Raw genomic sequence first — 256,460 nt, 5'->3', positions numbered from 1 at the left:
CCTGACCGCCACCCGGTTGCACCCTCCTGAGTGAGCCCGGGCGACACCGGAAGAAGGACCCCTAAGCGGAGCCCAACCCACATGGCTGTCCCACGGCACTGTGAGATGTGACAAATGTCTGCTGTTTTCAGCCACCGGCTTTCGGTGTGTGTGTGGGAGGCTCGTTATGCAGTGAAAGCTCACTGATACAGGGTGCAATCCAACGCCTTCATTTCATGGAAGCGAACACTTGCGTGAGGCTCATCTCTGGGACATGCTTGACGGAGTTGGAACTTGAGTCAGTGGCCAGCTCAGGGCCAGGGGCCAGGCCCACCCCCTGCCAGCCTTGTGCTCTCAGGACTCCTGGAAGCGGCCCCCTTCCCGCCTTTGGCTCTTCGGCGACGCAACGTGATTCTCCGGGAAAACTTGTCGAAGTGATCTGCGTAGTAAACTAGACTTTTTTTCTCTGCAAATCTGGGTCTGAGGCACAAAACACCATTTCCTGGGTCACCTCAAAACCAGAAATGCGGAGGAAGGCGTCATACCCTGCGTAGAAAAATGAACACGGCAGGTCCGGGACTGCCATCCTTTACAAAAGCATGCTTGCAAGTCTGGCTTTGGGCTGGCTTCTGGCAACTTGGGCTTCCGGTGGGTTCCTGCCGTTCCCTGAGAAGCGTGGCTCGCCGAGCCTAAACCGTGCAAACAACGTGGGTTATGCTGACCACCTCCTTTCCTTCTGGGGGTCTAGAAGTTTGGTGTACGCTGGGCAGGGGCTGCCTACGTGACCAGCCCCCAGTAAAAGCCCTGAGCAGAGTCTTTTCCTGCGCATTCCTGGTTAACAGCACCTCACGTGATTGATAGTCTCTCGTTCTCTGAAGATTCAGCTCAAACACCACTTTCTCTGTGAAGCCTTCTCGTGATTACACCTTCCTTCCCTCCGTCCCGACAGCCCTGGTCATGTCTAATCGCATAGAGGCAGGTAGCCTGGGAGGGAGGGACCCTCTCATTGTGGGCGGCAACGCGTTTGGTAGAATCCATAGTAGGTAAACTGTAGAGACCATGAGTCAATCCAACTCAACACTTGCCAGCTGTGTCGACTTCTCCTAACTAAGCTTTGCTTTTTGTCGTCTGCAAAATGGGGACAGATACAATTGGGTCTGTTTATATGAAACAGAAAAGCCAAATAACAATGGTTTAAAGAAATTAGAGGCATATTCCTCCCTTATGAGAAAGAAGCCTGAAGGAGGTAATGTAGGACTGTTCTCAGAGAAGCCTGGTAACGTTTTGCTTCTGCCCCGAAGGTCTCATGGCCCCAAATGGCTGCCTGATCTCCAGCCATTGTGCCTGAATTTCAGGTAGGGAGAAGAACGCAGATGGGAAGGGCTCCCCTTACAGGCCTATTCCTGAGGTTCTGTGCGGCCTGGGGTCAGCGCTTTTTCCCGAAACGGGGCTCTGCTTCCTCCATGTGAACGATGTGGCCGTCCATAGCTGGTCCCTAGTTGGTGATGGGACACCTCACAGCAGTCTCCAAACACGGAGTTTGGGAAGTCTTCAGATGGCCACCACTACCATTTATGGAGTGCTCACCTCAAGCCAGGAACTGTGCCAAGCGCTTGTATATCCTCCCATTTAAGCTTTTCCACAACCCAACAAAGCGTATTACTATCCCTGTTTTATAGGGGTGAAAACTGAGTTAAGTTACTTGCTCAAGGTCACACAGCCAGGAAGAGGCAAGCTCAGATTCAAGCCCTGTGCTGACCTCATTGCCACTCTGAACTTACCCAAGCATCCCTTCGAACATTTAGAAAGAAGTTTAGTGGCCTGCCCTCCCCTCGGGGGAGAGATAGGAAAGGTCCAGCCCTTGAATCCAATTGTAGCAAAACCATGTAGGTGACGCTTTCTGTGGCCCCAAAGCTCAGAATTCCTCACCTGTTGAGCACAGCTGGTTTGAAGGCGAGAGAGCTGGAAGGAGCCTAGAGATGGTCTAATTCAATGACCTCATTTACATGTGGGGTCACTGAGACCTGGAGGAGGTGGGGTTAATGAGTGAGTAAGGGGCAGAACTTGCCCTTAAACCCATTTGGGCTGCACAGTTAGAGTAATCCATCCATCCATCCATCCATCCATCCATCCACCCATCTATCCATCCATCCATCTGTCTGTCCGTCCATCCATCCATCCATCCATCCATCCACCCATCTATCCATCCATCCATCCATCCATCCATCCATCCATCCGCCTGTATGTCCATCCATCCATCCATCCATCCATCCATCCATCCACTCATCCATCCACCCATCTATCCATCCACCCATCTGTCTGTCCGTCTGTCCGTCCATCCATCCATCCATCCATCCATCCATCCATCCATCCACTCATCCATCCACCCATCTATCCATCCATCCATCTGTCTGTACGTCTGTCTGTCCATCCATCCAACCATCTATTCATCCATCCACCCATCTATCCATCCATCCATCCATCCATCCATCCATCCATCCGCCTGTATGTCTGTCCGTCCATCCATCCATCCATCCATCCATCCATCCGCCTGTATGTCTGTCCGTCCATCCATCCATCCATCCATCCATCCATCCATCCGCCTGTATGTCTGTCCGTCCATCCATCCATCCATCCATCCATCCGCCTGTATGTCTGTCCGTCCATCCATCCATCCATCCATCCATCTGCCTGTATGTCTGTCCGTCCATCCATCCATCCATCCATCCACCCATCCATATGCCCGTCCATCCATCCATCCGTCTGTCCATCTGTCCATCTGTCTGTCCATTCACCCATCCATCCATCTGTCCGTCCATCCATCCATCTGTCCATCCACCCATCCATCCATCCATTCGCATCCATTCAGTAGATGTTTACTGAAGGCCTACTATGTGCCACGCAGTCTTCTTGGCATTGGCACAAGGCAGACAAAAATCCTGGTCCATGCAGGGCACGTGGTTGAGTCCACTGGGCCAAGTGGGACATGGCAGGTGGTGGGTAGGATGTGTGTCTGGGATTAGTCCTCTCTGAGGCCCCTCCCTTTCATAATTTTCTCTGATTTCTCATGGCTTGGAACTGGAGGCAGGCTCTGTCTGGCAGATGGGCCACCCCTGAATCTTGGGACTGCTGAGGCTCTGGCCTATGAGACCCCTGCTGCAAGTGAGTCTTCCAAATGTGCCCAGTATCCATCAGACCTGTCCTTCCTTGTCCAGGTTTGGCCACTTACTGGGAGCCTGTAGCACAGAGGGACAGGAGGAAGCTGGGCCTGGGGGATGGTCCATGACTTAGTAAGCCAAAGGCAGGGATGGGGGTCAAGGGCAGCAGAGCACCCTTTGACGTTAAAGTTCATGTCTAGAAATTGCCCCTAATGAGATAATTGCACACATGTGGAAAAGGATGGGTACACAAAGGATCTTCTCCACCTCGTTGGTGGCGGGGGAATTTGGGAACTTGGTGGCAGTCGAATGCTCATCGGGGACTGAATGGTTAATAAATTATGCTGAGCCCATATGATGGGCCAGTGTGAGTCATTAAAGAGAATAATGAGGATGTTGAATTCAAGCATCTTTTGGTTTTAAGTAAATATAACTCAGTCTAGCTCAAGCTGGAATTTACTGGCTCAGTTCCTGGAGAGTCAGAGATGTGGTTGGCCTTGGGGACATGGATATCAGAGGCTCAAAATCTCCCTCCCTCTCTCTCTTTCTCATTTTCTCAGTCTGTCTGAGCTGTTTCTTTCTCTGGCTTAGATGGGTTTTCTCCATAGGACAGCCAGCCCGGCCACATAGACAGGGACAGGCTCACATCAGATCGCCTTTGACCTTGGAAAGACAGCCTACCAAAAAAAATTCTCAGGGAAAGACTCTGATTGGCTAGGCCTTGGTCATGTGCCCACCTCTGGACCAATCCCCTGCAACATCACGGGAGGAATGCCATGATTGGTCAGGACCGGGTCACAAGTCCAGCCTCCTGGTCAAAGAGGAGGTGGGGAGAGGGGCTGGGGGACAGCCACACCAGAACCGCCAGGAGAAGGGCTGTTCCTTAACGGAAGGAACACTGGGTGGATAAAAGCAACAAATGTCTACTCTTGCTTTGTTTTTTGTTTTGTTTTATCTTGTTTTTATTTTTATTATTTAGATGATCCTAGACTATATTGATTGGTACGGAACATCACCCTCAATCCGGAGCTGAGTGTGGGGTGCGTCTTTGCATACAGGAAGGAGGCAGACTCTGGAGCCAGACTGCCCGGGGTTCCAAGGCCGACTTTGCCGCTTTCTGACTGTGGTCTTGGGCAGTTGATATAGCCTCCGTGAGCCCCAGTTTCCCCATCTGTAAAATGGGCCTAACAATAGTGCTTATTCCACATCACTACTTTGAGAATGAAAGAAGTTAACCCACGTCCGGCACGTTTGAGTGGTGGTTGTGTGCTGTAGCTTTTCGACAGATGTTGGCTCTCGTAGATGCCTAGAGCAGAGGTTGTCAGCCTGACGGGGGTCAGGGAGGTAAGTGAGTGAGGCCAGTGGATCTACTTGGGGGCACAATAGGGAAAGGTGGGGACTGTGGCAAAATAAAGGTGTCTGTCCCGTGCGAAGTGGTCCTCAGCTCCAGCCGACGATTGCCTCGAAATAACAAGAGCCCAAGAAGGCCAGATCTCTGTTTTTCAAGGATTGCTGGATTTATAAATTTGTGTGTGATATTAACGAGCAATTCACTTTTTCAAAACCTGCAAAATGGTGGGCTGGAGAACAACACGAAAGCCAACAAAAATGGGTGGATCCGGCTCATGGTTCATCCATTTGAAGCCTCGGAGGGAAACACACGTTGGAAGGATGTTCACCAAAATGTTAACAGATATTGTCTCTGGCTTGTGGGATTTAAGGTCATTTGAACGTTCTTTGTATTTTAAAATTTAGTTTTGTTAAAAAAATTTTTTTTACATGTTTGTTTATCTTTGAGAGAGAGGGAGAGACAGAGCGGGAGTAGGGGAGGGGCGGAGAGAGAGGGAGACACAGAATCTGAAGCAGGTTCCGGGCTCTGAGCTGTCCGCACAGAGCCCGACGCGGGACTCGAACTCACAAACCTGAGCCAAAGTTGGACACTTAACCAACTGAGCCACCCACGTGCCCCAAATTTATTTTTATTTTTATTTTTTAAAATATTTATTTATTTATTTGAAGTAGGGGGAGGCACAAGTGAGTGAGGGGCAGAGAGAGAGGAAGAGGGAGAGAGAGAGAGAGAGAAACGGGGCTCACCCAGAGCTTGTGTTTTACTCGAAGCAGGGCTCATGCTCACCCGACGTGGGACTCGAACTCACGAACTGTGAGATCGTGAGCTGAGCCAAAGTCAGAGGCTTAATGACAGAGCCACCCAGGTGCCTCTCTCTGAGTTTTTTTTAAATGTTTATTTTGAGAGAGACAGAGAGAGACAACGAGCGAGCACGAGCAGGGGAGGGGCAGAGAGAGAGAGGGAGAGAGAGAATCCCAAGCAGGCTCCACGCCGTCAGCACGGAGCCCGATGTGGGACTCAGTCTCACGAGATCATGACCTGAGCCGAAGCCGAGAGTTGGATGCTTACCCGACTGAGCCACCCAGGCAGCCTCCTTTGCATTTTCTATGTTAGTCTGAGCCTTGGGCTCACATCCCATCTCTACCCATGTGGCCTGGGGCGCGTGACTCGACCCTGTGAGTCGGTTTCCTTGTTGCCAAAGGGCAGATAAGAAAGCCTCCTTCGCTCCTGGGGGGAGGAGGAGATCGCCAAAGCAAAACACGCGAAGGTCGTGGTTCAGTATTTTTAAAAAAAAAAAAATTTTTTTTTTAACGTTTATTGTTTTTGAGAGAGCGAGAGCCAGAGAGCAAGCAGGGAAGGGGCAGAGACAGAGGGAGATACAGAGTCGGAAGCAGGCTCCAGGCTTTGAGCTGCCAGCACAGTGCCCGAGGCGGGGCTTGAACTCACAGACCGCGAGATCGTGACCTGAGCTGAAGTCGGCCACCTGCCCGACTGAGCCACCCAGGCGCCCCGGTCGTCGTTCAGTATTGAGGACACAGGTGTATATGGTGCATGCAGCCGGTACCTAAGGGTGCCGCCCGGCTCAGACGTCCGAGAACGTGGCCCTTCGGTGCTGGAGATGTGTGTGTTTCCAGGGTCCCCAAGTGTTTTGATCTGAGCCTAGGACTCGCAAGGTGGAATGTCCAGGGGAGGGGAGACGTGAGGTGAGGGTTGTCATTCCACACCGAGTGGGTGGCCGGGAGCTCCTGAGTGCAAACCCGAACGCCACCACCAACGCTCAGCGATAAGCCTGGGGCTGGGGGGGGGGCTCTTAGCCCACTCAGTGGGGGCTTCCCAGGGCAGGGATGCCCGGCCAGAGCCTTGGCTATTTGTACGAGAAAGGACAGAACGCTACGGAAGGTCAGGCAGGAGTTTGTGCTTCAGAGAAGGTGGTGGTGCAGCTGTTCCAGGAACGAAAGCTCAGAGGCTGTGATGGGGCGGAGGGTGGGATTAGTTCTGTGTCAGGTCTCTCCCTCCCCCCACGCCTCCTCCCAGGCCTCCACCCTCCACTCAGCGGCTCCCGGACTTCCACTTCCGACACAGGTGGTAGGAGTTTGGGGACAGCAGCTTCTGCTGGGGACAGGAACACACATTTGCCCATCAAGCATATGCAGGCAGATCGTGTGCACGCAGGGGGCTCTGTCCCTTTCTGGAAAGCTCACCGGAGTGGGGCCTGGAAGGAGCAGAAGCCTCCAGGGAGCCTGGGTGGCTGTGTTGTGGGGTGGGCTGGGGCTGAGGTCTGGCGGAAGCCAGAGGCAGTGTCTCCCTGCGGTGGTCGCTAGATGGCTTCGGCCGACTCGGGTGCCTGTACCTGTATGACCACACGCGCCAGGGCTCTGCTCACCCTTTTTGGCCCAGGCGGGCCCGTGCTCACACTGGATCCTGGGAAAGAGCACCAGGCATTTGCAGCTTGCGGGTGGGACGGGGGTGGGCGGGGGCTGCAGGTGGGAGCCAAGGTGTTAGCCTGGGGGGGCCCTGCAGGGGCGGGGGGGGGGGAGGATGCTACTACAGCCATGGGGGTGGGGAGGAGGGAGCAGGTGTGACCCGGAGGAAATCCAGGCATAGTCAGCGACCCTGAGATGAGGGCCTTTGAAGAAGTGGTCAGCTGTGTCTCTGGTGGGTGTTGGGGAAGTGAAGGTCTCTGAGCGCCCAGCGGGTTAGCGGCTCGGGGTGGGAGGTGGTGAGGCGGGGTCGGGGGGGTCGCAGGCAGGGGGAGCCGAGGAAGTGGAGGCAGTGAGGTGGGGTGCCCAGAACAGATCAAGAGGTGGGGGTCCCCCGCCCCGGGGCTGGGGTGGGGGTGGGCAGGGTGTTTTTAAGAAGGAGCGACTCTACCTGAGTCAGGCCACCAGAGACACGGGCATTTGTGGCAGGAAGGGACACATACCCTCCCCCACATCCCCCCCCCCCCCACACCTCGGGAGGGGAGGAGGACCCAGAGGGGAAGGCAGCTGGAGGGGGAAAGGCCAGAGGATTCCCCTGGCCCAGGCGCGTCCCGTCTGCCCTCGCTGCTTTACAGACCAGGAACCAGAGGCTCAGCGCGTGCCGTTGCCAATATGCAGGGATTCCGGCCCAGAGTTTGGTTCTGACTTTTGTGATCTTGTGGTTGAGACTGAGTCATATTTCTGGGACATCAGTTCTAGTTATTTTGGAGGCCACTCCTCTAGAGTTTTTGTCGGTTCTTCAAAAGATTGAAACCTGATACCGGAGGCCTTAAACTTGTATCAGGTGCAGTCGATCCTGGGGTCTCTGCCTTTTTTGTTTTTGTTTTTGCTCGAAAGTGTAATTTATAGACTTTAACAGAATGATCTGTTTACACATGGCCTCATGGGTCTCCTTTCTGCCGTTTTGGTCTCTTCTCTTCAGCTCTCGAGTTCAGGGGCGCAGCGGCGGGGGGGAAGGCCGGGGCTACCCAGCTGCTCCTTGTGGGTTGACAGAATCACCCCCACCCCACGGCCATGACCTCCTGCTTTGAAAGCCAATTGGTCACATCATTCTTCCCTTAAAAACCATCAGGGGCTGGACCTCCAGATGGCATGGAGACTCCATAACATGACCCAGGAGACCCTCTGGAAGCTGGCCACCGCCTGTCACTCTGCCCTAGGCTACAGCACGAAGGGCGATCCTTCTTTGTCTTGAGCAGTCCGTGTTCTCTCCTGCCCCAGGTGACCGGCCTGTGACTGCAGTGAACTTGTGATCCCTGAAGCTTCTGCTGGAAGGATCCTCGGGGCTGTCTGGGGTCTCTCCCCTTAAGGAAGAGAACGGCCGTGGCAGGGGCGGGAGGCTGGGGCCCAAGCGCCCTGGGTCTCGTTTCCATTCTCTTTTCCTACTGTCTTTTCTGTTCCCTCAGCTGCCGCCCAGGCTCTGTGGCTCAGCCCACACCGGGGAGTGTGCCGGGGAGGAGGCCGCGTCTGGTTTCTCTGCGTGGCCTTGGATCCACGGGGTCCTGAGACAACCCTGGCACAGATGGGGGATGCGTCTTGGCCGAAGTCAGCACAGGGTGGGAGGGACAAAGGGCTCCTGACTCCCACCTTCTAGAACTTTCTATCTGGACCCGAGTCTGCAGGCCGGGACCCCTGACAGGTGGAGGTCACACGGGGTGGCACGAGGGTACAGGAGGGCACAGAAAGAGCACGGGGCCCGCACTGAGGCCAACCCGGGCTTCGCCTGCTGGCTCTGTCCCTCCTGGCCGTGCGACGGGAGCTGAGTCACTCAGCCATGCTCAGCCTTGGTCTCCAACTCCACAAGATGGGACTGTGTGCTCACTTCACCCTTAGACACGCCCAGAAGGCATATATCCTCCCTCTCTGGGCCTCGGTTTCCCTTTCCATAAAAGCAGGGATAATGACGGCACCTCCCATGAAGGAAGGCGTGGGGGTTTGCCTGGAAGGGGCCACAAAAGGCAGCTAGCGCTGGGCACTGCGGCCTTGGGGCAGTGAGAGGGGCCGGCCGGGGTCATCAGCTCCTGGGAGCCTGGGTTGCGAGGAGGAACCAGACAGGGAGGCACCGGAGGGTCTGGCCCCTTGGTTCCCTCTTCCTGGGTTTCCCCGGAGACCAAAGCCGGCCCGCGGGCTCCGCCCTGTGGTGGCCGCAGGGATGCCACTCAGAGAAGCCACAGCCTGGGGCTTTCCAGGGGTCTTGGGCATTGACTGCAGGCTGAGCCGGGCCTGGAAACTTGGAAACTCCGCCTCTGTCCTCCCGTTCCCTCTCGGCTCTGTCGCTCCTGACCCTCCATTGCTGGCCTCAGGTGGCGGAGGGGGACAGGGAGGTGCCAGGAGGTGCCAGGAGGACAGGTAGGTAGGGCCTGGACCAAGGTGAGGGGGCTGGGGTCGTACAAGGGCTGGCCCAGGTCCTATCTTTATGTGAGTTGTCGATGTTTTGTTCACCATGATTTATTGCCCGGATTTTGATTTATGAAGACAGCACAAAGCAGTATTTACGCTGATTGGTGAATATTTGGGTTCCGTCAGATTCTGTGCCCGAGGTGATGCCCTACTTGCCTCCCCCTAGCCCGGCCCTGTTGGGGGGACAGGTGGGGAGGGGCTGGGCTGCCCTCCCACGGAATCCCCCCCCCCCCGACTGTTCATTTGTCCCCCCTCTCGGCCTCCCTCCACCTCCTGCCATCCACTTTCCATCCATCCCTTCATCATCTGTCCATCTGTCCGGCTGTCTGTAGCTAAGAACCGGCATTTGCGTTTACATGGTCTAAGTTCACCTCCTCGCCGCCCATCCCGGGCGAGCCATGACAATTAAAAATGTTGTGAGTCAAAACCCACCATCAACACAGTAAAAACCCCACAGAATGGCAGGAAATATTTATTTTAAGTCTATATATCTGATAAGGAATGAACGCCCAGAACCTACAGAGAACTCCCCGAACGCCCTCAATAAAAAAGCAGGGGGGCCTGCGTGGCTCAGCCGGCTGAGGGTCTGACTCTTGATTTCGGCTCAGGTCATGAGCTCACGGTTCGTGAGTTCAAGGTCTGCGCTGACAGCCCAGAGCCGCTTGGGATTCGGTCTCTCCCTCTCTCTGCCCCTCCCCTGCTCGTGTTCTCTCTCTAAATAGATAAACAAACAAACAAACAAACAAATAAACAGACATTTAAAAAAAAAAGCAAACAACCTGATTCAAAAACAGGCAAAGGACTTGAACAGACGCCTCTCCAGGGAAGACGCACTAAAGGCCGATGGCACACGCGGGGATGCTCAGCCTCCCTCGCCACTGGGGAGAGGCCAGTCCGAACTGCGATGAGATAGCACCTCACACCCGTCAGGATAACTTTTCTCACACACACAAAAACCAAAAAATAAACGCTGGCGAGGACGTGGAGCGATCGGAACCCACGGGCACTGTTGGGGGGAAGGTGAAAATGGTGGGGCGGCCGTGGAAAACAGTTCTTCCAACTTCTGGGGATACACCCACCGTGTGATTTATGAGCCCGATGCCATCCCCAGACCCAGAAGGGGGTGGAGAAGGCAAGACCGACGACCGGCTCACGACATTCGGTCTCCTGGCCGCGGTGACAGGTTCAAGAGTGAGCCTGTGACCAAAGTAGGGCCAACGGGGTTCAGCCGTGGGATTTTTGCCGGGACAACCAGGAGAACGAAACCCGCTTTCAGCTGTGAGTTGTAGCCGGGAGGAGGACGGCCATCTGGAGCTGTTGGTGCCACCAGAAGGACCCTGGCGGGAAGCGAGCGCGCAGACGGAGGGCAGGAGGTGAAGTCTGGATGAGACGCTTTGAGCTTCTGGATCCGCCACTGCCCGGAGCCCGGACGCCGCAGGGGTGCGGCTCCAGGCCTGGGCTGTCTCTTCCTGACATCTTGCCGTCGCCCGCAATGGAGAGGGTCCCCTGAGACGCAGAGCCAGGAAAAGGAGCCCAAGGCAATGCAGGCTGAGGGTTTGAAAAGTACTTAACAGGGGACCAGGAGCCACCAGGCCAGAGATACAGGGAGAACGGGGCCTGCTCACTGTGTCCGCCCTGGATCTTTCCCCTCGTTCCAGACTCATCGTGCAACCGCACACTTGGCTCTCGACCGAAAGGTCCAGGACGGAAGCCTGGATTCCTGACCCGGCAAACCCTCCCCTCCAGGTCACCCCCTCCTGGTTAAATGGCACTTCCTGTCTGCGAGATCGCTAAGAACGAAGCTGGTCCCATCCTTGACTGCGTCAGCAAATCCTGTGGACCCCGCAGCATAGGTCCTGGGTCCGGCCCCTTCTCCCGTCCTCCACCATCATCTCCCTGGTCCCAGCCTCTGTCGCTGGGGCCTGGACACCTCAGTGAGGGCGGGGTGTCCCAGCCTCTGAACTTGGTCCCCCTTGGGTCTCTTCCTCACACGGCCGCCAGGGGGCGTCTTCTCGATGCAGATGGGGTTTCCCTGCTCCCGGACGGAAAGCAAAGCGGTCTGGAGGGCCTGGCCTCCCACCCGGTGTGCTCTTACGCGTCACTGAGCCCCACCGGCCTTCTGGCCTTCTGGAATGTTCTGCGCTCCTTCCCACCTTTGCCCTTGGCTGGCCCTCCCGCCCGCAGGGCCCTCCCCCCCCATCTTTGCCCAGCTCAGTCTGGCTTCTAATGAAGCTGTCTTCTTCCCCTCTCTGTCTTTCTCTTCTCTTTGTGACACTTTTCGCCACCTTTATTATCATTACACTATGTCCCTACCAGCATGTGAACCCCTGGGGGGGGGGGCAGGGACGTTTGCTTTGCCCACTGCCGTTTCCCCAGGGCCTAGCACCCAGGACGAGCTTGTTAAAGAGGCGTTGCATGATGAGCATGATGTGAGTCAACTTAACACGGCCCCAGGGGACGTGCAGGCAGGAGGCTGTCCTCCCCACCCACCCTGGGGTTGAAGGTGTCTCCCCTCCCTGCTCAGCATCAGAATCCCCTGGTTCCCCACCCCCCCAAACAGTGGAGCCAGTGGACCCAGAGGGCTGGCGTCCCAAGGCCAGGACACAAAGAGAAAGGCAAGGGTGAAGGGGTTAAATGGCCTGGGGATCCATGGAGGAGGAAGGGGACTTTGAGAGTCAAAACCCAAGACGTGCCCATTGGACAAGATGCCAAGGAGGCATCGCATGGAGTGAGGTTGCCCCAAGACCCCTTGTCTCTGTCTGGTCAGAGCAGAGGTGTGGCCAGACCTCGGCTTGTGCTTGCTTGTCCGACAGCTCAGAGCCTGGAGCCTGCTTCAGATTCTGGGTCTCCCTCTCCTTCTGTCCCTCCCCCCATGCGCCCTCTCTCTCTCTCTCTCTCTCTCAAAAATAAAAATAAAAATAAGAGAGTTGGAGGGTTAACCGACAGAGCCACCCAGGCGCTCCTCACCCATCTGCGTTCTTGACTAAAGCTGCCGGGTGGAAAGTGAGAGACGGAGCCCAAGTGGAGAAAGAATCCGAGGCAGGAAGCCCAGTGCCCTGAAGGGGCCCGTGCTGGGACTCAGCGGAGGGAAGGCACCGGGAACCTGGAAAAAAAATAATAAAGTAGCATCTGCCATGTGAGATGCAGCAGCCAAAAACCACATGTAAGAAGCTAAACCATAACACTCCAAGCAGAAGCCATAGAAGAATGTTCGAAAAATGGGATTTCGGAGGTGCCTGGGTGGGTCGGGCTCATCGGGCCCCACATCGGGCTCTGCGCTGACAGCTGGGGAGCCTGCTCAGGATTCTCTCTCTCCCTCTCGCTGCCCCTCCCCTGCTCGTGCTCTCTCTCCCCTCCTCTCTCTCTCTCTCAAAATAAATAACCATTAAAGCAACTTAAAAAAAAAATTAAACAATGAAAAAACATGTGATTTCAGAGTGGCCGAGGCCTTTCTAAGACTCACAAAGAACGGGGAGCCGTAAGAGAAAAGGCTGATGGGCCGAACGGGATAAATCTGAAAAAAAAACCAAAAGAACAAAAAAAACCAAACCCAACTTCGGGGCTCAAGCCACCGTGGGGAAAGCCGGCGACAAACTGGGAAAACGTGGTCCCTTGTGTGACCAACAGCTCATTTCCCTACTATGGAAATCGATGAAAGACACCAGCACCAGCTAAGAACCTGGGCAAAGGGTTCTGGAAACACAGTTCACAGAAAAGGGAAGTACGAAGGGCTTTTAACCCTCCGAAGGGCTTTTAACCCTCCGAGGCTCATTCACGCGAAGAGAAATGCAAATGGAAAAGAAATGCAAATGAACGCTCCCCTGAAGTATCATTTTTTGCCTCCTGGAGGGTCAGAGATAAGAGAGTCTGCAAGTCTGCTGGGGGGGAGACCGTGGGGGATGAGCTTCCCCCCCCACCCCACCCCCACCCCCGCTGCTGGTGGGAGGGTGACTGGGCACAGTCCCCGGGGACGGGATTTGACACAAACGACCCGCTGATCTACAGCAACCCCCCTCCCGAGAGAGAGAGGGTCCTTCGGATACTGGCCCCCGGCGTAGCTGCGCATGCGCACTGTTGTACGTGGCCTGGGCAGGGGGACGCAAAAGTTGGGGTGCGGGGAACGGGGGGGTGGGGTGGGGACCGAACGGTCCTTTAATGAGAACTGATCAGATGAGTTCTGGGACGCCTGCACAACGGAATTCTGTTCATCTGCAAAAATGAAGGAGGCAGCTCTTTCTCCAAGAATACGAAACAAGCCTCAAGGGAAATAGTGAATGCAAACCAGCAAGGGGCAACCCGCCAGCAATCGTGGGGTCCTTTTTGGGGGGGAAGATGCTTGTTTCCCCTGGAAGATCCCCGGAAGGACACGCAAGAAACTGGCAACGGAGGTGGCTCCCTAGGAGGGACGGGGTGGCCGGGTGGTGGGCCAGAAGGCTGACTTCTCATAGTCCGATCTTTCATATCTTTTGAATTTGGGGCCGTGTGAAGGTATTACTCATTCAAAGGTAATGTGAAAACACTAAAACGTGACAACAACCACCACCACAACAACAAAAAAACAACTTAAACAAATGTTTGTGTCCAGGTCCCAGGTTAGGAGAGTGGGATGGTTGTGTTGTCCTGGGAGGGGGACTGGGGGGAGACGTGGAGTTGGAGGGGTCAGTGGGCTTCCGAGGTCGGGTGAGGGCCTCTCCAGCAGGTCTCCGGGATGGCGATGGGAGCCATGGAGTGTCTGGGATGCCCCCGAGGGTGTGAAGAGAAAGGCCAAGACAGCGTCCTAGGTGCAGGTGTATGAAGTAGACCAGAAGGGACCTGCAAGGCACCAGAAGGAGCTGCACTGTCTACCTAGAAGTTGCAGGAGGGTGGCCTAGGGGTGCTCCCTGAGGTCTGGGGCAGGGGGCCGTGGGAGCCTGGCTGTCTCTGGGTGTGTCCGGGCCACATAACCTGAACTGGGGGCAGAAGGAAAGCCCCTGATGAAGAGAGGGGTCTGCACCCTGCATCTAGGGCTTGGTGAGGATCTCCGAGGAGAAAATTCCCTTCTCAGACCCCAAATTTGTCCCACGGAGCCCTTGGGCCCAAACATGGCTCCTCTACCAGGAAGGAGAGAGATGACCGGAAATGGGGAGTGGCCCGAGGCGGTCAGTCCGGGAAGCTGGGTTGGGGGTAGGCATGGAGGGAAAGAGGGGGTGGGAAACGATCATCTGCTTCTGTCTGAATCCACCTTCTAGTAATTTGATCCCAGAGCCCAGGGACTCTGGGAGGACCCTGCCAGGCTGGGGACCAGACTCCAGCCACTGGGGGCTGTTAGAACTGCCCCCCCCCCCCTTCTGCCACCTCTTTTGGTTGTGACACGAACATGCAGCTGATCCAAGGCAGAGCAGACCTCCATCCAAATGGGCTCTCCAAATGGCTCATCCAAATGGCACCCCTCCAGGGGGCGTGCCAGGGACACTCAGGGCACCCCCACCCCTCAGGAATTTCCTCGTTTTTTTAAAGCTTTTATTTATTTATTTATTTATTTATTTATTTATTTATTTGTGTGTTATTTTAATGTGTTATTTATTTTTGAGAGAGAGAGACAGAGAGAACGAGCAGGGGAGGGGCAGAGAGAGAGAGAGGGAGACACAGAATCTGAAGCGGGCAACAGGCTCTGAGCTGTCAGCGCAGAGCCCGACGCGGGGCTTGAACCCACGGACCGTGACCCGAGCCGAAGCTGGATGCCCAACACACTGAGCCACCCAGGTGCCCCAAATGGGGCTTTTATTTCTATAATAATTTGTAAGTACTGGCTTAAAATATAGCATAATAAATACAATAAAGACTTTTAAAATGCTGGCTGCTATTTTAATAAAAGGTTAACAAAATTTTCATAAGATAAAATAATTCTAAAGTTGTATGCATTTGATGACACAGCATAAACATTTATAAAGCAAAAGTAAAAGGATTACAAGGAGAAGTGACAAATTGACCGTCATGGTGGAAGAGTTGACATACCTTTCTAGTAGCTGATAGATCAAGCAAAACAAATGAAAACAACTTGTAATAATATAAAAGATTTGAGCAGTGCAGCTGACCATCTACACATTTCTGGAGAAATGAGCCTCATATTAGCTCATACATAAAGCAAGCCTCAACTAATTTAAAAGAACCAGTGTGATGCAGTCCATGTTCTTTGACCACAAGACCACTAAGAACACAGTAGCCAAAAAGAGAACGATCCTTTCCCCTAGCATCTGAAAATTAACAGTTTCAAATAACTCATTGATCAAAAAAGAAAATCATAATGAAAATCTTCAGATATGTAGAACTAAAACATAAGAAAGTTTTATATACCGAAGTCATAGGTTGTGACACATTTTATGTGTATTTTACCCCGATTAAGAAAGAATTGTAGGTTGCAGCTAATGTAGTATTTGAGGAAAATTTATAGCCTTTAAAGCTTCTATTCTGAACAAAACAAGGCTGAAAATTCATGAACGAAGCATTCAAAACTGGGAAGTAAAAAAAGAATAATGCAATAAACCCAAAGAAAAAATAAAGGAAAAAAGAAAGGAAAGACCAGATATTAGTTAGGTGGAAAAAAAATTGCATAATAGAAAGGATTAAAAAGGCCAAAAGTTGGTTCTTTGGAAAGCATAATAAAACTAATTTGGGGAGCAATTCAGAATGGATGGAAGCGAAATAATATAGAATGAAAAGAAGGGATGTAGCAGATTGAAAAGGAGATGTTGAACGTTTACAAGATGATGCTATGAATAGCTTTCTATCAATAACTTTGAGAACCCAAACAAAATAGAAAACTATCTAAACTGTTTCTAGAAACATATAGAAAAGATGGTTCCAGGAGTAGTAGAAATTCCAAGGAGTCCCATATCCATCCACTAAATAAACTGAATTAGTCATTGAAGAGCTACCACTTTTTTCTCTCACATTAATTCCAAAACCAGGCCCAGATGGCTTTGTAAATGTTACAGAGTATTCAAGGTAGAGATAATTTTGTATAATCCAAACGTCTCTAAAAATAGAAAAAGAGATAATGTCACTCACTCAGCTCGTGAAATTAGCATAACCTTGGTTACCCCCTCTGTCCCCCTCAAAGGCAACATGAGAAAGGAACACGACTGGCCAATTGCACTGGTGAAGGAGGGACCTCCCCCCTGATATTGACGATTTGAAGCCCGCTATATACACAAGACAATCATTGCGACCATATTCCATAGGGTATAGTTTAAGTTGTGACAACAGAAACCCCGCAAAGCACAGTGCCTTAGAGAAGACACAGTGTATTTCTCTCTCAAGTCCGTCCGGGGTGACTCATCCTGATTTACCATCCCCTGCATGTCCAGGATTGTGCCAGCATTTCTATTTTCTAGGCGGTGGGGAGAGGAGCAAAAAAGATGGACAGGACAAATGGTTTAAGCCTTCAAGGAGATGATGACTCATAAGTTGCACACATGAATTCCACGCACACCCTTCCTCCCCAACCCCCAACCTATCCCTCCACTTAATCACAAGGCCACACCTCGCTGCAGGGGACACTGAGAAGTTTGATCTTGAGCTGGGGCGAGCATGTGGCTGGCTGTAAGTCCTGGAGGCTTGTTACCAAAAAGCAGAAGGGGACAGTGGCCACTGAGGGACCGTCAGCTGCGTTCCCCAGAGTGACTAGGTTAGGTTTATGCAGGAATGCATGGGTGACTGAGCACTAGGAACTGTATTAGTGTTATTCACATCTCCACAGCCACAGGGGAAAAAAAAGCATTCAATTAAATTAAACACGATAAGAACAGAACAAGACGGCCGTTACTAACAATAACAGGGAAACTTCTTTAACTGATAAGAGTATCTGCCAAGAGCCTACATCATCTTTAATGGTGAAACACTAGAAGAACCTTTTTAAAATTCAGAAGTAAGGGGCACCCGGATGGCTCAGTGGCTTAAGTGTCTGACTTGGGCTCAGGTCATGATCTCGCTGTTTGTGAGTTCGAGCCCCACATCGGGCTCTGTGCTGACAGCTCGGGGCCTGGATCCTGCTTCGGATTCCGTGTCTCCCTCTCTCTCTCTGCTTGTGCTCTGTCTTTCTCTCTCTCAAAAATAAATAGACATTCAAAAAAATAAAATCGGAGATAAGACAAAGGCGCCCACCATCACCGATTCTATTCGATACAGCAGGAAGCGCTCCAGACTATCCAAGAAATTAATATTATAAAAATTGGGAAGGAGGAAGTAAAAGTGTCATTTGCCACCAGCGAAGGCTGTCTACAAAGACAGTCTTAGACTTGTTAGTAGCAAAAGCTCTCGATAAATTATAATAAGAATTTCCATCCATATGGCCATATATATAAGTATAATATATATATATATATATATATAAGTCCAATATGCAAAATTTGACATTTTCCCTGCATATAGGCGACAAACAGAAAATGCAATTTTAAAAGGTGTTAGTTCCGAGGGCACTAAAAGTAATAACGTATCAAGGAACAAATCTGATGGAAAAACATGCATGACCTTTCTGGGGGGAAATTATAAAACTTTATTGAAAGTTATAAAGGAGAAATATAACAGGTTAATGGGTAGGAAGACTGAATATTACCAAGATGTCCATTCTCCCCCAAATTCTTCCATAAATTGAACCGAATTCTAATTAGAATCCTGACATAGTTTTTCTCGGAACTTGACAAGCTGATTCTCAAATTGATAAGAGGTCAGTGCTAACCATTTTGAAAACATTCAAGAGGGGGGAATTTGTCCTGCCAGCTATAAAAAGCTGGCACGGGGTTTTGGCAATTAAGGCAGCGCTGTGCTGGTTTCGGGGAGGACAGACAGACCAACAGCCAGAGGGGCTGGGAAGACTCACGCAGTACAGACACCTGCCGGGAGACGCCGGGCTGCAGCTCACTGGGGTAAAGGCAGGCAGGGCGCCTCAGCAAATTGTGCCGGAGAAGTTGGTCATGGAAACGATGAAATTAAACCCATATGTCATCATACCCTAAAACCCGTCCCAGCTGTATAAAGGCCTGCATATAAAAGCAATACCTTAAAAGCTTTAGAAGAAAACGTAGGAGAACATCGTTTATGAAATGGGGCATAGGAAAGGATTTCTTTTTTCTTTTTCTTCTTTTTTTTAAAAAAAAAATTACTTTAGAGAAAAAGAGAGGGAGTGGGGGGGAGGGGCAGAAGGAGAGAGAGAATCCCAAGCAGGCTCTACGTTCAGCGTGGATCCCATGACTGTGGGATCATAACCTGAGTCAAAATCAAGGGTGGGACATTCAACCAACTGAGCCACCTGGGTGCTCCTGAGTGTCTGTCTTCCTTCCCTTCCCTTCCCTTCGCTTCCCTTCACTTCCCTTCCCTCCTTCCTTCTCTTTCTTTTCTTTCTTTCTCTTTCTTTCTTCCTTCCTTCCTTCTTTTTTTTCTTTCTTTCTCCCTTTCTTTCTTTTTCTTTCTTTCCCTCTCTCTCACTCTCTTTCTTTCTTTCCTTCCTTCTTTCTTCTTTCTTTCTTTCTTTCTTTCTTTCCCTCTCTCTCACTCTCTTCCTTTCTTTCCCTCTTTCCTTCCTTCTTTCTTTCTTTCTTTTTTTCTTTCTTTCTTGCTTGCTTGCTTTTCTTTCTTTCCTTCTTTCTTCCTTTGGGAAGGATTTCTTTAAACTCACTCCAAAAGCAACGCCATCAGGGAAGAAGTTTACAGGAGACTACATTCAAATAAAACCTGGTCGTTCAAAGTCACAACCGATTAAAAGACAACCCAAACCCAAAGATCTGAAAAAAGATAGGCAATTTAAGTTTGGAAATCAGATTATACAAAGAACTTCTCCAAACAAATACAGAAGAATAGAGGAATGGACAAAAAAAAAAAAAATACGAAGAGGCAATTTAGGGAACATGAAACACGAATGCCCGATCAATACTTGCAAAGATGCTCAACGGCACCAGAAGTAAGTTAATATAAATTAAAACCGCAATGAGATGTCAGTTCACATCCACAAGGTTGACCAAAGTATAAAGGCCACAAGGGCAAGTGTAGGCGAGGGTGTGGACCACGGGCGCCCCTGAAGCATGACTTCTCTCTCGATTGAGGGAAAATACGGACATGGCCTCCAGTTCTGCGCCCCCACTTCTAGAGAAATCTCACACGCCAGCTCCAGGAGTCCGCACATGATCATAGCAGAGCTGTTTATAAAGCAGGCTTTGCAAACTCATATATATCCACTAACAGGAGACTGGAGAAATACATTTTGAGACATTCATATCGTGGAAGATTGCATACCAGCAGAAATAACTGAACTGGAGGAAGAAGTCAACCATTTACCAGCACATTGCTGGGTGGAGGCTGCGATTCCCAAATCCTCAGGCTTGTGGTGAGAAGGAGGCTGGGAACTGATCTGAGTGGCCTCAGAATAAGAGTTAGGACCTCTGTGGGGACAATCTAGGGAGGCGGATTGGGCTGAAATGAGGAAGGCTTTCGGAACAGGCCCGGTTGCCCGAGGGTGGAAGAGACGGTCTCCTAATGAAATGAGTTCCCCGTCATTGGAGGTATGTGAGCAGGGGCTGAGTTCCCCGTCATCGGAGGTATGTGAGCAGGGGCGATCCCTCCACACATGCCCAGAGGCCCCGCGTATCTGTGAGTCAGTGAGTCTGCGAAGTGTGGTTAAAAGAGTACAGGACTGAATGAGTAACCAGACGGTGACACATCCCCGTGACGGACCTGCTCGCTAATGAGAGGGGACGGACCACAGCACACGCAGCGACCCGGATGTCTCTCCGAAACACGCCGAGTGAGAGAAGCCTTTTGCAAAAGGTCACGTACTGTGTGATTCCATTTATGTGAAATTCTAGGAAAGGCAAAGTCATCTAGGAAGACAGAAAGCAGATGGGAGCTTCTGCGTGTGGTGGGGGGAGGGCAGGAACGTCCCGCAGTGATGGGAGCGTTCTGGAATGTTCCGTATCTTGATTTGGGGGAAGGTTTCATGGGTGTATATATCTGTCAAAATGAATGGAACGGCGTACTTTAAGTGGATCCATTTAGGGGTGCCCGGGTGGCTCAGGCCGTTGAGCGTCCGACTTCAGCTCAGGTCATGATCTCGCGGTCTGTGAGTTCGAGCCCCGCGTCGGGCTCTGTGCTGACAGCTGGGAGCCTGGAGCCGGCTCTGGACTCTGTGTCTTCACAGAGGGAAGGAGGGAGAACCTATAAGGAGAACCTAAATTCGCTTCCAGTCGACTACAAGTGTATCATCCCTGGCAAGCTAGCGAGCCTCTCTGTGCCTTGGTTTTCTCATCTGTAAAGTGGGGGGAGCAGGAGAGGCCCCGCCAGTCGTGTGTCAGAGCAGTGAACTCACGCTGGAAGCACACAGCCCTTCCCACTGTCCTCCCAGCCCTGCGTCCACCTGGATGCTGCCGTCCGGGCTGCTCCCCTCCCATCTTGTTTCTCTCCCAACCCTGGCCTGTCCACATAGCCTCAGGGCCACCTGCAGATCGGGACAACCCAAGAGAGGGGTTTCAGGATCCCCGGGTCCCTCTCAGTACAGATCACAAGTCATTCAGGGCCAGCTTCCTCTCTTTCTTTTTTTAGAAGTTTATTTATTTGTTTTGAGAGAGAGGGAGGGAGAGCGGGAGGGGCAGAGGTAGAGGGAGAGAGAGAGAATCCCAAAGCAGGCTCTGCACGGTCAGCGTGGGAGCTGGACACGGGTCTCGAACTCACCAACTGTGAGATCGTGACCTGAGCCGAAATCAAGAGTCGGACGCTTAACTGACTGAGCCACCCAGGTGCCCCTTGCGGCCAATGTTCTAATCTGTGTTTTGTATTCCTTGCAGAGCTGAGCCCAGTGCTGGGTATTCAGGTGGTGTGTAATCGAATGCATGCAGCACGAAGGAGGGAGTTGGGTGGCCCTAAGTCAGGGTGGCTTTTGCTTGGATTGTCTTGGAGAAGTGGCTTTCTCAGGATGGAGGGCAGGGGCCATCTGAGGGCCGTGTGGGCCATGTATGGTTGGGCAGGCTGTTCACTGTGTAAGGAAGCTCCTCCCTAGAGGGGCAAATGGGAGATAAAATCCAGTACGTATAACCCTTTCCAAGTCATGTGGCCTCACTCATTGGCTGTGTCTTCCCAAAGAAGTGCATTCTTCCTTTTTCTTTTCTTTTCTTTTTTTTTTAAATAAACATTTTTATTCTGGAACGAGTTTAGCTTTACAGAAAAGTTCCAAACATAGTCAGAGAATTCACCTATACCCGTCACCCTGTTTTGCCTTACGTGAACATCATAACCAGGGCACGCTTGTCAAAACTAAGAAATTAACGTCGGCACAGACTGAGTCCGCTCAGTTTCAGACTTGATTTGGATTTTACTACGTTTCCCACTAACGTTGTTTTTCGATTCTAGGATCCAATCCAGGACCCCGCAGTGCATTTAGGTTTTTTGTTTGTTGTTTAGATTCACAGAGGTTGCCCTAGGGGCTAGCGGTGGATGGGAAAAGAACCTGGGTCCAGGGGGAGCATGTAGAATAAAGACCTTAGGTGGTTTGTGAGGCAGGAAGCCCAGGGTGGGTCATGGGGGGCCTTCCTGACTCCGTCTGAGCCCCGCGAAGTATTTTCCACCGTCTCAGCTCAGCTAATGCCAAGGACAGAGGAAAGTATCAAAGTTTGTTGGCTGGTTTGAATCCCCGACGGGCCACGTTTTGGAGCAGGCCACTGTCCCGGGGTCTCCTCGTTCGTCCTAAGTGACAGTCCAGGGTGGGTGACTGGAGGCTCTGCCTCTTTCTTCCCCCGGATGTGGCGGGGGGGGGGGGGCAGTGGCCATGAACAGTTAGAGCCAGGTGAACTTGGGGTTGCCTGGCGCTGGGTATGATTTCAGGCTGGGCGGTCCTAGCGAGTCCGCTGCCTTCTCAGACCCTTCCTTTCCCCCTCGTTACAACAGGTCACGGATCCTTGTTCCAGGGTGCCTGGTCCCCCAGGGTGGCCTCGAGCACCGGACTGGCTCGTGTGGAGCACTGCCCGTAACTTCCTTTTTATTTCTCCTTCTCCATCAGCGGCCCCCCACCTCCCTTCCTGCCCACCCCCCCGCGCCCCTCCCCTCCTTCCGCACTCTGGGATCCCCGTGCTTGGGGGAGCCTTGTGTATGGCTCATGCAATCCCCCGGCCTGGAGTGTCCTCTCTCCGGCACCACCTTTCAAGTGCTGGCTCACATGTCACCTCCCCGGCCCTGGTTCTCCCTTCGTGTAGCCCCGAGGTCCCCTCCCTGGAGATCCCTCTTGGCCCCATCACTTCCTGCCTTGTTTCATAGACACACGTACAAGGTCTTATCTTCCCCAGGGATGGGCTATACCTTTTGCGCCCTGGACTCACCGGCACCTGAATACCGTGCAGGGCACACACTTTCAGCTCATTGAGTGTTTACCACTTAGACTCGAGGGGGACTGAGCTCCTCAGGAAGCCCGAAGCCTTTGGAGAACTGCTCCAGCCCGGCGCCGTGCGCAACAGGTCAGGCCCCAGCCCAGAGGGTACCCGGGTCTCCTGTCGGTGCCCCAGCCGGCACCTGAGGGGCCCCGGGCTGATCTGCCAGACCGCATGCTCCGCCCTCTGCAATCGGCTGTTGGGGCAGCAGCTTGGGTAAGTTCCCCTTCCGCTTCCTCCTGCCTCCCGTCCTACTGAGCTGCTCTTCCGTCCGGGGGGACCTCGCCAGGCTCTCCAAACCCTTGGAGCCCGCAGAAACGCTCCGTGCCCCGAGCTGTCACCAGCGCCGCCTCCCAGGCCCCGGACGCGATGCAGGCCATCAAGTGCGTGGTGGTGGGAGATGGGTAGGTACCTGGCTGAACCTCTCACCTGGCCGGAGCCGCCCGACTGGGTTACCCCTGAGACCCTCCCGCCCTGCAGATGTAGGAGTCCCTGGGAAGCAGCTGGGAGGGGCTTCTCCCTTCTTGTCCCCGGGGCCCAGAGAAAGCCCCCCCCCCCCCAGGTGGGCAGAGGACAGCTCCACTCTCTTTTGCCCACTTCCCTCCGGAAGCTGCCTGGGGGGAGGTGGTGGAGGGTGCGGGGCTGGGGGTAGATGTGCCCGGGGCCTCTCACCTACACCCTGAGAGCTGGGACAGGTCTCTTATGGGACCTGTCTTCCACTCTGTGGAGGCAGATGGGGCGGGGGTGGAGAACCAAGAACCTGGCCTTTCGTCCGCAGGCTGACCTGGGCTCTGGTCACTGGCTTGCTCTGCTGTGTGTCCTCAGGCAAGCTGCAGAGCCTCTCTGAACCTCAGCTTGCCCATCCGGGGAGAGGCCACGCCCCTAGGGTTGATGTGTGGGGGTCACCTGACATACTTCGAGGGGCTGTCCTGTGCTCAGGGCGCTCAATAAATATTACCCTCCTTCCCCTCCTCCCTCCCTGACTCTCCCCTCCCCCTCAGCCTGCCTGGTTGGGGAGGACTCGCGCGCGCGTGGGGGATGTGGGCAAAGAGCAGAAGGGGGAGGGGAACGTGAAGGGAAGGGAGAGGGTAGGAGGGGTGGGAGGGTGATTGGGAGGGCCCGTGCCAGGTAGGCTGGGCCGAGGGGCCTTCTCAGCCGTGGGCCTCAGTCTCTTCATCTGTACAACGACTGGTCCGAGATGCCGATCTCTGATGCCGGCTGTAACAGCGTCTCAGGGTCCAGCCCACAGGGGCATCCTGGGTGCAGTCCAGCCTACCCCAGCATTTCTGGCTGGGCAGCCCTCCGTTCCCACCCTCCCATTCTGCAGAGGGGCAGCCTGAGGCTTTGGGAGGCTCAGCTCTTTCCTGCCCTGGGTCGCAGTGGCCCTGACACGACGGACCGACTTTGGCTCCGATGGGTCTCCTGGGAGCGGGTCGGTTTATCAGAGGGCCCTCGGCTGATTCGGATGTGCTGGCCGGCCTTATCTGCCCGCCTCTCTGCCCAGCCCTGCTCACTTCCGCTTTGTACCTAATCTGAGGCGGGGAGGGCAGAAGCCAAGGGCAACGTTCCAGTCATTCAAAGTTACCTTGGTGGCAGGCCCTGGGGAGGGCGGCGGTGGGGGAGGAGAAGGCGGCCAGCCTTCTCAGAACAGGAAGTGACGAAACGAGGGCCCAGGGGCCGCCCCTTTGGCCCCGGGCTTCCCATGGCGCTACCTGTACCCCCTCCCGGCCCAGCCGACTCGCAGACCCAGGGAAGAGGGCCCGAATCGTGGCCAACACTCTTCAGCGCTCACTGTGGGTCAGGCGCCGGGTTCTCCCCTCTCTCCAGTCTTCCCACCCACCTAACATTAGGCCCATTTTACAGGTGGGGAAGCTGAAGCTCAGAGAAGTTAAGCAATTTGGCCCAGACCTCATGGGGTTTGAGGCCAGGCCTCTCTGACCCCCAAAGTCTGTGTTCTTAACTGTTACTCTCTCCGGTGAGGTTGGGAGGGATAGGCTTTCCCTAACACGGACAAGCTGCTACGCTGTGTCACACGTGGTGCTGGCCTCTTTTACAAGCTTCGTGCTAATTTACTACTCAGCACACTCCTGGGAGGATGGACGCATTGCCGTTTTCTAGATGGGGAGACTGAGGCCCAGAGAGGTGGGCCCCAGTCTCCCCCCCGCCCCCCGAGGGCTGGGCCAGGGGATAGCGCAGGTGCTCAGAAACCTCCGTGTCTCGGGCAGGGCCCGTGACCGCTGTCCTCTCGAACTTTCTGCCTTTCAGAGCCGTGGGCAAGACCTGCCTTCTTATCAGCTATACCACCAACGCCTTCCCTGGAGAGTACATCCCCACCGTGTGAGTCCCCGGGGAGGGGAGGGCCGGGGCGCTGGGAGGCTGGGGAGAGTGGCATCCTCGAGCCCACCCCCTTTTCAGGCACTTCCTGTGTGGCGGCCCGTGTGGGCACCTGGGGGTCTCTGCCTGGCAGGGGTGCCTCATGATCCAGCCAGGAAGCAGCAATCGGCGTCGAGATGGGCATTGAGGGCGGGGGCCGGGGCCCCAGGGTGGGAGAGAGCCGCTGTCCAGCTGTCCAGCTGGGCCTCGGCAGGAGGTGGGATGTGGGGCTGGGTCCCAGAAGAGGGGCTGGGATGGGGTGGTTGGAGGAGGGGGCAGTCGGGGGCCTTGACACGGGGGAGCAGACAGCAGACGCACGCACGCACGCACGCACGCAGTTGGGGGGAGGGCAGTGCCCTCTGGAGGCCAGTGGGGAGCCCTGCCCTGTTGTGGGATGTGGAGGCAGGTATGTAGGAGTTCGTGGGTGGCAGCCTCGGGAGGGAGGGTAAGTGGGAAAGCGCCTGCCCCGCCCCCACCAACCCTCAGCGGGTCCCTCCCTCCACAGGACAACTCCCCAACCCTTAGCACTGCATTCAAGGCTCTGCAGGGCCTTCTCCCCACCTCGCCTTCCGGCATCGTGGCCCATCACTTTGCTTCGTGTTCTGCCTGCTTGTGCCCACCAAACGCTCCCTGGGCATTCTGGCCTCAGGGCCTTTGCTCAAGCCGTTCCTTCTGCCCGGAGTGCCTTTCCTTCCCAGGCGTCTAAGACCCTCAGGCCAGCTCCGGTGCCCCCCACCCCCCACCTTCCAGGAATCTTTCTCATGCAGCCTGAAGGGACCTCTCACTCCCTCGAGTGACTGTATCTGATCCTTCCTGTGACTGTGTCTCTGGAGGGCAGGGAGCCTTGTACTCTACGGTCACCCTGTTATCTCATGCACATCGTCTTATACCTGATAGACGTGTTCTGTGTTGGCCTGAATTGAACTCCATGGAGAGGCCCTCGGAGGATCCGTCAGAACTACCCACCATCTATGGGGGGGCCTATCGTGTCCTGCATGAAATGCCACACATGTGTGCCCTCCCTCGGTCCTCAGCAGAGGTGGCCGTTATACCCAGGCCACTCACAGGGGAAGCTGCGAGCCTCACGGTGCCCAAGGGGCCTGCCCCCCAGGACGCCAAGCAGCCGGCCAGGCCAGGGCAGAGAATCCTGGGTAGGGACCCTGGAAAACGGGCTTCAGCACCAGCTCGGCTTCCGAGTCCCCAGATGGCCTGGTGCCAGTGTCCAACCCTCTCTGCACCTGCCATATCCGTCCGTTTGCCATGGATCATCAAGTGTTTATCAGGCATCTCCTAATGCAGAGGCAGGACTGGCTCTAAGCCTGAGAGGGCACAGCTCCCGCAAAAGGCCGTTGTCGCCGGCGGTGCCCTGGCCCGGCCTGCCTTCCTGCCTCTCTGCCTGTCCCAGCTGGGGGGGCCCGTTCGCTGAAGGACCTTAGACCAATCATTTCTCCTCTCTGAGCCTCCGTTTCCCTTTTTTATAAGGTCAGAGCTGGGCTGGGAAATCCCAGGCTCACCGCTGGGGCACTTCTCCTGGGCAGGGAGACGAAAGGCATGCTCTCTGCTGCAAGACGGTGGGACCAGCAGAGGCCAGGCTAGGGCCAGTGGTTGCCAATGACTTGGAGAACCCGGGCTCCTGGTGGCCCTTGGTGGGCTCGGGACACCGGACGCCCCTTGCAGACCGACAGATAAGAACGAACCAGGCAAGGTCTACCTTCCCAGGACTCTGGGGAGTTTGGGTCAGACCCTAGGGCCATCTTGAAATTCTTAACTTTTGCGTTTTCATTTTGCATCGGACGCTGCAAAGTATGTGGCCAGTCCTGCATGCCATGCTCCTTTGTCGTCCGGGACAAGAGTCGCTCAGCTCTGGACAAGCCCTCTGAGAGGCTCCTACTACACGCCTGTTCCTCTGTGATGGGGAGGGAGAGATGAGTCACACCGAGCCCTTGACGTTGGAGGGCGGGGGCAGCCGGGGGGAGTGGGGTTAGGGAAAACAGGAGATCCCTGTTTTCCTGGGGGGGATCCCCCTCCTCTGGGGACAGTCGGGTTTGCTGAGGCTGGGACACGTGTGCGGCCAGCACGTGGTCAGATGAGCAGGTGAGCTGAGCACAGTCATTGCCAGGCGTGGGGGGTTGACAGCTCAGGGTCCAACAGATGGGGAGACTGAAACTCATGACCATGTCGCTGGCGCTCTGTAGTGACTGGGCGCTCTGGCTGCTTCGAGAAGGTGCCAGAACTCAGCCACCGCCGGGTGGCTCAGCTGGTGGGAGAAAAGAACACCCGGTTAATTTCGGTCAGCTTGGCCAGGACTCGGTTTTCGTTTTCATTTCACCTCCTGGCAAGCCAAGTGTGGAATTCTGTGCACAGCATGGCGTCCAGCCCCTTCTGGGCTCTCGCTGCCCCCCGCCCACCCTCCTGCCGCCGAGGGTGTGGTTCCCTCGCTGGCCCCAGCTACCCTTCTCCAGACTTCTCCACCTCGTGGCTCCTCTTAGCCAAGATGATCACGTCCACCCCCCCCACCCCCCCCGCCTGGTGAAGCCCCTCAGCGGTGCCCCATTGTCCTCAGGACCAAGACCCGAGTCCTAACGGTGGTCCACACCCTGCCTGACCTGGTCGATCCTCCCTGGTCCCCACATCACCAGCCACGCATGCCCCCTGGTCTCTGCGTTCCTTTCTGAAGGTGGGCTTGGGTGGGGGTCAGGTGATGCTGGGGGCTGAGCCCCCTTCCTCCTGCCCCCAATCCCCTCCTCCACTCCGTTGCAGGTGTAGGGCTGGGACCAAAGCCCCATGTAACCTGGGGCAGGTCCCTCCGAGCCTCCCTGAGTGTGTGTCCCTCGTGTGTGAAATGGGGACAATGGTAGCAGCTGCTTCCTGGGCCCACTGAAGTGGCCCAAGTACGAAGGGCCTGGAACAGTCGTTGACGGCTCTGGGTGCTCAGCAGACGTGAGTTCCCTGCCTTCCCCTCAGCTCAGGGATGCCCCAGGCCCGGGCTCAAACCTCCGAGTCTCAAGCCCTGAAGTGGCCTCAGCGTTTCCCAGGTGGGGATTTTCTGAATCTAGTCCTGGCTCTGCCGCCGACTGACTGTGAGATCTTGGGCAAGTGCCTTCCTGTGTGTGGGCCTCAGTTTCCTCATCTGGGTAAGGGGGTGAGGGCTGGCCAGAGCGGTTCCTCTGGTGCTGACTGCCTGTGGATCTCAAGGAAGGGGGGTCCCCCGGGAGGTGTAGACCGCTGGTGCATCCTTGCAGTAATCCCTCAGGCTCTGGAAGCTGGGCCTCTGGGGAGGGACTGGTGTGTGTGTGTGTGTGTGTGTGTGTGTGTGTGTGTGGATGGTGCAAGGAATCTTGGGAGGCTTTCTGGCACCAGAATTTCAGGCTGGACATTAGAGAGGAGAGTGTCCCTCCTTCCTCAGCGTGTCCCAAAGGAATGTTTCCGACCGAAGCCGAAGACACCAGAGGCGCGTCTTTTCCCGTGATGCCCCGTGGTGTCTCCCTGGATGGCGCCTTCTTCCTGAAATCCCACAGGGCATGGCTGGTAGCTAGAGTTGGTACACAGAGCCCCTACTATGTGACAAATGCCTCAGGGGCCTCAGGGTGCAGTGAGGAACAAGCCAGGCATGGTGTCTGTTGTTTGGGCAAAGATTGCTGGGTTGGGGCCTGGATGGGTGGGCTGGGAGGCAGGAAAGGCTTCTTGCGGGAGATGACCTTGACATGGGGCTAGAGGGGAGATGACCTTGACACGGGGCTAGAGGCGGCTGAGTAAGAGTCAGCTGGGCACTGGGGAGGCGGAGCGAGGGAGGAAGCAGAGTGGAGAGTCAGAGAAGTGTTTGTGGCAGCTTCCAGGCAGTAGGGAGCGGGGCTCTCTGAGGAACCGAGAAGTGACCGGAACACTCCATGGATGAATAAGTATGGGGTGCTAAAAATAGCAGGCTGCCCACTTTTGGGGGTGCGTGCATGGGTCTTTCTCAGAACAGTTGTTTCGGGAGGCACCCTGAAGCACTGGGGCTTCTGCAGCCGGTCACCAAGCAGCATTCTGGGGCGGCTTCCTGGAGGAGGTGGCGTTCCAAGGGCTTCAGTTCAGTCGGCTTTAGTTCCCATCTACCTGCATGTATTGGGTGCCAGGCCTGGGAAGCAGCCAGGGCCCTGTGGAGCCCTGACCCCCAGCAAGATAGAGACACACGGATTGCCTCTTCAAGGTCAAGATAAAGCGGTTGCCTAAGGGAGGGCACAGTGAGCTCTTTCTAGGTGGAGGCTAGGGGAAGGGGGTGGCCCCCTGCCCCTCCCAACCGCAGTGGAGGAACTGCCTGGCAGGAATTTGACTCTTGAACTGGAGGTGGCATCTGGGTGGGAGGCACGGCCATGATCAAGCTCAGGGAGGTGGGCAGCGTGAGCCTTGCCCGGGAAAGAGCTTGGCTGGTGTATGAGGAGAGAAGGAGGAGGATCCTGAGGTCTCAGTGGGCCAGGCCAGGGGACAAGGAGTGGGTGGCTTTTGTGGGGAGGGACAAGGTGATGATCCTTAGCCCTCGTGGGCGGGAGGTGAGGGCATCTGTGGTAACCCAGCTGGGGCACAGGGCAGTGAGCGTCAGACGTGAGCGCTGGGACCCCACGCAACTGGCTTCTAACTTAGTTCGGTCCCTCGCTGGCTGTGGGGCCTTGGGCAGACGGCTATACCTCTCTGATCCCAGTTTTCTTTTCTATAGGCTGAAAAACCAGCACTTTCCTTTCAGGGGTATGTGTAGTGAGAAATAGTGTTGGGTTGGATTAAAACAAAAAAAGAAAAAAGAAAAAAGAAAAGTCTGGAAGCTTGTGTGATGGCCCTGGAGGCCTCCCTGGCGCTGGTGGGAGATTTTAGCTGTCGCTATTGACATCCCCCTAGCAACAACCCCCCCCCCCAACCCTTTGGCACATGTCTTTCCTGTATGTGCTGGTGGCATTTCTCAAAAGTGTCACCCACCCCCCCCCCCCCCCTCCAAGGCCCCTGACACCAGCCTGGAAGACCAGGAATTTAGCGCCCCCGGAGGTCCTTCTGCCAATGCAAGATAAGGATGCTGGACAAATACCTCGCTTCCTGCCCCTCAGGGGTCGGGGGGGGGGGCGCCCTGTCTCCCAGCTGCCTCTGCTGGGACCCCTCAATAGCGCCCCCCGGAACAGCTGGTGTCCCTTCTTTGCCTCTTCCTCACTCCCCTCCCGAGGCTGCCACCTCCTCCGCTCAGGGTTTGTTTCAGGGGAGGACCCCACCCGCGACAGGGTGACCCACATCAGTGCAGCACAGGAAGTGGGTAAATTTGATGCGGGTCGAGCCTTAGGGGGGATGCTCTGTGACGCCCCCCCCCCCCCAAAGTCACTTCTTCAAAAGATAGGCCAAGGGCAGAAAAGGGACGGAGAGACCATGTCTTTCTCTGGAGGTTTACCTGCATTTAACACTTTTTTTAAGGTAATGAATCAGTAATGGGGAAAAAAACAGCAAAACCCAGAGGGAAAGCCGACTGCACAGGGCCGTGCGAGTGACGGTGGCCGCCCCTCCCTGGGCCTCCGCACCAAGCAACGGGAGGCCGGAAGGAGGGCCCGGGGTCCGGGGCGTGGAGACTGACCCTCCTGTGTTGCCTGCTCCCCGCAGGTTCGACAACTATTCAGCCAATGTGATGGTGGACAGCAAGCCCGTGAACCTGGGGCTGTGGGACACCGCGGGGCAGGAGGACTATGACCGCCTCCGGCCGCTCTCCTACCCACAGACGGTGTGCTTCCCTGCCCTCCTATCCCCAGCCTGAGCTCTTCCCGCTCCCTCTGGGGGCGACGCCCTGGGGCCAGGGCCGGGCAACCCTGCCCCTGTCAGTAATGACCCTGCTGGCCAGAGCGGGGCCTCCTCCCCTCCCCTCCTGCCTTCAGCTACCCTGCTCTCACTGTGCCCATCTCCCCGGCCCCCCTGCCTCATGGGCTCTGGCACCCCCCGGGGCTGCCCAAGGGTGGGGCAGGAAGATCCTGGACGGGGCCCAAATAGGGAGCCCAGGACTCTGAGTCCCAGGGGTGCTGGGGAGGGGAGGAGAGATGGGGGCGAGCCTACAGGCTCTCCCTCCGGGCTGGCCGGGAAAGGGCTGGTGACCAGAGGGTAGGTAGTGAGTGCCCGGTGAGGACTACGGGTTCTGGAACCCCGGGTGACAAACCCCGGGCTTCCGTGAGCCTCACTCTCCCCACCTGTAGAATGGGGCAGCCTGTCGTGTGAGGATTAGTCCCTTAGAAAAGCCTGGATCAACAAACAGCTCGGTGGCTGCCCAGGTGTGGGAAGGGCCCAGGTGATGCCTCCAGGCCTCTCATGGGTGACCGTTGCCTGCTCTGTCCCCAGGACGTCTTTCTCATCTGCTTCTCCCTTGTGAGCCCTGCCTCCTACGAGAATGTCCGTGCCAAGGTGAGCAGGACAGAGTGGGGCCTTGGGGGCTTGGGGCGGGTGACCCGGGGTGGGGGGGCGGGGTTGCTGATGACTTTAGGGCAGGGGCAGGGGCAGCGGAGGGTCCCCAGTGCCAACCAGGGCTGTGAGTCTCCGGGGGTGAGACTCAGAGGGGGCTCCGAGGGGGCTGGGGTGGTTAGCTTTACTCTTCACCCTCTGTAACCTCGTCCCCTCTCCTCCCCACACCCCCTCCTCCCCGCCTCGCCGCCTCTCTTCTCTCCTCACATTCGGTGCCCCTCCTCTCCCCATTCCCGTGCCCCCTCCTGCCCGCACGGCCTCTCACCCCCCCGCCCGCCCGCCCAGTGGTTCCCTGAGGTGCGGCACCACTGCCCCAGCACGCCCATCATCCTGGTGGGCACCAAGCTGGATCTGCGGGACGACAAGGACACCATCGAGAGGCTGAAGGAGAAGAAGCTGGCACCTATTACCTACCCGCAGGGCCTGGCACTGGCCAAGGAGATCGGTACGGGGCTCGGGGCTCGGGCTCAGAGAGGGGAGCCAGCTGTGGGGGGGAGCCCGCCTCAGCCTCACGCGGGATTAAAGGGGCTCCAGGGCCAGGCCGTGCCGGGGGGGGGGGGGGCTGTCTGTCTGGGGATGAGCAGCCAAGTGGAGCTTGAGTTTTCCAGGAAGGCTTCCCGGAGGAGGTGCTTTGCCTCAGGTCTGAAGGGGTGATTTCCCTTCTGCCTCCTTCTCACTCCCCTTTCCCCAGGCCCCCTCCTCAGGCCAACTCCTCTTTGCCTCCCGATTACTGGCCCAGAGAAGTAAAGTCACCTCTCAAGGTCACACGGCCAGCAGGTGACGGCACTGGGAGTGGAATGCAAGAGAGCACGTTGCCAGCTCGGCGGCCTCCTCGTGGCGGCTCAGGGCTGCCTGCACCGGGGAGGCCGGCACCGATGGGTCCAGCCTGTCCCCTGGCACCTGGGCCTGCTGTCCCTGGTCAAGGCCTGACCTGCCTGCGGCCTGGGGGTGGGGCTCTTGCCCCAGAGCCAAGCGTCCCCAGCCGAGTTTGGCCACTACGAGCAGTGACCCAGCTGCCCGGGGCGCTCTGCCTCGACACAGGGTCCTGAAGGCCCAGGGTTTGGTCCCTGAGGAGGCTGGGGCCCCCCTCCCCGCCACCCCCCGCCCCGGCCCTGCCTCAGCCCCACACTCTTCCTTCCGCCGGAACTGGGAGGGCTCCGGGGACTCACATCTCTACAGGAAGAGAAACCGCAGCTGCCCCCCCACCCCCACCCCCTTCCTGTGACTAGTCCACTGACATGGCCATCTTTCTCGGGGGGCCTGTGGCTGCCTCTTAAGCCTGGGTCCCGGACCCCATCCTGGGGTCTTTGGCTCCTAGGCCTGCTGGCTTTCCTCGCAAATACCGGGCCTGCCCCCTTGCCCTCTCTTGTTTTCTGACCAGCCTGTCCCCCACCTCCTCCTGCCCGGGGCTGACTCCCCAGCCTGCCTGTGAGCCCTTCCCTTCTAAAGCCTGTGCTTTGGGACAAGGAGAAGGGGGCTAGAAGCCTGGCTTCCGGTCCTGGCTCCAGCGCTGACTGTGTGTGTGACCTCGGGAGAGCGGCCACCCCTCTCTGGGCCTCAGTCTCTCCGTTCACATGGGCCGACCTGCACACGCCCCAAAGGTCCTTCCTCCTCTATAGGGAGATGGCTCCGGATCCTGCCTTGGTCTCTAGCCTCTCCCTCCTGGAGCTGATCCCCAGTGGGGGTGGGGCAGGGGCAGGGGCAGTGACTTTGAACTTGACTCGGACCAGCCTAGGCCAGAGGGGAGGCCGGAGAGGAGGCCTGGGGGACCTGCTGGTGTGATGAGAAGGGCGGAGGCCGCCTCAGCCCCCAGCCTGTGGTGGCGAGTTGGGGAGGCAGCTGAGGTCCCGGCTGGTATAATCGCGGCTGGCTGATGGAGACTGAGTACCTCCTGGGTGCTGGGCCATATACCTCCCCTCCTTGTTCCCACGGCAACCATGAAGGAGGGTCTCTGGTTGACCCCACTTTACAGAAGAGGAGAGTGAAGCTCCGGGAGAAGTCGCCGGCTCAAGGCCACCCAGCCAGGCTAGGGCAGCTGGCAACCTGGCTCCATTAGTCATGGAGATCAAGGGCATCTGCGGCCCCCCTGACCTGCCCCCACGCCCTCGGCGCTCCTCTACCCCACCTGCCTCCGCTCGATACGTGTCCCAAGTCACCACGTCCTAGACAGATGGGAAATTGAGGCACAGAGAGGGGGACTGGCCAGAGTCCTAGGGTGATCAGAGGCAGAGCTGAAGGGAGCCCAGCACCCTCCCCCCACCCCCCTCTACCTCCACTCAGGGCCGTTGCTCTGGATGCCACTGAGCCGAGAGGAAGCAAGGGGGTGGCAGGTGCCAGGGAGGAGGCAGTTGGTGGGTGCGGAAGAAGTCGACGCTGGCTGTGGTCCCTCGCAAGGAAACAATGGCCAATGCCCGGCGACACCCTTCTAGGCACAAAAGGGTTATAAGATGATGACACTCCGGAACCTGAACCTGAACCTGAACCAAGGGAGTCTGGCCTCTGCCAGCCAGGCCCTGGGACCACTCTGTGCTCTCCCTGCTGGGAATATGCTCCCGAGTACAGGGGACACAGCCAGCATGTGACTTTGTGCAAGTGACACACTCTCTGAACCTCGGTTTCCTTGTCACTGCCCTTTCTTTCTTCCCAACCCCAGGGCATCTGTGGGCTTCCTCCTTCCAGGGGCAGTCCCTCTTGAGGTCCTGGCTCTCCTCTCCCCAGCTGTGTGTCTCTGGGGCCCAGGCTTCCCCTCTCTGGGCCTGTTTCCTCATCTGGGAAGTGGGGAATCACAGTATTTCTTCACAGGGTTTTTGGAAGCCCCTAGCTCAGTGCTTGGCAGGGGCACCTATCGGCCTTGGTCTGCTTCCTTCCTCCTAGAAGGGCAGACTCCAGGGGGACAAAGTTCCCCTTCCTGCCCCTGCCTTTCCTCTGGTTCCTGAGGTCAGCCCCAGCCCTCTCAAAGAAGGGGCTTTGTGGTTCCTTACTTCAGGGAAACGATTTGTGTTGTAGCAGAAGTGGGAACTCAGGCAGGTTCCTTCCAGAAGGGCATGAACGCGGCCCCCTGGGAGTAAGGGCTCGGCCTGGCCATCTGTGCCCCGGGCTCCCGCCCTGAGCGGTCAGGTAGGAGAAGGCTGGTCCCCTCAGCAGGGAGGGAAAACTCTCTACTCCCGTTCCCCTCACTGACAGTCCCCAGCCGCCCCAAGGTGGACGAGAAGCACCCAGCATGTGACTTTGGACAAATGATTTCCCACCTACGAGCCTCAGTTTCCGAATCTGTCAAATGGGACGATGTTAAGGAATGGTCAGATGGCACTTGGAAGGTCCTGGTGACCGGGCTGTGAGCACCTCAGGCCTCCCGAGGGGAAGCGTGGAGGCAGGTGTGCGGCTAGTTTTTCGGAGAAACTGAGACGTGGAGAGATTCAGTCACTGTCACTGGAGCCCTTGTTTCCTTTAGGAATGTGTCAAAATTCCTGCCTGCCTTCCCTAAGGGCTTACGTGTCTAAGGAAGATACAGACCTGCTCTTGTGGGTCTTAGCCTCTCTTTTGGAAACCAGGCTCCCCATTTCAGACATGGGGAAACCGAGGCACAGAGTTGTGGATACTCTCCTCTGAGTGGCACAGCCCAGGTGGCCCCCACAGCCTGGCACAGTTGTGTGGCTTGGGAGAGGTTTCTGCCCAGGGCCGGCCCCTGACCTGGGCCTGCCCTCTTGCCACCCCACCCTAGACTCGGTCAAATACCTGGAGTGCTCAGCCCTCACCCAGCGAGGCCTGAAAACCGTCTTCGATGAGGCGATCCGGGCCGTCCTGTGCCCCCAGCCCACGCGGCCACAGAAGCGCCCCTGCAGCATCCTTTAGGGTAAGAGCGCCTCCTTCCCCGCTTCGTGACCCGTCCTCCACCTGCACACAGCAGGCTCCGGCTGGGGGGCGGCGGGGTGGGGGTGGGGGGTTGTCTAGCCACTGCTCAGTGGCCTTGCGTTTCACCGGGAATGGCATTTAGGCCAAGACAGAAGGGCAAGCATCGCAGTGGCCTCAGTTTCCCTATTTGCCTGAGCCGGTCCAGCTCAGTGGAGCCCAGTTCCCAGCAGGAAGGTGCCAGAGCCAAGGCATGGGTGTCGCTAATCTCCCACCCTGCCGACCCTGCCGGAGGCCAGGGATGGGGACCGGGATGGGAAGATGCGTTGGCTCCACCCCCCAGGAGAGGGGGGAGGAGCCAGCACCTCACATAAGAGTGGAGGCAGGGCAGACTGAGCTGAGACTCCAGTGGGGGCAGAAGGGGGACCAGTGTGGGTTGGAGGCAGCCTGGAGACGTGGGACTAGAAGGGTGGAGAGGCCTTGGTGTGGTGGGCAAGCGGGGCGGGGGGGGTGGTGGCGGGGGACTGGTGGGAGGGCCAACCTGGAGCCAAAGCCAGGAGGCGGCCGTGAGCCTTGAGCCGGGAAAGCGGCGAGGGAGCAGGCCGTTCTGCTTGCCATCAGATTCTCACCCCCTGCGTGTCTGCCTTCCAGGTTGCACCCAGCCCTCCCAGCCAGATGGTTCTGACCTCCAGGGCCCTCCCATAAAGCCCAATGGCACCCCGGCTGGCCACGCTGTCCCCTCCCCGCCCGTGGTGTTTCCTAGCAGAGGGCTGCAGAGCTTGGTTGATGGGCTTCTCTGGGCTGGGGGGCCCCTGGGGCTGGAAGGGTGTGAATTCGCAGGCTCTGTTCCCAACCCCTGCTGCTCCTGCCCTCCTCCCCCCTCCCCGGGGGCCAGAGGGGAGCCCCCTTTGCATTAGTGCTGTTCGTGCCGCTGCCACACAATGGCAGCGTCTACCCCTTTGCCCCAGTCCCACCCGACGCCTGAATCCCCTCTGGAAATTTCGGGCCAGATTGTCACCAGTATGCCTTCAAGGACGGGTCTCTCGCTCCCTCCTGAGGCCGGCTACTACTCCAATATTGGTGGTCTTGCTTGTCTGAAAGTTCTCCTTCTCCTGAGCCAAAGTGAGTGTCTCAGAAGTTTGCTCCTCTGGTCTGAGCGCTCTTGTTTGGGACAACATGAAATAAACCAAATTCTCTGACTGTCGGCGGGCACCTGCAACCGCCCGTCAAAACCCTGGGTCCCGCGGACTCCTGCCACCCCTCGAGGCTTTCTCCACCGCTCACAGGACCCTGAGCTACATTTGCCCGTAGGAGTCTTAAAACTTTCAGACGCTGCCAGCCAGGACTTTTGCTATTGCAAATGGAAAACCTAATTCAACCTGCTTAAGCAGAAAATAAATTTACTGATTCAAATTTGGAAAGATCGTGTCTTCAGGTGCAGCTTGATCAAGGAGGGAGGGGGAGGCTCAAATTATGTCATCAGGGCTTGCTTTCCTGTACCTCTTTGCTCTGCCTCCTGCTGTCTGGTTCATTTTCTGGCAGGTGTCTCTCAAGAGCATTCTTCCGGGTTCAAGTTGGGAAAAACACACACACACACACACACACACACACACACACACACACACAAAAACCAACCCACAAGTATCTGCCCCAGGCAAAGTTCTAATTAAGGTTTACTCTGAATGGACCAGCTTACTTGCGGGTCATATTCAACCAATCGTATTTGGTGGGGGGAGGGTGCTGAGCTCTGATTGGCCAGGCCTGGACCACACCCCATGCTGGAGCGAGGGGTGGTTCCAAGCCGATGATAAGAACCTTATCTACTTAAGGTGGAGGGGTTATCTCCCCAAGGAGGACTCAGACCTTGTTGGAGTTCGGGGTTATGGGTGTCGAGCAGCCAGAACTCCCCAACCACCCTTATTGCGGGTCACCGAAAGGGTCCCCACGGGGTAAGGAAGCAATGCCCGTCGCTGGAGGCACGAAGCAAGAGCGAGTTTCTTTAAGAGAGAGAGAGGGGACTGTGCTCCCACCTTAGAGTTTCCTAATTGACAAGTGCCAGCCTTTGCGCTCCCGTGGATGGTTGCTCTCCTCTGTCCAAGCTTCATGCACGCTCCAGTGCATGTTTATGGCGCGCCTTCTCCCTCTGTTCCAGGTGCGGGGTCCAGTGCTGCACATGAGCTCCTGCCCTCGGGGGCTGACACTCTGGAGAAGCTACATGGAAGCTACAAGGCAGGAATAAAAAAAGAGAGGTCTAAGACCCCGTCCCCCGCGGCACAGAAGTCCCCCCCGGTTGCCAGCCCGCGAAATGCTTTGGGTTTCTGTTCTCTGCGATTTTCTGCTCACCGCCCCGCCCCCCCCCCCCCAGCTGCCCCCATAAGTCCTGATGTTGGGAGAGGCAGGGCCCTCCACCTCACCGGCCTCCCAGGAACCCCCACCCCCTTGAAAGGAACTGGGTTTAGCCGGGGAAACCCCATGGCGCCTCTCAGCCTCCGCTCAGACAAGGCCTTTCTGTTTTTAAGGTGACTTCACCACGGAAACAAGCCACCCCCCTGAAAACCCCACGCCTGCTCTCGCTAGCATGTGGCGAACACAGACCCACCACCCCCCATAATCGGACACGCTGGTTGTTTGGAAGCCCTGGGGCGCCCCCTCCAGTCGTCCAGAGTCTGAAGCGAACCTCATTTGCTCCCTGCTTTTCCGGGGCCTCCAGATAAATCTGGGACCCCTTCCCTTGACTCCGGAGGCCTGGCCACACCCGGCCTCCAGCCTCAGACCGAACTCTCATTTCCTCAAAGACCTCTCTTTCGTCTTAGCCTTTGGCACACCCTGGTCTGGTCCTCTTTCCTCGAAGAATTTCCTTTGCGCCTCTAACTTCCCTAGATGCCAAGGGCGCGCGCGGGGTGGGGGTGGGGGGGGTCTCTGCTACGTGCCTCTTCCCCCGAGCCTGCCCCAGTGGGCACAGCCCTTGCTTTATGCCAACAGCAACGCCAGGAAATAAATTCTCTCACCACCGTGCGTTCTCACCTAGCCGATATTATCTCATTTAATCCCCCTCCAGGCCGCCCAGTGTAGGTGTTAGCAGCTTGGTTTTGCGGAGAAGGAAACAGGGGCACAGGAGGGCACGGGAGTCCGGCTGGAGCTCAACTCACTACGGCAGACACTCTCCTTTCCCATCTCCTCCCACTGCTCGCATCCTTCCTGCTGACAGAAACCTAGTTTTTGGGGAGAGCCGCAAGGTCCCTCGCCCCAGACCAAAACACTTGTTCTCCCGGCCTGCTTTGCCGCTGGGGTCCCACGGGGGCACAGTTCTGGCCAGCAAGGCAGGTGTAAGTCAGCTGGAGAGGTGGCTTCTGGGGAAGTTTGTGTTTTCTTCCGCAACCCCCCCCCCCCAAAAAAAAAAACCCAAACGGCCACTGCCCTTTGTCCTGTCCTCTTCCCCGATGAATAATGATGAGATGTCTGGAGCTGCAGCAGCCATCTTATACAGATGAAACCACAAGCACGCAGCTGCAAGCTGACAGGCTGAGAGTGGAGGAACAGAGGGACGCAAAGAGGCTGGATCCTTGACAACTTTGGGTGGCCTCAGAACCGGTGCCAATGGCTGCCTTGCTAGGGGAACAAAAGGAAAATGAAACCACCTATTGGTTACGCCCCTGCTGGGCAGGCCTCTGTTGATGTTAGCTGACAGCGTTTGTGACTGAGGTCTTGGGTCTCCCAGGGCTGTGCTCTTCCTCCTGTATCGCTGTGCAAAGTGGCAGAGGACCAGATAGGTCCTTAGATAGGAGAGCGAAGCCTCAGGGGGTCTGTGCGACCCAGATGGCACGATCTACGCCCATTGCCCTAAAGAAATGCTCGCCCATTGATTGATTCATTCAGTCACCCAATCACTGAGCAAATGCTTATTGGGCCGGTGTGCCAAACGCGGGGGTCGAGGGTGAGTCAAGCGTGGGCCTGCTCTCAAGAGCTTGCTCAAAGCCCAGTGGGGACAGCTGAGTCCGCAGGGAGCCCCGGGCAATGGCCCCTCTGCTTGGATGGCTCACCATGACCCTAGCAGGTGTCTGGGACCTAGTCCACGCTGGATACGTGTGTGTTGTTGATGTAAACGAACAAGCAGACGGAAGAATAGACTTTACTGGAGAGAGAGAGAGACCCAGCCCTTCCGGTGACCCAGCTGAGCCCAGCCTCCCAGCCATCCCGGCCAAGGCGCCAGTCGTGCGCGTCAGCCATCTTGGATGTGCCAGCCCAGTCGAGTCCCCGGATGACGGCGGCCCCGGCCGAAATCATGTGGAGCAGACGAGCATCCCACTGAGTCCGGCCACCTCGTAAAATCATGGGAAATAATACTGTGGTATGCCGAAACGGCGACTTTTCTGGGGCCGAGAAAGTTTCTTCCTTTGCTGTTTCACTTCTCCGCCCTCCCCTCTTAACACCCCCCACCCCCCGCCCCCCACTCCCAACCCGCAACCAGAGAAAGAGTCGCCTCTGGGGACCTCTGACTCCATCCAGGCCTCATGGGATGTAAGAGGCAGGGCAGGCTAGGCTCTGGGGAGGGCGACGGAGATCTAGGATGGTTCTAGAAGACTTCTGAAGGCCCTAAGCTAGGTGAAACGATGAGCAGTCATCCATGTCACTTGAAGTTCGTTCACTTCAGTTCTCATGGAGCCAGGGGCTCCATGCCAAGCTGCGTGGGAGCTGGAGGTGCCGCGAGGGTGACGCCCGGCCCCGCGCTCCCCAGGGGGCTCAGGGGCCGGTGAGACGGACCGACCAGCAACTCAACACCTGCCGTGTGGTCGATCCACATACCACAGAAGTGTATGCAACAGAGCAAAGAGGAGGGTCTTGTCTCGGGGTGCTGGGCCACAGCTGCTTCTGGCCCCTCCCCCTTGCTGAAAAGCAGCCACCACGACGACGACGATACGGGGAACACGAAACAGAAACACAAACTCTCATCTTCAAGGAAACCAGGAGACACCTGTGAACCCAGACCAGCCAGCGCCCAGCACACAAGTACGGAGAGCAGATGGAGGGGTGGTAAATGATTTAACAGAGGCCCGGGGAAGGCAAACCCAAGCGCCTGCTGTGCTGCGGGAGGGGCGGCGGGGGTGGGGGGTTGGGGGGAGGATTTGCAGGTGAAAGAGACGCAACCCACCCGGCCTTGCAGAATCCCAGGGCAGCTTCCAAGTGGGGGATTCAGCCACCGCAGATGGCCAGGCGGGAGGCTGAAAACTGGCGGGTTATTTAGAAGTTTGTTTAAGGGGCAATTAGACCCCCAGAGCCCCTCCCCCCTCCCCCCCACCCTGCACGATGCAGCCAGGCAACCATCCCTCCCTAGCCTGGGCAGGAAAATCCAACCAGACATTTCTGGACCCAAGGACACCAGCTACAGGGCAGGCGGGGGTGAGCCCCCAGACTGATTGTTTGAGGTGCAGTAGGTCTGATTATGCCTGGTGGGTGATTACTCCCTCCACGCCCCCCTCCAGGGTAAGAGCACACTTCCCCTCCCTGCTCCACTGACTAGCTTTGGCCTTCGGCCTTGCCTTTTGCCAGTGGGATGTTAGCATATGCATCGTAAAGAGAGACTCGATGTGCTTGCACCCTTGGACATGCTCTCTTGTGCTGACAAAAGAACATGCCTTGGTAAGCCCAGTGGTTCCAAGAATGGGACAGCAGAGGTACCCAGGTGCCTGCAGCTCAGAGCCGACCTGCCTAGATTAACCCACTCCAGCTGACCTGAAGGTGTGAGGTACAATACATGCTTATTCTTGTGCACCAAAGCCATGTGTGTGGTTGTTTGTTACACAGCAGTAGCTGACTGATACAGGGGGATTCAGTGGAAGTCGGAATACCGAACAGGGTGACCCTAGCCCGCCTCCTCTCCCTGGCTTAGTTCAGGAATGCTGGCACCCAGGCATACAGATAGGAGTCGGTGGATAGGATCTGACCACCCCAGAGAGAAGTCTCACAGATGCTGACCTCTGGTCCCATCTAGGTATGCTTGACGAAAGAGCCAGCTGTCCCTATAGCGATGTTCATTGCCTCGCAAGCCCTGTCCTCCTACATGGAGCTGCCAATCTGAGTGTTAAGGCTTCATTCCGAAAAATGAATGGGTAACAGAAGATGAATGGACGACTGAAGAAAACTCAATCAAACAGAGAAAAGAATTAGCAAGAAATAGAGACAAGGCAGCGATCAGAAGAAAACTTTGAAGAAACTACCACGGCTATCCTTGGAGAGAGAAGGAAACATAGCATAGCCATAAACAAAACCAGAATACCATAATAAAGGAACAATCAGAAAACCGAGAGGAGCTCTTAGAAATGAAAAATACTATGTTTATTAAAATTTTAAAAACGTACGGGGCACTTGGGTGGCCCAGTCAGTTAAGTGTCCGACTCTTGGTTTCAGCTCAGGTCGTGATCTCACAGTTCATTTGTTCAAGCCCTGCATCGGGATCTACACTGACAGTGTGGAGCCTGCTTGAGATTCTCTCTCTCTCCCTCTCTCTCTGCCCCTCCTGTGTTCTCTCTCTCTCTCTCTTTCTCAAAATAAATAAATAAACTTTAAAAATACATTTTTTAGGCGGTGTCTGGGTGGCTTAGTGTCCAGCTTTTGGTTTTGACTCAGGTCCTGATCTCAAGGTTTTGTGGGTTTGAGCCCCACATGGGGCTCTGCGCTGGCAGCTCAGAGCCGGCTTGGGGTTCTCTCTCTCCTTCTCTCTCCCTCTCTCTCTGTCCCTCCCCCACTCGTGCTATCACTGTGTCTCTCAAAATAAATAAACTTAAAAAAATAAAATAAAATAGTTTTTAAAAAAAAGGTTTGGAAGAAAAAAGAGAGGGAACAACAACAATAATAGAAACAACTCTCAGAAGGTAGAATAAGATGGTAAAAGTAAACAACAAGAAAATTACAGGGTTAATCCAGGAGGCCAATAGTCAAATAACAGGAGTTCCAAAAGAAAATAATAGAGAAATCTTACCCAGAACTGAAGAACACAAATCTTTAGGTTAACACAGTGCGCTAAATGCCCCAAACACTTGTTGTTGGGGTAGGGTGGGTGGCATGACCCACGCATTAGGAAATCTCTGAAATTTAGGGATAAAGCAAACATCCTAGAAGCTTCCGTTATAAAGAAAAAAAATGACCTAAGGTTACCCACAATTGATTGAGAATAAGAACAGTACTGGGAGCTAGAGACATGGACAGATGCCTTCCACCACTGAGTCAAAGTAATTCTCAACCTAGAATTCTATACCCAGCCAGGCTATCCATGCGCACAAGAGGAGAATAAACTATTTTCACACGTGCACACCGGCTCAGGGAGTTAGTAGAGGTTTCGCACTGGCAAAATAAGGGAGTAAACCATTATGGAGGAAGATTCAAGAAACAGGACCTAACAGGGAAAAAGCTGAAAGGGATCGCTGAGAGAGCAGCGAAGAGAGCGTCTCAGGGTGGTAGCCACGCTCAGGCACAGAGGGCAGCCAGGACAGATGGGCAGAGTTGAGACGTCTCCACACAGAAATCCTGACCGGGCTCACATTCCCCTGTGAGGTTTTTCCTGAGCTGTAGGTCGCAGCTTATGCAAATACGGAGTCCTAGAAAACTGAGATATTAAAAAAACTAAAAACAAGCAAATGAAAAAAAAAATGAAGCAGTTATGAACTCCAGGCTGGGCAGGAAATAACATGTACGGTACATTCCTAGTGAAAACACTGAACGTGCACTTAACCGAAAACGCCGTTCGGTGGAGAGGGTGGAGAGAAGGGGCCAGAGTGTGTAAGAAATCTAGAATCCTCACGTAGCATAGTAGGAAGTCAGTAGATAATGGGTCAGATTGGAGGCTCAAAAGATGGAGAAAGAAACCCGATAATTAGCAAGACGGAGGCAAATACAAGGAGAAAGAGCTAGAAATTGCCTCTGGCATAAGGGTGGGGGCAGGGCTGTGGGAGGACTGCCGTTTTCTGCTGTTATAAGTCCTTTTCATCACTTTGGTTTGTAAAATTTACCGGCAAGCAGTGCTTTGATAAAAAAAAAAAAAAGAGCAAATATAAAATAATTGCCTGATGGATAAAAGAGAAGCCAGAAGAGGGAGCGTCAGAGATGGGAAGGCTTCAGGGTGGCTGGTACCCCAACCTGCTGAAGGATTAAGAGAGCGACAGGGAACAGCCTGTGCAAAGGGCTTGGGGCCCGCACGGGGTTCAGACTGAAGGCCTCAGCGCTGCAGAAAGAGAGCCAGGCTGCCGGCCCATCTGCCCCTGCCGCAGATGAGGACAGGGGAGGCTCACGCTACGTGTAGCTTCTCGGTGTCCCTGGGACCCGCGGATGTGTACAGGGATTGACGCATTCTATCGTCGCGGCAACCCAGCGCGGCAGGTGTTGAAGATGAGGGGCTGAGGCTCAGAGAGGCTAAGTCACGTACCCGAGGTCACACAGCCGGTGAGTACAGAAGCTGAGATTCAACCCCAGCAGCAAACAGCAGGGCTGATGAGCCACTTTATAGGTGTCCACACTCTCGTGACAGCCCCAGGGGCCAGGCGGGGGAGGTATTTTGGCTCACTTCATCTTGTTTGGAGGACGGACCTCAGCGTCAGTAGCCGAGGCCTCCACCCTACACTGTGGTCAGCTCTGGTGTTGGCATTGTGGGGGAGAGGAAGGAGGGGACAGCACGCTCCTGGCTGCCAGGAATGGGAGGAGCCTAGGCCCCAGCCTCTCTGGAAAACCACCGGTCTGATGGTAGAGGCACAGCCCCTGGTCTCAGGGAGCCCTCTAGTCTGAGGGTGGAGACACGGCCCTGGTTCTGAGGAGATCAGGGTCTGATGGGGGACCCATAGCATTGTCCTCTTTCGGCGGGCGCTCGGGGCAGCCCCGCCAGGATTCCAGGCGGGCATGACAGCACCGAGGGACCAGATGGGGGCCTGAGGCTAGAGGCTCTCATGTCCCAGGACCTCCGTGCCAGGCAAGGTGGGGCCGCCCCACGGCTCCGACACAGCATCCCTAGCTTCCCAGAGCTCGCGGGTGTGGAGTTGCACTTCCTCTCTCTGCCCTGCCCTCCCCGCAGAAGGAGAGGCTGGTCCGGGATCCCTGGGTCACTTCTGCTCGGGGAAGGCCCCTCGGTGTCCCCCTGGGGCCACCCCTGCCCGCAGCCTGGCGCCCGGGACCCGTCACCACCACTCGGCCTCCAGCATATTATAGTCTCCCATCCTCCACCCCCACCCCCGCCACCCGCTCGCCCTCCATCTATCTTCTTGTCTTCGGTAAACATGTGGCAAACACTTACTGCGTGCTAGGCGCTTCCAGGCCTGGGGACACGGTGAGGCTGGGGTCTCCGGGAAGCCTAGAGGAGAGGCCTTGGCGATCCAGGCCAGGGAAGTCTCTGGGAGGACTTCGTCTCACACGTACGGGTGGGGTGCGGGCACAGCCTGTGCAAAGGCCCTGAGGAAAACCAGCGCCGTCACCTGTGCCTGACTGGTGAGCCTTTGAAGAACATGAATTAGGTCAAGAGACTCCTCTGCTCCCACCTGTGAAGCCCCCAAGCCACCCAGACTGAGCCGAGGCCCTGCGTGGTCTGGCCTCGGAGGCCTCCCCCTGCGTCCCTCCTCTCCAGCCACCCTGCTCTCCTCCTGGTCACCCGAACGCACAAGCTTGTCTCCACCCGAGCACCCCGGCAGGGCCCTGCTCCCCACTGGAGGCTTCTTCCCTAGATGGTGCTGTATCCCTCTCACTGTCTCACAGAGGCCTTCTGAGCTCGCTGGTCAGAGCCAATGAATGAGTGAATGAATGAATGAATGAATGAGATTGGGTGTGTCTGGAGCACAGGCAGGCAGGAAATCGGCAGAGGAAGAGCCCGAGGGGGGAGGCAGGGGGAGGAAAGACTAGGGCGGTGCAAAGTCTGGAGGGCTCCGGAGGGTGGGCTTAATTCTGGGGGTGATGAGAAGCCAGGCGAGGGCCCCGAGCAGGGCAGGGAGACCCCTTCCTCACCTCCGGGAGCTTCCTAGAGCCCATCTACTCCTCAGGGACTTGGCCAGACAGACGAGAGGCTGAGGCTGGAAGGAGGGGCTTGCCCAGGACCCACGGCAAGTGCAAGGACAGCATCGGGGGGCCGGGGGCTCCAGAAGCCGGCGTGGGCATTTGTTTTCTCCTGTATAATAGCTTTGATTTTGCCCTCGACCCCCTCCCCCCCAAAGCCTGAAATATGTATTCTTTAACCCTGTCAGCCTGCCCTGGGCCCTCCGGACTCAGTCGGTCTCAGGACGGCTGCCCCCACCTGGCTTTCCTCTGGCTGGTGTCCAGCCGGTGGCCAGGACTGTGGACTCCCACCGCAGTGCTCCCTCGCGCTGCCCGCCCTCGCAGCACTGCCCAACCCCTCACCTGCCTGGGATCGGGAACCAGCTGTCGTCCCCGGGGGAACATGTGCCACAGTGGCCTGGGGGACGTCCAGCTCCCCTGGGCACCACGCTCCTCTCTCCTCCCCTCTGCGGGAGCCAAGGCCAGCGTGGGTGGCCAAATCTCCCCGGTAACAGGGTCTGTGCCCCCCCCCCCACCGCCGCCCCAGCCTCCTCTCCTAACCTGCCGCCCCTCCCCTCTCCTGCACCTGCTCTCCGGCCCCTCCCGCACCCCCCACTCCTGCCCCCTCCTTCCCGGCTCTCCGTGTCACCATCTGTGGCACAATCCTTCTCTGTCACTCTGCCTGCCACCCCCTCCTTCTCCTTCCTCCTTCCTTGCTCTCCATCCCTGCCTCTCTCTGCATCTCCTCTCGCCCCTTCTCTCCTCCCTGCCACGCATTTCACATCACTCTCCCTCATTCTGGCTTTCCACCCACTCACTGTCTTCTCCCTCTCCCTCTCTCTCCACCTCCGACCGACCCCCCTTTCCCCTCTATTCCTATTGGCTTCCCACAGTCCCTGCTCCCCTTTGCTTCTCCGTCCACCCCCACCCTGCGCTCCTGCCCGCAGAACCCCCTCTGTGCCCCTACCCGCCCCCTCCTCCAGGACGTGTCCTGGAGATGGGGGGGTGACGCACAAGGCACCCGTGGGAAGTCAGGGCCGCAGACCAGATGGGAGAGGCTCTGTGGGCAGCTGTGGCCGCCGCGGGCCTAGGAGGGGGATCGGGCCGTAAGCCCTGTAGAAGTGGGCACCGCGTGGGGACCCCAGCTAAGGGTGCTCTGGGAGCTTGGGGACTGGGCAGGGAGGGGGGCAGCAGGATGATAACCAGCCTGGCGGCAAGCAGGGGAGCCCTCACCCCATGGGCAGGTAAGGAGGCTGGGGCATGGGTGGGGTCCCAGAGGGTGGGGTGCCGGGGCCCACCCTCTGCCCAGGGTGAACTTGAGAGGCTGGGGGCTGGGGGCTGGGAGACGGTGGGAAGGCCCGGGGAGGAAGGAGGCCTTCCTGTGCCCTCCTGGTGGGCTGCAGAGGGTGGGGGCAGGTTAATCTCGGACTCTCGTGCCATGGTTCTAGAATACTGGGATCGCACAACAGCAGAGTGTCAGAGCTGGAAGAAAGCAGATGCATCATGTCGGTTGGCCTCCTTGGCTCACGTGCCAGCTTCTCTGAGTTCCCCCTCCACACCGGGCGCTGTGCTCACGGCACGCTCCCATTTAATCTTTACAACAAGCCCGGGAGGTACGTCTACCTGTCTTCACTTGAACGGGAGGAAACTGAGGCCCGGAGCTAGGCAGTGACCTGCCCAAGTTCACACAGTAGCCTGGTGCCATCATTCTGTGGCAGAGACCAAGCCCCCAACCCGGGGCCTGCGGGCCGTGTTCCTGGGGGTCGGGCCCCAGGCCCGGAATGGGATGAGTGAGTGAGTCGGCAGTGATCAGCGCAGTCCGGGTCTTTTGGGGGAAGGCCCAGTGTTGCAGAGGGCAGGCAGAAGGCAGTCGGCCAAGGGCATCAGCCTGCGGCATTCAAGGCCGTCCTGGCTCTTGGTTCCTCTCAGCTTGGGGCCTTCAGGGAAGCCAGCAGGGCCAGAACGCACTGGTGATTCAGGAGTAGACCAAACTGGGTTTTAATTCCCGTCTTCCGCTCACCAGCTAGGCGAACTTGTGCAAATTACTGACCTTCTCTGAGCCTCAACGTGCTCCCCTTTAAAAATCCTCCCTCCTGGGCTTGGTGAGGATTTCACGATGTGGGTCTGTGCCCAGGAGCAATGCCCCCACTTTGCTCGGAGCTCTGGCTGCTCAACTGCTCGGTCTGTTCACGTTTCCCAGGGCTCGGTGCTGTGTCAGGGGCTGGGGCTGAAGAAACAAATGACTCAAGGTCCCTGCGACCCAGAGCCTGCGGGTAAGCGGATGGGGGCAGACGAATGGAAGGTGATGGGGGTATCTGGCATCTCTGAGGGGCTCTCCTGAATTGCTGTGTGGCTCGGAGCAGCCCCTTGCCCTCTCTGGGCCTCTGTCCCCGCCCTCCCAGAGCAGTCCTGTGAGGAGTCCGCCCCCGGCTTTCAGGCGAGCTTGTGCCAAAGATAAACCAGACAAGGAGGAAAAGTCCCTCCTCCCTGAGGATGAACCAGATCATGCACAGGATCCCAGCTCCTTAAAGAAAAGGAGGCACCTAAATTGTAGGGGCAGAAAGCTGTAATTTTCCTGCTCCTGGCACCCAGCCTCTTAAACTCTGACAGGGAAGATGGGCCCAGATGGGGGGTGGAGGCAGGGAGTCTTCCAGGGAGGGCAGGGGCTCTGGGAGGGGCTATTGCACCCCCGGGGTACAAAGACAGGGCCTGGCCGGCCGCGCGCGCCCGTGTGTGCGTGTGTGTGTGTGTGTGTGTGTGTGCGCGCGCGCGCCTGAGAAGGAGGTGGGAGGGGGATGTCCTCAGGGCTCACCTCCAGGCTTCCCTGGGGGCATCTGTCCCTGCAGCCTGGAAATTAGGTTTGCCCAGCTCCCAGGCTGTCTCAGGAGCCTGGCGCTTTCCTGCCTCCTGCAGCCCCGGGCTGTGATTGGCTGCCCCATGGGGATGCTGTAAAGAGAATGTGCGCGGGGCGGCAAGGTGGATGGATGGGTGACTGATGGACCGGGGCTGAGGAAGCCAGAACTCCAAGGTCTCAGATTCCACGTTTCCAGGTTGAACAAGGGCCGATTCTGGCATTCAGGAATTCTGACATTCGGACTCAAGGACGCGGAATCTAAAAATCTATGACTCTACAACTCAGGCCTAAGAATCTAAAATTCTGGTTTTAGGATCTTACGATTCCAGGGGTTTGCGCCCACGATCCTAAGAGTTCAAGAGCCCGAAGAACAGCAAGGGAAGCTCTAAATAGGTTGGTGGGAGAGTGGGATGCAGGCTGGGTGCCTCCCCAAGGCCCAGCCTCAGTCTGCCAGCCTGTGAAATGGACACACGTGCGTGTGTGTGTTGGGGGTGGGGGGGGGAGGATGATCTTAAGGGTCCTCCCAGGTCTGCCCCTTCTTAGCTGTGTGACCGGGGCTAATGTGTCCAATGGTGGGGACAACACTCGTCCTTCCCCCATCAGATCCCTAGGATGCTGCATTTCACTAGCTTCGCCTGGAACCTGGCAGCTGGGGTCAGGGACAAGGAGCCAGAAGCGCTGTTAGGATCCTATGAACCCAGTGTCCAGATAGTCCCTCCCTTAATGCCGCCGTCCCAGAGTCAGGAGAGCTGATGGGGTCCCGGGGTGATGATAGGGCACCCCCTGGGGTTGGAGGAGCAGGGAGGGGTGCTCTGAGCCCAACCAGCCTGGGGCATCATCAGGAGCAACCAAGGTCAAGGGGTTCTTTGCTATTCTAGGCAGTGCCTGGCCTGGTGCTCAGAGAGACTTTAGAAACCGAGACGTTTGTTCCTAGTTAGGGTGCTTCCCTTTTCCAGAAGCTTTGCATCTTTTTTTTTTAATGTTTATTTATTTTTGAGAGAGAGAGAGAGAGAGAGAGCGAGTGGGGGAAGGGCAGAGAGAGAGGGAGACACAGAGCCAGAAGCAGGCTCCAGGCTCCCAGCCGTCCGCACAGAGCCCGACGCAGGGTTCGAATTCACGAACCGCCAGATCATGGCCGGAGCCGAAGTCGGACGCTCAACCGACTGAGCCACCCAGGCGCCCCCAGAAGCTTTGCATCTTAAAAATAGTGTCCAGATAGGGCAATGCAGGTGGCAGGTTCCACTGACAGTGTTGGGTCAGAAGGGGGATATCAGAGGCTTTCCTTCTCTCTCAGGGTTTTCTGTAGGGACAGGCAGGAGCCAAGGGATGGTGGGGGGAGGTCATTAGGAAGAAGGGGTGGGGAGCCTTGGCCTCCACCTGGGCCTCCTGAGAGCCAGAGGTAGGCTAGCAAGTTCCGAGGTGGGCGGCCTTTCCTAGCGGGTCTTGAATTTCCACTGTTGGTAATTCCCACCCCCTTTGCATTAAGAATTGTCCACTCCGGGTTCCTCTGATTCATCCGATGCCTCCAGCACCGATGCAGAGCCTGTGCTGTATGAGGGACGAGGAGACGCTTCAAAGCGGAGTGAGAGGGTCTCCACACTTAGGGAGAGTCGGTCTAGCGGGGAAGCCGGGAAGAGTCTAGCTCCTTGCAACACACGGGAGGCACGATAAGAAAGGTACTAACCTTAGTGAACGGGCATGCTGCGTGGTGCCCACCGTGTCGCTGGGCAGACTCTCATTCATGCTTCAGGACCCGTCTGGAACCTTCTCTTCCCTGGGAAGCCTGCCCCACCGGTGCAGAGAGGTGTGGCTGTCCTTGTACCTCCTTTCCGGTGTGAATTTCTCACCGTGGGGGGAGAAGGGGCCCCACACGCCCACCCCCTCCCCCCCCCCCCCCCCCCCCCGTCCAGGTTCACAGCTGGCCATCCCAGGCAGGGCCTCTGTAGGAGCACAGCGGGACGGGCTAGGCTTGGGGGGGGCGGGCTGAGCACTCCAGTTCCAGGACAGGGGACATCACTCTGCCTGTGGTTCCTAACTCCATTCAGAATCTGAGGAATCTGATACAAGCTCTGGGCTCTGCCCAGACAAGACATAGACGCATGAACTTTCACCAGAGTTTTGGGGGGCTCACGGATCCTCTGAAGTTCATAGACAGACCCAGGTTCAAGGTTAAAGACCCGGGATACGCAGCACCGTTTTTTTTTTTTTTTCATTTTGTTTAATGTTTATTTATTTTGGAGAGAGAGAGGGAGAGAGAGAGAAGGGCAGAGAGAGAGAGGGAGGCACAGAATCCGAAGCAGGCTCCGGGCTCCGAGCTGCCGGCACAGAGCCCGACGCGGGGCTTGAACTCACGAACCGCGAGATCATGACCTGAGCCGAATGTCGGACGGTCAACCGACGGAGCCACCCAGGCGCCCCCCCACCCCACCCCCAGCACTGTTTTTCCAATGTGAGGGCTGAGACCTGTGGGTGGCTGTCTCGGTCCGTTCTGGCTGCTATAACAGACTACCACGGGCTTACGAACCACATTTCCTTCTCTCAGTTCTGGAGGCTGGAAAAGCAAGATCAAGGTGCTGGCAGATTCTGTGTCTGGCGACACCCGCTTCCTGGTTCGTGGTTAGTCCTCTCCTTGCCGTGTCCTCACAGGGCAGAAAGAGTGAGGGGCTCTCTGGGGTCTTTTCTGGCCCAGACCCCATTCATGAGGGCTCCACCCCGAAGACCTAATCACGCCCCAAAGGCCACGCCTCCTAAGACCGTTACTGGGGGGTGAGGGTTTCAACACGTGAATTTGGGAGAGGGGGACACGTTCGGTCTATCGCAGGGGGTGATGCCCTCGGGCTTGGGCTTCTGCCAGCCGAGGCATCCTGTGCAGAAAGGGCAAGTATTGCTTTCCGAAACAGTATGACCTCGCTGAGTCACAATGTAAAATGGGCCGGTGTCAAAGACGGCTGATAAACTCTGGTTTAGAAGGAAGGGCCTGTGTGGTCATGGGCCAGTGGACTGATCCGTTCACTCCTCCGTTAGACACCTGTGGAGGACCCACAGGGGCACGGGTGCCAAGGGGAAGGGGACCCTGCGAGGCACAGGCCAGCGCAGGCCCCCGCCCTTTGCAGCCAGGCAAGCCCGCGTCCCCCCCCCACACCCTGGCCATGTGACGGATGTCACCTCTCTGAGACTCAGTGTCCTCGTCTGACAGGCGGGGATGCCTTGGCGGCCCGTGCAGAGTAAAATGGCTGGGGCCTGTCCGGCTCTGGCCGGGCGGGCGCTCTCGGCGTCTCCAAGTTCGGAGTGACAGGGGGAGGGGCGGTGGAGGGACCGCCATCGCCCACCGTGACCCGGCCGTGTCCTTCCCCCTCCAGGCAAGTAGCTGCCCGCTGACCGCCGCCACCCCCCCCCTCCTCTTCGGCCATGGACACCCCTGGTTTTCCTTCGTCGGCCCCCACCGCCTTGGAGCCTGGGAACGCCTCCTCGGCCTGGCCCCCGGATGTCGCCCTGGGGAACGCGTCCGCGGCCCCGAGCGTGGCGGGGCTGGCCGTCAGCGGTGTTCTGATCCCTCTGGTCTACCTGGTGGTGTGCGTGGTGGGCCTGCTGGGCAACTCGCTGGTCATCTACGTGGTCCTGCGGCACACGGCCAGCCCGTCGGTCACCAACGTCTACATCCTCAACCTGGCGCTGGCTGACGAGCTCTTCATGCTGGGCTGCCCTTCCTGGCGGCCCAGAACGCCCTGTCCTACTGGCCCTTCGGCTCCCTCATGTGCCGCCTGGTCATGGCCGTGGACGCCATCAACCAGTTCACCAGCATCTTCTGCCTCACGGTCATGAGCGTGGATCGCTACCTCGCGGTGGCCCGTCCCGCCTGCTCTGCCCGCTGGCGCACGGCGCCCGTGGCCCGCACGGTGAGCGTGGCCGTCTGGGTGGCCGCGGCCGTGGTGGTGCTGCCCGTGGTGGTCTTCTCGGGTGTGCCCCACGGCATGAGCACCTGCCACATGCAGTGGCCCGAGCCGGCGGCCGCCTGGCGCGCGGGCTTCATCATCTACACGGCCGCGCTCGGCTTCTTCGGGCCGCTGCTGGTCATCTGCCTCTGCTACCTGCTCATCGTGGTCAAGGTGCGCTCGGCCGGGCGGCGGGTGCGGGCGCCCTCGTGCCAGCGGCGGCGGCACTCGGAGCGCAGGGTCACGCGCATGGTGGTGGCCGTCGTGGCGCTCTTCGTCCTCTGCTGGATGCCCTTCTACGTGCTCAACATCGTCAACGTGGTGCGCCCGCTGCCCGAGGAGCCCGCCTTCTTCGGCCTCTATTTCCTGGTAGTGGCGCTGCCCTATGCCAACAGCTGTGCCAACCCCATCCTCTACGGCTTCCTCTCCTACCGCTTCAAGCAGGGCTTCCGCAGGGTCCTGCTGCGGCCTTCCCGCCGCGTGCGCAGTCAGGAGCCTTCTGCCGGGCCTCCGGAGAAGACCGGGGAGGACGAGGGGGAGGAGGACGGCGAGGAGGCGGCAGGGGGGCGGGGGCAGGGGAAGGAGATGAACGGCCAGGTCAGCCTCATCGCACGGCCTGGCACCGGCGGGCAGGAGCGGCCGCCCAGCGGCACGGCCAGCAAGCAGAGGCAGTTCCTGCCCCGAGAGCCCACAGCCGGGGGCAAGCCGGGCGCACTGCACGCCAGCTGTCTGTAGGGGCCCGCGGGGAGGCCAGCGTGGTCCAAGCACGGGGCCGAAGCTGTGGGGACGCCTCGGGCGGGCCACCCACGGTGCCCGGGGCCCCGTGACGGGATGTGTGGAGGCCTGGGCTCCCATCCTGTGGCTGCTGAGACTCGCGGTGTGACCCTCGCGTAGGTCACTTTCCTTCCCTGCGCCTGGTGTTCTCTTCTGTGACTCAGGGATGGGAGGACTGAGCCTGGCCTGGCTCTGCTGGACGAGAAGTCTGGAGGGGCATTGCCGCGGGCCGACCTGCCTGAGTGGGGCCCAGAGAGCTGCGCACCGGCCTTCCCCCTCAAAGACAGAGCATCCTGGCAGATGGGCCCGGATCTTGGCCCTCGGAGGGACGGACCGAGGTCTGGATCGCCCGGGGCTCAGAGTCAGGCTCCCAGGAGAGGGCCTGGGACCCCAAATAGAAGAAAGTCTTACCCAGTGCAGGGAGGGGTACACACTGCTCAGGCCCCACATCAGCTCTCCCCCACTCGCTGCAAGGCCTGGGCGGGCTCTTCTCTCTGGGCCTCAGGCCTCCCTTGCTGAACAACCCAGGAACCTCCAGGCCCTCTCGGCCCGGGCGGCCAGCGCTGGGGCTCCCGTGCTCCTGGACAGGAGAATTGTCCGGGATTTTGCAGGACAGTCAGGCCGTTCAGCTTCAGGGCCCCTTACCGCTTGGGCCCTTCCAAGGCCCTGTATCTTATTTTGTACTTGTGATTTCGTATTCTTTTTCATAAAGAGGGACCCCACACTGCATACATTTAGGCCACCTAAAGCCTGGCTCAGCTCCCGTTGAGGGCAGCTGACCTATCCCCAAAGCGGCTCACTCTGCGTCCCGTGGCTGGAGTGGGGGTGTCTCTGGGCGTCTGCGGGCTCCAGGAGCCTCCCCTTAGCAGCTACCCCCTGGCGTTCCTCCCCTCGCGGAGACCAAGGCAGGATCCGGGCCAGGCAGACTGGCAGGGAAGCGCAGCGTCTCAACAGTGTGGTGGAGAGAAGGAGGGAGAGGAGGAGAGAGAAGGGAGGGAAGGAGGAGGAGGTGGGTGCAGGACAGACCTGCTCCGTGACCTTGGAGCGATCCTTGGCCCCTCTGGGCCGGGCTCAGGTGCAGCGTCCCCGAAGGCAGGCTGTGGATGCCCGGCCTGATCAATCTCAAGAAAACGATGCAGTGAGGACGGGAAAGCAAATGGTCTGGAAGGCACAGCGCTGGCTGCCCGGAGGGCCTGTCTGTGCTGGTTAGGAGGGGCCGTGTGTTGATGGAAGCCCCTCATTCTCTGGCGCTACAGTTTGAGGAGGCCCAGGGAAGACAAGCCAGAGGGGCCTGGACAGGGACCACAGGGAGGGGCCGCCATGCAAGGACTCTCTTCCGGAGATAACCGTTTAGAGCCACAGTGAGGCTGGCCCTGGGGAGGGTGGTACTCAGGCTAAATCCCTCAATCCTCCCTCCCCCGCCCCCCCGCGGAGGGCAGGGGGCTCCTCAGGGAAAGTATGCGAAACCACAATGTGGGGAGACCTAGGTCTCCAACCCACCTCAGGATCCTGCCTAGCCTTGACCTCTCTGGGCCTCAGTGTCTCCAGCATAAAATGGAGGTTGTCCCGGCTTGCCGACCTGCTCAGATCTGGGGAAGAAAATGAGTCATGCTGGGCAAGCCGCCAAGCACAGCGCGATGGGTGGGGGTGGGGGTGGGCGCGTCACGTTATAAAGTGGAAGCGACCCCCATGCCATGCCAGGCTTGGCCGACACCTGCTCCTTCCGCCAGCGGCCTCTCTGGCTCTGGCTCTCGGAGGTAAGAATACTGCGGGGCCCAAGACAGGAGGAAGGCTCCGGAGAGTCAGAGGCCAAAGACAGGCAGGGCTTGGGGAACGCGGCCCCCTCAGGTCACCGAAACAGACTTCGTACGCGTGTTGGCGCTGGAGGCCCGGCCCCCCCGTCTGGGATTCCCCTGATGAGGATCTGGGGGTCTGAGGGAAGAAGGCCCCCGGCATCTCGGCATCCCCTGGCCGGCCCCGCCTTCCTGAGCCCTGGGACAGGTGCGCCTGTTCTCCAAGGGCAGCTGGAAGGCCCTTTAGGGAAATCCTGTGCGGCTCCTGCCCCTAGCTCTTGTCAATAAAGACAGTGACCCCCGACAAGAGCCGTGACCTGGGCCAATTCCTCTGCCAGGTGCTGTGCGTCTACACTGGTGTGCATGGATGGGTGTGTGTGTGTGTGTGTGTGTGCGTGCGTGTGTGTGTGCCACACCAGCCGTGTCTCTCTGGGCATGGGCTGTGTTCCCGGGGTCGCGTAAATATGAATACTTGCAATAAATGAACGAATAGGGAGATTCCATTTCCCAAGCTGCAGGGGGGCAATTTTCACACCGGGACTCTAGCCTCCTTTGCATTTGTGCCACGAAGGGACCCTGGATAAATGTGGGGAGGGCCGGGGCGGGGGGGGGGTGCTGGAAGGAGCTTGTGTAGGGGTTTGGGCCTGGAATCTGTGGGTTATTGGAAAGGCGGGGGCCACAGGGTGAGGAGAGACCTGGGGTTGTGAGTCTGAGCAGGAAGGAAAGAGTGGTGATGGCCCTCCCTGCCTGGTTCCTCCTCTCCAGGCGGTCAAGTTGCTCAGAGTCAGGGCCTTACCTTCAACTTCTCTCTCAGAGGCGGTTGCCAGGCAACAGCCCATGGCCATCAGGCTCTGGACCCGGACTTCATGCATCGGCATCGGCATCGGCATCGGCGGTGAGGATCTGGGAGTCTGCAGGGCCTGGAGTAGGGGGAGCCGAGGGCCCAAGGCTGCAGGTGTCCTCGCCTACAAGGGGTGGGGAAGATGGAGGTCGCTGTCCCCTGGGGAGGTGACAGCTGGGCTCCACAGGACTCTAAACACAGAAGGAAATACTCTAAAGGTGGCAAGAACCCCAGGCTGGGGTGTGAGGGGCATTCCCCAGAGTAGCGGGAGGTCGCAGTCCTGCCAACGCCATGTCACTGGCGGGCCCTGGTGATGTTCTCAGTGACACCGCTGGCAGGCTGGCCTGAAGGCACGGGGGAGGAAGACGCACAGTCTCCGTGCTCTTTGTGGGAACCATGGAAGCGCAGGAATCACTTCCTGGTGGGGGAGGGGGAGGGGGAGGGGGAGGGGGGAGCGTGGGGGGGCGGGGCCTGCCGTGGGTGGGGGCTGAGCCTGGAGCAGAGGGAACCTGGTGTGCTAAGGCCCTGAGGCTGGAGAGCTGCAGGGAATAAAAGGAAGAGAGGTGGGGGGGGGGGGTCAGGCCCAACTGAGGAACAGAAGTGGTGTCAGACAGGGCCTCTGGATGCGACCTTATTTGGAAGTAAGCTCCTTTCAGATGCAAGGAGTTAAGATGAGGTCATGCCGGGGTGGGGGGCGGCCCCTCCCCCCAATCCTACCGTGACTGGTGTTCTTTTTTTTTTTTTTTTTTAAATTTTTTTTTTTCAACATTTTTTTATTTATTTTTGGGACAGAGAGAGACAGAGCATGAACGGGGGAGGGGCAGAGAGAGAGGGAGACACAGAATCGGAAACAGGCTCCAGGCTCCGAGCCATCAGCCCAGAGCCTGACGCGGGGCTCGAACTCACGGACCGCGAGATCGTGACCTGGCTGAAGTCGGACGCTTAACCGACTGCGCCACCCAGGCGCCCCGCGTGACTGGTGTTCTTAATGGAAGGGGAGATCTGGACGGACAGGGGCACAGGAAGAATGCCCGGTGATGCTTCTCCAAGCCACGGAATAGCAAAGGTTGCCAGCCCGCTGCCAGAAGCTGGGCGAGAGGCCCTCAGAGCCCTCAGAAGGAAACAACCATGCTGACTCTTTGATTTCAGACTTCCAGACTCCCGAACCGGGAGAAAATTAATTTCTGTTGGAAGCCACCTAGTTTGGGGCCCTCGGTTACGGCAGCCCCAGCGCACGGGCTAACAGATCCCCACCTGCGAGACAGAGATAATCGTCCCTCTTCTCCGGGATCTCTCGGGGGCGTGTGTGTGTGTGTGTGTGTGTGTGTGTGTGGAACCGTGGCACCGACCCGTTCACTCTTTCATTCAGTGAGCGTTTATTAGGCAACTGTCAGCTGCAAAAGGCTGAAGGCAGAGAAGTGCAAGGTCCGTCTTTCAGGAGCAAAGGAAGTCACAGCAGAGATAAGAGAGAAAGAAGCCAGTTCTTAAGCATGCGGACTCTGGAGCTGCCTGGGTTTGAGTCCCGGCTCCTCCCTTCCCTAGCTGTTGGGCCCTGAACCGCTTAACTTAACCTTCCTGTGCCTCTGTTTCCTCTGCTCTGAGATCGGGGGAGGGAGGGCAGATTTCTCTACCGTTAGGAGGTTTAAATGAGTTAATATTTGTGCACAGTTTAGACTCGTGCCTGATGCGTTAGGTGCTGTGTTGACATGGGAAGTGCTTTAACAGAAGCAAGAGTCCCTCTGCCGGTGGAGGGTGGACGTCTTCTCCCCGGGAGGCGTTAGGGCCCAGCTGAGCCAAAAGAGGAACCTAGAGTCGATGGCACAGGGAAGGAGGCCCAGGTACCCAGAGCGGCTCCGATACCCATTCCCAGCTGAGGACGGTGAGGCCTGGGATGCTCATGCGACTTGCTCAGGGTCACGGCTCCAGAAGCAGGGACCAAGAGCCCTGTTTTCTGAGTCCCCAGTCCCCCGGTCCAGTGTCTCTAGTTTTTAACAATTGTGAAAACGGGGGACAGGGTGGCAGGAGCAACGCTGGCGGTGGAGAGAGGGCCCCGAGGCCGCGGGTGGCCCCTGGGTAGTCAGGTGATGCCCTCAGGGAAGACCCGACAGGCAAGAGGCCCGGCCGGGCCCCATAGGGGACTTCCGTCGCCTCCTAGAGGCTCAGCCCCCCCTCCGGTGACCCCTGTGGCCTCAGCACAGGCCTGGCTGGCAGGTCACGGTGGTGTGCACACAAGGGTGAGTGAAGGGGACGCACTTGTGCACGTGTGTGTGCGTGCGCGCGCGTGCATGCGGAGGGCAAAGCCAGCCCTCACTTTTTCACAGGCTCAAAGAAAATGCCCAGGCCACACCTGGCATCTCCAGGGTTCCGGACACCTGCCGGTTCACACACCCCAGGAACATAGTCCTGGGTCACACAACCCCGGGAACACGGTCAGTAGGCAGCCAGGAGCCCGTGTCCTCTATGGTCGGCTTGCTACCGGGGGTGGGGGGGGGGGGAGTGGAGAGGACAGGGGGAGTGGGGAGGAGCCGGGGGGGGGGGGTAGTGGGGAGGACAGGGGTAGTGGGGAGGACCCAGGGGGAGTGGGGAGGACTGCAGAGGGATGGGGAGGACCGGGGGAGGGGAGTTAGGAGGGACCAGGGGGAGTGGGGAGGCTGGAGGGGAGTGGGGAGGCTGGGGGGGAGTAGGGAGGGTAGGGGGGAGTGGGGAGGACTGGAGGGGAGTGGGGAGGATGGGGGGAGTGGGAAGGATGGGGGGGAGTGGGGAGGACAGGAGGAGTGGGGAGGACCTGGGGGGAGTGGGGAGGACTGCAGAGGGGTGGGGAGGATGAAAGGGAGTGGGGAGGACCGGAGGAGGGGAGTTGGGGGGGACCAGGGGGAGTGGGGAGGCTGGAGGGGCGTGGGGAGGCTGGGGGGGAGTGGGGAGGACTCGAGGGGAGTGGGGAGGATGGGGGGAGTGGGGAGGACGGGAGAGTGGGGAGGATGGGGGGAGTGGGGAGGATCTCAGGGGAGTGAGGAGGACGGGGGGGAGTGGGAAGGAGGGGAGTGGGGAGGACGAGGGGGAGGAGTGAAGGGGACCTGGGGGGAATGGGGATGGGGGAGGGGAGAGGACCTGGGGGGAGTGGGGAGGACTGTAGAGGGGTGGGGAGGACGAAAGGGTGTGGGGAGGACCGAGAGAGGGGAGTTGGGGGGGACCAGGGGGAGTGGGGAGGATGGGGGGGAGTGGGGAGGATGGGGGGGAGTGGGGAAGACAGGGGAGTAGGGAGGATGGGGGGAGTGAGGAGGACCTGGGGGAAATGGGGAGGACGGAGGGGGGGAGTGGGGAGGACGATGGAGTGGGGAGGACCGTGGAAGCGGGGAGGACCAGGGGGGGAGTAGGGAGGATGGGGGAGGGGGGAAGAGGCCCAGGGTGGGATGCGGCCTCTCGGGCCTGCTGTCTGCTTTAATTGCCAGAAAAGGTGTCAATATTTGCACACGGGAACTGGTGGCCGGCTGCCGCACTTGGTCAACACGGCCCAGACCCGGTTTCTCCATCTGTAAGGAGGGGTCGTCGCCTTCCCTCTGCTCCTCAGGGCGGGTTTCTCCTCTCGGGACATCAAATGGCAGCGGTTACACAGAGAACGAAGCGAACCGTCAATGCCTGTTCATGCGGGTGGCAGTCAGCTGAGCGGTCAGCCACACCATCGGGCTCCGACCCCAGCCGCCACCACGTCTTAGCGCTGCGGGACTCCGGGCTGGCTTCGAGCCTCGGTGTCCTCATCCGTAAAAAGGGCTCCTACCCGCATCTCACAGGACTGTCGCAGGACCCGAGGGCTGCGCCACGGGCTCCGGCCCAGGCCAGCGCTGTGCGCTGTGTCCGGCAGGGGGCGCCGCGGCACCTCCGCCTGGTCGCGGCTCCGCTCGGCTGGACTCGGCTCTCTTCGGCTCGGACCCGCTTTTTCAGACTCGGCTGTGTTCGGCCGCACCCGCTAAGGCCCGGCCAGACTCGGCTCTTGCTCGGTTGTCCTCGGCAGCGGTCGGCGAGAGTCGGCTATGTCCGGCCTGGCTCGCGCCCGCTCGACGCCGCCGGGCCCTAGACTGCCAAGTCCCCTCCCTGGCGCCGCGGTGGCTCCTCCCTGCCGCCTGGGGTTGGGCTTCCCGGGTGGAGGCCCCGAGGCCACTGCAGAGTGGCCCTGAGGCTCCGCAGCCGGTGGGCGGTGGCGCGGTGGGGTCCGGTTTGGCCGAGATCTGGGCCGTGCCGAGGGTGCCGCGAGCGTGCCCGCGGCCGGTGGCAGGCTTTTCCCAGTGCTCGAGGGCGAAGCGGGTGGGCCTGGGTCGGGGAGTCGCCCCCACCCCCACTTCTACCCAGAGGAGGCCAAGGTTGGCTGCTGGATTCCCTCCCACGCGCCTTGGCGGGCTCCTCATCCCGGTTCTGCCGCCAGCCGCCCCGTGGGGAGGGAACCAGTTGCTGCACCTGTTTCCTTTAGCCTCAGTTTCCCCCTCTAACAGTTAACGAACGGGGTTCTTGTGTGGCGGGGCAGGGGGGCCGGCGACGGGCGGGCGTCCTGAGACCTGCGGGCCCTTTCCTTCGCTGGGCCTCTTGGGCGTTCAGTTTCCCCTTCGGTTAAAATGAGATTAAACGCGCCCAACTCGGATTAACACCCTTGGGATCAGCGAGTCCAGGATGGAAACTGAGTCCAGAGGTGGACGTTCCCCCAGGACCAGCCAGTGGAAGGGCTCGGTACAACCAAGTCTGGGGTTCTCCACGCAGGGGGGAAGCTGGACGAACTGCTGGGGAGAGGGAGGGTCCCGTTGGACCCTCCGTCCACTGTGGAGAATGGGGTTTGGGAAAAGTGCATGGGCTCCAGGGCCACCCCTTAGCGCGTCGCAGTGGGCCCTTCATCTTCCTCGTCCCCTCCTCTGCCCCATTATCTCCTGAAGAAGGGGGCAGGACGCGTGGGGGGGCGTCACAAGCCGCGGGTGGGATGGGACACACACAAGCTACCCGGGGCTCCGGCCCTGCCCGGCAGGCGGCGCTCCCGGTTTCCTTTGTTTAGTTTCTTAATTGGTTACTGACCTTGAGCGGTCAGATCGGTGACTTGTCATTCGCAATTTGCAAATCTGACTCCAGGAATCATGTGTTCTCTTCTATCTCATTTTTGAGAGGCACACGTCTTATTTTTTAAATTACAAGACGTTTCCTGGCGCTTTGTAAGCACTGACCGAATGTCACTATTTTTATACCTGTTCCCCAATCCTGGGCAATAACCTGGGCGTGGCTAGGAGCTTGGTTCTGAGAGTGAGTCTGTGCCTCATTTTCCTCATCTGTAAAATGGGGATAATACTCAGAGATTTGCCGAGGGATTCGATGAGTTAATACGCGTAAAAAAAAAAAAAACCCTTAGGACAGAGCCAGGTAGGGAATAAAAGCCATCTTTTGTAAGCAGGGGGAGAAGAGGGCGGTTGGGGAACACACAGCTCTGCCCTGGGTTTCTGGCCTTGGCGACGAAGGTTTTGGCCTTCTGCCTTGGGGTTACACCCTTGCTGATGGGGGTTGTCGCAGAGTGACGAGAGGTATCCCAAGCCAGCTTCTCTGGACATGCAGTCTCTTGGGTCCCAGGGCTTCTGACTCGGGTGTGCATGAGAATGGGCTCATGCCCTTGCCATATTCACGGTGTAACCATGGAGAAGCACTGATGGGTGGCCCACACAGGGTACCCCACTGGGTGTCCCACAAGCTGTTCAGACGCCCTCGGCCTCGTCGTGTCCCTCTGGCCCAGGGACTCCCGGGCTCAGATGTAGGGAAGCGTGCCCAAGGTCACGCAGCTAGGAGGAGCGGAGACTTAACACTTTTCTCTGCCCCAGAGCTGGAACTCTGTCTCTAAGCTATCTGGCCAGCTGGGGAGATCCTCCGAATGGCTGGGAGGCCCGGGGATGGTGCATAGACGAAGGCATTTTAGGCACAGTGGGAGAGAGCGAGAGGAAAAATATTGAAGTATAATACATCTGAGTCTTGCTGTCTTGTCTGCCCTGCCTCCAGCTGTTCTGGACAGAATAAAAGAGGGGCTTTTTTTTTTTTCTGGGGCATCGGCCTGGCTGGGGGCCAAAGGAGCCGGCCTTAGAACCTGGCAAGCCCAGTCCCTTTCCTGGCCCTGGCCTTCTCATCTGTTAAGTGGGATGAGCAGCCTTTGGCAGGGGGCTGCACGGAGTACGGTGCGGGCGCACGAGAGGATAAACTATTCCTGTGTCCCCGAGCTGAGCTTCCCATCCCGTCGGGTCCGTCTTCCCTTCCCTTCCCCCTTTCCTAAGCCAGAGGGCTCAGAGACAGCCAGGAGCTGTCTCCCCCTCTGGTGCTGCTGACTCAGCCCTTTTCTGGTGGCAGCAGCTCGGGGAGGGTGGGGAGGGTGGCTCCCCTTGGCTCCCTCCCTCTGCAGCCTTGGCTCAGTGCCCTGGGAATGCTGCCTGGGGCAGGGCCACGGAGAGGGCATGGCCAACGTGGACTTGGAGTTTTCTCAGCGGCCATAGTCCTTCAGTCTGCTTCCTATGGGGCCCCCTTGGACCCCGAAATAGGCCTGGAGGGGTGGGGGGGGCTCCACGTGGGCTTGGGAGGTGAAAGCAACACAAGGCTAGAAGCTGGGCGAGTCTGACCCTCATTCCAGCTTGGACTCCAGTTTGGCTGTGACCTTGAGCCAAAGCCCTGGGTCTTTTCTGGGTCACAGAGTCCCTGCTGGTTAGATTAAGTCATTGAGTTAGGTCACCTCGAAGAGTCCTCCCAGGCCTGATATTCTGCTGTTTGATTAGCCCCCAAGCTGATCGAAAAACGGAGGCCCAGAGAGGAGAGGCGGTCAAGGACACACAGCCCGGGGCTATCCTCTCCTCCAACCTTGCCCAGCTGAGCAGAGCCTGGGGTTTGGGGTCCGAAGCCCCAGACTGAAATCCGATCACCCTCGGGTCTCTACATTTCTGTGCCTCCCAAGGGCAGTAATGTCACCACCTCCGTCTTCCCAGGGCACAGACCCTGAACGACAGCCTTTGCCCCTCAGCGATGCCCAGGCGTGTTTACGGAACTCTAGTGGGGGGGGAGCCCTTCTTTTCTGTGGGGTTCTGGTTCTTCATTTGCCGAGTGACCGTGGGAAAGCCCAAGGCTGGCGGGGGGGGGGGGAGGGGGGAGGGGGGGTTTGTTGAGATAACAAATGGCAACACCTTTAGGTGTTCACCCTGCAAAGATGAGGTCCAGCCCAGGCAGTAAGTCCTCAACAAATGCAGAATCAGAGGGTGCTGGAGGGTGAGGGACATCTGAGCCTGCCTTTGGCGGGTTCTCTGACCCCAGAGGCTACAGCCTTTGCAAATATTCCGCGGCCCCCCTCCCGCACCAAGCCCAGGCCCACCCCAGATTCTAGCGCTGCCTCCCCCTTCCTGAGCAACTTGTGGGGGGGGGGGCTCCTGCCCCGTCCCTTCCCTGGCCTTGATTTTCCAGCCTGCACATCAGGGGGCCTCACTCAGGCCCCTTCCGGCTCCAGCTCTATCGGGCCTCTGAATCAAACCAGACCCCACTGGATCGCCAAAGAGTTAAGCGAAGGAAATCCCCAGCTCCCTAGGCTCCCTTTATCTCCACGCGGATCCCAGAGGCTGGAGAGGAGCAGGCAGGGAGGAGGGGAAGTGGGAAGCCAGCTCAGCCCGCTCCCTCCGCCTTCCCTCCGCCTCCCTCCCTCCCTTCATCCCTCCCTCTTCAGCTTGCTTGCTTGCTTGGCCTGGGGGTCCGGGCCAGCAACAGGCAGACATGGGCCAAGGAGCCAGAGGCTGCCCAGAGGCTGGGGGTCTGTGAGCCGCTGTGGAGGCCGCTGGACACAGGGTGAGTGATGAAAGGTCCTGTAACTCCCTCCAGCAGGGCCCAGGGGGCTGGGGTCAGAGCCCAGAATTCCCTTCCTCCCCCCCTGTCTTCCTAGGCACATCTTGGGTTCTGCTGTCTCCCTCTGACCCTGGCCAGCCCCTCTCGCTCATTCTCCGGGCCGACTGAGATCTCAGCACCCCTCACCCCCAGAAGGGCTGCCCCTGCCTGGACACTCACCGGCTCAACTCCGCAGGCCCGGCTCCCTCCTTCCCCAGAGAGCTCCCAGCTCCTGAGTGGAGGCAGCAGGGACCCCCGATCACCCCCGCCCCCCAACCACAACAGGGTCCCTCACCCTTGATCCCTGCCAGGCACCCTCCCCCAGGGCCAGTCAATGATCACGGCTGTGGTTATTATTACTCTAGTTCAAGGCTGCCTTGCTTCCTGCTTCCTGCTTCCCAGGTTACAGTTCTCTGTGTCTCCGAGCTTTTGACTCCCGGCTGGCCCGGGGCCCACAGAAAGATCCCCGACCGTGCCAGTCCTCTGGGAGAGACTCTGCTCGTCCCATCCTGTGCAGGCCCTGGGAAGACGTCTTGTCGGTTGCAGAAGGAACACGTTGTTTTATTTTATTTGCTTATTATGGAAGGGTAATTGACATGCAGTGTTAGTTTCAGGCGTAGACGACTGCATCCCAGTCATTTGGCAATTCTGTACATTACTCAGTGCTCACCGCGATTAGCATAGTCACCGTTCGGTGTTATTGCAATGTTATTAACGGTCTTCCCTCTGCTGTCTTCTTTTCCTTCTTTTTGTCAGAGTCCTTTACAAGTCAGGCACTTTCCCTGCCTTTGGATCCTTCCAAACAACCTGGGAGGCGGGTGGTGGTTTCTTCTGCTTTTACGTGTCAAGGAGTGGGAAGCCCAGAGAGGTTAAGCCGCTAGCCCGGAGGTCACACAACTTGTAAACTCTCCCGGGATCTCAGGTCCAACCCCGAGGCCTCCCCTGTCCCCAGAAAGTCACGTCTCTCTCTATGACCGGGGGGGGGGGAAAAAGAGGGGGTTTTTGCTCTTCTCAAAAATCACTGGGATGTGACATTTACAAATACAAGATGAGGGTGATAATCTTGGACAGAGATTAGGCTGATCTCTGAGAAACTGATCTGCCTGATTGAGCAGAACCAGGAAGCCAGAGCAGGTGGAGCTTAGGAATGGTCACCTCTAAGGAGAGGGGTGGTGTCTCCGGGGACTGCCTGTCCCTCCCCCCCACTCACTGCTGTCTCCCAGCCCCCAGAGCTGCTCTTTAAAACCTCTCTCTTACCTCAGTGCTCAGTGGAGACAGAGTAGCATTTAAAAATAATAATAATTTTACCTTCTCTACACGTATTAACCGCACAAAAAAATATTTTTGAATCGTACTAAATGTTAAAGTAGAACGAAGAGGAAATAAACAAAGAAACGCTAGAAGTGTCAAAGCCAATCTGGTTTCAAGAGCTGAGTTTCTGATCCTGCGATAAGGTGCCAGCCCCCAAACACCGCTATCACCTCAAAGGCTCTCTGCCTGGCTTCCTGCCCACCCGGCGCCAGCCTGTCCCCGGTGTCTGCTGTCCCGGCCGCTTCCTGCCCCTCTCCTGGAACCCTGGATCGTCTCTTGGCCAAGGCCAGAGACCGGTCTTCATAGCCCCTTGGGCTTCTCTGAGCCTTTTGAATTTTCCGGACCTCCTCAGCCTGCTCCTTAATTCCAATTTACCCCCTTGGCAGCGGATTGGCAGATCTGTGATGACTGACGCAACCGCCGTCCAATGAATTAACTCCGGAGCCTTCCCTGCAGGGCTTCTGTGTGAGGTCGCGCGGGTTGTTGACGGTGCAAAGGTGCCGAGAGGGAAGGTGGGCTGACGCCAGCCCTTGCCAAGCCACGAGCCCTCAGTGCCGCATTCCTCCCAAAATGACGTCTTCTCTGCATTTGTGTCTAACGCATCTGGCCAGAGAGTCACCTCTTTTTGCCTGGCACCCAGGCAATTGTATCTCAAAGGTACAAGGGCAGCATCATGGGGCACAGCCCCGTGCATTTTCTCTGACGGATGTCGCTGCCTGGCTGCTAGAGTAAATGAACTTTCCTGGCCCCTTTGGCCGGACCACGGTGCCCCTGTGCCAGACCGTGGGCTCAGCCATGCGTCCCCCCTCCTGGAGAACAAGCCTGCAGAATCTTTTGTGTTTGTCCCAAGGGTCCACCGACCTCCCTTGTGCTGCCGGGGGCATGTGCTCCCCGGACACGGAGGAGTGGGTGACAAGAAAACAAGCCCCGGGGAGGCGGGTCGGGGGGGCAGAAACAGCATTTCACCGTCTTCCGGGTGATGACTCTTGGGTGGCTGGGACATCTTCCTCACCCTCCTCAGCAGAGGCCTCCAGGGACCCTTGTCCGTTCCTGGCCCGTGGCTCCCTAAAGGGGTTTCCCTCCCAGGTCCTGGGTTTCTGGGGCCTCGGCCTGCAGGCCGTGCATCCCCGCCAGTCTCTTCGTGACCTTGGAGAAGTTGCTTCTCTGTGTGGGTCTCAGTCTTCTCGTCCGTTAAGTGGGGGCATGATCACTCCCTCTCCGAGTTATGTCAGGTGGGCAGACGCTGGGCGGGCAGCCTCCAGGCCGGGCATCGGGGCGGTGTAGATGTTAAGTTAAATATAGTCCCTGCCCCTCCTTCCTTGTTCCAGGTCGCCATGGGGATAGCTGCCCTGGGCCTCCTCTGCGCGGTGGTTCTGTTCCCTCTCTTGGTGCTTGGGGTCCCCACCCAGGAGCCCACCTCTGGGGAAGCTGTGGCCTCTGGTCCCCCTGGGTACTGTCGCCGGTGCTGTGACCCTGAGGACTCCCTGACCCCCGCCGATGAAGCAGATGTGTCCTCAGCCTCTCCATCTGCCCTCCCGTATGTGCTGCCTGAGGTCAGGCCCTACATTAACATCACCATCCTGAAGGGTGAGTGCCCACACGTGGCTCAGGCTAGACGGGTCCGCTTGGGGATGGGGAGGGCCTGGGGGTCTCTTCCCGGGCTGGGGTCAGTGAGGTGGAGGGAGCAGGAAACACCAGGACGGAAGGCTGTCCGAGACCCTTTCTTTCATTCGCACGTTTATTGAGCACCTGCTATGTGCCAGGACTGTTCTGGATTCTGAGGACGGAGCGTGAACAAACCAGACAGAGAAGCCCACTGCCACGGAGCTCCCGTTCTAGTCGGGGAGGCAGACAGTGAGCAATAAATATATTACCGCGTTAGGGAGACAGAACGTTGGATGGTGAGAAATGCTATGGCAGTGGTGAGTAGAGCAGGGCAAGGGGCATCAGGAGTGCAGGTAAAGGGGGGGTAGGTTGCATATTAAATGGGGGTGGTCAGTGTAGTTTCAATGAGAAGGTGAGGGAGAAGCCATGTGGATATCCGGGGAAGAGTGGGCCAAGGTGAACAGCAGGTGCAAAGGCCCGGGGGCAGGAGTGGGTCTGGTGTGTTTCAGGGGCAGGGGACAAAAGGAGGAGCTGAAGTTGGAGGCGAAGCAAGGACCCGATCAGACTTGGGCTTCCCCTCTGAGTGAGATGGGGAGCAGAGGAGGGCTCAAGCGGAGGGACCTGATCCCACTTGGGTTTCAAATGGATCCCTCTAGTGTCGCACGGTGAATAGCCAGCAGGGGACCAGGGTGGAAGCAGGGAGACCCGTGGGCAGCCCCTGGGGCTGTCCAGGTCGGAGCTGGCTCCCTGTCCTCTAAAATCAGGAAGAGTCTTCTGCTGCTGGGGCCTGCGGGCAGCTGGGCTGGGGCCAGGCCCTAGACCCCCATCACCTCTGCCTGCGCTGACAACCACCCCACCTCCCCCCGCCTCCCACTTTGCAGATGGGGAAACTGAGCCCCCGAGAGGGGAGGAGCTGTGCTAGGAGCACACAGCTGTCAGGAGCAGAGCCAGGGTCTGGCCCGAGGTCTCCGGAGGGCCAGGGCTCGGCTGGCCTCTGAGACCCTCCGGCCCTGAGATCTCACGGGTGAGGACGCCTCCCTTCCTCCACATGGCCCTCCGAAAACCCCGAGTCGAGGAGGACACGCCCGGGCCAGACTTAGTTGCGGGGGGGGGGGGGCGCGGGCGGGGTGGACCCTTGACCATGTTGCAAGGCGCCTGGCTGGCGTCAGGGCTCCCGGGTCCCAGCCCCGGCTGCTGGGCACCTCTGCCCTGTGGGTCAGGCTCGGCTCTCCCTCCCTGGCTTGCTGCCTCACTTGTAAAACGGAGAAGGAGACCCCCTCCTAAAACCACCCTTCACCCCCTCCTCCCTCGGGGCGAAGAGGTGCTCCGCAAACTGTAAAGTGCTGGGCACATGATGAGACCGTTCTCCGTGGAGGCCGTGGAGCCAGAGCGCGACCCCTTTGTCCCTGCTTCTCTCCAGGCCTCTCCTCCCAGGGGCTGGGCCCTCCTCTGCCCTTCCCAGGGGTGTGGCCACGGTCCTAGGAGACCGTGGGAAACCACAGGGCCTTGCGGCTCTCTCAAAGGGGAGGGGCTGATGGTGCGATCATCAAATATGTGGGGTCAGGTACCTGGAGACACAGGCGGTCACCTGCGTCTCCTGAGTTCAGGGTCGGCCTGGAACAAAGGCTGGGCAGAGGCGTGCGTGCCCGAGGACCAGGTTAGACGCTGCCGGACCCCAGGGCAGGCAGGGACGGGCCGAGCCTCGCTGGGTGGGCCTTCCCACCTCGCGAGTGCGGGCTGTGGCACACTGTCCCCTAGGACATTTTGTTGAGGGCCCAGGAGCACCCCTGCGAGGTGGACGCGATCCTTCTCAAGGTATAGACAAGGTAACCAAGACCCTGACCGGGAAACGCCCCGGTGGGACATAATCCCCACCCAGGGCCGCCTGGCTCCTACCCAGGGCTTTTCCCTTCGGGGAGGCAGAGGTGTTTTTCTTGGGTTCCTTCTCTGGGTCAGAAACGCAAAGCGTATCCTGCACGTAGCCCACGTCTCCACTGCAGTCTGGCTGGGGGTTTGGGCCTGGCCTCCCAGGGGCCACACCACGCCTTCGCTGTAGGGGGGAGGGGAACAGGCAGGCGGAAGACAGACCCTCCTGAGTCTTGCGTTACCTGCTTCCCCTGAGCTGTGTGACCCTGGGTGAGTCCCTCAATCTTCCTGGGATCGGAGACGGTCATGGTATCTTCCTCAGACGGGCATTCAGGGAGGTGAGGGCTGGCATGCACCAAGGGGCTCTGTAAACGCTGGCTCCCGTTCTGGCCTCCTTCTCGCGTCTTCCGCAAACCCACGGAGGGGCTCCCTTGGTGCAGGCCTGGGCGCCTGCCCTGACTTTCCCCTTCTTGTCCCCACAGGTGACAAAGGGGACCGAGGCCTGCTGGGCACCCCCGGGAAGCTGGGCAGGGAGGGTCCCCGGGGGGAGCGTGGCCCGCAGGGCACAAAGGGCGCCAAGGGGCAGGCGGGCAGCCCCGGGGGCCCGTGCCGGACGCGCTTCTCCGCCTTTTCCGTGGGCCGCAAGACGGCCCTGCACAGCAGCGAGGGGTTCCAGCCGCTGCTCTTCGACACTGTCTTCGTGAACCCGGACGGCCACTTCGACCTGGCCGCTGGCCACTTTGTCGCCCCCCTGCGCGGCCTCTACTTCTTCAGCCTCAACGTGCACAGCTGGAACTTCAAGGAGACATACGTGCACGTCGTGCACAACGAGGAGGCGGCCGTCATCCTGTACGCGCAGCCCAGCGACCGCAGCATCATGCAGAGTCAGAGCGTGATGCTGGCCCTGGGGCCCGGGGACCGCGTCTGGGTGCGGCTCTTCAAGCGCGAGCGGGAGAACGCCGTCTACAGCGACGATGTCGACACCTACATCACGTTCAGCGGCCACCTCATCAAGCCCGAGGAGGACTAGCGCCTCCAGAGGGGGCCGCTCCGGCCGGGGGGTGGGCTGGGGGCAGGGCGGTCCCCTGCGAGGCCTCAGTTTGCACCTCTGTAAAGTGGGCCCCCGGGATCTGGCGTTCTGGATGGTCTTCCTCTTCTTTTCTCCCCTCCATCACCCCTTTCTCTCCTCTCTTGGACCTATCTTAAGAAGCCCTCTGACCTAAACATTCTAGAATTTTCCCAGCCTTTTAAACCAGCACATCCCGGACTTGAACGTGCATCTGAATGACTTTGGGGGCTGTGCCAAAATGCAGATTCCGATTCGGATTCTGGAGGGGGCCCGTGATTCTGCATTTCTAAGATGTTCCTGGGTGGTGCTGATGGGGCTGGGCTGTGAACCCCGCTTGAGCCACCAGATTCTAGAACTTTCACACGCTTCTACTTTCGGAACATTCTGGAAGCTTCCACAACATTCTCTTCCCAACATCCTCCCATTCTCGCATCCCTCTGGGGCTCCCCCTCCTCTGTTCTCTTGCCCCTCCCGGCCCACCCTCCCGAAGGTGCCCGGCTCCCAGGTGCTCGTTGACCCTCCTTGGCCTCTTTTGCCAGCCCAGCGTCCCTGGCTTTCCAGGCTTGGTTAAGGTGCTAAAGCCCTGGTGGGTGTCTCCTGCCCAGCAGCGCCTCCTCTGGCCCGATGCCGCCTTTACAAATGCCACCGGGGAGTGGGCCGGGCTTTGGACCCCTCAGCAGGTCTAGGGAACTGAAGCGGCCAACATTCCGGGTCAATCAGGGGGAGGCTCCTCTGAGCCATGAAGCCAAGACAGGCACCGGGAGAGGCCAAGGTCAAGTAAGGGGACATCAGGTCTTCTGTCCTTTCTCCCCCTCCCAGGGTGGGCCGGCATGGCCGCGTCCAGCCTTCCCCTCCCCCCTTCCTGGGTGGCCTGAACCTCTCTCCAGAGGGAGATGGCCTCCGCCCATTGGTGCTTACACAGACCCCGGGGCAGAGGTGGCCCCAGTGGTGGTTTCTGGTGCTCACTCATAGCCAATGGACCCATGGCTACGTGGCTGGGGGCTGGCAGCGGGACCTGAGCAGGTGCCGTCGAGGCTGGTGCTCTCCCAGCTGCCCCCCCAGCCTGACTTCCGCCCCTGCCCTGCTTGTCCAGAGTGATTAAAGTTCGTGTGTCTCTTTGGCAATGCAGGCTGGTTCTTTCCGCTCGGCTTCCTCTGCCCACCTTGGGAGGGCGGCCCGTCCCAGTGCTGCCGGTGCCCCCCGGGGAAGGCTCGAGAGACGGAGCAGCCCAGGGCTCCTCTCCATGTGCTTCCCACCCACCAAGACAGACACCGGCCCCCTCTGTCACTCATCCGCCAGGGCGCCCGGGGGCAGCCAAGCTAGCGCGTGGTGGCCACTCACATAAATGTAGTTACAGTTGACATAACCCGCGCAGGCTCCCCTCGCAGACTCAACGGGACATCCTGCACCCCTGGGCCTCCCTGTTGCTGTGTGAGATGGCTTCCTGGGTACTGTGTGCGAGAACGAGCTGTGCAGGAGGAACGGCCCCCCGGACTCAGCCTAGCCCAGCCCGGTGGCCCACCCAGGCAGGGGGTAGACGCAAGTCTTCGAGTCTTTGGAACCTATACGGCCACGGAAGTTTTCCCACTGGACCTGAACTCCCTGCGGCTCTCACCCAAGGGGCTCCTAACAGGTCAGGGGCTACTCAGGGGGAGGCGATCCCAGGGCCTGCTTTCCATCCAGGCTCTGTTCATGCACCATTGGCCTCACCAGCACTCCCTCTCAGCATCCCCTCACCCCTGGCGGTAAAGGTTGCCCCCCCCCCCCACCGCCCCACACCAGGAGCCTTTTGTCACGGTCACGTCACAAGGACAAGCCGGTTTGCTGATTGATAAGGCAGCAAAGCTTTATTTTTCCTTTTTTTTTTCTGGCAGCGAAGCTTTTGAAACTTCTCACCAAGCACCCGCAGGAGGATTGAAGCTTGTCCTTTGCAAGCTGAGGTCAAAGGCCCCCAGGCATTTCCGGGCCACGTTAGTTCAGGGCTCCCAGAGAGCATCTCCCCCAGTGTCTCAGCGGACCTGTGGCAGATGCCGCCTCTATCCGTGGTTCAGAGTGGCCTCTGATGCTGGGCCAGGTTTCCCCACAGGAGCCCAGTTCCTGGCTTGGTGGCTTCTCTCCAATGGGTGATAAGAGCCCCCGGATCTTTGTGATGGGGGCTCTCCCGGAAGGCAACGTCTTGGCGGGGGCTGGGTGAGGGGCCCGGAAAACTGGAGGCCCCCCAAACCTGCTGCCAGGAATGTGGGGGGGGCAGTGTCCCCCCGGAGATCTGCCATGCTTAGTCCTGGTGACTCTGGCGAGCCCATGTGGTTACCTCCCCACCCCGGGGGGCAATCCCTTTCAGTTACAAATTTTGAAAAGAATATTTCCCTCCGAAGTGTTAGTGACCCAGGAAGGGAAGAGAGAGGAGGGCCAGGGGGCGAAGAGGCTCATGAAATGGAAAACAGCCTGGACGAGGAGTCAGGGGACCTCACCTCAGCTTGGCCATTGCTTGGTCGGGTGGTGTGGGGGGCGGGGAGAATGGTGATCGGACAGGGATCTGAGTTGAAACCAGGAACAGAGCTGGTGCAGGCAGCTGAACCCAGCTGTGTCCCTGGGGGCCTGCTACCCAGACGGGTGGGTTGGATCCATCCCATGGGTTTGGGTAGGGTGTGCCCGGAAGTCACACAGGAGGAAGGATCTTCCTCTGTTGCACTGGAGTATGGGGAAGAGTGTGGAGAATTCTCGAGAGGGTGATCTAGGAAAGCTTCTTAGTGGAGGCGGCATTTGAGCCGGGCCTCGGAGGACAAATAGGAGTTTGAAAGACACCATGATCTGGGGGAAAAGGGACAGTGGGGTGCAAGGGGTGGCCGTGGGCCAGTGCGGTCTATGCTCTGGGCACTTGGAGAGGGCAGCACGCTATGGAAATGTTTGGAAAAGTGCAAGAGACAAGGGCAGGATGAGATTTGAGGCTGGAAAGGTGAGGAGGGGCCAAGTCATAAAAGGTCTCGAATGTCTGCCTTCGTCTGGACTTGACCCCCCACGTGCTGGGGCATTGCTGGAGGGTTCTGAGCCGCGTGGTCACTGGTTAGAGCTAACTAAAGGGGCAGATTGCTCTCGTGGCCAGGTGGAGTGTGGATTGTACAGGGTGGGACCAGAGGTGGTCAGCGGTGCTGCGGGCCCGGGAAGGGCACGGTGTGGACCCAGGACGCCATCCGGCGGGAAGGGCCGTATTCCCACTGGACTTCAAAGGAGGCAAGAGATTTAATAGCAGAGGGGGGCGGGCGGAGGGCAGCCAGATGGGGGGCGGGTTCAGCTTGGGCAACGGGTCTACCAGGCTCTGTTGCCCCTACTAGACTTTTCTATGGCAGTGAGAAGAGGGCAGGCCTGGGTGCCAGTAGTTGGGCTCCTGTGCCGGCTCTGCCCCGGGGGAGCCCCCTGAGTCAGCTGAGGACTAGAAGGCGCTGGGTAACGCATCTAGTCTCTCTGGATCCCCCCAGTGTCCTTATCTGTCACGTCGGGTTCAAAGCCCCTCCTCTCTTGGCCCACGGAGGCCTTTGCGGGTGCCCAAGGCTATACGGGGTGACTTTCAGAACTCCAGATCAGGACCCCTGGACTGACGATGGGAAGGAACGTGAAACCAGCGCTGATCGTCCCAGAAAATAGAAAGTGCCAAGTGACAGGGCTTGAGAAATTTCAGGGAAGCGGTGAGCGCTCAGATTCCAGAGCGTGTGGGCTCTGGAGCCCGGCCAGGTGGGGGCTCTGATCCCGGGTCCCTGTTTCCTTAGAACAGCTCCTGGCTCAGCGCCGACACCACTGTTTCTCCTGTGCCCACGAACCGGGCCTGTCACCTCGTCCCCGTGAGTCTCAGTTCTGTTTCAAATGAGGACCGAACGTGATGGTGTTTCGCGCATTCGCGGGGGTTGGCGCCCGGCCCGCGCTCCAAGGCCATTTTGCTGGATGGGTGACGTGTACTGAGCAGGAGGGGAGAGGAGCCGCGGGAGGCAAGGTCCAGGAGTCCTGGCCCGGGGGGGTGGCGGGGGGGGGTGTTGGAATCCGTGCAGCGCCCTCCACTGTTTCTTCCTCCTCCCGCCAGCTCCGCGGCCCGGGGCCCGGTAGCCACAGGCTGCCACGTATGCATCTGGAGGAAGGGAAAACATAGGCAGAGACTCAACACGACCAGAAACAGATGTCAGGAACACTCGGGGTGGGGCCCGGCAGGGCAGAGCTGCTTCCAGAAGGCAGGCTGCGGGAGCCAGAGAGGAAGGAAGGAGGGATTTCCAGGACAGGAGTCAAGAGTGCGAGGCTAAGCCCCCGTGGCCGGGAGCAGCTGGCTTGCACACCCAGCAGGAAGGGAGGCCGGGGCGGGGGTGGGGGGGGGCGCCGTGCAAGGGTCGGGCTGGGGTGTGAAGTTGCTGCCTGGAGGTGAGGGTGTGGGCGGGAGGAACTAGTAACCGAGGTCCGGGCCCACGGAGGAAACAGGGGACCCACTGCAAGGCAGCAGCGCAGTGAGAGTGTGGGTGTGGGCGGCCGTCCCTGTCCTTCCTCTGGCCAACCGCTGTTCCCCGCTGGGGGCGGGGGACGCATTGGTGTCACAAACACAGAGGTGCGCGAACTAGAACTTGCTTTCCACCGCTCTGGGCTCCTGGGTCCCCCCCACATACCCGCTGAGCCGCGCGCTCACTCCTGCGGAGCCCTCCTGGGTTCTCGTCCCTCTTGGGGCGCTCTGCACGGGGGCTTGTGTCACAGGTGCTGCATCGCTCCGGGAGCTGTCTGAGCCCGGGATCCTGTGCCTGAATACACCGCGTGGCCGTTTCTTGTCCGGGTTCTCAGCCGCCTCCCCAGGGTTCGGCCTGGGAGAGCGCCATGGCCCCTCTGAGTCTCAGCTGCCCCACACCTGTTGGGGATCTCCTCTGGACCCCACCTCCAGGCTCAGCTGGGGAGGAGGGGCGACGGTCCCCTTCAGCCAGGAACCCCAAGACCGACACGTTCCTTCCTCCCCCTCTGCCCGCCTCCCCCCAGGGGTAGCCGGGAGCTCAGATCTACTCAGTGTCTGCTCAGGGCACCCTCTCCCAAAGCTCTCGGCGGGGCAGACAGGCTCTTTCCTTCCCGTTTTAAAACGTAAGAACCTAGGGGCGCCTGGGTGGCTCAGTGGGTTAAAGCGTCCGACTTTCGGCTCAGGTCACGATCTCACAGTTCGTGGGTTCGAGCGCTGCATCGGGCTCTGGGCTGACAGCTCAGAGCCTGGAGCCTGCTTTGGATTCTGTGTCTCCTTCTCTCTCTGACCCTCCCTGCTCACACTCTGTGTGTATCTCTCTCTCTCTCTTAAAAATAAATAAAGATTAAAAAAAAAACCACATAAGAACCTAGAAAAGAATCCTTTCCTCCCTCTGCTTTTCGTGGCATGTCCCTTCGGTATCTGTTAGGATGCTTTTGGGGGCACAGAATGCTTCTAGAACATAAGGCGTCAGAAAGGACAAATAACCCGAAATCCCAGGGCTGGTTCGTTCAGCAGCCCAGCAGCTTCGCTAAGGATCACGGGTTGTCCCAGGGTGCCACTGGGCACTCTTAACGCCACAGCTTTGTGCTCAGGCCAGCTTCCCTCAGGGCCACAGGACGGCAGCCACAAGCTGGTGGCCACACGTTTGCTGTCCCAGGTCCCCGGCGTGTCACATCGGGCATGACGAGGGCAGGTGAGATGACCAGTCTTCCCTCCTGCAGCCTCTCCCTACTTCTCCTTGGCCAGAGCCGGTCACATGACCGCAGCCAACCCAGCCTCTGGGAAGAACAGAACTGTGGGAAACAAGATTTACCTCTGAGCCCTGAGAGTCCGGGCCGAACCCCCAAGCGGGATAAGAGGGGCTGTGGGGGACGTGGTCAAAAGGACAGCTGGCACATCGTCACCAAAGCTCTCTGGCCACATTGTCAGATGTGGCCATCTGATTCAGCCAGGTATCTTGGTTCTAGGGAGCCTTCCCAGACTTGGGGGGGGGGCAGCATTGGCCCTGAGGGTCCCCCAGCGCTTATCAGTTGTCAGCCCTGCCCCTTGGCCTTCAAACCCCCGGGGCACCAAGGTCACCATGTCTTAGAGCCCCGCCCCCACCCTCCCAAGAAGAGTCGCACTTCCCTGAGCTCAGTCGAGGTTGCTGGTTCACCCAGGTGCCCCATGATGTTAAATATTATTGTAAGGTAGGACGTTGGGTTATACTGTGTTTTTTTTTTTAAGTTTATTTATTTATTTTGAGAGAGAGAGCACGCACGAGCAGGGGAGGAGCAGAGAGAGAGGGAGACTATGAGAATCCCAAGCAGGCTCCACCCCGTCAGCGCAGAGCACGACTCAGGGCTCGATCTCCCGAACCGTGAGATCTTGACCTGAGCTGAGATCAAGAGTCAGAGGCTTAACCGGCTGAGCCACCAGGGCGCCCCTACTTTTTTACAGAGGAAGAAAGAGACCAGATAAGTGCCTTTGGGTACCACGTGCACATCCATTCGACAATTACGGAGTCACTGCCTTTTCCAGGCTCTGCGCCGTGCTAGGCCCCGGGGGACGATGCCGTGAACACAAAATCCACACGGGCCCTGCCCTCGTGTGGCTGACAGTCTATAAGCAAAGGCCCTGGGGTAGGAAACTGCTCAGCCCTTCCCGGGAACTGAAAAAAGCCAGGAGGCGGGAAGGAGCCGGCTTTGCGGGTCCTGGGATTTTGAACCTGTCCAGTGGGCACTTGAAGGAGTCAAACCCAGGCCTTGCTGACGAGTATCTAGGACCCGAGCTAGGATTTTTCAGAGGGTGTCTGGACGGGGCAACACCTCCTCGAGCTAGGGCCGGCCGGGCTCCTCACGGGGAGTCTCGGGGGAGCTCGTGGCCTTGAACCTGGACCCCCGCAGCCAGGGGCATGCTGGAGCCGGGGCCAATGGTGTGAATCTGTTCCCAACTCTGAGTTCAGGGACATCACAACGTTAGCTTGAAGTTGGCCACGGTGGGAGTCCTTTTGCTACAGAAGTTGGCAAATGTTCCGATGGTAACTTGGGGAAAACAAAGCCTTTGTTAAAAAAAAAAAATGCGGCCGCCTGGGAGGGAAAGGGTGTCCCCAGAGCTTTTGCCTCCAACACCCCTACCCTTCAAATAAGGCCAGAGTCCCGGGCCTCTCACACAGGAAGCGTAGGGCAGGCTTGAGTGAGGCAGCGCCCCCGGAAGGAGGCTCTCTGGGTGTTTGGTCCCCAGGCTCAGTGACCTGCTCTTTATCTGGGACCCTTCACCACCCCACCAGCCCCCACCCCACCCGGGGCCCAGGCTGTCTACTTCACCCTGCCCCCTGGTGGTCAGGGTAGTTGGTGGCTCCAAGGGAGGCCTCCACCCCAGCAGGGCCAGCCTGAGTCCGGCTCCTGGGATGAGGGAAGCAAAGCCCCGGCCAGAGCTGACGGAGCTGGGCACATTCAGGCGGGGCTCCAGTCAGGGAGCCCAGGCATGGCACATGCCAAGGTCCTGGGGCTCTGGGTTTTTCCCACCTTGAGCTTTGGCTGGGGCTCAAGCCCTCATCTTCAACATCACTTTTTTTTGTTTTGTTTTTCAACTTTAAAACTAGCAAAAGTTGAATTATCTTGCTCACATCCCAAGGGACCTCAGCTCTGGCACCCCAGGCCCCCAGAAATGCAAACCACTTCTCTGAGAGGGAGCGCTGAAGGGACAGCAGGTCATTTCAACTTGGCCACCATTAACCAAGCATCTCCAGGAGGCTCCAGGGGTCCAGAAGTCAGATCCCCTTGAGGGCTCCCAGTGGAGGGAAGGACCTTCAGGAAAAGAAGGGAAATACAGTGCATCGGGGGCTATGAAAGAAGTTTGTATAAGGTGCAAAGCTTGCATAAATAAGGGTGGGTAGCTCCAAGGAGAGAGCAACCAACTCTATCCTTATGTGTTTGGGTCTTGAAGGATGAGTAGGAGTTCGCGCGGAAGAAGGCAAAGAAGGAGGCTGCAGGGAGCATTCCATTCTGTACGAATCAGCCCACAAATCCCATAGATACTTTTTGAGGGCAAGTCAAGCCACCTCATGCCGTGTAGGACCTACAGGCTGGCATGGGGCGAGGGCACGGATCGGGGGTCCCGGGGCACATTTCGGGGAGCATGGCAGTTGTCCCGCAAATTCGGAAGACAGTCCCCGCTTGTCATCCCTCCTCTGGTTCCTCCCGGATCCCCTTTCCTTTCAGATTTTCACATCACCTCCTCTGACCACCTGATTTGAAATGGTGCCCCTGCACCCCGTGTCTTGTTTTCTCTTTTCCCCATAGCGTTTGTCTTCGAACTCCTATGGCGTTTGCTTTGTTGTTTTATTCATTGTTGGTGTCTCCCCCTCCCCCATTGCTGGACTGTGACTTCTGTAAGAGCAGGGATCTCGGTTTCGTTCACTGCTGGTGGCGCAGAGCTTGGCACATAGCAGGCACTCGATAAATATTTGTTTATGGATGAATATGAGTTCTAGAACTGGCCGAGGTTAAGGTGGGCGTGGGGAAGCTCTCCCTGTTTGCCCCAGCCAATGTCTTCTGCATGCGTTTTGTTAAAACGGGGCACACTCTGTGTGTCTCACACTCATCAGGACCACTTTTTCTAAAGGAACAATTGCCTATATAGAGTGAACAGTTCTTTTTTCTGTCTTGCTAACTGATTTAGATAAGACCTTAAAAGGCCTAGAATCAAATCAGAGGAGCTTATTCTTATCACTCGATTCTGGGATTGTCCTGAAATTTCAAGCCAGTGGTCATTGTACTGACACGGTCCCTTAGTTACAATTGTTTGTGTATTGTCCTGCCCCCATCCAGAGAGAAGGTGCCTTGAATTATGCAGATGGTAGGTGACAGGTGTTCTTGTAACCTCTGTAGTGGCCAGCATGGGGCTGTCAACAGGATCCCCGTAAATCCCTGTTGAATTAAAGAAAGCATGAACAGACACCTCCTCAATCTGATACCAAGACTCCCCTTCCATCCATCCATCTGTCCGTCCATCCATCCATCCATCCATCCACCCATTCATCCATCCATCCTTCCTTCCATCCACCAACCATCCTTCCATCCATACCTCCACCCATCCTTCCTTCCATCCATCCTTCCATCTATCCTTCTATCCTTCCATCCATCCATCCATCCATCCATCCTTCCATCCATCCATCCATATATCCATCCTTCCATCCATCCTTCCATTCATACATCCATCCATCCTTCCATCCATCTTTCCTTCCTTCCATCCATCCTTCCATCCATCCATCCTTCCATCCATCCTTCCATCCATCCATCTACCCATCCATCCTTCCATCCATCCATCTATCCACCCATCCTTCCATCCATCCATCCTTCCATCCATCCATCCATCCATCCATCCATCCATCCATCCTTCCATCCATCTTTCCTTCCATCCACCCATCCTTCCATCTATCCTTCTATCCATCCATCCATCCATCCATCCTTCCATCCATCCATCCATATATCCATCCTTCCATCCATCCTTCCATTCATACATCCATCCATCCTTCCATCCATCTTTCCTTCCTTCCATCCATCCTTCCATCCATCCATCCTTCCATCCATCCATCCATCCATCCATCCTTCCATCCATCCATCTATCCATCCATCCATCTTTCCTTCCATCCATCCATCCTTCCATCCATCCATCTATCCACCCATCCTTCCATCCATCCATCCATCCTTCCATCCATCCATCCATCCTTCCATCCATCTTTCCTTCCATCCACCCATCCTTCCATCCATCCATCTATCCATCCATCCATCTTTCCTTCCATCCACCCATCTGTCCGTCTGTCCATCCATCCTTCCATCCATCCGTCCTTCTGTCTGTCCATCCATCCTTCTGTCCATCCATCCGTCCATCCGTCCATCCATCCATCCATCCATCCATCCATCCATCCTTTCTTCCATCCATCTGTCCATCCATCCATCCTTCCATTCACCCTTCCATCCTTCCATCCATCCATGTATCCATCCTTTCAACAAATACAGTGTGAGTATCTATCTGAGTCACACATGGCTTTAGGGGCCAGAGAATCCCTGAGACCTTGAGGTGCCACAGTCCAGCCAGGAAGACAGCCACCAAGCAGATCTTCCACTGATGCCCAACAGTTAAATGAGAACAAATGCTTGGGAAAGAAGGGCAAGAGCCTGGACAGAATAGGCCAGGGTCTGCCTTAGCTGGGGCGGGGCTGGCCAGGGAGGGCCTCCCTCGGAGAGTGACCACTGGCTGAAGCCCGTGGTGGTAAGAGCCCAAGGCAGGAAAGAGCTCTGAGCCTTCCAGGAACGACAGGCGCCCAGGGGTGTGGTGGTAAGGACGAGAAAAGAGTCTTAAGATTTTTGTCTTCAGAAGCAGCTGGGGCTGAGGGCATGACGGTGGTACTTGGGAGGGAGGCATGAGGAAGGAGGGCTGAGGATGTGGGTCGGGGCTGCAGGGGCAGAACTGTGAATCCTTGGCACTCAGGGGCAGTCAGGGCCAGAGGTGGGGGGCGACGCCATCACCAGGGCTAAGGGAAAGAGATACAAGGGGAAGAGAGCTGTGTCAGGAACCCTAACAGTCAGGGCCTGGAGAAGGAGGTGACTCTGCTTCTGATCTGTACCAAGTAAAGAAAGATGAGGCCCCTCCTGGGTTAAGTTCCCTGCTCTGTCCCGGGACTGAACGGGACGGAGGGATCTGGAGGGCTGCAGGCCAGAGTTCAAGGTTCACTCTGCTGTGTGACCTAAGGCTGATAGCTGCTCTCTCTGAGCTCAGACTCATCATCAGAGCCTCCAGATCCCTTTGTAGGTCACTGGTCTTGGCTTTCTCCTTCCTTGGGCTCCCCTCACGCTGTCTTCCTGGAATCCAGGGCCCTGCCTGCTTCCCCATCCTATCTTGCGGGGGAATGCTCCCCCCCCCCCCCCCCCCCCAGAACTCCCAGGTAGGAAACTGGGTACTGATCCATCCGGGTCATTCACCTTGCCTTTGCGTCCTCTCCAGCAGCACGAGCGCTGTGTAGAGGCCGGGGAGGAGCAAGCACCGCCCTCTGGTGGCGACGTCTGGGACCACATGTCCCAGTGCCCTGTTGGATTTTCACCCAAGTATTCCTCAGAAGCAATTATCGAGTGCCTTTTGTGTGCAATACTCCGAGCCAGGCATGAAGGAGTGGCAGCGAGGTTAAAGACGGAAGGGATTCTGTATGGGTCAGGTTGTGGGGGCCCGTCCAGTGCAGTGGGGACCTTGGGCCTGGGAGGCATCTCTCGCTCCCCCGTTAGCCGCCGGGCCGGCTGGCTCTGCCTGGCTCAGGTGTGCCTGGAGGAGGCCCACCTGTACACAGGTGTGCTGCCTGGAGCACACCTGGGTGCACACCTGAGCCGGAATGGGCTTGCTCCTCCGGGAGGGAGTGATCGCTGCATCCCAGGAGGAAATCAAGGGAGCCTGGGCACTCGCCCTGGAGGAGCCTTGCACTTGGGATGTTTCAAGCTCCAGGCGTCTGCTTCAGCCACACAGGTCCCGTTACACCCGTGTCCATTCCCACCTGTGCCCCTGTGCTCAGGCCGGTCTCTGCCCCTGGCTCTGTGTTGGCCATTATTCTGCCTTCGAGGCCTGGCTCAAAGCCGCCTCCTCCGTGAAGTCTGCCCTGAAGAGGCAGCTGCCCAGGGAGTGTCTGAACACCTCGAACAAACTCTGGTTATTTTTACTACATTTGCACACGTGCCTGTTCCCTGGCTCCTTAACGCGGCCCTGGAGTCCTCGAGGCCGGGATGTCTGGAAGATCTTCGGCGGGTACCGTAATTCCCAGCCCGGAGCCGGGCTGATACGGGTGCCTGAAAAATGCTCCATGCTGACGGCGCGGCGTTTTTATCTTGGACACCTGGGGACACCATTCAGGCTCTCCCGAGAGAGGTCGGGGTCAGAGAAACGGTGGGAGGGCCAGCCTGGGTTCTGGAGGGCCGGGGTGGCACAGACAGGGTAGGCACAGAACCATCAGCAGGGCTTTGAGTTCCCAGGGCTCCTCGTGCCAAAGGCAGTAGCAGCCGAGCCGTTGGGAGCATGTCCTCTAGAGCCCAACGGCCTGGGTTCAAGTCCCAGCCCCGGCACTTACCGCCTGGGTGGCCTTGGGCAAGATACTTAACCTCTCTGTGCCTTAGTTTCTCCGGCCATAAAATAGGATCCCGAAGAGTACCAACCTGAAAGTGTTAAGATTAAATGAGTTAATAGGCTGCTTCTCAAACCTCCCCGTGCCCGGGAATTGCCGTAGGGATGTGCTTAAAATGCAGAGTCTGGGGCGCCTGGGTGGCTCAGTCGGCTAAGCGTCTGACTTCGGCTCAGGTCACGATTTCGCCGTTCGTGGGTTCGAGCCCCGCGTCGGGCTCTGTGCCGACCGCTCGGAGCCTGGAGCCCGCTTCGGATTCTGTGTCTCCCTCTCTCTACCTGACCCTTCCCTGCTCACACTCCGTCGGTTTCTCTCTCTCAAAAATAAACAAGCACTCAAATGCAGACTCTGACTCAGCAGGTCTGGCTCGGGGCCTGGGATGCTGCATTTCCAACAACGAGCTCCTGGGGACGCCCGTGCTGTTGGAACTCAAACCGCATTTGGCAGTATTCAGCAATTAATGCCTCAAGTGTTTAGAACAGGGCCTGGCCCAGAGTAAGGGCTGGGAGGTGTTCCTGGCTGCTTTTACCTGGCACCTCTCAGGGAAGCGTATGGCTTCTGGCAGCTTCTGCCTTCCCCGTCCTTCATGCCGCTCTGCTCTCCGGATCCTTGGCCGTGCTGTAGTTTCTGATATCTTTGGGCTATTCTGAACCTCCTCTGGGGTCTGTGCTCGGGGCCCTGAAGAGGGACAGATGTTGGGGGGGGAGGTGGGCCGGCAGAGGACGATCTCAGGAGAGAATTGAGAAGGGAAACAGGAAGGGGGGGGCTGTGGAAAGCAGCGGCTCTCGAGGCCCACTCACCTGAGTGTCCGGGCTTGCTCTGATGTGAGCTTCACAGCCCAAACCACACTCCTCGCAGCTTCCCCCCGCCCCTCCCGCCTCCCTGCCACCTCCGCTCCCGCCACCTCTGCTTCCGGCGGGAAAGACACAGGTGACCTCAGCCAGGGTGCCAGCAGCACTTCTGGGCTGGAACCGCAGGCCTGAAGGCATTGGCCACATCCTCCTGTGATCGCAGCACCCCACAGCCCTTCCCTCACCCTGACCCCAACCCCCTCCCCCGCTCCTGGCCTCTGGCCACCAGGCCTGGTGTGATCCCTCGCCCTGGCTGGGGGAAGGGCGAGGCTGGGGATCCTAGGTGCTTCTGGAAAGGTGGAGGAGGCTGGGGGGTGGGCGGCCGCAGGGGCTGGGGAGCAGGGGGTGTAGAGGGAGGCTGGGAGTTGGGCGGCTGCAGGGGCTGGGGGGCAGGAGGTGTAGAGGGAGGCCCGGAGTTGGGTGGCCGCCGGGGCTGGGGATCAGGGGGTGTAGAGGGAGGTCGGGGGTGGGCGGCTGCAGGGGCTGGGGGGCAGGGGGTGTAGAGAGAGGCCAGAGGTGCGCGGCCGCAGGGGCTGGGGGCAGGGGTGTAGAGGGAGGTCGGGGGTGGGCGGCTGCAGGGGCTGGGGTCAGGGGGTGTAGAGGGAGGCCGGGAGTTGGGTGGCCGCAGGGGCTGGGGGGCAGGTGGTATAGAGGGAGGTCACGGGTGGGTGGCCGCAGGGGCTGGGGGGCAGGGGGTGTAGAGGGAAGCCGGGTGGTGGGCGGCCGCAGGGGCTTGGGAGCAGGGGGTGTAGAGGGAGGTCAGGGTGGGCGGCTGCAGGGGCTGGTGGCAGGGGGTGTAGAGGGAGGTGGGATGGCCGAGTGTGGGACACGAGCTGTCTCTTCCAACACACCCTCGCTCATGGTCTCTATCTTTCATCTTCCAGCCTGTTTCGATGGGTCCCCCTCGACACCCTGTGACGAGTGTCTGGGAACACAAATCACTCATCGCTTAGGAGCTGGTGGGGGCCTCCCAGCCCGTGCAGCTGGCTGCCTCGGCTCTGTTTTGAAGCTCCTTCCCGGGGAGCAGGGCCCTGAGGACCTGAGCTAATCACGCGCTCCTCGGGCCTCCCCCCCGACAAAGAGCGGTGCAGTCCGGGGCCCTTACCCTCTGCTGCTTTCAGGTTGGCTCATGAGCTCCTGGAGGCCCATGAGATCAAGGTCACCGGTTCAAGCCTCACGTAGGGGGTCGAAGCGAGCTTCCCTCCTCTCCACTGAGGCAGCTCTGCCCCTGCCCGGTTGTGTCCTAAATAGGGGGCCTCTGGGTGGTGCATGAGAAGCTCCCTCACCCCAGAGGCTGCCCCTGAGGGCTGAAGAGAGTCCCATTTCCCCCGGGGGCGACAAGGTGCCCAGGTCAGAGTCCTCCAACTAGAGGCTGCCTCTCCTGGAAGAGCTTTCAGGATCATAGGACCCCATCCCATCCCTGTGGGGTGGGGAAGGCTGAGCCCAAAGAGGGGATGCCGGGTACTTTTGGCTGCTGCTTATCCAGCCTCTGTCTGGTCCCCCGTTTCTGGTAGCCGTGCCCCATTTCTCTTTGGAAATCTACCTTCCTGCATTAGGTGAGATCGCGGTCAAGCTGTCGGTCAAAGGACCCCATCCTCTCCAGCCAAGGGGTGGGCGTTTGAGCTCATTTAGCCAGGGAGGCTCTCTGAATCCTACTGGAACGAGCCAGGAAACAGCTGGGGGGGGGGGTGGGGGGGGAGCCTGAAGGGGGTCTTTGTAGCGCTACTCCTCCGAGCTCCCTCTGCTCCCCCCTGAGGCCTGAGTCTCCGGCTCTTTCCAGAACCTGTAAGCCACTCTAGATTCTTCTGGCTAGCTCTGTGTGGCTCAAGTTGGCCACAGCCTCTTCCTCTGGCCTACAGCCTTCGCACCTGTGACTGGTGAGCTGGTGGCCCTGCGGGGACCAGAAGTCAGGTGTCCAGATTCCTAGCCAGTGCTCTCATCCCCCGGGAGGACTGAAATGCAGTGGAACGGAAGAGAAGAAATGAGTATTCTCGCCCGTGGCCCCGTGGTGGGCAGGGGAGGTCGGTGGCTCAACCACGCTGGGACACTGGGCAGGTGGGGTCGGCCAGCAAGGCTCCCTGCCCAGCACCAGCCCCCCCACCCCCCCTCCGGCAGGTGGTAGGAGCTCCGCCCTGGCTGCAGGGCCTCCCGGGGAACAAGCATTTGGTAAACAGAGCATGTGCTGACCTGGCTGAGACGAGCCAGGGTGGGTTTGTGACTCCTTGTGGTGGGAGAACCCACAACAGGGCCGCGTCTAACTCACTCTGAAAGCGAAACTAGCCACCCACCAAATACTCGGGCCTCTGCTAGTTCTGAGAGCTCTTTCTTAACCAGCACCCAAAAGTGGAAACAAGTCAGTGGGACAGATTCAAGGTCAGCCAGCCAACTGGGGTGGGTACCTGGGTCTCACTAAGACCTTGAAAGTGAGGCCTTCAACCATGGAGCCAGCCAGGAAGACATCGCGCTGTAAACCCCCTTTTTAGGGTCACTTACCGCTTGATTTCACCAGGCAGTAGGAGGTGTTTCTTAGGCCCTCTTGGATTGTCCCCTCAGACACCTGGCTTCCAGGCCTGCGTCACACTGCCAATCCTATTCCAGTGGCCCCAGCAGGGAAAACCACAGGCCAGGCAAACCTCTCTCTTTTTCTTAATGTTTATTTATTAGACAGAGCGAGAATGAGAGAGAGAGAGAGAAACAGAGGGGATGAGTTGGGGAGGGGCAGAGAGAGAGGGAGACACAGATTCCCAAGCAGGCTCCAGGCTCTGAGCCGTCAGCACAGAGCCCGACGCGGGGCTTGAACTCACAGATTGTGAGATCATGACCTCAGCCAAAGTCCCATGCTTAATGGACTGAGCCACCCAGGAGCCCCAGGCACACTTCTCTTGTGCTTTCACCGGCTTCTCACCTTGCTGCCCGCCCCCCTCCCCTCGCCCTGGGCTGGTCAGCCGTTGCCGAAGGGTGGGGGGAGCTGGGGGGGGCAGTTAAAGACAAGTTTAAATCTTAAACCTGTGCGCTGAGATCTGAAATCTTAAATCCGTGCGTGTGGCAAAGGCACCTGCCTCGGGAATTCCAGTTGCAAGCCACAGAACCCAGCCTGCCTTCTTCCATTGGAAAAGGAATTTATTTAGGATATTCTGATGTGGGGGCATCTCCGGCAGGACCCACAAATCGGGCTCAGGGGGGTGTGGCATCTGGGATATGATGTTCTTTTTTTTTTTTTTTTCCCTAAGTGTATTTATTTTGAGAGAAACAAAGACAGCGCGAGTGGGGGAGGGACAGAGAGAGAGAGAATCCCAAGCAGGCTCCGAAATGCCAGCTGCGGAGCCCGACGCGGGGCTCGAACCGACGAACCGTGCGACCTGAGCCGCAACCAAGAGTTGGATGCTCAGCCGACTGAGCCACCCAGGCGCCCCTGGGACGTGACGCTCTGATGCCACCCTCCTCGGCCTCCTTGCCAGTCTCGCCGGCTCCCAGACTGAGGTCTGCGAAGGAGACGTCAGAGTAGAGGAGCCTGGTCACGTGCTCACCTGCCCCCGCTGCAAAGGAGTCTGGGAAAGTAGTGCTTCGGCTCGTTGCTTGGGACACCAGGCTCCCGCCGAGAGAAGCAAACACCTCAAACACAGGAAAGGTTTGCAAAGCTCCGTGACCACGACGGAAGATAAATATCTGGCCGGCGCCCGAGAAGAAGAAGCACCTGCAACAGAGGGTCCTTTGTCAGCCCTGGACCTCAGCCACCCACGCCCTCCCACCCCCTCGCCCGATGCCCCTTCCTGTGTTGTCTTCTGAGGCAGGCCTGGTCGCGGGGGAGTGTTGTGTATTCGTTAGAATTTATGGCCAGGATTTTAAGCGGGAGGATTTCACGTGTTTTGAAATCTGGACGTTCGGCGTCTCTTGGAAATCAGCCTTTTGTGGCGGGCCCGAGCCACCTCTGCTGTCAGTGGAGTCTCTCTCTACGTGACGCAGGGCCACGCGTGACCCACCTCGCGCCTGCCCACTGCCGGAAGCTGGCATCCTCGCTGCTCGGGGGTCCCCTGTTCTCTGGGGGCCCGGGGTTCCTGGCCCTGGAGCCAGGCTTGACTGAGAGGCATCGTTCCAGAGCTCGGGCCGATTCCTGACCCCATCTAACTGCTGTCCTCCAAGCAGACGTTGTAGGCAGTGGTGACAGCCAGACACAAGCTCCATAGAGGGGCCTCTACATTTTTTTTTTCTTCCGATTCCTTAATAAAGACACCTAGAAAAACAGGCAAGCAAGCATGACTTCTAGATGGAGAGGAACTTCTCACAGACACATCGCAAACATCACACGTTCTCTTTCGCCGGTGCGACACCTAGATTGTCTTCTGAGAAAGATGACAGATCTTGGTGAAACCCGCTTAAGAAAAAGCGAAAGGATTCTTTTCTACCTGTTTCCCACGGGAAAGGGGGCAACCGGTTGAAGGTGTTGGTAGAGGGTCTCTGGCGCCCTCCGGACTGTCCCCGTCACGGGACTCTGGCCCGGTAGTCAGGAGACGGGGGTCCGGAGTCGAGATGGCTGTGGACAGAAAGCTTCTCTCCCTGGGCTCCTTTGGCGCAGGGGGGGGGGTGGTCCCAGGGGCCTGGGGACCGGAGGGTTTTCAGGTTCCTTGGGAGACGCGGGACGTGATCAGGAGCCCTCAGGGGAATGCCACCCCCACAAAGGGTCCTCCACTTTTGTTTGGTATTTGGTTCTAATTTTATTCACTTTCTTAAGTGGATACTCTGTTCCCGGGAAAGAAAGGTCAAATTGCACACAAGACTCTTCCAGAGAGTTCCTCCCCCTCCTCTCCCTCCTGGGTCTCCCAGCTGGAAAATCTCTAGGGATTCCTTCCACTTGGTGCCCGTGCTAGTTCACAGCCATGCTCACACACACGCGTGCACCCACGCACGCACACACATTCGCACGCACGCCCAGTTAGCCTTACACACGCACACGCACAGCAACCCGTTCACCAACGCCCACCCTCGCACACCTCCACGCTCCCCCTCCCCCCCCACGCAGGTGCACCTTCACACCCATCACACGCTCCCGGCACGGGTGCTCACACCTACTCACCATCACACCCTCACGTGCACCCCGACACACGGACTCCTGCCCACGTAACGCACGTATACGAGGAGGCGCGTGCACCCACCCACACGCGTGCACACACCTTCTCACATTTACACACTCACTCGCATCGGCCCCTCCCGCACGGGGCGGAGCATGTTACACACTTGGTTCCGAACTCGGCTTTTGTTGGTTCCTCCACACACCCTGGGGATGGTGCCGGGTCAGGCGCGGAGAATTGCCTGCTTGGGTTTGTCGCGGCTGTGTCGCCTTGCATGGTCCTTTCTCTGCGTACCCGGCGTCCTCCGTCGATGCCCATTCCGGCTGCTTCCCGTCTTGGCGCACACGTCTCCTGCGCGGGCCTGCCTCTGTCTGCAGGATGAACTTGGGACCCGGCGCCGCTGGGTCACGGGCCGGAGCGACGGACGGATGTCGTCACATTGCGCCCCCAGAGAGGTCGTGCCGCTCGGAGCTCACACCAGCGACGGGAGCCACCCTTTAAAACCACGCCGATGGCGAGCCTTTGGAACCTTCGATACATTCCTCCCCGAGTCGTTTTTTAATTTGTATCTGCTGGAATCTTCGTTGTATCCCATGCGGAACACTTGAGTCTTTCTCTTTTCCTTCCTTCCATGCGTCTTGACACCTTCTGTATGCTGGGTCATTGCTAAGCTCTGGAGCTGTCTGGATGGAGTCACACACGGTTCCTGCTGCCAGGGGGGCCCTAGTGTAGACTCATAAACAGTCATGACAGGAGATGGGGTAACCGGCGCGTGCATAGAATCCGACCTGGCTGGGTGGGGGGTCAGGGAAGGACTGGCTTTAAATCGGGGAGCTGAGTTAGTGCAGGACGAGTGGGATGGGAATGACGTGACCGACTTTTCTGCCCGCCCCTCCGCTCCCTGCAGGCGTGAGTACTCAAAGTCCCATGTCCCTCCCGCCACCCCTTCAGGCCCAGGCAAGGCGGGACAGCCAGTCCCCCTGGAGCAGTCCTGGCGAGTGGAAGGCATGGTTTATGCAAGATGGGAGCTGCTTGGGGTGCTGGTGTTCGAGGGGCTGGTGAACCAGCCACTCACGGGAACACGGAAACGCGCGGGTATCGGATCTGGAGCCCGGGAGGCTGGCGAAGTGACTGCGGAGACTGGGGAGGGTGGCGGCTTACGTGGGGGGTGAGGAAGAGGAAGCCAGGAGCCCCCACGTGTGCTTGGCCCGTGGCGCCTACAGAAGTGGGGTCCCCGGGGAAGTGGCAGTTGAGCTGCTGGGGCTTTGCTATGAAAGCTGAGGGTGCAGGGGTGAGGTGCCGTTGTTTCGCAATGGGCACTGTGTGGACGCATTGGAGGGGGAGGGGACGGTGGAGGCGCGGAGGGCACAGGAGAGGCCGTCGTAGGAGTCAGGGTTTGATGCACTTGGCCGTTCTGGTGCTGGGAGGGGAAGAGGCTAAGTCCAACCCCCAGAATCCCTGAGATAAAGGTCTGGGCAGGTCTCAGTGAGCTCTGTCAGGCCTCTGGCATTGGAGAAGCTTCTGGATTCCTCTTCGGGTTACCTCAGAGAATCTGATGTCCTCCATCAGACGCACCTGGTTCTAATCCTGGCTCTGCCACGTTTCGTCAGATGACCCCTGAGCCTCGATTTCCTGGCCTGAAAATGGGAAAGGGGCTGGCGCTGTAGAGAGCGGGGCAGGCAGGGATCTGGGCGCACGGCCCCGAGGTGTGGGGACAGGCCTGACAGCCGCAGTGCCTGAGCCGGAGGAAAGTTCAGAGACGATGGCCAGGCTGCTCCCGCGGGGCTTGGAGGCCGAGATTCAGAGTCTGATTTGTATTATGAACGCACTGGAAACTACTGGAAGGTTTCAGCGGGGTTGCTGCAGTGAAATGGGCTGATCTGGCTCAGGGGAAGCTTGCTCTGGCTGCTGAGTGGAGAACGGACCGGCAGGGTCAGGAGTGGAAACAGGGACGCCCGTGAGGGGCCTTCTGCGGGCCTGGCCCGGGGGCCGGACGGAGCAACCTGTTCCCCACCTGTTCCGTGCACCCCCTGGGCCCCCAGCCTGGCCTGCGCCCTCGCCCCCCTACCCGGCTTTAACGTCCAGCTCAGGCACCCACGGCCCCTTCTGTATCAGCCGGGGCAAAGCCCCCCGACTGCTGCTGGATGATGCGGATCGTGCAGGGTCGAAGCTCTCCGGGGTCCCTAGCCACCCCTGCCTCTCCACCTCAGGGGTCCTGGCCGGAGCCCCTTGGCCAAAGCAGGACCCTCCTCACTACGCTATTCAAGTCGCCTCGGTGGGTGGAGGCCACGCGGTGCTGCACCCGGCCCCCAAATCCCAGGGCCCCGGCTGGTTAGAGCCACCCCCCTCCCTCCCCTGGACCCACGCCAGCCTGGGGCCTGCTGCTGGTCCCTGCCCTTGCTGCGGGGACATCTCGGTGCTCAGCCAACGTTTGCCGAACTTGAATGAGAGAAGGGAAGAAGGAAAGGGGGTTGGGGGAGGTGCGGAGTCTCAGGCAGGCCACGCAGGGCAGGCCAATGCCGTCCCCGTGGACGAAAGTGTCAGCTCCTTATTACAAGATGCGTTTGTGATTTCTGGCTTCGCCCGGGGATGTCTTTTCTCTTTATACGTGTTTTTATTTTGATTTTATTTTTTAAAAAAATGTTTCTTTATTTACTCGCCGGGGGAGGGGGCAGAGGGAGGAGAGAGCGAATCCCAAGCAGGCTCTGCACTGGTCCGAGCAGACTCAGCACAGAGCCCGACCCGGGGCTCGATCCCGCGAACTGTGAGATCCCGACCTGAGCCGAAATCGAGAGTCAGAAGCTTCACCGACTGAGCCACAGAGGCGCCGCTCTTTTCATATGTTTTTTTAAAGAAGTTTTAACCGAGTTCATTTATTTTGGGGCAGGACGTACGTGCCGGTGGCACGAGTGGGGTCTACAGTGAAAAAACATTCTCCCTGCCCCTTCCTGACCTGGCTTTCCTTCCTGGGAGGACCAACGTTCCTGGTTTCTTGAGAAGCTCCCAGAAATATTCTGGGCTCCAGACATCCTGGCCATCTTCTCCTCTTTGTAGGGGGTGGTTCACTACCCGCTCCTGCAGCCAGAAAGCTTTGCTCGAGGGGGAGAGGAGAGGAGGGAATATTGCGAGTTCATTAAACGTGCGGTGGACAGTGTTCGGGCACGTATATCCTGCAGGAACCACCACGCCTCCTTCCCCCTGGGAAGGCAGGGTGGCTCTGTGGGCAGGCCCCAAAGAAGGTCGTCCTCTTCTCAAGGAGGCCGCCCTGTTGCTTCTGCTTCGACTCGGAAGGGAGCTGGGTCTGCCTTTCTCCTCGGGGTCGTCAGTTCTGCTCTCCCTTCTGTGCAGACAGCCGGGTCTCTGGAGCTGCCTGACCCCTCTCCTGCTTGCCCCGTCCCTTTCTTTGAAAGAGAGAGCAGCTTATGAGAAAGTCCCCCACCCGAGGCAGGGGCATTAAGGTCAGGACAACGAGAGAACACAGAACTGCTTCTTCTGGAGGCTGGATGGAACCTCACAGGTCCCCGGGCCTGGGACGCTGCACGTGAATAGATGTGCGCCTTTCTAAAGAGGGGCCTTGCGGCTTCTCATCATTTGAAAAAAAAAAAAGAAAAAAAGCCATGAGCTGATCCAAAGAGCAGGGGGTTGGGGGGGGGGCGGGGAAGGAGGAGTAGGAAGCATGACCTGAGCGGGAAGGGAAGGTTCTAGAATGTCCAATAAGTGGCCCTCAAATTGCTTGCAAAGCCCTGGAAAATAGTTCCCTCTGGATGCTAAACTAAGGAAGGGGCTCCCTGGAAGCCTGGGCGAAAAGGGAGGTCTCGGAGAGGTGGGTGGGATAAGAGGAGAAGCGCCGGGAACACCGAAAAGGGCACCTGTGTGTGTGTAAGGCCTGAGTGTGTGTGTGTGGGGTGGGGAGGGGGGGCCGGGTGAAGGTGTCAGAGGCTTGCAGTGACCTGTGTGAGATGGGGTGGGGTGGGTGTAGGAGGGAGAAGGAGGGCTGCACCCCCTGGGGCTCTTGTGTGCACCAAGGCGCCTTGGCGAGGGCGATTGTGTGTGTGTGTGTGTCTGTCTGTCTGTGCGTCTGTCTGTCTGTTGCCAAGACACCCACGGTGCCCCCCCCCCCACCCCGCAGCGGGGGAGGGAGATCTTTATCTGGCCTCTAGGTGCTTTAGGAGTTTCAGAGTTTCTCACCAGCTTGATCTCTCCCTGCCCCCCCCGCCCCCCACCCCCCTGTCCCCACCCCAGGCCTTGCCCCCTCCATCCTCTCTGCACAGGAAGTGGGCTGGCCCTGGGGTTTTACTTCGCTGGCCTCATCAGCCAGCTGCTACCTGGGCGGCTGGGAGTCTGAGTCCGAGCAGGGCCCTGGGGAGATGGCTGTGGACCCAGCAGCGGAGAGATCCCGAGAGAGTGCACCGCAACCCCATGTCTCAGCCAGGTGACTTTGCCCTCGCCCCTGCCCCCCTTCGGTCCCCGGGCACCCAGGGGCTCCCTCCCGGCCCTGCCGCCAGCCCCGGCTGGAAGTGAAGGTCTTGGGACAGCTTTCAGCTCTCACCTAGATGCCCCAGGACGTCATCTGCCCGGACTTCCTTCTCCCAGCCCGGACTTCCTTCTCCCAGCCCTCCCGGCCATCCCTCCCACCCCCAGCCTTATCTTGAAATCCCTCAGGAATGAGGCAGGTCCTGAGCTCATGGCTTTTGGCTTGAGGGAAAAAAAATGCTGGTCCCTAGTGCTGGGACCTCCCTCTCCTGCCCGGCCCATCCCTGGGGACGCTGGGGCTGCTCTGGGGCAAGGGGCCTTCCAACCCAGAGGGGTGAAGTAAGAGGCGGGAGGACTGGGAGAGGGGAGGCCTGCTGAGCCCCAGACAGAGGACAGCGGGATGTGGGGTGGGGGGGGACAGGCGAGCCCCCTCCTCACAGCTATGGAAAGGCGCCCCCCGGGTGAAGTGCTCCCGAGGAGGCTGAGGGGCAGGAGAGGAGAGAGGAGGGCCTCTCTGAGACCTGGCCCTGAAGCGGGGTGGCCAGGGAAGCCCTGGGCGGGAGGCCAGACCTGCAGGTTTGAGTCCGGATCTGTCCCGCCCTTGGCCGTGTGAGGGGGCAGCTCAGTAGTGTCTCCGGGCACCTCTGGCGGGGCGGGCACCTCTCTCCTGCCTTGGGGAATGAGGCCTCCTGCCCTGAACTGTATTCGGAGCACCTCGGGGGTGGGGGAGCTGAGGGGCAGAGCCGGCTCTGAGGGTCCCCTTCCTAGCCCCACAGCCGGGGTCTAGAGCACCCTGGGGTTAAACAGCAAGAGGCAAGCCCCCTCCCCTCCCCCCACCGCCCCCCCCCCCGTGTGTGTGTGTGTGTGTGTGTGTGTGTGTGGCCAGGAGGACAAGGGAAGACAGAGCCCGTCAAGGTCAGTGGTCTGGCTACTGAACTCCTTCCTCACGTCCTCTCCCTCCCCCACGCACCCCAAGTCCCGCAGCGTCAGCCCTGCGGGAACTCGGGCGGTAATGACCCATTCAACCCCTGGCTTCCCCCCACCCCCACCCCCGCCACTCCGGCCTCGGCCTCCTCGTCTGAGAAAAGGAGTCATAATGGTACCTTCTCCCGGGGTTGCTGTAAGGGCTAAATGAAGTGTCATCTGCTGAGTGCTGAGGACTGGGGCACAGAGTGAGAGTCGAGTATTAGTCACCATCGCCATCACCATCCCTGTCACCATCATGACCGTCATCACCATCACTGTCACCGTCATTATCATCTCCTTGCCTGAAATCAGAGGACTGGCTTTGAGTCCAGCCCCTTGGGCAGTGCGGAGCTCAGTCTTGGCATCCGTCAAAGGGGCGGGTGATGACAGCCACCTTCCCGGGCTGTGGTGGGGACCTATGAGTCAGTGTGGGTGTGGACAGCTTTGCAGTTGGGAAGGGCAGGGTGCGTGGGTGTGCGTGGGAACCTAGGGCTAAGGGCGCTTGGGGCTCAGAGGTCCTACTTGCTTGCTCTCCCTGAGGCTGGGCCCGTGACCTTGAGCAGGTTCCTTAACCTCCCCGAGGCTCCTTTGAGTGGGCTAGGAGCCCTCCCAGCCCCAAGCCCCTCTGGTGCCCCCCACGCATCCCCCACCCGTGTGCTTTGCAACCTTGGAGAGCACACGCGCCCTTTCTGATGGGAGCGGTGGGGAGCTCATTCTAGATAATGCTTCTGCTCCTGCCGGCTCACCCCTGCTGGGGCTGTGGTTTGGCCTTGACCTTCCTGTGATCTTCTATGCCTTTGCCTTGACCCTCCTCCCCTCACCCTGGGGCTCTGTGCCAGGTCCTGTCTTGGGCATGGGGTTGCCTTGCTGGCTGGCGCTGGCCGAGGGTGACACCCTCCAGGGGACTGACAGGGCCTGTGCCCAAGGCCACGATAGAGCGACTAGGGGTCACAGCAGGGCTTGCTGGACCCCCTTAGGGCCCCAACCCTGTGCCCTGTGCTGTCGGGGGTTCCCAAGGAAAGAAGTAACCAGCCCCCACCCCCACTCCAGCTGGGAAGCCCACCCCACTAAGGGGACGGTGGGCCAAGCAAGGAGGAGCCCGTGGGCACCTCTCTGGGCTCCTTTTTGAACCCAGGCCGGAGACCTGACTGTGGGCCTGGGTCCCTGCCGGACCCGGACTCCAGGGCAGGGAGGCTGTCGGCCTTACCTCTGGTGCCAGTGTCCCGGACAGGGTCTGGGCAGGGACAGAGGATGTGAGAGAACAGGCCTTGGGGGTGAACGTGGCCGTGACATCCCAGTTCTGCCCCCTTCTGCGCCTGTGACCTTGGCGGGTTGAGGACCCGGAGCCTTAGTTTCCTCATCTGTGGGAGGGGCTAAGACAAGCACCCACCCCCAAGCTGCTGGGCAGATAAGATTATCTGATGTATGTAAAGCACTCGGTCCACGAGTATTGTGAGGTCATCAGTACATGTCGTCAGTTGTGTGAACGGTCTCGGTGGGTGGGACAAGTTACCTGAGTCCCTGCCTGGGCCCTGTCCTGGCCCAGATTCCACAGCTGCCTCTTTTCCGCTCTATGGCCTTGGGCAAGTTGCTTCACCTCTCTGTGCCTCAGTTTTCTCACCTGAAAATGGAGATAATAAGGGTATCATCTGGTAGATGGCCTTACTGCTTCATTTAAAGAGTTGAAAACAGCCCGGCCTACAGGAGCCTCCCGATGAACGGGTTTTGGTGTGATTAAGGGGCAGCGGGGCACGGGGGGCGGGGGGGGGGGCTCTAATCCCAGCTCTGTGCTGGCCTCGCTGTGTGGACTGGAGCAAGTCTTCCCTTTTTTTTTTTTTTTTTTGAGTCTCAGTTCCTCCAGCTTTTGAACAAGGGGTTGGGTTCGCTCAGAGGGCCCTTTCAGCTCTGACAACGTGTGGGGCTCTAAATTTCAGAAGGAAGGGAGTGTGTGGGCAGGGCCGAGGTACCAGCAGGTGCAAAGGCCCTGAGGCCGGACGGTGCTGGCTTGGTAGGGCCCAGCCCACCGCCCGGAGTGGCGGGTGTTCACTTGTGCCTTCTCTTCTTCCTCCCTCCAGGGCTCCCTTCCCTAGCTCCCACGCATGGCTGTGATGGCGGCTCCTGGTCTGCCCTGGTGTCTGTCCCTCCTTGTCCTCTTCCTGTCCCTGGCCATCCCTCAGGCATCCACAGCGGTGAACGGTGAGGACCCTGGCATCTGGATAGCCGTGCTTTTCTTGGGAAAGTGGCCAACAGTCGTCTAGAAGCCCTTTCAGGACCCCCGCCGAGAAGCGGCAGGAGGCCGGGAGGGAGGGAGGCGAGGGTGATGGGACCAGAGATCAGGCGTCCACCTTCTCCCTCGGTCCTTCTGCCCTGCTGTATCTACACGTCCCTCCACGTCAAAGGAAGACACTGGCTTTTCGTCCCTGCTCTGCCTCAGCTTGCCTCTGGGACCTTGCAGGCTCTGGGGCTCAGTTTTGTCCTCTCTGAAATGGATCCGCCCAGATCTTTTCTGCCCAGCAGGGTCGCCTACCTGCCCGTCTGGTGGGCACAGGGTGCAGGACGCAGGGTGGTAGGCCGGCCCCAGAGGGCACCCTGCAGCCGGCCACTCACGCCTCTTTTTGTCGGCAGACCCCTCCAAGCTCGCGTGCTTCTACAACTCAAAAGCCAACATCTCCTGTGTCTGGAGCTGGGATGGGGACCTACAGGCCACATTCTGCAGGATCCATGCTAAGCCGGATCAACGGTGAGTGTCCCGCGAAACCACAGCATCTCGAGATGGGGGCGGGGGGCGGGGCAGGGTGGGTCTTCTAACCATTGCCATTTAGACTCTTGGAATGCCTTCCTTGTAGACACCAAGATGTTACGCTTTGGGCATTTGGACTGATGGGACCCCCAGACCCCTGGCAGCACATCAGGCTGGAAAAGCTAGGAGGCAGATGTTTAGACGCCTGAGACCAGGGCGGGCGTGAGGAACAGGGGTCCAGGCTGCGGTGGAGGGGCCAGGGATGGGCTGGACAACGTAGTCTGGGGACACAGACCTGTTATGCCAAGGTTACACTGGACTTGAGAAGCCAAGGGGGAGAAGGAAGGGGGCTCCCCAGGAGGAGTCAGCGAGGGGTTTCTGTGACCCAAACGTTCTGGGTGCCCGTGGCAAAGGTGACTCTGAGTGGGTGGTGATTCTACGGGGTTCCAAAGGCTCCATCAAGCCCCACAGGAAGATTCTGGAGGGCTTTCGGTGTGGAGGCCACCTGCCCTAGAAGGTCACTGTGGCTACCGCGGGGCCGGGCTGGGGAGGGCTGGGGAAGGTGTCTACGATGGGAGGCGCAGCAGAATTCTGCCTCTGCCGAGGTTGGCACAGAGCCCCGCGCCGACCGGCCCTGCTGGATGGGGGACCGTCCCCGGGGCCAGCTCTGGGGGGCCCTCCTTCTGTCCTAAGGAGGTTCTTTTGCCTTGGAAGGTCTTGGAACAAATCCTGTGAGCTGCTTCCGATGGGACCGGCCTCCTGGGCCTGTTACCTGATCCTTGGATCCCCAGATGTGAGTAGTGGGAGCTGAGAAGAGAGCCCGTGGGGAGGGCAGGTGCCCTCCCCGTTTTCCAAGCACCAGCAGGTTATATCCACTCTTAAGGGGCAGGAGAACGTGGAGATGGGCTCGCACAGCACACAGGCTCTGGGTGCAGAGGCGTGGGTTTGAATCCGGACGCCCCTGCTGACCAGATGCATGACTTTGGGTTTCTTACCTGCAGCAAGAATCCACCGGAGGAGTGGCCAAGGAACCTGAGCATTTGCCTGCCCGCAGGGGATACTCACTACCTGGCCATTTGCTTCCCCAAAAGTCAGGGTGTGGGGGTGGGGAGAAATGGAGGAAGGGAGGCTTTCATACTCAAAGCTATTGTTCCAGATCTACGTTTCCGGGGGGCGGCGGCGGGGTGGGTGTTAACCTGCTTGCACACCTCTTGTGATGGGGAACTCCCTCCCCCACCGAGGCAGCCCACCCCGCTTTAGATCATGGATCAAATTCATGCCTGTTTTCTGTAAGTTAAGATTCACTGGCACAGAGCCACGCCCGTTCTCCTGCGGGTTGTCTCTGGCTGCTTTCGCAGGACAGCGACAGAGCTGGGTAGTCGTGAACGAGACCGCTTGACCCGCAAAGCTAGAAAGAGTTCCTATCTGCACCTTTGCGAAGAAAGTTGGCCGACCCCCTGCTTTAGCTGGGGGGGCTTGCGGAGGGGCTCCACTTTTACTGGGGTCTCGATCTTCCCCCTCCTCTATCCCCCCCCCCGCCTTGCAGACTCAGAGTCTGACTTCGGCTGACACCGTGGGCATGAGGGTGATGTGCCGCGAAGGGGAGAGGTGGAGGGTGCTGATGACCCAGAAATTCAAGCCCTTTGAGAACCGTGAGTGAAGAATCTGGAAGCAGGGGCGGGGGCGGGTACTGGGGCCGACTGGGAACCTCCTTCCCTGTCTTTCCCTTGGGGGATCCTGCCTGTCCCAGTCTCTCTCCACACCCGCGTGCGAGCTGTCACTGCCTGCTGCCCTCGGGATGCAGTCCCGATTCCTTACCCTGCTATTCGAGGCTCAGGATCTGGCCCTGGCTTCCCAGTCTAGGACTCCTCGTCTTGTGGCTTGTGTCCCTGCCACGACCAAAGTCCAGCTCTCCGAATTCAGCGTGCCCCTCCGTGCCTCTGAGCCCTTGCACGTGCGGGTGCCACAGCCCGCAAGGCTCTTCCCACCAGGAAAGCTCCCACTCACCCTTCAGGGCTCAGGGGAGAGTCACCTCCTCCAGGAGGCCTTCCCAGACTCTCCCAGCCCTTTGTGCCTCCTCCTTCAGGGTGTTTAGGTCCTGGGTCCTCACTGCCTGATCAGGGGAGTGTTCCCCTCACTGGGCTATGAGCTCCTGAGGGCGGAGTGTTTGTGATCCCTCTGTCTCCACTCCAATTACTCAGCACCAGGCCTCATCTGGGCAGTGCTCCGGGAAGGTTTGTTGAATGACTGGGTGTCCAACTCCAGCCGCAGACCATGGAGGGGCCATCTCTAAGGAAGAGAGGGCGAGAGCTAGGCAGCTCTCTCTCTCTCTTTTTTAATGTTTATTTTTGAGACAGAGAGAGAGAGCGCGCGCATGAGTGGGAGGCGGGTAGAGGGAGAGGGCGACCACGGAATCCCAGCACGTCTCGGTTTTATCACCTCAGCATCGTGTCCCAGCGTCCCCCAAGCCCACTCTCCCTTCCTGTCTCCCTCTGTCCCTCTCTTGCTTCCAGTTCGCCTGATGGCCCCCGACTCCCTCCAAGTCACCCACGTAGGGACCCACAGATGCAACATAACCTGGAAAGTTCGCCAGTCCTCCCACTACATTGAAAGATACCTGGAGTTTGAGGCCCGGAAAAGGTCCCCAGGCCACAGCTGGGAGGTGAGTGCCCTGCCCTGATTCCTCCTTCCTGCCCCGGTCACCCTGTCCATCCTTCATCTCAGCCAAGCCACGGCGGCCCCGAGGCTATTGCCAGCTCCGATCCCCCCTGCCTCCATGTGCCCCCTGACAATCCAGAGCTTCCAGCTGGTGGCAGATGCCGGGCTGGCACCAGGACAAGGTCTTACCTAGCCAAGAGGCCGGTGACTGTCCTCTCCGGGAGATTTCAGAGACCCCGGGAAGCCACCTTTCCGTTCTTCAAATCCGGTGTGGTCAGCATCCACTGGGGTCGGTCGCCTATCCATTCACTTACCCGCTCCCTCATTTGCTCGCTCACTCAGCAAACACTGAGTACCTACTATGTGCTCCCGGGGGGGGGGTGGCAAAGAGGGTGGAGGACGAAACTGGCCAGATCCCCCCACGGTCAGGAAACTCACATGGAGGGTGGGGAGACTGTCTGCAAACAGGACCCTGGAGACTATGAGATATTGATCAGTGCTACCCAGGAAATTAAATGGGATGACATCATTTGAGAGGGACTAGAGCAAGCCCTCAGGTCAGGTGCCCACAGAAGGCTGCTTGTGGGATCCCAGGGCCAAGGAGGAGCAGACCCTGCAAAGGTTTGGGGAGGGCTTTCCAAGCAGAGGAAAGAGACACCGCAAAGACAAGACCCTGTGTGTCTGAGGGCTGGCGGAGGGCGGGGGGGTGGGGGGGGGGAGCAGCAAAGAGGGATCCAGAGGTGGGCGGGGTCCCTGGGAAAATCCTCTTTCTGGGCGCGTGGAAAATAGACAGCAGCAGAGTTTGGGTGGGAGCAGGGAGACCAGCCCCTGCCTGAGATGGGGGAAGGAGAGGAGAGAAGGGGAAGGGTCCAGAATAGGTTCCGCAGGGGGAACCAGCTGATGGGTGGCAGGCTTTGTGTGTGAAGGCTGAGTGAGAGGGAGGGGTTCGAGATGAGCTTGGGGTTGGGGCCTCAGCACTGGGGAGTCAGGGAGCCTTCTGGTAGGACTGGGTGAGGGGGCATGGAGGCTGGAGGCGAGGAAGGAAGGAGCTCCTTGCTCAGCCTCCCAGGCAGCCCTGCCGTGGGAGGTGAGGAGGGCTGTGGGGACCCCTCTGCTCTGACAGCCCCCACCCCTGCCTGTCTCTGCCCCAGGAGGCCTCCCTGCTGACCCTCGCGCAGAACCAGCAATGGATTTGCCTGGAGACCCTCACTCCAGACACCCAGTATGAACTTCAAGTGCGGGTCAGGCCCCAGCTGGGCAAAAACGAGGCTTGGAGCCCCTGGAGCCAGCCCCTGGCCTTCAAGACGAGGCCCGCAGGTACCAGTGGGCAGAAGGGGTGGGACAGAGCTCAGGCAGGAGAGGGGCTGGCTGGGGTGTGATCCGAGGGCAGCTGGCGGGGGAGGCCTGGGGACGGGGTCCAGGGCTCGGCCCCAGCAATGGCAGGGGGATGCTGGAGGGACCTGGGTGATGGGGGCCCTTCTCTAACCCCTCTCCCTGCTTCTCCTCCCACCCCCGGGCAGCCCCAGGGAAGGAGGCTGTGCCCTTTCCTTGGCTGGGCCACATCACCATGGGCATCAGCAGTGCCTTTGGCTTCATCATCTCGGTCTGCTTGCTGGCCAACTGCCGGTACATCGGGCCATGGTAAGCGCCCTCCCTTCCTGCTCCTTCGTGCTCTCCTCTGACACACGCACCCCTTGCCGGGTTAGGCTCTAGGCTGAGCCCCCCACCCTGCTCCGACACGCTGGTGCTCCCTCTGCCCTCCCGAGAGTCCCCCCTGCCTAACACCTGGCTTTGCCCTGCCACCCACCCCCAAAGATGGAACCCTGTGGAACCGGCCTCAGGGGATCTGAGGAAGGAGAGCCCCATGGCAACCCTGCCCCGAGCGTTACTCTCAGCAGCTGAGTGTGTGTGTGTGTGCACATGCCGGCTGTCTGCGCGTGTGTCCTCACGGGTCTCTCTAGGTCCGGGCACGCGTTGGTGTATTTCTTTATTTCTTGAGCCCCAGCTCAGTGCCAGGCCTGGGGCGGAGTGCTGGGAATGCAGGGGCAGGCCACACGCATGCAATCTGGAGCCCACAGACCCATGGGAGAAGGCAGACGTTTATTAATCACACACGAGTACAATGACACGCCACGAGGAGGATGGCAAAGGAAGATGTTCGATGTGTTGGAAACAGACAACAGGGACAGGAACCTTGGCTGAGGGGTGGCTGGCAGAAGCTTCTCCAAGGAAGTGATGGGTCCCTTGAAATCTGAAGGAGGAGCTAAGCAGGCAGGGTGGAGGGGGTTGGGGAGCGCATCCCAAACAGAAGAAACCGGGTGCGCAGAGACCCTACGTGAAGGGGGTGGAGGAGAGGGCTGACCCGACATCTGCGGGGCAGACGGGCTTTCTGGGGCCTTGGGGCTCTGACTACATTTTGAAGCAGGTGCCTACAGATACTGGGGCATTCTGCTTGGCAGGCCGAGCACGGGCTGGAAGTCAGCCCCCACTCACTACCCTCCTACAACCGGGTGCCCTTGGGCAGTGCACAACCTGAACCACCATCCATGACAGCCTGGACTAAGAGACCCACGATCTGACCTCTCTCCTGCCTCCTTCCTCCTGGTTCACTCTACTCCAGACGCCTGGCTGTGTGTGGTCCCTGACCAGTCTGGCTCACATGCCCCCCCCCCCACACCCCCGCCAGCCCTACATTTTCTCTTTCACAGTCTGCTGCTTTCGGTTTGCATAGAATGCGTGATAATGTTGCACACTTGGTTCGTGTCTGTCTCTTCTTAAGATCGGGGGCCTTCTCTGTTTGCCATTCTTGTGTCCCCTCCCTTACTGGGCATTCCCTTGATACTGATCAAATGAATGAATGTGGAGGGGTTCGGTAGCCTACCTTCAGGGCCGTGGGGGGCTGGCCGGACACCATGGCCCCCTTCCCTTCTCATCCACCTTCCCTCCCTCCCTCTCTCCTGTTCAGGCTGAAGAAGGTTCTGAAATGTCACATCCCAGATCCCTCAGAATTCTTCTCCCAGCTGAAGTCAGTGCATGGAGGAGATTTCCAGGTAGGACTCTGGAGGTGGAGGCCAGAAGCAGGCACAGCCGGCTTGGGCTGGCCAGAGAGCGGGCAGAGGTGTGAGTGGGTTTGCGCTTTGCGAAAGGAGACAAAATAAGGAAGGGAGTAGCCTCCGGGGTGGGCCCCTTTCCCCAGCTCTGGCACCAGCCTTCTCAGGCTGAATGGCACCTCCCGTCTGAGCCAGACTTACTGGGTTCTAATCCCGGCTCCGCCCCTTCTTGGCTGTGTGATGTCTGGTAAGTTAGAGAACTTCTCTGTGCTCCGTTTCCTCGCCTGTAAAAAGGGGAGGGAAATAGTGTTACCAGGCGTATGGACCCACTGCCTGGGACACAGTAAGTGCTCGAGGGGCCCTAGTGGGAGTTACTGTCACCAGTCTGTCCACCGAGCGGGGCTTGCCAGGTACAAATTCTCCCGACCCCACCACTTGCGCAGACCTTCTTCGTGGGCGCAGGGCTTCCTCGGACCCTGCGCAAAGCCCCGAGCGGGCGCCCTGCCTCGTCCCCGGTGCTAACAAGTCCTCCAGCCACACCTCGTCACTCGACACAGATTCACGGTCAAAGCGCGGGCCCCCGAGAGTAGTAACACTCTGAACCCCATTTCAACCTCAGTCGCCTCCCCTCCCCGAGCCCACACTCGCTTCAGGAAGGAAGTGTCAAGGGAGGTGGGGGATGCGGTGGGCTGCTTCTGTCACCCTCCCCTCCCCAGGCTCTCTAGATTCGGTGCGGGTGGGGGTGAGGGTGGAAGGAGATCCGGAGGAGCCCTGAGGGGCCGGGAAGCCACGCTGGGCCCAAGCTATCAAGAGCCCGAGTTCTCTGTTACCGGGGATCAGGGCCCCTTCTGGAATTCTTTGGAAAACTCCCAAGACTGGGGATCGCTAACCTACGGTTCTCTTGATGTGCAGGAATGCATCTCCTTAAAATTCTTCCTAAAGCCCTAAGGGTCGTGAGCTCCCCGTCAACAGAGGCATTCATGCAAGCCTTGGCTGACTATCTAGGTTCTAAGGGACTAGGACCTTCCGGGTGGGAGTGAGCTCCTTCCCGGAGGGGTGCAAACCACCCCATCTTCCCATGAGGGCATCCCCAGGCCTAGATGCCTGCCCCCCGCCCTCAGGTGTGGAAGGGGGGTATCCCAAGGAGGCCCTGGGGAGGCACGATGTGCTCGGGGGTTGGGGCTGGCCAAGAGGGACCCCATCCTCTCCTCTGTGTCGGGGTGGGAGGCCCGCTCCTCTCTCTCTACCCCAGGGCCTCCGGCGACAGGGCCACAAGGCCCGCTGCCCTGTCCACGGGATCTGGGAGTGTGCGTGCCAGTGTGTGAGCGTGCGAGAGGGGGAGAGAAGCTTCTCCTTGCGCCCTCCCCCCCACCCCCCCGCTTCAGGGCACTGTGGACGGAGGCCCTGGGCCCAGGAAGTGGCTGACCACACACACCTCCGAGGGGGGCCGGCCAGGCCCTGGCACACGGGTGCTGGTCACGGGACTGGCCTCTCCTTCTTCTGGCTGCCCGGCTGCCGGGCCCTAGCCTCCTCCACTGCCTCTTCTCGCGACAGACCCTGCCCAGCCTCCCCCCACCCCCCGCCCCGCCCTGCACTCCTTCCCTCTACCCAGACCTGCTGGGCACAGGACTGTCGGAGGAACCCATCCGGCCCGGGCCCTGTACTCAGGGGACCACAGTCCGGCTGCTGAGGGCTCCCAGGACAGAGGGCTTGTTGAGGTTCTCAAAAAACCCACTTGAAGCCCCCATCACGCCCGCGCCCCCCCCCCCCCGAGGGATCTGTTGTCCCTCACACCCCGGGGTGGTGGCCTGCATTTCACTCTGTGCTAGGAATTCCCACCTTCATTTTCTTCTTTGACAACTTCCTGCCACCACCCCCCCAACTCCCCCCACCCCCGCCAAGGAAGTTGGGAAAGAGGTGGCTCACTGTTGTGGAATTGAGGCTCAGAGAGGTTCAGTGACCCGCCCCCGGGGTCGCACAGCTAGCGAGGGGGCCGGGGCCCAGATTGAAACGTGGCTCTCCCTGCTCTTGCCCTCCGGATCCCAGATCTGGGCCCACCGGATCCCAGAGCCAAGTGGGAAGGGCTCAGGCGGGCACTTTCTTCTCTCCGTGGATGGAGGGCACGGGAGGTGGGGGCTCCACAGTGGCGCTGGGAGGGAGAGGAGAATTGCGGGGCCATCAGGTCCCCGCCAGAGAGGTGTTTTTTTTGCACGGCGCCCGGGGCCACTGGCTGTGTGATCGGCCCCGGGGCACGTCCCCTCTCCGTGCATCTGTGAAGTGAACGAGATGTGCTCCAGGGCCCTTCCCGCTTCCAACACGGGTTGGTTGATTCTCACACCGGTGCCAGCCCCCACCAGACACACAGGATTTTACCCTGTGCCCGGTGCCTAGATCAGCGCCAGGCTTCACCGCAGGTGCCCCAGAGACAGTCGCGCGCGGAGACAACGCATCCCCCGGGCGCCTACAGCAAGCACACTCCCTGGGCTGACCCAGAGCGTTCCCCAAGCCAGTTGGCGGGCCGGCAGTCAGGGAGGCCTTCCTGGAGGTGGCCGCCCTGCGTAGCCGGTAGTTAGAGGAGCTGTGGCTGAGAGTCTGGAGGAGGCGTCCCACTCACCTCCCCGCTGCTCTTTCTCCTGGCAGAAGTGGCTCTCCTCTCCCTTCCCCTCGTCGTCCTTCAGCCCCAACACGCCGGCACCCGAGATCTCCCCGCTGGAGGTGCTGGACAGGGACGCCAAGGCCACACAGTTGCTCCTGCTACAGCAGGAGAAGGTGCCCTCCTCGTCCTCAGCCGAGACCAGCGGCCACTCGCTGACCAGCTGCTTCACCAATCAGGGCTATTTCTTCTTCCACCTCCCGGACGCTCTGGAGATCGAGGCCTGCCAGGTGTACTTCACCTATGACCCCTGCACGGAAGAGCCCGATGAGGCTGGGCCCGGGGCGCCTGCGGGGTCTCTCCTGCCACCCCTGCTGCCTCCGCCCGGGGAGGAAGACGCCTACTGCACCTTCCTCCTCGGCGGCCCGGGCCCCCCAAACACGGCCCCGGGGGGCACTGGAGCTCATGACAAGAAGCTGGCCCCCTCCCCGCAGGAGGGAGCTCCCAGAGACTGGGCCCCCCGGCCCCCGATGTCTCCCCCGCCAGGTGCACCTGAGCCGGTGGACATCCAGCCACCCCTGGAGGGCTCCGTGGAAGGAGCAAGAGAGGAGGTCCCGGGCCCGGGCCCTGGCCCTGGGGAGGGGGTCAGGGTCAGCTTCCCCTGGGCCAGCCCTCCTGGGCAAGGCCAGCTCAGAGCCCCTGCCTCCTGCCTGACCCTGAACACCGATGCCTACCTGTCCCTCCAGGAGCTGCAGGATCAGGACCCAGCTCGCTCGGGGTAGACGGACGACCCGGCGGGTCACTGCCCACTGTGGTGCCAGGCCCAGTTGAGGGCTCGCTGTCCTCAAGGCTTGTCCACTGCTGAGTCACTCGGTTTCTAGCCGTGCCCCGGACATCTCTGCCCAGAGGGCCCCCACCCAACTTAGCACACTTGGCCGTTCACTTCTAAAGACCTCAGTTGCTGCTTCCTGGTCCTATGGCCCAAGTGCAGAGTGGGGGGGGGGGTGGGGGCACCGTGACTCTCCCACTCCCTCATCAGTCACGGAGCCCCATGGCTTTTGTCCCTGAAGCATCCCTCCTCTTCAGCCCTGCAAGCACTCTTGGGGGAGGGTTCTCGGGGCTCTCCAGGGGTCTTCTCCGCAGGCTTCCTGCCCCATCTCCGCCCCCCCTCCCCCCTCCCCCGCAGGACAATGAGAACAATGAGAACGCTCTTTTCAGGACATAAATATGGTTAAGCTGCTTCCCCCGGTTGGTTAAATCCCTGCCATGCCTCCTCACTGCCCTCCGCTTCACTTCTTGGGCTGGCCCCTGCTCCTCCAGCATGGTGTTGGGACGTTCCCTTCTGGAACCCTCCTACTGAGCCACCAGAAGCTCCCTCCTGCCCCCACACCTTGGCACATGCTGTTCCCCGGTGCCTTCAGTGCCTCCCTCATCTAGGGGACAAACCCCCCTTATCCCTCAAGTGTCAGGTCCGCTTCCCTTGGAAGGAAACACTGCTTCCATTCATGTGCCCAGGCTTCACGACTCAGTGCCGGAGGGACAGTTCTCAGGGTCACGGGATGGCTAGACCCAGCGGCTCTGTCACTTCGCCCTTGGGATCTCTCATGACCTCAGCCTGCTTTCCTGCTGTGTCCTTACCACAGTATGGACACAAATACCCCGGGGGGGGGTGGGGGGAGAGGAGGGGACCCTGGCTGGATGTTTCCATGGAGGTTTCACAGACTCCTAGGGCATGCTGCTGGAAAGTGAACCTCCTGTCAGTGGCAGGTTCCGATGCTGTCCCAGGGAGCCCAGATCTGGGCCCCTGCCACTCCACCCTCTACTGGAAGGACCTCTTCCGTGGCTCCGGGGCTGGCACACCGCCTCCAGAAGAGCAACTCCGTTCACCGCACTTGACACGGGGTACCTGGCACCCCACCGTATCCCCCGGATGAGATAATGAACCGTCTGGAACCGTCTTGCTCGGACTCCCTGTGCCCGGCTGCCTTCACATAGGGGGCATCATCCAACGCACAGAGCACCCCCGGCGCCTTGACCCGTGTGAGGTCAAGACTCAGAGAGGCAAAGCCCCATGCCCGCTAGGCTCCAGCACGCCCATTCCAGCAAGAGGCTCATCCCCTTTACGATGGCAATCCTCCCCACCAACGCAAACACACAGACACACACAGAGCCGGCCCCTTCCTTCTTGGTGCTCCCCACCACCTCTCCATCTCTCTTCCCTTCTGTCTCTGGCACTGGTCACACCTGCGACGTCCGTCACAATCTTGCTCCCGTACGACCAACCTCAGTCAAGAAAGGACTTCGTCCAAGCTCAGCGGGGGACCAGACAGGTCCTCCAGTTATAGGCCCTGCTCCTCCCTGATTGGGCACTTGACACAAGCCCACCCATAGGCTGACAAGCAGCCTATGAGCTGGCTCAGAAAATAAGCTCTGCCCAATCAGAGAGGCGGGGCCCGAACCGGCCAATCAGGTTACTCTCCGTCTCGAGAGGGCGCACTCAGGGAGGGAGCACGTCCTTGCGGAAAAGGCGCCCTCGGAGAAGGCAGCGGAGGACTTTCGTCCCGTGTAGAGGACAGCGCCGGGCTCTGTTAACAGAGACTCTTGCTGCCAAGGAGGCTGCTGACTGTTCACTCAAGATTCTTGTTTTCCTTACGTCCAGAATAAACTCCCCTTTCCTGAGGTTGTCTGAGTCTTGGATCCTAACCACGGAAGAGCTTCGTTACCTGGCCAGCTCACGTCCCACCTCCTGCCATGTGATGCCATGTGTTCTGGGCCACAGAGGTCCTCGGTCCTGATCTGAGCCTCAGACCCGACCTCCGTGCCCAGAGCCTTGCGCTGTGTCCCGGGACCAACCGAGAGGCCGCTCTGCAAGTCAGGTTCCACTTTGAAGCGTTCTTGGGACGGTTACATTTCTCATTTGTAATGTATTTATTTTCAGTGATCTGCGTGTGTCATCTCTGTTGCTGTGTACTTGATATTTTCCTGTAACTCCATTCACTATTTTGTTTACTTGTATTTAAAGAAAAATCGTCGTGTTGCTTCCGTGAATGGAGACACCGATATTCTCTGTAAATAAAAGGGAACTCTAAAAAGTAAATACAATAAAACAAAATGTCTCCATCTGTTGCCAGCTGGAAATTCGGCTTTCTTAGTTTAAAGAGGAGATTAGCGGGCCGCCTGGGTGGCTCAGTCAGTTGAGCGACGGACTTCACCTCAGGTCATGATCTCGCGGTTCACGAGTTCGAGCCCCCGAGTCCCGCATGGGGCTCTGTGCCGACAGCTCGGAGCCTGGACCCTCCTTCGGGCTCTGTGTTTCTCTCTCTCTCTCTCTCTCTCTCTCTCTCTCTCTGCCTTTCCCCCACTCACGCTCTATCAAAAATAAATTAAAAAAACAAAAACACTAAAAAACTTTTTTAAAGAGGAGATTGGCAAGTGTTGGGAGGCTGTTGAAGACATGCCAGCACCAAACAGTGAGAAAGCAAAAAGATTATAAGAGGAATATCATTTTCACTAATAGGAGTCAGGTTTCTCTTATTCTGTGCCTAGGCACCTTCTGACATGGTCTCATGGGAAAATAAAAATAAAATATCATAAAAATATGACTAATATGTACATTTAATATAATATAAAGTAATACAATATAAACTGAATATAATAAATGTAAATAAGGTTATATATATATATATATATATATATATATATATATATATAATTTTTTTCCCCTTTCAGTGCCTTTGACTCTGAACAGTTGGACCAGATCACAGATAGCGATAGCTGACGTTCACAAAGCTGTACCCATGGCAGACATTGCTAATCAATTGCACCCACTCATACCAGACATCGCTAACCGATCACAGCTCTCCTTCCCGCGAAGTTTGGGTACCGCTTTAGACTCCGCAGGCAGGTCCCAAATGATCATAGCTGGCACCTGGTGACCTATCTGGACCAGATAATCCTCCTGAGATTCCTTCCACAGTGGAAGGTCTTATCTTCCCAGGCCCGATTTTCCAGGCAGGGACGGGGGCTGGAAAGCGGAGAGGGGCCAATTAGCAGACATGCCCAGGGAACATGCCCAGGGTCCCCACCGTGGTCTGATGAGAAGTTTGAGCTGGTGGCGAGCAGAAATGAGGGGCCACCTTACACCAGATGGACTGATGGGGCCGAAGCCACCATGTGACATGTCCTGGGTGGGTCAGAGTCTGTGCCTCCGGGGACGGGGCAAGGAGGAAGCAGCTGGTAGGGGCAGGAAGGGCGAGGCAGAGACAGGCCTGCCTGGGTCAGATCGCAGGGAGAGGAGCGGCACCAGCTGGGACGCAGGCGGCCGAGAGCCCCGGGAGACCTGTCAGGTGCGGAGTGGGAAGCAGGAGGCAGCCGGGCAGACTGGGGGATCAGAGAAAAGGAGGGAGAGGTGGGCAGGCCTTCCAGCCTCTCAGACCTCCAATTTCTCGAACTATATTTGTTCCTCACCTCCCCAGTCCATCTGGTATCCCTGCTCTCTCCCCGCTTCCCAGATCCCACCCCAAGCAACTTCCAGCATCCATGGTCACCGAGCAAATTACGGAGGAAACAGTCCATCCTGGGGTGAATACCTACCCCTGCCCTCTCAATTACTGGCATCCTGGATGACTTCAGAAAAGATTAAGAGGCACATTTAGCCACTGCTTACCAAGCGTTACCCTCATCGCCTGAAAAGACCCAGCAAAGCAGGTGTTTTGTCCCCCATTTTGCAGATTAGGAAACTGAGGCTCAGGGAAGTTTAAAAGTTTAAAAGTTCCCGGCAACGGATTAAAAAGTGACAACAGCAGCCCCCTTTTCACGATTGTAATTGTAGTCGAGACCGTCCCCACCCTTGTGAGGCGGCAGCATCGCCTTGAGCTCGGGTCCCTGCTCAGCCTCCTCGTTGGTCCGCCTGTCCCCTGCCACCTGCTTCTCTAATTCTTCCACGTCCTCGACCAACTGTATCCCAAACTAGCTGAAGGGTGGCTGAGCTTCTCTGGCTACAGCCCCGTGCAACAGGTCCCTCTCCCTCCCCAATTCAGGAGACTCGTCCAGAAGCTTCCCATGCAGCCCATTTCCAATAAAGGCTCAGGTTCCGCAGAGGAGGGTGTGGCTGTCCCTCTACTCCTCTCTGTGTTCTCCACGGTCGCTCCCCCACCCAGGGCTGGGGACTCTGCAGAAGGACAGTAGCCAGCCTCCTCTCTGTGGCCCAGCGCGTGGCACGAGGCCAGGTGCACAGAGGAAGATGATGCGTCTCCCGCCAGCTCCTCCCTCCTTCTGCGTCCTGGCTTCCTGGAATTGTAGACGGGGAACCTCTCCCCCCCAACCTGTATCTCTCTCCCCACTCAGAACTTCCGGCCTTGCTTTCCCACAGCCCTTCGCCACCCACCCACCCCGCCGGGCCCTGTGATGGGAGCCTCGAGTGTGTCATATCATGGTGGTGGAAAATGTCTCTGAACAAGCCAGCCAAGGGGATGTCCCGGCTGTCACAGTGGCCAGGCCCAGGCACCCGTGCTGAGCTAAGTTTAATCAACAACCCAACCGCTTACCCCCCAACCCCCAACAACAGTGGCCTTGAGATAGGAGAACGCAGGGGTGAGGGCCCAGGGTTCCGGCGTGCCACCCCCCCCCCCGCCCCACCCCCCCAGCCAAACTCCCTGGGGGACGTGTGCCGACCTCTCAGAACCTCTTGTCCTCCCCTGTGACGCGGAACTCAGAAACTCCGTCATTCCTGTTTCACTGGATGGCTGAGAGACTGGGTAAGACAGACGTGCACGCACTTGAGAATCAGTGAAAAAAGCTTGCCCGGGTGAGTGCTAAAGTCCCCCGGTTCAAATCCTTGCGTCCCTGCGTTCTAGCTGTGTGGCCTTGGGCAAGTCACTGGCCACTCCGTGCCTTGGTCATCTCAGCCCTAAAATGGGCCCAGAGGGGCGCCTGGGTGGCTCAGTCGGTTAAGCGGCCGACTCCGGCTCAGGTCATGATCTCGCGGTCCGTGAGTTCGAGCCCCACGTCGGGCTCTGGGCTGACGGCTCAGAGCCTGGAGCCCGTTTCAGATTCTGTGTCTTCCTCTCTCTCTGACCCTCCCCCGTTCATGCTCTGTCTCTCTCTGTCTCAAAAATAAATAAACGTTAAAAAAAAAAATTAAAAATAAATAAATAAATAAAATGGGCTCAGAATAGTACCTCCTTCTTTCCCTCACGGTGTTGTTGTGGAGACCAAGTGAGTTAATAACACCGTGTGCTTAGCACAGAGGCTCAGGCGTGCTAAGTGCTTAATGAAGGCAGCTCTTGAAGGGACACTAAAGGATCCTCGCAGGCCCTTGTCCCCACCGCTGTCCCTCCCAGCGCCTGCCACAGGGTGTTCATTGAGTGAATGTGTGTATTGCTGGATGGGTGAGAGAAGGAAGGAAGGGAAGGAGGGAAGGACACACAAGGTCCAAGAACCTGAACTTGTATATAAACTGGAACCAACGTGGACGGCAGAAAGGACAGAGCCCACAGGCCGTCACGGCCACATCTGGGTTGACAGCTGCCCTGATGACACAAGGCATCCAGAGGAGGCACTCGGAAGGGGCGGGGACCCGAGCCAGCGCTGGCTGCTTCCTCCAAGGCAGCCAGAAAGCCGCTCCTTGGAGAAGCTTCTATGCCTCCAGCCTTTGGATCTGGGCCCTCAAACGGAACTGCCCACAGGGGAGGAGCCCTGGCTGTGACAGCATTTTGAGAACCAGAAAAAACATACACGTATCTGTTGAAACTTGGACTTCTGTGTGCCTTGGAAGTTTTTTATTGCCTGATGGTTTTTAGTCTTAAAAATTTATCTTTGGGCAGAGCCCTGGGAAGAGCACAGGACTGGGAAGCAGGTAAGCTGGGTTCCAGTCCCAGGCCTGCTGGTGACCTCCCCCCACCAGCGTGTTCCGGGACCCCCTGCCGCCAGGAGGGACCGCACAGTGGAGGAGGACAGGCTGGGTGACGCATGAGGAGTTTCCATTCTGTGTCCCTGACTGTGGCCTCAACCCCCAAACCCCTGATCAGAAGCCACTCCCCTGACCTCTGGCTGGGAAAATGTCAAGGGGCCAGGCCAGAACCTTCTGAGTCCTCCTCTAACTGTGCCTGCAGACAGAGGCCAGAGGCCAGAGGCCAGGACCCAGAGCTGGGACAGAAGGGGTGAGGGGCCCCAAGGGGGAGGGACACAGACACAGAAGGGGGGTGGTCACTGGGGGAATCTGACATCAGGGGGGTCCTGGGGTTGAATCCCAGCACGTCCCGGCTGTGTGATGTTGACAGGTGACATCTGCACTTTGTCACCTGCAAAATGGAGTGAAATGGCCATTTTTCTTCTGTTGGGGGGTGGGGGGATGAGGCCAGCCCATGTCTGGTTAACTGTATCACAAAGTCACAGAGTTGTTTTTTTTTTTTTTTTTTTAACATTTCTTCATCTTTGAGAGACAGAGAGAGACACAGCATGAGCAGGGGAGGGGCAGAGAGAGGGAGACACAGACTCCAAAGCGGGCTCCAGGCTCTGAGCCGTCAGCACGGAGCCCGACACAGGGCTCGAACTCACGGACCGCGAGATCATGACCCGAGCCGGAGTCAGAGGCTTAACCTACTGAGCCACCCGGGCGCCCCACAAAATCGCAGAGCCTTAGGGCCTCCATGAGGGTACCGGAAGCCCTTACGAGCCTCGAATCCCTCTACAGGCGAGGGAAGTAGGGTCACTGAGGCAGTGATTCCTGCGAGGTCTCACACTTGAGTCGATGACAGGCCATCCTGACGGATTCTCATTCCTAAGGAGTGTCCCTAAGTGCTGCTGAGGGCCTCGTTCTCTGCCTGCTGCTGAGAGAACAGTCTGGCATCTGTCGCACTGTCTGTCTTCCCCCGGCTGAGCTGCGTCCCTCAAGGACCGGGCCTGAGCCTTGTTTGTTTCTGCGGCCCTGGGGCCCAGCACAGGCCGGCACCCTGTTGGTGCTGACACGAACGAGTTGCTCTACGTTCACCGTGTGCTGGGCAGAGGTGACAGAGGTGGCCTCCGGGGCCCCTACCGGGGCAGCCCCTAAAGGCTTGGTCAAGGCAACTGGAAAGATGTGCGCAGCTCACGCAGCTTCCTTTCCTCCCAGCCGTGAGACGGCTCCCAGAGGCCACAAGGAGGGGGAAGTGACAGGTTACATCTGTGTTTGTGAGGGGGCAGACCAAGGCAGGGGTAGCAGCTCAGGCGTGCAGAGGGAACATGCTTCTGAAGCAGGGAGGGCGCCCGGGTGGCCCCGTCGGTTCAGCGTCCGACTCCGGCTCAGGTCATGATCTCGCGGACCGCGAGTTCGAGCCCCGCGTCGGGCTCCGTGCTGACGGCTCGGAGCCTGGAGCCCGCTTCGGAGTCTGTGTCTCCCACTCTCTCTGCCCCTCCCCTGCTCACGCTCTGCCTCTCTCTCTCTCAAAAGTAAAATAAAAGAAATTCTTTTTAATTTAAAAAAAAGAGAAAGAAGCGACTTGAGGACTCAGGGTCATTGGACCTTTGGAACAGTAGTCTGTGGCATTGCCGATAAACAGCCTGTTCCCACCCCTCTCCCCCTGCCCGGCAGGGGTTGACCTTGTGTCCCCTAAAAGATATGTCCCAGTCCTAACTCCTGATAGCTATGAATGTGACCTTCTTTGGAGACAGGGCTCTTCACAGATGTACATCAGATGAGGTCATCATGTGGGTCCTGATCCAGCACGCCTGGCGTCCTTATAAGAAAGGAGGGATCCAGAGACAGACACATGACATGCGACAATGGAGGCGGAGATTGAATGAATGAATGCCAAGGATGACCAACAACCTCTAACGCTGGGAAGAGGCAGGAAGCGTCCTCCCTTAGAGCCTTCGGAGGGAGTTTAGTCCTGCCGACACGTTGATCATGAACTTCTAGCCTCCCGAGCGGTGAGAGAATAAATTTCTGTCGTTCGACACCACTCCATCGGCCGTACCTTATTAGGACAGTTCTAGAAAACGAAGACACCGCCTTGGAGCCTAGGGGAGCTCGGTCGTCCCCATCGCCTGTCTAGACAGCATCTGGGTGGCACACAAGGGGCCTGCCCCCGCGGCCTCCACCGCAGCCCCTGGACCTCAGAAATGCCAAGGGTTGCTAGCCATGCCCAAAAGCTAGGACGAGGCAGGGAAGGAATCTTCCCTAGAGTCTCCAGAGAGAGCCTAGACCTCTGACGCTTGATCTTGACCTCCAGAACGGTGATAGAACGCATTTCTGTTGTTTCCAGCCCCGGGGACGGTAATTCTTCGTGGCAGCCCAGAAAAATGACACCGCTCCCATCAAAGGGATCAGGCCAGAGCCCCTGAGACGGGCGGTGGGACCCGGGGCAAGTCAGCCTCTCGTCCCCGGAACCTCGGTCTCCTCCTCAGCTGAGCAGAGTCACGGATTCCCGCTCCGGAGCCTGGACTTGAGGCATCGCCGGGAGGGGCCCAGCTCGCGGCCCAGAGCTCAAAACACCCACCGGATCGTCATCGAAAGAAATGACAGTAACCATTATTTGCTCGCTCAGCGAGCGTGTGTGTGTCCCGTGAGCCCGGCTGGGATCCAGCGGGGTCAGGACAGACCAAGCCTTTGTCTTCGTGGGGTTCCTAGCAGGCCCCACGCTGTCAGCACAGAGCCCGACGCGGGGCTCGAACCCACGGACCGCGAGATCATGACCTGAGTCGGAGTCGGACGCTCAACCGACTGAGCCACCCAGGCGCCCCTGCCCGTCCCCACCTCTAATTTCACTCCCACCTCGGATGAAAAGAAAGGCCTCCCGTGTAGAGGGCACAGCACCCGCGAATTCTACCCCCTTCCATGTTCCCGAGTCCAGATGATTCTTTATCATCTCCCTTCCACAGCTGACGACCTGGGCAGGTGACATGACTCGCCAGGTCACTAAGAGGTAGAGCTAGGACTCCAGTCAGATCCTCGAACTCTCCAACGTCTGGCTGGATCCTCGGCACCTGAGTGTGGTGGGCCCACTGAAGTCTGTCCCTCCCTGTCCTGATGGATCAAGCCTGCCGTGTCCCTTGGCCTCCAAGCCTCACTGGCCAGGCCTCCAGGTGGCTTCTCCGTCCCTAGAGACCAAGGGGACCCAGTGTGAACGTGAAATGCAGATACCCTGGAAACACTGAGGCTCTTATGCCGTCTGTGTGGGACTGTGTCCCCCTGCCACAGGACAAGGGTGTCCAGGGCACATGGCTGCCCTGTGGACCGAGAGGACTCCGGGGCAGGCTGTCCCCCGCCCGTGGTGGCTCTCTGAGCTCTTGGGGAGTTGACATCCTTGCACTTTTGCTTTCAAACGCCCCGCTCAGCAATTTGCTGCCCCCCCAACCCCCAGTCCCAGCCCCTCCCCACGGGCTGTGGCCAATCAATGGCCGGGTGGCCGCCAAGTACAGAGGATGCCGATTGAACGAGGCCTGCTTTTCAGACCGTCCGGCTATGGTCTGGGGCCACCTTGTCCGGCTATGGTCTGGGGCCACCTTGCCTTCTGAGCGACAGGATGCGGCTCAGACGCAAGTCTCTGTCTCTCCGCCCCGCGCCCGCCCGAGAACCCCCTTCCCCTCGGAAAGTTTGCAGCGGGGGGGGGGGGGGGCAGGAGGAGGGGAAGAGGGGAGGCTGGAGGGAGGAGGGAAGGTTTCCCGGGGGCTGCGGTGACAGGAGGTGGGGCAAGGCTGGGGGTTTCAGTCCCAGGGTCCCGGCGGGGGCAGGGAAGGTGCCCCCCACCCCCCACCCCCAGCCAGAGTTCCCAGCCAGCCCCCTGCAGCCAGTGCGCGGTGTAGAGCTGTGCCCTTCACCCCAACCCTCCTCACTCACACCTCCCCCTCCTTGCGACATGGCTTCTTCGGACTCCACTCGGGTCAGCCCCTCCGCGTCTGCCTGGCCATCGTGACTTCAGTGTTAACGGCCACATCACACAACACACACATCACAAAGCAGGTGAGATGAATTGCGATAAGTTGTTGTTTAACCCAATACAGCCGTCGTGTAATCAATGTGGAAACTTCTCACTGAGGTGTCGGACATTCTTTGTTCGCCCTGAGGCTTGGATCTCACCACCAGCGCGTCTCAGGTCGGACTGGCCGCACCTCAGGGGCTCAGGGGCCACCTGTGGCCAGTGGCCGCCTCAATGGAGAGCACCCCTCTATAGAATCAGGGAGGAGTTGAAATCATGTCCAGCTGAACGGAAAGTAGCATCAGACCCCGCTTTCCCCCTTTCTGTCCCCGGACCACAGGGGCCCAGCCTCCTGCTCTCTCTCGGGCCACTGGCTCCTCCGGGGTCCCCAGTCTAGGTAAGGAGACCCGCACGAGCCCCTGCCCCCGCCGCCCGGGCCTCTGCACAGCCCCCCATCCTCAGTCCCTTCCTCCCCCCCAACCTCATGCTCTAGGGGACCGGGGGCTGTAACCAGGCAGGAACGTCACCAGGCAACAGGCCTCAGGGGAGAGCTCAGATCTCCTGCACCTGCCCGCCAGCCTCCGGGGTGCCCACGGGGCGGGGTGGGGTGGGGCGGGCGCTGCCTGTCTCCTGCCTCTGGCCTGTTTACCTGGGCTCAGTCACCGTGCTGACCTGAACCCGGCAGAAGGCCCATGGAGCCTGGGGCCACAGGCCACAGGGGACAAGGGCCAGACAGCCCGGCCATGGCTCTGGGCCATTGATCCAGCCCAGGCTGGCTGGTGGGGGTAGGGAGACCTTGGCCTGGACAAACAGAGGCTCTGGGGCCTGCGTGCAGGCCCGGCACCCACCTGCTACTCCCAGAGGTAAGCGGGGGCCTCCAGGACGGGGGACCAGGATCTAAGAATGGCCCGGTGACAGTGTCCGTTCTGAGAGCCAGGCCTGGCTCTCTGGGGCTGGAGCCTCCGGCCCTGCTCTGAGAACAGGTCTTCAGGGCCCCGTCGGCCAGACAGCGACTGGGTAAGCGGAGGGCGAGGGGTCCCCAGAGCCGGGGTGGGGGCGAGACGGGGCGGAGTGAGGCCAGGTATATGGGCAGGCACGGGGGCACTGGGGACACTGCGGGCTCCAGGGGCTGGGAGGCCTGGGTTCCGGTGGGGCCGGTGGACCCTGGGCCAGGGACTGGGCGGAGGAGGGGCCCCGTTTGCCAGGCCGAGCTCCCCACCCACACTCCGCAACACTGGATGTGCCCTGCTCCCTACCTACGCACCCACCTGGGCTTTCGGGTGTGGGAGACGGGCCCCGAGCCTCACGCTGCGCCGAACGGGGGACCCTTAGGTCCCAGGCCCGGAGCTGCATGCAGCCGGCTCTGCGCGTGCGTGCGCGTGTGTGAAGTTTGAGGAATGCACCCGTGAGTTTGTGTGTCACAGACGGATGTGTGTGTACCTGAACGTGTGTCCGCCTGTGTGATCTGTGTGTGGGTTTATCACATATTTATACCGTATTCGCGTGTGTGTGGAAGGGACTTTCACGCGCTCCCCCCACCCTCGGGCACACGCCACGTGGCTCGTAGCAGGGATCTGCTCCAGGCCCGGGTCCTCCTCGCTGGAAGGTGCCTTCCATGGCTCTAGATGAGATTTCTGGTCTGTTCCTCCCCGCTCTGCCCTGCGGTGGCTCAGTGACCTTGGGCAAGTCGTTTTCTCTCCCCGTACCTCATTTCCCCCAACTATTAGATAGAGATAACAACGCAGAACATTCCAGGCTGCTGGAGGCTGAGATACAATGTGATTCGCAACATGGTCCAGTAAAGGGCTGGCAGGCAGGGGGGTGGCCCGGCCCTGCCCCCACCCCCCCCGGGGAGCTCAGCTTCTGGTGGGCCGACTGAGGATGCTCCGATGGTCAGGGAGAGCTGGAGGGCAGAGGGGCAGGTGCCAGGGAAGGGGCCAGGTGCTCAGATCAGAGAAGAAGCCGGTGTCAGTTGGGGCACACCCAGCCCTCCTTCCAGGGGCTCACCCTCAGGGGACAGAGAATGTCCCAAGGTGAACTGCGCGTTGATGGGGGAGGCCCGGGATGCTCCAGAGAAGCAGCCACCCCTCCTGAGGCACCCTGGGAGAACTGCCAAGAGGAGGTGGGAGGCGCGCAGGGGTCAGCTGGGAGCTGGCCAAGTCAGAGGAGGGCAGCCCAGGCAGAGGGAAAGCCAGGTGACGAGCAAGAACTTTCAGGGTTCCCGAAATGACCCACGTGACGCTTTTCATGCAGAGCGAGCTCAGGGCCCTTGACCTGTATACCTCTTCTAGCATCTTCGTTGTTAGAACTGATGGCCGAGAAGTCCAGCGTCAAGGGGAAAAAGAAAGCAGAGAGAAAGGAAGCAGGAGAAGTCGGCCGGGCCACGCGTGCCCAAAGCACCCTCCAGCTATCGGGAAGGAGCTGGGATCCCAGCATTCCCTCGCTTGACGACAATTACTGGGGGGTCGAGCTCTGCCCTGGGAGCAGGGCACACAGCGGTGGGCAGAATAAAGCCCCTGTCCCGGTGCCGCTTTCAGCCAGAGAGGAGACAAAGGACACTCAGCATCATGCAGTGTAGGTCACCAGAAGGGCTGTGAAGAAATTTGAGCAAAAGACCTGGAGGGCGAGGAGCAGTTTTTGGGGCAAACTGAAGGAAAAGCGTTCCTGGCAGAGGAAACAGCATGTGCAAAGGCCCTGAGGTGCCGCGTACTTGATAGTGGAAGGTCTGGCAAGGAGCTGGGTGTGGCTGCAGCAGAGGGTGGGAGAGGACAGAAAGACACTCCAGGGCCATGTCCCATAGGCTCTTGTGGGCTGTGATCTGGGCTTCGGGCTCCGCTCTAGGTGGAGGAGAGCGATGTGAGGCCCACGAGTGGGGCCCACGGTGAAAAGCCCGCTCTGGCGGTTGTGTGGGAATTCGCTAGTGGCGGTGACCACACAGCTGGCTACTACAGGAGTCGAGGTGACGGATGATACTGACCTGGATGACGGTGGGAGCCCTAGAGGTTCCAGGAAGGGGTCGGGTTCTAGAAGCAGCTAGAGGGTAGAACCACAGACCCTTCTCATGTACTGAACCCTGGAAGCAACCAGGGAGGGGGGCACTGTATCATAGTAAAAGACAGGAGTCGTGGGTCATCTTCCCAGCTGTCACTTGTCACACCTGCCCATCTCCTGCTGGGCTGTCAGCCCCAAGAGGACGGGAGACAGGGCTCATATTCACCAGCGCGCATCCCCCCCTTCCCCGTGCCCAGTGCAGAGCCCGACACCAAGCAGGTGCCCGACAAAAATGGAGTGGTTCGGGGGCACCTGGGTGGCCCAGTCGGTTAAGCGTCCGACTTCGGCTCAGGTCACGATCTCACAGTTTGTGGGTTCGAGCCCCACATCAGGCTCTGTGCTGACAGCTCAGGGCCTGGGGCCCGCTTCCCATTCTGTGTCCCCCTCTCTCTCTGCCCCTCCCCAGCTCACGCTCTGTCTCTCAAAAAATGAATACAGGTTAAAAAAAATTTTTTTTTAAATGGAGTCGTTCAGGGGGACACGGCAGGCAAGCCCAGGTTCCGCCTCCTGGAGGCAGCAAGGTGTAGGACAGAGCACCGTACCAGGGGTCTGGAGACCTGGGGGCTCTCGCCATTCGTTTTCTCATTCACGTAGCAGGACCTGTGGGTTCTGCGGGGAAGCAGGGGTGAGGAGGACACGGGCCTGTCTCTCCTGTGGGGGGAAGAGACGAAGCCAAAAGCCAGGCATCCTGGGGATCTGACCGCCCAGGAGAGGAGGCGGCCTACTACCCAGGGCCTGGGGACCCATCGCCAGGCTGGTGGCCTTGCACGGGGCCTTTAGGGATCCCTGCAGTCCTCAGACGGAGGGCGTGGCTGCACAAAGGTGTGGCTTTGTGGGCCTGCGGGGCGATGTGCGGGATGGGAGTTAGGGTTACGGGAGAAGGTGGGCATGGAGGGTCTTGGGCGCTACAGCAAGGGTTCGGAGGGGGCCACGAGGGCGTTCTGAGCAGGCGAGCGGTCGGAGGTGGGCAGGGAGTGCTGCCCGGTGACAGTGTGACGGCACGTTGGAGGAGACGGGAGATGGGGACCCCAGGGAGGAGTCCTCCCAGGGAGGAGTCTGCCCCAGGAGCCCAGGTGGGAGGCGATGGGGAGGTCCCGATGAATTGCCCCCCCACCCCCCGCCGTCAACTTGGGCTGGATCCAACTTGGGCCAACCTTACCTTGGGTTTCTGCCCAGTGGCTTTGCTAATACTGGGCTCCTCTGTGATGCTCACTGTCCCCCCCCAGATGCGAGTGAGGGACACTTAGGAAGAAGATGAAATCCGTGGAGTGAAGGTCTGGTCTCGGGGGTGGGGAGAAGGGAGGGGAGGCCTGCTGAGCATCCCACCCTGGACTGCTCCTCTAGGCGCCTCCCCTAATAGACCTCTGACCTTCTCCGGGCCTCGTTCCCCCCCCCCCCGCCTCGGTACCCCGATGATGCGTGAGCCAGCAGAGCATAGGGGTCGGGGCGCTACTCTGCTTGGGTTTACAGTCTGGTTCTGTTGCTCTAACCAACCGTGAGACCCCGGCCAAGCCGCTCAACCTCACCTCTGTGCCCCCAAGTCCCCATGGCGGTGCGAGAAATCCCGCAATAGCTCCTTGGTGATCCAGGCTCAAGAGTATATAACCAGGGGGTGTGGCCGCCTCTGGCAGAAGCGGTGGACCTGGGCCGAGAGAGGACCTGGGCTCTCCTCGAGCCAGCCTGTCGGGACGGCCAGTTTGTCACCAGGGTTGCTGCGGACGCTTTGGGAGGTGGGCGAGGCTGCCCCGACCTTCGCAGGATGTGCACCGGCCATCCTCGGCTGCGGCCCCGTGGGTACTGATGGCTTCTGCCAACAGTCCCTCCTCCCTTGCGCTCCGGCGGGGGGGGGGGGGGGGACACTGTAAGGGTCACTGTGGCTGGGAGCCAGAGACTTAACAATGCCAAGAGGAGCAACGGGGAGCAGGGACGCAGGGAGGAGGGCCAGGAGGCCCCTTGAATCCAGCCGGGAGAGCTTCGAGCTTCGCTGGGGAGCCCCAGTTTTCATAAAAAAGCCTAAGACGCAGCCCCAAGGAAAGCCCTCCCACCCCCTCACCCCCACCTACACATCTGGGGATGTATTTTAAAGCCACAGTGGCATTTATGGATGCAGTGAGACACTTCTCGAGGGTCCAGCATCCTGACCCTGCCGGTGGGTGGATGGCTAAAGGGCCTTCCCTGAAAAGCCAAATAACACCCAGAAGTTTCCTTGGGGGGTTCCGAAGATACAGCCGCAGACCCAGGGCACTGAGAGCGGCAACATCCGGTTGTGATGAAGTCATGATCTATTAATGAACAGCTCATTTACAGGAAGCAGCCCAGGGTCCTGGCAGGAGCGGGGAGACAGAACCCCCCCCCCCGCCCACCCCCGGGCTTGATCCCCACCTTCCTGCTGTGTGACCCTGGGCCAGTGTGGCTTAGCCTCTAGGGCGTCGGGGTTTTCATCTGTAAAACGGGGCTGATCGTGAGTGACAGATCCTCAAACCGCATTGGGAAAATGAGCCTAAGAAAATCCCGGACTGAGCTGTTGCTGTAATGCTCTGGCCGTCGGCTTCCTCCTCTGCCCAATGGGTGCGGAACCTCGAACGGTGTTTGGAGGTTTGAGCCAGACACGTAAAGTGTCCACACAGCGTGGGCCCGAGGAAGGGGAACGCAGAGGGACAACGAGCCCCACGCCCCTGGGTGAGCACATGAAATGAAAAGTGTTCCCGAGACGCTCAATGAAATTTAGTTTGTGCCTCCTCTGGCCCCAAGACCCTCTCGGCTGGGGGGCGGAGACCAGAGGGGACGCACTTCTGGAAGGGCAGGGGTCTGGCCCAGCATTATACTGGCTCAGGGGCTGCCGGGGGAGGGTTTACGTGAATGGAAGGCAGCGGTATTTCGGGACGCTGTGCCACGGAGAACCGAGAGGAAGGAAATCGCCTGAGCGGACAGAAGGCCAAGGGCGCGAGGAGCTGGTTGATAGAAATTTGCACTCCGGGCACTCCGGCTGCGGGTACCATCGCGGGGCGGTGGGGGGCTTGGGAACCGAAGCCCCTCTCTGTCCTCGGACCCCAGAGAGGCCGGTGCGGCCGCAAAGGTGGCGTTTCCAGAGCCCGACTGAGTCCAGCTCCGCTTGCCCTCTGGAGCGAGCGGCCCCAAGACCCTAGGAGGTGGCTCGTGCCCTCTCTCAATCACCGCCTTCCAGAGTCGCGGACTTCCCATCCCAAAGGCAGGGCTGCTGTCTTCCATGCACGCTTGGTATTCGGCAAAAGCTCCTTTGCCGACGCCGGGTCGTTTCCAACCCGGGTCTGTTTCTCCACCAGGATGCCCATGGCCGAGGCCCCCCAGGCAGCTGGCGGACAGGGCGATGGAGGTGATGGCGAGGAGGCAGAGCCGGAGGGGATGTTCAAGGCCCCCAAGGACTCCAAGAGAAAAGTCCGGGACTACCTCCGCCTGGCGCCCCTGTGGTTGGCCCTTGTCGTGCTGGCTTCGGTGGGGGTCCTGCTCTGGTATTTCCTAGGTAACCTGTGGGCCCGTCTGGGAGAGGCGCCTGGGGAGGACTTGGGATGGCCGTCGGGGACGTACCAGGAGAGACCGGAAGTCCAGGCTCGGGGAATGCGGAGTTCACTGCATGAACTTGGGCAAGGCACTTCTTCTCTGAGTCTTTCTGCCGTCCTGTGAGATGGGAGAGCTCCTGCACCTATGTTCTAGGTCCCGGGCTCGGGTCAAGGGCAAGTTCCTTGCTGGAGTCAAGCGCCCCCAGCTCCCTCCAGTGGGGGAAGGCGTATTCTCACAGCACCCAATTCCTGTGAACCGACAAGCAGGAGTGTAAACATTGCCTCCACTTGCCTGAAGCCCTCCTGGGTTGCCCCTGGGCTCAGAGCCAGTTGGCTCTGCGGGAGGAGGCCCAGCGACACAGGAGGTACCTGGCACCTAGGGTGGGGACCACAGCTCTGTCGCCTCTGGGTCTCCAGGACCCAGCATGAGTGGGGATGAAGGGGAGGGAGACACAGGACTCAGACGCCCGGGGGAGTGTCCTTGCACAGAGATAGCTTTCACACCCCAGCTCGGGCAAGCTTACAATTCAACACACGGGGAAGGGGGATCTGGAGTGTCCAGAGCAGGCGGCCAGGGGACGCTGGCCTTGGTCTGAAGTTTGGCCTCCCCCTCTGGTATCACAGCCATCAACTGGTCCCCGGGAGACCCAGGAGCAACGGGCCCATGTTCTTGGGTCCATCTGTCTATCCTTCCATTCATTCATTCATTCACTCACGCATGCATGGCTTCATTCATTCATTCATCTACTCACTCCCTTATTCAGTACCAAGCACTTTCTGTGCCCCAGGCTCTGTGCCAGGCTCTGAAGATAGCCCCCTGCCCTCACCAGGAAGCAGGGCATGGGCTAGGACAGAGGAAGGTGACCGGCCAAGGAACCAGAGTGGAGACAATGCACCTTGCCCAAGCGATCAGAGACTTCCCATAAACACTCTGCGGAAGTTAGATAGTCTCCTTACTGGCTGAGTCTCATGGTGAATGTCAGGCCCTGTGAAGGGAACGGGGACCCACTACGGAGCAGGCATCAGAGACATCAGCCCAGGCCCAGCTCCAGCGGGCGTCGGGGTAGGGATTATCTGGAGCCGGCCCCTGGGCCACGCTGTTAGGAAGCCTAGGCCTGATGCACCTGCTGGCCATGACTTAGACTGTGAATCCGCTCAGAGCCAAGCGAGGCGGGCAGGCCGGGGGGTGGGGGGGTGGGGGTGGAAGCTGTGTGCATTTCACCACTGGCAGGAACCCAGTACCCCAAATAGCACAGAGCTGCCGAGGCCTCAGGATGATTAGTCTTCGGGGTAAACCGCGGTGTTGGGCTGGAGGGCCAGGAACCCAAGGGCCAATCGTCTTTCTTTGAGGAGTCTAACTGCTCCTGATTCTGCTCCGGGAGTACATTCACCCCTCGGGGAGGGGGTGCTCCCTGGGGCTGAGGACCCAGCGCGGGGGGGGGGTGCTCCAAAGCCCCCAAAGGGATTTAAGGGTAAAAGGAGGCACTTCCAGGAGCTATTCGAAGGATTCTTCCCGCCCAGGCTCACGCTGTGCTCCGGGTGCTGGGCGAGGCGAAGAATCTAGAAGGGGAGACAGACAGGGGGCCTGTTCTACTGGAGCAGGAGAAGCCCAAAGTGACAAGCCAATGACTGGTTAAGTGGCAGTCAGACTCTAGAAAGGGGCCCGGGGGAGAGGAGAGGCAGGGGTAGGGGCTGGCTCCCCAGGCGGGCAGGTCCTGGGCCCTGGGGTGCCTCCTACTTATGCTGGGGGCCCTCATGACTGCCCAGCTCTGTCTTCTTCGTACTTACCCTCCCCTGCTCTCCTGGGTGACCGTTCATGCTTTCTTCTTCCCAGCACCAAACCCCGCGGGCGCCCCCCCCCATTTCTCTGCTCCCCCCTTTGCAGCAAACTCCTCGAAAGACCCGTCTCTACTTCTGCACCCCCCGCCTCTCCGGTACCTTCTCCAATCTGGCTCCCCGTCCCCCGCCCCCAACGGCGCTTGCCAAAGTCACCAGTCATCGCGTCGCTATATCCGACGTCCGGCCCTCTGTCCGCCTTGCACCTGAGCCACCGGCAGCATCCGACCAGGCCCCTCACTCCCTCCTCCTCGAAACCCTCTCCTCACGTGGCTTCCAGGGCGCCCCACATTTTCTTTTGCCCCAGCTCACACTGTTTGCTTCTCCCGCGTGTCCTTCGCTGGTCGAGGGCTCCCCTTCTCCCTAGTCCGCCTTCTTCTTTCAGGGTCTCATCCGGTGCCCCTGGCCTTAAATGTCCTTTATACCCGGGTGACTCCCAAATCCGTCCAGCCTGGGCCCCTCTGTCGCCGGGGCTTGCCCTCCACCAGGATGCCTAAGGGCATCTCGGACCGCAGCCCACGGCTCTCCCTCGTTTCCTCTGGACCCGCACCCCCCAGCCCACTCAGTGGCCATCCCGACCCTCCAGCCGTGCCCCCCTTTGCCCCCCTCTTTTACACCCCGGCCCCAATTAGCCAGCAGGCCTGGTCGCCCCTCGCCTGGCCACTGTCACTGGACGACTGTGGGAGACCCCCTCCCCTGACGGCCGCGGGGCTCCCTGCTTCCGTCCTTGTCCCCTTACAGCCCGTTCACACAACACCAGGGGGACCGATTTAGAAAGCAGATCAAAGCACCTAACCTCTCCCCTTAAACCTCCCCCGGCTCCCACCTCATGGCAAAACCCAAGTCCCCCCCGTCCCTCCCCCCTCCCATCTCTTCCTACTCTCCCCTCCTTCCCTCCTTGTGTTCCTCAAGTACACCACATGAGCTCCTGCCTCAGGACCTTTGCGCTTGCTGGTCCCTCTGCCTGGAAAGTTTTTTTCCTGTAGATTAACATCCGCCTTCTTCCCTGGCCGCCAGGTCGCGGCCCGCCCTCACCCCTGATCTCGGAGGCACCGACGCCTCTAAGTGCTCGTTTATTGTCTGCCTTTCTTGCTCAACAAACCATTAAGGGCAGGGTGTTGTTTTCTTCACTGTTATACCGAGAGCGCGAACACAGTAGGGTTCTCAAGTACCATTTGCTGACTGAGTGAATAAACGAATGAACGGGGCTAGAGACCCAGGGCTGTGACTCTGGTGAAGGGAAGGATGCACGGAGGCGCTAACCCGCAAACCTGACCTTCTCGGCCACGCGGGTCCCCTGGCTTTCGTGTGGTCTGCATCCTGGACCGATTCTTGTGTCCGAGCTTCTGCCTGGGAGCCTTCGGGACATAGACCATCCGTCTATGGGCTTCTTTCCTCCCTGTCGCCGAACAAACCGGACGACGCGATGTCCACGGCAATGATGATGACGGCGGAGGGGCCTCGGAGGCCAGGGATGCCGGCCGCTGAGCTGAGGGTTTGGGTGGCAGGAGAAGGCGTCGGGGAGACCGGAGGCTCCCTCGGCTGACCTTGTTGGTTCTTCCCGGGCAGGGTACAAGGCGGAGGTCACGGTCAGCCAGGTGTACTCGGGGAGCCTCCGCGTGCTCAATCGCCACTTCTCCCAGGACCTCGCCCGCCGGGAGTCCAGTGCCTTCCGCAGTGAAACGGCCAAAGCCCAGAGGATGGTAGGGAAGGGCTGCAGGGAAGGGAGGGAACGGACGAGGGGTGGGGAGGGACTCAGAGGGCCCCGGTCAGGCCGAGCCCACCGGTCAGTCGCTTCAGAGCCCTCGCTGGGAGCCGGGTCCTGTTCCAGGCATGACGGGAGAGGAACGTAAGATGGGGGGTGGGAAAGTCAGTGGACTCGGGGGTGAAACGCACTTGGGTTAAGTCCCGATGGTCACTTCCTAGCAGCCTTACCTTGGGGGAGGTCAGGGTCGTGCAGGGGTGCTGTCCGGGCCCACCCACATCCCCTCCCCTCCAGGGCGATGGTTTCCTGCCCTGGGGATGGTCTCGGGCTGCCCGTACGTCCTACCCTCCGGCTGTGGGATGGCACCCCGCCCGGGAGGGCAGGCCGGAAGTGCTGAGGAGCAGTGCTTCCTGGGAGTAACCTTCAGCCACGACACAGGGCGCGGGTAGATAAGTACCCCAGCTCCCTTGGCCTTGGTGAGGCGCCAGCTCTGAGGATGCCCCCACCGCCTCCCAGGGCTCCGTGTTGGACGGTGCCCACGGCCCTGTCCTCCTTCACAGCCGCACTGGCCGTCCCCCTGCTGGCCTGTCCTCCTCGCCCCCCCCCCTCCCAGTGCTCTCCAGAATCACCCCCAAAGAAGCCACTCTCCCCACACCCTTGTCCCGGGACTTGCTTCTGGGGGACGCGCCCAAGGCTCTCTTTCCTCTGTAGCGCGGACAATCCAGAGGGGCGTGGAGTCGAAAGGGGATGGTGGGGACGTTGTTCAAGGTGTCCGAGATGCTTCGCAAATGCACCTCCTGCCGTCCGCGCCGGGCTGCGAACACGCGCGCAAACCGACCAGCTCAGCCCCCGTGGCTGGTGGCTGGGGGGGGGGGGGGGTGAGGACCCGACTCGGGAGCCGAACGGGGCTCTCCGGAGTGGAGGGGCGACTTTTGACGAGGAGGGACAGAAGCCATCGGTGGTCTGGCGTAGGCGGCAGCATTGAGGGGCAAGGCCTAGGTATGGGGGGAGGGGAAAGGAACGGGGGTCAAGTTTGTTCTCCACCGCTCGTCCGCTGGGTGACCTCGGGCAAGCCTGTCCACCCGGTGGGTTCCTGTCAAGCAGGGCCACTGACAAGGGCAAAGGACACGCGCAGGTGGGAGGGGGTTTCCGCAGAGGGTCCCCAGGGTGCTGCTGTCTCCTCTCCTTTTAGCTCAAGGAGCTCATTGCTAGCACCCGCCTGGGGCCTTACTACAACTCCAGCTCAGTCTATTCGTTTGGGTGAGTCGTCGCGGGCCCCACCCCCAGCCCTCACTAGAACCTGAGACTCAGAGACAAGGAGGGGGTGCTGGCGGCTGCCGATGCGATGGGCTTGTTTTTAAAAATGGGGACACCCAGACATGGGCCTTCCCTTCGCGGAGCTCGGTTTCCTCACCTGTAGAATGGGCACAAGGCCGCGGTGGGGCTCACGCCAGACCGTGGCTGTGCGGCGCGCGGACGCCGCACGGGAGTCGGGGTGGCGGGAGTCCGGGTGGCCCAGCTGTCCCGTGCATGTCCGGCTCCGGCCGGTGGCACACCCCTGAACCCCGCCCGCGCGCGGCCGGGAGGTAGAGAGCGCCTCGCTCCGGGTTTGTCGGGAGGAGGTTTCCACGTGAAGGGGGAGGACAGCGCGGGGGGGGGGGGAGTGGGGGGGTGGGGAGTGGGCACGAGCCACGCTTGGCTGTCTCCCCCCCCCCGGAGCCGGATTTCCGGCCCCTTCCCACCCGCCTCGCCTTCTGCCTGCCTTAGGGAGGGGCCTCTCACCTGCTTCTTCTGGTTCATCCTCCAAATCCCCGAGCACCGCCGGCCGATGCTGAGCCCCGAGGTGGTGCGGGCGTTGCTGGCGGAGGAGATACAGTCCACGGCCAACGGCTCGGCCCCCGCCCCCTACAGGGCCGACTACGAGGTGGACCCCGAGGGCCTGGTGATCCTGGGTCAGTACTGGGGAGTGGGGGTGTGGGGCGGGCCGGTGAGGGCTCCGCAGGCCTGGATGCTCTCAGGGTGGGGGTGGGGTGGTCTCCGAGCGACCCCCACCCCCACCCGGGGAGCCAGGACCACTGCGGGGCGGTAGGGGGTCGGCACTCAGGGTCAATCTCAGGCAGGCTGGCTCTGATGGTGGCCGCAATTTTTACTTGCACTTTTTAATTTCGTTTTATTTATTTACCTTTGGTCTTTGTTGATTTGTCTGTTCGTTTCCTTTTAACAGAGGCCAGCGTGAAAGACATAGTTGCCCTGAACGCCACGCTGGGTACGCGCCTGGGGTTTTTCTTTCCCCTCCGCTTCGTTTTGAGTCGCTGTTGCTCTTGGCTTTGGTCGAGTGTCGGGGGGCCGCGTGGCTTCCGGTGGGTGCGGGGAGCAGTGGCCTGGAGGGACCCGGGGGGGCTGCCGTGGTGGGCTTGGTGATGAGTCCCGAGCGAGGCTTGGGCCCGCAGGGGACGGGAGGGATGGTGCCCGCGTGCGTGCGTGCGTGCGCGCGTTGCCTGCGCTGGGTGTCGGAGTGAGTAGCCGGGTTAATTGCACGTAAACGTGACTCTCCTTTTTTCTATCGCCAAACTCCCAAGCTACGGTTTCCACTAATGGTAGAAAATACTCTTGCCAATTCCAAGCGTTATCAGCCGCTTTGCATTTAAACCTTGGTCTCTTGGAGATCTTTCTGTCACGTTCAAGGATACTCCCTTCACATTTTCCTTCCGCTTCTTAGCCAGGCTCTTCTGCCCTGTCTTCCTCCCCCACTCCCATGCCCTGTTGCCAGAGTCGCTTTGCTTTTCTCCAAGAGGCTCCGTAGTCCTCCTCCTGCACCCTGGGAACAAAGTACCAGCAGGGCCACCATGCCGCACAGCGCCAGGCGGCAGTGTCCACATCGGAGTCTGCGTGACTGGAGACTCCTGCGGTTGTGCAGTGCACAACCTGTGCTGCTGTGCCCTGTGGTTCCCGAGCAGAAGCTCCTAAATTCCCAGCTCCTTCTTACATTACCTAGAGTGTCTACCCAGAGCTGAGGCCAGGCTGAGGGCATCAGCCCCCTCTCAGGGGGGCAGGCAGGATTGAAATCATCGTCATACCCTCTCTTATCTTCTGGCCTGTCAAATGCTCACTTCTTCGGGGGATGGAGGTGATGAGGTCAAAGTGCGACTTCCAAGTAGCTGAAATCATGGTTCTCGAAACTATAGTGAGCACACATCAAAGATGTATTTAACTTCTTAACGAGGGGACCAGTAGAATATTGCAAAACTGGTTCAAAGGAGAATGTGAAAGACGGACGGATGGAGGGATCGATCGATCGATCTCCCTACGTAGCTCCCTATCATCTTCCTCTGCACCGGTACTCACACCGCCGTGACCCTTGGTCTTGGATGGGCTTCTCTGCCACCCTTGCCTGAGCTGGCTGTCCACGCGTCCTCAGGTTTCTGGCGGTTCCTTCGTAATTATCTTTATTTGGTTCAGTGCACGTCTGGAGTCCCTGCTCCCCGACAGCACGGTGTCTAATGGGGCGAGGATGACAATTCAAACCCTTCGTACAGGCTTTTTCCAGCATTTCCCCCATGCCAGGCCCCATGCCTGCTCTGGGGACATCAGATGACCGTGTCCTCACCCCTGCCCTCAGAGGAGCTCTGAGCCCAGGAGAGAGACAGACAAATAAACAGAATCTCATAACACCAAGTGCCAGCACTAGAGCAGAGGTCCCGGGGGCAGCGGAAGGGGGGGGATCGTTCCACCCTGGGGGCGGAGGGACACCAGGGGCCACAATCCAAAGCAGAAGAAGGGACCCTGCCTCTAGAGGGAGGGAAAAGTTGCTCCTGCCCGGGAGGGCGGGGGGTCCTGGATGCCTTCATGGGGGGGGGGGAGGCAGGCAGCAGACTCAGGCGTGGGAGATGGGTAGGGGTCTGTCAGGCTGCGAAGAGGAAGGGACACTCTGGGCAGAGGGAACAGTGTGAGCAAAGGCCAGGCGAGGAGAATGCAGCAGGCATGTTCGTTTACTCTCTCCCAATGACTGGAGGTGACAGGGTTCCCAAACATATTTCTGATGATCAACAGAGACCAGCAGATACTTCTCTACTTAATAAGCCTCAAAAAAAAGTGGGGGGTGTGTGCCTGGGTGGCTCAGTCGGTTAAGCATCCGACTTCGGCTCAGGTCATGATCTCACGGTCCGTGAGTTCGAGCCCCACGTCAGGCTCTGTGCGGACAGCTCAGAGCCTGGAGTCTGCTTTGGATTCTGTGTCTCCCTCTCTCTGCCCCTTCCCCGCTCATGCTCTATCTCTCTCTGCCTCTCCAAAACAAAGAAAACTAATTAAAAAAGAGAGAAATTATTAAAATGGCAAAAGCAAAACCTCAACTTGGGGCAAGATTTGAAGAAAAAAGACAACCAGGAAGAGCCAGGCGGCCTTCCCCAGGTGCTGGCTCAGGCAGATCAGAGGCCCTGTCTCTTCCCTGTCACTGGTGCCCCGTCCCCCCCCTCCCCGCACCCCTCCTCCGGATTTCCTCCCCCGGAGGAAATCAGCTCCCCGATGGAGTCAGGACGGCCAGGGCTCAGGACGAGGGGGTTGAGGCAGCAGCATCTGAGCAAAGCATCCTCCCCTCCGTTCCCTTACTGGTGCTCAGAACCCCCCAGAGAAGGAGGTGGGAAATGGGCGACCGTAGTGTGCGTTCGCCAAAACGGAGTGGCGAAGCAACCGAGTCACGCGGCTGATGAGAAGGTGCCGCTGGGACTGCAGAGCAGGGGGCGAGCCCCTCACCCACCAGGCTGCCTCCCACCTACCGGGGCGCCTCCCCTCATCCCTGCTGCTCCCCGGGCTACCCTAGCGTGAGGCTTCGAGGAGGGACTCGGGCTCCAGGGGAGAAACTGTTTGTTGGCTGCTGGTCCCTGGGGCCTGAATCAAACACACAGTAGGGCCCCCACCGACCGTGCCGAGGGAGTGAGCGCACGAAGATGCTAGAACGGTGCAAGGGGGCCTGCCGTGCACGTCCTGACATTGCCCGCAAGGCTCATGGATTCAGTCAGGCGGCAGGTGCAGCGGGGTGCGGACGCAGGAGGGGAGTCCGTGAGGGAGAAGGGGCTGCAGAGTGAGGGCAGCTGGCGGGACTGGCTGTGTCTGAGCCTCAAGCGGCGGGGCCCGGCTGGAGGCTGACAAGTCACAGGGCTCTCTGCCCCAGCTCCCCCTTCTCCCCCTCCCCCCACTCACCTAGGGAACCCTCGCCCCGCATATGGAGCACCTGCTTTGTGCCAGGCCCCGTGGTGGGCACGCAAATGCACATCAGCCCTAAGCGTGTGACAAAGCCTGCAGGGCGGTGTCGTGGCCCCCATCCGGCCCGGGTCTGTAAAGGGGGACGCTGACAGCAACTGCTTCACGGGGCTGTTAAGTGAGGTGGTGAGTGGAGGGCGCTTAGCCGCCCTCCCTGCAGCCCTGCATCAAATGCTTAATCAGTGCGATCTGTGTCCTCATCATTAGCTCGAGGCCACTTTCTCGACCCAGTGCTGCCTCTCGGCCCCACCGGAGCGCGCGCCCTTCTCTCCACCTGAAATGAAACCCTCACCCTAGTCCCCCCTTTTTGCAAAAAAAATTTTTTAGAAGTTCATTAGTGCGAGACAGCGCATGAGCGGGGGAGGGGCAGACACAGACTCGGAAGCGGGCTCCAGGCGGGCTCCGAGCTGTTCGCTCAGAGCCCGATGCGGGGCTCGAACTCGCGAACCGCGAGATCGCGAGATTGCGACCTGAGCCGAAGTCGGACGCTTAACCGACGGAGCCCCCCGGGACCCCCTCACCCTTCTCCCCTTATTGCACAGCCACCTTGCAGGTCGCTCGGCCTCCTCGAAGCTGCTCCCAGCAGTCAGAGGGGTCTGTGATCCAAGACCCGCCACGCCCCAGCGCTGCCTAACCTTCCATGGCTCCCCGTGGCCACGGGGGAAAGGGTCTCCGCTCCAGGGCGTGATCTGGGCCCTGCCTCCCTTCTCCGGCTTGCTCTCTTGCCTCAAAGTCCCCTGGCCCCCTCTGGCCACCGGCCGTTTGTTCGCGCTGTGACCCTGCCTCCCCCCACCCCCAACCCCCACCCCAGGTCTCCCCAGCCCTACAGCCGGCTGGGCTTAGAGCCCTCGCTTCCTGAGCTGTTACTTACTGCTGGGCTCTGTATCTGTCCTCGCTGTTCTTGGTGCTCCCAGGCGGTGACCGGACCTTTCTCTGGCACTCGCCGGGCACGGAGAGGTCAGTGAGCGCTTAAGCGAATGAACGAATGGACCCATGAGTGAATGCGTGGATGGGGAGAGATGGGAACCAGCGGGGAGACAGAAAGAAGGGACATGGCACATCTGGGCTGATCCCCATCCAGCTGCTGTCCCCGGGCCACCCCCGCCCAGGTGAGGACCGGCTGGCCCCCCGGGGTCTCTCCTCCTGGCTAACAGGGGTCAGGGGGCCTGTGCCTCTCCCTCCTCCAGGCTGCTACCGCTACAGCTACGTGGGCCAGGGCCAGGTCCAACGGCTGAAGGGGCCCGACCACCTGGTCTCCAGCTGCCTGTGGCACCTGCAGGGCCCCAAGGATCTCATGCTCAAACTCCGGCTCGAGTGGACGCTGGCCGAGTGCCGGGACCGGCTGGCCATGTACGACGTGGCCGGGCCCCTGGAGAGGAGGCTCATCACCTCGTGAGTCCTGGGAAGGGGGCGGTGATGTGGGGGCCAAATCGCACCCCGTTCCGAGATGAGGGGCTGTGTGACCCTGCTCCTCGGCGTGTGGTCTCTGAGAGGCAGTGGGGCTAGCCCACGGAGAAAGGGAAAAGAGGCTGAAAGGGGCTGCGTTTTGTGGGCCGTCCCCTTTCCCTCCCTGAGCCTCGGTTTCCCCACCTGTAACAAAGCGGTTGTACGAGATGACCCGGAACCTCAGCACTGAGGGGCGACAGGGCTTGTCAGGACTCTTCAGGGTTTGGCAGCCCCAGACCTCCCACCTCCCCGCCCTCTGGTGCTTCTCAGGGGCGTGTCCTAAGGCAAGTCACTTTGCCTCTCTGAGCCTCAGTTTCCTCACTTGTAAAATGGGGGCAGAATCACGCCCACCTTGCCGGGTTATTGCGAGGATTTAATCAGTCCCACGCTTCTCACACATCGTAATGCTATCCATTATTGCTACGTGTTCAGTGTATCCATCAAATATCCAATAACTGCTGTCCGTTACTACTCTCATTGTATATAGTCTAGTGGGATTGGGTCACGAGGGGCATTGAATGCCAGGAGCAGTTTGAGCTGTAACACTTGCTAAGTGGCCCCCACTTACCAGCCCCCCCCCAAAAGTTCTTGAGCAGAGGAGCGGGGCTTTAGGACATCGGATAAGATGACAAGGGCAGGAAGCAGGCAAGTGGCGGTGGGGGTGGTGGGGGGAGACCACGAGGGGGCTGGAAATGGCCTCGGCCTCCAGGAGATGTGGCCGCCTCCGCAGCGTGGGGGAGGGGCTCTGTGAGCCCAGGTGTCACGTGGCTCTGTGACAGGTAGAGGGGCCCGGCTGGGAGGGCAGGGAGGTGCCCCAGGCTGCTGCCTCCTCTGTCTCGCTCGGGCTGGCCCAGCTTCCAGGCGGGAGTGGGGGCGAGACCCGCGTGTTCAGATCAAGGGCAATCCTGGAGGCTGGGCAGGGCCGAGGTTCTCCCCCAGATCCCTCCCCTCCCCCCCCCCCCCCCCCCCGCCCCGGGCCTCTCTGAGTATCCTGGCTCTGAGGCGGCACACTCATTTGCGACACCGCCCCCCCACATGGTGACCTCAATCTGGGGTGTGCGTGGGCTGGGTTCCTGGAGGGCTCTGGGAAGGCGGAGAAGTCAGACACCATCTGATTTCCAGCCCCGATGAGGGTGGGGACACTTGCGGGCTTCCCCTGGGGCTTCTTCAAGCCCCACCCCCCACACGGCCTGCCCAGAGGGAGGGGACCCGGCTCAGCCTCGCCCCTGCCGGCTGTGGTACCCAGGCAGCTCGGACATCCCACCTCAGAGCCTTGCAGTGTCCAATGATGGGTCGGATAAGGTCAGGGGGTCCCCAGACTTGCACCCCAGAGCCGTGAGAGGGTCTTGCGCGGTGATAAAGAGGACAGAGCAGGAGGGTCCCCGCCCTACTTGAACCCCGTGGTTTGTCTTATGGGTTTCACACCCTGGGAGACGGCGACACATTTTTGTCTCTGCTGCTAAGCAGATAAAAGAAAAGAACCCCCAACGTTAAAGGCTGAGGCGCCCACTACAGGTGACCTCGGGCCCCTCAACCCTGAAACCTGGGCTCCCTGCGGGGTACCGGCCGGGCACTCGGGGGTCACAGGGCTTCTGAGGGGACAGGGGCTGAGGGACGGAGGCAACCTCCTGGCCTCTCTCACCTGAGGAGCTGGCCTGACCCTCACAGGGCCTCCAGTCGGCCTCCTGGGCCAGAGAGGGTCAGAAACCTGCCCAAGGACACACAGCAGGTTGGCCACAGCTGTGCTGCTCTTAGGCCGCCCTCCCGGGCCCCTCCCGCCCCAGCCACCTTTCTCTGTCCTTCCAGGGTCTACGGCTGCAGTCGCCAGGAGCCCGTGGTGGAAGTCCTGGCATCCGGCGCCGTCATGGCCGTGGTCTGGAAGAAAGGCCTGCACAGCTACTACGACCCCTTTGTACTCTCGGTGCAGCCTGTGGCCTTCCAGGGTGAGGGGTCGGGTCCCTAGGGATGGGGGTGGGTGGGGCATTGCTGTGAGAAACCCAGGGCACAGGCCAGCAGGCCTTTCACCTTCCTGTTGGAGTTGGGAGTGGGACGGGGGCAGAGGGAAGGTTCTGGAAGCTCCTCCGCTCTCCACCCTCCCGTGCCCGCGGCTCCTCTCTTCTGTCCTCTATTCTCACTCCATTTCCCTACCTTTCACCTGGCTCTCCGGCCCTCCCTGTCCCTGTCCCCCGTCTCCCTCATTCTCTCTCCCGCCCTCTTTCTGTTTATTGTCTGTTCTGTCCCCACCCTGGACCTGTGTCTCCTCTCCAGGCTCCTCCCCTGGCCCTTTCCACTCTCCCCCCCCCCGCCCCCGGCTGCCCCCCTCCCGCCCCTGCACCTGCCTGAGGCTAGAGGGTGGGTCTGCGGTCAGGAGGCCCCGAGAACCTCAGATTCACCCCCAGACCACCCTCGCATACCTAGGGTGAGCCCCACATCTCCCTGGAGAAGGCGTTCGGCTCAGGGAGGGCTATCCACACCATTTCCGGGAAGGGCTCCCCAGGCTGCCCGCGGGTCTCCCCGCTGTCCTCCTGCTCTGGATCTCCCTCGCTGACACCCCCTTTCCCAGGAAGAGCTCACCCTGCCCTTCGTGTCCTGGCTGTCGTTAGGCCTGGATCAGCGAGGCCCCTCTACTTTCTGGAGCAGGTGGAAGAGAGGGTTGGAGACAGGAGACCACGAGACGCTGCCCCCACCTCTCCTGGCAGTCTGCCTCTTCCCGCCCCTGGTGTTGGCCCCAGAGGTCTCCTGGCAGTGACCCAGGTCCCCAGCGGCCCCGGCTGGGTTCCGGCAGCCCTGTGGGGGGTGCCTGGGGCCGAGGAGCTGCCGGAGCCCGCGCTGGTTCCAGGGAGTCACTGACATAGCTCAGGGGAGAGGGGGACAAGGTGACCCTGGCTCCGGGGAGAGGTGGCGGGGCCCCTGGGAACCCTCCTGATCCCTCGCCCTCTCACTGTGTGACCTCAGCCAGGTCCCTCCTCCTCTCGGAATCTCAGCTTTGCAAAGGGGAATGATTCTCCCTCCCCCGATGCCCAGAACCGCGAGGCTTGCACAGTGGTGACCACGTGTAGTAAACGTTCAAGGGCAACACAATTCGTGCCGATAGGTAACATTTATTTGAGGACTCACCACCGATCAGGCTCTCTGTGCGTTGCGTGTCTATTTAATCGGCTTAGCTGCCCTGTGAGGTAGGTGCTACTATGGCCCCCGTGTTGCAGATGGGGAAACTGAGGCCCAAGGCCACACATTCACACTCGACCACTGAGCTTGACGGTTTAATGGCAGGATGCGGGTGGGGTTGCGGCTGCCTCTCACCTGCTGGGAGGCGCAGCGAGCTGGGGCCGGGGGGACCTTGTGTAACAGCTGTTCTCGGGGCCCAGCTTGCGAGGTGAACCTGACCCTGGAGGGCCGTCTGGAGCCGCAGGGCGTCCTCAGCACGCCTTACTTCCCCAGCTACTACTCGCCCAGCACCCACTGCTCCTGGCACCTCATGGTGAGCCCCGTGCCCTGCCACCCATCTGCCCTCTGCCCAGGGCACCCTATGGACCTCAGGAAGCCCCGGCGGGGAGGGGACCGCTGTCCTGCCCCTGCTGGAGCAGCCACAGGCTGGGCCCTGGGTGCACATCTCCCCGGGAGGGGGTGGACAAGTGTGGCCAAGGTCTGCCTCCCTTGGCCGCAGTGGTGCCTGTGTGTTGAGTGACAGACAAACCTCAGCCCCGGCAGGCCCTCTGTGTCGACAGGCCTCCTCCCTTTGCGGGGCTGGGAAGTGGGGCCACCAGCCCAGCCACAGCCCACGGGCCACGTGGTGACCACTCCTCTGTCACAGGTGCCCTCCCTGGACTACGGCTTAGCCCTCTGGTTTGACGCCTATGCTCTGCGGAGGCAGAGGTATGACCTGCCGTGCACCCAGGGACAGTGGACGATCCAGAACCGGAGGTACCCACCCCCTGGGGCCCCCTTCCTCTCCCCACAGTCACCCGCCTGGGGAGCCCATGTCCCGGACCTCAGAGGGGCAGCGCAGGAAGAGGGCACAGGGCACAGGCCAGGCTATTAGGCCCGCCGCCCCGGCCCCAGCCTCCCGTCCTGCCACCCGAAGGTCTCAGACACCTTGGCTGTTGATTTTGGTTCGGGCGGGATGGCTTCGCTTCCTTGGCTGCTGTCACCCCACTGTCTGGTCCCCTGAATTCTCAAATGAGACGATTCCGGAGCCACAGGACTCCACGTGCACCCGGGGACCCCTCTTCCCTTACCCCACGCCCTGCTGTTGGCCAAAGTCGAGTGGCTTCCGGGCTGGAAAGCTGCATGGCCAGGGTCAAGTCCGCTCTGGCTAATGTGACCAAGGGTGGCCGATCGCCAGGGTCGCTCCGTATCACCCACATCACCCACGGGACGCTTGCCCTGCTGTCTGTCCTGACTTGGGCCCCCGGGGGACAAAGTTTCAGAGGAAGAAGTGAGCCCTCGGGGAGGTGGGACAGGACACAGCAGGGCCGCCCGTGGGTCATCCGGGGTTGCAGTTTGATCAGTAGGAGGAGGACTGGTAAATGGCCACTGGGGGAGGCAACCTGGGGTCCCCGGTGGCCCTGACAGCTGCAAGGAGTGAGGTGGGAGGGTGGTGGGGAAGGGAGGCAGGGTAGACACGCTCTCCCCAGTCTGGGAAGAGGTGGGTGACCTGGGACATTTGGGGGAGGGGATACTTAGGCCCTGACTGGGAGCGGCCCCCAGAGGGAGAGGGGAAGGTTCCGGCACCTGTAGCGGTGAGATGATGACGTAAGTTACAGGCAGGGCTGCGGGGGTAGGGGGAGTAGGAGGCCCTCCCGGGGCCCCATTGTTGGGCGGCAGACGTTTGGGGAGAGAAGAGGGATCTTGAAGTAGCCTCGCCGGCCGGGGTGGGGTCCAAGGACGTTGGAGAGAAGCTTCTGCACCTAGTAGGGTCGGGCCTCTGCCCTCCCTTTCAATCCCACGATTCTGGTCTCAGAGGCTGGGATGCTCATGTGCAAAGTTCCTGACTTCTTGGCTTCACGCAGTTTGAGTGTCCGAGATTCCAGGACATAAAATGCAAAAAGGTTCCAGGACTCTGGAAGCCTCGGATTCTGGGACTGGTGTCCACGTTCGCCAACGCGGGCTTTGTCGGTCGATGCTATTCAGACACAAGGTGACAGGGTTGACGACGCTCCTTGACTCGTCGTCATCCTTTCCGGGGCCCTGGCAATTCATCAGGGACTGTGGTTAAAGAGAAAAAAGGCGAAATGCCTGTGGTGCGACCTCAGGCCCGTGCTGTTCGGGAAACAAAAGGCACCCTGTCCCATGGGTCCCAGCGTGCGGGTGTCATTTCTGGGCACCTCCACGTTTATCCTCAGGGAGCTCCCTGGGGACCCAGGGGAGTCACTCTTGCAACCGGAATCGGGCGAGGCGGTCGGATCCAAAGCGTGTGTGGGTGTGCATACGCATGCCCGTGGGCGTGAGTCCACGCATGTTCGCCTGCACCCGTAAGTGCCCACCCGAGTGCGGATTCTCCTGCAGAGCCTCTGAGCAGCTGTGCTGGCTGTTCACTCTCTTGGCCACGGCGCTCCTGACCAGCCCGCCGGCACCCGGGTGAGAGGACTGAGGGCCTCTGTGGCCCTCGCCAGTTCCGAGAACGGCCTGGGAAGTCCCACCTCTATCTCCTGAGACCTTCGGGAAGGATCCAGGGTCCCCAGGTGGAGACTCACGCCCCAGGCCGGCCCCCCCGGGGTTCCTGCCCATGTCTGAGTGTGGAAGGGAAGGCAGACGTGTGTCTCCAAATCATAAGCACAGGACAAACATTTCCTCTAGTTTCGCTCTTTTTTGATAATGATCATCCAGTGTAGACGCTGAGAAACTCTTTGAATGAGCATTTGTTGGAAAATTTGCTTGTGTGGGTGGCAAAGATATGAGAGGTCCGGGGAAGGGTGTTGATTTGCAGGCACAGGGTGTATAGGGAGGGGGAGGGCACGGCCTCGGACCCAGAATGGCCATGGACGAGGAGCAATAGAGGGCGGGTTGGGGGCAAAGGGGCCTTGCCCTTCAGGTGGCGATGTAGCGATGAGGAAAGGCTGGGCATCCTCGGCTTTGTGGCCTCCCTCCCCTGGGCCCTTTCTGCCTTTCCCCACCTCCCTCCTTTCTACCCGGCTTCTCCCGGCGCCCACGGCCAAGGCCTCACGCCCTTTGAGTGGCCCGGAGGCGGCGGGGAGGGACGTGGCCTAGTGAGCCTGGCCACCGGCAGCTTGATTTCACAGAACCCGCTCTGGCTGGGCGTCACCACAGCATAGGTTTCCCCTTTACCGGGAATCTGCCTCCTGCCAGCTTCCTCTCCTGTGATGTCACTTTTCTCGTGATCTGCCCGATCGTTTCCCCTTCCCGCCTGCTGACTGCTGACGGGAGAGGCAGAAGCACCGGCTCCCTGGGCCCGCGGGAGCCCCCTGTGGCTGACCCGGCTCCGGGTGGCCCTCCTGGTCCTCTGCGCCGCTGGGTGGCCAGCACTGCCTGCAGCCACGGGGGCTCCCGGTCAGACTGAGGTCAGCCCGACCCCAGGGCTGGGTGCTGGCCGTGTGCAGGCCCGGCTGCAGCTGCTGCCCTAGACGAGCTCACAGCCCGACGGCATCAGCAGCTGGCCTTCCGGGAAGTCGTTTTCTCATGTGTTCCTTAAAATACCCCGCAAGGGAGATATTATCACCCCCATTTTATAGCTGTGAACACTGACGCTTGCTGAGGTCGATGTGCCCGAGGTCGCGCAGCTGCTTCACGTGGCAAAGCTGGCCTCCAGCTCGGCTCTGCGGCTCTGGGTCCGGAGCTCTGGCCGCCACGCCAGACGCTGCTATCCTCCCTTCTTTAGCGCTTGCGCCTTCTGACCCGCCTTCGCACGTAATCTGTCCTCAGGGAAGGGAATGTGTGCGTGCATGCAGCTATCCTGGATCCTTCCTTCCTTCCTTCCTTCCTTCCTTCCTTCCTTCTTTCCTTCCTTCCTTCCATTCATCCATCCACCTACCCACCCACTTTTCCTTCCTTCTGTCCACCCACCCTTCCATCCATTCACCCATCTATCCATCCACCCATCCTTCCTTCCATCCATCTACCCTTCCTTCCTTCCTTCCTTCCTTCCTTCCTTCCTTCCTTCCATTCATCCATCCATCCACCTACCCACCCACTTTTCCTTCCTTCTGTCCACCCACCCTTCCATCCATTCACCCATCTATCCATCCACCCATCCTTCCTTCCATCCATCTACCTTTTCCTTCCTTCCTTCCTTCCTTCCTTCCTTCCTTCCTTCCTCCCTTCCTTCCTTCTTTCCTTCCTTCCTTCCATTCATCCATCCATCCACCTACCCACCCACTTTTCCTTCCTTCTGTCCACCCACCCTTCCATCCATTCACCCATCTATCCATCCACCCATCCTTCCTTCCATCCATCTACCTTTTCCTTCCTTCCTTCCTTCCTTCCTTCCTTCCTTCCTTCCTTCCTCCCTTCCTTCCTTCTTTCCTTCCTTCCTTCCATTCATCCATCCATCCACCTACCCACCCACTTTTCCTTCCTTCTATCCACCCACCCTTCCATCCATTCACCCATCTATCCATCCACCCATCCTTCCTTCCATCCATCTACCCTTCCTTCCTTCCTTCCTTCCATTCATCCATCCATCCACCTACCCACCCACTTTTCCTTCCTTCTGTCCACCCACCCTTCCATCCATTTACCCATCTATCCATCCACCCATCCTTCCTTCCATCCATCTACCTTTTCCTTCCTTCCTTCCTTCCTTCCTTCCTTCCTTCCTTCCTTCCTTCTGCCCACCCAGTCTTTCTTGAATTCCTCCCGGTGTGGAGTCGCTGATGTGCAAGAAGGTTGATAGGGTCTCTTCTGACAGTCTGGGTGAGGCAAGAAGGAAAAACCCCCAACCCAGAGAGGTGAGAAAGCAAACCGGCCACTGCGCAAACATGTGCCTCCAGACCCCCACGCTTTGCAGCTGAGCTGGGTTCCACGGACTTTAGACTCCTGGCGCCTCCTGAAGAGGGCTGATGGGGGAGGAGGTGACGCTTGGATGGGGAGGAATTAGGGAGCCAGAGGGGGTACCTGCCCTTCCCCAGAAGGCTCTGCAGCAGGATCCAGACAGGCAGATGTGCACAGGGGCCCAGCTGGTGCATCACTCCGTGAGGCAGGCTGCGTCGGGGAGAGCGGGAGAGGGAGGGGCTGGCTGCAGCCCTACACATGCCTCTGATTATTCCCAGCCAGTGTTCCTGGGGCTTCCTTTCCAGAAGAGGAATCTAGATTATTATGTGAAATTAGTGGCTGACTGAACTTGAAAAAAAAATTATTTTAACATTGCATCGACGAAAAAGACCGTCTTTAACTTGGGTGAGTCAGCCTGAGTCCCTAGATTGTAGCCTCTGCCTTGAATTCTTATGGAGAGACTTGCCCCTGTCACCAGCCCCTGCCCCAGCCCTCCAGGGTGAGCCCCAGATGCTGCCCAGACAGGTCCCGGGGGCACCAGGCTGAGCCACGGGCTGATTCTGGAATTTCTTCTCTCAGATGCCAGTAGGGAAAATGTTCGGTCAGCACGCACCGGTACATGAGAGAGCCAGAGCTCAGGGTGACCACGTGGCCCTCAGATTCTTCTGGATTGAAATGTTCCACTCCTCTCCCACCTGGCTCTGGTTCCTTCCCTGTCTCTCCACAGTCTGTCCCTGACTGTGTGGGGACAGTGCCTCACGCCCCTGAGCCTTAATTAAACACGTTCAGGGTTGTGCTGTGACACTTTTCCCCTGGCCCCGTATTTCCCACCTCCTACCTCCCCTGTCCCTGCTCCTCAGGGAAAATCTCCGGGCATAATAATCCATGATAACATTTGTCCACGTTAGAAACAGTCCGATGGACGAGCCAGCCAGCCAGCCCAAACCCGCTTTGCTTCCTTAGTTTTAAAAGGACAAGGGCCAGGACTGCTCGAAGGCGCCCCCTAGTGGCGTTTCCTCCCTGTCTTGTCCCCTTGGACTGGAGGAGCCGGGCTTCTCCAAATTTTCCACCTTTACACCCTTTAAAATTATTGAGCGCCCCAAAGCGTTCTTATGCGGGTCATATCATCTACGTTTACAGCATTAGAAATCAGAGGTACGAAAATTTAAAAACACTTACCAATTCATTTAAAATAACGAGCCCGGGGATGCCTGGGTGGCTCAGTCGGTCAAACGTCCGACTTCGGCTCAGGTCATGATCTCACGGTTCGTGGGTTCGAGCCCCACGTCAGGCTCTGTGCTGACAGCTCAACCTGGAGCCTGTTTCCGATTCTGTGTCTCCCTCTCTCTCTGCCCCTCCCCTGTTCACGCTCTGTCTCTGTCTCAAGAATAAATAAACATTAAAAAAAATTTTTAAATAAAAACAAAAAATAAAAATAAAATAACGAGCCCGTTACATTTTAACATAAATAACGTATTTTGCAAAAAAAAAAAAAATTATATTTTCCCAAACCAAAAACAGTTGGTGGGAAAAAATATCGTTTCACGTTTTTGCAACTCTCTCCTAAACTGGATTAGTAGACCAGAACCGGATACACACATCTGCTTCCACATTCAACCGGCTGCCATTATCGCTAACACATCGTGTAGTCTCTGGAAAATTCCCCCGCATCCTTGTTGAGAGAATGTGGGTGAACGTGGCAGGTATCATCCGAGCATTATTATGAACATAATTTTTACTTTGGACCCCCCGCCCTGAGGTTCCCCGGACCACACTTTGAGAACTGCCTGTTGGTCTGGAGGCAAGGAGAGGATTCACTGTGACCAGACAGCAGGAGGAGGCCGGACCTTAAGCCGGGTCGGTGGCGGAACCCGGGAAGTTGCAGTGACGGCCAGGGTGCCCATCTGCCCCCCCCCCCCCCCAGAGCGGGCTGAGCGCGTCCTCCTAGGTCCTGAGCAGCCTGGATTCTGGTTTACGTCGATGGTTCCCTACGCGAGCCTCATCTAGAAAATGGGACGAGAACAATCCCTGTGTCACGAGATGGAGTTGTTGCAAGAACCTCGAAATCTCTGGGCAGTGAGGCCTTGTGATGTTGCTGTCGATGTGGGAGGGGCCGGACAAGACAACCCCACATCTTCCTCGGGTGTTTGCTGATGAACTCATTGCTTAGTCAGGTGAACTGTGGAGGGCTTGCCATGTTCTAGAAGTTCCGGGGAGGTACCCGGCGCCTGCAAATCAGGGGAGCTGCTCTGTGGGCTGCATCTGCTGTGGGATGCTCCCATCATGCTTTGGGGCATTCCCGCCTGCTCTCTTGACTTCCTCCCATCCTCTCTGCCGGGGGTGGGGGGGGGGGCACTTTCCCTTCCGTTTGCATGTTTTCTGACCTGTGTTCTGGGTGTTTCCTGCGTCTGTAAAGCATCCCTATTTGCTCTGTGAGGGTGCTCCCTTCCCTGTGGGGGGTGTTCCTATGAGCTGTTCAGGGAGGGGATCCCACCTGCGAAGGGAGGGAACCCCAGGCTGCTGTCTGGGTAGCGACCCTGTCACTCTGGGGGGGGGGGTGGGCTGCCCCCCCTTGGTGAAAGCGTGCCCACGTGCTCTGGGAGGCAAGGTGCTCCCAGGCGTGGGGTGGGATGAGCCCCCCCCATACCTCCGTCCCTGGAGATGGGAAGATTCCTCCCTGCTCTCTGGGCAGAACTTCACCCCTCTGTGGAAGTTCTCCCACCTGCTCTGTGGGGACGAGGGCATCATCTTGGGGTGGAGGAGTCCCGGAGGGATGTGATGGCCCTCCTGTGGCCGGGGAAATGGTCGCCCCTTCGTGGGACAGAGAAGCTGATGGCCGTCAGCGTTACTCTATTGTACTGGTCCTGGGAGCAGAACTGGTGTCTCCCTCAGGTCCAGAGAGAGTCACAGGGAGACCCCCCAGGGCTATGGAGGCTTCTCAGTGGGCGGGACGGTGCCCGAAGGGGGCACACGGCTGCCTTCCCCCTGCCCCCCTCCACACTGAGCACAAGGGGAGCGTCGTCTCCTGTTTTGTCGGCTTTGGAGTCAACGGGGGTGACCATTTCCCTTATTTTCTAAGGCAGGAAAGCGTGCAGCTCAGAGAAGGCCACGGACTTGCTAGGGGGCCAGGCTTTGAATTTTATCCCGCAGGGAATGGGGAGCCACTGAAGGGTTTTGAGCAGGGGGATGACGGAGGCTGATTTCCAGAAGATGACTGTGGGGGTGAGCGTTCACCCAAGGGAGGAGTCAAGACAGATGAGGTGGACGATGGGGAAGCAGCTCCCCCTTCCTCTCCGGCTGCTCTGCCCTTGCCCTGTCTGTGCGCGGGGACCTAAGCTGTCCCTTCCCTCGGGCCGGCCTGTGTGGCCCTGAGCCTCTCTCGGTCGCCCCCAGGCTGTGTGGCCTGCGCACCCTGCAGCCCTATGCCGAGAGGATCCCCGTGGTGGCCAGCGCCAGCATCACCGTGAACTTCACCTCCCAGATCCCGCTCACCGGGCCCGGCGTGCAGGTGCACTACGGGTTATACAACCAGTCAGATCGTGAGTAGGGGCAGCCTGGGGGGCAGGGCGGGCACCCCCCGACGCCCCTGCAGCTTCTTCCCGCCTGCCTCCCATCCCCAGAGGCTGGACAAAAGGACCGTGTGTGTGTGTGTGTGTGTGTGTGTGTGTGCGCGCGCGCGTGCGTTCACTAGGCACACCCTCTCATACACGCCTGTGCGTGTGCTGGGTCCGTGTGCCTGGCCACGTATGTCCTCATGGACTGTGCATACCGGCGCGTGCGTGAGCACACGAATGCAGCGTGTCCGTCTGCCCGTGTCTGCACGATGACACGTGTCCTGACGGCGCCCTCCCCGTCCAGCCTGCCCTGGAGAGTTCCTCTGCTCTGTGAATGGCCTGTGTGTGCCAGCCTGCGATGGGGTCAAGGACTGCCCCAACGGCCTGGATGAGCGGAACTGTGGTGAGCCACCCACCCGTCGCACCCCTCCTCTCTTCTCTATGCTGAGCTGAGCCCCCTTCTTCAAGTCGCGCACGGTCCCCCTTCTCAGCATCCGGGAAGTGGGCTCCCTTCGCTGTGCTAGGTGGCAAAATGGAAGCAGAGAGTGGGAAAGTGGGCTCCCCCGGACCGCCATGTGGGGCAGGAGCAGGGATAAGGTGGGACCCCAGGTCTCCTGACTCCCAGCTCAGGGCTTCTCTCCATCAGGTCACGGCCCCCAGCCGGCTGTCCGAGAAGGAACAGAGTGGCTGGAGGACCAGGAAGGGGAAGGCTGTTGTGCAGGGACAGGCGAGGCGTGGGCGGCCAAGGAGATAATCCTGTGTCTCCCTCTCTCGCGTGCGGTCTTCACTCCTCTACTCCGGGGTTCGCACTGCAGCTGCCATCTTCTTGGAGTTATGTTCCCCACTGCCCGGCCCTGGTGGTCTCTTGGAATAATGCCTCTCCCTCTGAGTTCTGGCTTCTGGGCCCCCAGATTCACCACCGGGGCAGCCTTTTCTTGTGTGACCTCCCCAGGCCTCCCCCAACCCCGTCCCACCCAAGTTTTACATCCTTGGGGAGAGAAGCGGGAGGGAAGGGAGATGTGCTGGGGAAGGTGCCTCATTTTTGGAACCAGAGCACCTGGCTGCAAGTTCTGGCTCAGCCAGGTGACCTTGGACAAGTCACTTCCTTTCTCTTTCCACTGGTGAAACAGGGTACCTCACAGTACCTCACAGGGTTGCTGTGAAACTCGGTGGGTAGAGTAGCTAAGAAAGACATCTGGGATCATAACACATGTTCTGCAGGCAGCACAGGGTCCCGGCCTGGCTTCTCTGGCTTCTCTCACCTGCCTCCTTTGTGTGTCCCCACACAGTCTGCAGAGCCACATTCCAGTGCCAAGAAGACAGCACGTGCATTTCACTGTCCAGGATCTGTGACCGGCAGCCTGACTGTCTCAACGGGAGTGATGAGGAGCAGTGCCAGGGAGGTAGGGGTGGGGGGTGACCAGCTGTCCAGAGGAAAACCAAACAATGGGCTTAGCCAGACAGACAGCCCAGCCCTTCTGCATGCTTCTTCAGCAAGGGCTTCTGCCTTCTTGTCCAAACACTTACCAACCCATCTGTATGGACGCTGATATGTCCATTCATCCATCCAACCATCCATCCAACCATCTGTCCAACAACCTGCCTCCCAATCCACTGAACCATTAATCTACTCATCTATGAGTTCAATTAACTACCTGTGTGTCCATCATTCCATCCTCCGTCCACGTATCTCTGAATGCATGTATGCACGCATCCAACCATTGGTCTCTTTACCTATCTATTTGCCTATTGGACCTTACATCCACTCATTTATCCATCCTTCTAGCTGTTTGTCAGTCTCCCTACTGGACCATCAATCCACTCGTTTGTTGGTCTGCCCTGTCTCCTGTCTGTATTCATTGTTTACCCATCCATCCATCCATGCATCCATCCATCTATCCATCCATGCACCCATCCATCTATCCATCCATGCATCCATCCATCCATCCATCCATCCGTCTATCCATCCATGCATCATCCATCCATGCATAGATGTATCCATCTATCTACCCATGCATCCATGCATCCATCCAAACATCCATCTATCCATCCATGCATGCATCCATCCAACCATCTATCCATCCATGCATCCATGCATCCACCCATCCATCCATCTATCCATCCATCCATCCATCTGTCCATCCATCCATCTGTCCATCCATGCATCCATCCATGTGTCCATCTATCCATGCATGCATCCATCCATCCATCCATCCATCTATCCATCTATGCATCCATGCATGCATGCATGCATCCATCCATCCATCTATCCATCCATGCATCCATCCATCCAACCATCTATCCATCCATGCATCCATGCATCCATGCATCCACCCATCCATCCATCTATCCATCTGTCCATCCATCCATCTGTCCATCCATGCATCCATGCATCCATCCATGCATCCATGCATGCATCCATCCATCCATCCATGCATCCATCTATCCATGCATGCATGCATGCATCCATCCATCCATCTATCCATCCATCTATCCATCTTCATCCATCCATCTATCCATCCATGCATCCATCCATCTATCCATCCATGCATCCATGCATCCATCCATCATCCATCCGTCTATGCATCCATCCATCCATGCATCCATCCATCCATGCATCCATGCATCCATCCATCCATCCATGCATGCGTCCATCCATGCATCCATCCATCCATGCATCCATGCATCCATCCATCTATCCATCCATCCATCTGTCCATCTATGCGTTCATGCATCCATCCATCTATCCATCCATCCATCTGTCCATCCATGCATCCATGCATCAATCCGTGCACTCATCTATCCATCCATGCATCCATGCATCCATGCATCCATCCATCCATGCATCCATCTATCCAACCATGCATCCATCCATCCATCCATCTACCCATCCGTCCATGCATCCATCCATGCATCTATCCATCCATGCATCCATGCATCCATGCATCCATGCATCCATCCATCCATCCATCCATCCATCCATTTATCCATCTATGCATTCATGCATCCATCCATGCATCCATCCATCCATCTATCCATCCATCCATCCATGCATCCATCCATCCATCCATCCATCTATCCATCCATACATCTGTCCATCCATACATCTGTCCATCCATACATCCATGCATCCATCCATGCATCCATCTATCCATCCATGCATCCATCCATCCATTCATCTATCCATCCATCCATCTATCCATCCATCCATCTGTCCATCCATGCATGCATGCAGCCATCCATGCATCCATCTATCCATCCATCCGTCCATCCATCCATCCATCCATCCATCCATCCAACCACCCATGCATCCATCCATCCATTCAACCATCCAACCATTGAACCATCCAACTACCCATGCATCCATCCATTCATCCAACCAGCCAACCAACACCTGCAGACAACCCAGGGATAGGTGAGGCAGAGTGAGGGACTGGGAATAAAAGTCCCCTGCCCTCTGGGATTGTCCATTAGTAGGAAGACATGATGGGTGACTGGCCCATCACCTTCTGGACATCATGTCCAGGAGCACGGGAAGTCTGGACTGCGGGAGGAGATCAGGCAGGGAAAGCTTCCTAGAGGAGGTGGGCTTTGAACATGGCCTTGAAGAGAGGTAAAATGTAAATAGGCGGGAGGAAAGGAGAGCAGGCCAAGACCAGGTGGTGGCACAGAAAGGTCTTCGCGGCAAAGACGGTGAGGAGCAGGCGGGTGGCTGGCTGGGGCCGGGGTCTGGAGGCAGGCTGGGCTAGGCAGGGAGCCTCAGAATGCCAGGAGAGGCACAGCCCGGTTCTTGGAAGCTAGTCTGAAAGCAGAAGCATAGTTCTGCCTCCCGGTACACCTGGAGTGGCAGGCACGACCTCGGGAGTCACAGCCTGCTAAGGAGACACAGCCTTGCTCTCAACACACCAGTCTGAAGGGGGTGAAGGGTGGGGAGGGGACACGGCCTGCCTTTAGGACACGCTGCAGGAGCCCCAGGGACCCCTTCAGTGTGGTCGAGGGATCACTCCGCAGTCTCCTCCGGCCTCTTCCAGGCTCCATATTCCCTGGGCCTTTTTCAGAGGCTCCCTTGGGCTCGGGCACCTACTCTCGGTGACTCATCCCCACCCCTTCTCCCGCAGGGGTGCCTTGTGGGACATTCACCTTCCAGTGTGAGGACCGCAGCTGCGTGAAGAAGCCCAACCCGCAGTGTGACGGGCTGCCGGACTGCAGGGACGGCTCAGACGAGCAGCACTGTGGTAAGCCTGGCCTGTGGCTGCCTGGGGCCCTTCCACGGGGCAGACGGGCGGAGAGAAGGCTCTCTCCAGCGGCTGGGCCCTGGAGTGTGGCGGGGAGGGAGGTGCCCACACGGGGAAGCTGAAGGAGAGCTCACTTTGTCTCTTTCTGTCCTGCCTCTGCACCTGCTCTGGGTCCGTCCTCTCCTTTATTCTTTTTCCCGCCTCCTTCCATCTGTCCTCTGCCTTTCCTCGATGCCTCCCCTTCTCCGGCTCTCTCTGCCTGTTTCTCACTGGCTTCTGGCCCTGCCCCTCCCCCACGCACCCAGACTGCGGCCTCCAGGGCCCCTCCGGCCGCATAGTGGGCGGCGCCGTGTCTTCAGAGGGCGAGTGGCCCTGGCAGGCCAGCCTCCAGGTTCGAGGCCGACACATCTGTGGGGGGGCGCTGATCGCTGACCGCTGGGTGATAACAGCCGCTCACTGCTTCCAGGAGGACAGGTGAGTGGGGGGCATGGGCACCTAGACCACAAGAGATGGGGTAGAGAAGGCCATGGCCGGGGCGGGGGGTGGTGGACAGCGGGTCTGAGATCCAGGCAGGAAGGAAGGGTGGTGGAAGCCCAACAGACGGGCTGTTCTGACCCTTGGGTTCAGTCCTGGCTCCACCATGAACATAGTTTGCGGCCCCAAAAAGGATGCTCAACCTCTCTGCTCTACTTCCATATCTTGATTCAAGCTGGGTCAGTGATTCATTCCCCACTCACTCATTTACTCATTCATTCAGAAATATTTCTTGCGCTCCTGCTAGGGAGCTGGGTCGGAAACTAGGGGTACCAGCAGAGAACAGAACTGCCCGACCTGGCCATAGGCCATGCTCCCCCTCTGCCAGGTTGCCCCCCGACCTGGTGAGTGGGGCCCAAAGAAGCCAAGAAGGGGTATGTCACCCAGCCCCACAGAGGTCTTCTCCCTCTGCACGATGGACTCTCAACACCTCCTCCCCCCCCACCCCATCTCCTGCCCATCATCCCCCCCGCCCCACCTCACCCCCAGGACAGCCAGCCCTGGACTCCCCTCCCACACCTCCTCTTCTGTCCTGGGTCTACACAGCCCCCAGCCAAAGGCCAGGAGCCATCAGGGCGCCCCACTCCCTGCTCCTTACATCCAGAGCCAGAGACCAAGTTCTCTCGGTGCGCCCGGCCAACGCTCAGCCGTGGCCCGTCCACGCTATCGCCAGCGCCTCAGGCCACCCCAGGCAGCCCAGAGCCCAGCTCCGCTTTGCACTCCCTGCCCAGGTGCCTGGGGGCTCTTTCTGGGTGCAGTCTGACCACCTCATTCTCTCACTGCCTCCCTGGCTCCCCGCAGCCTGCAAGGTAAAGAAAGATTTGGACGCTGACCTGACATCGGGGGCGGGGGGGTGGGGAGGGGGTCTTCACTGCCCCTTCTCTGCTGACTGCTCCGCACTCCGAGCCCCCTCCCCTCCCCAGTGAGGACTAGGCAGGTCTCAGCGAGCTCACAGCAGCCCCATCTGCAAAGCGCAGGGACAAAAAGGAGAGAAATGTTCGTCACTGCCTGGCGCTGTGCTAATTTTTTTACACGCACAGCCTCACTGAATCCCCCCAGTAACGTAGGAGTAGAAGGTGCTATTCCCCCATTTCACAGACGGGGAGACTGAGGGCTAGAGAGGCGCACACACACACGGAGGCAGGGGTGAAGCTGGGACTGGAACCCAGGCAGGTGGATTCCGGCGCCAGCACCCACGCTGTACCCCCCCCCCCCACCAGCTACCCGGGGGGGGGGGGAGGGAAGGTGTGGTGGCCCGCGGCCCACGTGGGGAAGCTGGCTCTCCTCAGGGGCTGGGACCGGAGAGGCCGCGGCTGAGCGAGGACGCGCCCCCTCCCCACCCCCAGCATGGCCTCCCCGGCGCTGTGGACCGTGTTCCTGGGCAAGGTGTGGCAGAGCTCGCGCTGGCCGGGCGAGGTGTCCTTCAAGGTGAGCCGCCTGCTCCTGCACCCTTACCACGAGGAGGACAGCCACGACTACGACGTGGCCCTGCTGCAGCTCGACCACCCCGTGGTGCGCTCGCCCGCCGTGCGCCCCGTCTGCCTGCCCGCGCGCTCCCACTTCTTCGAGCCCGGCCTGCACTGCTGGATCACGGGCTGGGGCGCCCTGCGCGAGGGCGGTGAGCCGGCTTCGGGGGTGGGGGGGTAGGGGGCAGGTCTAGGGAGTCGGGGTGCGGGCCACCTCCCGCCGCTTCCGGGCCCCGAGGGAGCGGGGCAAAGGGCCCCAGGGCTCCACCCCAGCGGCCCTCTGGTCCCGGGGTGAACCGGGGCTGCTTGTCACAGAAGCGGGTGGCTCCTGCCTTCCAAGCCTTTCCCTCCTTGCATGACGTATTTAAAGGGAACGAAGGTCGCGGGGGGATGTTCCCTATGGGTGAGGTGGTGGGGCAGGCTAGGAACCCAACAGCCCCACGGGCAAGCTCCGACCTCCGCTCCTGGGACAGAGGTGGGGCGGAGGGGGCCTGGGGAGCGCTCTTAATCGTTACCACTTTCTACATCGAGGTTGGGTTTTAGGGAACGTGGTCTCATGTATTCCGTCGGACACCCCGAAGGGTGGCTATTACGGTCCATTTTATGGATGGGGAAACTGAGGCACAGAGACATTTTTTTTTAGCAGCTGCTCAAAGTCACACAGCCAGAGAGGGTTGGAACCTAGGACCGCCTGACCCCAGACCCCCTGCTGTTCCTGCTACAGCCTCTCAGCAGCAGGGGGGTTTCTCCCCTTCCCACCTAAACTGACCATCCCTAGAGGCTACTTCTGTTCCGTGAATATAGGCCCAGGCTGGCATAACCACAGCCATGCCCAGCACCCCTTAAAGGCGGTGGCTTTAAAGACGGGGACATGATTTACAATCTGGAGGCAGGCCAGCGGGACCGTGCGGATAAAGATGGGGAAACTGAGGCTCAGATGGAAAGTGACTGGATGGAGGGGATGATGGAGAAGAGTAAATCAAGGGTTGGTTCATTTGCTCCTTCCTTCATTCATTCATCCAAGGGCACATTTATGAGCACCTACTATATGCGAGGCATTGAGTTGGGCAAAGGGACTATAAAGATGAGAAGAGAACATTCTGGGGGGAGACGGTGCTAAGAGCCGACATGGGTGGGGAGGCACAACGGCGGTGGCAGCCCGGAGGAGACGCCTAGCCAGGCACGGTCTGGGAGGCGTCCAGAGGAGGGGCTATGTCTAAGCTGGGGCTAGGAGGACAGGTGGGCAGTAACAAAGGGGAGGACAAAGGTGTCCGGTTAAGCGCACAGGAAGCTGCCCCGGGAGCCCTGAGAACGGCCGGCACCAGAGGGGAGCTGGGGGCAGGTGGGTCTGGGTGAGGACCGGCAGGAAGGACAGGGGTCTCATGGGCCACTGTGAGGAGGTTGGACCAGGAGTTCACCCGACCCGCACTTTATTTATTTATTTATTTTTTTAAATATGTGAGACTTACTGTCAGATTGATTTCCATACAACACCCAGTGCTCATCCCAAAAGGTGCCCTCCTCAATACCCATCACCCACCCTCCCCTCCCTCCCACCCCCCATCAGCCCTCATCAGTTCTCAGTTTTTAAGAGTCTCTTATGCTTTGGCTCTCTCCCACTCTAACCTCTCTCTCTCTCTTTTTTTTTTTCCTTCCCCTCCCCCATGGGTTCCTGTTAAGTTTCTCAGGATCCACATAAGAGTGAAAAAATATGGTACCTGTCTTTCTCTGTATGGCTTATTTCACTTAGCATCACACTCTCCAGTTCCATCCACGTTGCTACAAAGGGCCATAGTTCATTCTTTCTCATTGCCAAGTAGTATTCCATTGTGTATATAAACCACTTCTTTATCCATTCATCAGTTGATGGACATTTAGGCTCTTTCCACAATTTGGCTATTGTTGAGAGTGCTGCTATAAACATTGGGGTACAAGGGCCCCTATGCATCAGTCCTCCTGTATCCCTTGGGTCAATTCCTAGCAGTGCTACTGCTGGGTCATAGGGTAGGTCTATTTTTAATTTTTTGAGGAACCTCCACACTGTTTTCCAGAGCGGCTGCACCAGTTTGCATTCCCACCGGCAGTGCAAGAGGGTTCCCGTTTCTCCACATCCTCTCCAGCATCTATAGTCTCCTGATTTGTTCATTTTAGCCACTCTGACTGGCGTGAGGTGATATCTGAGTGTGGTTTTGATTTGTATTTCCCTGATGAGGAGCGACGTTGAGCATCTTTTCATGTGCCTGCTGGCCATCCGGATGTCTTCTTTAGAGAAGTGTCTATTCATGTTTTCTGCCCATTTCCTCACTGGGTTATTTGTTTTTCGAGTGTGGAGTTTGGTGAGCTCTTTATAGATTTTGGATACTAGCCCTTTGTCCGATAGGTCATTTGCAAATATCTTTTCCCATTCCGTGGGTTGCCTTTTAGTTTTGCTGATTGTTTCCTTTGCTGTGCAGAAGCTTTTGATCTTCATGAGGTCCCAATAGTTCATTTTTGCTTTTAATTCCCTTGCCTTTGGGGATGTGTCAAGTAAGAAATTGCTACGGCTGAGGTCAGAGAGGTCTTTTCCTGCTTTCTCCTCTAGGGTTTTGATGGTTTCCTGTCTCACATTCAGGTCCTTTATCCATGTTGAGTTTATTTTTGTGAATGGTGTGAGAAAGTGGTCTAGTTTCAACCTTCTGCATGTTGCTGTCCAGTTGTCCCAGCACCATTTGTTAAAGAGACTACCTTTTTTCCATTGGATATTCTTTCCTGCTTTGTCACCGACCCACACTTTAAAACCACCTGAGGGGGGGCGCCTGGGTGGCTCAGTCGGTTAAGCGTCCAACTTTGGCTCAGGTCATGATCTCACGGTCCGTGAGTTCAAGCCCCGCGTCGGGCTCTGTGCTGACAGCTCAGAGCCCGGAGCCTGCTTCGGATTCTGTGTCTCCCTCTCTCTCTGACCCTCCCCTGTTCATGCTCTGTCTTTCTCTGTCTCAAAAATAAATAAATGTTAAAAAAAAAAATTTTAAACCACCTGAGGGCTGGGGTGCCTGGGTGGCTCGGGTAGGTGTCCGACTTCGGCTCGGATCATGATCTCACAGCTCTTGAGTTCGAGCCCCACATCGGGCTCTGTGCCAACAGCTCGGAGCCTGGGGCCTGTTTGGGATTCTGTCTCCCAATCTCTCTCTCTCTCTCTTTCTCTCTGCCCCTCCCTGGCTCGCACTGTCTCTCTCCCTCAAAAATAAATAAACATTAAAAAAAAAAAAAACCCAACCACCTGAGGGCTTCCAGAAAGACACTGATGTTGAGCCCCCCGCTGGCCAAACAGACCAGATCTCAGGGTGGGACCAGGCACAGTGCCAACGGAGGCTCCCTGCGGGGGTCTTACGTGAAGCACTCGTGGAAAAGCACCGGGCTGGACGCGGGGGTAGCACTGATGACTTTTAGGGGAAGAGTGTAGGGGTCAGGTATGAGCTCTGGAAAGATCTCCCCAGGAGCCGTCACCGAGGAGAGCAGGCAAGAGGCCGCCAGCAGGAGGGGCTGGGGGGTGGGGAGAGGGACACTGGTCCTGATAGGCTTTGGGGGGGGGCTGTGTCCCCAGGGGCTGCGAGGAGCCAGAGCCGAGTGATGGTGAGGTGGAGGGGTAGGGGGTGAGCAGAGCAGATGAAAGGGGGCTCCGGAGAACAAGGGGAAGGGCGGGAGGAAGAGTCAGGTCTCATGTCTGCCTTCCGCCCTCGGCCGCACGGGGCAGGCCCCACCAGCAACGGTCTGCAGAAAGTCGATGTGCAGCTGATCCCACAGGATCTGTGCAGCGAGGCCTATCGCTACCAGGTGACGCCCCGCATGCTGTGTGCCGGCTACCGCAAGGGCAAGAAGGACGCCTGCCAGGTGACTCGGGGGGAGGCGGGGGTGGGCGAGAGGAGGGAGGGAGGGAGGGAGGGAGGGAGGGTGGCCCTCCCGCCACCCGCGGCCTGGCCCTCTGCTCGCACCGGCCTGCCGAGGCCCCGCAGCCTCCCAGCAACGCGGGGCTGGCCAGCCCCAACTTCATTGATGAGGAAACTGAGGCTCGGGGTGGGGGTGGGGTGGAGGGACTTGCCCCAAGTTGTCCCAGGTCACAAGAGAACCGTGGGGGGCAGGTCTAAGGCTCAAACCCGGTTCTGCCCCCTGCCCCTGCAAGGCACTTTGCCCGAGGGGACACAGTGGCAAGGGATGGGAGCCCACAGAAGGGAGGCAGAGGTGAGTGGGGCGTGGGGACACCCGCGGATGCTTCCGCGATGGCCAGGACCCGCGGAAGCATGGGCAGGGCTGCTCTGGGCTCTCTCCACTTACCAGGAGCGGGGGAAGTAGAGGCTTCAGAAGGGGGTGTGACTTTCTTGTCGGCTGGAAAATTCCCAGCGGCCAGGACCCTCGCCTTACCCTGACGCGGCCCTGTCTCTTCTCTCCCCCTTGCAGGGCGACTCGGGAGGCCCGCTTGTGTGTAAGGAGCCCAGTGGCCGCTGGTTCCTGGCGGGGCTGGTCAGCTGGGGCCTGGGCTGTGGCCGGCCCAATTACTTTGGTGTCTACACCCGCATCACAGGAGTGATTGGCTGGATCCAGCAGGTGCTGAGCTGAGGAGCTGCCCTCCCTGCCGAGCTGGGGCCCACCTCCCGGACTCAAGTGGCCAGGGCACCCACTAGGGAGGGGAGCGAGTTTTCTCGGGGCAAGCAGGGCCCCGCAGAGGCAGGGGGTGGCGTCCCGTGGTCCCCGACCTGCTCCCTGACATCTGCCCAGGGGAGGGCAACAGGAGGAGGAGGAGGAGGGCCAGCAGCTGGTGGTCGACTCCCCCTGCACCCCAGGGCCGGGATGGTCAGCAGGCCCGGCTGAGGGGGTTCACATCCAGCCCTGTCGCCTTCTGATTCCCTCTCCCCCTCCCCCTTCCTCCACTGCTGACTCTGGTGGGGGGGGAATGGTTCAGCAGCACCAGCGGGGCTTCCGGGTCCCAGGAGAGGTGTCTGGGCTCCCCTCCTCTAATGCCGAGCAGATCCCAGCCCGTGAACTTGGGGGGGGGGTGTGGATGGAAGGCACCCTCAAGGAGGGACCCGCAGAGCCCCGGAGACAGCCAGCTGGGCCAGCTGCCACCGTAAGCCAAAGGGTGGGGGAGCCCCGGGTGTAGGGTTCTCCCCCCACCCCTACCTGTCCCCTGGGCCTCCACTGCTCACTCTCACCTGTAAGTGAGCTCCGCCGCCCTGTGGAATAAAGCCGTTTGATCTGAGGCTCTGCTCTAGGGGTTAAACAGGGCCCCGGAGCACTGACCTCACGCTCTCGACTGTGCGAGACTCCGCTTCCTGCCCGGTCTGTTCGTCAAATGTCTGGAAGGCCAAGGTTAGGTCAGTGGGGGCAGGAGAGTGACCTCCCGGGCAGTTGTCCGGGTCCCAGGACCAACCCCAGGAAGGCAGGGGTTTGGTGAACCGGAGAGCAGAGCGAAGGATGGGACAAGTGATGGGCTCCTTCTGGAAGCCTGGGAGGACACTGAGGCAGAGAGGAGCAGAGCCGTCCTCGTTGGCACACCCGCGTTTGGGGGTGAAGCCTGGCGTGGAAGCCTCACCTCCTGGTTCCCAGTCCTCCACTTCTCCGGCACAACACTCCCTTTGCATTCTTGGCATCATTTACCCGGCAAGCTCTCCTGCTGTGTGTCAACTCCTGCAGTGGGGCCACGGAGATGCACAGAGCTCAGCTCCTGATCTCAGGAGGCCTGGGGATGGCAATCCAGCATGAAGGGGCTCTGGGGTAGCCGAGAACTCGGGGAGTCAGGGAAGGCTGCCTGGAGGAGGTGAGGCTTGAGTTGTGTGGCCCGAAGATGGCCAAGGTGGGGAAGGGCATTCCAGACAGGGGAACAGCACGTGCAAAGGCAGAGTCCCACCAGAACGGGACATATTGGTAAGCTGTTTTGAGCGAAACAGAGGTTGAGTGGGAAGGAATGAAAAGGAGTGTGGGGGGGGCGGGGAGGGACTCAGAGCAGCTGACAAAGAGTTTGGAGTTGAGCTTAGGACTTGACCCTGCATGCTCTGGGTAGCCACGCAAGCCTTTATGACAGGAGAGTGACACGTGAGTGGATTCACATTGTGGAATGGACCACCAGCAGCAGTGTGGACGGAGTGGGAGGCAGGGAGGCCTTGAGGAGGCCACTGCGGGACTCCAGGAGGGAGAGGGTAGGCTCTAATGAGCGGGGCAGCAAGGATGGACTTGAAGGACCCTCAGTGTCCTCCAGGAGCCTCCATGGATTGGGGTTGGGTGACAGAGGAATCACCCAGGGACCATTCCAAGGGGTCTGTTCTGATCCCCTGTTGCCTGGCCTGGGACACCTGGCTGCGGGGGGCGGTGGGGGAAGACTCTGAGAAAGTGCCAGAACTTGGCTGCAGGGGGGTGGGGGGGAAGACTCTGAGAAAGTGCCAGAACTTGGGATTTCCTCTAGGAGGGAGGTGTGCAAGAGGTAAGTGGGGGCTTGAGGTCTGGAGGATTTCAGAGCCCCTCCTCAGAAGACATGCTGCCGGGGAGGCTGAGGAGGCGGGGAGATAGACACTCCAGAGGGGGGGCTCCCGTGGGAGGCTGAGAGGCGTGGCCAGAGCTGAAAGGGTGCTGGGAGGGCGGAGCCTTAGCGACCAAGCGGCAGCGGTCAGAGGACCTCTGGTGCTTTGGCTACGGCCTGCTAGTCCAGAGGCCCGTGCAGGCGATCTGTTGCCTGCTGGGCCCGCCTGCAGGACGAGAGGGCAGAGCAGACCCTAGGCGGACAGCTCCAGGTCCGGGGGTGGGGGGGGGTGGGGGGGTGGGGGTGGAGGATGTTAAAGCATTCCAGCCCCTAGCCTCTCAGGCTTCCCACAGGCCCGGCCAGACACAGTGTTGGGGGCCCTGCTGAGATAGACATTTGTGGGTCCCACCCCGGTCTTAGAATGGGGATGGGGGCGGGCTGGACGGTCTGTTCTTTTAACAAGCCTCCTGGGGACGGTTCTGCAAAGCAGGACACAAAATGTGAGGTCAGTTCGGCTAGCCAGATGCCCCAAGGGGAGTGGTGAGGGCCCCCCCTGGCCTGAGTGGAGGGGAGGGGGGAGCCTCGCCTGGCCCCAGGCAAGGCCTCTGCCTAGGGGCCCCCTGTTTTGCAGGGATGCCAGGGCAGGGGAGCAAGGTGAAAACTTAGCAGGGCTTGGCCAGGGCGGGGCAGGGTGGGGTGGGAGGCCCTGCTGGGCAGGAAAGAGAAGCCCAGGGTCCTGCGGGCGGGCGGGCTCAGAGCAGGTGCCCGGGTGTTTATATTTTCTGAGACTGGCAACAGAAGGGTGACAGCAATGGTGAGGTGTGGAGGGGACCAAGAGAAGTCACAGCAGGATGCAGAGGGGGCACCCTGGGGGTTAGGACGCAGCAGAGGCTGTGAAGCAAAGGGCCATGGGAACGGTAGGGTGAGGCTGGGAAGCGGGGGGGGGGGGGGGGGGGAGGGCTGCTATCCTGATTTCAGCAACCCCCTGCCCCCTCAGCATCCCTAGCTGGAGGCAGGAAGAGACCTGCCTGGCTCCAGGGGCTGGGCCTTGCGAGTCATCTGGTCCAACCCGTTACCTTACAGATGAGGAAACTGAGGCCCAGAGAGGGGCAGGCACGTGCCAACGTTCTCCCAGCAAGGCAGAGCTGGTGACCTTGCCGTTGGGCCACTGGGCGGAGGATGCAGCCGTGACCTCCCTCCCCCACTCCCCATACACACAGAAGAGTGACCACAGGGCAGGGCCCGTTAAGAAAAAGCCCCGTTACCTTTGAGTCATTTATCCAACCTTGAGGTTAGCCCCATCCCCAAAAGCGGCCCAGAGGAAGAGAGGGAGGCAGCCCCGTGGCTGTTTCTTCAGGTTTTATTACATGGTGGGGTTGGGCACAGCCTGGGAGATCATCAACGCAGGAGGGGCCCCTTGCTCAGCCCCTGCTGCCCCCAGACTCTCCCCAGGGCAAAGGGAGGAGTGGCCCCCTTTCCCTTCTCACTGGTTCCTGCCGGCTGCACTGCCCCTGCCTGCACTGCCCCTGCCCGCCCCCTCCTGGCGGGGGTGGGGGGCCCTCGGCACCCAGCAGGGCACAGGGCGGTGGGAGCAGCCAGGGAGGAGGCTGAGTCCCCCTCCCCCTTCCTTCGACAGGGCCGACCCCCACCCCCTTCGTTCCACCAATACCTGAATCTCCATGTGGGGCTGAGCAGATCCTTCCCCCTCTGAGGGAAGGGCGAAGGGAGGGCCACCCTCTGCCTGGTGCTTTGTACACTCCCCGAGGGCTTTCTGGGACCCTGCTCCTCTTTGTCAACCTCACAACAACCCTGTGAGGTAGGTGGCGGTGGGGAGAGAGAACCCACTGGACAGATGGGGAAACTAAGGCTCAGGGAGGAGATGTGACTGGGTCAGGAGGGAGGGTCTCATTCATGCAGCTGGGGGACCCGGGGGAGGGACCATGGCGGCGTGGGAAACACAGCTGGACAGCGCCACACTTTGGCCACAGGCCAGTGGCTCTGCCCAGGGGTCCCAGGGCCCACCTCAGGCCTTGAGAGGCTCCAGCAGGCCCCCACCCGGCCCCCAGAGGCAGGGGTAGATCACAGCCCCGCAGGTGTAGACAGAAGTGGCAGGGGGGAGAGTGCTTCCTCCGCCTGGAGCCGGGGCCCCACCCCGTGGTACAAAAATAAAGGATTTCAGATCGGAACCCCAAGTCCCTGGAGGTGATCTGGGGCCTCACATCCGGGTGCCTCTGGCTTGTAACAGCTAGAAAATAAGAGGGGGAAGGGGCAGGGGGACGGGTGGGGGGGTGGTCAGAACACCAGGAGAGGAATGACAGGGTGGGGCCAGTGAGGAGGGGTGAGGCGAGGCCAGGGGAGGGCAGAGAGGAGATTGAAATGGAGGGAGGGGAGGGGAAGAGAGGGAGAGAGAAAGAGGTAGGTGAGTTACAGGGTCCCTTCTCAGAAGAGGGGGGGTGGGGGCTGAGGCCCAGAGAAGGTGAATTCAGAGCCGAGGAGGGGGAGCAGGAAGGGGACCCAGCTCGCCCATCCGGGAGCCCCACGCCCCATCCTGGGCTGGGTGGTGGCTGCCGTGGAAGCCAGAGCCTTGGTGACTCTGGCTGGGGAAGGGTGGGGCGGTCAAGGTCAGGTCCCTGCCGGCTCAGGCAAAAGGTGACAGACAGCAGCTGCCTATCCCCATTTTAGAGGCAACTGTGGCCGAGACAGGGACAGTGACTTGCCCAAGGTCACAGAGCAGGCGGCTACGACTGAGTGGGGGCTTGGAGGCACCCGGCCAGGGCTTTTTCCGCGACGCCCTGATCCCCAGCCAGCTCTGGCTGACTCCTCGTAGGCCAAAGGAGCCCCGGTGCGGTCGGCTGTCCTTCCCACCCCGGAAGAGACGGGGAACCCAGTGCCGCGAGGCTGTGATGCAGGGGCTCCTGGATGGGCAGGGGTGAGGCCAAGGCGTCTGGCTGCCCTCCCCCCTCCCTCCTTCCCAGCCTGGCTCTGGGGCTGAGGGACAGATGGCAAAGAGGCCCCGCCCCCTAAGGCTCTTCTCTCCGCGCCTCACACCCAAGGCCAAAACAGGTGAGGGGAGAAAGTCGGCTGAAAAGTCCGGCTCAGGTCCGGGGACAGGAGACGCGCCCCCTCCTGGCTGCCGCCCGCCCTCCAGCTCCGCCAAGCTACAAACCAGGGATGGCGGCTCTGGGGGGGCGGGCGAGGGGCCCCGAGGAGGAGAAGCCCTCGCTGCAAGCGCAGCCTCAGCCCTGAGGGGTGCAGACGGGGACCTGCAAGGAGGAAACGTGAGGCGGCGGCGGCGGCGAGGACGGGAGGCGCTGGGCGGGGCGGCCCGGCCTCAGGGGTGCCCGGCGGGGCTGGCGGGCGCCAAGGAGACGCGGCCACGACCCTCGTCCCCAGGCCGGGAGGCGGCAGGCGCCAGAGGGGGCGCGGGAGGCGGCAGGCGGGAGGCTCTGGGATGCGGGGGGGCCGGGGCGCCTGGGTGGAGGGCGCGGGAGGCGGGGGCCGGGGCGGCCCGGGGATGGAGGCGTGAGCAGGCAGAGAGGAAACCCGGACAGGGGCAGAGAGGGAAGAGGCAGGGTGCAGATGAGATCCAGGAGGAGGAAGAGGTGGATGAAGATGAGGCGGGGCCTCCCGCGGGAAGCGGAGGAGGCGGCGGTGGCGGGAGGGAGAAAAGGTTAGCGGGCTCCTGGGAGGACTGGGCTGTAAAGAGAAAGCGAGAGAAGGGATGGTTATGCAGGCGAGGCGCCGGGCGCGCGGCTGAGCTGACCCTGGTGGCCCGTCCCCGCCCGCAGGCCCCGGCCCCCCGGTTCGGCGGCTGGCTCCAGCGGGGCAGTGGGCGGGAGGCTCTGGCTTTTATGCGCAATCATTCTCCTCGGGGGGCGGCTGCACCTTTCTCCTGTGTACCTGCCTCCACCTGCACCTGTTCCACCTCCTGCCGCCGCTCGTCCTCCAGCTGCTCCTCCGTGCTCTGTGGACCAGCCGGCGGACCCAGGGAAGAAAGAGTGGAGAACTAACGAGGGGCCAGGGCCGGTGGGCGGCTGTCCCCGTGGGCCCCCTCTCGGGGCGGGCGAGATGCGGGGGCGGGGGGGGGGGCGCGGGACCTTAAGGAGGGAGAAGCTGGGGCGTCTTGTCCCGTCCCCTGGGGGCTCTGGAAGGGCCTGGAGGAAGGGCACGGGACGGGGCCCCCGCTGGGGGATGCTCACGGAGCAGTCCGGCCGCTACTACGGGGCGCAAGGCCGGGTGAGGGCTGGAAGAGGAACGGGTGGGTGCGCGGCCGGGGGAGCCTGGGAAGGCCTCACTTCAGGAGGGCTGACCCAGAGTAGACACGAGGCCAGGGAAGGCCCGGGGATGCCATCGACAGGTTCCGACGCCCCAAGCTCCCAGGCTTTGGCGCAGAGAGGCAGGAGCAGCGGGCTTGCTCTGCACCCTTGCAAGGCAGTGCCAGCCACTGACCCTGATGGTGGTGGGGTGGGCAGGGGGAGTCGCAGGACGGGGAGGCAGACAGACAGACAGGAAGCTCGGGTTCGTAAGTCTCCGACGCACTGGGACAGACCCCCCCTTCACCCCCAGAGGGAACGGTCTCCCTCTTTCCCCGGCCTGGCTTGCTGCCCTGCCCCACTGGCCCCACCAAAGGCCCTTGAGGCTTCTGACCGGCTCTGGGTTCGAGGCGGCAGGACCTGTGCTCAGCCCCCTTCCCCAGAGCCGGCTTTGCTGCCTCAGAGGCCAGGGCAGGAACACGTGGCTGGGCCCCCCCGGGGTTGCTGACCTCTCCCCTGCAGAGCACCTGAGGAAGGGGCCCGGGGAAGGGGCAGGATGCACAGATTTGGCTTCCCTGCCCCGGCCCCGGCCAGCTGGGAACATTTACCCACCTCTGGGAAATAAACTGGCCATTTTGGATCCCAGAAGCCCTAAGCGTGGCGGCACCAGAGAGGACGTAGTCTACCCTCACTTCTCAGAGAACACACCGGAGGGCCGGGGCTTGTCCAAGGTCACGCAGGGCGCGGCACACCGTGCCCAAACCCCTAGTTCGGTACGCCCTGTGGCCGCCGTGCGAACGGCATCCAGGCCCCCTCTGGCCGTGCCCTTGGGACGATCCTAGCTCCTTTCTCCCCCCGCCTGGGCCTGGGTAACCGGCGTGAGCAGACGGGACCGTGGGTGGCATGGGATGGATGGCGTTGGCTGTGACCAGGTGGTTGGTTATGTATGTGCGGCAGGAGGGAGAGAGAAGCAGGGATGGCTGGGTGGAGGGCAGGGAGAGGATGGAGGAAAAGGGGGGGGGGGGGAAGCTGAGGCGGTGGGGGGGCTCACCTTGGTTTTGCGGCTGGACTCAGAGCTCAGCCCGTGCGGGGAGGTGTAGAGCTCCTTGGACACCACGCACAGGAACTCAGCCTGGTCCTCGTTGCCATAGTTGTAGGAGGAGCCGATGTTCACCAGCTGGGGGGCGGAGCGTGGGGACAAAGAGGACAGGTTGGGAGGCCGGGTTAAAGGCAGCTGCACAGACACCCGCCCTGGCTCGGCCGGGCCGGGCCTGACCCCTGGAGGACGCCGCCTTCTCTCTGCGGTTCCCCACCCCTCACCCCAGCCCCAGATCTAGAGGCCGCTGCCTAAAAGCAGGCGGAGGCCACGACGGGCGGATCATCGTCCACCTCCGTCCCAGGCGTGGCTGAAGCCGCCCCAGAACCAAGCTGTAGGGTAGGGTTGGCATGGTGGGGCCCCACAGACTATTCTGTTCATTCTCAGAAGCAGAGGTGGAACAGGCTGTCCCCTCCTTAGGCCGGAGGGCAAACAATCGGTGCCCCCTGAGCTGCCTGCTCAGCCTCTGGGAGCCCATGCGATTGCCAGAGGCTCCCGGGGGCTCCACGGAGCCCCACCTTTGTCCCGGGGTCCTTGGAAGAACCACAACCACGAGGCCCTGCGCATGACATTCGGCCCCCCAGGACCCTCGCCCAACAGGCAGAGTGAAAATCAGCCCCTCTGGCAAACGGGGCTTGAAGAGACAGTAACCTGCAGGAAGTCCCCCAGCCAGGAAGAGTGGAACAGGGGTTAGACCCCGGGATCCTGAGTCCTCGCCGGAGTCTTGGAGACTGACATGCTGATAATCTGTGTGATCCTGCCTGGCTCCAGTGTCTGGAGTTCTACTCTAGGCCAGGGACTTTACCCATGGTCCTTCTTTTTTTCCTTTTTCAATATTTATTTTTGAGAGAGAGAGAGAGAGAGACAGAGTGCAAGCAGGGGAGGGGCAGAGAGAGAGAGAGGGAGGCACGGAATCTGGAAGCAGGCTCCAGGCTCCGAGCTGTCCGCACAGAGCCCGACGCGGGGCTCGAACTCACGAACCGCGAGATCGTGACCTGAGCCGAAGTCGGTCGCTCAACCGACTGAGCCCCCCAGGCGCCCCTGTCCACGGCGCTTCTAATCTTCCCAACAGTCTTGCAAAGGGAGCACGACTGGGCCACGCCACAGGATGGGAAACTGAGGCCCAGAGGGGAGATGTGACTCGCTCAGGGTCATATGGCCTGCAAGTGGCAGATCCGGGCCTCTGGCTCCTGGACGGAGCTATTCCTCCGTACCGCCCGGCCATCCGGGGAGCCCTGGCCTTCTCCCTTCTTCAACCTCCACGTCCCAGGCGCCGTGGGCAGGTGCGGCTACAGAGCCAGCCAAACCCTCTTCCTTCTTGAAGGACAAATGTGACGTGGGGTTAACTTGCTGGCTCTGTTCCTCTGGAAACCTGAGCCGCGTGACGTGAGCTGCGTGGCCTGGATGGCACCACTCACGACAAGTTGCTCCTGACTGCATCGGTCCCTGTGAGTCCTCGTGGGAAGTCACCGCTTGGGCTTCCCGGGCGTGGCAAGGCTGTGACCCGGCAGGTCCCGGGCAGGGACCCGGAAGCTGCGCCTGTGGCCTTGTCACGAGAGGCGTTGACCCCAGGTGGGGTCCGCTCACCTACGGGGGGGATCGCGTCCCCTTGCTCCTGAGCTGTCGCCTGGGGGCCAGAGACCCGCCCGTGCCCCTGCGGAGACCACGCCCCGGGGGCTGGGAGAACCCCCACCGAAGCCGCCCGGGTCTTCTGTCTCTCTCCTTCTGGTCACTCCGCGGCCGAGCGTGGCCTTTCCTACTCTTGTTCAGCGTGATGGCTGGGGGCCGTGCCAGGGAACCCCAGCCTGGGGCTTCCCCGTGACGCCGGGTGGTTCCAGGGGTGGCCCCGTGGCCCCCACCCACCTGCTCGAAGCGCCAGCCGTCTGACATGGTGGAGACCATCTGCGTCAACTCCTCCTCCTGGCACTGTAGCACGCGGTACACGTGCTTGGGGGGGACCTGCAGGCAGAGAGGTGACCTGGAGGGCAGCCGGGGGAGGGGCGAGCACCTGTCACCCCCGCAGCTTCTTCTCCCCCCGCCCACCGCACACCCCTAAGGAGACAAGGAGGGGCAGGTGCAAGGTGGGGAGGCGGCAGCCACGTCCTGAGGACCCCCCCCGTGCGCCCAGCCCTCGACACGCACGGTCTCACTTCATCCTTCCCCGCACGCCACGAGCTACGGGATCTTCACAGAGGCTCTGACTTGCCCAAGGTCACGGAGCCGAAGCGTGGCAGAGCGGGAGCACAGGTGGTACGAGGGGGAAGAGAGGCCACAGAGCTAACCCCCTTCAATCTCCGGGGGCCACCCGTCCGCCTGCCCCCACCCACGTCTCCTCCAGGGTGGCCAGAGGGGCCCCCCCCAGCCCCGCCTCCAGACCAGGCCCAGGGCGCTCAGAAGCATAAGCCCCAGCGCCTCGCGCTCTGCCCCCAGGGGTCTGCCTGATGTCACGAAATGGACAATTTACTAATCCTGCGTTGCCCCCACAAGGCCCCCTGTGCCTCCACACTGACCCCATTTTGCCGTGGGGAAGGGAAGAGGGGGGGCAGGTCTCAGTGGGGGGCCCACTCATACCGCAAACAGAGGCGAGTCAGGGACAGAACCCAGCATCCTTCTCCCCGTCTGGGGCTTTGCTGGGCAGTCTGGGAGCTGGACAAGCCCCTCGCGTCACAGGCCGGCTGGGCCTCCCCACGTCTCCCGACCCTCCTCCCGCCTCCCCCAGCTCTGGCTCTCCCGCCACAGCCTGCTCTGGCTCCCTGCTGCCTTGCTGCTCCTGACCTGTGTGACGGGATAGTCCTTCTCCTCCATCCGGTCTTTGATGATGCGGATCAGCGGGCCGATGTTGTAGAACTCGGCTTCCTCTAGGACCCCTGGCACAGACAGAGCGGCCCCCGGGTCACTCGGGCTGCCCCCGTGCCCTCCTCTCCCCGTGTCCCTTCTGCCCCACACCCACCCACACCCGCCAGCGCCCCCATCTGGGGGCTGCTTCAGGGCTGGCAAGAGGCAGCAGACTCACTGGGGCCGGAACCTAGAACATCACAACGAGAAGGACCTCGGCTGACTCCCCATCACACAGTCCCATCGATGAAGCCCGTGCTAAGTGCCAGCTACCGTGCTAAGCATGTTACGTTCTCTACTGCAGTTAATTCTTAGCGCTAGAAGTAGGTACTGTCATTGCCCCCACTGAACGATGGGGGAAACCGAGGCCCGGAAAGAGAAGCAGCTGCCCAAGGCTCTACCGCCGGTAAGCGGCAGAGCTGGGATCCAAATTCAGGTTCCTCTGACTTCAGAACCCACTACAGATGCATCATCTTTGTACACGTCCGTCCCAACTACCAAATCCTTTACAAGGCCCCCTCAGGCACTCAGCAAGAGCCCTGGGGAACACGGGGAAGCAGGCATTATTGTCCCCACACAGCTGAGGGAACTGAGAGTCTCACCGACAAGCGGAATGGCCCCAGGCCTTTGGAGTCTCCTGAGTGCCTACAGGGCAAGGATCCCTCTGGTTCTTTCCTTGACTGGCCTCCGCCCCCCCCCCCCCCCCCCAGGACCGGGCCGTGTCTGATCTAGCCTCTGTCCCAGGCTGCCTACACAGCACCTAATACCAAGTAGGCGGCCCGCGAGTGTCGCTGCCTGAGTGCGCCTTGGGGAGCCCTGCCCATGACAGATGACGAACACGGCGTCAGTGACCCTTGGTGCCAGGTGCAGCGCTAAAGGACATACTTGTATTCCTTCCCTCCGCCCTCACAGCAGCTCAGGAAGGCGGGTGCTCTCGCCACCCCGCTCCACAGACGCGGGCATGGAGGCACAGAGAGATAAGTGACTTTCCGGGTGTCCCACAGCTAGAAAAATCTCGTCCCAGATCCTCCGGGGCCCTCGATGGGGGCCCCAGCCCTGTCTCAGGTGCCGGGAGTAGCAGAACTGGCAGAAACCCAGCACCTGTAAACAGATGTCGGCGGTGACGCAGTGTTTACGTCCCCTCCCCGCGGGCCCTGTTCCTGGGCCCCAGCCGTGCCCTGAAGGGCTGCCCGAAAGCCGAGGGGCTGGTGCCTACCGTGGGCTCCGAGTTTGAAACCCCAGCCCACTGGGGAGCTACGTGGCCTTTAGATCGCCATGTCCCACGGGGGTCAGCAGGGGAGACCGTTGGCCCCGCGTGAGGAAGGATGGGCTGTTCTAAACACCCACAGGGTACAAACACTGGGATTCAGGACACCTGCTGTCCCCAAACACGCTCTCCCCGATGTAAATCGCCTCCCCTAATTGATATAGACATGTGGAGACTCAGAAAGGAGAAGTGACATGTCCAAGCTGGCCCGGCAGGGTCAGCTGACCCGGAGCCACGCCTTGTGCCCCGAGGAAGAGTTGACTTGGAGCTGTTTATAGTTCTTGCCCCCCCACCCCCGGCTGAGGCTTTGCCCAGAGGATATTGGCTCGGGCATGGCTTCCCCGCCATCTGCTGGAGCCGGACATGGGCATCTACAGGGCCTCAGCCCTAGGCCCCCGGAAGAACCAAACCCCTGCTGGGGAACCGGCTCCCCCTCCCCCACCTCCACCCACAACCAGCTGTGCCACAGAGGCCGCTGGATTTGCAGAAGAGTCACCTGCTCCACCCGCCTGCTGACTGTCAGCCCTTGCCAGGCATCTCAGATACCGGATCACCCGCAGAAAGAGAGCCCATGCCTCCTCCGGTGCCTGTCTCCACCCTATTCACACCTGCCTTCCCAGGAGGTCAGGAGAAAGGGCATCCCTGCCCACAACACACACTGCCGGCCTCACTGTCGCCCTCTGTCTTCTGCCTCTCCGCCTCCGTCACCTCCCCAACAGCGCTCGGCCAAAGCTCAGGCTGGTCAGCTTGGTGCAGCCCCCAGGCTCAGTCCAGGCAGAGGCTTTGCGATTCAGTCTTGTCAGGGACGAGGAAGTGGGAAACATGGAAGGAATCCAATGTCCCCCCAGCCCTGACTGGGAGAAATGGCTTTGGACTTCCACGGAAGGCTCTGGCCGACTGCAGAGGGCAGGCCTAGGTAGGATGCAGTCCCCCCGGCCAGCCCCCTGGACCAACTCACCCTCCTCGGCCATGTCCTTGTCCAGCACCAGCTTGCCATGCCGGAGGAAGTTCAGGATGGGCCCAAAGTAGGTGGGGTCACGGTCAATGAGGTAGGCCCCAGTCTCATCCTAAGGAGATAAGGGGCACAGGCAGTGAGAGGAGAGGCCTCCCCCAACCCACCCGCTTACTTCAGGCCCAGCAATGGTTGGAGGGAGGGAGGGAGGGAGGGAGCGTTGAGTCTGCTCTTCCCTGGAATGAAGTGGCATGATGGGACAGAAAGGCTTTGCTGTCAGACCCACGTAGGTTCAAGTCCTGCCTCTGCCATTTCCTCACTATGTGACCTGGGGCCAGTGACTGGGCCTCTCTGAGCCTCACTCCGCTCCCCCATAACCAGGGGTCATGGTGAGCATCCGGTGAGTTCTGAGCAGCACCTGCCGCAGAGTAGGGCTCGGTGATTGTCCCTCTTAGAGGTTGTTCCCCTGAAGCCAGCCCTACACTATCTCCATCAGATCCCCAGTCATTCTGGGGATGTTGGATGTTTACAAGTTTCCAAAGGAGTCGCTATCTCATTGGACAGGCTCGGCCTGCAGGGAGGCAGGGCGGGCATCTGGACAACTCTACGGAGGGAAAGCAGGCACGTCAAAGGGTGAGGAGACTTGCCCAAGGTCACAGCATCAGAGGGTCAGGGAATGAGGGAGAGGGGGCCCTTCAGGTCACCTGCAGACCAGCCTCCTCTGGTTACAGACAGGAGGAGGCTGCTCCTGGAGCAGGGAGGGGTCCGACCCAAGGTCATGCAGGCAGTTTGCAGCAGAGCAGGGATGGGAGCCCAGAAATGGTGGCCGACAGGCCAGGGCTCCTCCCTGATGAAACCCAGCTCGGAAGGCACCCCAGGACTTCTCTACCCAGCGCGCAGCACTCCTAGGCCACCCACACCGCAAAGGGCCCTGGGGAAGCCACCGCAGCCAACTCCTTCCCCGGTGCGGGAGTCCCGTTTGGGTAGGAGGGAAGGCCCCAAAGGAGGGCGAGGGTCCCGATCCACCAGCCTCCTGGGGTGGGAGCCCAGGGCGGTGGTCCGAATGCCCTAAATGGCCGCGGCCCGGCGTTGTCCCGTTGCCACGACAATGGGCACATCTCGCGCTCTCCCTCCTCCCTTCCTCCGACCAGCTCTTCCTGCCTCGGGCCCTGGGGAAATCAAAGCAGCCGAGTTCCCGGCCAGGCCGGCCCGGATTCGGGCGGGCAGAGGACCCCGCCCGACGGCCGCCCCCCGCGCGGGCCTCACCCGGTCCGACTGCAGCTCTTCCCCCTGGCACAGGCGGCTGAGGAAGGACTTCTGCTCCCGGCACAGCGTCTGCCGGGTGGTCAGGAACACCGTGCCCCCCACGTTGAGCCGCACCCACTTGCCCCAGCCGCCCGGCGCGCGGCCGCCCGCCCCCGCCGGCGGCGCTGCCTCCCCGGCCTCCATCCTCCCCGCTCGCCCCGGCGTCTGCATCCTCCGGGCGCGGCGGCTGGAGGCGGGCAGGTACCGCGCGCCGGGCATGCCGGGAGCTGTAGTCCGCGCCCGGGGCGGGGCGGGGCGGGGCGAACGGGGCGGGGCGAGGCGAACGGGGCGGGGCGAGGCGGCCGGGGGGGCGGTCCGCGGGGCCCGCGCTCCCAATCCCACCGCCTGGGTGCTTCCTGGGTGCAGACCCGGCCTCCAGAAGAAGCCCTTTGGCCAAATCACCGTGTTTGGGGAAGGTCAAGTTCGAGGTCAGTGGGGCAATAGTGAGTGCCACCCCAAATCGGTGCTCCTTCCTCCTGCGTGTTCTTCCGATAACTGTTTTCTCTTGCTCCAGTTTAGGTTATTAAACAATTGGTACCGGGAGAAACGTTTGCTCTCAGGATTCTGTAGCACTCACCTGTATCTGTTTTCCAAGATTCTTTCATTCTTTCATACTGCCCTTTGGGTTGGGGGGGGGTTGTTGAAGCGGGGGATGAAGCGGGGGAGGCTGGGTTCTTTGCCAACATAAGTTGAGGACAGCATAGTTGGGCTTAAAGTCGACTGACCACCCACTACATTCCAGATGCTTTGTATGTCTGTATTTGGCCCTGAAGCTCTCAGCAGCCCTGTGAGGTTGGTATTACTGTACCCATTGTACGGATGAGGACACTGATGTGAAGTGACCCCTCTGACTCACACGGCTGGTGAGTGGCAGGCCAGCAAGGACCCAGGTGGGCTCCAGGTGCCTTTCTGCCACCAAGGCCCCTTTCCTGCTCCCCTGCCTTGGGCTGTCAGTGCTCCTTGGGAAAGGTTTCTAGGGAAGAGGGTGGAAGGGGCACTGGATCAAAGTCGAGAGAACTGGGTTTTCATCTTGGCTTTTGTGGGACGAGGTACTGGGCAAGGTCTCAGCTTTCCCATCTGTAATTTGGGAGGGAGAGAGGGACTGGTTGTGTGTGCCCCCTTCTAAGCCAGACAACTTGGAGTTGGGACTGTTGCCATCATGGGGACTGCAGGGTGGGGAGGGGAGGGGACTGCAGGGTGGTCCTCTGGGACCAGGGAGGGACAAGGGCTGAAGGGGAAGCTGTCCTTAACTTTCTCACCTTCTGGATGCTTGAGTCTTTTTTTTTTTTTAATGTTTTTAATGTTTATTTTGAGAAAGAGAGACAGAGCATGAGCAGGGGAGGGGCAGAGAGAGAGAGAGAGAGAGGGAGACACAGAATCAGAAGCAGGCTCCAGGCTCTGAGCTGTCAGCATAGAGCCGATGTGGGGCTCAAACTCACGAACCGTGAGATCATGACCTGGGCCAAAGTCAGACGCTTAACCGATGGAGCCACCCAGGCGCCCCAGTGGATGCTCGAGTCTTGATCCCGGATTAAGGGAGAGAGGTCTGAGGCTCCTCTCAGTGATCCCAGTGTCCCCCTCCTCCCAGGGCTCCCCACACTGGGCAGCCTGGCTTCGTGCTGAGAGGAAATCTCCTCCCCTGGGCAGGGAATCGGTCACTGCTGCTACAATGCATGCTCTTGAGCAACTTCCTCTCTGAGCCTGTTTTTCCTTTTGCAAAATGGGAACTCTGATAGTTGCTACCGTAGAGCGTTGCCATGAAGATTAAATCATATAGTGTCTATTAAACACCCGGCCTAGGATTAAATCGTATAATGTCTATTAAACACCGGCATAGTCCCTGGTCTTTAGCCTATTGAGTTGAGCAGGGGGCTGAGAGGTCAGTCTGGGGCCAACCTGTGTTTGCCGTGCCTGTGGGGCAAGTGACAGTTGTCCCTCCAGGTGTGGCGCTCTGGAGAATTACTTGGACTGGAGAGGGGAGGAGACCGCCCACCAAAGAGGACAGGAAAAGCCCCATGCGTGGGCCAGTTGGAAACAAGTTCATATGAGGAGTAGGTTGAGAAAGCTGAGGCTCAGCGTGATGATGCCTCAGGAGCCCAGGGCTGGCCAGACCCAAACTGCTCCCACAGACCTGCCCCAGGACTGGAGGCACAGAGTGACTTGCACAGGGTCACTCAGCAGGACGCGATCCGTTCCCACCTCCGTCCTCCAGAAGACGAGACCGTGGCTCCCAGACCGTGAGCCTTCACAGGTCGTGCTGGAACTGGCTGCCGAGCGCAAGGCAGCCTCCAAACCTGGTCTCGTCGTGGGTTCTGGAGCCCAAGCCAATAACCACCCTGCTATCCTGCCTCCCACGGAGTCCCGAAGCCGTGCCCTTAACCCCGTCATCAGATGAGGACACCGTACTGCGGTCACAGGGCTGACACCCTTCGCTCCCACCAACCATCACTCGGTGCCTTACTGTTTGTTGAATGCCAGCCACGTGCCAGACATTGAAACACGGAGGTGAAGACGTCAGTCGTGGTCCCTGCTTTAGAGGGGACCTCGGGTCGGGGAGGTGAATTGGAGTGGCTTTGACAAAACATGGAAGCCCAGACGGTCCTGTTTCTGATTATGGACTGGCACTCTTCCTAGGTGTGTGTGTGTGTGTGTGTGTGTGTGTGTCTTCCCCGTTTAGAGGACAAAACCACAAAAGCCCCTTAGACAGTTTCTCAGGATGATGGTTACCCAGGACGCGAGCCAAACTTCAAATGCTTGCTGGTTACACCGCCCCCTGCTGTCCCCTTCTGGGAAGAGCAACTTTCAGGTGCTTTTTAATAAGGCTCTAAACTGGGCTTCTGAAGGCAAGCCAGAGAGGAGGAGAGGTGATTGATTAAGGGGCACAGGCTCCCAGACAAGGATGCCAGCCAGCCTTTGTGGCTTGCTAGTCAGGGGACCCTGGCAGAGTCGCTTAACCTCTCTGCACCTCAGTTTCCCCACTTCTAAACTGAGAATAATAATATCTGGCTCATGCTGTTGTGAGGGGTCGTGTTAGCAGCATCCCTGGCTTGTCTCACATCAGCCGTCAGTTCCGTGGCTAAGATGTCACTCAGCCCTGCGGGGATTTGGGGTTCAGCCCTCCCCTCCCCACATTCAGATGTCAGAACATCCTGATCAGCCTCGACTCTTTGTTGTTGTGTTTACATCACATCCAATCCAGTCGCTGCCTTGGCCATCAGTTCTGGCTCCTGCGTCTGAGTCACCTTTTCAGGTCACCTGAGGAGAGAAACAAGGCATATTCAGTCAGGCGGAGTGTGTCCTGACCAGCCAGAAGTATTCGGACAGACTTTCAGAGGCCAGTGGTCCAGGGGGTGGACTCCCCGGCTCCCTGGCTGTGAGACATGGTGGCCAGTTACACAACCTCTCCAACCCCCTACTTTACGGCTTTTGCAATATTTACATCATAATGTTATTCATACTTCTTAGCACTCTTTCATGCACTAAATGTTAGCTATTATAACTGACCACTTACTGGGACTAGAAGTATCACTCCAGCCTAGGTCAGTATTATTGTGCCCATTTTTACAGATGGGGCTCAGAGAGTCGGCACAACTGATCCGTAAACTTGAATATTTATTAGAGAACAAAGATGCCTCGATGTTTTTACCTAGACCTTCGTCTGATGGGCAACATTCACCAAGCCAGCACGCCCCCCCCCCCCCCCCCCCCCCCCCGCCGCCAGCGCTGGACTGTAAAGTTTCCAGAATCAAGGAGCCCCAGACCTTCGCCAGCAAGAGCTCACACAGCCGGCCCATAATTTCTGCAGGCTCCAGGGGGCGCCATTCGCACCGCGAAAAGGCCGTCGAGTGTGTGGAGGAAGGGGCGCCTTTCTCTCCAGTTTGCACCAAAGGGCCGCCGGGCCTGGCCGCGACACTGCCCTCCCGCCCCCTCCCCTCCCCTCTCCTCCCTTCCTCCCCTCTCTTCCCCTCCTCTCCTCCCCTCCCCCGGGTCCTCAAGCCTGGGCTCTGCCCTCTTCAGCCAGGGGTCTGGACCTCGTCCCGGGGGCCGGCGGCAGGGGGCGCGCCACCCCACCCGGGTCCGTGGAGCCCCATCCCGCCTCCACCTGCGGCGCGCCCCCAACCACCAGGCAGGCCCACGCGGTCCGTCTGCTCCTGCTGGTTCTCTTTGCAGCTCAGCTCCCGGGAACTGGGGCCCTGACAGTCGGTGGGCTCAGTCTTAGCGGCCTTCTCCAGGGACCTCTCTTGCCTGCAAACGGCGCTCTGGCTCCTGCTGATGTCCTTTCACGGCTTGAATTAGGACTCACAAGGAACCAGGAATCTACTGCCCATCCCCCTGCCCCCCTCGGCTGCCCCAGGGACATTTATGAGCACGTCCATGGGCCCACCTCTGTGCCATGCACTTTCACGGATTATCTCTTTTCATCTCAACCCAACAGGGAGCTGCGATGGTGATTGCCGTTTTACACAGGGGGGACCCCCTCGGGGTGTTCTGTGCGCCCCCAGAGTCCCCTGCTCCTCCCCCTCCTCTCCTCGGTGGCCGGTGGGGAATGAAGATGGGAAAAGAAAGGGAAGATTTCCCTCGCCTGGGGCGCACGTCCTCTGGTGGCTTGGCTTTCGCCAGAGCAACGACCCAAGCTGGCTAGGTTGTTTTTTTTTTCCTGAAGGACTGTTTCGAGGGTTCTTTGGAGCCCCCACTGCTAGGAGAGGCTCACACTGTACTTTCCTTCCTGGGCAGGGGCTCCTCTGGGACACCGTACTCAAGGACCACCTCCCACCGGGTGCCACTGCCCACTCCCCTTGTGTCCTGGCCCTGCATAAAGTCTCTTCTGGGCGGCAGCAAGTCACGGCTCCTGACCCAGGTCCTCAGCTGGCCCCCTGGAAGCCAAGGCCCGGCACTGACGGGGTTCACCCCATACATCCCATCCCACCACGGACCAGCCTGCAGGCCCCGCTTCCCGCCTACAGGCTTTCCCAGGCTGGGGTCCCGCCTAGCCTCTGAGTGCCACCGCCACCCCTGTGCCCCCACCCCCCAATCCAGGGCACAAAGGCCAGGCTCTGCAGATGGCCTCGTGGAAAACTCTCTTACTCAGCCTTCAGGGAGGGGAGCACCACCCCCCCTACACGGGGCGGGAGAAGTAAAGACCCACAGCACCCCAACACCTCCCTGTGGAGAGAGCCCCCCTCTGCCTGCCAGCCGCTCCGATGGCGTCTGTCTCCGCCGTAGGTGGGAGGCACGGTCTCCCGAGGCTTCTAAAACTAGTTCCCAGCCACCTGCTTTAGAAGGTCTAGCACCTCGTTTTGGAATGTGGGTGCCGTTGGCAGCCCTGGCTGGAACCGGATCAGAAGAGCCTGCGTTTAAAAAATAGCATTTTATTTTGCAGCACTCTCAGACTTTGAGCAAAGCCGCAAAAATAATACCAGACTGGCGGAGGCTTCACTCAAGAGTCACCAAACGTTCACTTTTTTTTTTTTTTTTACTATATGTGCTCTTTCATTCTCTGTCCCTCCTTTTCTCGTTTTTCTGAACCGTTGGCGAGGAAGTCATGGAGTTAGTGGCCTTTCGCTCTTAAACTCTTCAGGGTGATCTACAAATGGGGACCGAGGTACAATTACCCGCGTCAGGAAACGAGTTGTCCTGCTAACGTCCTTTGCGGCCAAAGGGGGGCGGGGAGTACTCGAGGCTCCCCTCCAGAAAGGGTTCCATTCCGCTGGCCGGTCGCTTTAGTCTTCTGATGTGGAATGATTCCTTGGTCTTGCTCTGTCTCCCATTCTTGGGGAGAAGACACTGTGTATTTCGTAGAATGCCTTCAGTTTGGGTTTGTCTGAGATTTCCTGGCGATTACACTCATTGTGTGCATGTTTGGCAGGAATATCAGAGCGGCGAGGCTGTGCGCTCAGGGTCCCCCCGGCACGAGGTACACCTGTCAGTTTATGCCATCACTGGTAAGGTGAACTGACCACTTAGTCAAGCCGCTGATCGATACAGTTCCTCTCTCACCCTTTGAGTGTCTCAGCATCTTGGTGGGGAGATACACTGAGGCTCTATTAACATCCTATTTTCCAGCAAACACATTTATCTCATCCTTAATTTTAATATTCGTGGATGGTTCTTTTTTTCTTTTAGGTTTACTAATCTATTTGGAGAGAGAGAGCGCACAAGCAGGGGAGGGGCAGAGAGGGACAGAGAGAGAGAGAGAGAGAGAGAGAGAATCCCAAGCAGGCTCTGCGCTGTCAGCCCAGAGCCCAACATGCAGGCCTCGAACCCAAGATCATGACCTGAACCAAAATCAAGAGTTGGACGCTTAAACGACTGAGCCACCCAGGCGCCCCCATTGATGATTCTTGCTATAATAAGTACTATGGAGATTGCCGAATTGTGATTTTTTTTTAATTCCGTCATTTCCTCTATATTCTCAAAAAATTTTTTTTGATGTTTTATTTATTCTTGAGAGAGAGAGACAGAGTACAAGCAGGGGAGGGGCAGAGAGAGAGAGAGAGAGAGAGAGAGAGACACAGAATCCGAAGCAGGCTTCAGGCTCTGAGTGGTCAGCACAGAGCCCAACACGGGGCTCGAACCCACGAAGCGCGGGATCGTGACCCGAGCTGAAGTCGGATGCTCAACCAGCTGAACCACCCAGGCGCCCCTCTTCTGCATTTCTTAGTGGCATTCTTTTGTCAGATGGGAGCTGCCAGAGCAGACCCCACAGCGAGTCAGGCCAAGGGCCAAGTCAAGAAGGCGGAGGCCGGACATGAGTACCAGGCCCATGAAGGGCAAACAGGCACCTGAGAAGTTGCTCAGGGCCAGGGGAGCGAGGAGCCAGCGGGGAGTGAGGGTGGGCAAGCCTGAGGTCATATACCTCCCCAGGGGACCTCTCCAGCTCTGCTCCCAGCGGGGCCCAGAGCAGCTCCTGGTGGCCGGAAGTTCTTGCCTGGCCCACTGCGGTCTCTAGCTGTTTCTGTCTGTCCCTGCCCATCACATCCCGCACCTCACCTCTCCCAGAATCGTGTGAAGCCACAGGCACCGCGTTTGTAGCCGCGGGCTGTCGGAAGAGCTGTCATGGGTCTGGTACCGAACTCCTACCCTAACTGGCCCTCCACAGGTGGGGGTGGGGGGAGCGCTTACCTACCACGTTGCACCCCAACCCTCTTGGAGAGGAGAGAAAGGGGTGCTTCCCGGAACCCTAGGGAAAGAAAGAAACCCAGGTGAGCAAAACTCATTACCTACCTGCTTTCTTGCTTTCTTTTTTTTAAAGTCAACCGGGCAGCATTGAAAACGTACCCATCCTGGGGTGAGGTTTTCTCTTTTCGTGATCTAGCCCGGGGGTTACACGAGCATCAAAAGCCCATGCCTTTCACCCACAACGGAAACTCTTGGGCCGTTTACTTGATTTGCTCTCTTCAAGGGCTTGTAACTGTGTTTCAAACCTTTCATGGTTCAGAAATGGGGAAAGTCTGTGCCAGGAAGCAGAAGCTGGCAGGGGAAGAGGAAAGAGCAGACACAGCCAGCCTCGGTGGGGGAATAAATCCCCACGCACCAGCCCCGAGAAGCCTCCCTGATACCTTGGCCTGGGGACTCCTGCGGGCCCCTCCTGCCTCGTTCTGGGCCACACATTCTGGAGCGTGGCTCGTGTCTTCAGCGAACGATTACGGCCGTATACTCATTGCCTCCAGGACTCCGATCCTCACCCTAACCGTCCTGCCCCCTCTCTAAGGCCCGACGCTCCTTCTCTGTAAAATGGGGGAGAAGAACACGAGTTCTCAGGGTTACGGATCCAATGAATACAAAAACACTTAGCATCTTCCCTGGCAAGGAAGGTGCTGGATAAATAGGAGGGATTATTAGGGTCTCTCTCAGCCCCGCCAGGGTATGGATGCGATGGCAAACATTCACAAAGACCTGTGCACGTCAGTCACGGTGCTAGGGCCAGGAGGAGAACCATAGATAAGATAGGCACCATGAGGGTGTATAGGCCGTCACAGGGAGGCAGGAGTGAGGGGCAGCACAGCATGTCAGTTACAGTAATAACGCATCTATGTGGTGCTTCCTGGGCTGGGCTTTGTTCCCAGTTCTTTGTATAAATCTGATCCTGTGAGGCAGGTCCTGGGTTAGACCCACGGAGGTAGAATCTGGAGACTCACTGCCAGGTCTGGGCACGGGCGACCCCGGGGCGGTGGCCTCGCGTCCTGAGACAGGGAACATGGACAGGGGAGCGGCGTTAGGGTACCAGCAGGCAGCGGACACGGGGGTCTGAAATAAATAGGGATCCGGGCCCAGAGAGCTGCTGGGGGCCCAAATTTGAGAGCGACTGGTTGAGCAAAGTGGGTTAAGCCACCAAAATGGCTTATCCGTTATCCAGAGAGCATGGGCCCACCTAGAAGCAGGCGGAGACTCTGGAGAACATGCCAGTAACCGGGAAGGACAGTCAGCAAGAATAATCCAGACTTGGGAGGACCTGGAGAGTCACATGGCAGTTGGGGCCACTTAGTTTAGGGGCAAAGCGCCCCCAGAAGGTATCAGTAAAGCCGCTGAGTGCTCAGGTGCTCCCGGTACAGCATGCTCCCCCTCCAATATGTTAAACCTTTCTGTGCTTAAAATGATAAAGCTTCGGTAACCTAAAAATCTCATCTCTTCCTGAATGACTCATTCCCCACGAGTTAAGAATAAACCTCTATTGTGCTCGTATAGCTGGGTTATTCCAGTGGGAGTGACACCTGATATTGTTGTGAACTTTACCTTACCTGACATCACATCTAGAATTTGCTCTCATTTCTCAGCCTGGGTGACTTGAGCCCCGCCCCGGCCTGAAGGATCTAGAAGGCAGACCTTTTGGGGGGCCACGTGCAGCCCTGCTTCCACGGCCCCGGGACCGATTCATTATTCAGTCCGCCGTGTGCGGGGTGGGGGCTTCGGGCCCTGATCCCTCGTGGCAACGATCCAAGGAGTGAACACGTCCCAGTGCAGCCGGTTAGACGAGGCTGGGAAACTTCTGACTGTCCCTGACACAGGAGGGGTGTTCCGGCAAATATTTGCCAAGCGGATGAAAATTTCATCATCCTTGTTATCCAGGGCGGCAAGTTCCTGCCGGGAACACAGCCGGTGGGTAGGATGGGCTCTGGCAGAGGCCAGGACCCTGCAGTGAGTGGTTAATTATTCTGGGAGTTCAGACTTGAAGGGGCTGAGGGCGGAGCCCGGCCAACTCCTCAAAACGGCGGCTCCGGGAATCCTAGAAAGGCGAGGCTCAATTTCCTTTCTCCCGCCTCTGGGCCCTTCTCTGAACCTGTCCAGACCCATCCAGGACCTTCCCAGGAGGAAAAGCCTCAGCTCGGATCAGCCTGGGTTCCTTCCTGGGAGGAGGACCCAGGGAAGGGAAGGGGAGCCTAGCTGAACCCCTGGCTCAGAACCCCACAGCTCAGAGGGTCTCCTCGTGGAGCTGGGAGACACGTGGCCGTCCTCCCTGAGCTTGTCACTGGTGCGTCCAAACCCTGCGTTACACTCCATTCTCCCTTAATCGTGAAATCTGGAAAACCACCACGGGCAAGACCCACTGGAGGGGCGTCTCCCCTGCAATTTCTAACTGCGGGTGAGGCCCCGCTCTCACACTAGCTGTGTGCCCTTGGGCAAATCGCTCAACCTCTCCGATCTTGTTTTTCTCACTTCTAACAGGAGTCTGTCATCACTTCACGGTACTACTCCCTTCCTTCTGGAAATATGGTAGCACGGGCCAGTTTTACTCCCTGGCTGGGAAGCTTTACCAGGGCAGGAACATAATTCTCACATTCATTGTCCCCTCTCCCTGAACGCAGACGTACAGGAGACACTCAACATGCTGCATAAGTAAAAGTCCCTTAAAAAGAACAACAACAGGGGGCGGGGCACTTGGGTGGCTCAGCTCAGGTCGAGATCTCAGGGTTTGTGAGTTCGAGCCCCGAGTCGGGCTCTGTGCTCACGGCTCAGAGCCTGGAGCCTGCTTCAGATTCCGTGTCCCCCTCTCTCTCTGCCTTGCTGCCGCTCTCTCAAAAATAAACGTTAAAAACAAAAAATAAAAAACAAAAAAAAAAACGGGGGCACCTGGGTGGCTCAGTCAGTTAAGCATCCTACTCTTGATTTCGCCTCAGGTCATGATCTTATGGTTCGTGAGTTCGAGCCCCAAGTGGGCTCTGCGCTGACAGTGTGGGGCCTGCGTGGGACGCCTTGCCAACATCTCTCTCTGCCCCTCCCCTGCTCTCGCTCTCTCAAAATAAATTTTAAAAAATTTAAAAAATAATAAAATTAAATTAAAAAATAACAGGAACACCTGATATTTACCTGATATTTACTGTGTGCCCAGCACCAAGCTAAGCCGTTTCAGTGCATTCTCTCATCTAATCCCCGTATTTCTCAAGGAAAGTATGATGACTCCCTTTTTAACGATGAAGAAACTGAGGCCCAGAGAGGCTCAGCAGTGTCCAAGGTCAGGCAGCCTCGTACGGGGCAGCTGAGACAGAAGCCAGATCCGAACTCACATGCATCTGTAGACGAAGCCCTCTCCCTGAAGCAAAGAGGCGGGGACGTTTCCAGGAGAGAAAACGAGGCTTGGAAGCATAAAAAGGAAGTATAAAAGGAAGGAGCTTTCTGGACGGCTAAACTCAGCCTCCAGGGGGAGGGGCGTGCTGAAGGATCCCCTCCACGTTGGGAGCCCTTGTCTACACTGTTTCTGACTGCTGTGCTCAACTGTTATTTGCTCCTAAAGCAGTGGGTCTCAATCGAGGGTGATTTTTGCCTCCCGGGGGATACTTGGTGATGCCTGGAGACGTTTGTTGGTTGTCACAACCGGTCCGTACTACTGGCTGGGGGCCAGACATGCTGCTAAACGTCCTACATTGCACAGGACAGCCTCGGCAACAAAGAATTATCCCGCCCGAACGTCAGGAGCGCTGAGGTTGTGAAACCCTGAGCTCGAGAAATGGGACTCCGCAATGCCGAAACCTTTGTCTGACATCCTCCTCCTGAGCTACGCATTATTTCCCTTTTACAGGTGAGGAAACAGACTCAGAGAGGTTGGCACTTAATTTAGAGCTCTCATTCAGAAAACCCGATCCTATCCTATCGGCTCCCTCTTGCCCGTGGACTTGGGAGGTGACTCAGTGTCAGAGGAAATGGGATGGGCGGGGGGGATCGCAGGTACAAAGAAGAGTAAGTTCGGAGTTTGGGAAATCTGGGTCTGGTCCAGCTCTGTTGTAATCCATCGTGTGACCTTGGGTAAGTCAATGCCCCCTCTGGTTTCATTCTTCTAGGGTTTTCCCCAGTATCGACTGATGCGGCCCGTCTACTACTAAGGGGTTCTTTGGGGGCTTGGAGACGGGGAGGGGTGACCTGGCTGCAGGCAGCGGCCATCTGGGGCCTTCTCAGACGCCATTTCCATCTCTGCACAAAGGACAAATACAGAAGGAAGAAGATAGAGCCTCGACCCTTGGGCCCGGGGTGGGGGGTTTGGGGGGGAGGCAGAGGTTTTCCTTATCACAGCAAGATTCACCTTTCAGTAGCCCAGAAGCCAGAAGGGGAGACCCCCAGCATTATGGGGTGGAGGATGGTTGGCTGGGGGCATTCTGCTCACAGGACTAGAAGGGCTCTGGGGCTCCAGCCCTGCTCGGAAGGCAGGGGCAGGATCCCCCAGACCCTCAGGCTCCACCGAGCTCCCTTTGCTGGGCATTCTGGAACCACCGGCTCCTTAGGAAAACCAGGCAGCCCCACAGTTGGCAGCATTTAGCACTGTGCTGTTTTATTTCTTCAACAGGGAAAACAGAAGGGAGGCAGGATCCCCGCTCAGCACGTGGGGCGCTGCCTCCCTCTGTCCCACCACCACCTTCTCTCCGGCATCGGCTGGGAGCCCGCAGGTCGACAGAACTCCTGGCCTCTGGGATGTCGCCCTCTGCGCCACCTGACTTGCAGGAAGAAACACTCTCTCGGTCGAGGCAGAGTCAGAACAACCAGGCTGGGCGCTGCCTCCCGTGTCCTGACCCTCCCCTCAGTGGGTCTTCCCCCGGCCCTCGGAGATGACTTCCTCTGGCTGGGCTCGCATGTACCACTCTACCCAGGAGCCATCATAGATGGCCACGTCGGGCTTGCCGCAGACGTAGGCCCCCAGTGCCACGTGGCAGGCTGTGACGCCGGAGCCGCACGTGGCCACCAGTGGCTGGGACAAATCCACCTTCTTGTCCTGGAACAGACGGCGGATCTCCTCGGGGCTCTTCTCCAGGCCCTCCTGGGTCAGGAAGTCCGTGAAGGGGATGTTCACAGTGCCGGGGATGTGGCCAGGTTCGATGCCTGCAGCAGGAGGGCAGGAAGGAGGGAACACATACAAAGGGGGTATGAATGGCCCCTGGGTACTGGGAGCCTCCCATGCGCCCACGGAGCTAACCATCTATGTGCATCATCTCGTGTAGTCCTCACAGCCAGGCAACCCAGGCGTTATTCACAGGCATTCCCGTTTTACGGACAGAGATGCTGAGGTTCCGTACTGCCCAAGGTCCCGCATCCAGCAAATTGCTGGCTAGAATTGGAACCCAAGACTCAGACCCCACCAGAGCCTCACTCTGCCCCCAGTTTCCCGATCACCTATGCGCCCTGGGGGCAACAAAGATAAGTAAGCCCTCCGCCTGGCCAGGAGTCATTGCACTTGTCCTACAGAAATTGATCTGGCAGGGCAGACAGGCAATAACTGAGCCATTATGAGTATGAGGGTGTTACACCCTGCGGGGGGTTATGGGGGCATATTATAAGAGGTATTAACAGTAATCATGATGGCTCGTGTTACTGAGCGCTTACTTTGTGCCGGGCACTGTGCGGAGCCCCTCTGCTGTATTTTCTCCCCCCTGGACTCTAGGGGACAGAAATGATCATCCTCCCTTTTACACAGACGAGGAGCGTGAGGCACACAGACTAACTTGCCCGAGTCAGAGGGGCCCCAGAGGGTGAGCAGAGTTCTATCAGGTAGAGAGGTCTGGGCAGTGGGGGCTGAGGGCACGCCAGGCTGGGGAAGGGGAGTCTTTAGAGGGGGTAAAAGTCATTGGGCCAAAGCCCAGACATGGGGGGAGGTCGAGGCCCAAGAGGAACCAGGAGACACGGGAACACCGTAGCAGGACTGGATTAAGACGTAGGGCTTTGGGGCACCCGAGTGGCTCAGTGGGTTGAGCGTTTAACTTCGGCTCAGGTCATGATCTCTCAGTTCATGGGTTCGAGCCCCATGTCGGGCACTGTGCTGACAGCTCAGAGCCTGGAGCCAGCTTCAGATTCTTTGTCTCCGCTCTCTGCCCCTCTCCCACTCACATTCTGTCTCTTTCTCTCTCTCCCAAAAATAAATAAACATTAAAAAAAAAAAAAAAGACGTAGGGCTTTGACCTGACTGCAGGGGGAAACCAGACTTCCGTTTTCAAAAGATCATTTTGATCCTAGCACAAGAACCCTAGAGGGCAAGGCTAGAACGCTGTTCATAAAGAGGGCCATTCCCCTAAACCCGGTCATTTTGGTTTCACCACCCTCTGAGGGGCAGGTGTTAGTAATATTCCCATTTGCACGCCAAGGACGGAGACTCGCAACAAAATAAACCCTCACAGCCCATGATTCAAAAATCCCGGCCATTCAGACTCTAGGGTGAGGCTCTAGCCTCGTGGCTTCTGCCTTGATTTCCCCCTGCAGCGGGTGACACTCCTACAGAGAGCTGCGGACCCGTGTCGACAGTTACTGCTAGACCTCAGCACCCGGCCAGCGCTCTGAGCCCCCTGGTGAGGTTGGAACGCGCCCTGCACCCCCAGTTAGGTGCAGCAAAGCCTCACTGAGACACATCACGTAGAGACCAAACTGGAGCAAGGAAGGAGAGCAAGCTCTCGACCCAGGTTGGCCGCTGTCGAGCAGGGCTGTCCCCGCGCCTCGAACCCCGCCAAGCAAAGCAGGCTTCCCCCACCCCTGCTGAACGACGGCAACGCCGTGATGCCCTCCACTGATCTAGATCCAGCTTTTACGCGCACTGGCTCGGTCGGTCTCTACAACAAGCCTGCTAGGTGTGTGCCATCATCTCTTCCTTTACAGGGTGAGCAAGCAGGAGGGGTGAGCATTTAAGCGCCTCTGTAAAGCGCCAGGAGCACGGACGAAGCACACAGGAATTACGTCACCCTCCTTGAGGGCGCCTTATGTGTGCTGAGCGCTCTATACGTTTCTTCTCGTTTGACGTTTGACGCTCACCGCATCCTTACCAAGCCCTGTTTCTCCTCTGATTTTGCACACGCAAACGCTGCAGTTCAGAGACTAGATTAGGTGACCGGCCAAGTGGCTCACTGCCCCCACCCCCTCCCCCAAAGGGCTGAGCTGAAGGACCTAACGGGTTCAAGGTGGAACCACATAAAATTGTCACCTATGCGGGTTCCAAAATGGCTGGCTATCAGCAGTGCCCTACGGTTGGATCTCAGGTCAACACTGCTCTGCACGGTTCCATGCAGCGGGGTCCTTCTCGAGTCCCCAGATCTCTCTGGGACGTTGATCCCATGCCAGCTGTTGGGTCAGTCTTCGGGGATGCACAGGGAGCAGGGCCGACCCTTACCCTGGGGCCATGCGGAACAGTGAGGGGACGGGATGGGCCCAAGCCACTTTGTAAGCACTGAACAGAAGCCCCACCCTCATTCAGGGGCGGTAGGGAGGCGGATGCCATTCAGGGACAGACTCCCAAGACCAAGTAGCAACTTCCTTGCATCCTCCCTGAAAAAGGCACCAGAGACAAAAGGCTGGGTAATGACTGCTTGCTCACTGCAGTTAAATTGTACCGCCCCAGCGCCTGGCCGGGCTGCTTCCTGACCTCCAGCAAGGTAGCCATTCTGAGACTCCATTTCCTCCTGGGTACAATGACGGCACCCATCTGTCGGGGTCATTGAAAGGCTCACACGACCGTGGCCATTGGCCTACCCGTTTGCGGGGAGCCCTGCCCACGTCATCCAGGGCTTCCCTGTGGTCTCCTTGCCTGGAGAATTCAGCTCCCAGACACAGGGCTCTGCTCCAACCCAGGCCAGCAGCCACCTCTAGTCAGTTTCTCTCCAACCTGGGACCGGTGATCCCGCGCGCGCGCACGGCCCCTCTCTCGTGCCTTCTGCAAGCCTTGACCCCTCTTAGGGGCCTTTCATCCACTCCCCTACCCCAGACTCCTCCCCCTCCTCCTCCTCCTCCAGTCTGCCTCCATCAACAGCGGGGGTGGGTACACCCGATCAGGCCCCATCCCTTTGGGGGCTTTTCCTGCCGCCCCTCCTGTTCCGCAGAAACCGCCCTACATCCGCAGAATTGGGGTGGGGCTGTTTGGCTTCTCATCCTAATACAGGGCACCCTGGGTTCCCAATGAGTTTGGGGGCGAAGCAAGTATTCGTGTCCACTTTTAAGGAATAAAGCCCGGGAGGCTGAGAGAGTGAGACGACTGGAAACCACATCTCACGGCCCCGCCCCATGCGGCGTCCTTCAAAGGCGAGGCCGAGGCAGGGCTCAGCGCGCCCCTGACCCCGCGCCCCAAGTGACCTCCCGCCCCTTTGCGCGTGTTTGTTACCGTCTCGGGGCTCGGGCTCGGTGCCGCGGAACCGGCCGGCGGCGCGGGCGTCCACCACCTGGAAGCGCCGGGATTCAAGGTTCTCCTTCATGTCCTCGTACGTCTTGACGAAGGCGGGGTCAAGCGAGGCTCGGAACTCGGCGGGCGCCGGGCGGCTCTTCCCCGAGCTCAGCGGGAGACCCAGGCGGAGCCAGTGGCGGAAGCCGCCGTCGAGCAGCGACACGGTGCGGTGGCCGAAGGCGCGGAACATCCACCAGACGCGCGGCGCAGAGTAGAGGCCCTGGTCGCTGGCGTCGTAGATCACGACGTGGGTGGCGGCGCCCACGCCCAGGTGGCCCGCGTACTCCGCGAAGTGCGCCGCGCTGGGCAGCATGTGGTCGTAGGGGGACGTGCGGTCGCTGCACTGGTCGATGTCGAAGAAGGCGGCGCCGGGGATGTGGCGCTCCTCGAACTCGCGGCGCGCGTCGCGGCCCAGCTTGGGCAGGTACCAGGAGGCGTCTAGCAGCTGCAGGGGCTGTCCCGCGCGCGGGGTCCGCAGCGCGTCGGCCACCCACTGCGCCGACACGAGCGCGCGGAAGAGCTGCTGTGGGGGCATGGTGGCGACACCGGGGCTGCAAGCCTGGGCGACAGGGAGGATGTCAGGAGGGAATCGAGGAAGAGGCCGGCCAGGTCGCTGCACATGCCCGCACCGCTGGGTCTGGCACTAGCCCGCAGGGGCGGTGGAGCCCCGGGAGGGCAGAGTCCAGGGAACACAGAAAACCGGCAGAGGCAACCCCAGGGGCAGACTTCGGTCACCGGGGCCTCCCCTCCCCCCCTCCCTCCCACCCAGGACACCTACACGGGGAAGAGCAACGGAATGACCCTGACCCCTTGGAGGGGGCCAGGCGGACCCTTCATCGCCGCTTGCCGGGGTCGGGGGGGGCGGTAGGGACAGGTTCAAGCACGGGAAGACAAGCAGAGGGCAAAGTCTCAGCCCCTCCCCAAGGTCCCTGGTGGAATTTGTAAACTTCTTCATCAAACGTTTATATAAGCAGCCTCACGGGAAATAGTAGCTGAATTTACTGACTCCTTGCTATGTATCATTTCCTCTCACAATACCTCGGAACCCTGCAGGACACAGAGTAGGCTCTCAATTATTCGCCGGACAAGTAGCCTCCGGAAGGTTGGTAGGGGATATTCTCACTGTCAGGGAGGGCGGCACTGAGGTTCAAAGGCTCCGGCGGCCAAGGTCAACAGCTAAAGTGGCGGCGACACCAGAATCCTGACTCTCGCTGGCCAGTGCCGTGCAGGCCCTGGGGGTCCAGCCAGGTCAGATTTTGCCCCTTGGGCCTGAACTGAGTCTCTGAAACTCGGGGCAGCAGCAGCAACAGGGACAGCGCCTCCCCACCCCCCCCCCCCACCCCAGTCCCTTCCACTCCCCTGCGGGCCAGCCACTGAGAGTACACACAGCCCACGACATGACACGCAGGCCACAGCCTGCCAGGGCCAGGATGCCCTGAATGTGTTGGGCGCCTGTGCAGACAGCCCCTAGTTCGTCAGGTGCCTCCGCGCGGGTTAGGGAAAGGTGCCCCCTCCGTCAGGGCATGTGACTTGGGTGGGTGGAGCCTGAGCCGCAGGTCAACCCCCATACCCTGTTGGCAGGGCGTGACCTTACCATCCATTCCAGGCCGTCCTGCCACAGAGAAGGGGTGGGGAGAGAACAGGTGCTTCGTGGGCCAGGCCACACGCTAAGCCCTGTGGCCTTTAGTGGTGGGCATATGACGATGTCTGCCTTCTGCGCGAGGCAACTAGAGATGTGCTTTGGCCTTGCTCACACAGCTGGTCAGCTCCGGAGGCTGGACCTCTTCCCCAGCCGCGGGTCGGTGATGACCAGGGCCTAATCAGTCCACAGTGTTACGCCTCGTACCCAGCCTCTCCCAGTCTGGCTTTTAGGAACTCAACTCCACCCACGCGGCCAGGCCTTGTGCTGGACACTGAGAAACTCTTAACGTTGCCAGGCCCCGGAGGACGGGGGGCTGTGGCGGGTAAAGACAGGCCACGGGCCTGCCCAAAGGACAGCAGCATTGAAGAAAGTCTGGGGTTCAGTGTAAGCACCAGGGACCGATACCTCAGCCTAGGGTGGGAGCAGAGGAAGTGGGAAGTCTTCCTGGAGGAGGAGGAAGTGCGTGCAAACTGATTTGACTTTTCCAGGGGCCCAGGAAACTGCCGCTTGACCTTCAGGATGAGGAGGCTGCCCCGAGGTGGCTTTTTTTTGGCTAAGGGGCGATCTCAGTGCCCGTGGGTCCTACCACAGCTGAATAGTGTTGGTGGATGCTGCGGGTCCCTTCTTGAAGAACCCATCTGGGAACCACAGTGGCTCCTGCCCCCTGGGATTCTTGGGGCTCCTGGTTTTCTATCCAAGGATCCATTTAGAGTAGAAAGAACCCTGGACTGGGAATCAGAGCCCCGGCCTCAAGTTAGTGCGAATCACTCGGCTCCTTAACTAGCCGTGCGAGGGTGGGCATGGTAGGCTCCCCGGCCATTTTCACTTCTTATAATGGAGCTTCCAACCTTCAGCTCTTACGGTGGAGATTAATGAACAGTTAATGACTGTCGAGGGGCCATCATGATGCACTACAAATGGCCGGTGTCAATAATCATTAAAAACGGCTTAATAAAAACCCAATGATTTCTGAAAAGTTATTCCCATAGGTGGCCTTTCAACAACAACAACAACACATCTAGAATCTTAAGAATTTCAGGATTGGGTGGGACTTGGGAGGTCTGGGGTCACCCAGCACCCCCCCCCCCCCCCCCCCGCTTGATGGTCAGTTCTCACAAAGGACTGCAGGAGGCAGGGGAGGGTCCGGGGAGCAGGCTGTGTGTCACCGAAGGGCGGGGCCCAGGTCCTGGCCCACTCGCCAAGCCTGGACCACCTCAGGTGGGGGTGCTCTGGGTGGGGGTGCTCTGGGAGTGAAGGACTCCAGGACCCACAGGACAGCCCTAGCTGTATCTCGCGAGTGTCTATACCCACTAGGGGAAGTGTGAGCCCCAGGCTGCCATCTGGGGGGGGGCCCTGGAAGAAGAGGGGCTCCAGGCAGACTGGGCTATCCTCGAGGACTTCCCCCTAGTCTGCTCCTTCCTGGTACCCCTCCTCTGCACGTCAGGGCCAAGCACAAAGTTCGGAAGATTCTGGAGGCCAAATGCTTGTCAAAGTATGAATTTCTCAACTTCCTGTGAGACTAGCATTATTTCAGAATAAAAAAGAGCCTTTCCAAGGGCGAGGAGAAAAAGCATTCGGGACATATGTAACACGAATGCAAAAGCAGCTCAGGAGAGCAGGGGTGAGCCACCAGCTTGCAAGGACCAGTTGTTAAGATTTTTCAGGAATGATGTCGCCTGGTTGTTAAACGCAGCCCATTGTTAAAAATCAAACGCTATAACCTTATAATTAAATAGGTTAATTAAAAACAAAGGCAATTATTTTGAAAAGCATGAGGCTTTGGGGTGGAGCCAGGTAAACTGAGGCAGATCCGATGGGCCTCAATTGCTTGGTGTGCCCGTGGGGTAACCAGCTAGGCCTGTCTGTCTGCTCTCGAAATGTAAAGTTTCTGGCCTACTCCGTAGGGTTGTTGTGAGAAGTCAGTAAGGCCCTAGGAGCGAAGTATCTCACCGAGCAGGCCTTGGCCAATGTTAGTTTCGTTTTGCTCCGGCAAGTTCTTTGCCAGTTTCTCCTCTTGGAGCCTCGGCCTTGTCTCCCTGGCCTCTCTGTGGGGTTTCATTGGTCCTCTTCCCTCCCTCTTACCCTCTATGGTGGCACCAGGTGACCCCCCCACTCCACCCCTACCCCCCCCCCACCTCCCCACCCGCCACTCACTCGGACGTCACCCAGCAGGCCGCCCCGAGCGGCGGCGGACAGCCATCCTTAGGGCGAACTCCGGGGCGCGTCTTCCCTCCTAGACTGCAGCCCCCTACTCCGCTCTGGCCCCGCGGGGGAGCCCCGCGCCGCGCACCCCGATGATCGACCTCCCCCCAGAGAAAGGCAAGCGCGACGCCGCAGCAGTTACCCCGGTCTCGGGCTCCGCGCTTCCGGGCTCGGTCATGGCCCCAGAGCAGGGCGCCCCCTCCCCGCGCCCGAAGTCGTCCCCTCCTCCCGCCACCAACCTGACGCCGGCCGAAGGGAGGAGACTCGAGCACTGCCCACCGCCGCGGCCACTCGGAGCCGCGGCGGCTCGCGCCTTCCACTCTCTGGGCCAGGGGGACACCCGCGCCGCCGCGTCCCGCCCCGCGCCGCCCCCGCGCCCCCCGCGCCCTCCCGGCGGGTCCCCGGGGTCCGAGTGGCGCTGCGCGCGGTGGGACGGCGCGGGGGGGGCGGCCGCGGCGGGACTGCACGAGGCGGGGGCGTGGCGGGCGGCGCGCCGTTCCCCCCTCCGGCGGCGGCGCGATGGTGCGGGCCGGCCGGGGAGTTGTGAGCTCTGGGTTTGAACCCGCCAACTTCTCCGGCGGTCGGGGGCGAGCGCCAGGGCTGCGGCGAGGGCGAGTGAGTGCGGCCGGGTGGGGCGGCGGCCAGGCACCCCGGCCGCTCGGGATTGGGCCTCCGATCTGGCCCCGGCAACCCAGGGGAGGGTCCCCCTGGCGAAAGCGGGACGGGGTGCCCTGGGAGCCTCCGACCCAGCTAGGGTACCGAGCCGGGGCGAGTCTGGAGGCGGGCGAGTCCGCCCAGGCTGCGGAGATTGGCCGCGGGCGCGCTTGCCGGGGGCGCGAGCGAGGGCCTCTGCGGGCTCCAGCGACCCCTCCCCCCAGGCGCCCACTCCCCTACCCTCCCAACAAAGGGGGCTCCTCCGCTCCACATGTCATTTCCTCCCACCTCCTGGCCATCTTTTCGCCTCTCTCTTCTGGCAGGACCTCCAACGCCTGTATGGTAGCTTCCGGAGCCAGATGCCCTCCGGGCCAGCTCCCCCAGTGGGGCTCCGGGGAGCTCTCGCCCCGCCCCCTTCGGCCCGGGGCCCCAGGGAGGGGCGGAGCAGCCCTTCCTTAGGGAATGCAAACCTTCCCACTGGGTGCCCGGGCCCTGCCGGGTGGCTGGGCCGCTGCAAACACGCCGCCCTGCGGGGAGCGCGGTGGGAAAAAGCTCCTCCCAGGTCCCGCTGCCCTGCACGCACGGCCCTCACACGCTGCTCTCTTTTCCTGGTTTCCACCCGCGCCAGGTGATGCGCAGAGCTGAAACCATGGTCCATCAGGTGCTCTACCGGGCGCTGGTCTCCACCAAGTGGCTGGCGGAGTCGGTTCGGGCTGGCAAGCTGGGGCCTGGCCTGCGGGTGCTGGACGCGTCCTGGTACTCGCCGGGCACCCGCGAGGCCCGCAAGGAGTACCTGGAGCGCCATGTGCCCGGCGCCTCCTTCTTTGATATAGAGGAGTGCCGGAACGTGGCGTCGCCCTACGAGATGATGCTGCCCAGCGAGGCCGACTTCGCCCACTACGTGGGCCGCCTGGGCATCAGCAACCAGACCCACGTGGTGGTTTACGATGGTGACCACCTGGGCTCCTTCTATGCGCCGCGGGTCTGGTGGATGTTCCGTGTGTTCGGCCACCGCACCGTGTCGGTGCTCAACGGCGGCTTCCGGAACTGGCTGAAGGAGGGCCACCCGGTGACATCTGAGCCCTCACGCCCAGAGCCGGCTAACTTCGAAGCCACACTGGACCGCTCCCTGCTCAAGACCTACGAGCAGGTGCTGGAGAACCTTGAGTCTAAGAGGTTCCAGTTGGTGGATGCCCGGTCCCAAGGACGGTACCTGGGCACCGAGCCAGAGCCAGACGCAGTAGGTACGTGTCCTGCTGGGTGGGTGATCCCTGGGGGGGGGGGGGGTACTGCCCAATGAAATGATGGAGAGCAGGGATGTCTGGGACCCTCTCCAGCTTTTGCCCTCAGTTCCCCCATACGTGGGCCCCAGTCTGCATCTGTGAAATGAGAGAATAGAGCCAAATCCAAAAGCTTTTTCAGCTGTGATGCATGAGGACCTACATACGTGTTCCCATAGCCACATGCTAACTAGCAACCTGGTATCCGCATGGGGTGGCATCAGCAGAGGTGACTGGTGACATCTCCACCCACGTCCCTGCCCAGGCGCTCCTCCCCCACATGCCCAAAGGTATGCCCATGAGCCAACACGTGCATCTCTGTGCAAAGCTCCCAAGGACACCTAGCTTGTTGGGCCCGCTCCGGTTCCCCGGAAACCCCCACAGACATCAACCCTGCCCTTCCCGCAGCACCCCCTCCCTCCTTCCAGCCCTCCCGGACCCCCTGACCTTTCCAAACAGCTGCAGCCTGTTTGCAGAGCTATTAAGAGTAGCTGCCATTTCGTGCTGAGTAGTTCACATTGCATTGTCTCATCCTGTCCTTCATCCGAGAAGGCCTAATATCCCCATTTTAGAGAGGGGGAAACTGAGAAGTGAGGACATTAAGTTACTGGCTCTGTTAAGTGGCAGAGTCAGGAATTCTGCCCAGGGCCGACTGGTTTCAAACCAGTGCTCTAAGCCAGGCATCCACAGGGAGGTGGCTCGCGAATCCTCTGCTGCGGACAAAGGGCAGGCCTGGGGGGTTCTACATTGCTGGAGGTGGGGGGAGTCTCAGGAGAGGACATGCTGAGTTCTAGAACCTCCTAACAGAGAACCATAGCAGTCTCACCATCACCCTGCTAGGTTTCCTCCGGCCCCTGCCTGGGCACCTCTGGTGGCCGGGACCTCACTGCTTTGGGGGTCTCTGGTGGCCCCGGCTGGCCTGAGCCCTCAGAATGATCGGCACCTCCTGGCTCTGGGCTCTGTCCTCGGGCAGGGTCTGCAGAATCTAACTCCCGTGCAACATTTTTCCTGACTTTCTGTGCCTCTGAGGGGAGAGGACTCTGTGACAACAGTTTTGGACACTCTCCGGGCTGGAGGTCCTGAAAGATCACCTCATGGGACAGAGGGGAGACTGAGGCACACAGAGGCAGGGGCAGGTCAAGGCCACATGACCAGTTAGTGGCAAAGTCCTGGACTTCTTCCAGGTCCCATGTCCCCCCACCCCTTGCTCTCTGAAGGTCTGGAGTTGAAGATTCAGAGACTTCTGGCCCGGCCCTTCCAGCAGCCCCACCCTTGCCTCGGTTCCACACGTCTTCTCTCCTTAGAACTTCCGGTGCCCCTTGGGAGATGAAAGGTAGAGTTGATTCCCTTGCTGCCTCCGGGCTTGCCCTGAAGCAAGCTGGAAATAAGCAAAGAGGTGTCAGATCCAATCTCCTCACTCCCATTTTAGAGATGAGGACACTGAGGCTCAGAGAAGAGTCCCTCCCCATTCTCCCTCCTCCCACCGCCTCCAGATCCCAGGGAGCATGGATCCTCAGGAGAGGTCAGCCCCCCCTGTGTGGGGGGATCTCAACCCGATGTCTTGGCCTCTCTGGGTTCCCTCATTGTAAAACGAGAAGAGGAAAGCCCAGCCCTCCCCACCTGGCTGGAGGGGTATTTTGAAAAGGGGGGGGGGAGCTCTGCAAAGCCCAGGGGCACCCAGAAAGCATGGAGTGGCACTCCCCTCCCTCATTCCCTAAGAGGCTTTGCTGGCCTCCCAGGCAACATAGTTTGGGGGCGCAAAGGCACATGAGGCTCCCTGAGTTCACGGTCCCCAGCTTGGGGTGGGCTCAGGGAGGCAGCCCGTGAGCTCCGGGGTCCAGATGCAACACCCAGAAGGAGGGTCCTGAAGCAGGAGCTGGGAGCAGGGCCTTGGACACCCCATGAGCTTGCATGATACCCTATGCAGCCTCGCGGAGTCCTTGGCCTCTGAACCCTTCCCTCCTTAATGAAAGGAACGGGCTCACCTTATAGAGCGCCGGGGAAAGCCAGCGAAGGAGGGGACGGTCAATCCAGCCCAGTTATCTTCATAAACCTTGAGGGCAGTGAGGGTGAAGAGGGTATCGACCCCCTAGTAGGCATTTTTATCAGCCCAGTGTTTTATACATGTTCTCTCCTGGTGGAAGGTGGGGGTTAGGACTGATCCCAGTTTACAGGTGGGAAAGGGAGAAGTGGGTTCTCTAAGGAGGCAGAGTGGCCAAGGTTTGACCCCAGGCTGCAGGCCTCAGGGTGGGGCTGTTTCCCAAGGCCACTGCTGTGTCAACAAACACAGGGACTGGGGGAGAGGGGAGGCCGGGGGAGGGGAAGTCACAGCCTCACGGTATAGTGTTGCTTCATGGGATCCTGTGTTCACAGCCTCCTCAGGAGCTGGGAGCCTCCCCCCCCCCCCCCCCCCCGCCCCGGGGTAATCTGAAACCTACCCCCAGATGCAGAGGGCAGGGCAAAGCCTAAGAAAGACCAGGCCACTTCAGGTGGGTAGGTGGCCGTTTTCATATGCAGGGGAACTTACAAGGCTTGTCTTGGCTGGCCGGCCGCAAGACGGGTAGATGTCCGCACCCGCCTGCCAAATCTTGAAAGTTTATACAGAGGCATTAACTGGGTTGAGTCACATACACACGGTCCAGCTGGTCTCAACACCGCATCGCTATCTCAATGCCATGTCCTTGGAGCAGCCTCTGGGAGCCCGGAGGTCAAGCAGAACGCACATCCCAAGGACGGGAGGGGGAGAGGCATCTCTAGCTGTCCCGGTCCAGCTCATGGGTCAACTGGTGCTCTCCATGACCTCCCCCGACTTTCTACCCCTCACGTCAGCTCTCACCACCTCACACGCCTGCCCCCTCTTCTGCACTGTGCCCTGAGGCGTCAGCAAGGGGTTTCACGGGGCCTGGTGGTGGCTCCTTTGGAGGCTATGAGGCTGCATTGGAGGCAGGTGCCATAGCGACAATATACGGGCACATGCAAGAGAAAATACAGAATTAAGACAATGAACCCCCAAGTCAGGGATGGCATTTTCCATCAAGAGCCCTGTCATCTGAACCATTGGTTTATTAAGTCCCCTGGGCTGGGGTTCAGATAATTCAGGGCATTTACTTGTATTCTCACGTGATGCAGTGAAGGTGATGCCTAATAGACTCACCAGATATGAACACACAGCATTCTGTTTGGATAATGGCCTCCTTGCAAGGCAGCGCCACCGTCTAAGTCCATCCTGTTTCGGGGGGTAGCTTTTCTCGTTAAAGACATTTCAGGGTTCAGCAAGGACAGGTTTTGGTGACTATCATTCAAGGCTGGCTGGGTAAATTTCGTAAGGGCTGGCGCGTGTGCTAGAACATCCGCCAGGATGGGGAGCGAGACAGCAGCCCAGTGATGTACCAAGCGGGAAACGGCATGTGCCCACCTGGCCTCAAGGAGACGGAGATTGTCAGCTTTAGGACCTCTGTCTGGTTGTGCGCACCACGTGTAGGGGCCGGAGGGGCAGGGGCGGGGGGGGGGGGAACAGCGCTTTCAGGTGGGAGGCGATGGGCCTGGGGGCAGGATGTGCCCGACCAGGACCCCCACCTCTTCCCCTCTTCCGTTCCAGAGATTGCGCATTTTCGCAGGCCCCTTGCAGCAGGACCACGAGATCCCAGCGGAGACTGGGCAGGTCCCCCTCACCCAGGGGCGTGCGAAGTAACTCGCCCATCCTGGTGGGATATTTCACTGCAAACTGCAGGAGGGGATACCTTTCCATGGAACCCGATGGGGGCTGGGCTCGAGCTCATGAACCATGAGATCATCACCTGAGCCGAAATCAAGAGCCGGCTACTCAACTGACTGAGCCACCCAGGCGCCCCTCTGTTGTCCCCTTTTGCAGTATGACCCCCCCAATCACTGTTTGGTTGACGAGGGTGTCTAAACGTGGCATTTCGTTTCTCTAATCCCCTAATGGTGGCAGCCTGGTTTGGTGATCGGGGAAAGCTTGGGCTAGGCCAGACACGGTGTCTACACAAAGCAAGCATAGCGAAAACCTTCACTGAGGGAGAGAGGAGGCAATATAACCAATTTGCCCCTCTGTCGTCAATGGGGAATTCTCGTGAATGACCCCAGGCCCCTTTGCCAGTCACCTTGGGTGCTGCTTACAATACACGGGGCCTGCTGTTAGTGGATTAACCAAATCACTGTATTTCAGGGGCAATCGAGCATCCTTGGCAATAGGCCAGCCTACCCGGGCACGCTGGCAGCCACTCTCTCCGTGCATCCGATCGGCTGTATCTACTGAAGGTTGTACCCGGGCTAGGGCCTCAGCCTCCTGATTGCCGGGGGGGTGTCACTGCCTCGTGAGCCGGGATATGGAGAAGGGGAGGACTGCCTCAGACTCTTGCAGGCGAGCCCAAATATTCCCTCATATGCCCTGACCCCATAAGGGCCCACTCATGGTCATCCACCCCTCCGCAACCCCAGTAGGGTTGATCCCTTTAAAATAGGCCAGCTGTCGGTGCAAAAAGGGCAAAAGTCCAGGGTGCGGCGGGGGGACTCTGAGCCCTCTGAGTTCAGCCCACTGGCTGCCGTGGCTTACTCCTCCCCGAGAGTCTCCATCCGGAGGAGCCCTGTGGACCCACTGCCAGGAGCTGGTGCTCTGTGGGGGTGACCAGAGGTTTTGCCCCCTTTCCAGAGCTGCGACTAAAATCCTAGGGGGACTCTCTGTGTAATTAATTCTTATTCAGGTCAGTGGTATGATCTTAGTTATCAGAAACCTCTATTTCTCCGTCTCTTCCATGAATCTCCCCGAAGGTGGAACACCTGAGGGGGACGGAACGCTTTTGCAAAAGCATCCCAAGTGAAGCAGTAACTCCGGGTAAGAGTTCATGCTAATGCAATTGACAAGGGGATTCGGTTATTTTGAGGGTATATATTTTAAAGTAATCACCAAGGTTGTGATCAATTGATGCTGTTATACCACGACATACCAGAGTTTTAGGAACATTTTTTAGGGTTTTTTTCATTTTATTTTGAGAGGGAGAGACAGTACAAGCGGGGGAGGGGCAGAGAGCGAGGGAGACCCAGAATCCGAAGCAGGCTCCAGGCTCTGGCTGACAGCTCAGAGCCTGACGCGGGGCTCCAACCCGTGAACTGCCAGGTCATGACCTGAGCAGCAGTTGGACGTTTAACCGACTGAGCCACCCAGGCGCCCCCCCCCCTTTTTAGGAATTTTATATACTTTCTGGAACACTTCTATCAACAGCTTCCATATACATATTTCCTAAGGAAAATGTAGTTAGCATTTCTTCCTACTTGACTTCCCATGTAATTTAACATGTGAAATGAGTCTAATTAGTTTCATATTTCTCTTTTACAAGGAGGAAAAAAACCCAAATCTTTTGAGATGGTCCAGGAAAATCCCCAAGTTAGTCCAGGGTAGGTAAGGTTTCATTGAGAATTTGATTTAGGGGAATTTTGTCTAAAATATCAAAAGGTTTTATTTATTTATTTATATTAGTTTGTAGATTTATATAGAAGAGTTTTAGATTCGCAGAAAGAATTGCAAAGAAAGGACAGTTCCCATATACCCCCACACCCAGTTTCCCGTATTATTAACATCTTATATTAATTAGTGTGGTACATTTGTTACAGTTAATGAATACAGGTACAGTACATCCATTCATTTAATATAAAAAAAAAAGTCAGAGCCAAGAGAATTCTAAGGAGACAGGAAGATTAAATATAATGTGGTCTCCTAGACGGGGTCCTGGAACAGAAAAGGCATTTCATAAAAGTAAGGAAATGTGAATAAAATATAGACTTCAGTCAAAAGGTTTTAAAATACACGGTCGCATAGGATCGCGGGTCGTCGTGAAACAATATTCACTTATCCGTTTAACCAAAATGACAATTAAAGGCCTCAAAGGCAGGTATAGAAGTTGCATGCTTGTAGAAAAAAAAAAAACAAAAACAGAAACAAAACTGAAAACCAAAAACATAGCTCTTTTAATAGAGAAGACTCTGCTTTTTTCTTAAGTAATCAAAGACCTGATCAAGACTATATGAAGTATAGGAAATTATTATCTTATTATTTTTTAAATGTTTATTTTTGAGAGAGAGAGAGAGAGAGAGAGCAGGGGAGGGGCAGAGAAAGAGGGAGACACAGAATCCAAAGCAGGAGCCAGGCTCTGAGCTGTCCGCACAGACCCCGACGCAGGGCTCGAACTCATGAACTGTGAGATCATGACTTGAGCTGAAGTCGGACACTTCACCAACTCAGCTACCCAGATGCCCTGAAATTATTTCGATAAAACACAGTATCTTTGTTTGACCATCCCGTCAAGAACGGACTGATAGTTCAAGAAACTGTTATCCTTTATGGCGGGTGAGAGCAAATGTAATTTCAATTTTACCTAAGTGCACTTTGATATATAGCTTATTTTTAAGTTGATTAAATAGAGCTCTTGTACAAATTAATTTTGGTAATACCTTCAGAAGGTAGAAAAACATATATACTTAGCCCATAGCCATAGACATATGTAAACGTAGAAACAGCCAGAGACCCTGTAACTTAGCCTTTGATGAGTAATCTTAGGAAGGCTGTGGGCCAGGCTTTGGACAAGGGAACTTCTAGAGCAATCTGTACGCTTCCCCCCTCCCTCCCCCAGATTTTGTCCTCCAGTCTCTGTGGATAGTGTTTTGGTTAACTCCTGGGGTGTTTACGTATCAAAGACATGATAAAATTTACGACTGTGACTTTCCAGAGAAAGAATGTCGATTATCCCCCAGGTTTGGGGGCAATTGCTATTTATTTATTTATTTATTTATTTATTTATTTATTTATTTATAAATGCTTATTTCTCTATTTTTGAGAGAGAGAGAAAGGGCAAGCAGGGGAGGGGCCGGGAGAGAGGGAGAGAGAGAATCCCAAGCAGGCTCCGCGCGGTCAGCACAGAGCCGGACGCGGGGCTTGAACTCATGAACCTGGAGATCGTGACCTGAGCCGAAGTCAAGAGTCAGACGCTCAACCGACTGAGCCACCCAGGCGCCCCACAAGTGCTATTTAAGGTTCTGCTTTGCATTTGGGGTGGGAAGGCAGGGGGGCATTTCCACTTTCTCCTCCACCGCAACATCCTCGATTCTGGTCGCTTGCTCAAGGATTCCCCTCTCGGCGCCCTAATCAGGCTTTGTCACAGGCTCCTGAATCTCAATCCACAGCATCTCGTGCCTTCCTCACCTTGCACAAGGGCACGCTAACCTCCGATGGACTGCCCTGCTCTCCCACCTTGGCTGCCGGCCCCGGAGCCGGCAGGGTAGGAGACGCCCACTCGTCCTTCTCAAACCTCAGCTCTTCCCACTTTCCAACTTGACTTTCAGCCAGCCCCAGATGCAGAGAGCAGGGGGAGACTGAAGAAAGGGGCAGACGGCTCCAGATATGTGGGTGGCAGGTTTAAGAAGCAAGGGAACTTACTTACAAGGCTTGTCTTGACCGGCCGCAAGATGAGTAGATTTCTGCATGCACCTGCCAAGCCTTAAAAGTTTATACGGAGGCCTTGACTGGGTTGAGTCCCATACACGTCATGCAGCTGGTCTCAACGCCGCATGACTGTCTCCAGGCCATGTCCTTGGGGCAGCTTCTGGGAGCAGGGAAGGCAAGCAGAATGCACATTCCCAGCGCAGGGGTGGGGACGAGAGGCGTCCGAGGGCCAGGGTCCAGCTCGTGGGGCAACCAGCGGTCACACCCTCTCGATGCCCCCCCCCCCCCCCAGTGACTGGCCTCCTCCTGGCCAAAGCTGGAACCCAAAGTCCCAGGCCTCTGAGCAGCTGAGGAATATGAGGGGTCATCTCATCTTTCCCCCTGCCTCCTCTCCCTTTCCAAGAAAGGTTCAGGGTGGTCCAAGAACACAGGTTTTTAGGGTCGGACATGCCTGACTCCACAGGCCTGTGTGTCCTGAGGTAAGCCACCTCACCTCTCTGAGCCTGGGCTCCCCATTATCTCCTGGCTTTGTGAGGATTTGGAAGGTTCTGGAGCGAACCCACTGCCTGACGCCTGGGGCCAGAGGTGTCGGCCTGGCGGCAGGCCCGCTGGGGGGAGGAAAGCCACGGGCCTGCAGTGGAAGCTAGGCTTAGGAGAAAAGGCCCCTGCTTCTGGGTCCTTCTGCCGGCTGTTCTCCAAGGCTCTCTGGGCTGGGTTCGTCCCGGCCCTTGCCATGCACAGGCAGTCAGCACCTGCTCATTTAAATTCCTCGGACAGGCCCTGAGCCCTCGCTGGCAGAGACGAGGGGGACCCCCGCCTCCTGGGGCTGGCCCAGTTTGGGAAGCCAGAGTCACGGAAACCCCCAGTCTTCTCTACTCCTGAGAGGTGCCTTTTATGCAACCAAGAAAGCAGGGGTGCTGTTGGCATCGGGGACCAGAGGAAAGAAACAAGACGGCATTCAGAACGCCACAGACACTCGCGCTTTGAAATGCACTTCCTTTCAGCCCACTGCCTGGATGCCCAAAGATTTCTAAGTTGGATTTCTTGGCACGGGAGGCCCTTGAAGCCAACAGATCCATTGGCTTCTCCCTGGTAGGGGCGGCAGGCGTCCAGCCTCCAATGAAAATTTCCAGACGAAAAGACAAAATTCCCACAGGAAAGACTCCCCGGAATGTATAAGTGGAGACCTCTATTCGGTCAAAGGAACCCCTGACTCATGCCGGTGGATTTTTGGAATCTTCTTTGGCTTCAGGGGATGGGGGTTGGGACATTGCTGGCATAACTGTGCACCTACTGTGTGCCCGGGGTCACTAGGGGCTTCTGCCTACAGTGGCTAATCTTCCCCATGAGCCTGTGACGTAGGCGGGGTTATCTGTCCATTTCACGGGTGGGGAGGCTGAGGCTTAGGGATGCAGGGCCTCCTGGCTGCACCCTGCCCCAGTGTGTGTCTTCGTCCAGTCCCCTCCCTCCCCCTGCTGCCCACCTTGGTCCTGCTCTGTCCCACAGGCCAGGTTAAGAGGGTGGGGTGGGGGGTTTTGGAGGAAAGGGAGCTCCAAGAGGCGCCCAGACCTGCCTTGGGCCCCGCTCCCAGCATCCAAAGACTGCCAGGGTGTGGGGTGTTTGAGGAAGAGAGGAGTGGCCTTTGGCATGCTAAGGGTGGGACCAAGGCCTCCGCCCAGACCCCTTTGCCCCACTTGCTGGCTATTCTGAAAGCACATTTGGTCTCAGACTCACTGGGAGGGGAGACTGTTCCGGAAGGGACCTCGACCAGCTCAAACCTCCCACTGTGCTCCTAGCCAAGCCTCTCAGGGTTGCTAGGACGGCCCTGCAGGGACCACCCCTCGCTGTCCTCACCTGCCCCCAAGGGAGGCGGTGAGGTGGCCAGAGCATCGGCCTCTGAGGGTGGGTGGGCCGGCCTCAGTAGTCGGGGCCTTACCCCTGACAACAGCCCCTGCCCGTGAGTACTCTCATTCCCGTTCAAGCCCTGGGGGAAACTGGGGCCCAGAGAAGTGACGGGACTTACTTAAGGGGTCACCCTGCTGGTAAGTGGCAGAGCTGGGATTCAAGTGTACGTCTAGCACCAGGTCACATGTGCTTAACGGGAACCTCAGGGGACTCGGTGGAATCCCGGGTCTGCCTTCGCCTCTCTGTGTGGCCTCAGCTGAGCCATCGCGCGTGGCCAAGCCTCAGCGTATTCATCTGCAAAATGGAGCGACATTATGTGTAACGAATCACGGGGTTATCCGTTTAGCGTCTGTCTTCCCCGCCTGGCTGTGATCTCCCCGAGAGCCAGCCCATCTCTCCCACCGCTGTGTTCTTCGCCATCAGCACAGCTCGTAGCGTTCGCTTCTCAGCAACCCTACGAGACAGCTGTGTGCCATTGGGCCCATTTTACAGACGGGCAAACCGATTCAGAGAAGTGAAGCGTTGTCCGGGGTAAAACGGTAGTGTAAAGGTTGGTGAGCGGCAGAGGTGAGACTCACCCCTGTCCCCTCAAGCAGGTATGGCATCGGACATCCCTGCTTCAAGGCAGGGTTTGGGGGCAGAGCGCCCTTTGGCTTCTGTCTCAAGCATTGACTGTAGGTTGGGCCAGGAGGAAATTGAGCTCCAAGAAGGGCAAAAGCCTTACGTTCCTTCGTGTAGCTCCTATCCTTATAGCCTCAGCGGGTTTGGGCCCCCAGGCCGCCCTTAACCCTGTCCTTCCCCTCCTTTGCCTTCTGCTGCGCCCAGGACTGGATCCGGGCCACATCCGAGGCTCAGTCAACATGCCGTTCGTGGACTTCTTGACCGAGGACGGCTTCGAGAAGAGCCCAGAGGAGCTGCGTGCTCTGTTCGAGGCCAAGAAGGTGAATCTGGCCCAGCCCCTCATTGCCACCTGCCGGAAGGGAGTCACCGCCTGCCACATTGCCCTGGCCGCCTACCTCTGCGGCAAGCCCGACGTGGCCGTCTACGACGGCTCCTGGTTCGAGTGGTTCCACCGGGCCCCCCCGGAGACCCGCGTGTCCCAGTGGCAGCGCGGGAAGGCCTGAGCGGTGGGCCTCCTCGGTGGCCAGAAGCTCCCGTCTGTTCAGTGACCGCAGTCTGACACACAGCGCGTACCTCGTCGGCAAAGGAGACCGACTAGGTTTGAGAACTGCCGGGCAAAGCTCTCCTTTCCTCCCAGACACTGGAATAAACCGCTTTTTCTGAGGAGCTGTGTTTGCCTGCCTCTCTCTGGCTTCCACCCCGGCCCCCTATGCCCGTCTCCTCTGGACTCCCTAGAGCCCATCGGGGCAAGAATCCTCCCGAGCAGCCCCTAGCTGGGGAGGCCGCCCTGAGGGTGCCACTCTATTATTTAGTTCTGGCAGAAGAAGTCGCCTGTTGTCGTCCCATGTCCGGTGGAGCACGCGGGGACCCACTGGGAAGGGGCCCCAGGAGGTGGAGAGAAGTGAAAGCAAGGATAGCCAGGCACCAGCCCCCTCCCCCTCCCGGTGTAGGCCCAGCCCTCGGGGGGGTGGGGGGAGGAATGGTGGAGGGGGCATCTGGCCTTCCAAAGAAGGGATCGAATGGGCGTCACACAACACAGGCCCTAGGGCCTCTCAGAGGAGGCGATGCTCAGGGGCGCCTGGGTGGCTCAGTGGGTTGAGCGTCCGACTTTGGCTCAGGTTATGATCTCACGGGTTGTGAGTTCGAGTCCCGCGTCGGGTTCTGTGCAGATGGCTCGGAGCCTGGAGCCTGCTTCCGATTCTGTGTCTCCCTCTCTCTCTGCCCCTCCCCTGCTGACGCTAATAAATACACATTAAAAAATTAAAAGAATAATCAGACTTGCTGAACGAGGGGGGCACAGGCCACCCCCACAAGGTCAACCGGTAGCCCCCTTGGCGTGTGAGCCCCCTCTTGGAAAAGTGAAAGAAAACCCTGTGGTCCTTTCGACTAAAGGCGGTTTCAGCGCACCCACACAGAGGAAATCAAGTCGCAAGATTGATTACTTCCAGATCCCAGCCATGGGTGGGGTGGGGGCAGTGATGAGCCAGGGGAAGGGCGGTCCTCTGTCCCAGGTCCTGCGTGGGCAGGAGAGATGAGCAGGGCAGCGAGTTCCCATTAACTCACAGGGTGGTTGGGGCGGAGGGTCCTCACTTTTCACGGGCTCAGCTCTAAGTGGTTATTTCAATATGTGCCCCAGGAAAGGCAAAGGCGGAATTTGACACGGGAATCCTAAGCTCAGGTCCTTATCTAAATGTCCAGACTCGGGCTGTGAGGAGGGCTGTCACATTGTCAGCTGTCTTACTATCTTGGTAGTGCTTCAGGGTGGCTGTTTCCTCCTTCCTTCCTTTCTTTCTTTCTTTCTTTCTTTCTTTCTTTCTTCATTTCTTCCTCCCTTCCTCTTTCTTCCTTCCTTCCTTTCTTCCTTCCTTCCTTTCTCTCTTCCTTCCTTCCCTTCTTCTTCCTTTCTCTCTTCCTTCCTTCCCTCCCTTCCTCTTTCTTCCTTCCTTCCTTTCTTCCTTCCTTCCTTTCTCTCTTCCTTCCTTCCCTCCCTTCTTCTTCCTTTCTCTCTTCCTTCCTTCCTTCCTTCCCTCCCTTCCTCTTCCTTCCTTCCTTCCTTCCTTCCTTCCTTCCTTCCCTCCCTCCCTTCCTCTTTCTTCCTTCCTTCCCTCCCTCCCTTCCTCTTCCTTCCTTCCTTCCTTCCCTTCCTCTTTCTTCCTTTCTTTCTTCCTTCCTTCTTCCTTCCCTCCCTCTTCCTTCCTTCCCTCCCTCCCTTCCTCTTCCTTCCTTCCTTCCTTCCCTTCCTCTTTCTTCCTTTCTTTCTTCCTTCCTTCTTCCTTCCCTCTCTCTTTCTTCCTTCCTTCCCTCCCTTCCTCTTTCTTCCTTCCTTTCTTCCTTCCTTCCTTCCTTCCTTCCTTCCTTCCTTCCTTCCCTCCCTTCCTTTCTTTCTTCCTTCCTTCCCTTCCTCTTTCTTCCTTTCTTTCTTCCTTCCTTCCTTCTTCCTTCCCTCCCTCTTTCTTCCTTCCTTCCCTCCCTTCCTCTTTCTTCCTTTCTTTCTCCCTTCCTTCCTTCCCTCCTTCCTTCCTTTCTTCCTTCCTTCTTTCCTTCCTTCCTTTCTTCCTTCCCTCCCTCTTTCTTCCTTCTTTTCTTTCTTTTCTTCCTTCCTTCCTTCCCTCCCTTTATTCCTTCCTTCCTTTCTTCCTTCCTTCCCTCCCTTCTTCCTTTCTTCCTTTCTTTCTTTCTTCCTTTCTTCCTTCCTTCCCTCCCTTCCTTCCTTCCTTCGCTCCTTTCTTTCTTTCTTTCAAAGTAGGCTTCGTACCTAGTGCAGAGCCCAGCGTGGGGCTTGAACTCACAACCCTGAGATCAGGATCTGAGCTGAGATCAAGAGTCCGACACTTAACCAACCAAGCCACAGGAGGTCTGTTTTCTCCTCACAGCCTCATGAGCCTAGGCCTCACCTCCTGGAGGTTCCCTGTTGCCACTGTGCAGCCTTCCTGGGCAAAGACAGGGTCATGGAGGGCCAGGGGACCAAGTCTGTCAGTGACCTACCCCAGGCCCTAGCCTGACGTTGAGGCAGGTGGGTGCTCAGTAAACGCTGAGGACACTGGGGTGTCACGCTGGGTCAGGCCGGATGCCTGCAGAGTCTGCGCGGAAGAGGGCTGGGACTGACCCCTCCCCCTCCGTGCTGTCGTCCTTGTCATGCTAGCTTTAGGTCCTTTATTGGAGCCTCGAGTGACCAGAGAATCCAGCTAAGCCATGGCAGGTGCCCTGACCCACAGCAGCTGCCATAATAAATGTGTGCGAAGCGGCTAAGTTTGTGGTAATACTGTTATGCAGCCATAGAAAATTATGGAGCGCCTGGGGGGCTCAGTCGGTGGAGCCACTGACTTCGGCTCAGGTCATGATCTCACCGTTCGTGAGTTCGAGCCCCGCGTCAGGCTCAGAGCCTGGAGCCTGCTTCGGATTCTGTGTGTGTGTCTCTCTCTCAGCCCCTCCCCTGCCTGCGCTCTCTGTCTCTCTCTCTCAAAAATAACATTAAAAAAAAAAAAAAGAAAAGAAAATTAATACAGGCAGGAGAGCAAACCCAGGAGGCGAGGGAGGAGGCAAGAGGTCTGGACTGGGGGCAGGGAGAGATGTGGAGGTGGCTAAGGGCGTGCGAGTCTGGTGTACTTGGAAGGCCTTGCTGATGAGTGGCTTATGAGGTTAGCACCCGACTATAGGCGACGTCTCTCTGTGGCGGGCAATGCGCCAGGCATTTCCCGAAAGCGACTTCGCTCAATCCTCACCCTTGCCCTTGGCGGTGAGCTGTCTCTGCTTCACACGCGAGGAAAGTTCAGCCAAAGAACTTGACCAAAGTCACGCTCTTTTTTTTTTCTTTTTTTAATATGTATTATTTATTTTTGAGAGAGAGACAGAGAGAGACAGAGCGTGGGCGGGGGAGGGGCTGAGAGAGAGAGAGAGAGAGAGAGGGAGACACAGAATCCGAGGCAGGCTCCAGGCTCGGAGCTGTCAGCACAGAGCCCGACGCGGGGCTTGAACTCATGGAGATCATGACCTGAGCTGAAGTCGGATGCTCAACCGACGGAGCCACCCAGGTGCCCCACATTCACGCCTTTAGTATTCAAGTCCCTTCTAAACTGTCAAACTCCTATACATCCCTCAGAGGCCAGCTCAGATGGCCCCTCCGAGAGCCCTGACTCCTTTCTCCAGACAACACTGATCGCTCTACTTAATCCGCTGTGGCTCCGAGAACTTTCTTTCCACCTGATGGCATCCGAGCCCTCCGTGTGTCACATGTGCGGGGCTCGGGAAACATTTTGAGTGGAGACAGAGCAATGCTTGAAGGCCCCTCCTTCCCCTTCAGTACCGGCTTCCCCCCGGCCTCTGTTCCCTGGTGGGGGTGCAGGGGGGCGGGGGTGCGGGCCCTCTGAGGTAACAGAGCCCTATGTATAGCGGTCACCATGGCGACTCCAGGGAACAGTGGGGGAAGGGGGTGCTCTGGCACCCAGCCAGTGGTCTTCAGGAGTGGGTCTGCCCTGTGGATCTGCGCTCCTGAACTTCAGCTGACATGAGAGAGAGCGGAGAGGTGAGGCAGGGGCCTGTGAGGTGGGCCGGGGGTCTCTCGGGACCCAGGATTTCACCATCCCTCTCTCTATTCAGGGCCGCTCGTGAGGGAAGAGTGCCCGGGCCCAACCGGACCTCCTTCCTTGTCCTCCTCGACTGACGTCTCTTGGGACCTTTCTTTCCAGATCAGAAACCGGCAGTGAGTCCACACTTCTGTTCCAGCCGGTCCAGGCTGCTATGGACTGGGGGTGTCGCTGGGGCAGATAGGACACTGCTGTGGGCACATGGGCGGGGGTAGGACTGGGATGGGGGGGTGGGGACGGGAGCAGACGGCTCACTCGAAGGAGGCAGAAGAGGTCGGGCTTGGGTTCGGTCCCACTTGGCTGAGGTCCTATTTCTTTTCTGAGCCTCAGTGTCTCCATCTGGGAAAGAGGGTGAGTTAATACTTTCTCTGAACACCTGCTTCCTTATGAAGACGGATTAATCTACTAAATGTAAGAGTGCGTAGCAGATGAGCTGTATTAGTTATCCCTTGCTGTGTAACAAATCACCCCAAAACTTAGTGGCTTAAGAACATTTTTTTTACAAACATTTTTTTTTTAACATTTATTTATTGTTGAGAGACAGAGAGGGACAGAGCACGAGCAGGGGAGGGGCAGAGAGAGAGGGAGACACAGAATCTGAAGCAGGCTGCAGGCTCTGAGCCGTCAGCACAGAGCCCGATGCGGGGCTCGAACTCACGAGCTGTGAGATCATGACCTGATCATCACGAGCTGTGAGATCAGATGCCTAACGGACTGAGCCACCCAGGCGCCCCAAGAACATTTTTTTTTTTTTAATCTCACAACTCCTTTGGGTCAGAAATGCAGATGCACTCCCATGGCGGCCATCTCTCAAGGTCATTCACGGTATATAATCAAAGTTCAACTAGAGGAGGACCCCTTTCCAGAGCTACTCATATGGTAGGGCTCCGTTGCTCACGGATTCTTGAACAGGCCTCCCTCAGATCCTTGCCAGGGGGGCCTCTCCTGAGGTTAGCTCACAACGTGGCCGCTGCTTCTGTCAGAGTGAGCGAGCCAAGAGCCTGACGGAGTGTGGACAAGACGGAGTCGCAATCTTCTACGTTCACTCTCCGAGTGGCATCCCATCCACTATTCTATTGGTTAGAAGCGGGTCAACAGGCCCAGCCCACGTGCCAGGGGAGGGATTATACAAGGGTCCCCGGAGCCATGTGGACTGCCTACCTCAGTGACCCCTCTAGACCCCAATAATATACATGCCTTCTTTTTATTTTTTTTTAAACTTTTTTTTTTTAGTGTTTATTTATTTTCAAGACAGAGAGAGACAGAGCATGAACGGGGGAGGAGCAGAGAGAGAGGGAGACCCAGAATCGGAAGCAGGCTCCAGGCTCCGAGCCATCAGCCCAGAGCCCGATGCGGGGCTTGAACTCACGGACCGCGAGATCGTGATCTGAGTTGAAACTGGACGCTTAACCGACTGAGCCACCCAGGCGCCCCCATGCCTTCTTTTTAAAAAAATTTTTTTTAATGTTTATTTATTTTTGAGACAGAGAGAGACAGAGTGCGAGTGGGGGAGGGGCAGAGAGAGAGGGAGACCCAGAATCCGAAACAGGCTCTGGGCTCCGAGCTGTCCGCACAGAGCCCGACGCGTGGGCTCGAACCCACGAACCGCGAGGTCGTGACCTGAGCCGAAGTCGGACGCTTCACCGGCTGAGCCACCCAGGTGTCTTCTGAATTTTGGCATCTTTTGGCACCTGAAGAGGATGAGGTTTTGCAAAACCATCAAGTTCTGCCTCTTTTGTGTTTAACGGTGCTTCCTTCAGTGTTTCTTTCCCCTATGATACTTCGCTGCAAGCAGCAGGAAGAAACCGGGAGACACCTTCAGTGCTTTTGCTTGGAAATCTCCCTTGCTACCTCTCCTGGTGCATCAGTCACATGTCCCACTTCCCACCTAACTGTCAAGGATAGTGTCACTAAGTTTCCTTCGCTACCTAACGAGGACACGTCTTCCTCCAGTTTCGAAGAACGCGTTCCTCACATCCTTTCGTACATCCTCCAAGCCCAGGTTTCTACTCATTACCCGTTTCAGGCAATTGAGGCCTTTTTCCATCCCGTTCCTCAAACTCTACCCACGCCCCAACCACCGCTTGGTTCCGAAGCCACTCCCACAGTTTTAGGTTATTTGTTACAGCAGCGGCCCATTCTCGGTACCGGAATCCATGCTGGCTATCTATTGCTGCGTGACAAATGACCACAAGGCGTAGTCACTTAAGACCATGTGCTTGACAAAAGTACAAATTTATTATCTCACAGCTTCTGGGGGTCTGGATCCTGAGTGTGGCCGGGCTGGGGCCTCTGGCTCAGGGTCTCCCACGAGCTATAATGAACGTGTCCGCTGGGCTGTGTTCTCATATGAAGGCTCAACCAGGGAAGGATTCACGGCCATGCTCATTCGGGTGAAGGGTCAGATGGTTCTTTGAGGACCATTGGACCAAGGGTCTCCATTCCTCATGAGCTGTTGGCCTCTCCCTGGGGCAGCTCAAAACATGGCAGCTGTTTGCGGCAGAGCAAGGAAGCTGAGAAGAGCCAGAGAGAGAGTGTGAATGAGACAGAAAGCACTAGGGGCCCCTGGGTGGCCCAGTCTGTTGAGTGTCCAACTTTGGCTCAGGTCACGATCTCACGGTCTGTGAGTTTGAGCCCCGCCTCGGGCTCTGTGCGGATGGCTTGGAGCCTGGAGCCTGCTTCGGATTCTGTGTCTCCCCCTCTCTCTGCCCCTCTCCCACTTGTGCTCTGTCTGTCTGTCTCTCTCTCTCTCTGTCAAAAATAAATAAACATTAAAAAAAATAAACATTAAAAAAATAAAAGACAGAAGGCAATAATCTAACACCTGCTCTCAGCTCTCCTGTGTTGGCCAAGCCGGTTTCCTTCGCTCAGGCTTGAGCGAACAGCTGTTAAAATGGACACGTTGTAGGGAGGCAGATGGTCACCAGGATGGGGGGACCTGGGGCAAGGCACCCCGCAACCAGGGGCCCGCTGGGGGCTCCCAGGGGAGCACAGGGTGCTGCAGATCGGGGAGAAGTGAAGGAAAAGGCAGCAAAAGGCAAGAGCGAGGCTCAGGGCCTCCAGGCTCTTTGAGAAACATTTTTGGGGCCCCGGCATTGGATGTGACTGGGCTTTCCAGAGAGGGCAGAGTGGGCAGGGGTCCAGGAGGCAGGCCAGCGGGGATGGGGGGCTCGCTGAATACCAGAGAGCACTGGAAACAGCATGGAGGGGCCCCTGGGTGGGGGCCGGACAGACGGCCACGGGCCTTCGTGTTCAGCTCCAGCTCACCCGTCTCTGCAGAGACTGTGTGTCATCTGAGACGACCACACGTGTTTCTTGGTCAACAGGACGAAGCTTGGAATTACTTGTCCCAGAACAAGAGTCCATGGACCTGAGCCGCCGAGCAGGTAGGACAGGCTGGCCTGGGATGAGCTCCGCTCGGGCACCCCAAGGGCAGCAGGGAACAGCCCCTTCTCCCCCTCCCTGGGTCTGGGTCTCTGTCTTGCTTGGGACTGCAGACCCACGGTGGGGCCCTGACTCCCTCTGCATTCTGTTTGAAGACAGAAATCAAAGGCAGGGGGAGGAATATCGCTGGCGCCTCCCATCCACCCCTCTGCCGTGTCCTGTCTGCAGGGCTGGGGGGGGGGGGTGCGGGGAAGCGTGCGCCCGAGGGCAGGGCTGAGGGACAACCCAGCAGGGGCCTGGCTGGGTGCCCGGAAAGTACATGTAAGTCCTAAGCGAGCCCCGTCCAGGGAGTGGTGTGGCCCAAGGAGGCGAGAAGGGAGTATCCAGGCATGGCGAACAGTGTGGGCAAAAGTCTAGAAGTCAGAGGGCTGGTGCTTTGGTGGGACCTAGAGAAGTCGATATGGCTGGAGAGGCAGAGTGGGGGCCTGACCCCTGCATTGGGGGCTCTGCCCTCAGGACAAGAGGAGGGCTTTCAATGCAGGCGTGACTGGGTCGGGTCAGCTCTGAGAGGGGCCCCATGGTGAGTGGCCTTCCAGTGAGATCGGGGAGGACCCACCTGCTGGAAGCTGTCTCCAAAAATCCAAGGACCCCGGCCTTGCTCAGTCTGGCTCGGATTCCAGCCTCTCCCAGCGAGGTTCTGATGCAGGCGCCGGGAGGGCCCTGGAATCCGCAGATGTGTAAGGAGCGGGGGCGCGATTCTGATCGAGGGCCAAGCTGGGGAAACGAACCACTGACCATTTGACCCTTACTCTGCCCATTTTACAGCTGAAGGGATGGAAGGCTGTTAGAGTTGCAGTGAGGTTCCTGAAATGCCAGCGACATTCATTCATTCATTCATTCCTTCGTTCATTTGTTCATTCATTCGTTCATTCATTCATTCCACAAATATGTAGCTCCAAGAGGACAGGGGTTGGCCCTTTAGTTCACTGCTGTGTCCCCAGCGCCTGACCTAGCACCTGACGCGGTCCGTGCTCCCTCGGTGGATGGTTAGTGAATACCGGCTCTCTGAACCAGGGTCCGGCGAGTGAAGCTCTTGTCACCCCAAAGGGCTGGCAGAGGGTGGGCGGGCAGTTCCGCTGTAACTTGCGGATAGATGAGGCAGTCAGGGGCTCATCCTGGGAGAAACGGGGAGCCCTGCCCCTTGAGTCCTGAGCTCAGCATCCTGTGCTCAGCCCCAGGTCCCCCACGGGCAGGAGGAGGGACCGTGGTTGATGAGGTAGGCGCTGAGCGCACCCCATACTCTGCCTCCGCTCTGTTGAGAAGGGTGCCCGTCCCCATCCTCGGCCGTCCCCAGAGGCGCGCCCATTTGTTCGCTGGGACGGAAGCAGGACTGGATGGAGGGAAGGCCATCTGGTCCGGCCTCAGGAACAGGTTCTCCCTCTGCCTTTTGTGTGGATGACAAAGGAGCAAGAATGGAAGGCATCTGATTTCACCGGTGGGGGGCAGGAAGGAAGGCAAGCTTTTTCTAAAGGCGTTGCGCTCCCCCCCTCCCCGGCCCCGGGCAAGGGTCTACAGCTCCTCATGGTGGGGGCGAGAGGGGCTTACACAGAGCACCACCACCCCTTGGTGACGGCGCCCCGCGAGAGTGAAATGAAACCCCCAGTGACCAGGGGTCAAAACCCGCTGCTGTCCAGCGGCCTTCTCTGGAAAAGAAGCCTGGAACATTCTGAATGCCCACCCGCGGGGCAGCTGCGAAGTCCTGCTCAGTTAGGTCTGTGTCTGCCGCCGTAAGTCAATCCCCGAGGCACAGTGGTGCGTTTTTTACCAGCAAGTTAACAAAGCAACAGGTAGAATCCCATCTCCTTTGTCAACAAAAGCGAAGCAAAACTATGTATCCTTCAGGAGGGCTGGAGGAGCCGTGTAGAATGCTTTGGAGGGAAGCTCCCTAAACGCATTTGCAGCCGTAACCTGGAATTGAAGACTGGGGAGCAGGGGTGAGGCTGAGGCTGTGTGGAGAAAGGGAAAAGCCCAGGGTGGTGAGACGTGTGTGCAGCCTGCGGCCAGGCCAGCCTGGGGTGGGTGTCAGGGAGGATTCTTGGTGAGACAGCATTTGAAGGAACCGAAGGGTAGGGTTTTGACTCCGGGAGAAGGAAGGGCAGGCCTTCCAGGTGGCGGAACCAGCCTGAGGGGGGGCGCCCACCGAGCTGGGTGGTGGGGTATTACAAGGTGGGGGTGGGGCAGGGGCTGCCGTTTGGTGGGAGCCAGGGGTGGGTGAAGAGAATGCGGCCAGCGGGCTGGGACTAGAACTCCGGGCCAGAATGCGCGGCTGCTGGTGGGAGAGCCTGAAAAGGCTGGGGTGATGCCACCTGCAGAGTGAAAACAGCAGAAGGAAGTGGGGGTTGGGGGGGCAGCTCTGAATGGGGAGCAAGGACCTGGCCCCTCCAGCTCCATGACTGGGCCAAGCCAAGGAAGCCCTCTGCCAACTTCCCTCTGCCAAGCTGCTGGCTTTCTTCACTGGATCGCTGTGGGGTTCAAAGCCGGGAAGAGAACTAATCAAACGGAGCTAGGTTCACCAAAGCACAGAGAGGTCAAGGTCACACGCGGCCAGGCCTCAGGGCTGCAGCTCCTGTTGTCAAAACCAGTGTGGGTTGATCCTGTCCCGTGGGAGGCCTGGCCAACGGAGCCACCGTCTTCCTCGGTCTCTCCTGATTTCTCACCTGTGCTTCCGCTGGCTGCTGTGACCGCTCTCTGTCCCCGTCCCTTTGACCGTCCCTTTGACGCGGGCTGGCTAGGTTCGAGGACCCGGAGAGGTCCCGCCGGACCAGCCAAGAGGGCCCTCGATGGAAATGAAACGCAAGCTGAGAGGAAGTGAGAGCAGAGTTTGTTGAAGATGCAGAGAGAGATGCAGAGGCAGACAGAATGTCCGGGAGGCTCGGGAGGCTCGGAAAGGAGAGGAGAGGGAGCGTCGTTGCCCCATCGCCGTCTCCCTCCCTGTCCCCCACTCTGCGTTTATCTGTCTCCTTCCCTCCCTCCCCTCCCTCTCTCCCCCTGTTCAGGTACCACCACTTTGACCAGGGCCCATCTGAACCACGAGGGAGGCCAGCAGGACACGGACCCCTGGAGAACTGCCTGCAGCCCTGTGGGCACCTCCAAGTTCAAGTACCAGGCCCCAGTCTCCCCACAGCAGAGCCTGTACCGGGGAGGCAGCCCCCTAAGGCAGATCCACTTGGAGGAGATCCGACCTCCACCCCCAACGGCCATCAGTAGGGACTCTCTGTCCTCGGGGTTGGACCCACAGTGTGGGTCTCCGAGGAAGGCAGATTACAGACCCTCCTCGAGGGAGAGCAGGGCTTCTATCCGAGAGGGGGCTCCGCTGTGCCAGGGACTGAAGGAAGGTCCCAACGCGGGAGCCCAGGACCAGGAGAGCAGCGTCATTCCTGACAGCATTCGTCACAAGTTTGGGAGCAACATGGTGGACGAGCTGGTCTCTGAGGAGCAGGTATCAGAGCGGGCACAGGAGGCTGAGGGCGGCAGGTGGGTTCAGCATGGAGACTAAGGGGGACCCCCAAGGAGCCTGCCCTCAAGTACAGAGTCTCTACGATAGTATCATTAACGAGTGCTGGCTGTGCACTTGCCTGTTCTGGCCCTTGCAGACTTTTCAGCGTTAAGTCTGGTGTTCGGATTAGAGGCTTTTAACTGGGACCAGTCCCCTGAAGGAGACCGCGTGGAGTGGATGGAGAGCACTGGCTGGGACTCAGAAGATTTGGGCTTGAGCCCTGGCTCCGCCCCTGAATGCTGGGTGACTTTGGACAAGTTACTTCCCCTCTCGGGGCTCTGGTCCCTACATCTGTAAAGGGAGGCAGCTGGACGACATCGGGCTGGCAAACACGTGACACGCCTACCACACCGTTCCTATCCTGCACACGGCAGACATCGCTAGTCGATGCCGGCACTGTTCCCCACCTGATAGGTCATTCAGTGGAGTCCCTACTGATCAACTGAAAAGTTGACATAAAACTGCTCTTTCTGGTCAAACGCTAAGAGCTCTCCTGGTCTGGCGTTTTGAGAGATATTTTCTTTTCTTTTTTTAACGTTTATTTTTGAGACAGAGAGAGAGAGAGAGACGGAGCATGAACGGGGGAGGGTCAGAGAGAGAGGGAGACACAGAATCCGAAGCAGGCTCCAGGCTCCCAGCTGTCAGCACAGAGCCCGCCGCGGGGCTCGAACTCACGGACCGTGAGATCATGACCTGAGCCGAAGTCGGACGCTTCACCGACTGAACCACCCAGGCGTCCCTTGAGAGATATTTTTCAAAGCCATCATCTCGACCCTCACATGGTGCGAGTTATGGCTTCTTTTTTGAACAGATGGTACAAGAGAAGTTCAGAGAGGTGCCGTGAGCCACTTGGGGTCACAATGAGCAAGAGGAGTTACAAGGATCACAAAGGCTATGGGCCGGGCCCCCCTCTGCTTTGTCATCACAAGGTGTGGTACCCACACCCACCTACTAGTCTGGGAAGTCACAATCCCTAGCGTCTTGAGGACCTTGCCCCAACCTGAGGTTGGCTCTGTGATCACTACCTGTCACTGCCCCTCTCGGCCTCGGAAAGGTGTCATTTCGCCCTTTGGTCATCATTGTCCTGGGCCTGAATAGGGACCTGGCTTTTCTGTCTAGCTTTGACACAACACAGATGTCACCGAGCCAGCAAATATCAGAGCTGGAAGCTACTTCAATGACCATCCAGTTTGGCCCCCACCCCCATTTTTTACAAGTAGGGAAACTGAGGCCCAGAGAAGGGCAGAGACTCGCCTGATGTCAGCAGCTGGGTTATGGCAGAACTGGGACTCCCACCCCGGTTTCCTGGTTCCTCAGCCAGTCTGAGCCTCGGTTCCACGCTACAGGAGGGGGTTGGCCCTGATGAAATCTAAGGGGCCACCCAGAGCTGACCTGGGTGATGCCTCGGTTCTCGGGGCTCTGTGGTTCACCAACTGTGACAGCAGGGCGAGTCCTGCCCCGAGGCTCGAGTTCCTCATGTATAAAAGGGCAGGAAGAATATTACCTTATGAAGACCTCTCCTGATGGTGTATACATTAGGTGCTCAAAACAAGGAAGAGGCTCTATGATCATTACCGTCTCCAATGCCCGTGTGGCACGTGGGGACGTGTGAGTGGTGGAGGGCCTTCAGGTCTCCCAGTCCCTGGCCCCGGGCCTGGTTGAAGGCTGCAGGGTAGGGGTGGGGTAGGAGGTGGCGAGGGCAGGGTGAGAGGGAGGAGGAGTTGGAGGGGAGCTAGGGGGCTGACCCTGCTTCCCTGGTCTCTTCCTCACTCGCCGCGCAGGCTCAAAGGGCCATCGGTGAAGGCTCTGAGGGCCAGAAGAGGGCCACCTCGTGGCCCAGCAGGACCCAGAGTCCCATGGGAATCAACGCCATCTTCTCAGACTACTATGATCTGGGCTACAACATGCGGTCCAACTTGTTTCAAGGTCAGGCCAAAGGGCAAGGGTGGAGGTTGCCAGGCATAGTGGCAGGGGTATTCACCTTTGGGGTACTCACCCCTTCCCGGACCCCTATGGGGTCTGAGACCTAGGACTCATTCCCAGGGACACTCATTTCACAGCCACCAAGGGCCCTCTCTGGACCAGGCCCTGTGCCGCGTGCTGGGAATGTCCAGGCTCCAGGCACATCTGTCCTCCCCATGCAGACGACCCATCCCAGTTGGCAAACAGTCCCTCACTCCCTCCGACGCCTCCCGTGCCCTAATCTGGTCACAGTGCCGACAGTATCGGGCTTCCTAGGTTCAAAGCTCAGCTCTGCCACTCCCTGGGTGTGGCCTCAGGCAAGATCCTTCACCTCTCTCGGCCTCGGTCACCTCCTTGGCACCGTGGGGATAATAATGATGCTGTGGCCCTCAGTGGGTCAGTGACGGGATTCTGAAGTGCCGCGTGAAGCCGCTTGGCCTGGGGCTCCAAGTGAGTAGCTGGCGGGCCATTAGTTTTCCTTCCCAGCACGGGTGGTGGCAGCACCAGGGGGACAGGGCCGGTTGGAGATCCAGACATCTTACAGGGCTGCTAAGGGACAGCCACAGTCATGTCTGTTTGGGGGCAAGAACTGTTAGCTCATTTCACAGGTGCATCGGAAAGTTTGCCCAAGACCTCTCAGTAACAGGAGGTAGATCAGAGCTCACACCCACGGTTTTCTTCTGCCTCCAAAGCCCCAGTCTTTCAGGTCCCCTCCCCACCGGGACCCTGTTCCCAAGGGCTAACGGATTGCTCAGACGAGGGTCCGCTCCGCGGCCATCATGCAGGGGGCTTCTCTCTGCCCCCACGTTCGAGTTCGGCCTCACTGCCACATATGACCTCTGTCCGGCCCTCTTCTTTCCTCCCTCTGTCACGCCAGGCCCTCTCCAGCGTCCCCAGGGCCAGGCAGACCTCCTCACTTGGCTCCGATCCCCGTCACCCAAGGAACCAGACAGCCACTGGAAGCCTTCCTGGCTTTTTCTTTGAGCCTGGAGGAGGGGTGGTGCTGGGGGAGGGAGAGAGAATACAGCTCAGCTTGTCCTCTGCTCCAGATCTCAGGGTCCCTGCCTTCCATTCGTCTCTGTAACAATAATCACCCATCGGCACACACACCCTTGTGGGGTAATGTCCACACAAAGGGAAAAGAATAGTATCAAAAGCCTCCGGGCGCCCATCACCAGCCAGAGAGACACAGCCTTGGCAGGGCTTGTGCTGGAGCCGCTCCCACCAGCTTGCACCAGCTCACAAGAGTCCCTTGTTAAATTTCCCTTAACTGATTGGCATCGCAGTGCTATTTTACTAGTATCTGTACTCTGGAAATTGGCAAGGGCCGTCCGCTTGGGCTTCACCTTCAGCACCAACTCCCGGTGAGCTTTGCCCGTGTGTCCCTTTCGTTTCCACTCACTCTGTCTGCCTTACGCTAGCTGTTTCAGGTTGTGGTTGAACAAGAGCGAGGGAGAGGAGGGGGCGCCCGGCTGGCTCGTTCAGTTAAGCGCCCGGCTCTTGATTTCAGCTCAGGTCATGATCTCACGGTTCGTGGGTTCGAGCCCCGCATTGAGCTCTGTGCCGACTGTGAGGAGCCTGCTTGGGATTCTCTCTCTCTGTCCCTCCACCACTCATGCTTTCTCTCTCAAAATAAATAAACTTGAGAGAGAGAGAGAGAGAGAGAGAGAGGACGTCAGAAAGGCAAAGAGCTGGGTGGGGAAAGCCGCCAGAAAGTCTTTCCTCTTGAGGGGTTGGGAAGCCAGGGGAGGGTCTCAAGCAGGAGAATGGCATGTTTTTGACTTAGGTTGAAGGACCATTCTAGCTGCCGTTGAGAACTGTGGCAGGGTTGCTGGGGCAGAAACAGGGAGACCGGTGAGGAATTGACTATAAAGATCCAGGTGGGGCAGATGATGGTGGCTTGGTCTAGGGAGCAGGGCTGGGACCCTGCACAACTCAGGAGGCACCATTGTGCAATATGGCGGCCCAGGGAGGCCAGGCTGAACGTGGCCTGATGTACTAGGTGCCTGGGTATCTGTGCAAGCTAGAGCACGCGGAATATGTCAATAAATGGATTTGGGGTGTAGGAGGGAGGAATGAAGGTGGATTCCAAGGTTTTTGATCTGAAAAGCTGGGAGGATGGAATTACTATTTCCTGAGAGATAGAGTTCCAGAAAGACTGGGTTGAAGACATCCTACCCCGTGTGAGTCTTAAAGAAAATCTCTTACAGAGTCTTCTAAAATATTTAGTTTTGCTTTTCATACTTGGGTCCCTAATCCCCCTGGAGTTGATTTCTGTTGTCAGTGAGAAGTAGGGATTCCTGCTTAATTCTTCCTTTATGTGGATTACCAACTCTCCCAATACCTTTTACTGAATAGTCCCGCCTTTCCCCCCCAGTGACCCACAGTGGTTCCACTGGTGTCCACCGAGCTTCCACATGTGCAGGGGTCAGTTTCCAGGCCCTCCGTCCTGCCCACTGTCCAATGTTATGCTTTTAATGACCAAGTATGAGAGGTAGTCCGGTACCTGGTTGGGCAGGTATCAGCCCCCCTCTCCATCACGACTACCAGCATTGAAGCCTTGGCTAGTCTAGGTCCTTGATTCCTCCACAGAGATTTTAGAAGCAGCTTGTCTATTTCTACAAAAAACAAACGAAACAAAAGCCCTTTTGAGATCTTAGCTGGAAGTATGTCGAATCTATAGCCTCATATTAGGGGCAACCATCTGCTTTACGATAAGGTTCCCCCTCTCTGTGCTGCATTCTAGTTAATTTCCTTGTCTATATCTTCCCGCTGGCCATTTTTTTCTTAGCTGCATTTAATCTACTATTTTCCCTGTCCCCTGAATGTGCCTTTAAACATTCAGATGCTAATTTTCAAACTTAGAAGAAGAGAGAACAATGAAATGGCTACATGTCACACTCAGAACCCAGCTTTGACAATTCTTAACACGTGGCCAATCTTGTTCCATTGTTTCTCCCACCCACCCATCGGCCTGCCCTGCGTTATTTCAAAGCTAATCCCAGACCTCTTGTCATCCACTGAACTTAATTTTCAATTACTATATGTTTCATTTTCTGAGGTCCCATTTGCTTCTTTTCCTAATCTATTCTTTCTGGGTAGTTTCTTATTCTTTGCTTATTCTTTTTGTCTCTCGTGACTTGAAACATTAAATTCATTTGTTGCCCATTCTGTGACCGATCGTTTGAATCCTTGCTATCTTTGGGGATTTGGTCCTCTGTTTGGTGTTTCTGCTGACTTTTGATCATGGTAACTTATTTCTTTTGTGTGTGTGTGTGGTTTAACTGTACGCATAGAAATACATTTTCTGAAAAATGGACATATTGATTGCCCCATGCCAGATGCTCCAATGAATCTCCAGTAATGTGATCTTCCCAATCTTGCAAGAAAATGTTATTCCTTTGGATAGAGGAAGAGGCCAAAGCTCTGAGAGGTTAAACACTGGCCTGAAGTCACACTCCATGAATGGCAGAGCTGGTGTTTGAACCCAGGCCCACCTCCTCACACCCTACCTTCCACAGTCCACCATCCATTGGGGAAACTGACATCCAGGTATGAAACCCTGAGTGCCTGACCTTCGTTGACTTGAGGCTTCTGGGGATTTCTTTATGGGGTTCCACAGGGGCCTCTGAGGAGACGACGAGCCTTATGAAGGCCTCCTACACCCCAGAGGTGATTGAGAAATCAGTGAGGGACATAGATCACTGGCATGGCAGGAAGACGGATGATCTGGGTATGTTCAGGGCTGCGGTGAGGGAGGCGGGCGCTCCCCTACCTGGGCAGGGTGTGTTGGCCCCAAGGTTGGGAGAGAAGCCACAGCAACAGGTAGAGCTCTGGGGCGGGCCTGGAAGAGGCATGGATCACCGCTGGGGCCTCGGGGCACTCCAGAGATCCTCTGGATGATCTGAGCTGGCTCCTTCCCTGCTCTCTGCAGGCCGGTGGCACCAGAAAAATGCTATGAATATGAACTTACAGAAAGCACTGGATGAGAAATACGGAGAGAAGGGCAAAAGCAGAAACTCAAAGTACTAGATACGACCGAGAAGAGGTGCCTTCCACTCCAAGAAATGGCAAAGAATAAAGAAAGGCACCCGTCTGAATGTTCTCTTTGTGATGCCTCCCTTTCATGTTGGGGTGGGGGCTGATGTGAGGTGTTGGAGAGGCCAGCTGAGGGAGGAGAGAAGCCCGGAGGGCCCAAACTCACCCCAGACCTTCCCCTTAGACACGCACCCCTTCCCTCATAATCCCCGGGCAGGATGTGGGAGCCGAGCGGTAGGCACCCATACCCTGTGGGAGGGGCCTCACAGTGGTCCCTGCGGGAACCGAACCTTGGATGCCTTCCCTAGCTGAACCCCAATTACTTCCAGACACCCATTCCTCCCCCAGGAGCCCCTGGACTTGAGAAGAATCAAACATGCCCCTCCTCCAAGGCAGGGGTGGGTTTGATTGGTCTCAGAGTAAGTTTTACCCCTCCCCCTACACACACAAACTGATTGGTTCAGAAATGGGCGTATGACTCAGTTTGGGCCAATGAGAAGCAAGGAGAGGTGGGAGCGCGCGGAGCCCTCTGGGAAATTCTTTTCTCCGCCCGGGAGCCCGGGAGAGCTGAGGGAGCATCTCTCTCGCGCGCCGCCGTGTAGAAGGAGGAAGACGCAGGGCAGACCGCAGCTGGCAGACAGTCTGGGAGCGGGGTGGGTGGGTGGGGGGAATCGAAGACGCCGCGGCACAATGTGGGTTGTCCGCGACCTCGCTGAGCTGCCCCATCCCCCTGGCCGGAAGCCGCCGCCTCTGGGCTTCTTATCGTTGGAGCCTGGGCAACTTTGCATTGTTTAAGCCAAAGTCATCCTTAACCAGTCACGATCCCCGGAGGACCTGGGAATTGGGTTCCCAGGGAAGAGTTCCCCCCGAGATGGTGTTGCAGGTTAGACAGTCATGTCTACCAGCTGATCCTGAAGTTCTTTTTGTTTTTTTTTTTTTTACCTGGTGGGTCCCCAAGCCAGCAGCTCACCCCACCCCGCATGCCACTGACGTGCACTCTCTACACCTGTCCCACCGGGCCATTACTTGCTGTGTTCCAGACCACCCTCAAACCTAGAGGCTTAAAACGACAAGCCTCATCTGTTTGCTTGGGATTGTGCAGGTTGGCTCATTTCTGCTCCGCGTGGCACCTGCTGTGAGATGGCGGTTTCTCTCACGAGCCTGGGGCCTCAGCAGGGATGGGCGCCGTCGCTGGGGGCCACCCTCCTTGTGGCCAGCTTCGGCTTCCTCTTGACATGGTGACTGCGTTCCAAGCAGCAGCCTTCCAAGAAGACAAGACCCTGATGTGTAAGAGCTTATCGCGTCTTGCACAGGCTTGTTAAGGTCCCTGTGGTCAAAAGGACATATGGTCCAGCCCAGACTCGTAGTAGGAGACTGTGCAGGAGTATTGGTATAGACAGGAGAGGTTCAGGGGGATTCACCACGATACCAGACTGCCTCAGTGATCGTCATGCTTTGGACGAATGCAAAGCAGATCCCTGCCAGGAGGAGCGGGGCCGCAAAAGGGAGAGACTTCTTCAAGATCAGATTGGACCAAGGTGACGTACCGGAAGTGAACTTGACTTGATTTAATATCGATTGGGTACCTAATGATGTGCGCGGTGCTGGGTTCGGCTCAACCTCTTTGCCGGGTACCGAACTTCTACAAGGCACTGCTCTCGTGCTGGAAAACCAGACTTCGTTTTTACTGAGTCGCGACTATCTGCCCACCACATGTGGCAGCTGAAAAACACGAGCCATCCCGAGTGTTGCGACGATAGCGGACCCCATACTATTTTGACAGAGAAATTATAACGTGCCCGGTGCCTATGATTATATGTCAAGTGTTTTACACACATGATCTTTTTCATCCCGACACCAGTCCTCAGAGCGATCATCTTTATGAAGAGGAGAAAAATGAGGCTTGGAGAGGCCAAGTAAATTGTCTGAGCTCAACAGGAAGCTGGAGACAGACAGGTTAGTATATGGACGCTCAGCAGTTTTACACAGGGCAGCAAGAAGTCCATACGGGGCAGAGGAAGCACAAAGGAGAGCTTGGGATGGGATGGGGCTGGGGGTCACGGAGGGCTTCACAGAGGAGGTAGCTCTTGAGTCTTGGCACATGAACAGGTACGTTAAGGTGGACTGGAAGAGGGGCGCCTGGGTGGCTCAGTCGGTTGGGCGGCTGACTTCCGCTCAGGTCATGATCTCATGGTTTGGGAGTTCGAGCCCGGCGTTGGGCTCTGTGCTGACAGCTTGGAGCCTGGAGCCTGCTTCGCAGTCTGTGTCTTCCTCTCTCTCTCTCTGCCCCTCCCCCACTCATGTTCTGTCTGTCTGTCTGTCTCTCTCTCTCAAAAATAAACATTTAAAAAAAAATTTTTTAATAAAAAAAAAGGTGGACTGGAAGAACCACAGGGTTTGAGATGGAGGGCACAGTGTGAATAGAAACCCAGCACGGCGTACTGGGTCGCCCACACACCCTGGGTGTCTTATTAACCTTGGACAGTAGGGCTCCCAAGGTGGGGCACAGAAGCCAGATGGGAAAGGCAGACGGAGAAATCTGTGCCTGGATGGGGTTGCGCCCTGGGGAGAGGGGGGCTCAGATGTGAGACCCAGCCCCTTCCTCCAGAAGCTCACAGTCTAGCCAGATCAGAAGGGTTAATAATGACTAAAGAAACCAGACAGAAGAGTATCGCCAGGGATCAGAGAGATACGCACAAAAAGTCCTTGGGTTGGCAAATATTAAAAAGCAAGTGTAGGGGCGCCTGGGTGTCTCGGTTGGTTGAGTGACCGACTGACTCTTGATCTGGGCCCAGGTCATGATCCGAGGGTTGTGGGATTGAGCCCCGCATTGGGCGCCACACTGAGTGTGGAGCCTGCTTGAGATTCTCTCTCTCTCTCTCTCTCTCTCTCTCTCTCTCTCTCTCTTCCTCTGCCCTTCTCCCCTGCTTGCACCCTCTCTCTCTCTCTCTCCCATAAATAAATAAAGTAAAGTAAAATAAAATAAAAAGCAAGTGTAGGTGAGGTGGGACCCCTCATACACGCAATGAATTGTGAGCACAGAACAGCAAGGAAGAATTTAGCAACATTGAAGTTCTATCTTACAGCCTAGAAACTCCCATTTCTGTGTAGCCTGGAGAAGCTCTTACATGCACACAAGGAGGCCCACACAAAGACACCCATTGCTGCGTTGTGTGCACATTACACGTCCGCCAGCAGGAGAAATGGACAGCTGGGGGGATCTATAGCAGGGGAAAGACATGGCCCAGGTCGTCATACGCCAGCGTGGAAAGATCTCCCCGTATGTCTCCGTGGGTTTTGGAAACGACGGTCTGCAGGACGAGCCCTTCAGTATGACACACATCATTTGTGTGACCTTCAAAAGGCACACGCGGAGCCCTGTGAGTCCTTTGCTGACGGACTCAGCGAAGAGCAGGGGAGGTGGGTTGGAAGGATGCTGCGACTTTCAGCTTCACATGGTATTGATTCAGCGCTTTTCAGATGCTTCGCTTTCTGGATAGCTTAACATTTTTTAAACTTATTTTTCAGTAATCTCGACACCTGCGATGGGGCTCGAACTCACAACCCTGAGATCAAGGGTCGGGTGCCCTTCCAACTGAGCCGGCCAGGCGCCCAGTTTTGCCTTTTGTAATTGCAAGAGACACCCTCCAAGAGAACGCACACGCTAGAAAGGGTGGCGGAGTAACTGAACGCTGGGGAGCTGATTTAAAGGCAAGCTGGCAATTTCAGTTTGGACACAAGCGAGACATTGTAACAGATTTCATGACTTAGCCTCAGTTAAAGATTTCACCTCAGATCATGAAGAGGAACCCTTTGAAATTAAACATGGAATATTCTGGAGACAGAGAAGCTGTAATACCGGCAAGATAAGACAAGCATGGGTTTTCTTAATTTTTTAAAAATTTATTTTTTACGTAAGGCGTTTATCCCACTGGTGCTGTTTCCAACACTGCTCTTTGTGCTTCTGAGGCCCCTAGACGGTGGGATTCACAGTGATTCTTTAAAAAAGAATTTTTTTTAATGTTTATTTATTTTTTGAGAGAGAGACACGGAGCATGAGTGGGGGAGGGGCAGAGAGAGAGGGAGACACAAAATCCAAAGCAGGCTCTAGCTCTGAGCTCTCAGCACAGAGCCCGACGCGGGGCTCGAACCCATGAACTGTGAGATCATGACCCGAGCGAAGTCGGATGCTTAACCGACTGAGCCACCCAGCCAATGCCCCCCATTCACAGTGATTTTTAAGTTTCAAGGAGGTACGGGGACCAGGACTTACGTTGCATTAATTCACATGGCGGAAAAGGCATCCATTCTCTAATCCTTGCCGTCTCATTTGCTCAGAGGGATTCAGAACCATCTTCATAATTTCTGTTCTAAGTACAACCTGAAGGAGGACCTAAAAAAGCAAATTCTGAGGCTCTTCACTCCAGAGCCAGTGCAAGACCTCCTAGAGCTATTTTCTTAGTCCCGCCCGCCCCCTGGTGGCAGTTTCTCTAAATTGCAAGCCGAGTCCTTAGGCTTCATAAATCCAGGAACCTAGAGATCATCAGGTTCCTTCCATCTTTCTAACCACGCCTCTTTTGCCCCTACCCAGAGCTCCATTCGCAGATGAGGAAACTGAGGCCCCGTTGAGTGGATATATGTCCAATCTGAAAGCGAACCGTCCATGTGGCCAGCTTTGCAAATCCAAACCGTCAGAGGCGGCGCGGGGTGGCAGACAGAACCTTTCCCTTTCTCCCTCCGGGATTCACGGCCTCCGCGGTAAAGGAGGAGCCAGCAGGGACTGCGGCAAATGCAGAGGAAAATCCAAATGCGGGTTTGTAGTCCAGAGGCGACAAGAGACTTTGCAGCCGAGGTCTGTGTAAAGATCACCTGAGAAAATGCACGCCCAGGACGTGGCGTGTAATCAATGCTCGCTCCTTTCTTTCCATCCGGTTCAGGTTTCGGGGAACACAGCACCATGCTGATAGGTGTTCTGTAAAAAGTGTTCCCTTGTCACATGAGTTTGGGTTATGCTGGTTTAAATAACGCTAAACAGGTTTCTTTTGTGCAAGACTTCTTAGAACCTGGAATATGCTAGAATTCATTGCATCGCTCCAAATTACTGCAGGCAGGGTTCCCTGTTCCCCCTGGTGCCTGGCACAGAAGGAGCAAGCCACCGACACCTGTGACGATAATAATGGTTTTATTAAAATTGCAGGTTCAGAAACCCGGGAAGTCAGCCCGGAAAGAGTAACCCTGTTTTGGGGGGGGGTGGTGGCGGTAAATGGACCGATGTGTGAACCGAGACGCTCATTGTCAAGGTTCCTGGAGAACTGTGGCCGCCGAAGGGCCTGGCCGCCTGTTCCGTCTGGCCAACCTTGCAGGCATCCGACCTGTCATCAGGTAATCAGAGTGAGCCTGTCCTCGGGACAAGGGGGACGAGTTTTACGACCGGTGCTGCGCAAGGCGGATGAGGGCCGTCCCAGCCTTCTGCTCACTGCTCTGTATTGCTGTCTTCCCTGGTTTACAAGCAAAAGGATGGTCCACCGCAGGCAATGGCCGGGAGGCAGGCCTGGGCCTCTCCTATTCCCAATCTCCTTCCAGTGGGCTGGTATTTGCTGAACACCTACTATGTGCCAGGTGTGTGGCACCATGGGAGAAACGGCTATGAGTTGTCCTGTGCAGAGGGCTCCCAGGCTGAGGTGTGATAATGGGGGACACAGATGAACCTATCAGCAGGGAGGGAGAGGGTCAGGACAGGACGAGGGGAGAAGGCGCAGCTCGGGCAGGCCCCCAGGAGCTGTGATGTCCTGCTGCAGGCCACAGGACACTTAGGGTGAATATCGCTGGAGCCCTGGAGGAGGGGGTGAGGGTCCTGGTGGGGCAGAACATTCCAGATCTGAGGGAAGGGGATTTGTGACTGCCGGCCTTGCGGAGGTCCGAAGTGAAGGGCTCCACCGCTGCTTATTTGCCCCCATTAAAAAGAAAACCCCAGGCCCAAAATGGAGTCACTTACGCCAAGTCACCAAGGGGGGGGGGGAGGGGACGCTTCATACTTCACCTAACGCCGTTCCAGCCTCCCCCGGGAGCTCTTCTGGTCAGCACCGATGAGGTCATCAGTCATAGGGCCTCTCCATCCCCCGGAAGGAAGATGTCATCTGCGCACCTGCTCTGCTCCCTCAGGGAAGGTGACCTTGTCTGAACTTTTCTTTCTCTTTTGCTAATTGCCCCCGCCCTGTTTCCGCCTATAAAACCCTTCCATTTTGTACAGCTCGCCAGAGCTCCCCTGCATCCGGGATGCCGGCTGATCTGTGAATAAAGTAAATCTTGAGATTTACTCAGCTGAAATTTTGTGAGGTTTATTTATTTATTTTTGAGAGAGAGAGAGAGAGAGAGAGCAGGGGAGGGGCAGAGAGAGAGAGGGAGACAGAGGATCTGAAGCAGGCTCCGGGCTGTCAGCACAGAGTCCGACGCGGGGCTTGAACTCACGAACCGTGAGAGCATGACCTCTTCGGACGCTTACCTGGCTGAGCCATCCAGGCGCCCCTCATTTTGTTTTTTTAACGGGCCCCGGCTCAGTCCCAGAGCTCGTTCCCTCTGGTTCTCTAGGCTCTCAAGCCTTTGTGATTGTACGGTTCTTCCTTCGCTTTCTCTCCACCTCTGGCTCCTAACGGATTTCCCCTAGGTTCTGTTTTGCCTTTCAGTTGGGTCTGTTTCACCCCAGTACCCAGGGTAACTCCCCATTCCCCGGCCCCTTTGCAAATGTCCAGCACAGAGAAGTTGAGTCACTGGGGAGACCGTATCTCCCTCACGGCACCCCTGCAGCCTACGTAGGGGCCTTTACTGTCCCCATTTTACAGATCCAGAAGTGGAGGCACAGAGAGGTCCAGTGATTCGCCCCAGGTCACACAGCGAGTAAGTGCCAGAGCTGAGATTTGAATCTGGGTGGTCTAAGCTTGAAGTCGATGCCCTTGGCCACTAGGGCACAGGGCCCGACTCAGTGTTCTGAGCAAAGGTAAACAGTGGCTTTCTGAGAATGAGTACGAGGCTTCCGGAGTGTGCGTATAAGGAATCCAGATGAGGAAGTTCAGGCAGAGATTTTTAGTATTTGCTGCTGGTCTCTCAATTCTTCCCGACGGTGACGCGCCAGCGATGTTTTAAAGCTGGGGAAGGAGGAGGAAAACCTGAAGAGCCTTTGGTTTGAGCGAGCGCCAGGCAGTGTCTGCGAAGAAAACTCACCCCGGGGGGGCGGTTGGGGGCGACCAGATTGTGAACTGGGAGTCTCTAGATCACGGGCTCCCTCCCTAAACAAGAGCACGGGGCACGAAGTCTGGAAGCCGTCGAGGGACTCCGTGCCTTCTTATTTAACGCATGGAGAAACTGAGGCACACAATAGCCAGTGAAGTGGTATCTCAGTGACCTCGTGACTCTTGACCGCTCGGCTCGGGTCTGGCAGCGCTGGGACCCGGGTCTCAGGGGTCTCCTCCAGGTGCCGGCTCAGCCATCGAATGGCTGTGAGGTGCTGGGCAAGCTACTTAAACCTGCTCCCGGCCTTGGGGTCCTCATCTGTGATGGGTCAGAGAGCCTCCCGCCCAGGGCGGCTGTAAGGGCCAGAAGTGTCCCTGAGTGTGGTGCCCTGTGGTCGCGCCTGGCACAGAGGAGGCGCCCGATAAATGCTGTTGTCTTATTCTTGCCCACATGCCCTTGCTCCCCAGAAATCATTAAAGACGAAAGAAGCGGGGCCCCTGGGTGTCTCAGCCGGTTAGGCGTCTGACTCCGGCTCAGGTCATGATCTCGCAGTCCGTGAGTTCAAGCCCTGCTTCGGGCTCTGTGCTGACAGCTCAGAGCCTGGAGCCTGTTCCAGATTCTGTGTCTCCCTCTCTCTCTGCCCCTCCCCTGCTCGCCCTCTGTCTCTGTCTCTCTCTCTCTGAAAAATAAAGAAACATTAAAAAAAATTTTTTTTTAAAAAAAGAAAGAAGCAAAGAAGGGAGAAAAGGAAGAAACCCTTTCAGTTGAGAAGCAGAAAAGCCGAGAGAGAGGACGGGAAGGATGCCCGTAGGGTCAGAAATCGGATCCCCAGGCCCCCTTTCTCTGGCGTGTGAGCCAGGCTTTGCCTGCAGGAGACACATAAACACATCACCCACATACCGGGCAGGCCTCGTCCGTCGTCAGCTGGCTGAGCAGAGAGACATTGGAAACAAACAAAAAACCCAACACAAAACACCTCAAGAACAGTCCCTGGGAGCAGAGCCCTGATGGCGGGCATGAGCCTTGGAGGCGGCCTCAGAGATTGGGGCGAGGATCCTACGAAGCCCCTTCCCGGGAGAGGCCGGTGGGGAAGGGAGAGAGAAGGAAGCCAGTGAACGAAGTGTATGTTATCTGGTAAGTTGCGGCTCCGACGACTGGAAGGAGCTTCGTTCTCCCCAAGGAGCTCTGGATGCCGTGTGGACCCTAGACGTCAGAATCATCCCACCAGAGGTCGTGGGATGGGAGCCCCTCCCAGGGCGCAGGCTCCCTGGCACTTGTAGCCTTCGGCAGGTCCCTGGGAGGCCACGCAGACCTGGGGAAGGAAGTCGGGTCAAGGGCCCGGAATGGGGAAGGGGGCGGGGGTGTGGCGTCAGAGGTGAACAAAGCCAGACATCAGTTAACAGGGGAAAACACAGACTTTGAAAGGGAGATCGGGGGTGTAGGGAGGAGCTCAAGTGACAAGTTACAAAGGGCTGGTCAGCGTAAATGCCACCAGGCCAGCTTGTCTGCTGGGAAGGTGGGATCCGGTCCTCCCACAGAGACTCGGGGGACAGAGGCTTCTCCTTCCAGATGACTGCATTTCAAAGGAATGACTTTCAGCTCCCAGAGAAAGACACTGTTGGGCCATAAGAGATCCAGAGAGGTATCCCAGGGGCCACAGAAAGATCTACAAGTCCAAGTTCTTTTTAGTGAATGCCCCGAGAAAATGAGCGGAGGGCCCTATGGTCAGCTGTTGGCTAGAACAGTAAGTTCTGGCAGCCCTGAGCTTGCCCGGGCTGGCATCTCGGTGGGAGCCTGGGCTCATCCTGGGGACACGGACTGATGCTGCTATTAGCCACGTGAGAGCTTGGTCAGGTCTCCTAGTGCAGGGGTTTGGATGGAGTTGTTATATGCTGTGAGTTCTTTCCGTTCTAGAACACCTGTTAGGGGTCGTGTCATGGATGCCATTTGCCATATTCCCCCGGCAGCCTCAGCTGGAGACCTGAGGCTCTCGTGACCCAGAACACAAAATCCTGCTCTCTCTCTCTTTCTCTGTCACACACACACACACACACACACACACACACACACCATGCTCAAACATACACAAAATCACCTAAGGAAACGCGTACTCGCATCACACACACGCTTGTACAGGCAGGTACCCATCAACACGACGCATAGTGCAAATATACATAGTTGTGCACACACACACACAAATGCACGGCATACGAAAGCATCGCTAACATGCGCACATCCAAATACAAGTGTGCAAGCAGGGGTGGCTTCTTGGGGACACAACCTAGAATCCGAAGGGCCCCACCCCTGGGGTAGGGCTCCACGGGTCTGGTTTTGAAACGCTTTGCCAATGCACACGCAGGCGTTCTGTCTTGCTCAGTCCTCCGGTCTGGCCTTTTCACAGGAATTTCCCACAAAGTTCCATCCTTAGCCCCGAAACCAGTTGTCATAAAATGAAACCCGAACACTGAAGCTGGAGGGGCCGTCCCCGCAGATCTGGGTTGAAGTGATGTCCACCATTGGCCTCAGGGTGGCAGCACCGAGCTGTCAGGAAGGAAGAGGTGTCTGTGTGGGGGTGGTGGGGACAGCAAGGGAGCGGGGTGTCCCTGGGGACGCTCCCAGCATCTGCCCTTCTCCAGAGAGCACGGACGGTTCCCGAAGCAACCCATGTTTTCATCCAATTCACGTCTTCCCCTTGATTGTAAAGATTTTTTTCTTCTTTTGTGGTCCCTCCAAACTTTCTGATTACAAATGCAACACGTTTTATTACAGAAAATAATACACACGCAAAAGCAAACATCACGCATAGCCTGAAACCCTTTGGTTCTTCCTGTTTTAAGGCCGTGAAAGGAAGTGACAGTAACTCATGACCTGTGAGATCGTGGCCTGAGCCGAAAGCATGAGTCGGACCCTTAACCCACTGAGCCACCCGGAGGGCCCCATGAGGCGGATTTATTTTCTTCCATGGTGGCATCCTCACTCAGCTATGTGGTCTCTCCCCTTCACATCCCTTAACGACGTCTTGGGCAAATTCTCTAGACCGCTGTCTGTTATTTAAAAAATTGTTTTTAACGTTTATTTATTTTTGAGACAGAGACAGAGCATGAGCAGGGGAGGGGCAGAGAGAGAGGGAGACACAGAATCTGAAACAGGCTCCAGGCTCCGAGCTGTCAGCACAGAGCCCGACGTGGGGCTCGAACTCACGGACTGGGAGATCATGACCTGAGCCGAAGTTGGACGCTTAACCGACTGAATCACCCAGGCGCCCCGCGCTGTCTGTTATTTAAAGGCCCACGTCCGCCCAGTCTCATTCTTGCTGCCTGAAGGCTCGAACCCTTGCAGGGAGAACCAGACAGGGAGGGTCTTGGTCCCTTGGTTCCCCTCACCGCTCTCCTCACGCTTCCAGCTTCTCTGACCTCTTAGGGTGGGAGGGCCAGAGAAGGGTGTACCTCTTTACCGGTGTCTGGGGTACACGGACGCGATGGTTGGTCTCTGGGACTCGTGGCTGCTTCTCGGGCCGGCTCTGACCCGCTGTCGGGGCCCTCTCTTGGAGAAGGGGTGCATGCTCTGTGGGTACATCTCCACGACACGGGGTCCCGCCGAGAGGGTGCAAGGGACTCAGTGAGTCCCCATCCCACCTCTGGTCCCATCCTCTTTCTTAGAATACCCCAGGGCTTCTGCCTGCTGGGGCGTCCTCACCCAGTGGTCTGCCCCCTTGGGTGGGTTCTGGGTGGCCACCTCAATCCCTTCCTAGAGTCTAGGTGGACTTTATCCACCAGACGGGGGGTACAGACAGCCCCACTGCACCCACCACCGTCTCCGGTTCCCTTTCCTCCTTGTTGGCGGTTCAGAAGGCAGAGCCGCAAGGTCCCCGCCATCTAACTGGGGTGCAACACGTCAGTCTCCCTGTCCCGCAGGCACCCCCAGCCTCAACCAGCGGCTCTCCTGGAGGCATCCTCAGCCGGCTTGCGGTGGTGGGGGAGCAACCCCCCTTCCCCACAGGGAGAGAGGGGGGAAGAACCACAGCTTTTTCAGGTGGCCAAGCACTCCCCCCATGACGATCTTTCCATCTCTTCCCCCGGCGTTTCTGGGATAAGGGCGGCAGGCGGGGGAGGGGATGCCAGAGTGCGTCGCAGATGATTTGGGGTTGCAGAACCCAGAGAGGACATCTGACCGCCATCGCTGGTGACTCTTTTCGGATGTGGGGTCCTTGATATCTCTCTGTCTACATTTGGGGGAACGAGATTGGATCGTATATGAGAGTCAACTTGAAACAGACTGAAGACTTAAATGTGAGACCTGAAATTAGAAAACTGGAAGAAAACATAAAAGAAAAGCGCTTGACGTCGGTTTTGGCGATCATTTTTTGGATCTGATACCAGAAGCACAGGAAACAGAAGCAAAACTAAACAGGTGGGGGTGCCCGGGGGGCTCAGTTGGTTGAGAGCCTGACTCAGGTCATGATCTCACCCCACTGAGCATAGAAGCTGCTTCAGATTCCCCCTCTCTCTCTGCTTCTCTCCCTCTCCCCCTCTCGTGCACTCTCTCTAAAATAAAATAAATACAAAATAAAATAAATAAAAATAAACAGGTGGGACTACATCAAACTGAAAAGCTTCTGCACAGCAAAGGAAACCATCAACAGAATGAAAACACAACCCACAAACGGGAGAGGATGTTTGCAAATTTTGTAGCTGATAAGGGACTAATATCCAACATATATAAGGAACTGTTACAACTCGGGAGCAAAGTCAAACAAACAAAAAACCAAAACACCCCCCCCCCCAATAACCCAATATAAATAACAAAAACCAATATATAGATTTCACTCCATATATGTTCCAATAAGTAATTATACATGTGAGTGTGTGTGAAAAGGACAAAGAAGGAAACAAAAAGAAGGAAATTCTGCCATTTTTGACAGCAGGGATTATGCTGCCAGGAGGACATTATGCTATGCGACATAAGCCAGAAGATGCAGAAAGACAAGTATTCTATGATCTTGCTCATATGTGGAGTCTACAAGAGTGGAACTTCTAGAACCAGAGGGGAGAGCGGTGGCCAGGAGCTGAGGGGTCGGGGCGGGGAGTTGGGGGGAACGAAGAGAGATACAAACTTGTCAAAGAGTACAAACTTTCAGTTAGAAGAGGACTAAGGTCTGGGCACCCAATGAATAGCATGGTGATTGTAGTTAGTAACACTTTCTTGTAGACTTGAAATTTGCTAAGAGAGTAAATCACGGTGTTCTCACCATAGGCGCGCGCACCCACACACAGTAACTACACGAGGCCACGGATGCGTTAACGAACCCGATTGTGGTGATCATTCCATCATGGGCACACATATTCAAGCATCATTATTTGCACACCTTAAAGATCACCGTGTGCAAGCTGATTCGGTGCGTTTCTTATTTGTCAGTCATAGGTTAATAAAGCTGGGGCAGGACGCAGACGTTGGTGTGCTGAGACGCGGCGAGGCTTCCTGAGGATGGAAAAGCCCGCTCCCGGCAGTCATCTGGGGGCACGGAGCTGTAGCGCGGCTGTGCAGCTGCACCAGACGAAAATATTATCTCATGAGCACGCAGAGTGCTCAGAGAGGAGACGTCTTTAGAACAAGTTCCTAACAGGACGTAATTTGCGATGATGTGCCGCACTTGGGAACTGACAACACCAGCTGGAGCTTTCAGGTGACCCCTCCCCCCCCCCCACCTCCCGCAACCTCCGTAGAGATGCTCGGGGGGCGGGGGCAGGTGCAATTCACCGTTGGAGGACAGAAGCTACCAGACGCTTGGCATCAGCAGCCCCAGAACTCCTTGTTCTCTTTCGTCTGTCTCTGTCGTTTTCCATCAAACAAACCACATGCTGTAGAGACCCCTGGAAATGTCATTCCTGCTTCGGTGGTGAGAGGGACCCCAGCCTCCTTGAAAGGCTCTGTAGTGGTTCTTCTTTGCAGGCCGGGGACCACAGTGGAAGATGCCGTCTTGGAGATACGCTCCCTGCATTCAGTAGGGGTGGGGGCGGGGAGGGACGGTGGGACTCAGGTGCAGTGGAGGCCGAGAGAAAGAACTTGAAAGGTGGCCGTGGTCAGCACGATGGGAAGCGGAGACGAAACATGAAAAGCATGGCGTGGCCTAAGCGATCTTTAGCAGGAGTTAATGGGTCACGGTGCACTTAGGACTGAGACAGCTGGGCGACTCTCAGGGTTTTCGTCTGCATAAGTGACAAAATTCTTAGCGGACAGAGATGGCACGTGGGCCACGTCTCTAGGATGTCCTGCTCCTTTGACCAGTTCTTAGAAGCGAGCCAGCTCACGGACCCAGAGCCCCTCGAGGAAGGACTCTGCTACATTGCCAAAAATGCATATGGTGAGAGCTTTTCCTTGCCTTCTCCACAGGCACTGTGCGCTGGGGAAAGGGAGGTACCCAGACATTCTGAAGGTTACCTGCTCCAGAAACAAGGCTACAGTTGGGGCTGCCCTGTCGTGCTGGCCCCCAAATTCCGTTCCTGTCCCTGCAACGTTGGGCTTTGCTGGCTTAGAGGTCGTAGTTCCCAAGAGAAGAATGGTTCTAACGGGAAATCAAACAGGGGTTCTGTCGACCCGGAAGCGGAGACTGCCACCTGGCCTTTCGGGGGAATTCCATACCAACTGAACCCACAGGCAAGAAGGCAGGCACTGTCCCATCGGAGTGACTGGTGGCGATATTAGGGGGAAGAAGATTGTTATCACACAATGCAGACCGGAAGAGGAGGGACCCAGGGTATTGTCCGCAATGCCCCTTAATGTTACACGCCCAGTGGCAAAGGTTAGTTTAAAAACTATAGCAACGTGGGGCGCCAGGGTGGCTCAGTCGGTTAAGTGTCCGACTTCGGCTCAGGTCACGATCTCACAGTCTGTGAGTTCGAGCCCCGCGTCGGGCTCTGGGCTGACGGCTCGGAGCCTGGAGCCTGCTTCGGATTCTGTGTCTCCCTCTCTCTCTGCCCCTCCCTGCTCACGCTCTGTCTCTCTCTGTCTCTCAATAATAAATAAACGTTAAAAAATTAAAAAAAAAAGAGAGAGAGAGAATGGCTTGGGGTCACCCTGCTAGGTGAAGAACCATGTGCCCAAAGGGCTGGCCGAGAGCAAGGAAAACACAGAATGGGTGATGGAAAAACAAACAGACATTACTAATTCCCGTTATGCTCACATGGCCAGTTGCAGAAAGGAGGACTGTGCAGCCGTTTTTCAGTCCCTCCTCCCCCTTTTTTAAAGGAAACGATACTTCATTTTATTGCTCATGGAAATACTAAGACAGAGTGTTCTGACGCACCTGCAGGCACAAATGCAAGTCAGTTTTGATTGACATGCATTTCTTTTTAAGGGATTCCCCAGAGACAGCTTCAGTTCCAACGAAACACTTGCCTCGTTCAGGGGGAGGCGGCTCTTAAAACACTGTTGCCTTGCTGTTGGAAGTGTTTTTCTCTTTAAAAAAAAAAAAATCTTTCCTTTTTCCGCTCCTCTCTGTCTAACACAAAGTATTTTTGATCCCACATTTATGTGATTGGATATTTAAGGGAGTTGTGACTGAGCTAAGAAAGGATCCGGGATAAATGGGACTTTGGGGGAGAGAGTGAGCGCGGCTCCGTTGGATCGACAGACCGTTGGCTCCCGGTACGTGGAGGCATGACGTCCTCACTGCCTGTTTTTGGAAGTGAAACACGGGTAAAAAGGATATGTGTGGACCCAGGCGGACTGTGCCCGGCCGTCTGAATCACCTTGGCGTCACCTCCAATGCCACTGAGGTGTCTTGCACCGGCTAGAGAGGTCAGGAACTACAACTCCCAGAATCCCTTTCTCGGGGGTGGGGTCCAGGATTAACGTTTGCCCCTGAGCCACAAGAGATTGAAGACAAGGCCTTGCTCTTTGGAAGCAGATGTGAGTCACAGTTTCCGGGAGAACTCTCAGAAGCCATCTCCTTGGTGTTTGAGGCTGGGATCTTTGGTTATAGCTTCTGTGACCATCGCTGCCTCTGCTCTTGCATAAAGTATAAAAGCCTCCAATTCTTGTATTTAATCTTTCACGCTCAAAATGCATATTTTGGGTTCCGTTTTCCTGACTGGACCCCGGAAAGCTTGCTCGTACTGAATACCTACCATAGCATAACTTCGTGTGCTTTTATGCTACAGATAATCTTTTTTTTCAAGTTTTTTTTAAATGTTTTATTTATTTTTGAGAGAGAGAGAGAAAGAGACAGAGTGAGAGCAGGGGAGGGGCAGAGAGAGAGGGAGACACAGACTCCGAAGCAGGCTCCAGGTTCTGAGCCATCGGCACAGACCCCGATGCGGGGCTCGAACCCACGAACTACGAGACCGTGACCTGAGCCGAAGTCTGATGCTTAACCGACTGAGCCACCCAGGCGCCCCTTTGCTAAAGATATTCTTTGATTGGCTGCAAATCTTCTCCTCCCCAGCAGTGAGGTGGTCAAGGAAAGAAGGTGAGGCAGGGGAAAAAAAACCAAAAAACCTCTCGATCTGCTACGTCTTTATCAGCCTTTTGTATTTCTTCCGTAAATTGCCTGCTCATCTATTGTCTTCTAGATTTTTGCCCTTAAAAAAAAGATTTTATTTTTAAGTAATCTCTACACACAACTCAGGACTCGAATTCAGATCCCTGAGATCAAGAGTCATTCGCTCTACCGACTGAGCCAGCCGGGCGCTCCTAGATTTTTTTTCCCTTTTGTTTTTAAATTTATTTTGTATTCTTTTATTAAGACATTTTTAACCTTATTTATTTATTTTGAGAGAGTGAGAGAGAGAGAAAGAGAGAGAGGTAGGAAGGGCAGAGAGAGAGGGAGACAGAATCCCAAGCAAGTTCCGCATTGTCGATACAGAGCCCGGTGCAGGGCTCGAACTCAGAAACCGTGAGATCGTGACCTGAGCAGGAAGTCAGGAGTCAGACGCTTAACCAACAGAGCCACTCGGGCTCCCTGATGGTTTTCCTTTTTACTTTTATATTGCTCCTTTATTGTTTTGTGGGGATCCTTTCGATAACATAATTGTGATCTTTTGTGGGCCACATCTATCGTGCAACATCGGGAAGGGGGATCCCCCCTCCCCCAACACACACACGCACACCCACTCTCTCACACACCCGCTCTCATCCACTGACACACTCACACCCATACTCTCACACTCATCCACTCACACAGGCACACTCACCTTCACTCACACACTTACTGTCACTCTCTCGCACACTCTAATTCACTCTCACGCTCACACACTCGCTCTCGTCCCCTCACGCTCACTCGCACACTCACTCGCTGTCTTACACACATCTCGCTCACACATATACACTCCCTGATGTCCAGGGAAGAGAGGAATCCTAACCCCTCTCCCCGTCATCTCCCTCTATTCGCTCTGTCTTTTTCCCTGGGGAAGAAATGACACAGAGTTCAGGGGAGCCCACGGGGGCCTCCAGTTCCCTGGGGACACCTGAAGCCCCAACTCCCCCAGGGATCTGTTCACGCGGCACAGAGTCCGGGTTCAGGGAAAGAGACGATTAGACCTCCCTTTCTACCTACCGTGTGTCATCAGAAGTTTTCCCATTTGCGTTATTGACCAGCTTCCGGTCCTTCGCGAGGCTAACGCTTTGCTCTCCACTTGTCCGGATTCTTCATGCTGTCTTTGCTTTTTTGGTTTTGTTTTAACTTCCTTTTCAGTGTCCTCCCCCACGACACACGATCGTGTTGGGGCAAAACTGGCCCAAAGCTGTTTTCTCTTAGGGTTTGGGGTTTTTTTTCCTTCAGCCTTTTTTCAACAAGCATTATTTAACCATTCGCAACATGTCGGAGAGAGTTTCTAGCACTGGGATACAATCATATAACACCCCCAGGGATTCCCTTCCCTCGTGAACTGGACACACCAGTCATATTTAGAAGGACATCCCCATCAGAGGTTATAAAAACAGTTGCCCAGGGGCGCCTGGGTGGCCCGGTCAGTGAAGCGTCTGAGTTCAGCTCAGGTCATGATCTCAGGGTTCGTGAGTTCCAGCCCTGCGTCGGGCTCCGGGCTGACAGCTCGGAGCCTGGAGCCTGCTTCCGATCCTGGGTCTCCCTCTCTCTCTGACCCTCTTGCGCGCACTCTCTCTCTCAAAAAGATAAGTAAAGATTAAAAATTAAAAAACAAATAAAAACAGTTGTCTGTATTTTCTTCTAGTATTTTCATGGGGTTCCATATTTTTAGATTTTTAGCCGATTTGGAAATTATTTTTGCAGCTGCTGAGGCAGGGAACCTAACTTCCAAATGAGAGCTGACCATCTCAACAATTTGTGTGTGTGTGTGTGTGTGTGCACAATCGGTCTTTTCACTAGGATATGAAATGACATCCATTGTCTTACAGTCACTCCCCACATACGCCTGGTTCTATTCCAGACTCTGGCGGGAGGCGGCCTTCTGAAACGGTTCCCCGGGATGCCTGCCTCCTGCTGTTCCTGCCCTTGTGTGACCCCCCTCCCCTGGAAGCTGGGCGGGGCCTGGGGACTTGCTTCCCACCCACAGAACACTGCACAAGTGGACGGGGTGTCCCTTCCGAGATTAGGTGATAAAAGGCCGCGACTTCCTCCCACCGGCTCTCTCTTGTTCTCTCTCAACTTGATAACTTTGGTGAAGCCGGCTAAGAAACGAATAGGTGGCCGGGTGGCCGGGTTCTGGCCGACAGTCTGGCAGGAACGGGGGCTCTGGGTCCAACAGTCCGCGGGGAGCTGAATTCCACCAGCAACCACTGAGTGACTTTGAAGGAAATCCTGGCTCGGTTGAATCTTAAGGTGACTGTGACCCCAGCTGATGCTTGACTGTGACCTTGCCCGAGCTGGAGGGTCTGGCTGAGCCATATCTGGTCTGACTCCGAGACCATGAGATAACAAATAACGCTGTCATAAGCCAGACATCCCCAGACTGTCCCCTGTCCTCTGCTCTAAGGGGGGGTTCTTTAATATCCGGGGCAGTCTTAGAGCCTGACTTTGTACCCCTTCTCCTTGGGATGATGGCAGCACCTGGGGTGGGCCCAGGAGACCCCCTGAGACAGCCAGATGGCGCAGTTCCCAGGCCCCACGTGACAGGCAATCACAAGTTTCTGCCATCTCACTTGAGATAATGACGTCAGCACTTCCCTTGGTTTTTTTCCCCAGTTTTAAAAAAAAATTTTTTTTAAGTTTATTTATTTTTGAGAGAGTGAGAGAGACAGAGCATGAGCAAAGGAGGGGCCGAGAGAGGGAGACACAGAATCAGAAGCGGCCTCCAGGCTCCGAACTGTCAGCACAGAGCCCGACGCGGGGCTTGAACCCACGAACCGTGAGATCATGACCTGAGCCGAAGTCGGATGCCCATCTGCCTGAGCCACCCAGGCGCCCCCCTACTTAATTATGTTTTATGTGCCCTCTTTCCCTCATGCGCGATCAATTATTAACTTTGCCTTTTTACCCTTACTTTCTGTTTGCCCACTGCTGGTAGAAACCTAATGGGGACAGGACCGTAACATTTGTCTTGATCTATTGGATCCTAGCAGGTCCCCAATAGAGCCTCACTGTCTGGAAGAATACTTACATCCAGACTATTTCAAGCCCCCCCACCGGAGTTTCAAGAAACCCTCCTCTTGAGTAGTCACCTCCCTCTCCAAACATACATAAGCTGTCCTTCGGCTCAACAGGGCAAGGCGGCCTCTCACTGGGCGGCCCTTCGGGTAATAAAGCTTTCTTTGCTTCAGAACAGGTGTCTCAGCTATTGGCTTCCTGCACATCTGAGTTCTGTAACCCTTCCTTCTTTCCTTCCCTCCTTCCCTTCCCTTCCTTCCTTTGCTTTTCTTTCTTTAGCCGTTGTCTGTTTTTCTTAAGCGGCCGATGCCACGGGCTTCGCGTTCTTCCCGGAAAAGCTCGCTCATTTCCAAAGAAGGAGTTGTTACATCCTGTCTGCAAGTTCCTCACAGTTGTTTTCTCAAAATGATGTTTCAAGAGACTCTCTGTGGTGGAATTCTGCTTACTTGCTGTTTCTATATGTGTATGCTTCTCCTAACCGTGAGCGGTATAAGAAAGTTAAGAGAGAAGATCCTAAGAGATCTCATCACAAGGAGAATTTCCCCCCTTGTTTCTTTCCTTCTTCCTTCTTATTGTATCTGTATAAGAAATGGGTGTTCGCCGACCCTACTACCACGGTGATCGTTTCACGCTATGTGTAAATCAAGCCATCCTGTCGTTCACCTTAAACTTACACGGTGAAGTGTGTCAATTATTTCTTCTTAAAACCGGGGAAAACTGGGGAAAGGGGTGCCTGGGTGGCTCAGTCAGTTGAGCGTCCGATTATAAAAATAACCTGTAAAAAATCTTTAAAAAAAAAACATAAGTAGGGAACAAAACACAACATGGAGGTAAGTTAATAATGCAACGAACACAACTATAGTTCTGTTTCGAAATACGTCCAGGAACCAACTGTCTTGCCTTGGAAGGAAGAAGGATTCACCTCTTCCCACCAAAAGAACAGAGAATCCTGATACTTCAGTATCATGAAGTCTTCTTAAGTTCCATGCAGAGAGTTTTCCCAAGAAAACCTGGAAATGATCCACAAGATGGAATGTTAATGTGGATGAAGTCGTAACTAGGACTCTTTTGGCTTCCATCTTAGACAACATTTTGCACTGAGGATATGAATGATTTCATGTATTACATAAAGATTATATCAATCATTTTATCCCGAGTGTTTAGAAGCTTTCGTGCTGATCTTGCCCATTTCACGTTTTTAAAAGAGAAAACAACAGCATCTAATGTCCAAATGAGAAAAGTAGATGCCATCATGGGGATAGATAGAGAGAAAATTAATAGAATTATAAGAAATATTATGTGCAAATTTATGCCAATAGTTTGGAAAATCTCGCCGAAAGGCACAGCTATCTTGTAAAATATACCACAACCAAGGGCGCTTGGGTGGCTCAGTCTGTTAAGCGTCCGACTTTGAGCTCAGGTCATGATCTCATGGTTCGTGGGTTTGAGCCCCGTGTCGGGCACTGTGCCGACAGCCCAGAGCCTGGAGCCTGCTTTGGATTCTGTGTCTCCCTCTCTCTCTGCCTCTCCCCCACTCTGCTCTGTTTCTCTCTGTCTCAAAAATAAATAAACATAAAAAAACAATTTTTGAAAAATAAAATATACCACAATCGATTCAAGGAGAAATAGAAATGCTAGTGGAAAAGAGAAAAGAGAAAAATCTTTCTGATGCTCGTGTTCACTAGATGCTTGAATTCATACTCTGTTGCAGAAGCAGAAAACGTTAATACTCTGCCACAGAAGACAGACACAGCTTTTGCTCTGGACACAGATGCTTGAGACATGAATGCCAGGTGTCATGCAGGGAAAGAACGTATTTTTGAGGCACCTGGGTGGCTCCGTCAATTGAACATCCAACTCTTTCTTTTTTTTTTTTAGTTTTTTTTTTTTAATGTTTACGTATTTACTTTTGAGAGAGAGAGAGAGAACACAAGCGGGGGGGACAGACAGAGGGAGGGAGATACAGAATCAGAAGCAGCCTCCAGGCTCTGAGCTGTCGGCACAGAGCCAGCGCGGGGCTCGAACCCATGAACCGTGAGATCATGACCTGAGCCGAAGTCAGACGCTGAACCGACTGAGCCACCCAGGCGCCCCTTGAGCGTCCGGCTCTTGATTTTGCTTCAGGTCATGATCTCAGGGTTGTGGGATCAAGCCCCGTGTTGGGGTCAGTGCTGAGGATGGAGCCTGCTTAAGATTCTCTCTCTCTCTCTCTCTCTCTCTCTCTCTCTCTCTCTTTCTCTCTCTCAAAAAAAAGTATTTGTCAAAAACCAACATCTTTTAAATGGTAAGGTACTAAAAAACAGAATCATGGTAGAAAAAAAGGGAAAGGCACACTTAATAATGAACCACGTATAAACCCATCAGCCCAGACACTTCAACACCCAAGTTCATTTGCGTTTTTAAGTTCTTTTAAAGCAAGTCACTTGTAAGCAATGGTTGATCCTTATGTTATTTAGCTGATCCTGGAGGAAGGGGCAAAGATAGAACGAACGCGTCCCCATTCATTCGGAGAAACTATCACATTCCTAAAATGTGGGGAGAGACCATACAAGCCCCACTTTGGACACCACACCTCGGATGGGGGAAGATCCTTTTCAGAATGCAGGTCTGTTAACCGTTAATCAAGAACAGGCTGGCAGGCCAGGGTTTAAAACCAAGGAAAAACCCTCAAAGCCATTTTTGCTCTCCCTGAACTCAGTCCTGCCTCCCAGGAACAAACGAGAGCCTCTGAGGCCAATCAGCATGTTCATTTACTCTTTGTTCTTCATATTCAGCCCCTCTGAATAATTTCACTGTTTCTGATGCTGGTGAAACATTGCTCAGGCTAAATTATATAATTCCTGAAAATTGATGATGATCCAAAAATTATGTCGGTAGGCATAAAGGATTCAACCGCAGGCTCAGCAAATTTCTTAAAGAAGCACAAAATTCAGAGACTATGGAGCCTCAATGGATGATTGCAGCATTAAGGGAGGCATCCCTCCATTCCCTTTCTCCTGCCACAGAATTTTAAACTATGTACTATTTGACAGCTTTTTTTATACTGAAATCCAAAGTTTAAAGCCATGCTTGTTCATTACTATCCTTTAAAACTTTTTCTTCCATGTCCCCGGAATCTGATAAAGCCAGCACAAAAAGAGATCTGTAGATTAGCCTCACTTATAAATGCAGACACAAAATCATCAATAAGATATCGGCATATCAGGTATAGAAATGTTTTAAAGGAATATCTGACCGAGTAGAATTCATTCCAATAAAGCAGTGACAGTGCCCATCAGAAATCAATCAGCACAAAAAATTAAAGCAGGGACCCAAGTGAGTCCTGTGACACTAGAAGTTAGCCCATAATCCAGGGCCATCGTCTCCCTGGTGGGTTTGGGGTTCTGAGGGACTGTCCCACCACTGTGGCTCCCACATCACCAAGCTGGGAATTGTCAAAGCAAAAATTGTACCAGGCAAAGTTAAACAGACACGGGCGACTTTATTCAAGATTGTTGTGATAGGGAGGAGAGACTAACACTGAGTCAGCACTGGACTCTACTGAACCAAGAGCAGTGGTAGTTGGGGGGGGGGGGTGGGCTGTGTATTAGTGCTGGTGGGAGAGGGAGACCATTAGGTCATCTGTGCTTGCCAATTGGCTTTACCCAAAGGAAAAGCAGACTTGCTTCTATCTTGGCTTACAACTCAGGGCAAGACGCCCGCCCAAGGTAGGCTCCTACCTTCAACAGAGGTGGTGAGAGTGAGACGCCATCTTCCTTGATGATTACCCTTCAAGGCATAATCTCCCAGGCCCTTAAGAAAGACAGTTCTATGCTGTAAAACTGGAGTCTTTTCAAAAAGATCTACATATATCTCAGAGGGGCAGAGAAAGAATTTCCACGTTTCCTAGAGAAAACTCTCTAAGGAAAGGAAGGCGAGAGCCTAGAGTCAAGAAGAAGCCGGTCTAGGGTTTAGTTGAGACGAGGGGAATGATGAAGAGTTCTCTAATCTGGAAGCGAAAAGAGTGCTAGCCATGACTTTATCCACATTAACATTCCACCCTGGTGGGTCATTATCAGGTTCTCTTGGGAAACCTCTACATGGAACCTAAGACCTCAGGATACCAAAGTATCAAGACATGCTCTTCTGGTGGGAAGAGGCCAATCTCTGTCCCTCTCTCCCTTCCTTTTTGTCCTTCTGTCCTTCTTTCAACTGTTGTCTGCTTTTCTTAAGCAGCCCCTGCCCAGGGCTCCACATCCTTCCAAGGAAAGCTTGCCCATCTCTAATAAGGAGGCATGACATCATGTCTATGGGTTCCCTGTTCAGAGCTGCTCTCTCAAAATTATGTTTAAAACCCTCTGTGTTTGGAATCCCACCTGCTTGCTCATTAGATATGCATATGTGTCCCTTGAGAATTAGAGAAAAGTGACTGCATCATTACCCAAGTGAGACGAAAGGAGCTTGTGATTGCCTGTCACACGGGGCCCCGAGAACTGCTCCATCTGGCTGTCGCAGGGGGTCTCCCGGGACACGGGCGAATCCCACTGGTGCTGCCACCATCCCCAGGAGAAGGGGTGTAAAGCCAGGCTTCCCCAGAGGTTGGAGAACCCCACCTTCGAGCAGAAGACTGGCAATGGCGCCGGGGTGCCTGGATCGTGCCTGGCAACATAACAAATGGGAAATGAGGAGGAACATTCTTTGCTCGATCCCAGTTTTTTGGTGTTGGGTAACTGCTGCTAGTTCATGGAGATCACCAAGAATCAAAGTCCAGAGAAGGCAGGCGTTCCCAACCACGGCCAGCCCCACGGCACCCAGGAACAACAGAGGCTGCCCACCTTGGCCTCCAGCCCTCTTTGCAAAGGCACATCCTGGCCGGGCGGGGGGGGGGGGGTGTGTCTGCCTGCCTCTGGTCATGGAGCAACCAGCCCTTGTCCCGATCAGAGCCTGGTGCCACCCACACCTGGCTGCTCAGCCCCTCACCGTGTGGCGTGACACAGAATGATATCCTGCTGTTATTAAGTGGCCGTCCAGCAAGGTTTCCACGGACTGTGGGTGAGCTGGACGGTCCAGCTCAGCACTCGGTCTAGTTTGCCTCTGGACTTGCTCACGACAAACTGACATGTTTCTGTGACTTCCATGAATCGGATCTGACTTCCTGGAGTCCGGTCAGCTTCGGGGCCCCCGGAAACAGATGCTCTGGGCCCAGGGAGCGACCCATGGGACTCATGGGTCCCTGTGCCGACATATGTGGCCCTGTGCCGACAGCTCGGAGCCTGGAGCCTGCCTCGGATTCTGGGTCTCCCTCTCTCTCTCTGCCCCTCCCTGGCCCGCCCTCTGTCTCTGTCTGCTTCTCAAAAATGAATAAATGTTAAAAAAATTTTTTTTTTTTTAAAAAGAGGATAAAATCACGCAGGAGTAAAATGAACACACGTGAAGGATTTTATGCAACTCGTCATCAATGAGGACACCAAGCAAATGTCACGCTCAGTTCATCGCATCCGGTTAAAGCTGATGCAGTATTCTAGCAAGCCGGGGGCAAGAAATAAATTGGACTATAGCCATTCATTCATAAACCAGATGTATCAGGCCCCGGTTTTCACTCTGCCTCCTGGGCTGTCTGTCTCTTTTATATGAAGGTGGGAGGGTTGTATAAATATATGCCGAAGGACTGTCAGAGCCTTACTGGCAATCTTTACTGCCCAACTCTGTTTCAAGATGATGGCGTGGCTCTTACCCCTTCATTCCCAGCTCAGGGTGGAGGGGTTTGGGGAGGTACGTCTCCATCTGGCCCACTGGGTGAGGGTTTGCTGGTCTATTTGGGGCTTCCGGATGTCCTGGGTGTCGTGGGGAGGCGGTGACCCCACTTGGGAACCGGACCGTCGCCACGGAAGCCTCCAGGCACAGGTGACAGGTGAACCCCTCTCCTGGGCAGGCGAGGCTGGGGGTCTGGGGTAGCACAGCTCCCTCCTTGGGTCCCCAGCCCTGGCCCCTCCTAAGCACCACGTTCAAGGACAGGCTTAGGCTTCCAGACCCCAACTCAGGACCTCTTCCCCAGGCTCCCACCACACCCCCTAGGGTCTACAGACACGAAAGCCCTTTTCTCCCTGGGCTTCTCCTCGCCTTCAAGGTTGCCCCACATCCGCAGAAACAGCCCAAGGCCTCTGGGCCGTGTGAGCACCCTCATCTCACCTGAATCCTCACCGTCGCATTATAGGGGCAACAGCTAGGAATGTTCCCATTTTACGGATGAGACGTTGAGACTCAGAAGGGGTGAAGTGACTTGTTCAGGGCCACACGGCTCTGTACAGAGCAGGAGTCGCCGCCCTCCCCGCCGTGTGACTGCAAAGCCAGCTCCCCTGCCCCGGGTCCAGGTATGATTCCAGTCACGGGCTCCCACGGGGCTGGTTTTCATAAGCGCAGTCCCCCCACCGGAGAGGGAGGTTGTCAGTCTTCTGAGCCCGACCGACCCCTCCCTCTGTCTTCTCATCTGCCTTTGAGCGGAACGAGTGTATGAGGTCTTCGCTTCCCGTGACCACCGTTTGGGTCCCGGTGTCCCCTCTGCCCCATGACCCCCCTCGCCCTTGATGAAAGGCATGTGGCTTGGGGGAGGGGTGGCGGGGCCTCCTGTCTGGCTCCCCATTTGGGGCTCCGGCCATCCCTGCCCACGAGTTGTCAGGTGTCCTGCTCTTCTCTGGCCTTAGCGGGGCCCGTGGCCGTGGGCAAGGCCTCAAATTAAAGGGCGTCGGGGGGCCGGGCTGAGGGATGCTAACTTCAAGGCATCTCTGGAACGCCTGAGGGGGAGGTGTCTTGTAGGCAGCTGGCTCCGGGGCTGTGGGGTTTGGAGGAGGGAAGTGATCTGGAGGAACACGTGGGAGAGATAAGAGATGTGGGAAGGCCCGAGAACCCGGAGACGAGCACGACGCGGGAGGGGGCTGCGAAAGGGGAGCACAACCCCGCACCATAGGGAGGACCGACAACGGCCAGTCGGAGGGGGCGCTGGGGAGCTGAGAGGTGGAAGAGAGGGAGAGGTGTCTACAGCTCCGGGACAGGCCGAGTCTGGCTGCCGCGTCTGAGGATCAAAGTGAGTCCAGGGGCAGGCTGGCCAGCGACGCGAGGTCCCCGGGTGACGCTGGCGAGAGATGATGCTGGGGCGTGGTGGGCGGGAGCCAGACTATGGCGACAGGAAGTGGGCTCTTGGGCAAAGTGTGGCTGCAGGAGGAAAGTGGCCCCGGCTGGGTGAGGGCGGGCACAAAGGTGGAAGGAAGAGAGTTGACTGTGTCTTCAGGTCTGAGGAAGCAGACCAGACAAAGAGGGGATCCGCCGATGGGCTGGGGGATACGGGAAGGGGGGGGCGATGGTGTCCTAAGAGGGTCCCATCGTGAGAAACAAGGGTGCCCTGAGGTTGGGCCTGGAGAGGCCCTGCGGAGAAGGTTCCAGCATTGCTTAGGTGTGACCAACCATATCACCGCCCCAGAGCTGACTTCCCCTCCACCCAGCAAAGCGATGTGTCTGAAGAACCCGCGGCCCCTCGGCCTGGAACAAACCACCCATGTTTGTGCCCGAAAGCAGCAAGCACTTGTCAGCAGCTGTCACCGTCGGGTGGGTGGCTCTGCTCCACGAAACCGAGGGGGGACGTCCCTGTGGTGGCAGTTAGCTGGGAGCTGGGCTGGGGCAGGAACGCCGGGGATGGCCGTGCTGGTGTCACAGGGACGCCTCCTTCCCCTCCGCGTGGCCGCTCGTCCTCCAGGCCTTCTGTCCCCGCAAGACCTCGATGGCTGGACAGCCTGGGCTGCTTGCCTGTGGGCTGACCGGGGGAGCCAGCAAGCTCCAGCCCTGGCCCGCCTGCCCTTCCCACGCCTCACACGGCTGCATTCTGCTGGCTGACCCAAGTCCCAGGGGAGAAGAAATACCTTCCACTTCTTAATAAGAGGTTCCACAAAGTCACACCCCAGAGGGGCATTGGCTGGGAGGGACAGTGGCCATCATCTTTGGAAACAACTGGCCACGGCATTCATTCTCTCTCACTCTCTCTCTTTTTTTAAATGTTTATTTATTTTTGAGAGAGAGAGAGAGAGAGAGAGAGAGAGAGAATCCCAAGCAGGCTCCACGCTGTCAGCGTAGAACCCAATGTGGGCTCAATCTCGCGAACCATGAGATCATGAGACCTGAGCTGAAATCGAGAGTCAGGGGCGCCTGGGTGGCTCGGTTGGTTAAGCGTCCGACTTCGGCTCAGGTCATGATCTCACGGTCCATGAGTTCAAGCCCCACGTCCGGCTCTGTGCTGATGGCTCAGAGCCTGGAGCCTGCTTTGGATTCTGTGTCTCCCTCTCTCTCTCTGCCCCTCCCCTGCTCGTGCTCTGTCTCTCTCTGTCTCAAAAACAAATACACGTTTAAAAAAAAAAAACTAAAAAAAAAAAAAAAGAAAGAAATCGAGAGTCAGATGCTTCACTGACTGAGCCACCCAGGTGCCCCAGCATTTGGTATTTCTTATTTCCAGATTGGCACTTTATCCTGTTGTTTTTTTTGGTTTTTTTTTTTTTCAACTCGTTTTCTAGCACAAGTACCCCAAGCCACATGAAACGGTTTAGCTTAATAAATTGTCACAAGGTGAATATCCTTATCATTGCCCCCTACCCCGCGGACAGGAGAGACATCTCACCAGCCACGCAGGGCCCTCCACATACTGCTCCCAGGCCAGCCACCCCCCCGCAACCAGCACCCTGACTTCTCGGGCACCACCCATCAGCCACGGTGTGTCTGAACAGCAGCATAGTTTGCCCCTTTTAACCTGTGTTCCTACCTACCTGCTTCTCTCTTCCCTCCTTGCAACGTATTTCCTTACGCGGTTCTCATGCTGGAACTGAATCCGTCCGTTGAAGTATAAATACGTATTTATTATTTTGAGAGCAAAACGCTGCACTAATTAATGATTGTGAAAGCTATTAATTTTACGAAGAAAATCGCAACTAAGAGCTTTACAAGTTAAAAAGGGACATAGACTGATGGTTTGTACAAGTGTTAAGACAGTGTGTTTGGGGCGCGTGGGTGGCTCAGTCGGTGAAGCGTCCGACTTCGGCTCGGGTCATGATCTCGTGGTCGGTGAGTTCGAGCCCCGTGTCGGGCTCTGTGCTGACAGCTCGGAGCCTGGAGCCCGCTTCGGATTCTGTGTCTCCCTCTCTCTCTGCCCCTCCCCTGCTCACGCTCTCTCTCTGTCTCAAAAATAAATAAAAACATTTTAAAAAGTTAAAAAAGAAAAGACAGCGTGTTTGCTTGATAATTTCAGGAGGACTATTACAGACAGAGCTTATTAGATTTAAATAACAGAAAAAGGTGGAAAATAGAGATTTCGTCCTATTACAATTCTAATCTCTGTAGAAATTCGAGAGTATTAGCATTCCTCACACAGGACAGAATCTCTTTGGAGGATGCGGTTTCATTTTTGAATTCCTTTTAGGCCACAGATCCTTCAAGCAAAGAACCTGTTGGAGATTTGCTCACATCTTGGGAAAGCAACTTAGAAGCCAAATGCCGACTTCCGCCATGCCCAGATTTCCCAGAGGGTGAAGTTCAAAATGCAGCGCGAGCGGGTGTCTTTGAGGCAGACGACGTAAAGGGGAAGAAGAGGGCGGGGAGGATGGAGACCTGGGATTACAGGGACTCCAGGCACAGCTGGTTCTATTCTTTCACTCTCAACACAGGAGGCTTGATGCGAATCCCTTAGGATGCTACTCCTCGGTTGGTCGTTTCGAGTCTTTGGAGGCTAAGATTGAAACAAAAATCTTGCGGAAACCACGGCCCCGGGGCGCCGGCCCAGAAGTTGCAGATGAGGCTTTCAGGATAAGCCTAAGCCATCAATCCTGAGTACGGAGTTCTTTTTGGAAACAGATTGCCAGGAACTTTGACCTGACCTATGTTCTCCCATGCACCGGAAGGTCAGGGGTCACTCCGTACGGCTGGTTGAACAGGAATGTGCGTTGAGGATTGTGGGGCGTCAGAGGGGATACCCAGAGTGACCTGATATCAGCAGTGTTGAGGGTCTGTTGTTAATGCCTAGCACTTAAAGCTTGGAAACTCACATTTATAATAATAAAGTTGTAGTGAGGTTTGGCTTCTGGTGAATGGCTTTTCAGTTTCTTCTTGGATCCCAGAAACTTGTTCTAGCAATGCTCGACTCGGACCCTGGGGGTCCTCAGGACCCTGGGCTCTGCTTCTGGGGAACGTCAGCAGAGCGGCGAGGGCAGGAGGGAACCCCAGGCCCGCAGGGGCCAGGCTCAGGGCACAGACTGGCAGATGCCACCTGGTCCCCACATTTTACAGCCTGGGAGGCTTCAAAGTGAGGCTGAAGACAGCAAGTGGCACCCCAGGGTGACACGGCCAGGTGGAGGCCCAGTCAAGGTGGGAGCTCTCGAGCTCGGCTCTGGTCCCGGTGAGGGCTTCCTGGGGCGAGGGCGGCCACCCAACGGCCCAAGTTCGCACTCCAGCCTTGGGGCCCAGCGAACAGATCACGGCCCCTTCCTGCGACACATCGGGTCCTGTTTCCAATCACCATTCTTTTGGCTCGGCATCTACTGTGAGCTCATTATCTGTGAATCCACCCGGACTCACCTCCATGCACCTGCTCGACTATAAGGAGACCCCAGGTTGGCTTTCGTGCATGGGGATTGCACCATCTCTGTGTCCCGCCCAAGCTCAATCCTTTCCCCCCTTTCCATCCGGTTCCCTTCCTGACGTGTCATATTCTATCAAGGACGCTGCGTGTTCTGATATGGGGCAGCTCCCCGCCTGACCCCAACCCCACCGAAACCAGGACTGCACTTTCTCAGAGAGAAACTGAGAGAGACATTGAAAGCCAGCCAGGCAAATGGGAGGGCGATGAAGTTGGGTTAGAGAGTCACCCACTCCAGAGCGGTAAATGGATTCCACCCCGAATCCACTTCCTGGAGTTTAAATGGTTTTTTTTTTTTTTAATGTTTATTTATTTATTTTTGAGAGAGAGAGAGAGAGAGAAAGAGAGAGAGAGAGAAAGCAGGGGAGGGGCACGGAGAGAGGGAGAGAGAGAATCCCAAGCAGGCTCCACGCTGTCAGCACGGAGCCCGATGTGGGGCTCAAACCCACAAACCAGGAGATCGTGACCTGAGGCGAAACGAAGAGTCAGACGCTTCACCCACTGAGCCAGCCTGGCGCCCCTCACGGAGTTTATTAGGATAAGTAGCCAGGAGGTCTCTCCCCTCCGGGCTGGCTCGCAACAGTTCTGGGGACAGGAGATCTTGGCTTAGAGCCCAGCTCCCTCCGGGGCTGTCCGAGGACCTCCACTGTGCTGGCACTGCATTCCTGGTCTGTCTACACTGCGCCCCAACTCGCCGTGGTGTCTCAAAGACCCACGGCCCTTCTGTTTCACAGAATTTACCCTCGTTAATGCAACTGTGGTTTCAAACCGCACCCCTCCCCTGACAATTCCAACACATACGCACGAGCGAAGGGTTTTGGTTTACAGCGAACACATTTTATTGCAACTTTTTTTTTCAGCTAACAGTATCTGCGCATCTCGAAATTCACATCTTGGACTTCTTTCTAACCCACGTAGGCCTGACTGCCGTATTCATCTGTTGCACAGGATTCCGCGTTAGAATATCCTGAAGTCTTGTTGTTAATTTCACCATTGGTGAATTATATACGCTGTTTAGAATTCCTTTCCCCCTGACCACAAACACTTTTGTGATGAACAGGGATTTGGGAACAAAGGTTACAAGGACATCGGGTTGGCCGCTTGTTTAAAAAACATTATGAAGCTAGAACATTCCAAGTATCTCAGGCACTTTCTAGATCATAAAAGTAGCATTTCGGTCGGATGGGCGAAGAATGGGTGTTTCAGCAAACGATGGAAAAACACCCAGGCCACTCCGTTTGGTGCAAACATACAGGCAGTTCTCCCCTTCGCACGCATCCACTCCAAAGTCATTACGATTTGACGCGAAAAGCTTGAAACTCAGAAAGTACTGGTGAAAATATAAATTAGGACAAACGTGATTTCGAAGTGGCGAAGGCTTTTGTAAATTTGACATCAAAAGTGGAGCCGGTGACTCTAACCCGAAATGCGGAAAAGTCGACATCGTGTACGTCTACCGGCCTCACATACGAAATGAAAAGACACACTACAAACTAGGGGGAAAAAAATGTGCACCGTCCGTGAAAGATCGCATGTAAACAGTTTTAAAAACTTAATCAGAAAAGGATGACTACCCAACAGAGCAAAGTCCTTAGTGGGCTTAGCCCCGTAAAACAAAATAGGAGTGCCCAAGAAATACGAAACCATGTGCAACCTGATAGCTATCAAATAATGCAAATTTAAATGATTTAATGCCTTTTTTTGTTTTTGCATATCAGAAAGGCACAGATTTTTAAGAAGCCATAATCCTCCATGGAGGCCCAGACATAGATCAAAAGCCCCTCGTCCATGGCCAGCGGGGGTGGGGGCTGTAAGGTCTTTCTGGAGGGAGGGCAGGAGGGCCATGTTGACTATAAGCCCCAAAGTGTACAAGGCTTTGATCATTTTCCTTTTTTTCCTTTGTTGAACAGTTTTTCCCAACATTTCTAGAGTGTATGTGGGTTCAGGACTCCCCTCTGCTTCTGAATTTCTGCAGGCCCCACCAGCCCGGGTGTAGAAGGGAGACCGCTGTGGCCAGCAGGCAGCTGGGACATTCCTCACTTGGGCGGGTGGCCTCTACCCGAGGCAGGGGCCTGCAGTCCCGACCTCCCCAGTCATAGTGGTGGGCCCAGCAGGGGCTCCCACGGGCTCAGAACAACTCTTTTCTTGCCCCATGGCTTGGTGTGACCGTCGTCAACGCTGGTATTTTGCCACAGTGCCTGGGGCTGCAGTGCCAGCCATAAGCAGGCCGGTCCTACACTGCTCTTCCCCACCTCACCCCTCCCCCACGACCCTCACGGGGTAGGGGGGTCTCTTCCCTCCCCATGAAGGAAACGCATTCGCACCTACCAGGGCCAGGCTGCAGACACAAGTCCTTAACACAACCGGACATGTCAACGTCAGAACAGGCTCTGACCAAGACGTGTCCTCTCAGGATGGGCTTAGCTCGGACCTCAAGCTCACTTGAATGATAAGTCAGTGGAAAGAGAAAGAAGACAGTGGCAAAAGCAAGGAAATCTGGTAAGAAAAAAAAAAGTGGGCAAACGGAATGAGTATAGAGAGAGCGCTAACAGTCTGGAGTTTAAGATTAAGTTAACAGGACAGAAAAATGTGTGTGTGTGTGTGTCTGTGAGAGAGATCGGGAAGCAGTGGGGGCAGAATTCCTTGGCCGAAGGTCAAGTGAGAAGGGAGGAGGTCGACTAACTTCCGGATCATCTGTTCCAGCACGGAAGCTTCTCCTGGGCTTTGCGGAAGGGACTGTGGGAGGGGCCGGGAGGTGGCGGGAGGGCAGGTGGACCACCCCCCCCGGGATCTGGGGTGGCTCAGCACACCTCCCCCGGCCTGCTGACATCCCAGGGGGGCAGCGACAAGTAGTCCTGCTGTTTTAGGGCTTTGAAATGCCTGACGGCTGGCACCTGGGGAATGGCAGGGCGCATGGCCTTCTTGGCCTGGAACATGTGGTCGTGGTCCCCGATCTCAGGACACGGTCCTGGGGAAGCGGGTGAGAGAGGGCCAGGTCCCAGGCCAGGCAGGAAGCAGTAGTCACCCACTTGCTGCAGGACCAGGAGCCCCTCGGGGTGTGGGGGGCTGGGGGCTGCCTCCCCTGGGCTCAGGATGGGGCTGCTGGCTGCAGGAGGGGCAGGACTGCCCAGAGAGGACTTGGGGGACTGGCCTGGGGTCAGAGGGATGTCCACATAGCCCTCGATTTCTGGCTTCGTGGGGGCTGGGACGCTACAGAGCCTACGGGCCGGTCCAAGACTGAGGCCGTGGTTCTGGTCTGAGGGCAGGTTCAGGGGGTGGACCTTGGAGGCAGACGGCAGCCCCGGGGGCCAGGGAAGTGCCAGGTCTGCGGTGGTGACGTAGCCAGAGGCCGTGACGCCGTCCCCAGGGTCCCCAGAGCCAGTGGGCAGAGCCGTGAGGGCCCTGTCCTTTGGGCCCTGACCGCTCACCATCAGCCTGTATACAGGAGAGGCAAGGCCTGCCCCTGACTCCGGTGAGGGGTTCCCTTCAGCCTCCGGGCCGGGGTTCCTCTCCAAAACCTTGGCCTGGCCCTGTGCCATCACCTGGGCCAGTGGAACCAGCTGCACCTGTCCTCCCGCGGGCAGACACAGGTACTCCAGGGACCCCGGAGGCTGTGGCTTCTGGCTCACGCCCCTCTGTGGGGGCTCCGGGGGGCCCATCACGTCAGGCAGGGAGTGGCTGTGGGGTAGGCCCAGGTAGGGGCCGTTGAAGTCGAAGCCGGAGACCCGGCTCTCGGGCCTGCCCGCGGGGGCCGACGGGCCTGGATGGGGGCTGGGGGGCTGCTCTGTGCATGGGTCCGAAGTGGCTGAAGCTGTGTCAGGCTCACACGGTGATTTGTGCACATCTTTCGGGTCCTCTGTGGTGAGAGGTGACACTTCACTGTGCCTACAGTCTGCGGGAAACACCCTGCGGGGAGAATGGGCACAGGGACGTTGGGGTCCCCTGGGCAGCCACTTCAGCTCATGCTGGGGCTAGGGGCCGGGGTCAGGGGGAGGTCTGGCCCCACCCGGAGCTCAGGGAGAGCACAGAGCAGGGCAAGGTCAGGGAGCGGGCCCGGAGAGGACATCGGGTGGCCCTCGTGGGTCTCGCCCGCCAGCCTCCATGTTCTTGTTCAAGCTCTTCCCTTGCCAGGTGTGGTCCCCTCACCCCAGGTTCCTTGATATCCACCCAGCTTCGGGGACCGGGGCTCAGTCATGCCCTCGTCCCTTCATCCCCCACCGTGCCATCAGCACCTCAGTGTGGGGTCTGCCTGGCCAGTAGGGCAGGGAGAGGTCATTGCTCCGGTCTTCCGCGTCTGGTCAAGTCCATGGTATGGCCCTCCCTAACCTGGGAACCAGGAAGGTCTTCCGGATGTCTGACGGGTATGCCTTTTGCTTTAGAGCCACCAACCCCCACGGATCTCTCTATACTGAGCCACAGGCCAGAGGCCACCTCCTCTGAGCCTCCAGTGTGCACGATGAGGCCACCCTCCCACATCCTAGGGACCCCGTGCCCAGATACTCACCCCTCCAGCTCAGGGAAGTAGCTGCCTCTCGGCCCCTTGTGCAAGGGGCTCCTGATGGTGAGTACCGCCATGCTGCCTGGGAGCCCGAGCCCGGCACTCCCGTTCTGGAAAGAGAAAGGACCCTTGTGCCGTGGCTGTGTGGGAGCCCGAGAAGCTGAAGGTGGGGGGTGGGGGTGGGGCGAGGAGGCCAGGGCATGACAGGGGATACAGCGAGCCCCCCAGACACGGAAGGAGTCTCAGCAAGGTCAGGACCCGCCAGGGCCCCCTGACACCAGGGAGGAGAAGCCCAGAGAGGGGCTGGGACTTCCCATGGGCCCTCGAGCATCTGAGGATGGGGACCCTCTTCTTGCAAGTTCACTAATCTGGGGTGTCACTGCCTCCACACTCACACCCTACTTTCCCCCACAGTAGCCATGAGGACCCCCCCGCCACCGGGCAAGCTGGCCCTGCTGGACCAAAGGGCTCCTGTGACCCATGTGCCACCGCCTGCCTTGCGTCCATCTCAGCATCTGGGATGCTGCCAGCCTCGCTGCCTGCCCCCCCTCGGCTCCTTTTATGAGGGGGGGTCCCGTGCCCATCCTCCACAGGCCTTCTGTCTGCGGTGGCCTTTCCCACCTGGCCCCACCCTGGCTCCTTCAAAGCTCAGCTCTGCTGTCCCATCCTCAGGGAAGCCATTCTGCCTCTTGTGAGCCCACCTGCCCCCGCGGGACTGAGCCCCTCCCCGAGGCCACCCCGACTCCCGCCTCCGGCTCCGGCTCCGAGGGAGCCCTGCACCCTGGGCCAGCCCTGGGAGCCTGCAGGTGCCCAGAGGATTGCAGAGCTGAACCTGCCGGGGCTGGCCTGCCTCTTAGAGCTTTCTGGCACCTTCCCGGGCCACCTCTGCTTCACACTCAAAGCCACGGGAAGGCGGGGAAGACATAGGGACGGGGACGTGGCTGCAAGAGTGAGGCGCCCCTACCACCCTGGCCGCCTTCGCGGTCCGCTCCTACCTGGAACAGGTGGCTCTTGCTGGGGTTTGGGATTTTCTCCTCCCACTTCCGGTTCAGCCTAGAGAGACACCAGGGAGGTGACTGTGAGCCAGAGGCCCCATGCTCACGTGCAAAGAGGAAACTGAGGCCCAGGGAGAAGGTGGGAGGTGGCCAAGGCTTCCCAGGGAGCGGGTGCGGAGCGGGGACTAGAGGGAGCCAGTTGTGGGGTCCCTGGCACCCCCTGGGTTCCTGAGTACCCCCCCCACCCATCATAGAGTCCCCTTACCTGTACCCATAGATGCCACAGAAGCGCAGGACAGGGAGCAAGGCCAGCGTGGTGAACACCAGGATGAGAGCCAGGACCCACGTGGGCAGGACTTCCGGGAAGGAAAAAGGAACATTAGCATCTGGGGAGGGACAGAGCTGGAGGTTTAGGAGGTGGGGAGGAGCTGAGGCCAGGTCAGTGCCCCCAGACCCTGCTCTGTGCAGGCGCGGCACTCCAGAAACTCACTGGCTTGGCGTGCAGCGTGGCGGGGCGGGGAGGCCAGACATAGGCGAAGAAGAGGGCATTGGTCTGACCTCCCCCACCCCCATGTTCAAGTGCTGGGAAGGACACAGAGGGTTAGATTCTTTCCAGTAGCAGAAGGAATTATGGGGGTGGGGGGCAGGGCCATGACTCCAGCCCATGGCAATCACAGGGGACTTGCTGTAGGAGGCAGCATATAAGCTTGAGCATCGAGGCACAGGGAGGCTTGGAGAGGCGGAGATGGGGAAGGCCATGCTAGTATAGGAACCAGCAGGTACAAAGGCCCATCGGGAGCCCCAACTTCCTGCCTGCCCGGCAGCCTTGAGCCCTTCACAGGCTGGGCCCCTCCAGGACTTTCTTGGTCTCTTCCCTTAGGCGTGGTGTCCAGTCCTCCTTTCCGCTTGATTGTGGCCCTCTCCCTGCGACTCCCCCCCTGCAAGGCTGGCTAGGGCTGGGGTCCCTGCTGCTAATACCTCCTCGGTCCTCTCTCTGCCACCACGTCCTGGACCTAGTCTGGTACTTGTCTTCTGGTGGCCACTATGGCCAACGGTGAGAGACATTGGAAGCAGCAATGGGGGAGATTAAGAAATCAGACCGAACCCTTCCAATCCCAGGCCCCAGCCCATCGCTCCTGATGTTTGCTACCATGGTAACTGGAAACGCATGCTGAGTGGTCACTAGGTGATGGCTGTCACCAAAGCTAATGGAACAAACCGTGGGTCATATCAATAGAGGGCTAACCTCCAGTCCGAGGGAGGACCCCTCTTCTCTGCTCTCAGGACCTCACCTGCCACATAGGCGTCGCTTTGCAGTGACTAGTGACACGTGGAGGAAAGGACACTCGGGTGGAGTGGGGTCACACCCCTGTGTTCACATCACGCTTGTCCTCTGCCCAGCTGGGCTGTACCCGGAAGGGGGGGGGGGCTGGGACACCTACCCCACTCCGTGTCCCAGAAGGTCTCCTCACTCCACTGGCTCCAGACCCCGTTGTAGCCGCTGGGGGTGGGCCTGACCCTCACTCTCGCCTGGTACCTGGTGAAGGGCTCCAGCTGTGGCAGTGACATGACGTGGGAGTTCTGGAGGGTCTCCGTCTTGCTCTCCTGTGGGCACAGGCAAGTGAGCAGGTCTGCTGAGGCTGAGGCTATTTGCCTGGTGCGGGGGGGAGGGGGGGCGGGGGGCACAGCCGCAAGCCCCTCCCACCTCAGCACCCCAGCTTTTCTGTCCCGTCAGGCCCTGGCTGCAGCCGCATCCCCAGATCTGAGTCCTCCCTGCCCCCCATGGAGGGCCCTGCCCCAGGGCGCACAGAGGCAGAACACTCTGGACGGGACGGGGGGCCGCACCCCTGCGACATTGGACAACACTGAGGCCCAGAAATCCTGAGGACACAGCGTGTACCACCCTCATTCTAAACCGCCCCGCCCACCCCCGAGCTCCTTGGGGACGGCCTGGACCCCGGTTATGGCCTGCCCAGGAATGCAGGGCAGCATCGCTGGACCCCGAGACAGGGTTTGCGAGTCGGGGCCCCACTCCCAGCTCCACTGCTGACGGCGCCCCTCTTGGCTTCCGTTTCCCTGCTTCCGGACCTGAAGGTCTGGGGCGGACTCTGAGGTTGCCGACTGGGGCTGCGGGGAGCCCGGGTGCTGCACACACAGCCCGGGGGCTGTCTGGGGGTGGGGGCCAGAGACCGAACCCTGGGCCGGGGCCCTGCCTGCTTTATCAGAGCAGCTCAGCTCTCAGCAGCTGCACATCTGCATTCTAGAGATTTCTCTGAAGAAGAATCCCCTCCTGACTTTTGAAAACCCTTCACCCAGCTGCCTCTCAGCCCTCCGAGTCCCGACGTCTACATCCCCTTGGCAAGTCAGGGTCCCATCGTCAATCTGGGCCATGTCACATCACCCCTGTGAACTTTAGCACCTCCGCCAAGTGATAGGACAAGACCAATTGACCACACAGGGCCGTGACCGCGAAGTCTCAGCGGCTTCCTCTGACCGGTCACCTGCTGGGAGCCAGGCCCCTGGCAGGTCGGCGCCCCCCTGCGTGTTTTCTCCCATCCCCCTACCCCAATCCAGGCCCCTTCCCGGGCATAGGCCCTCACCTTCCATGAGTCTGCGTCTTTCTTGTACTGGATCTGGAAGGTGTGACCTATGTGTTTGTAAAGCATCTCCTCTGTTGTCCAGGACAGGGCGTAGCCGTCTCTGCTCTTGGTCACATTGAGGGTCGGGGGAGTCATCTGGACTGGAGGGAGGGAAACCTTTAGGGAACGCTGTTCCTAGCATTCCTCTGATGGAACGTTCTTTTCATCCCATGCTCGTCACAGGCGCTCTCTCTCCCGGTCCACCCCTTCTCGGGGTCCTTGCACCTCACTTTGCCACACTATCCACTTTGATCCGAGCGGCCCTCCTCTTGGGAGATGCTGAGATAAGCTCGTTTCGTAGGGAGGTGAGCCAAAGCACGGGCTACGCCCAGCATTTACGTAAAAATAGAAACACTATTAATTCGTCCTAGTCTACAGAATTAACTATGTCACAGGTATCGTCATACATGCTCAGTCTGCGTGAATCTCTCACTTGATTCTAACAGCAACCCAACATGGTAGGTACTATTAACTCGTCACATTTCACAGACGGGGAAACTGAGCCCCGGAACGATTAAGTAACTTGCCAAGGCCAGGCAGCTAACGAGTGGTAGAGGAAAAGGTGGCAACCCGGCATCCCCGGAGTGAGTGGTGGATTCCAACCTGGGTGAGCAAGACAGATTGGCTGTGGCCTCCCCCCCACACTGAAGTCTGGATGGAAGAGCCTGGGTCCTCAGGAAGCAACGCAGGAGGTTCCTTTGCATGGGATTCTTGCTGCATAAGAGGAGTCGGGGATATTGACCCGCAAGGAGCTACCATTTATTTGCGCATGTTCTAGCCCCCCGATTGAAGAAGTAACTCACAGCTCAACTATTTTGAAGCCTGAAAATATCAGTGCGCGGAGGACTTTGGAAATCGGAGAGCAAAAAACCCAATCAGGGGACGGAAGGGAGAGCCTAGGGGGGTACAGTTGGCAGAAGGGGCTTCAGAGGAGCTGCGGGGTTGGACAGGAATGCAGAGCTCAAGAAATCGGAGAAAACAGGCTTTAGAGATGTGCTCCTGGGAACTATCAGTGGAACCTTCCTTCGTGTTATTTGCCCTTGTCATCGCGGTGTCCATGCTTCTTGAGAACGTCAAGGTTAGAATGACTTTTGTTCACTTGGCTCGCTGGGCCGCGTTTGGTGGACAGTGACCAACGTGAAGACTGGGCCACAGGGAGTCCTGAGTTTGCGTGAGTTACGCGATGAGACAGGACTGTGGCAAGGGGGCCTGCGCACAAGGCTGGGGGCGAACTCACTGTGGTCTGAGCTCTTTATAAACTTCTCCTCCTCCTTCACCCGAACAGAGATAGCGTACTGGCTGTGGTTCCTGGGGTCAGGCACGGGAATCTGGCATCGGTGCTGGACCAAGAGGCCGGGGAGCTGTTCCTTCAGCACCGGGGAGCACTCCTCCTCCCTGAGGATCATGGTGCAGGTGAGGGCGAGGGAGGCAGGGGCCACGGGAGGGAGGCAACCTCGGGATGAGCCATGGCTTCCACTGGGGCATTTCAGGGTCAGGGGGAGGTCTGAAGGACACAGGTGGTGACGAGGGGAGGTAAGGGCGGGTGGGGGGAGGGAGGAGAGGACGCTCACCTTGCACTGGCGCTGGGCTTGTAGAAGAGGGTGAAGGAGACTGAGCTGGCCACCTCGGACCACACTTCCCAGGAGCAGCTGAGCACGGCGACCCCATCGAACAAGCACTGGAGGTTCTGGGGCTGCGCCTTGTCCCCTGGGAAGGGAGACACTTCCTTTTATCCTCCCCTCCTCCATTCCTTCCTTCGCTCTCAAGTTACGTGAGCCTCATCTCAGAGAGATTGTGGGGCTTTGGGACCAGAAAAACTAGGGCTTAGCATTAGCCTGAACCTGCCCGCGGTGTGTCCGCAGGTCAGAGAGTGAATTCTGCGAACCCTCTTACCCCCTTGTGCACCCTGGGGAGAGCGTCTGGTTTCAGTGTTGGTGGGGTGGGGGGTACGCAACACGATGATGTTGACGTGTCCACACCCAGCATAGCGCTCACGGAAACACAGCTGCTTGGAATGCCACGGCCACCGCCCGTGATGCTTATCCCTGTAACGTGGGCGCAGAAAGTGCGCAGAAGAACCTGGGGCCCAGCCGTGGGTGGGACGCAGCCCCTGTGTCTGGAGAGCCACAGTAGGGATGGAGTCCGCCCTGGGTATCAATCCTGAACACAGGCTACAGAAGATCTGTGGAATCCCGCAGAACGGACCCCTGGACTCTTTCTGTCCGGAAGCTGAATGAGCTGCCCTCCCCTCAGAAGGGCATTGCCCCAATTTTGGCTTTGTTACCTGTCTGGGAGTGCCAGAGAAGCTCCGGGCTCCACTGGCTGGGCCGCCCCGAGAGCCCTGAGCTGGGGGCCAGGTGGGCGCGCACTCGGGCCACATAGGTGCTGCTGGGAAGGAGGTGCTCTGGCCCCAGGACAGCCTGGGAGGAGTTGCAGTAGAGGGTAGGGGCATCCTGCGGGGAGGGAGGGGTTAATGGAACAGGTGCCAGCTGGGCC

The 256,460-nt window shown here is 57.9% G+C and overlaps 12 protein-coding genes and 2 long non-coding RNA genes across 28 annotated transcripts in view; 7 read left to right on the top strand and 7 right to left on the bottom strand.

The window, feature by feature from the left end:
• The first annotated feature begins 22,980 nt into the window (after positions 1-22,980).
• On the top strand, positions 22,981-38,445 carry RAC2 (Rac family small GTPase 2). 4 transcript variants are annotated; one of them, XM_042993202.1, is made up of 7 exons: positions 22,981-23,130; positions 25,013-25,084; positions 30,731-30,848; positions 31,454-31,516; positions 31,859-32,018; positions 35,295-35,426; positions 37,575-38,445. In XM_042993202.1, the coding sequence occupies exons 1-6, from the start codon at positions 23,117-23,119 to the stop codon at positions 35,423-35,425; spliced, it is 558 nt and encodes a 185-aa protein (XP_042849136.1). In that variant the 5' UTR covers positions 22,981-23,116; the 3' UTR covers position 35,426; positions 37,575-38,445. The 4 variants fall into 4 exon arrangements, with proteins under 4 accessions (XP_042849136.1, XP_042849135.1, XP_042849134.1 ...); XM_042993201.1 differs by lacking the exon at positions 37,575-38,445 and adding an exon at positions 36,074-37,001 and having other exon boundaries at positions 22,981-23,151; XM_042993200.1 differs by having other exon boundaries at positions 22,982-23,151.
• Positions 38,446-51,686: 13,241 nt separating this feature from the next.
• SSTR3 (somatostatin receptor 3) lies at positions 51,687-53,026 on the top strand. Its single transcript, XM_042993196.1, is given in 2 exon segments — positions 51,687-51,969; positions 51,972-53,026. Coding segments are annotated over 2 exon segments (1,257 nt in total). The 3' UTR covers positions 52,946-53,026.
• Positions 53,027-53,223: 197 nt separating this feature from the next.
• Positions 53,224-60,018, bottom strand: LOC122240542. Its single transcript, XM_042993715.1, has 4 exons — positions 59,775-60,018; positions 59,394-59,563; positions 55,574-55,742; positions 53,224-54,573 (listed from the first exon to the last, which is right to left on the bottom strand). The coding sequence occupies exons 1-4, from the start codon at positions 60,016-60,018 to the stop codon at positions 54,374-54,376; spliced, it is 783 nt and encodes a 260-aa protein (XP_042849649.1). The 3' UTR covers positions 53,224-54,373.
• Positions 60,019-62,786: 2,768 nt separating this feature from the next.
• C1QTNF6 (C1q and TNF related 6) lies at positions 62,787-70,456 on the top strand. Of its 3 annotated transcripts, none has more exons than XM_007096411.3 (3): positions 62,787-63,445; positions 66,121-66,379; positions 68,746-70,456. In XM_007096411.3, the coding sequence occupies exons 2-3, from the start codon at positions 66,127-66,129 to the stop codon at positions 69,291-69,293; spliced, it is 801 nt and encodes a 266-aa protein (XP_007096473.1). In that variant the 5' UTR covers positions 62,787-63,445; positions 66,121-66,126; the 3' UTR covers positions 69,294-70,456. The 3 variants fall into 3 exon arrangements, with proteins under 3 accessions (XP_007096473.1, XP_042849132.1, XP_042849133.1); XM_042993198.1 differs by lacking the exon at positions 62,787-63,445 and adding an exon at positions 63,463-65,449; XM_042993199.1 differs by lacking the exon at positions 62,787-63,445 and adding an exon at positions 65,474-66,024.
• Positions 70,457-87,591: 17,135 nt separating this feature from the next.
• LOC122240541 lies at positions 87,592-94,207 on the bottom strand. The gene is made up of 5 exons (XM_042993714.1): positions 94,015-94,207; positions 92,945-93,109; positions 92,363-92,512; positions 88,530-88,645; positions 87,592-87,768 (listed from the first exon to the last, which is right to left on the bottom strand). Exons 1-5 carry the CDS (start codon positions 94,166-94,168, stop codon positions 87,592-87,594), a joined length of 762 nt encoding a protein of 253 aa, XP_042849648.1. The 5' UTR covers positions 94,169-94,207.
• On the top strand, positions 91,642-105,023 carry IL2RB (interleukin 2 receptor subunit beta). Its single transcript, XM_007096412.3, has 10 exons — positions 91,642-91,800; positions 94,883-95,003; positions 95,433-95,547; positions 96,262-96,340; positions 97,094-97,199; positions 98,061-98,209; positions 99,357-99,522; positions 99,726-99,846; positions 101,171-101,255; positions 103,896-105,023. Exons 2-10 carry the CDS (start codon positions 94,907-94,909, stop codon positions 104,628-104,630), a joined length of 1,653 nt encoding a protein of 550 aa, XP_007096474.2. The 5' UTR covers positions 91,642-91,800; positions 94,883-94,906; the 3' UTR covers positions 104,631-105,023.
• LOC122240464 lies at positions 100,289-104,668 on the bottom strand. Its single transcript, XR_006220239.1, has 4 exons — positions 104,583-104,668; positions 103,870-104,158; positions 101,457-101,539; positions 100,289-100,468 (listed from the first exon to the last, which is right to left on the bottom strand). It is a non-coding gene; the product is annotated as an uncharacterized LOC122240464 (long non-coding RNA).
• Positions 105,024-121,094: 16,071 nt separating the features above from the next.
• TMPRSS6 (transmembrane serine protease 6) lies at positions 121,095-154,937 on the top strand. The gene is made up of 17 exons (XM_042993194.1): positions 121,095-121,293; positions 124,736-124,869; positions 126,064-126,131; positions 126,639-126,823; positions 127,096-127,137; positions 131,315-131,519; positions 133,380-133,516; positions 134,942-135,054; positions 135,388-135,497; positions 142,917-143,062; positions 143,382-143,480; positions 144,367-144,480; positions 147,196-147,312; positions 147,618-147,786; positions 149,193-149,464; positions 153,043-153,179; positions 153,744-154,937. Exons 1-17 carry the CDS (start codon positions 121,098-121,100, stop codon positions 153,900-153,902), a joined length of 2,403 nt encoding a protein of 800 aa, XP_042849128.1. The 5' UTR covers positions 121,095-121,097; the 3' UTR covers positions 153,903-154,937.
• Positions 125,546-127,327, bottom strand: LOC122240463. Its single transcript, XR_006220238.1, has 3 exons — positions 127,054-127,327; positions 126,654-126,830; positions 125,546-125,685 (listed from the first exon to the last, which is right to left on the bottom strand). It is a non-coding gene; the product is annotated as an uncharacterized LOC122240463 (long non-coding RNA).
• Positions 154,938-157,152: 2,215 nt separating the features above from the next.
• On the bottom strand, positions 157,153-167,689 carry KCTD17 (potassium channel tetramerization domain containing 17). 5 transcript variants are annotated; one of them, XM_042993188.1, is made up of 7 exons: positions 167,466-167,689; positions 166,206-166,314; positions 163,921-164,012; positions 163,009-163,104; positions 161,101-161,226; positions 159,682-159,760; positions 157,153-158,041 (listed from the first exon to the last, which is right to left on the bottom strand). In XM_042993188.1, the coding sequence occupies exons 1-7, from the start codon at positions 167,673-167,675 to the stop codon at positions 157,665-157,667; spliced, it is 1,089 nt and encodes a 362-aa protein (XP_042849122.1). In that variant the 5' UTR covers positions 167,676-167,689; the 3' UTR covers positions 157,153-157,664. The 5 variants fall into 5 exon arrangements, with proteins under 5 accessions (XP_042849122.1, XP_042849123.1, XP_042849126.1 ...); XM_042993189.1 differs by having other exon boundaries at positions 159,697-159,760; XM_042993192.1 differs by having other exon boundaries at positions 157,927-158,041; positions 159,701-159,760.
• An 11,547-nt stretch (positions 167,690-179,236) lies between these two features.
• On the bottom strand, positions 179,237-188,147 carry MPST (mercaptopyruvate sulfurtransferase). Of its 4 annotated transcripts, none has more exons than XM_042993186.1 (3): positions 187,907-188,147; positions 183,061-183,679; positions 179,237-179,807 (listed from the first exon to the last, which is right to left on the bottom strand). In XM_042993186.1, the coding sequence occupies exons 2-3, from the start codon at positions 183,653-183,655 to the stop codon at positions 179,509-179,511; spliced, it is 894 nt and encodes a 297-aa protein (XP_042849120.1). In that variant the 5' UTR covers positions 183,656-183,679; positions 187,907-188,147; the 3' UTR covers positions 179,237-179,508. The 4 variants fall into 4 exon arrangements, with proteins under 4 accessions (XP_042849120.1, XP_042849119.1, XP_042849117.1 ...); XM_042993185.1 differs by lacking the exon at positions 187,907-188,147 and adding an exon at positions 187,204-187,270; XM_042993183.1 differs by lacking the exon at positions 187,907-188,147 and adding an exon at positions 187,107-187,197.
• On the top strand, positions 187,492-199,526 carry TST (thiosulfate sulfurtransferase). The gene is made up of 3 exons (XM_042993187.1): positions 187,492-187,579; positions 188,247-188,862; positions 199,082-199,526. The coding sequence occupies exons 2-3, from the start codon at positions 188,250-188,252 to the stop codon at positions 199,378-199,380; spliced, it is 912 nt and encodes a 303-aa protein (XP_042849121.1). The 5' UTR covers positions 187,492-187,579; positions 188,247-188,249; the 3' UTR covers positions 199,381-199,526.
• Positions 199,527-203,283: 3,757 nt separating this feature from the next.
• On the top strand, positions 203,284-216,466 carry TEX33 (testis expressed 33). 3 transcript variants are annotated; one of them, XM_042993180.1, is made up of 7 exons: positions 203,284-203,399; positions 203,474-203,576; positions 206,787-206,846; positions 209,901-210,343; positions 212,182-212,326; positions 215,985-216,095; positions 216,297-216,466. In XM_042993180.1, the coding sequence occupies exons 3-7, from the start codon at positions 206,825-206,827 to the stop codon at positions 216,392-216,394; spliced, it is 819 nt and encodes a 272-aa protein (XP_042849114.1). In that variant the 5' UTR covers positions 203,284-203,399; positions 203,474-203,576; positions 206,787-206,824; the 3' UTR covers positions 216,395-216,466. The 3 variants fall into 3 exon arrangements, with proteins under 3 accessions (XP_042849114.1, XP_042849116.1, XP_007096476.2); XM_042993182.1 differs by lacking the exons at positions 215,985-216,095; positions 216,297-216,466 and adding exons at positions 212,639-212,812; positions 215,704-215,973; XM_007096414.2 differs by lacking the exon at positions 203,474-203,576.
• A 30,181-nt stretch (positions 216,467-246,647) lies between these two features.
• Positions 246,648-256,460, bottom strand: part of CSF2RB (colony stimulating factor 2 receptor subunit beta) — a 23,806-nt gene continuing 13,993 nt past the window's right edge. Inside the window, exons 6-14 of the mRNA XM_007096415.3 lie at positions 256,249-256,417; positions 255,536-255,671; positions 255,202-255,359; positions 253,926-254,065; positions 252,768-252,930; positions 251,591-251,681; positions 251,326-251,383; positions 250,337-250,440; positions 246,648-249,738 (exon numbers count right to left, since the gene is read on the bottom strand). Coding sequence (XP_007096477.2) covers positions 248,634-249,738; positions 250,337-250,440; positions 251,326-251,383; positions 251,591-251,681; positions 252,768-252,930; positions 253,926-254,065; positions 255,202-255,359; positions 255,536-255,671; positions 256,249-256,417 — 2,124 coding nt within the window. The 3' untranslated portion in view covers positions 246,648-248,633. The remainder of the gene's footprint in view (positions 249,739-250,336; positions 250,441-251,325; positions 251,384-251,590; positions 251,682-252,767; positions 252,931-253,925; positions 254,066-255,201; positions 255,360-255,535; positions 255,672-256,248; positions 256,418-256,460) is intronic.

Source organism: Panthera tigris, chromosome B4 (assembly GCF_018350195.1).
Source record: "Panthera tigris isolate Pti1 chromosome B4, P.tigris_Pti1_mat1.1, whole genome shotgun sequence".
Lineage (NCBI taxonomy): Eukaryota > Metazoa > Chordata > Mammalia > Carnivora > Felidae > Panthera > Panthera tigris.
Note: the sequence above shows the minus strand (reverse complement) of the source record. Positions and strands in the feature narration are given on the sequence as shown.

Excerpts from the sequence above, each read along its gene's own strand:
- RAC2 (XM_042993200.1), top strand. The coding sequence starts at position 23,117 with ATGCAGGCCATCAAGTGCGTGGTGGTGGGAGATGG. Across the intron at positions 25,085-30,730 it reads GGAGAGTACATCCCCACCGT|GTTCGACAACTATTCAGCCA; the intron begins GTGAGTCCCCGG and ends TGCTCCCCGCAG. Across the intron at positions 32,019-35,294 it reads GGCACTGGCCAAGGAGATCG|ACTCGGTCAAATACCTGGAG; the intron begins GTACGGGGCTCG and ends ACCCCACCCTAG.
- LOC122240542 (XM_042993715.1), bottom strand. The coding sequence starts at position 60,018 with ATGAGGAGCCCGCCAAGGCGCGTGGGAGGGAATCCAGCAGCCAACCTT. Across the intron at positions 55,743-59,393 it reads GACAGTCCTGTGAGATGCGG|GCGAGGACACCTGCAGCCTT; the intron begins GTAGGAGCCCTT and ends CACCCCTTGTAG. Across the intron at positions 54,574-55,573 it reads CTCTGAGAGAGAAGTTGAAG|ATCTGAGCAGGTCGGCAAGC; the intron begins GTAAGGCCCTGA and ends TTTCTTCCCCAG.
- C1QTNF6 (XM_042993198.1), top strand. The coding sequence starts at position 65,363 with ATGACGTCTTCTCTGCATTTGTGTCTAACGCATCTGGCCAGAGAGTCA. Across the intron at positions 65,450-66,120 it reads CAGGCAATTGTATCTCAAAG|GTCGCCATGGGGATAGCTGC; the intron begins GTACAAGGGCAG and ends TCCTTGTTCCAG. Across the intron at positions 66,380-68,745 it reads TAACATCACCATCCTGAAGG|GTGACAAAGGGGACCGAGGC; the intron begins GTGAGTGCCCAC and ends TTGTCCCCACAG.
- LOC122240541 (XM_042993714.1), bottom strand. The coding sequence starts at position 94,168 with ATGAGGAAACTAAGGCTCCGGGTCCTCAACCCGCCAAGGTCACAGGCG. Across the intron at positions 88,646-92,362 it reads CCACCCCGCTTCAGGGCCAG|CTTTCATAGCAAAGCCCCAG; the intron begins GTCTCAGAGAGG and ends CTGCACCCTCAG. Across the intron at positions 87,769-88,529 it reads TCCTCTTCCTCACCCCCCAC|CGGCGCCGGGTCCCAAGTTC; the intron begins GTAAGCCGCCAC and ends CCCGTGACCCAG.
- IL2RB (XM_007096412.3), top strand. The coding sequence starts at position 94,907 with ATGGCTGTGATGGCGGCTCCTGGTCTGCCCTGGTGTCTGTCCCTCCTT. Across the intron at positions 96,341-97,093 it reads TGATCCTTGGATCCCCAGAT|ACTCAGAGTCTGACTTCGGC; the intron begins GTGAGTAGTGGG and ends CCCGCCTTGCAG. Across the intron at positions 99,523-99,725 it reads CTTCAAGACGAGGCCCGCAG|CCCCAGGGAAGGAGGCTGTG; the intron begins GTACCAGTGGGC and ends ACCCCCGGGCAG.
- TMPRSS6 (XM_042993194.1), top strand. The coding sequence starts at position 121,098 with ATGCCCATGGCCGAGGCCCCCCAGGCAGCTGGCGGACAGGGCGATGGA. Across the intron at positions 133,517-134,941 it reads GCAGCCTGTGGCCTTCCAGG|CTTGCGAGGTGAACCTGACC; the intron begins GTGAGGGGTCGG and ends CTCGGGGCCCAG. Across the intron at positions 135,055-135,387 it reads ACTGCTCCTGGCACCTCATG|GTGCCCTCCCTGGACTACGG; the intron begins GTGAGCCCCGTG and ends CCTCTGTCACAG.
- KCTD17 (XM_042993188.1), bottom strand. The coding sequence starts at position 167,675 with ATGCAGACGCCGGGGCGAGCGGGGAGGATGGAGGCCGGGGAGGCAGCG. Across the intron at positions 166,315-167,465 it reads AAGAGCTGCAGTCGGACCGG|GATGAGACTGGGGCCTACCT; the intron begins GTGAGGCCCGCG and ends TTATCTCCTTAG. Across the intron at positions 163,105-163,920 it reads AGGACTATCCCGTCACACAG|GTCCCCCCCAAGCACGTGTA; the intron begins GTCAGGAGCAGC and ends CTCTGCCTGCAG.
- MPST (XM_042993183.1), bottom strand. The coding sequence starts at position 187,142 with ATGACCGAGCCCGGAAGCGCGGAGCCCGAGACCGGG. Across the intron at positions 183,680-187,106 it reads GCGCGGAGCCCGAGACCGGG|GCTTGCAGCCCCGGTGTCGC; the intron begins GTAACTGCTGCG and ends CCTGTCGCCCAG. Across the intron at positions 179,808-183,060 it reads CGAGCCCGAGCCCCGAGACG|GCATCGAACCTGGCCACATC; the intron begins GTAACAAACACG and ends CTCCTGCTGCAG.
- TST (XM_042993187.1), top strand. The coding sequence starts at position 188,250 with ATGCGCAGAGCTGAAACCATGGTCCATCAGGTGCTCTACCGGGCGCTG. Across the intron at positions 188,863-199,081 it reads GCCAGAGCCAGACGCAGTAG|GACTGGATCCGGGCCACATC; the intron begins GTACGTGTCCTG and ends TGCTGCGCCCAG.
- TEX33 (XM_007096414.2), top strand. The coding sequence starts at position 206,825 with ATGGACCTGAGCCGCCGAGCAG. Across the intron at positions 206,847-209,900 it reads GGACCTGAGCCGCCGAGCAG|GTACCACCACTTTGACCAGG; the intron begins GTAGGACAGGCT and ends CCCCCTGTTCAG. Across the intron at positions 216,096-216,296 it reads CAGGAAGACGGATGATCTGG|GCCGGTGGCACCAGAAAAAT; the intron begins GTATGTTCAGGG and ends TGCTCTCTGCAG.